We start from the raw sequence: 243,793 nt of genomic DNA, 5'->3' as shown, positions 1-243,793 counted from the left end.
CTCGACAAGGATGGGGGGGGGGGGGAAGACGAGCGGGGGCGCGAAGAACGGGCTTAACACAGGAGACATGGAAGACCGGGTGGACGCGACGAAGATATCGCGGAAGAAGAAGTCGCACTGCGACAGGATTAATGACCTGAGAGATACGGAATGGACCAATGAACCGCGGGGTCAACTTGCGAGAAGCCGTCTTAAGGGGAAGGTTGAGTGGAGAGCCAAACTCTCTGACCGCGACAATATCTAGGGCTCTTCGTTCTACGCTTATTAGCAGCTCTCACAGTCTGCGCCCTATAACGGCAAAGTGCAGACCTGACCCTCTTCCAGGTGCGCTCGCAACGTTGGACAAAAGCCTGAGCGGAGGGGACGCTGGACTCGGCGAACTGAGATGAGAACAACGGAGGCTGGTACCCGAGGCTACTCTGAAAAGGAGATAGCCCGGTCGCAGACGAAGGAAGCGAGTTGTGGGCGTATTCTGCCCAGGGGAGCTGTTCTGACCAAGACGCAGGGTTGCGAAAAGAAAGACTGCGTAAGATGCGACCAATAGTCTGATTGGCCCGTTCTGCTTGACCGTTAGACTGGGGGTGAAAGCCGGAAGAGAGACTGACGGAAGCCCCAATCAAACGGCAAAACTCCCTCCAAAATTGAGACGTGAATTGCGGACCTCTGTCCGAAACGACGTCTGACGGAAGGCCATGAATTCTGAAAACATTCTCGATGATGATTTGTGCCGTCTCTTTAGCAGAAGGAAGCTTAGCAAGGGGAATGAAATGAGCCGCCTTAGAGAACCTATCGACAACCGTAAGAATAACAGTCTTCCCCGCTGACGAAGGCAGTCCGGTGACAAAATCTAAGGCGATGTGAGACCACGGTCGAGAGGGAATAGGGAGCGGCCTGAGACGGCCGGCAGGAGGAGAGTTACCGGACTTAGTCTGCGCGCAGACCGAACAAGCAGCCACGAAACGACGCGTGTCATGCTCCCGGGTGGGCCACCAGAAACGCTGGCGAATGGAAGCAAGCGTACCCCGAACGCCAGGGTGGCCGGCTAACTTGGCAGAGTGAGCCCACTGAAGAACGGCCAGACGAGTAGGAACGGGAACGAAAAGAAGGTTCCTAGGACAAGCGCGCGGCGACGGAGTTTGAGTGAGTGCTTGCTTTACCTGCCTCTCAATTCCCCAGACAGTCAACCCGACAACACGCCCCTCAGGGAGAATCCCCTCGGGGTCAGTGGAGGCTACTGAAGAACTGAAGAGACGAGACAAAGCATCAGGCTTGGTGTTCTTAGAGCCCGGACGATAAGAAATCACGAACTCGAAACGAGCGAAAAACAGCGCCCAACGCGCCTGACGCGCATTAAGTCGTTTGGCAGAACGGATGTACTCAAGGTTCCTATGGTCAGTCCAAACGACAAAAGGAACGGTCGCCCCCTCCAACCACTGTCGCCATTCGCCTAGGGCTAACCGGATGGCGAGCAGTTCGCGGTTACCCACATCATAGTTACGTTCCGACGGCGACAGGCGATGAGAAAAATACGCGCATGGGTGGACCTTGTCGTCAGAGAGGGAGCGCTGAGAAAGGATGGCTCCCACTCCCACCTCTGACGCGTCAAGCTCGACAACGAACTGTCTAGAGACGTCAGGTGTAACAAGGATAGGAGCGGATGTAAAACGATTCTTGAGGAGATCAAAAGCTCCCTGGGCGGAAACGGACCACTTAAAGCACGTCTTGACAGAAGTAAGGGCTGTGAGAGGAGCTGCCACCTGACCGAAATTACGGATGAAACGACGATAGAAGTTCGCGAAGCCGAGAAAGCGCTGCAGCTCGACGCGTGACTTAGGGACGGGCCAATCAATGACAGCTTGGACCTTAGCGGGATCCATCTTAATGCCTTCAGCGGAAATAACAGAACCGAGAAATGTGACGGAGGAGGCATGAAAAGTGCACTTCTCAGCCTTCACAAAAAGACAATTCTCTAAAAGGCGCTGGAGGACACGTCGAACGTGCTGAACATGAATCTGGAGTGACGGTGAAAAAATCAGGATATCGTCAAGGTAAACGAAAACAAAGATGTTCAGCATGTCTCTCAGGACATCATTGACTAATGCCTGAAAGACAGCTGGAGCGTTAGCGAGGCCGAAAGGAAGAACCCGGTATTCAAAGTGTCCTAACGGAGTGTTAAACGCCGTCTTCCACTCGTCCCCCTCCCTGATGCGCACGAGATGGTAAGCGGTACGAAGGTCCAACTTAGTGAAAAACCTGGCTCCCTGCAGGATCTCGAAGGCTGAAGACATAAGAGGAAGCGGATAACGATTCTTCACTGTTATGTCATTCAGCCCTCGATAATCTATGCAGGGGCGCAGAGACCCGTCCTTCTTCTTGACAAAAAAAAACCCCGCTCCGGCGGGAGAGGAGGAGGGGACTATGGTACCGGCGTCAAGAGCTACAGACAAATAATCTTCGAGAGCCTTACGTTCGGGAGCCGACAGAGAGTATAGTCTACCCCGGGGGGGGGTGGTTCCCGGAAGGAGATCAATACTACAATCATACGACCGGTGTGGAGGAAGAGAGGTGGCCCTGGACCGACTGAACACCGTGCGCAGATCGTGATATTCCTCCGGCACCCCTGTCAAATCACCAGGCTCCTCCTGTGAAGAAGAGACAGAGGAAACAGGAGGGATAGCAGACATTAAACATTTCACATGACAAGAGACGTTCCAGGAGAGGATAGAATTACTAGACCAATTAATGGAAGGATTATGACAAACTAGCCAGGGATGGCCCAAAACAACAGGTGTAAAAGGTGAACGAAAAATTAAAAAAGAAATGGTTTCACTATGATTACCAGAAACAGTGAGGGTTAAAGGTAGCGTCTCACGCTGAATCCTGGGGAGAGGACTACCATCCAGGGCGAACAAGGCCGTGGGCTCCTTTAACTGTCTGAGAGGAATGTCATGTTCCCGAGCCCAGGTCTCGTCCATAAAACAGCCCTCCGCCCCAGAGTCTATTAAGGCACTGCAGGAAGCTGACGAACCGGTCCAGCGTAGATGGACCGACAAGGTAGTGCAGGATCTTGAAGGAGAGACAGGAGTAGTAGCGCTCACCAGTAGCCCTCCGCTTACTGACGAGCTCTGGCCTTTTACTGGACATGAAGTGACAAAATGACCAGCGGAACCGCAATAGAGACAGAGGCGGTTGGTGATTCTCCGTTCCCTCTCCTTAGTCGAGATGCGGATACCTCCCAGCTGCATGGGCTCAGCACCCGAGCCGGCAGAGGAAGATGGTAGTGATGCGGAGAGGGAGGCGACGGAGAGCGCGAGCTCCTTTCCACGAGCTCGGTGACGAAGATCAACCCGTCGCTCAATGCGAATAGCGAGTTCAATCAAGGAATCCACGCTGGAAGGAACCTCCCGGGAGAGAATCTCATCCTTTACCTCTGCGCGGAAACCCTCCAGAAGACGAGCGAGCAAGGCCGGCTCGTTCCAGCCACTGGAGACAGCAAGAGTGCGAAACTCAATAGAGTAGTCTGTTATGGATCGATTGCCTTGACATAGGGAAGACAGGGCCCTGGAAGCCTCCTCCCCAAAAACAGATCGATCAAAAACCCGTATCATCTCCTCCTTAAAGTCTTGATACTGGTTAGTACACTCAGCCCTTGCCTCCCAGATTGCCGTGCCCCACTCACGAGCCCGTCCAATAAGGAGAGATATGACGTAGGCGACACGAGCAGTGCTCCTGGAGTAAGTGTTGGGCTGGAGAGAAAACACAATATCACACTGGGTGAGGAACGAGCGGCATTCAGTGGGCTCCCCAGAGTAACACGGCGGGTTATTGATTCTGGGCTCCGGAGATTCGAAAGCCCTGGAAGTGGCCGGTGGATCGAGGCGGAGATGGTGAACCTGTTCTGTGAGGTTGGAGACTTGGGTGGCCAGGGTCTCAACGGCATGTCGAGCAGCAGACAATTCCTGCTTGTGTCTGCCTAGCATCGCTCCCTGGATCTCGACGGCTGAGTGGAGAGGATCCGAAGTCGCTGGGTCCATTCTTGGTCGGATTCTTCTGTTACGGTGCGTGAATGAGGACCCAAAAGCGAATCAACTTAAACAGAGCTTCTTTAATTACCAAACATAGGTAGGCTCAGATGGACCGGCAGATTCCGACAGGACAGGACAAGGTTACAGCAAACATGACGGCAGTCTGGTTCAGGCATGAATGACACAAACAAACAAGAATCCGACAAGGACAGGAGCAGAAACAGAGAGAGATATAGGGACCTAATCAGAGGGAAAAAGGGAACAGGTGGGGAACGGGGTGAATGGGTAGTTAGAGGAGACAAGGGACAGCTGGGGGAAAGCGGGGGAGAAAAGGTAACCTAACACGACCAGCAGAGGGAGACAGGGTGAAGGGAAAGGACAGAGACAAGACAACATGACAGTACATGACAGGTTCATCCAGCTCCTGCCACAAGTGGTGTTCATCTGTATACACACACATACATATATATATATATATACACATACAGTGCCTTGCGAAAGTATTCAGCCCCCTTGAACTTTGCGACCTTTTGCCACATTTCTGGCTTCAAACATAAAGATATAAAACTGTATTTTTTTGTGAAGAATCAACAACAAGTGGGACACAATCATGAAGTGGAACGACATTTATTGGATATTTCAAACTTTTTTAACAAATCAAAAACTGAAAAATTGGGCATGCAAAATTATTCAGCCCCTTTAAGTTAATACTTTGTAGCGCCACCTTTTGCTGCGATTACAGCTGTAAGTCGCTTGGGGTATGTCTCTATCAGTTTTGCACATCGAGAGACTGACATTTTTTCCCATTCCTCCTTGCAAAACAGCTCGAGCTCAGTGAGGTTGGATGGATATATATATATAGGGGGTATCCTCTAGTAATTGGAGTAGTGCTGGACAGGCTAGACCACGGCCGGGGAGGTTTGGGACTTCAGTCCGTCATTAGCAGGAATCAAAGAAAAGCTAGCAACTCAGGACACTCTTCATCCTCTATCATCAAACAGAGACCGCGGGAAGAGGGAGAGGGGGAATGAGGGAAGGGGAAGAGAGTAAGCAAGACAGAAAGAGGATGCAGAGAAGAAGGAAAGGACAGAGACAAGATGGAGGTATAGAAAGTACACAAGGCAGAGAATAAGAACAAGAGAGATGTGCTCTATTACGCGCCGTCAGCTCCAGCCCAGCACCAGGTGCAGTGATGACTGCGCAGTTGAGTTGACATCAAAAACAACATTAACCCAATAGCCTCCCTTTCTTCTCCTGCCTGTCTGTATGTCTGGTCTTTCTCTCTATTGCACCTGGCCGCCTACCCAGCCATAATAACCTCTCCTGCAGCCACAGGCGGAGGCAATACTTGTCAACCAGGACTGCTGAGGGCTTTCAATCTAGCCTCTAAGCTTCTTAATGCAAGACTTTATTTTGCCTTGTAAATTAAATGTTTGACATTTATTTCTCATAGACCCCCACATCTCAATTCCAAATGAAAATTAGTCATCATGTTTTGTTTTTTTGAGGACCAGAATCCGAACCGGGAACGAAGGTGATCTATACTGTCCCAGAACATAACTTTTAAAAGCATGGGATCCGGTTAAACGTTCCTTTAAAGGAGTTTTTCTCCAGTCCAACAAAGTGCCTATGCAAAGCAAATTACTCAGAGTCACTCAGAAACCTATTTGAGTGTCTGCCTGCCAGCTGAAAATCTTTTGCCAGTGTGTGTGTGCGCGCTTAGACAACCTGCCCTCACCAGAAGAAGCATAAGCTGTGTTCGAATATTCATACTAACCTAACCCTACTATTTGTGATATAAATTGAGTATGTAGTTAGTATGCTAAAAGTTCCCAGATGTCATATTAAATTCACCAAAATGTGAAGAATACAGCAGAGGACACTAGGTACATGCGGTTCAGAAAATGCCAAAACGTTTTCAGATTTGAAGAGAATGGCGTATGGAGGATACAAATTCATTGCTTTAACTAATTTTGACAAATATTATGAAAATGTTGAGCAATGTAATAAAGTAATGACCCTCATAGCATTACAGCAGTATGTACCGGTATGTTAGCTACACTATCCTTACGAACCTCATAGCATTACAGCAGTATGTACCAGTCGACCGATTAGTCGGAATGGCCGATTAATTAGGGCCGATTTCAATAACGATTTCATAACAATCGGTAATCTGCATTTTTGGACACCGATTATATTGCAATCCACGAGGAGACTGCGAGGCAGGCTGACCACCTGCTACGCGAGTGCATGCAGCAAGGAGCCATGGTAAGTTGCTAGCTAGCATTAAACTTACCTTATAATAAACAATCAATCTTAACATAATCACTAGTTAACTACACATGGTTGATGATATTACTAGTTTAACTAGCTTGTCCTGCGTTGCACATAATCAATGCGGTGCCTGAAATTGTGTCAGTTCTCTTGTGTTCAGTGCCAGCAGAGTCAGGGTATATGCAGCAGTTTGGGTCACCTGGCTCGTTGCGAACTGTGTGAAGACCATTTCTTCCTGAGAAAGACCGTAATTAATTTGCCAGAATTTTACATAATTATGACATAACATTGAAGGCTGTGCAATGTAACAGAAATATTTAGACTTAGGGTTGCCTCCCGTTCGATAAAATACGGAACGGTTCCGTATTTTACTGAAAGAATAAACATTTTGTTTCCAAAATAATAGTTTCCTGGATTAATGACCCAATTCTCGTATTTCTGTGTGTTTATTATATTATAATTAAGTCTATGATTTGATATAGCAGTCTGACTGAGCGGTGGTAGGCAGCAGCAGGCTCGTAAGCATTCATTCAAACTGCACTTTCCTGCGTTTGCCAGCAGCTTTTCGCAATTCTTGAAGCACGGCGCTGTTAATGACTTCAAGCCTATCAACTCCCGAGATTAGGCTGGTAATACTATAGTGTCTATAAGAACATCCAATAGTCAAATGTATATAAAATACAAATGGTATAAAGAGAAACAGTCCTATAATAACTACAACCCAAAACTTCTTAACTGGGAATATTGAAGACTCATGTTAAAAGGATTGTTCTAGCTTTCATATGTTCTCATGTTCTGAGCAAGGAACTTAAACGTTAGCGTTTTTACATGGCACATATTTACTTTCTTCTCCAACACTTTGTTTTTGCATTACTTTAACCAAAGATGTTTCATTATTATTTGAGGCTAAATAGATTTTATTTAAGTATTATGTTAAGTTAAAATAAGTGTTCATTGAGTATTGTTGTAATTGTCATTATTGCAAATATATTGGAGGACCAAAAAAAGCCAATACCGATTAAATCGGCCGATTTAGATATAGATACTCAGTACTGAGTGTTGCAACCAAAGACAGACTATTTTTTACACGCTACGCGCTTCAGCGGTTCCATTGTGTGCTTGTGTGGCCTACCACTTCGCGGATGAGCCATTGTTTCTCCTAGACGTTCCCACTTCCCAATAACAGCACTTACATTTGACAGGTGCAGCTCTAGCAGGGCAGAAATTTGACGAACTGACTGTCTCTGACTTAAGCAGCCATCGTGTTTGTTTTTCCCACAACCAGAAGGGGAGTAAATTACACAAAAGCACACCATGATGTGATGTGACAGGACTCAGCAGTCACAATCACACAATCTTTCCCCTTGTCAGTTCTGTGAGAGAAACCTCTCTCAAGTCTTTGTTCTGTGAGTAAAAGTGAAGACAATCTTGACAGTAGAGATGTGATCTGAAAAGCCACTCGGAGATAGAAAGCAGCCCCAAAGCTCTCTACCTCTCAGTCCCTCCGTCTCTCTCTATCCATCCTTCACGCTCTGTCCCTCTCCCTCCATCTCCCCCTCTTCTCTCTCTGCATATTTCACATCCCTGTGTGTGTCCCAATTACTGGCTGGCAGACCCTGCCCTCCAGTCAGGGAGAATTGAGACGGTCTCCCTCCCTCAGACTGTGTGACCCCCTAACCCCCCACTCTGCACCTTCCATTCCCTCTCCAGCCCTGGTTCCTCCTGGTTTCCAACTTTCCACTCCTCCCCATCAGAGCTGAGATTCTGTCTGTAGCGCATGCATTAATAATTTCAGTGATCACTTTTTCTTCCTCTGTAGCCGATGAACATCACAAGCAACCACAGGCATTTGTCTAAACCCTGCTCCAATAGTTATATGGGAAGCTAGTGTCTATGGGTAACGTCTGTAACAAACTATAGCACCATGACCAGGTCACTAATCGTCATGGTTGTTAGCAATGATGTCCGTTAATGTAGTTAAATAAAGGTTCAATTAAATAAAAATAAATAAAAAAACGTCATCCTGTCTAAATACAAAAAATCTGGAACCCCCATTTCCTCCGAAAGAGGAAGGGAGAAAAACATTTTTTTATGGTGTGATAAGAGGAAAATCAAACTGTCTTTGATGCCTCTCTCCTTCCAACTCTCTGCCCCTCCTACTGTGAGTTCTCCCTGTCACCTGCTAGCTGGACACACACACACACAGGTGAGAAAACTACAGTAATGAGAGAACATGCTGGGGGGGAGTTGGCAACACTCAATAAAAAAAAACGAATTCTGCCACACACATGGGTTTTACTGGTGTGACACCAAATAAATAGTGGCACAAATTGACACTAAGTCATAGTCAACAGCAGTGGCTCCCAACTCCGGTCCTTAAATACCCCCAACGGCACATTTTTGTTGTAGCCGGGGACAAACATACCTGAGATTCAACTCATTGAGTGCCTGATGATTAGTTGACAAGTTGAATACGCCGTGCTTATCCGGGGCTACAATAAAAATGTGAACTGTTGGGGATATTCGAGGACCTGAGTTGGGAACAACTGGGCTACAGCATATGTACTGGGGCGTATTCATTGCGCCGATTCTGTTGCAAAACGTTTCTTAAATGGAAGCAACCCTTTAGCTCAGTGGAAGCAACCGGAACGAAACGGGGAGGGTCCTAACTACCAGAATTTGTCCAATACAACTTATAGTTTTGCTCACGTTTGGTTCTTAAAACGATTTCCGTAGCTAATGAATACATAGCTCTGCCACCCAGGTTGGTGTGGACATGCTGTTCGAAGTCTGGATACTTGGAGGCCGAGTAGGCCAAGTCCGGGGGCTTGTCTTTGTAGCGGTTCCATTGACCTGTTTAATGACATTTTCACTTCATTATGGAGGAAGAACACATGACACACGATTGTACATTTTTAAAAAGGGTTGGAACGCTAAAAAGTTAGCTAACTGACATAAATGCGTGTAAAATACTACATACAAAAGGTAAAACTATGGGGATAGTATCTAGCTTGTTAGCTAACTAAACGCATTAAATCAGTAAACTGCAAGTTAGCCACCTAGCTAAAGCACATTTCAACTCCATGCCAACACGATGGCTATATAAGACCTCTCTAAATGAGATGCCTAGCGTTAGCTATAATGGTAGTAACTTGAATACCTGAAATATTCGCTCGGGAATATATTCGTATGTAGAGTTGTCTTGTACACACGATCTGAGAACTCACGTTGGACTTTTTTTGCATAAACGATATAGCGTTTCTTCTGTGATGGTGGACGAAGTCACAATTCTGCGACGAGACATTGATTGACGTCGATATTCAGCGCATTCAAAACAGTCAACATTTTGAAGGGTCAGGGCTATCCGGGATCTTTGGTTAGTCCCTACTCTAAACCTTAACCATAATTTCTTACCTAACTATTTCACATTCCTACTTCAATTGAGGTATGGATCCCGCCAGCATGGATATTTTGAAGCATGATAGGTTGAGGCTACATATCATCAGTAGTATCCCGACAACAATTTATAGTTGATGTTGAGTGTGTGTGGTTGAGTGATCTATTCTCCACATACAAATGATCCTTCATTCAGAAGCAGACGGCAAAATGATGGCAATTGTACACCCTACCCACCCAGTCAAACATTTGCAAAGGGGCAACAGTAAAACAGATTGACACTTGCACAAATGTATCCAAGTTAATTAAAATATTGCTTGAGCAAGTATATTTGAGTCATAACCTAAACTGCTCAGCATGATTAATCTGTTCCCAGAGCTGCATTTTACACTTCATCGATATTTTTCAAGATCATGAGACATTTTTAGTGTAGTCAGACAATTAGACATAGCAGGAAGGTGCCAGCCAGGTGGAACCATGCACTTATCTGGTAGATTAGTTATTTATTTTGCAAAGACACCAACATGGTCTTAGAAATGTAAGATTTAGATTTTTGGGTCTGTTAATGTAAATTGTCAATCACATTCTGTTTCAAGTATGGTTTCCATCATCTCTTGGCATACATAACAGCTGTGAACATTAAAAATGAATCCCTACCATTATATTAATACTTCACACACACAGTATACTGGCAATATGTAATTATGATCATTTAATGATCTATAATTTTCTACCCAAGAAAAAATACATGCCATTCGCTGAAGAAAATCATGAAATGTTAAGACTCGCTTTCCCCGAAACCTTTAGCTCAAAATCAGAAAATCACTAAATGAACTGATCTGTGGTAGACATGTAATATATCAAGCAGTGCATGTTCTTTGTTGAGAACCCCCCCTCCAACCCAATAAAAGGACAACGTTTACATATTTTTCTTTAATTATGTTGCAAACAATAATGACATCCAGATATTTTGTTAGCAATTTTGCTGTGTGAAGAGTGAGAAAGACGTTGAAAGCAAAACTATAAATCCTGTTCAAGCTGTGAGAAGTCTGAAGCCCTCAATCTATTCACAAGGCAGATTATAGCAGACAGATGGACTTGAGACTGGGGGGGAAGGACCAACAGACAGTGCAAGCTTGTCTGCCAGTCCCTCTGATCCACCTAGCCAGTGCAGCATAGGGATTGCTTGGGAGCTGCAAATGGCAAAAAGTGATTTCTTTTCACAGGGAAGGTACAATAGCACAGTTATGGAAAGCATTCATTCAATGACAACTATATTACAAGGGGAGACACACATTCTCCCTCTGGACAATTTGTTTATAGACCTTTTTTGTCTAACCCAAGAAAAGGAAAGCTGAGTTTTTTTTTAATAACAATAAGAGTCAAGTCAAATATCCATTTAGGCTCACTTCAGGCCTGGTTTAGAATTTACACACAAGGAACCTGATATGGTAATCCTGAATTAAGCCAATCTAAAGAGAGAATCGGCTTAAATCAGGAAGCTAACTTAGCCTAGGATTGAGAACAGAACAGATCAGGACATCTGAATGCTGAAGCTAAACCATGTCATCTTACTGTAGTTACATTTTTTGGGTTTCAGCTAAAACACGTTTTATGGTGCATCAGCACCACCATGTCCAATTGTCCTATCGATGGTTGGTGTAACGGAATGAACTCACGCCGACTCTTCAATCAAAGTCTCTCCCTCCCTCTGACTGACAGAGAAAGGTGCTTGGAGAAAGACCTGTCTAGTCTGATTAAATACATGGGGGTCTCTAGTCTAGAGGAGGCATAAGTGGTATTCTCTCAAGGAGGCTTCTTTTCTCTCAGAACATCTTTAGTCTGCCACAATCCCATCGCATATAGAGAAATGAAGAAGCCAGTTCATACATTTACAGATCTGTCCTCCTTTCAGCAGCAACAAACAACCACATTAAGTACAGTGAGGTCTGTCTGCAGCCATCAAGCCAGCCTGAGCCAACCTGTCTGGTGTCTTTGAAAAGTCAATATGCAAAATACACAGTATACATACATAGATACACAGGGACAATACACCTGCTTACTGGCAAGCAACAGTAGGGGTACCACCCCTTCTCATAAGAGACGGTGTTCTCTTATCCTACTTCTCGCTCTTTTTACAGTATATAAATTTGTCAAGTGGACAGACTAGCCTTTGACAGCTTAGCGGAGTGGCCTGTGGCTGATTGAGTCTGCGTCTTAAGTGCACTAATTTTAGGGAATAGGGTGCCATTTCAGACTCGGCCTGAGTGTTCAGTGGCTTACATCATAGCACTTGAACCAGAAAGGCTCACAAGACCAGATGGCTCAGCCTCTGGTACAACAGGGGTACATGCAGCAGTGGTATTGTCGACAGGTCAAAGGGTTCATCACACTAGCCACTATGAGGGTTCAGAGGTCAACAGCAGCAGCTAGCTACATCCAATCAAATACACACAGGAAGAGGAACAGGAAGTTATTCAGCAAATAAGCTTAAAATAATAAAATCAGTTAAGTAAGTGGAGTATTTTATTATTACAGAATTGCATCATAATGCAAAAAGGCTGATTTAAAAAAATGATATTTTGTTTATGCATTTTATTGAGTCTTAATTTCTCTTCGGTCCCCAGTCGGACAAAGGACCAAAGAGCTAACGAAAAGCAGGGATGTGCAAGATAATAGGATTCTTCCTCACCTGCTGCAGAGTAGGAAGCAAGATGTTATTTTTTGTTGTTGGGGGGAATGGTTGGTCTCCATTGTCATAGATAGATTTGGTTAGATTAGAATTAGTTCCAATTGTCATTTTTCATTATTTCTTCAGCCTTCTAGCTCATTAAGATGAACAGAATAGGATACAGATGTGCTTGCCACCCCAGAGACTACTGCAATGTGTTAGAGTCAGTCCTGAAGAGTTTTGACCCAAGAGCTCTTCCCTAGGAATGGTGTCTAAGCATTCTCCTGTGCACAAACAGATCCTAGTAGGTCTAGCCCAAGACCAACGTCGGTCTGTGGCAAGGGAGCTGCTGTATGTAGTCTTAGGGGTGAAGATCCCTATACAAGAACTACAACCATCAGACCTCTACTGTACAGAGAACACAATCATTCATTAGCATGTCTACTGCTAGCATTTGATTTCATCACCAACTGAATGAATGAATCCCCTGAAAGTTACCCAGTCAGTTCAGTGGAAACACAGATTTGGACACTTACCTACAGCTCAGTAAAAAGCTTTAGTTTACATGTCTTTCTCCCCCACAGAAACAGCTTTGTTACCTCTCAATTCTTTGTATTTTTCCAGGGAGATATTTTGCACATCAAAACCAGAGGGGCAACTTTGACTCCTTGTCATGCTATGACGACGTCTCTCTGACTGTGTCCGACTCATTTGAAACTTGCATATTTCATCCAGAGCTAAGCTTACCCTCCCTAATTTACACAGCCCATAGAAGCAAGCAGCACAAGACAATGGCCAACTGAGCATCAAATCTCTTACATGATTCCTGTAGTATAAGGGATAATAAAACCCAGCTGACACCTGATTCGTCATATGGTTAGAAAAAGGGAGAAGGTTCAGTTGAGTCCAATGGAAATCACTCAGGTTAGACTTGAGACAACAGTGAGACATCTTACAGAGGGAGGGAGACACCTAAAGGTCTTTCTTTTCAAGTGCTTGAGATTAAAAAGAGGTGATATCCCTGAAGTCAGTTGCTAAAGGGCCAAGTGCTAAAGAAAGGCTGAGGCGGTCGGTCGCCTGATCAGTTGCGGCCAACCATACGGTCCAGTACCAGTCCGAACAGACAGGGGGCAGCGTTTCAGGGAGGAGTAACCTCACGCTATCGGCTCACATTGCCTAAATGCTAACCTGAAAGTCATCAGTCCACTGAGTTTTCAGCCAAAATGCTAACCCACTGAAATAAGGGCACCAGCTGCGCAGCCTAGCCAGGTTAATTCATTCAGATGCCAATATAGAAAGGTTCCGATTCAATAAACATAATTCAGTCATTGGATAGGATAATTCTAAGCCTATCAGGTGTGGTTTTGCTACTGAGTTTAGGACGCGTCGTCATGACAAGAGTACAAAGCTGTTTTGTTTTCTCAACCCCCAGATGACCGAAGATAGACAACAGTTTGAAACAATCGTATATGCAGCCATTAATATATTATCTAGTTCCACATGAAGAGAAATGGTATGCACACTTCAGAAGTGATGTTACAAAGCTACAGATTATTCCAATAACAAAACCCCCACAGACAGACAATCTCATATCCTCCGACATCAAGGGATTATACTTTTCCTTTTCCCCCTCAAAAAGGTCACTGACAGACTACAACAGTGAAAAGGAGAGAAAATAACAAAAATAAAATAAACAGGGGGAAAAAAAAGTGACAAAAATAATAAATCTGACACGAAAAGAAACGACAGTCGTTTTTTTAAATTATCAGTGTTAGCGCCCTACGTTTTACACCCAGTCAAAGAATGTGTTCCAAAAGGCACCCTATTCCCTGTAGTGTACTACCTTGGATCAGGGCACATAGGCCCTGTTCATAGGTATTGCAACATGTAGGGAATAGGGTGGCATTTGTGACGCACACAAAGAAACATCTGCCTTCAATAAGTAGGTAGGTAAGGCTGCATGTGACAACAGACTTAGCCAGCCCCACCCATGTTAAACCTATGGTACTTCTAGACAACCTTATGTAAATTTACAGTATACAATTTTGGATTCATCATCACCATGCAAGAACACTTTTTTTGCTGTGTAACATTTAATAGCTCAATCTACATCCAGAATAATGTACATAAAAGGACCATAGTTATTGGACCAGAGAGCGTGATGACAGGATAAGGTATTAACCATGGTGTGTGAGTGTAACCAGAGGTGATGAAAGAGATAGTGTTAGGTGGGATGTGGGGGGGGGGGGGGGTGGAATGAGGCCTATAGGAGGTGGGGTGAGAGGAGTTGGGGTGGTAATTGGGATGATGGTGGTCCGATCTTCTTAGGCCTGGTCGGATCAGCGACACTCCCACACTTTTACTGTTTGATCTACGCTCCCGGTGACAACATACGGCGCATTCTTGTGGAAATCTGAGGAGGAGGAGAAAGGGCATCAGTACAAAGGAAGAGTAGATCATTTGTCTTTTTCACTTGCTTTGGCCATGTGAACATGTTTCCCATGCCCACAAAGCCCTTTGAATTTAATTGAAATTAATTGAGAGAGAGAATCGGGTTCTATCCAGAGGAGGTGGCAGAATAATTAGTTAACTTCCACATTAAAGGCCATTTATCAAGCATATTCCATTTAGCAGTATGACCTGAATATATCATTATTTTATTATCAATAGTTGAATTGGGGCATTTCATTAACTAGACAAAGCTCTTTACCTCTTGGTACATGCATCACACAGAAAAGCACAGCACATCAACCTCAACAAAAGGTGTTTTTGTCTTCTCCCCCCAAAATATCCAAACAATAGCTTACAGCAGTGCTCTGTGTGTGTGTGGCTAGATTTCAGAGGCTGAGGCTTCAAACAGCACTAGCCTGACAGGAAAGCTGGCTGGATAGCTGGAGTCTCCTTCTCCGGAGACTTCCCTAGCCTTGATCCGCTTAGAAGAATCAGATTTGAGGAAAATTGGGAAAATCCTGGAGTATTTGTCTACCTCTTAGACCCCAGCTGCCAGCTAGCAGCCCCCAGTATATTGAGCCAGGCAAGACCAGTTTATCATAACTCTACAACCCCCACCCCTCTCCTATCCATCTATCCCTAACCCCATTCAACCAACGTCCAAAACAGCTTTGTCTAACCCCTGCCTGATCCTCTCACTCTGGGGCCTATAGCATGATGCACCCGAGGGGGTTAATGCAGAGCCTCCTAGCTCACACCTCAATAAACCACCAAACAAAGAACTAACAACTCAGGAAACACCAGGGTTGAGTTCACTAAGGACATGGAGATACAGGCAGGTACTCCCTGAACTTAGCCACTGAGATGAAATCAAATGTTTGTTTCACGTTGCAAAATGTTTTGTAGTACTGAGTGATTAGAGCTTTTTGAGGTTAGTTCTGTTCGATTATAAAAAATAACGTTTTTTTTTTTTATTTCAGTTTCAATAATATTTTTAAGCATTAAATGCACTATGCATTATGTGGATTGAATGCTGTAACAGAATAAAACATTAAATAAAAGTAACATGATGATAGTGACTGCCTATTACTGCTCATCACTTATTAACCATAATTTAAATATTTCAGTTGTGTATATTACATTTGTTTTATTTGATGACTAGTAATCATCTCATCTTTACAGAGCTGCTGCATATGGTGTCTGACAAAATCCCTATTTTGTAGTTCTTCAAAGTAAATAAGGCATATTTTTATGACTACTTTTTATGACTCTCTATATCATCTCACGATTGTGAATTCTTCCCTCTTCCCTAGTAGGCATAAAAGAAAGACTGGACAAGGAGATGTGCAATGGATTATGGTCATTGTAGTTTATTACACCGCTTTATGCGTTAAACTATGTAGAATATTGGCCTGTTGGAAACTACAACTCTACTATGTCACACAGTTCAGGCTGGATCTAATTTATCTCTAGAGAAGCTGTGCAATGTGCGCATTAAGCTCACAGAAAAAAAAAAACTAAATTGAATTCAAATAATTGAACAGAACTCAGATCAAATAGTTGTTAAAAAAATAATAATAATAATCAGTTCATAGCTCAGCGCAAACATTTTGCTACTGTGTGCCTACTAAAAAAGACCCAGCAGTAACTGGCGCTGACTGTGACTGTAGGAGAAGAGAAGATTGAGAGCGGCTTACCCAGAGAGGTAACAAAGTGTTCATGGGCACTCAGAGTCTTCATGCAGCGCTTGTTCTTGTAGTCCCAGATCCTTAAGGTCTTGTCGTCAGCACAGCTTAATATGAACTTGCCTCCGGGGTGGACAAGCATCCCGCGCACCCAGTTATCATGGCCAACCTGGGACAATAGTGTTTGGTTAGAATTGTTAATACAAAATCTAACCCTGATAAACCCTGATGAAGACAGCTTGGCTGTCGAAACGTTGGTAATTACATTTTTGCACCTGAGCTCCTAGAGTGTGCGGCTCTCTTTAATTTTCAAATACAAAATCTAGTGCCAGTTTCCCCAGACTGCTCCTTGACTAAAACAAACTATGCTTAGTTCGGGAAACCAGTCAACCGGAGACAGTGTGTTCGGTTAAGACTAGGGTTCAAGAAGGTCAATCACATTACAATTCAAGTCATGTTATGTGAAGAATGGAGTCGGCATCACTAATGGGGACATTTTTCAATTAAAAACTGCATGAATCAGAATGACCATTATCGAATGTCTATGATTAATGGTCCACTCACCAGTGTCATAAGGCACATCCCAATGCTGACGTCCCACATCTTGATGGTCTTGTCTCTGGAGCCAGACAGCAGGAAGGGGCCCGGCTTACCACTCTTCTTAGACTGGAAGGACACAGGGAGAGAACGAATACGATGAGCTCCAATTGCCGCCGTAAATTGCCAATACAGAACCTTTAGCAGTGTTCACTTGGTGGATATCAACCCTATGATTATTTTGTTATAAGGGCTATGTGCTGCCAGCAGCCCTCTGAAATAAATGCATTTTTGTACCACAGCCTTCGATAAATAAATAGCACCTTAGCATTAGGGGAAATGGACTACAAACGGAATAGTTATCAGAGAATGCGTCTCAAGAGCAGGACAGACTCTGCATAGATACAGTGCCATCGGGAAAGTATGCAGACCCATTGACATTCCACATTTTGTTACAGCTTTATTTTAAAATGGATTAATAAATACAAATCCTCAGCAATCTACACACAACACCCCATAACAATGAAGTAAAAACAGCCTTTTAGAAATTTTTTATTTAACATTTGCAAACATAACTACCTTATCTACATAAGTATTCAGACCCTTCGCTACAACTCGAAATTGAGCTCAAGTACAACCTGTTTTCATTGATCATCCTTGGGAGTCCACCTGTGGTCAATTCAATTGATTGGACATGATTTGGGAAGGCACACACCTGTATATACAAAGTCCCCCAGTTGAAAGTGCCTGTCAGAGCAAAAACCAAGCCATGAGGTCGAAGGAAATGCCCGTAGAGATCCAAAACAGGATTGTATCGAGCCACAGATCTGAGGAAGGGTACCAAAACATTTCTGCAGCATTGGATGGTCCCCAAAAACACAGTGGACCCAATCATTCTTAAATTGAATTAGTTTAGAACCACCAAGACTCTTCCTAGAGCTGGCTGCCCAGCCAAACTGAGCAATCAGGACAGAAGGGCCTTGGTCAGGGAGGTGACCAAGAAACAGATGGTCACTGACAGAGCTCCTGAGTTCCCCTGTGGAGATGGTTGTCCTTCTGGAAGGTTGTCCCATCTCTGCGCAGCACTCCACCAATCAGGCCTTTATGCTAGAGTTACAAGATGAAGCAAAGGTTCACTTTCCAACAGGACAATGACACTAAGCACACAGCCAAGACAACGCAGGAGTGGCTTCAGGAAAAGTCTCAGAATGTTTGAGTGGCCCAGCCAGAGCCCGGACTGGAACGCCATCGAACATCTCTGGAGAGACCTGAAAATAGCTGTCCAACCTGACAGAGCTTGAGAGAATCTGCAGAGAACAATGGGAGAAACTCTCCAAATACAGGTGTGCCAAGCTTGTAGCATCATACCCAAGAAGACACGAGACTGTAATCGCTGCCAAAAGGTGCTTCAACAAAGTACAGAGTAAAGGGTCTGAATACTGATGTAAGTGTGACATTTGTTTTGTATTGAACATTTGTAAAAATGTGTACACTTCTAAAAAATAGTTTTTGCTTTGTGATTATGGGGTAGTGTGTAGATCGTTTTTTTCAATTTAATTAATTTTGGAATAAGGCTGTAACCTAACAATATGTGGAAAAAGTCAAGGGGCCTAAATACTTTCCGAAGGCACTGTAAGAGTGTATCTGAACACAGAGTAGAGCAAACTTGCACTGGAGGGACCTTACAGCTGAGGGCAATATGTGATAGACCAAATTTGCACTTAAAATTCAATTGTTCCATTTCCACAAGCTCTGTGGTGCAGTATAAATCATATTTTTTCCATATTCACCAAAACTACCATCCATCTACTATTTTAAAATCAAATATCATCTTCAGCAGCTAAGCATGCACGAGGAGGACATACAGTTGCAGTCATACACCTTAGCCAAGTACATTTAAACTCAGTTTCACAATTCCTGATATTTAATCCTAGTAAAAATTATCTGTCTTAGGTCAGTTATGATCACCACTTAATTTTAAGAATGTGAAATGTCAGAAAAATAGTAGAGAGAATGATTTCAGCTTTTATTTCTTTCATCACATTCCCAGTGGGTCAGAAGTTTAAATACACTCAATTAGTATTTGGTAGCATTCCCTTTAAATTGTTTAACTTGGATCAAACGTTTATGGTAGGCTTCCACAAGCTTCCCACAATAAGTTGGGTGAATATTGTCCCATTCCTCCTGACAGAGCTGATGTAACCAAGTCAGGTTTGTAGGCCTCCTTGCTCGCACACGCTTTTTCAGTTCTGCCCACATGTTCTATAGGATTGAGGTCAGGGCTTTGTGATGGCCACTCCAATACCTTGACTTTGTTGTCCTTAAGCCATTTTGCCACAACTTTGGAAGTATGCTTGTCCATTTGGAAGACCCATTTGCGACCAAGCTTCAACTTCCTGACTGATATCTTGAGATGTTACTTCAACACATCCACATAATTTTCCTTCATCATGATGCCATATATTTTGAGAAGTGCACCAGTCCCTCCTGCAGCAAAGCACCCCCACAACATGATGCTGACACCCCCGTGCTTCACGGTTGGGATGGTGTTCTTCGGCTTGCAAGCCTCCCCCTTTTTCCTCCAAACATACAGTGCCTTGCGAAAGTATTCGGCCCCCTTGAACTTTGCGACCTTTTGCCACATTTCAGGCTTCAAACATAAAGATATAAAACTGTATTTTTTTGTGAAGAATCAACAACAAGTGGGACACAATCATGAAGTGGAATGACATTTATTGGATATTTCAAACTTTTTTAACAAATCAAAAACTGAAAAATTGGGCGTGCAAAATTATTCAGCCCCCTTTAGTTAATACTTTGTAGCGCCACCTTTTGCTGCGATTACAGCTGTAAGTCGCTTGGGGTATGTCTCTATCAGTTTTGCACATCGAGAGACTGAAATGTTTTCCCATTCCTCCTTGCAAAACAGCTCGAGCTCAGTGAGGTTGGATGGAGAGCATTTGTGAACAGCAGTTTTCAGTTCTTTCCACAGATTCTCGATTGGATTCAGGTCTGGACTTTGACTTGGCCATTCTAACACCTGGATATGTTTATTTTTGAACCATTCCATTGTAGATTATGCTTAATGTTTTTGATCATTGTCTTGTTGGAAGACAAATCTCCGTCCCAGTCTCAGGTCTTTTGCAGACTCCATCAGGTTTTCTTCCAGAATGGTCCTGTATTTGGCTCCATCCATCTTCCCATCAATTTTAACCATCTTCCCTGTCCCTGCTGAAGAAAAGCAGGCCCAAACCATGATGCTGCCACCACCATGTTTGACAGTGGGGATGGTGTGTTCAGCTTGGTTGCTTTTATGCCAAACATAACGTTTTGCATTGTTGCCAAAAAGTTCAATTTTGGTTTCATCTGACCAGAGCACCTTCTTCCACATGTTTGGTGTGTCTCCCAGGTGGCTTGTGGCAAACTTTAAACGACACTTTTTATGGATATCTTTAAGAAATGGCTTTCTTCTTGCCACTCTTCCATAAAGGCCAGATTTGTGCAATATACGACTGATTGTTGTCCTATGGACAGAGTCTCCCACCTCAGCTGTAGATCTTTGCAGTTCATCCAGAGTGATCATGGGCCTCTTGGCTGCATCTCTGATCAGTCTTCTCCTTGTATGAGCTGAAAGTTTAGAGGGACGGCCAGGTCTTGGTAGATTTGCAGTGGTCTGATACTCCTTCCATTTCAATATTATCGTTTGCACAGTGCTCCTTGGGATGTTTAAAGCTTGGGAAATCTTTTTGTACCTAAATCCGGCTTTAAACTTCTTCACAACAGTATCTCGGACCTGCCTGGTGTGTTCCTTGTTCTTCATGATGCTCTCTGCGCTTTTAACGGACCTCTGAGACTATCACAGTGCAGGTGCATTTATACGGAGACTTGATTACACACAGGTGGATTGTATTTATCATCATTAGTCATTTAGGTCAACATTGGATCATTCAGAGATCCTCACTGAACTTCTGGAGAGAGTTTGCTGCACTGAAAGTAAAGGGGCTGAATAATTTTGCACGCCCAATTGTTCAGTTTTTGATTTGTTAAAAAAGTTTGAAATATCCAATAAATGTCGTTCCACTTCATGATTGTGTCCCACTTGTTGTTGATTCTTCACAAAAAAATAAAGCTTTATATCTTTATGTTTGAAGCATGAAATGTGGCAAAAGGTCGCAAAGTTCAAGGGGGCCGAATACTTTCGCAAGGCACTGTAACAATGGTCAATATGGCCAAACAGTTCAATATTTGTTTCATCAGACCAGAGGACATTTCTTCGAAAAGTACGATCTTTGTCCCCATGTGCAGTTGCAAACCGTAGTCAGGCTTTTTTATGGCGGTTTTGGAGCAGTGGCTTCTTCCTTGCTGAGCGGCCTTTCAGGTTATGTCAATATAGGACTTGTTTTACTGTGGATATAGATACTTTTGTACCCGTTTCCTCCAGCATCTTCACAATGTCCATTGCTGTTGTTCTGGGATTGATTTGCACTTTTCGCACCAAAGTATGTTCATCTCTAGAAGACAAAACGCGTCTCCTTCCTGAGTGGTATGACGGCTGCGTGGTGCCATGGTGTTTATACTTGCGTACTATTGTTTGTACAGATGAATGTGGTACCTTCAGGCGTTTGGAAATTGCTCCCAAGGACGAACCAGACTTGTGGAGGTCTACAATATTTTTTCTGCAGTCTTGGCTGATTTCTTTTGATTTTCCCATGATGTCAAGCAAAGAGGCACTGAGTTTCAGGGTAGGCCTTGAAATACCTCCACAGGTACACCTCCAATTGACTCAAATGATGTCAATTAGCCTATCAGAAGCTTCTAAAGTCATTACATCTTTTTCTGGAATTTTCCAAGCTGTTTAAAGGCACAGTCAACTTAGTGTATGTAAACTTCTGACCCACTGGAATTGTGATACAGTGAATAAGTGAAATAATCTGTAAACAATTGTTGGAAAAATTACTTGTGTTATGCACAACGTAGATGTCCTAACCGACTTGATAAAACTATAGTTTGTTAACAAGAAATTAGTGAAGTTTTGAATAACGAGTTTTAATGACTCCAACCTAAGTGTATGTAAACTTCTGAATTCAACTGTAACCATTTATTTTGTCTTCAGAACCAACTAATTATTTATTGGGCACTAGGCAAACAAAGCATGGCCAGATGTGTGGGTGGGGTATTATACACACAGAGATACAAAAGCCATTACATGCCACCGAGTTCTGCAACAGGGAGGGTGTTCTAACAGTGTGGGTTCCCCTGAGCAGGCTCATCTCAGCACCCCCAGTTCATAGAACATAAAGTGTGACAGTATAATTGATGACAGGACAATCCTATCTGAACCGGATCTGCTACTAAGCCCCAAGTTCTTTAAGTCTTCAAAAAAAGTGATTAAAGGCGAGCGTAATGGGGTATGTATGTTTACATGTGTGTTTACGTGTGTGTGTGCGTCTACTCTTCTGGCTTGAGCCTTAGCCAAGTTCAACAATACCATCACTGCATCGACTTAGCACATCAACCATTCAAATGGGTAAACACAGAAACAGAGAGCTAAAGAGGAAAAACTGTCTGACGCTCCTTCCGTGAGATCTGAAAATGGGACATTGTGTACCATTGTGCTCAGGCATCGAGGCAGACAGGAAGGCAAGGTTCTTGACAGGGCCACTAACTGCCTGCTAGGGTATATGTTTTAAATCGGATGTAGCTGAAATTGGACATGCATGATCATAAAACTGAGAAGAGCGGGATATTCACAGGGGCACCTCCTGTACTTTTCATTTCATGGTCTGATTCAAACATGTCTGGTGATTTTGGACGCCGATTTTGCCGATATTATTATTATTTTTTTTACACCTTTATTTAATCTTTATTTAACTAGGCAAGTCAGTTCAGAACACATTCTTATTTTCAATGACGGCCTAGGAACGGTGGGTTAACTGCCTTGTTCAGGGGCAGAATGACAGATTTTTACCTTGTCAGCTCAGGGATTCAATCTTGCAACCTTTACGGTTAACTAGTCCAACGCTCTAACCACCTGCCTCTCATTGCACTCCACGAAGGAGACTGCCTGTTACGCGAATGCAGTAAAGCCAAGGTAAGTTGCTAGCTAGCATTAAACTTATCTTGTAAAAAAAACAATCAATCATAATAACTAGTTATAACTACACATGGTTGATATTACTAGTTTATCTAGCGTGTCCTGCGTTGCATATAATCAATGCAATGCGCATTCGCGAAAAAGGACTGTCGTTGCTCCAACGTGTACCTAACCTTAAACACCAATGCCTTTCTTAAAATCAATACACAGAAGTAAATATTTTTAAACCTGCATATTTAGCTAAAATAAATCCAGGTTAGCAGGCAATATTAACCAGGTGAAATTGTGTCACTTCTCTTGCGTTCATTGCACGCAGAGTCAGGGTATAGGCAACAGTTTGGGCCGCCTGGCTCATTGCGAACCAATTTGTCAGAATTTTACGTAATTATGACATAACATTGAAGGTTGTGCAATGTAACAGGAATATTTAGACTGATGGACGCCACCCGTTAGATAAAATACGGAACGGTTCCGTATTTCACTGAAAGAATAAACGCCTTGTTTTCGAGATGATAGCTTACGGATCGACCATATTAATGACCCACGGCTTGCATTTCTGTGTGTTATTATGTTATAATTAAGTCTATGATTTGATAGAGCAGTCTGACTGAGCGATGGTAGGCACCAGCAGGCTCATAAGCATTCATTCAAACAGCACTTTGGTGTGTTTTGCCAGCAGCTCTGCTGTTTATGACTTCAAGCCTATCAACTCCCGAGATTAGGCTGGTGTAACGATGTGATGAGAAATGGCTAGCTAGTTAGCGCTAAGAGCTAATAGCGTTTCAAACGTCACTCGCTCTGAGACTTGCAGTAGTTGTTCCCCTTGCTTTGCATGGGTAACGCTGCTTCGAAGGTGGCTGTTGTCATTGTGTTCCTGGTTCGAGCCCAGGTAGGAGCGAGGAGAGGGACGGAAGCTATACTGTTACACTGGCAATACTAAAGTGCCTATAAGAACATCCAATAGTCAAATGTTAATGAAATACAAATGGTAGAGAGAGAAATAGTCCAATAATTCCTACAATAACTACAACCTAAAACGTCTTACCTGGGAATATTTAAGACTCATGTTAAAAGGAACCACCAGCTTTCATATGTTCTCATGTTCTGAGCAAGGAACTTAAACGTTAGCTTTCTAACATGGCACATATTGCACTTTTACTTTCTTCTCCAACACTTAGTTTTTGCATTATTTAAACCAAATTGAACATGTTTCATTATTTATTTGAGGCTTTATTAATGTATTATATTAAGTTAAAATAACTGTTCATTCAGTATTGTTGTAATTGTCATTATTTCAAATACATTTTAAAAATCGGCAGATTAAAATCGGTCTCGGATTTTTTTGTCCTCCAAAAATCGGTATCTGCGTTGAAAAATCATAATCGGTTGACCTCTAATACACACACATATACATTTTACTTAGGGCACGCAGTGGGGCAAAAAAGTATTTAGTCAGCCACCAATTGTGCAAGTTCTCCCACTTAAAAAGATGAGGCCTGTAATTTTCACCATAGGTACACTTCAACTATGACAGACAAAATGAAAAAAAATAATCCATAAAATCACATTGTAGGATTTTTAATGAATTTATTTGCAAATTATGGTGGAAAATAAGTATTTGGTCAATAACAAAAGTTTCTCAATACTTTGTTATATACCCTTTGTTGGCAATGACAGAGGTCAAACGTTTTCTGTAAGTCTTCACAAGGTTTTCACACACTGATGCTGGTATTTTGGCCCATTCCTCCATGCAGATCTCCTCTAGAGCAGTGATGTTTTGGGGCTGTTGCTGGGCAACACGGACTTTCAACTCCCTCCAAAGATTTTCTATGGGGTTGAGATCTGGAGACTGGCTAGGCCACTCCAGGACCTTGAAATGCTTCTTACGAAGCCACTCCTTCGTTGACCGGGCGGTGTGTTTGGGATCATTGTCATGCTGAAAGACCCAGCCACGTTTCATCTTCAATGCCCTTACTGATGGAAGGAGGTTTTCACTCAAAATCTCACGATACATGGCCCCATTCATTCTTTCATTACACGGATCAGTCGTCCTGGTCCCTTTGCAGAAAAACAGCCCCAAAGCATGATGTTTCCACCCCCATGCTTCACAGTAGGTATGGTGTTCTTTGGATGAAACTCAGCATTGTTTGTCCTCCAAACACGACGAGTTGAGTTTTTACCAAAAAGTTATATTTTGGTTTCATCTGACCATATGACATTCTTCCAATCTTCTTCTGGACCATCCAAATGCTCTCTAGCAAACTTCAGATGGGCCTGGACATGTACTGGCTTAAGCAGGGGGACACGTCTGGCACGGCAGGATTTGAGTCCCTGGCGGCGTGGTGTGTTACTGATGGTAGGCTTTGTTACTTTGGTCCCAGCTCTCTGCAGGTCATTCACTAGGTCCCCCGTGTGGTTCTGGGATTTTTGCTCACCGTTCTTGTGATCATTTTGACCCCACGGGGTGAGATCTTGCCCCAGATCGAGAGAGATTATCAGTGGTCTTGTATGTCTTCCATTTCCTAATAATTGCTCCCACAGTTGATTTCTTCAAGCCAAGCTGCTTACCTATTGCAGATTCAGTCTTCCCAGCCTGGTGCAGGTCTACAATTTTGTTTCTGGTGTCCTTTGACAGCTCTTTGGTCTTGGCCATAGCGGAGTTTGGAGTGTGACTGTTTGAGGTTGTGGACAGGTGTCTTTTATACTGATAACAAGTTCAAACAGGTGCCATTAATACAGGTAACGAGTGGAGGACAGAGGAGCCTCTTAAAGAAGAAGTTACAGGTCTGTGAGAGCCAGAAATCTTGCTTGTTTGTAGGTGACCAAATACTTATTTTCCACCATAATTTGCAAATAAATTCATAAAAAAAATCCTACAATGTGATTTTCTGGATTTTTTTTTCTCATTTTGTCTGTCATAGTTGAAGTGTACCTATGATGAAAATTACAGGCCTCTCATCTTTTTAAGTGGGAGAACTTGCACAATTGGTGGCTGACTAAATAATTTTTTGCCCCACTGTATGTACATACAGGTTTTGGAACAGATCCAAATACAGGGCATAAGGGCAAGGTGCTTTTGAAGAGTCAGCAGTGGGTGTTTTGACGACAAAGGGGTTGCATGATCTGCTTTTGGGGACCAAAGAGGAGACAAAGCCTTTCGTGAAGTGTGTGTGTATCAGTATCTTCGTGTCGAGCACCTTCTCACCTCTGAGCCGGTGGCTTCCAAGATGGTGGGATGAGCGCTCTCAGGGGCCCAGGAGATGCACTCCACCACGTGTTCGTGCTCCCGCAGCTCGGCCTTGCACTCTTTGGACGCCACCACCCACACACGCACAGTCTGGTCATTGGAGCAGCTGGCGATCAGGGTGCCATCCTGATTGGGCCGGACCATCCTCACCCACTCCCTGTGGCCCGTGAACGTCTTCACACAGTAACTGACGGGTGGGAAGAAGGGTTAAAGATGGTTGCTTGCTTTGCAGAAGCATAGGGAACTTTTCAAATAACATTTAGGCTCATGGTGAGCACTGACTGCTATTATGCAGTGTACTTACCCAGTGGCCACCTCCCACATTTTAATGGTTTTGTCCCTAGAGGCAGATACTATATGATCTCCATTGGGCATGATGGCTACGGACGAAACATTGTGATCGTGTCCTGGAAAACAAAAGACAATACAATGAGACCTTTACTGGACGACAGGTAGCTGAGCCAGTAACCAAAAGGTTGCTGGTTCGAATTGTCAAGCAGAAAAGGTAGAACAATTTTGCCCTTGAGCAACCCCCAACAACAAATGCTCACCCAGGCACCTATGACGTCGATTTAAGGCAGCCCCCGCACCTCTGATTAAATATGGAAGACAAGTCTCGGTTTAACGCATTCAGTTGTGCCACTGACTAGGTGTCCCCTTTCCCTTGGTGACTGAAATATCTATTGGTGAAATGTTCAAGTACTGTACTTTAGACAGTGGCAGTACGAATTTGGGCTAAAAGCATTAGCCAGCAATTCCTGCCAAAACCTTTCCATTTCTGAATGCCACCCACTTTGACAAGAAGTCCTTAACCATCCCCTTGATAAAGTCCCCGGAACTAAACATGCCATAAAATAGGTTTTGTCCAAATGAGCCAATTAACATGTGTAGTGAGACAGCCAATTACACCCAGGGTGTCTTTGTTCCTGGAGAAGAGGCAACTAATTACCTAGTCACCAGGGCAGCCATTTTTTATCTGCTAAAAAGATACAGAAATGATAAGTAGGTTCTAAAAGGCAAGCTTAAAATATGAGAAGTGTGCGTGTGTGTGTTGGGGAGCACAGTAGCCCCACAGTGCGCTACTGGCTGTTATAATAATGGGTGGTGAAAGCCTCACAAAAGGGCTGCTATCTGGTGCTGAGTGAAGAGGATAATTAAACTGACTGTCCAAAATCTCTCCTAATCTTCACTACCAAATCAGCCAGCCTGGTGGGAAGGGGAGGGATGCAGGGAAGGAGGGGAAGAGGATGAGAGAAGGAGAGGGAGAGGAAGATGGGGAGAGAAAAAGGTGTTGAAGAGAAAGGGTGAGGAAAGAGGGGAAATTGGTTACAGAGAAGGGAAATTGGTTAAGGAGAATGGAAGGAGAGAAGGAAAATTAGAGGAAGAAAGGAACTCAAGGAGAATGAAAGGATGAGAATATGAGGGGATGGGAGGATGACTGGAAAGATGGCGCAGTGGAACTGGCAGGCGCAGAGAGAGAGAGATGGAGACAAAGAGAAGAGGTCCCCGAGCTCTCGTTTCTTCACAGTGTGAACACAGCCTGTCTGTTTTGGGGCAACATGCCAGCTCTAACTGACGCGGTGTAAATTACACCCAAAACGGATTGGAGAGAGACTGCTAATATCTCACACGCGCACACACACACACACACACACACACAGAAAACCTTTACAAGTCAAACATGGATTAAAAAATGACTGAGTCCTAGTCAAGAGCTTATTTTCAGCTTATTTACATTAAGCATTCATATTCCTTCATGTTCCTTCATATTCCTTCATACTTCTCAGTCCGGGCATTTTGGGACATTTTGGCGGAGATTTTAAGGGGCATATGATGTCAAACATTAAGTTTTCATATGTTTTAGGAGCTCTCAACAGTTCCAATGGAATAGGAAAGCCACTCCAGTGGTGTCCTCCTGTTTCAGTGGGGCCTGAAGGCACACGTAAGATATGCCGCTTCAATTTATGCAGCAATTAGGATTTAAAAGAGGGGAGGGGGCAGTGACACTGCCTAAGGACTGGTACATTTAGAGTGCTGATATGAGAAATAGCACCTTGTCTTGAGGGTGTACGTGTGTGTGTGTGAATACAAAAAGGCTTCTCATATTCTGCCCTCCAAATCTTAATATTAAACGGTGCAAATGACTGAATTCCTCAGAGAGACAGAGATGGTGAGAGAACAAGTCCCCACCGCCTATAGGAGTTAGATTGGGGAGGATTTTAAGAAGTGTGGAATGGCTGGCATTAACATTAAAGCCTGTGTGACAGATCATTTGGTTGTTGTGTGAAGCTCTTTTGTTTCACTGGGTTTTCTGTGAATTGGAACAGATTGCCATGAACTTCAGTGAGGATGAGCCATAGCATACGTGACAATGAACAGCATCGGTAGCACCTGTGTCCCAACGCACCATCCAAACACATTCTCACATACACGTTGGGAATTGCTTATCCATGCTTTGCCTGAACCAAACAGACATACCTCACCATCCCTGGTCCTCCTCATAGTCTAAGACATATAATATCCTCCAACCAGTCCCACCCATCCTCTCCCCTCACCATGCATGGTTCTGATGCACTCAAAGCCCTGGAAGTCCCACAGCTTGATGGTCATGTCTGCAGAGCAGGAGGCCAGCAGCTTGCCAGTCTGGTCAAAGGAGATGTCCTGGACAGAGTCAGTGTGGCCCTTCAGCGTCCGCTCAAAGTCTCCTGTCTCATAGTCCCACACCTGGTGAGGAGAGAAAACACTATTTCAGCTTCTGTCTAAACATGTCACACATGAAAATGAGAACACAAACACACCTCAGATGAGAGAGAAGATCACACATGAACACACAATTCTAAACTTCAGCTGCTGTGTGAACATAAAACACACATGAACACAAACACCTGAACAGAAATGCACACCTCAGCTGCTCTCAAATCTAAAAATCTCCACAGAGACCAAATACCACGGTCTAGTCTAGCCTGCACCCTGTGACACTGCCTCCAGGCTGAGAATGGCAGAGAGAGATGGGGATAGCAGATCATATTGATGTCATATCACAGGAGCTCCAACACACCCTGGGTAGGGTGCCAGACAAACTCTCTAGACATTAACTACCACAGTTCACTGTCTGAGATTCGTCTCCAGAGCTCCAAATAGCACAGAATCATGACTCTACAAGCCAGACGGCGTCTCAACATGCAAACACAGACCCCATACATATGAAAATATTCAAAATCTTCCTTGTCTGATTAAATGACTTTCTAGAAGACTACATTAGTCTGTGAAGCGTGTCAATTCAAATATCCTCATATTGGGATAGTCAGAAGGAAATAATCCAAAAGTAAGACTATGGTGGTTGAATAAATATGAGTGTCTATACTGACAGTGGGATTTGAGTCTTAAATAAAAAGTTCAAAAACACTAGTTTGGCTGCATCTCAAGCATAATGGCTATCACATTACCCTGTGTTTCCAGGCAGACAGGCACTGTGGGGATAAGCTTTTCCTCCACCGCTGAGCAAGCAGGGTGGTGGGGGCTGGATTTTGGCAGACAGTGACAGAAGCCCCCTCCTTCTGCCTCATTTGGGCTTTCTCCACTGCCAACTCCACCCGCCCCCTCTCCCCTCCTGTTTCAAGTCTAGTGTACCACAAAATCCACCCAGTATGGCGTGGTGTTAAGTCTGCCAGTACCACCAAGACCATCACTTGGTCTGCTGAGCTTGTGCTACCTATGCAAGTGGCGGGGTAGTGAAACATGGTGGTGCAATTCCAGCTTTTATGACATTTGTCTGCAGACCCATGTAGAATATTAGCTCAGTAAAGTGCAGTCTAGATGCACTGCAGAAGGTCATTAGGTAATAAGGTCAGAGGAAGCTAACCTGAAAATTAACTGTGCTTATGTACTGACAACAGCATGAGATTAATTTAGTGTTTATGTTAGCCACTCGTAACAATGTGGCTCTAAGAGCGAGAGACAAATTGATTAAGTATTTCCATTGACCAACTGAAGATAACCTATATTCAATTTGAAGAAAAACCAAAATACCAAGGCAGTAATTAATATAGGCCAACTTGTGAGAGAAAGACACTAAAATAGTCACTAAAATAATGGGGTCCAGTATATGCTAAAGGCATATGTCGTTCTTGCCATAAGCAGTAGTTCACCTCAAGCTGTTCAGTCTACTTTTGTGTGACAGGGTTTCTTATCACGATGCAGAGAAAGGGAGGTGGGGGGAAGCGAGAGCGAGAGAAAGCGAAGGGGGGAAACTGAGAGCAAGAGAGAGTGAAATAGAGAAGGCTCACTGCTCACAAAACCTGCTGATTTAAATACTGCCAAGGCGGCGAGCTCAAGGCTGGTAACAAGTTTTTTTAAAAAAGGATTGTATAGATTTGCTACGTTAGCAGAAGGGAGAGCAGTGGACAAGGGAAGAGAGGGAGTAAGAGAGGGAAGGAGTGAGATGAAGCAGTTTGTCCGCAGAGCACCAAAGCCCCGTGACAATTACTCCCTGCATACTAAACAAAGAGGAGGGGGAAAAAAGAGACTAGTTTGACTGCAGGCAAACTAACACATCCCTAGCGGAATGTCAAAGAGAGAAATAGAGAGAATGTCAGTGTGCAGAACTCTTAAGTTCAGCTCCCCAGTATAAGATTTAACAGCAAGGTTTGGAGGGAAAGTAGGGGACAAGAGTGAGGCGAGACAGGCCAGGAAAGAAGAGGCGGCATAAGAGGGGAGGGGGCAGATTGTGAGATTTGGGGCCTGATTGGGCCTTCTCCGGGTTGGATGGATAGCGGTCGAGGCGGAGGGGCCAGCACTCAAGCGGAAGATAAGGGGGAGGGGGGTGCTGGGAATGAAGAGGGGTAGCTGGGAGGAGGTGGTGGCGAAGTAGGTGGTGCCAGAGGAGGCCCCTTGTGGTAGTGTAGTCAAATAGAGAATGAAGGGTAGCATGGCAAAACAGAGAACAGGAGTCTGATTCCACATGAATAAAATATACAGCACAAATATTTATACGGAACAGAGGAACTGGGGCATGAAGGTATCTAGCTGTGGTAGAGCAGCAGACCAATCCTGAATGGCTGTAAAAAATAGCAATGGCGGACGAATCAGGGTGAATGAATAAATAACAAGGAAGCAGAGCTTATCGCTTTGGGAATGCAGCTAAAAGCAAAACACAGTGTCCTTTTATGAACATCTCTCCTCTGTTATTGTGAAAACAATATCTAAAGAAATCCACACACTCACAGAGTATATTATACAGCATAAGCAAATCCAATGCAAGTCGATGGAGAATGAGGCCTGCTACAGCATTCTCCCTCTTGCTCTCCCTCTCTCACAAGCACGTGTCCAAAGAGTATAGTACAATACAGAAACAGCTGTGATTAACAAACGACAATGAGTGGAATCATATATTTGGCATATTTAAGCAATAAAGCCTGAGGGGTGTGGTATATGGCGAATATACCACGGCTAAGGGTGTTCTTATGCATGACGCATCGACCATTGCCGTTGTAAATTTGCCATATACCACAAACCCCCGATATGCCTAATTGGTATTATAAACTGGTAATCAACGTAAAAAAAAATAAACATTTTGTTATACGGTCTGATATACCTTGGCTGTCAGCCAATCAGCATTCAGAGCTCGAACAACCCAGTTTATAATTGGTCGTAGAACAGGTCAAATAACAATACTATATGCTTTAGAACAATTTAATTCTGAAATGTATTTCAAAATACATATGTTGAAGTCATTTTCTCAAAATGCCAACTTTGATTGGCACTAGAAGTATGACAACATTAAAATATCAATGTGGCCTGATTACACACTTGTACTATGCCTTATTGGTTACAGTTATACATACACAGTCAACACGCATACAAGTCAAGTAGATGAAGTAAGTTGCCAAGACAGTGTTGGGAAGTTGTATGGGGTGGGTTGCTGGCATCCCTTATTATGATGATTACGTTGTTTGTACATTGTTTCACTGTTTAGGCAGTCTTCAGGGACCTTGGCAACCAATCTGGAGAAAAACTTAGAAAGAGTAAAGACTGTTGTTGTTTATGATGATTATTATATTCTACTGACCTTTATTGTGGCGTCCTCGGAGGCGGACACCATGACGCTGAAGACTGGGTGGAAGATGACGCGTGTGACAGGGGAGCGGTGGCCGCTCAGTGCGTACTTCTCCGGCGGGCGAGGGATCCACTCTTTGGGGTCACGCTTCTGGGCTATGGGCCCACCTAGGGTGATCTCCTCCTTGGCCTCGTTCAGCTTCGACTCCAGCTCCATCACCTGGGGGGGGGGGGTGTTCAGACATGGCGACAGACATGGCGACTCAGTTACCATCACAGTAAGATATGTGGTATTACATTATTACAGAAGGAAACTGGCTGTTTTCATCAGGTGGGAAATGTACCACTTACAATGTAAAGCACTTTGGAATACAGTACAGTGTATACTTTGTACTACGCAAGTACAAATGGCTAATATAAGCTTGCTGATACATGGAAATCTCTGCAGGCAGCTTCAGTGTACTGCTAAGCAACCACATGAGAGCCAGCCATATCAAACAATCTCATCATATCATAAGGGCATTGGGTTAACACATTCAATTCCTTGAACTGTAACCTTTTTAATATGCCGTGTATGGTGAATTTATGATCAGATGATGTTCCACCGCAGTCATGGGCCGAGACTAGCAGACAGAATCCCCACCAGCATCCCTGAAACAAACCACAAACCTTCTTTTGTAATCTGATGACTGAGGTCCATTTCTTTTCCAAAAGGCCGGCATACTTCTTATCCAATTCTTCATTCTGGTTGGGGATGAAAAGAAAGAAAGGAGTTAGGAAAAGAACGCTGCATGCACAGACACACAATCTAAGCACGGAGCTTAGCTTAGGCCTAATCAGTGGGCCCTATGGTCTGCCTAGGGGGCAGCGGAGGTTGCATGCAGTCTGTGGGTACAGTAATAAGGAGTGTGTGTGTGTATACACAGTAATAAGGAATGGGATTTACACCCCTACATCCAAACAGTGGTCGCACCACAGAGGGTCAGACTTGGAGGCTAATTGTAAACACACATACACAGGGAGACATACTTACGGACACACACACACACACACACACTTCTTAATCCCCCTCACACAGGCTAATCTCCTGCAGACAAGGGCGTACGCCCTCACAGTCTGCTGGGGATGGACATTAACTCAACCTGGAGGAAAGGCTAGCAACAGGGGTATGGCGGCCATTTTACTAAAGGGCGAGGGAGGGACTTCTGGTGCATTTTTACAGGCTGGCTAGGGTAAGGAGTAAGACAAACTTGAGTGAAATCTGTTACGGGTAGTAACAAAGATTAAGACGAGCAATTCACCTAGAAATGAGCCTACATGTTCTATTCAAGGAAGGCAGAAAGGGACAAAGAAAATAAGTGGTTGGTGTGTGTGTGGCATATGAAGCCCCTAGCTCTTGATTGTGTTGTGGGTGCCAATGAGCCAGGGGGAGGTTGAGTTACCTGCAGCTGAGCCCCACACCTGCCTCTACAACATGCTAATCAGACAGTCACACTGAGCAGGGTTACACACACCAGGTGGGTTCTCATCCGTCCTCCCACACAGTCTAGACAACAGCACTCCCCAAGACACATGAAGGTGGAAGCAGTCAGACAGTGTGGTACACACAACTGCTGCAGACACCATTTCTGCGGTCTGAAATATGCGTGGGGGCGCAGATTGATAAAGAGGGGGCTAATTTTTCAATTATTATTATCAATTTGATCATATTTGTATTGTTTTCCATCACTTTGTCCTGCACTGTTGGAGCTCAACTGGCTATGTGGCTTATAAACACTAAAAAAGGGAAAGGGATGGAGTGTTTGCTGAGAAGAGTTGGTACCCGAGGTCAACCGATTAAATCGGAATGGCCGATTTCAAGTTTTCATAATCGGAAATCGGTATTTTGGGGCGCCGATTTGCCGATTCTTTTATACCTTTATTTAACTAGGCAAGTCAGTTAAGAACACATTCTTACTTTCAATGACGGCCTAGGAACGGTGGGTTAACTGCCTCGTTCAGGGACAAAACGACAGATTTTCACCTTGTCAGCTCGGGGGATTCAATCTTGCAACCTTACAGTTAACTAGTCCAACGCAATAACAACCTGCCTCCCTCTCGTTGCACTCCACAAGGAGACTGCCTTTACGCGAATGCAGTAAGCCAAGGTAAGTTGCTAGCTAGCATTAAACTTATCTTGTAAAAAACAATCAATCATAATCACTACTTAACTACACATGGTTGATGATATTACTAGATATTATCTAGCGTGTCCTGCGTTGCATATAATCTGACTGAGCATACAAACATACAAGTATCTGACTGTGCGGTGGTAGGCAGAAGCAGGCGCGTAAACATGCATTCAAACAGCACTTTCGTGCATTTTGCCAGCAGCTCTTCGTTGTGCATCAAGCATTGTGCTGTTTATGACTTCAAGCCTATCAACTCCCGAGATGAGGCTGGTGTAACAGAGGTGAAATGGCTTGCTAGTTAGCGCGCGCTAACTAACTAACTAACTAACTAACTAACTAGAGGGACGGAAGCGCTACTGTTACATTGGCAATACTAAAGTACGTATAAGAACATCCATAGTCAAAAGTTAATGAAATACAAATGGTAGAGAAAAATAGTCCTATAATTCCTATAATAAACGACAACCTAAAACTTCTTACCTGGGAATATTGAAGACTCATGTTAAAAGGAACCACCAGCTTTCATATGTTCTCATGTTCTGAGCAAGGAACTTAAACATTAGCTTTCTTACATGGCACATATTGCACTTTTACTTTCTTCAACACTTTGTTTTTGCATTATTTAAACCAAATTGAACATGTTTCATTATTTACTTGAGGCTAAATTGATTTTATTGATGTATTATATTAAGTTAAAATAAGTGTTCATTCAGTATTGTTGTAATTGTCATTATTACAAATAAATAAATAAAAATCGGCCGATTAATCGGTATCTGCTTTTTTGGTCCTCCAATAATCGGTATCGGCGTTGAAAAATCATAATCGGTCGACCTCTAGTTGGTACATATTTCCATTGTCTCCTCATGTGGTGTTACTAATGGGAGAGGATGGAAGAGCCATGAGGGGGAGAGGTGAAGGGATAGGGGTAGCACAACACTTAACTTCTCTGGTGATTCAGTACAGTTCTATAGCAGGTCACTTGCATCAGTTCAGCTATCAAACAAACCATCAACAATTCAGATTGACAGCCTAGCCACTGTTTCAATGGGGGAGAAACAAAAGAGAAAATGTGGAACTGAGGAGTACTGCTATAGGCACAGAGGGGAGGTGTGTGTTCTGAAGCTGAACTACTGCTCCTAGGCAGAAATAGCTCTGATGGAAAATCAGAGGTGTCCAAGAGAACAGTTGCTGCCTAGCTCAGCGCTTGGAGCGATAAAATGGGAGGAGAGGTTCACAGGATGGAGGGATGAAAGGAGTTGTGGCATTGTGTCCGTGAAGAGAGACGAAGAGAGGTAGAGAGGGAGGAGAGAAAAATCTGATTTGCCATCTGCCAAGACCCTCTGCCGACAGCTTAACACACACAGTCAGTCAGTGATCCACACACACACCTTCTAATCACTGCGGTCTGCCAGTCTAATCAGCAGGGTGTGTGCGGGCAGTGCCAGACGAGAGGTGCTGTATGCTGTTTCGTATACTACCTTCAACACCACTCTGCTCACCTACATACCGCATTACATTATTTTAGGAGGTCTTAAAAGAAACCCAAGACAAAGGCTGTGTAAATGTAGCATTAGGGGAAATGCCTCCATTCTCCATTGGTATAACCTACTCATTTAACAGGTAATAAATAAACTAGATTAAGGCAATGGAAGGCTGGAATTGCCAGCATCATTAGGGCAAGTTTTTAACACAATCCTGCCAAGGTGTGCCTGTGTGTGGTGTCAAACGTGTCAGGGAGCTTCTCTGTCCACAGCAATCTATTATTCAGGCTGTTTCCACTAACTAGGGAGGAGGAAGGACTGAACCCCTCTCCTATCTGTGCTATAGAAATATGGAGGAAATTACAAAGACAGGGAGAGAGGAAAAGAGTCAGACACAGAGAGAGCGAAGGGAGCATTTACATGTTACCCTGCCACATGTTGTCTTTGTGCTTTGTTTTGTCTTGTTTGAGGAGAGATTGTACATTGAGGTAATTCAAAGGGCACTTATTTTCCCAGGGCTTTAGCTGCTAGCTACCTGCCATTACATTAGCTCTGATAGAGATAGTAAGGAAGACAGGTTATCTTCAGCTTCTGTTCCACTACCTGACTGCAGCTTCTCCCTCGTGTGTGTGTGTGTGTGTGTGTGTGTGTGTGTGTGTGTGTGTGTGTGTGTGTGTGTGTCTTCTCCCTCGTGTGTGACAGACAACCTAATAATGACTCTAGATTCCCTTAACTAGGCTCAATTGGCTTCAGTCAGATTTGTGTCTGTGTCAATTAAAAGGGGGAATAAAGTGGGAATTAAAGTGGTATTGTTTGGGTAAATAGGCTTGATTTATAGTGAGCGTGTATTATTGTGTGCGTTTGTGTGTAATGTTCCATCGTTACTCACCACGTCTAATTCTGCCTCCTTCTTGAAAGTAGAATATGCCTCTTCATATCCATTTGAACGAAGGTAATCAGCTATCGCTCGATTTCTGAAATAGGACAAAAGAAACCAATTATTTATCTTATTAAAAGCAGTTGAGATTAGAGTTTCTCTTGTTAAGAAGATGAGACATTTATCTTTAAAATGGAGAAAAAGCTTGAGTCAGGGATTTGACTACAGGTAAAACAAAGAACGAAAATAAGTGTGTCTGAGTAACAAGTAAATTGCATTGGTCTTTTGTTTGACATGTGTTAAATAGAAAAATAACACGCACGGCCACACGCTCACAGACCAATTTGACACAGATAGATAGCACATGTGTCTGCTGTCGATAATGAGCTCTTGTTGCTCTGGGCAGATAATGGAGGAATCACTCCCCACAGAGTAGAGAGAAAATGAAAACTAGACTACTGTACACCACAGAAACACCTGCAGACAGACACGCACACGCTCTCTTGACACACAGCTTTTCTACAAAATCCTTCACATGAAGACCAGACATGAGCCAAGTGAAAGCCGAGCTAGAGGTATGAGATGAGATGTTGAGATAGACATGACAATAGACCAGCGGACAGAAGCAAACACAGTAAAATGACTGCCTGCTTCTTCCTCTCTTTGTTCAGGTTTGGAACAATAGAGACACGCTGAGAGGGACAAGCACACACACATACGCTTAACTGAGCTGTAGATCAACCCTAGGACTACAACTCAGGCTAAAATTTACCCACCAAGTGCTAGGTTATTTCAGTGGCAAAAGTTATTCAGCTGAAACTGTTGTCTAAACCAGGGTTTCCGTTAGGAAAATGTAGCGCAGGACATTTGACCAGTAACATTTTAATTTAACGGACCCATATCTATCGGTTAATACCCTCTGTAGTGACTTGCGGACGGAGGCCGAGCAGTTGCTTACCAGGCAGTGACGCAACCAGTCAGGATGCTCTCGATGGTGTGGCTGTAGAACTTTGAGGATCCGAGTACCCAGTGCCAAATCTTTTCAGTCCCCTGAAGGGGAAATAGGCTTTGTCGTGCCCTCTTCACAACGGTCTTGGTGTGCTTAGACCATGATAGTTTGTTCGTAATGTGGACACGAAGGAAATTGAAGCTCTCAACCTGATCCACTACAGCCCCATTGATGAGATCGGGGGCATGCTCGGTCCTCTTTTTCCTTTAGTCCACAATCCCCTCCATTGTCTTGATCACATTGAGGGAGGGGTTGTTGTCCTGACACCACATAGCCTATAGGGAGGAGGCCAGAGACCTGGCCGTCTCGTTGTTGTCAGTGATCAGGCTACTGCTGTGTCATCAGCAATCTTAAATGATGGTGTTGGAGTCAGGCCTGGCCATGCAGTAATGAGTTAACAGGGAGTACAGGACGGGATTGAGCACACACCCCTGAGGTGCCCCTGTGTGGAGGATCAGCGTGGCGGATGGGTTGTTACCTGCCCTTCCTACCTCTACCTGGGGGCTTCCCGTCAGGAAGTCCAGGATCCAGTTGCCGAGGGAGATGTTTAGTCCCAGGGCCCTTAGCTTTTTGATGAGCTTTTAGGGCACTATGGTGTTGAACGCTGAGCTGTAGTCAATGAATAGCATTCTCAAAGGTATTCCTTTTGTCCAGGCGGAAAAGGGCACTGGAGTGCAATAGAGATTGAGCATCATCTGTGAATCTGGTGGGGCGGTATGCAAATTGGAGTGGGTCTAGGGTTTCTGGGATAATGGTGTTGATGTGAGCCATGGCCACAGGCATGAGTGCTATGGGTCGGTAGTTATTTAGGCAGGTTGCCTTTGTGTTCTTGGGCACAGAGACTAGGGTGGTCTGCTTAAAACATGTATTACAGACTCAAACAGGGCGGGTTGAAAATGCACTTGGCACTTGCCAGTTGGTCAGTGCATGCTTGGAGTACACGTCCTGGTAATCCGTCTGGCCCTGCGGCCTTGTGAATGTTGACCGTTATTTTTTTTTAAAGGTCTTACTTACATCGGCTGCGGGGAGAGTCATCACACAGTTATCGGGAACAGCTGATGCTCTCATGCATGTTTCAGTAATACTTGCCACGAAGCGAGCATAGAAGTAATTTAGCTTATCTTGTAGGCTCGTATCATTGGGCAGATCGTGGGTGTGCTTCCCTTTGTAGTCTGTAGTAGTTTGCAAGCCCTGCCACATCCAACGAGCATCAGAGCCGGTGTAGAATGATTCGATCTTAGTCCTGTATTGACGATTTGCCTTTTTGATGGTTCGCCGGAGGGCATAGCGGGATTTCTTATAAGCTTCCGGGTTAGAGTCCCGCTCCTTGAAAGCGGCAGCTCTACCCTTTAGCTCAGTGTGGTTGTTGCCTGTAATCCATGGCTTCTGGTTGGGGTGAATGTACAGTCACAGTGGGGACGATGTCATCGATGCACTTATTGGTGAAGCCAGTGACTGATGTGTACTCAACAACACCATCGGAAGAATCCCAGAACATATTCCAGTCTGTGCTAGCAAAATAGTCCTGGGCCTTCGCATCTGCTTCATCTGATCACTATTTTATTGACTAAGTCACTGGTGCTTCCAACTTTAGTAGGATAAACTTATGGTCAATTTGCCAAATGGAGAGCGAGGGAGAGCTTTGTACACGTCTGTGTGTGTGTGGAGTAAAGGTGTTCTAGAGTTTTATTCCCTCTGGTTGCACATTTAACATGCTGGTAGAAATGAGGTAAAAACTCATTTAAGTTACCCTGCATTAAAGTTCCAGGCCACTAGAAGCGCCGCCTCTGGATGAGCGTTTTCCTGTTTGCTTATGGCCGTATACAGCTCAATGAGTGCGGTCGTAGGGCCAGCATCGGTGTGAGGTGGTAAATAAACAGCTATGAAAAATATCGATAAACTCTTGGTAAATAGTGTGGTCTACAGCTTATCATGACATACTCTACATCAGGTGAGCAAAACCTTGACACTTCCTTAAATATCGTGCACCAGCTGTTTACAAACATACAAAGACTGCCACCCCTGGTCTTACCAGAGGCTACTGTTATATCCTGCGATAGTTTATAACCTGCTATTCATGTCGTCATTCAGCCACGACACCATACGCTTCGCATTGACCATGGTGACATTAGGTTTGTATGAGGCTGCTCGGCCATAGAAACGCATGATGATACACCATCCTATCTGGTTTGAGCTTAGTGGGACTATCATTTATTTTTCAACAGGACAATGACCCAACACACCTCCAGGCTGAGTAAGGGCTATTTGACCAAAGAGAAGTGTGATGAGTGCTCCATCAGATGACATGGCCTCCACAATTAACCGACCTCAACCCAATTGATATGATTCGGGATGAGTACAACCGCAGAGTGAAGGACAAGTACTGAGCATATATGTGGGAACTCCTTCAAGACTGTTGGAAAAGCATTCCAGATGAAACTGGTTTAGAGAATTCCAAGAGAGTGCAAAGCCATCAAGGCAAAGGGTGGCTGCAATGAAGAATCTAAAATGAACTCAGCAAAAAAAGATACATCCTCTCACTGTCAACTGCATTTATTTTTCAGCAAACTTAACATGTGTAAATACTTGTATGAACATAACAAGATTCAACAAATGAGACAAACGGAACTAGTTCCACAGACAAGTGACTAACAGAAATGGAATGTTTTTTTTTTTTTTAATAATGGGGGGTCAGAATAAAAAAAGTAACAATGCAGCTGGTGTCCGCACCAGATACTAAGAACTGCAGTGGATCTCCTCCTCATGGTCTGCACCAGATTTGCCAGTTCTTGCTGTGAGATGCTGCCCCAATCTTCCACCAAGGCACCTGCAAGTTCCCGGACATTTCTCTGGGGAATGGCCCTAGCGCTCATCCTCCGATTCAACAGGTCCTTGAACGTGCTCACATGGGATTGAAATCCAGGCTAGGCTCTTTGCTGGCCATGGCAGAACACTGACATTCCTTGTCTTGCAGGAAATCACGCACAGAACAAGCAGTATGTTTTTTGTTTGTTGCCGAGTTTAAATTTTGATTTGTTTAACAATTTTTTGGTTACTACATGATGAAAATGTGTGTAATTTCGTTTTGATGCCTTCACTATTATTCTACAATGTAGAAAACAATAAAAATAAACTCTTGAGTAGGAGTCCAAACTTTTGACTGGTCCTGTAAAGAATTCAGACCCTTTACTCAGTACTTTGTTGAAGCACCTTTGGCACCTTACAGCCTCGAGTCTTCATGGGTATGACACTACAAGCTTGGCACACCTGTATTTGGGGAGTTTCTCCCATTCTTGTCTGCTCATCCTCTCAAGCTCTGTCAGATTGGATGGGGAGCGTCGCTGCACAGCTATTATCAGGTTTTTCCAGAGATGTTCGATCGGGTTCAATACTGGGCTCTGGCTGGGCCACTCAAGGACATTCAGAGACTTGTCACAAAGCCACTCCCGCATTGTCTTGCCTGTGTGCTTAGGGTCTTTTGTCCTGTTGCAAAGTGAACCTTCGTCCCAGTCTGAGGTCCTGAGCACTCTGGAGCAGGTTTTCATCAAGTCCAATCAATTGGATTTACCACACGTGGACTCCAATGCAGTTGTAGAAACATCAAGGATGATTAATGGAAACAGGATGCACCTGAGCTCAATTTCGAGTCTCATAGCAAAGTGTCTGAAAACTTTTGTAAATAATGTTAATTTTATTTTTAATACATGTGCAAGAAGTTCTAAAAAACAGTTTTCGCTTTGTCATTATTGGGTATTGTGTGTAGATTAATTAGGAAAAATATTTATTTAAACCACTTTATAATAAGGCTGTAGCGTAACAAAATGTGGAAAAAGTCAAGGGGTCTGAATACTTTCCAAAAGCATTATCCCATCAATGAACAGGCTAAAAAGCATTATTTCGCACTGGGATTTTTCTTCTCTCCGACAATTAACAGACAAGACCTGGCTCTTACCTGCTAACAGAAACCCTGGTCTGAACGGAATTCATTTATAGTGAGAATGGAAATGTGAGTTTAAGATGGATAATAGGTGTCAAAGCCTGATGGTTTACTCTCTCATCATTGGATGGGTCTGGGCATTGGGTAAAGGCTATTCACCTGACAGAAAAATGACGTGAAAGAATAAAAAAGGTGCTGTGCTTGGCACCGAGACTGGCTGACTTTAAAGAGGTGCGTGTGTGCTTGACAGTCTGTCAGCAGAGCATGTAGCTGGCCTGGCAGCCTGACTGCACCCTGCCCTTTCCCTCCCATCCCTCCTGTATCCCCGTCTCCTCCTGTATCTCCGTCTCCTCCCAGATGACAGAAGCAGTGTGATTACAGCTGAAGGTCAGCAGGAGGTTATCGCTCATGTGACATCCTGCTGCAGGTCTGGGGAGGAGGTTGGTGTAAATGAGTAGCGAGGAAGTGTCTTTGCACGTCTGTGTGTGTCTGGTGTGTACCGTGTTTCCCTAGAGTCACGGGGGGTCCAGCAGACAGAAACCCTTAAAGCATATTGGTTGTGCGTGTCATGACGTTGGCCTGGGGGTAGGTTTATGACAGTCATAAATACCTCTCTACCCCACTGATGTTACATTTGCAAACCCCTTTGGTTAACAGAGATTCTGGGAACATCAGAAGGTGGGAGGAAATTAACTATATTCTGGTAATCCGACCAATTGAACATATGCGGTGGTACTTAATGAATATGATGTCAGTTCGGTTGTCATCGGAGACATTCTCATCGATGATAAGATGACAAACTCTAGTGGAAAGTCTGCTCAATCAGTGGCCCGCCCCTGTGAAGGGACATGGGCTATTAAACTTTTCAAACACACCCTCCTCTCCCTTCCTATATAAAGCTTTCACTACAATATAACCTCCTGTTCCGAGGATGTGAGGACGACGGTCCGATGTCAGAATGGTTCAGATAATAACTACAGAACGAAGCCAACATCAACGTGAGCTTTGCTTGCGAATGGTATGAACTTTGAACTCTTATTCACTACAGAAGTGATACCTCCTAGCCGTTGAGTTAGCAACAGCAGCTGCAAACTAGGGTTAGGAAGGAACAGACAGAGTATCCCGTCTATCACACAATGACGTTACTACAGCGTTTCCAATTTACCAGCAGAGACATTCTTCAAAGGACAAAGGACTCGGTTGGGCAACACGGCCTTCCATCTACCACCAACCTACCGAAGCGCAGCTCAGAGTAAATATTTATTGCATTTTCCTTTTCCAAATGGGCAGTAATTTAGAATGCAAAAGATACTGTATATACGATAGCACAGCTTCACCCTTTGTTCCTCAGTCTTTCCACTCTTTCACTCAAACCCCTATTCTTTTATGTAACCAGCTGTAATATCTATTCCGCCCGTTGATTACATTTACACGATTAGCTCAATCAGGTAATAATAATTACAGAGAAATTATTTTATAGAAAAGCATGTCATATCACTTAATCCGGCATAGCCAAAGACACGACATGCGTATGTACTAGTGTTATCCTGAGCTGCAACAGAAGTCAGTCTGACTCTGGGGCTGCTTGCTACAGCAGACAATGGTTTTCTGTGGGCCTCTCAGTTGAGCCAGGGCAAACAAAAGATCCTCACTGTCATCTACACAGAGATATTAAAGAACCCAAACCTGCCACAGCCTGTTCTGTCCTTTCCTCCAGATAAGCACAAGACCCTGCATGAGGGCTAGCAGGGCCTAGAGAGAGATAAACATCACCGCTATCTCGGTGGCGGCAGGGTAGCCTAGTGGTTAGAGCGTTGGATTAGTAACCGGGAGGTTGCAAGTTCAAGCCCCTGAACAGGCAGTTCAGTTCACTGTTCCTAGGCCGTCATTGAAAATAAGAATTTGTTCTTAACTGACTTGCCTGGTTAAATAAAGGTAAAATAAAAGTAAATAAATCTCGATTCAGATTCATTAAACCCTTACACTACCACACCATTTACCTTCCTACTAGAGGTCGACCGATAAATCGGAATGGCCGATTAATTTAGGGCCGATTTCAAGTTCATAACAATAGGACATTTTTGGGAGCCGATTAAAAAAAAAAATTAAAAAAGTTTTATACCTTTATTTAACTAGGCAAGTCAGTTCAGAACACAGTCTTATTTTCAATGACGGCCTAGAAACGGAGGGTTAACTGCCTTGTTCAGGGGCAGAACGACAGATTTTTACCTTGTCAGCTCTGGGATTCAATCTTGCAACCTTGTGGTTATAGCGTTGGACTAGTTAACCGTGTTGCACTCCACGAGGAGACTGCTTGTTACGCGAATGCAGTAAGCCAAGGTAAGTTGCTAGCTAGCATTAAACTTAATCAATTATAAATCACTAGTTATAACTACACATGGTTGATGATATTACTAGTTTATCTAGCGTGTCCTGCGTTGCATATAATTGATGCGACGCTGGGGGGTGATTTAACAAAAGCGCATTTGCGAAAAAAGCGCAATCGTTGGACGACTGTACCTAACCATAAACACCAATGCTTTTCTAAAAATCAATACACAGAAGTATATATTTTTAAACCTGCATATTTAGCTAAAAGAAATCCAGGTTAGCAGGCAATATTAACCAGGTGAAATTGTGTCACTTCTCGTGCACGCAGAGTCAGGGTATATGCAACAGTTTGGGCAGCCTGGCTCATTGCGAACTAATTTGCCAGAATTTTACATAATTATGACATAACATTGAAGGTTGTGTAATGTAACAAGAATATTTAGACTTAGGGATGCCACCCGTTAGATAAAATACCGAACAGTTCCGTACATCACTGAAATAATAAACATTTTGTTTTCAAATTGATCGTTTCCGGATTCGACCATATTAATGACCAAAGGTTCGAATTTCTGTGTGTTATTATGTTATAATTAAGTCTATGATTTGATAGAGCAGTCTGACTGGGCGATGGTAGGCAGCAGCAGGCTCGTAAGCATTCACTGAAAGCACTTTTGTGCGTTTTGCCAGCAGCTCTTCTCAAGCACAGCGCTGTTTATGACTTCAAGTCTATCAGCCTAATGGCTGGTGTCACTGATGTGAAATGGCTAGCTAGTCAGCGGGGTGCGGGCTAATAACGTTTCAAACGTCACACGCTCTGAGACTTGGAGTCGTTGTTCCCCTTGCTCTGCAAGGTTCACGGCTTTTGTGGAGCGATGGGCAACGCTGCTTCGAGTGTGGCTGTTGTCGATGTGTTCCTGGTTCGAGCCCAGGTAGGAGCGAGGAGAGGGACGGAATGCTATACTGTTACACTGGCAATACTAAAGTGCCTATAAGAACATCCAATAGTCAAAGGTATATGAAATACAAATGGTATAGAGAGAAATAGTCCTATAAATACTATATTAACTACAACCTAAAACCTCTTACCTAGGAATATTGAAGTCTCATGTTAAAAGGAACCACCAGCTTTGATATGTTCTCATGTTCTGAGCAAGGAACTCCAACTTTAGCTTTTTTACATGGAACATATTGCACTTTTACTTCCTCAACACTTTGTTTTTGCATTATTTAAACCAAATTGAACATGTTTCATTATTTATTTGAGGCTAAATAGATTTTTATTGGTGTATTCTATTAAGTTAAAATAAGTGTTCAGTCAATATTGTTGTAATTGTCATTATTACAAATAGATAAATAAAAATTGGCCGATTAATCGGTATCGGCTTTTGTTGGTGCTCCAATAATTGTTGTAGGCGTCATAATCCGTCGACCTCTACTTCCTACTACCACAGATCTAACTTGATGGGGGATGAGCATACATCGGAGTCTGGTCCCTGACCAGTAACAACTTTTATAGTGAACTACAAGGGTAGACAGGGGGGAATGAGAAGCCAATTCATTACTCTACCTCAGATAGGGACAGGAGTAACAATAAGAGCAAAAAGATGCTGCAGTACTGCAGTCAGACTGCCTGCAGAGAGCCCAGCTATTCCCTCCTCACCCTGGCTCAACCTCTGGGGGGATACTATAAACACACATACCAATTTCACTATGCGGCAGGAACAGAGGGAGAAAGAGAGACAGAGAAAAGAGAGAAAAGAGGGAAAGAGAAAAGGGAGAGAAATAAAAAAGGGGAGAAAGAGAAAAAGAGTGTATGATAGGACAGAGAGAGCAAGCAGGCTGATTCATGGCTAGCAGCCCACAGTGAGACAAAGTGAGAGGAAGCAGTGTGGTTGGTTGGTATCAGTGAGTGGGCCACCATAGGCAGAGGCAACAAGACATGCTCAGAGTACATGCTGTACCTACCAGGTGTTGACCAATTCAACACAGACTGATGTCACACATATCAACTCTCCATCTAAACAGTGACTGGCAAATGGACTATGTCATGCTACTTACTAAAAGACAGCCAATCCCCAACCCCACCCTTTCTATAAAAAAAACTGCATGATCACAAGAAACATTTCATCTAATTAGGCTTTCACCAGCTATTGCACCCATAGGAGAGTAGACAAGTTCCACAAAACGTATAACAACCCTAAACATAGGCTGAATGCAGCAGAGGGGGCAATGTTGGTACTCAAATGGCACAGATATGAGACAGTACAGGAAGAGCTGTTCCATGAAAAATAAACCACAAACAGAGTGGTAGCTCAGTATGACAGAGAGAGACAGAGAAATCACACCGTGAGAGGAGAGAGAGCAGCTGCATTACCTCATCCCTCTAAGACAGAGCTAGCCAGCCAGCCTGTAAATCGATGACATCACTTCCTGTTGAGCTAGCTTCGCACCACACATCTCCTTCAAGATCACCACCACAGATCCGCCATTCTGCTACTGCACAGCTTTCACACTGCACCATCCCTAATTCACGATGAAATGAATTTTGCCACAAAGCTCTTCAAACCTGGTGCGACATGTATCAAGCATCTCAGTAGAATTTCTAATCTTGTTTCAGTTTTGCCTTTTAGATCATAATTAATAATATTACATGGACAGGGGGGGGGCTGATCCTAGAGCAGCACTCCAACTCCGAGACACTTGATACATACTGCCCAGTCTTATACCTTACAGCAACCCATAGAGTAAAAGACATGCCAACATTTCAGAAAGTCTACACTTGCTCAATCGTGACTGTCCCAATCATTACCAAGCAATGGGCTACTTATCTTTTATTACTGGTCAATCAATCTAGGCTATGAAACCATACTTTCTGACTCGCTTGCCAGGACACCATCTAGCCTACGGCGGTGCATCTGTCTATAACCAGGTTTCTCAGGTACACTTTAGATCACAGCAGTCGGCAAGATGTATAGACCTGCAGAATAGTTCAACAATAGCCTATAGGCATCGCTTAAAAGACATTCAATGTGTCTGAATCTTGTCACATATAGAATTATATTCCCTTAGAAATATATATTAAATTCTATGTACATGTAGGTCAAGTCTGATCGTATATGCTTGTTAGGTGTAGCTATGCCCTGCAGACATGGTTTTAAAATAAGCTAGCTAGTATTTGTTTTCTTAGCTGCCTGAAGTGCCAGATGGGTGGAATTTACACTTTTAGGACTACTCCATCGCAATCACAATCAAGCGCAGCTAAAGTACTTGAAAGATAATATATTATTTCAAATAGGGCAGCACAATTTCTTCTTTTTTTAAAACCTTTATTTAACCAGGTAGGCTAGTTGAGAACAAGTTCTCATTTACAACTGCGACCTGGCCAAGATAAAGCAAAGCAGTTCGACATAACAACAGAGTTACACATGGAGTAAAACAAACATACAGTCAATAATACAATAGAAAAATAAGTCTATAGACAATGTGAGCAAATGAGATGAGACAAGGGAGGTAAAGGCGATAAATAGGCCATGGTGGCAAAGTAAATACAATATAGCAATTAAAACACTGGAATGGTAGATTTGACAGTAGATGAGACTGCAAAGAAGAAATACTGGGGTGCAAAGGAGCAAAATAAATGAATAAATACAGTAGGGGAAGAGGTAGTTGTTTGGGCTATATAAAGATGGGCTATGTACAGGTGCAGTGATCTGTGAGCTGCTCTGACAGCTGGTGCTTAAAGCTAGTGAGGGAGATATGAGTCTCCAGTGTCAGAGATGTTTGTAGTTCGTTCTAGTCATTGGCAGCAGAAAACTGGAAGGAGAGGGGTCCAAAGTAGGAATTGGCTTTGGGGGTGACAAGTGAGATATACCTGCTGGAACGCGTGCTACGGGTGGGTGCAACTATGGTGACCAGCGAGCAGAGATAAGGCAGGACTTTACCTAGCAGGGTCTTGTAGATGACCTGGAACCAGTGGGTTTGGCAACAAGTATGAAGCGAGGGCCAGCCAAAGAGAGCGTACAGGTCGCAGTGGTGGGTAGTATATGGGGCTTTGGTGACAAAATGGATGGCGCTGTGATAGACAGCATCCAATTTGTTGAGTAGGGTGTTCGAGGCTATTTTGTAAATGACATAGCCGAAGTCGAGGATCGGTAAGATGGTCAGTTTTACGAGGGTGTGTTTGGCAGCATGAGTGAAGGATGCTTTGTTGCAAAAAAGGAAGCCAATTCTAAATGTAACTTTGGATTGGAGATGTTTTATGTGAGTCTGGAAGAAGAGTTTACAGTCTAACCAGACACCTAGGTATTTGTAGTTGTCCACATATTCTAAGTCAGAACCGTCCAGAGTAGTGATGCTGGACGGGCGGGCAGGTGCAGGCAGCGATCGGTTGAAGAGCATGCATTTAGTTTTACTTGTATTTAAGAGCAGTTGAAGGCCATGGAAGAAGAGTTCTATGGCATTGAAGCTCGTCTGGAGGGTTGTTAACACAGAGTCCAAAGAAGGGCTAGAAGTATACAGAATGGTGTCGTCTGCATAGAGGTGGATCAGAGACTCACCAGCAGCAGGAGCGACATCATTGATATTTACAGAGAAGCGAGTCGGCCCAACAATTGAACCCTGTGGCACCCCCATAGTCTACCAGAGGCCCGGACAACAGGCCCGCCGATTTGACAGACTGAACTCTATCAGAGAAGTAGTTGGTGAACCAGGCGAGGCAATCATTTGAGAAACCAAGGCTGTTGAGTCTGCCGATGAGGATGTAGTGATTGACAGAGTCGAAAGCCTTGGCCAGGTCAATGAATACGGCCGCACAGTATTGTTTCTTATCGATGGAGGTTAAGATATCGTTTAGAACCTTGAGCGTGGCTGAGGTGCACCCATGACCAGCTCTGAAACCAGATTGCATAGCGGAGTAGGTACGGTGGGATTCGAAATGGTCGGTGATCTGTTTGTTAACTTGGCTCTTGAAGACCTCAGAAAGGCAGGGTAGGATAGATATAGGTCTGTAGCAGTTTGAGTCAAGAGTGTCCCCACCCTTGAAGAGGTTGATGACCGCAGCTGCTTTCCAATCTTTGGGAATCTCAGACGACACGAAAGAGATGTTGAACAGGCTAGTAATAGGGGTTGCAACAATTCCGGCAGATAATTTTAGAAGGAAAGGGTCCAGATTGTCTAGCCCGGCTGATTTATGGGGTCCAGATTGTGCAGCTCTTTCAGAACATCAGCTGACTGGATTTGGGAGAAGGAGAAATGGGGAAGGCTTGGGCGAGTTGCTGTGGGGGGTGCAGTGCTGATGACCGGGGTAGGGGTGGCCAGGTGGAAAGCATGGCCAGCTGTAGAAAAATGCTTATTGAATTTCTCAATTATAGTGGATTTATCAGTGGTGACAGTGTTTCCTAGCCTCAGTGCAGTGGGCAGCTGGGATGAGGTGTTCTTATTCTCCATGGACTTTACAGTGTCCCAGAACTTTATGGAGTTTGTGTTGCAGGAAGCAAATTTCTGCTTTAAAAAGCTAGCCTTGGCTTTTCTAACTGCCTGTGTATATTGGTTTCTAACTTCCCTGAAAAGTTGCATTTCACGGAGGCTGTTCGATGCTAATGCATAACGCCACAGGATGTTTTTGTGTTGGTTAAGGGTAGTCAGGTCTGGAGAGAACCAAGGGCTATATCTGTTCCTGGTTCTAAATTTCTTGAATGGGGCATGCTTATTTAAGATGGTGAGGAAAGCTTCTTTTTTTTTTTATAACCAGGCCTCCTCTACTGACGGGATGAGGTCGATATCCTTCCAGGATACCCGGGCCAGGTCGATTAGAAAGGCCTTCACGCTGAAGTGTTTCAGGGAGCGTTTGGTTGATAGTGATGAGTGGAGGTCGTTTGACAGCTGACCCATTACGGATGCAGGCAATGATCGCTGAGATCTTGGTTGAAAACAGCAGAGGTGAATTTAGAGGGCAAGTTGGTTAGGATGATATCTATGAGGGTGCCCGTGTTTACGGCTTGGGGTTGTACCTGGTAGGTTCATTGATAATTTGTGTGAGATTGAGGGCATCAAGCTTAGATTGTAGGATGGCCGGGGTGTTAATAAGCATGTCACAGTTTAGGTCACCTAGCAGCACGAGCTCTGAAGATCGATGGGGGGCAATCAATTCACATATGGTGTCCAGGGCACAGCTGGGGGCAGAAGGTGATCTATTGCAGGCGGAAACGGTGAGAGACTTGTTTTTAGAGAGGTGGATTTTTAAAAGTAGAAGTTCAAATTGTTTGGGTACAGACCTGGATAGTAGGACAGAACTCTGCAGGCTTTCTCTGCAGTAGATTGCAACACCGCCCCCTTTGGCCGTTCTATCTTGTCTGAAAATGTTGTAGTTAGGGATGGAGATTTCAGAGTTATTGGTGGTCTTCCTAAGCCAGGATTCAGACACGGCTAAAACATCCAGGTTGGCAGAGTGTGCTAAAGCAGTGAATAAAACGAACTTAGGGAGGAGGCTTCTAATGTTAACATGCATGAAACCAAGGCTTTTACAGTTACAGAAGTCATCAAAAGAGAGCGCCTGGGGTATAGGAGTGGAGCTACGTCGGTATTCCAGTTGTGAAGGCCCGCATCGGCAGTAAAACCGGATTGGTGATTGTATCCCAGGAGTGGCTGATGGAACTCTTCAGCTGGCTAGCTCCGGGATAATTGGTGTTTGCTCCAGAATCGACGTAAGCAATAGTCACTCGGATAGCAGCTAGTTAGCTGCAAGATCCAGGTATAAATGTCCAGAACTTGCGGTAGAAATCCGGGGATATGGAGAGAAAATAGGTCCGGTATGCTCTGGTCTGAGTCGTGTTGTACAAAACTGGCGATAGCTTTCCAAGCTAAAGGATAGCTGATGACCGCTAGCCGTGGTTAGCTGAATACTAACGTTAGCTAGTGAGCTGGCTAACTTCTGGCTAGCTGCTGTTGTGGATTTCGGATACGAGGCGAAAAAAGATCCGCACCACATTTGGTGAGCATACCGTTATCAGCCAATATTAGATAAAAATGCTAACATCGGAATCGGCCGATGTCTAGTTTAACACCCCAATGTGCAAACGCGATGACAAAGCTGACGTGCATACCTATATAACGCAGGGACATGGTGTAATGACGCTACGTAAAATGTTGTGCTATATGTGCAACACAGAATTCCTAAACTAGCCCACAATGTATTCTGTGTGGATCGAGCAGTCAACAAGTCGAGCAGTCATTTGAAAAAGTAACAAAATTTCAGCGAGACAACTCAAAAGGCGAAATCCATTAAAGCCAAGATAATGGAATGCATTGCCCGTAACAATCAAACCGTTCTCTGCCGTGGGTGATGTTGGCTTTCGCCGATTGGTCGAGAACCGGTACACACTACCAAGTACGCTATTTAGCAGATGTTGCCCTACGGGAGTTACACATTAATAGTGTCACTGCAATTAGCTTCAAGACATAGTTACTATGGAATGCCGTTTGGGTCTTTGTGTCAAAAAAGATACAGTAGCACTGTTAAACCTGTACAAAAAAAGTCTGCAAACACAGGCCACGAACGATGTTTACAATACCATGTTGGTAAAAAAAAGAAAAAAAAAACACAATTTGTTCAACCGCAACTTCTGGGGTAGCTAGCTTTGGCTTGGTTCCTAGCTAGCGCCAATACAAGCAGCCTGAAAAACAATGACCAGTAGAAACTGCAGACATTTTCATTATTCTTAGCAATGATTTAGGAATCGTTGTGAGAAAGTATTAGCTAGATTGCCACTTGTTGTTCGCCTATTGAAATTGAACTTCAGTTCATGAAAATAAATAGCTAACCAGCTACTTAACCCTGTTGCCCAAAGCTAACGATATAAGCAGCCAGCTAGCTTCATCTGGCTAGTGAGGCTCGACCAGACCAGGGTGTGTTGTGAAGCTAGCTAATAAGAATTAGGCACAGTGGAATTTGCCTTTTGTATTAAAAATAAACGTCATTGACAGTGATGCAAATGAATACAAATAGTATAATTATGCCATACTTTTATTTTGAAGGCTAACCAAAGTCCACTATTGTGGCTAATCCGTATTGTGGCTAGCTTCACAAAGATGGGTCCGACCTCCATTAATCAAATAAGAACCGTGAGCTAGCTAGCTTTCTTTTTTTAAATGACCAGCACTGTATGTGCGCGAGACAACTTTACCAGCATCATAGCATACGTAACGATGAATAGTTGTGAAATGAAATACGAGTGATAGTGTAATCAATGTGTAATAACTACGTAAAAAATTTATGAACTCATTAAATTAGTATGTGACGTGCAGTCATATTCAGGTCCTGATTGGTCAACAAGCTTATTTGACACGTCAAATAGTGTTATTTGACATGTCATAGTGTTATTTGACATGTATATTTTTTGGCACACGTCTACGACATTCCATAGAAATCCTGGTTGAGAATGAAATGACTGAACAACAAAACAGCACAGCAAGTAAGTGAAAGAAATAGGTTTTGATTATGCTTTACTGGTAATGGGGATATACGTAAATGCCAACAAAATAACTTTTTGGTCAGTGTGGTGTGTGTAACCTTTATTTAACTATTTAACTGTACTAGAATGCTTTAAAAAAGCAGATACAATTTTAAATAATTCAGTATCGATTTTATGGGCAATGAAAATACTGGATATCTGTCAAAATTGTCATATCGGTGCATCACTCATTTCAACCCTTGAGTGGTATTGGCGTATTCAGGCTTCTATATAGTCGACTTCTGTTTACTTCTGTATAGGCTGAAAGTTTATGAAATGCCCTGTGCTGCCTGCCTGCTGCCGCATATAGAGCATTATATCACAGCCTGGGCCTGTTCTGTCTCAGTGTTATGGTGCTGCTCTCCCTGGCCTGTGAACTGATAACCTCAGTGCAAACAAACAGGGCTCAGTACAGTTGTAAAAAGGCCACTGTGACTGCCAGGCAGAGGAAGACTAATTACAGAGAGCTGGAGACATTCAATAAATAAACAAATCGAAGAAAAGCAATACACAAACGAGAGGTGGGCTTCTTCATTACTTCAGTTCTATCCCACTGCTGTCCTTGGACAGAGAATGGGACTCTATACCGCTCATAGTGGCCAGTGTTCGGCTGTGTCTGAGGCACACATGGCTTAGTAGAGCAGTAGAATGTCTGTCTGGCGGTTAAGATCACAAAACCATGTTCAGCCAAGTGGAAGCCATGGAAGAGCAGCACCATTGTAGCACACAGGAGCTACTCTGCCCACTGAGGGGCAGGGAGGAAAGAAGAAAAATAATGGAGGGGGAAACATTTAAAAATCAATATTATTTCTTCAACAAAGGATTGTGTGGATCTGTCTGAGAACATGCAGGAGAGGCCTTGTTGCCTCTAACCTTCAGGGGTTTGAACCAATCATAACAGGATTGGGTCATTATGGTTGTGTCGCTGGGCGACTCTAAAATGTCCATAAAAAATACCAGTCAGTCATACGAATTCTGTCCAGCTGAATGCATCTGATTGTTGGTGTTGGTCTACTCCAGGCTTGCATCCAAAATAGCTCCCTATTACATATTACTTTTGACCAGTGTCTCATAGAGCTCTGGTATGGGGAATAAGAAGCTCTAGCCTAATGTAGTGCACTATATAGGGAACCAATTGAGACTGGCCCCATGTCTTGGTCATTAGACAGTGCCAATTAACAGTCTTCTTACCTGCAGCGATTCAGCCTTTAACTAGCCAATTAATCCACAAACCCATTTACTACGGAAAGGTTGAATAAAATTCAAAATAGACGGTAAATTGATACGTCATGGTTTTATGCCTTTCATTTAGCCTCCACGCTTTTAATAATACCATAAAGTAGACCTAGTTAACTTATTCTCTGTCTAAGATAGACCGTGACATACCCACCTATACTCAAGAAAGCTAATGCATCCCCTTTAGCAGTGGAGGCTACAGTTAAAAGGAAATTGATTAGAGGATAACAGTATGTTCATCCCTCAGCGTAGAAGAGCACACCAGACAGCTGTGAATATGAACAGGGAAAGGAGGTGATAAAGGTAATTCTGACCATAGTATTTACCAGTACCAACCAAGTCAGTTTCCCCACCACATACAGAGGCAATGACATGTTACTGATATGCAAGTTGGAGAAGAGTCAGTGAGCTCTACAACACATGGAGGTGAGGTGTGTGTGTGTCTCTCTCTTGATTGGTACTGTTGAGTCAGCCGTAAATACACAGCACACACAAAATATGCATGTTGAACACAATCTGCAGTAGCTGCTGAGCTAATTCTTCATACAACAAACGGCCGCTCCCACTAGCAGCAGGCATAATGAGATTTGGTGGGCTCGACAGAGCCACACCTCTCAGGAGTCAAGGGCACAGACTAAACGAGCCAGCCTTTACATTGTTCAGCCTGAGTAAGACTACAGGAGGAAGGGGGAGAGAGGACGAGAAAATGGGGGAAAGGAGAGAGCAAGAGATAGGGGTAGAGACAAAGACAAGGGTGAGGGGAGAGAGACCGTCGAGGGAGAGTAGAGTTGACCTAACAGGATTCAGGAAGATTTAGATTACCAACTCATGTATTCAACAGCAAAGAGGACTAGCAGCAAGACCCACAAGTCAGGTTCAGTTAAATTAGCCTGCTAAAATACACTACATGGTTGTGTAATGCATACAAAGCACACATCCCACGTTTCATGTTTCAACAAGCAGACTTAACATCCTATGTAAGAACAACAGGAAGAGGTTTCAAGAAATATGCCCTGAGAAATGTATGCTATGATGGCAGTCTGAGCACCAGCAATTTTCAGTGAAGTTAGAACAGTGGTGTCCCCACACAATCCGTCTGTCTGTCTGACCGGCTGGATATTAGATCCATATTGCTGATGGAATCCTGCCGGCTACCCAGCCACACTCGATACACAGTACATCATGATCACACCACAGGAGTGTGTGTGTGTGTGTATAGACAAGATGGACACGTGTGAGCAATTTCCCATAGAAGCCAGCTGCCACACCCAATACAGAGCACAGGGAGTAATTGAGCTTGTTGTACCATTACATAAATGTATCTGCCAACAAAATGTGTTCATTGTTCTACATTTGATGACATGTCTCCATGTTCAACATATTCAGGAAAGCCAGTTAAAACAATTCCAATGAGATACAATGAACTTAGCTACCCCAAAAAGAAAAGGAATAGGACCCAGAATGAATCAAAGAGTTATGAAACAATCAAGACTGAAAAAGTACATTGATTTAAAAAATTGGCCTCCTTTTTCCAGTCAGTCACATAAAAGCGGATCAAAGGTCTGTATGAGTGTGTCACTGTTTTGTTCTCAGTGCTATTCTATACCATTAGCCTGTACAATGTACTTTCATTATTAATAATCATGATGTGCTTACGTCAGCACAATCACAGCTAGTGGGTGCAGCTGAGCAGGAACACAGTCACATGAAACATATTTGACTAAAATACCTGGAAAAGACTAAAAAGAAGTTCTTTGTGAGGCAGGAAAAAATAAATAAGCTTGAACTTGGCCCATCTGCACATGTCTGCCTCCTGCCAGCAGGTCTGGGGGGGTTCACCACATCTATTTTTACTGCCGTGGTCTCTGGGCTTGAATCTAATGGCCGTGGAAAAACAAAATGTGCTTTTCATTGGTTCTGGAAATAAGAATAGAACTTGTGAGAAAAAAAAAAAATCGTAATCGTGACATCTGACAAACAGGCTTGACACTTAAAACAATATAGCTGTTTTCAGAATAAGGTGACAGAGACGGATAGATAATTTACATACAACAGTGAGGGAATCAGTTGCTATTGCAAATGTACCTCCAAGAAGCACAAAGTTTGTTTAAAAAGCCTTAAGTCCATAAAAACAAGCACAGACAAATGTTTTCCCCATTCTTTCTCACTTAACTAACAATCTCTATGGTGGCATGACTTACATCAGTGAGCCAAACACATCCTTGTTCTACTAGACTTTTGCTTTCTAAAAGCATGAGCAATTTAAAGAAGCTTTCACTTACCCTGAAGAAGCATCTCTCTCAAGCTCAATCTGACAGTTGAGTTCGGACACAAAAATATTGGGGGGGGGGGGTTCGATAGAACGGGAACAAGATCAATGCGTACGGCTTGACAACAAATAAACCATGAAGGTGGTGAGGGAGGGGAAAGGGGTCATAGAGTACTGACGAGGCCGGGGCAGTCAGCTGGTCAGTCACCATTTCTCCCCAGTCAGTCCATTGTTTAAGCTGTTAGGACTCAAGATGGCCGCCCGGTTTCCCAGAAAACAGAGAGAGCGGGAGCGGCAGTAGGTCTGTGACACAGCCCCACAGATCTGAGTGGGTGTTTTACTGTCAAGAGCCTCCTCTTAAAACACTAGGGACAAAGGACTCCCCATTAGATGCAACGCAACAGGCGCCACTTGGCCTGGCAGCCGACAAGGCGCAATAGTCCTATACTGGTTTCCTCTATTTTGTGTGTGTCCAGGAATTAAATAACAGAGTAGAATGTCAGAAGCCTACGCAGTGTTCTGAATAAGGATGATTAGAATTCCAATGGAACACACGATAGCGATACTGAGAGTTCCGCTGGCCCTGCGTCTGTTAGGCTAAACTAAAATACAGAAACACATTGTCAAGAGAATGACGAGTGTTTTGTTCTGCAGTGTGAAGGGCCGCCACATTTATAGTCAACCCATCTCATTACAGATATGGTAATAGCACTAACCTAGTTCATCAATCCAAATAAATTCATGGTTAGGCTAACTCTTGCTAACACATCAATATCTTAATTAGAATCAGGGGTCACCTTAGGTTTCAGAAATTGGCATTTTCAAAACGCACACCATAAAATCTGCGTCTTAACTTAAATTGGGAGCCCTGAATGCTGATTGGCTGACAGCCGTGGTATGTCAAACAGTATACCACATGTATGACAAAAGTTATTTTTACAGCTCTAATTACATTGGTAAACCGTTTTGTGATATATGGCCAATAAACCACAGCTAAGGGCTGTGTCCAGGAACTCTGCATTGGGGATAAGAACAGCCCTTTTCCGTGGGATATTGGCCATATACCACACCTCCTTGGGCCTTATTGCTAAATTAAAAACGCAGGTGAAATGGTTTGTGTTTTTTTGCGACAATAGAGTGACACGTAAAACATTAGTGGAATTAGTTTTCCTTCACAGAAAAAACATTACTGCTACTACACATTTGACAAAAGAAGTGCCAGTGAATGGTCTTTGAACAGCAGGAGGGGGCTTCAATAACTCCTGCCACTTGTTGGGCCCAAAGACCTTTTACTTCACACCTTGGTGCTAATTGAATTTGTATCTGGTCTGTCCTTGCAAGCCTGGCAGACTTAACTCAGCATTCAGTCCGCATGAAGTAAAATATATTGTAATGTACCTTTTTTTTTCTCCCCTGGCTTTCAAAATAGCATCAGCCCAAACACTACTCAGTCAGTTCCAGGTTGGAATGGTGTCCTCAGGTGTCTGCTGTTTGCTTGCTAGAGCACCCTCCATATAGCTTGGAAAAAGGACACCTTGAAAGAAGTAATCTCTCCGGTAAATTTTGGTCAAAATTAGGTTGTAGGTTTGGAGTTTTGATCTGTAGCGAAAGCCATGCTGTGGGAGGGAAGCATCCTGCATATGTACCTGCCGAAAAATACAAGTTTATCTAATTCAAAATCTATTATTATGTAAAAAAACATGTTGAAAAATAAAGAAAGCCGGTTCGTGAATGCAGGAATTGAGACTCCCTGAGACTCCTGTGTGTGAATTAAACGCATAACCTTTGACACATCTCTCCCCTCTGCTCTCATATAGATGTGTAATCCCCTAACCCAAACAGAGCTCAGATACACCCTCTCCACATATCGTAACCTTTATCACACACTTCTCATTATGTATCTGATCTGACATAGGGCTGTGTTAACCCTCTTATCCCCCGCTTCAGGGGTTAATTACCAACTTCATAGAACCTCCAGGTTCATAGACACCGCAGGGCTACAGACACGGCAGGGTTGGTCACACACCTATCCTGTCATCTCTGGCTACAACAGTGTCTCCCCTGCTATGCATTATCCCTGACTTAACGCACAGCTGCACACATTATGGCTGTGTGTATAACGCAACAAATCAATGCTTCTGACTATTTGTGGACAACACACATGGGACTATCTGGACTTCCACATAGTACAAAAGCCATTGTAAACATCAGCCCATTTCCTTGGCCACAAGTTAAAGAGATCACCTCTGCACTAGCAATATTAGGCTGTGTCGTTATCCACACCCTTTGTGAGGATTCTGCCTTATGCCATCTTTTGGGTCACAGTTAGAGGTCAAACTGAACAATGATCAATAACATTCTGGAGACAGGAAGGAGGAGACCAATATATGGGGACCTCATGGGAGTGTGTCTGGCCACCAGGCACCCTAACTAACTTCAGATCATTGATTCTTCCAGATGGGCCTAAAAAAATATAATAATTCACCCCATTCGGCCAGTTTAAAATAATCAATGCACATCTTGTGCTGTGAGAGAGGGGGCATTTTTCCTTAATGCATACATGTCTGTCTAATGAGAACAATGGTAATAACTAGCTAGAGATGTTGCTATGTGTCTCTGGAATGGATGGAATGGTTTACAAGGTTTGCACTTTGCAGGGGGGCTAAGAAGAAAAACACAATTTTCTGTGGTCACCTGCTTTCCCCCCTTTTGCTGAACACAGATGCATGTATTGAGCTCATGTGGCTTCTAGCCCACATAATTATGATTCACCAGCCACAGTCCCCGACTGTCACAGGTAATGCTGATGCCACATGGCTGTGTTATACAGGACTGGACTAGAGAATGTCTGGTGGTGAATATCAAAGAAACAGCAGTTCAGCTAGTTATTGCAACAAAATTGTGGGTTGTATGTGTGCGATACTCACAGTTCGTCTCGTTGCCGTTGTGACAGAACCATGGTGGCAGCAGGGAGGTGTAGGCAGGGCCAGGGGTGGTCAAGCAGAGGGCTTGGCTTGCAGCTGCTGCGGTTTCCCCGGTCACAAGATCAGATCAGTTCAATCCAACCAACACACTTCGACAGCGACGGTGTTCCGATGTACAATGACGACTCCGGCTAACTGGGGGATGGAGGCTCTGCCACTAACGCAGGACTCTGCCCCCCAAAAGCTCTGGCTCCAAAAATGAGACGAGAGGAACGCCTGCAGAAGGGTTACCAGTCAGTTCTAAACTGCATCTGGGAAGAGAGAGAGAGGGGAGAATATGAGCGAGGGGAGAGAGAAAGTAGAGCGACAGAAAGAGAGCGAGCGAGAGGTCAGTATTATGTATGCATGACAAACACTTGATAGAAGAACAGGCAGAGGGCAGATAGGGACGAGAACATTCATATGACAGTAAAGAGCAGCTGTGTCTAAAGCCAGCTCTTCCTGTAACACTACTGAGAGCCAGAAAGATAAGGAGAGGTCACAATAATGCAGCTGACCTCTGTTGCATCAATAGAATATATTGACCTGTTCTTCAACAAGCCTTACAGGTATATTATAAACTGGGTGGTTCAAGCCCTGAATGCTGATTGGCTGACAGCCGTGGTAAATCAAACCGTATACCACGGGTATGACAAAACGTTTATTTTTACTGCTCTAATTATGTTGGTAACCATTTTATAATAGCAATAAGGCACCTCGGGGGTTTGTGGTATATGGCCAATATACCACGGCTAAGGGCTGTATCCAGGCACTCCGCATTACTTCGTGCATAAGAACAGCCATTAGCCATGGTATATTGGCCATATACACCATACTTCCCTCAGGCCTTATTGCTTAATTATATAATGTGATAGCCAACAAGAGTTAAAAACCATCCTCATTTTCATCAGGTGTTTCACCTGTTCAACTCTCCCAGTAACCACTCTTCTACATTCCCACCACCAACACCCCACTACTCCAGCCCTATGAGGCAGCCTGGTCATCTCACGGTGACAGTTTAGTCTGGAGCCCTTGGGCTCCCGAGTGGCGCAGCAGTCTTAGGCCCTGCATTTCATTGCTAGCTAGAGGCCTCAGACCCTTTGTTCTTAACTGACTTGGCTAGTTAAATAAAGGTTAAATAAGAAAATAAAAAGAAATCCCCCTGTAGGGAGTTCCTACCACATGTAAAGTAGAGAGATGACCCAGATTCCGGCAACCCACAGTTCCCCTCCCAACGCCTGTCCAACAGAACAGTAAAATGCAGGACAGTAACGGCCGACAGTGCACTCAAATCTCCAGGCAGACCAAACTAATTTCACTTCTCCCGGTTCCCTCAGAAATGGCTGATAACAATTCATATGAAATCGAATGACAAGGGCTTCAAAACAAGAGCTCAAATAATTGAATTAATACAACAATCAAATCAGTGGCCTTTTTTGGTCTCATGATTTCAAAACATCTCATCTACGACCTCACTTCATACAAAATCAATTTAAGAGGGCTTGAGTGCTTCTCAAGGATCATCCTACAGGAAAACATACTGTCCACTCAGGAGCCAGTTGATGGTACTTGGGATTAACCTGAGTTGCCAGCCACTGCCATTAGCCACGGTAAGCCTCTTAGTCTACTGGGAGAAGGATCACATCATCTCGCCCAGACCAGTGAACAAAACACAGCTGTTAAAAGCTAAGGGGAAATATTTTCCTTGATTCCAGGGCTTCTTCTCCTCATGTCCCTGCTCCTCATCTCCTTCTCAACAACGAGAGGAAAGCGAGGAGACCATTGGAAGAGAAGATCAATTCCAGCCTTCGCTTCAACATAGCACCAAGGAAGGGTGACCTAAAGGAATAGAGCACCATGGTAACTGGAACACACCCTAAAAGATGTAACCTACTGGAGGAATAGCCAATGAATTCCTTTAAATCAGTCAACATGTAGCCTAGGTGATCCTAAGGCTGGCGAATTTCCACCTGTTGCCATTTGCACACAGAAGTAGGCTTATTTTTTTTTTGCAAGAGAAAGGGAACCATGAGAGCGCAGCAAGAGAAGAACCAACATCAAATCTAGAAAAAAGTTGATAAAAGCAAAAGGTGGCCTAGTCAATAGATTCTACACAAAACCCAATAAGGAATGTAATGAATGGAAACGGTGGTTCTTTATCAGCGTTTGGTGGACTGGACACTTATGTAGCAGAGCAGTCAAAACTGGTTATCAGCAGCAAATAGCTAGAGGAACGAGACGTGGGTCTTTGGCATGGACTATGCTGCGAATGTGAATTGCCCTGGGCACCACCTGACCTATGAACACTGATGTCAACACCGTGCAAGCAGTAATCACCCTGTCATACACTGACTGCAGGGGAAAGATCTCAAGGGTTTAATCAGTGAGGTGAATCGTTCACAATGTTGCAGATAAAACACTGCATTCGTTGCTCATATTTGTCATACACTCCAGGCATGGGCAAAGAGTTCATGGCTGGCAACATGAAAGATGGACATTTACTCTGGATAAGAGCCTTTGCTAAATGACTGTAGTGCAATCTAACATGTTGATTTTCCATACAATATATTTTTTACTCTTAATAGCAGGTTTCTGTGTGTGTAATTTGTGATCGTGCTAGACATTGCGCGTTATCATTCTCATTTCGGTGTTTCATCAGTAGTAAGTACACTGTTGGAACAATAACACAATCGATGCAATTGGCTTGGGAGAAAATGTAATAACATCACACCACGATTTAAGAGGTGATTGCCTTGCCACAAGATGCACCCATTTACCTGATGGTTAGAGTGTATGCGTGTGGGTACAGGAGTCACAGGAACGAAGAAATACACACTTTAAATACAGAAAAATATATATTTTTTAAATTACAGGTCGACCGATTATGAATTTAACGCAGATACCGATTATTGGAGGACAAATAAAGCCGATACCGATTAATTAGACGATTTTTTCAATTTATTTGTAATAATGACAATTACAACAATACTGAATTAACTTAATATAATACAGCAATAAAAATCAATTTAGCCTCAAATTATGAAACATGTTCAATTTGGTTTAAAAAATGCAAAAACAAAGTGTTGGAGAAGAAAGTAAAAGTGCAATATGTGCCATGTAAGAAAGCTAACGTTTCAGTTCCTTGCTCAGAACTTGAGAACATATGAAAGCTGGCGGTTCCTTTTAACATGAGTCTTCAATATTCCCAGGTAAGAAGTTTTAGGTTGTAGTTATTGTAGGAATTATTGGACTATTTCTCTCTATACCATTTGTATTTCATATACCTTTTACTATTGGATGTTCTTATAGGCACTTTAGTATTGCCAGTGTAACAGTATAGCTTCCGTACCCCTCATAGCTCCTACCTGGGCTCGAACCAGGAATACAACAACAGCCACCCTGGAAGCAGCGTTACCCATGCAGAGCAAGGGGAACAACTACTCCAAGTCTAAGAGCGAGTGACGTTTGAAACGCTATTAGCGCGCACCCCGCTAACTAGCTAGCCATTTCACATCACATCGTTACACCAGCCAAATCTCGGGAGTTGATAGGCTTGAAGTCATAAACAGCAGAGCTGCTGGCAAAACGCACGAAAGTGCTGTTTGAATGAATGCTTATGAGCCTGCTGGTGCCTACCATCGCTCAGTCAGACTGCTATATCAAATCATAGACTTAATAATAACATAATAACACACAGAAATGCGAGCCTTAGGTCATTAATATGATCGAATCCGGAAACTATCATCTCGAAAACAAGACGTTTATTCTTTCAGTGAAATACGGAAACGTTCCGTATTTTATCTAACGGGTGGCATCCATAAGTCTAAATATTCCTGTTACATTGCACAACCTTCAATGTTATGTCATAATTACGCAAAATTCGGACAAATTGGTTCGCAATGAGCCAGGCGGCCCAAACTGTTGCATATACCCTGACTCTGCGTGCAATGAACGCAAGAGAAGTGACACAATTTCACCTGGTTAATATTGCCTGCAAACCTGGATTTATTTTAGCTAAATATGCAGGTTTAAAAATATATACTTCTGTGTATTGATTTTAAGAAAGGCATTGGTGTTTAAGGTTAGGTACACGTTGGAGCAACGACAGTCCTTTTTCGCGTTATAAAAATTATTATTAATTTTCATGTTCTGATTATTAAAATACTTTTAAACTGGAAGAACTTGTCCCGATTGGTATTTTTAAATCACTGATGAAAGATTGAGGCTGATTCCCTGACCTGTCAATGTTTTTAATTTGCTGTTTTATACTCTGGTGAATTAAATGGTTTTTACTAGATTACTTGTAGTTTTTCATGTCGTCTGTCTAATATTTTTGCAATGACTTGGTGCTGCCTATTTTTGCCAGGGCGCTCTTGAAAAATAGATTTTAATCTCAATGAGCCCTTCCTGGTTAAATAAAGGTTAAATCAATTTTTAAAATTGACACGCAAGACATGCTAGATAAACTAGTAATATCATCAACCATGTGTAGTTATAACTAGTGATTATGATTGATTGATTGTTTTTTATAAGATAACTTTAATGCTAGCTAGCAACTTACCTTGGCTTACTGCATTCGCGTAACAGGCAGTCTCCTCGTGGAGTGCAACGAGAGGCAGGTGGTTATAGCGTTGGACTAGTTAACCGTAAGGTTACAAGATTGAATAACTGAGCTGACAAGGTAAAAATCTGTCATTCTACCCCTGAACAAGGCAGTTAACCCACCATTCCTAGGCCGTCATTGAAAGTAAGAATGTGTTCTTAACTGACTTGCCTAGTTAAATAAAGATTAAATAAAGGTGTTTAAAAATATATATATAACTTAAAAAAATCGGTGTCCAAAATTACGGATTTCCAATTGTTATGAAAACTTGAAATCGGCCCTAATTAATCGGCCATTCCGATTAATCGGTCGACCTCTAAAAAAAAAAAACGCATAAGAAATATCTAGCTGCGTTTTGTAAACGCATCTTCTAAAATGCTTCTTGTAATTTCAGCTTGCTTCAGAAAAATGTTGTGCTTTAGTTGCACTTCTCCACTCGGAAGAGAATCTTTGCTCTCGTCATCATTCCCGCATTCACGAAGAAGCTTTCTATTAGACAGTGCTCTGACTGATGTGTAGCTACTTCTCTCTGGTAAAATGTAGAGGTCGACCGATTAATCAGCATGGCCGATTAATTAGGGCCGATTTCAAGTTTTCAAAACAATCGGTAATCAGCATTTTTGGACGCCGATTATGGCCGATTTCATCGCAATCCACGAGCAGACTGCGTGGCTGCCTGTTATGCGAGTGCAGCAAGGAGCCATGGTAAGTTGCTAGCTAGCATTAAACTTACCTGATAATAAACAATCAATCTTAACATAATCACTAGTTAACTACACATGGTTGATGATATTACTAGTTTAACTAGCTTGTCCTGCGTTGCCCATAATCAATGCGGTGCCTGAAATTGTGTCAGTTCTCTTGGGTTCAGTGCCAGCAGAGTATATGCAGCAGTTTGGGTCACCTGGCTCGTTGCAAACTGTGTGAAGACCATTTCTTCCTGAGAAAGACCGTAATTAATTTGCCAGAATTTTACATAATTATGACATAACATTGAAGGCTGTGCAATGTAACAGAAATATTTAGACTTAGGGTTGCCACCCGTTCCATATTTTACTGAAAGAATAAACGTTTTGTTTTCAAAATTATAGTTTCCCGGATGAATGACCCAAGGCTCGTATTTCTGTGTGTTTATTATATTATAATTAAGTCTATGATTTGATATAGCAGTCTGACTGAGCGGTGGTAGGCAGCAGCAGGCTCGTAAGCATTCATTCAAACTGCACTTTCCTGCGTTTGCCAGCAGCTTTTCGCAATTCTTGAAGCACGGCGCTGTTAATGACTTCAAGCCTATCAACTCCCGAGATTAGGCTGGTAATACTATAGTGTCTATAAGAACATCCAATAGTCAAATGTATATAAAATACAAATGGTATAAAGAGAAACAGTCCTATAATAACTACAACCCAAAACTTCTTAACTGGGAATATTGAAGACTCATGTTAAAAGGATGGTTCCAGCTTTCATATGGTATCATGTTCTGATCAAGGAACTTAAACGTTAGCTTTTTTACATGGCACATATTGCACTTCTCCAACACTGTTTTTGTTGCATTATTTAACCCAAAATGAACATGTTCCATCATTTATTTTGAGACAAAATATATTTGATTTATGTATCGTTAGGTTAAAATAAGTGTTCATTCAGTATTGTTGTAATTGTCATTATTACACACCAAAAAAAAAAAATATATAAAATAAATAAATAAATAAATAAATAAATAAATAAATAAAAAAAATTCGGCTGATTAATCGGTATCGGCTTTCATTGGTCCTCCTATAATCGGTATCGGCTTTCATTGGTCCTCCTATAATCGGTATCGGCGTTAAAAATCATAAACTGTCTAACTCTAGTAAAATGCAAGATTAACCTCAAACAAAACATTAGGAAATGTATTTGGCTACATTCTATGATAAACAGAAATATATTTTTGACCAGAAAAAACATGATTTTTTAATTGTAAGCCAAAGTACGTGTGTCTGCCAAATAGCGTTGCACTTCTCACGCCACTGATCACTATGGAAGCTACAAAACACAGCAACAAAAAAAGATAATAAAAAGTGTCTCTGTGTTTTGAAAATGCAGATTTCTGTTATTTCTCTAGTCTTTGTGCACCCGCGGCAACTGAATAAGGAAACCAGCTATCCAGAGTTGGCATGGCTGTGCCCTGTGGGTTGGCAAGTTGGCATAGACTGCTCTGAATGTTGGCATAGTCTGCCCTGAAGGCTGGTGCTCTGAGTCATAAGGATGCTATTTTATCAGTTGAATGAGAAAGGTCAACTGTGAAACAGCAGCAGACCATGCCAATAATCTTGATTATCATACCCAAGGTGATGAGATTGTGTGCGTCAGTGGTCAGAGTTCTCCAACTATCCATATTTCTCTGTGGTCAGGAAGGGCTCTACAGTGCGACCACTTCACTTACAAATGCGCCTAAATATTTTGATGTGAAACCTGGAATTTTTATTGAGGAGTACCAGTGCACCTAGAAAAATGTGGGATTCTAGTTTTAATTCCTCAAATATTATTCATTCAGTCAGCATAGAGCCCCTGTCAGGTATGGCACAGTAAGCAGGACTCAATATTTTAAGAATGGATCAATTCACAGGTCAACACTCCACTGGAACCATGAAACAAAAACAGGAAGAAAAAAGTTTGAAAACATCTGGGTATGGTCATGCAAATGTTATAAAAATGCAGTCTGTGAAGCTAGTTCTAATAGCCGGCTAAGTGAATTTACAATAACTTGATCTACAATCAACTAAGACTAGTAGGCTAGTCGACACATTCTATTATAATTTGCAGAATAAAATAACCAAGTAGATTAGCTGTAGGCCTACATCAGCATATCAAAGATCAAAGTCTATAGAGAGGTAAGCATGATTCAACAAGCTAACAGAACCCAACAGATAACCTGTATTTCTTAAACCTTACAATAGTAATGTATACTGATATTGCATTTTAGTCAATGCTTTTCTGAATTCTGACTGAACAAGGCCATGAACAAAGGAATAGTAAATGCTTCAGTGCTACACTACTATGGAATGATAAAAACAGAGGGTGGAATAACACACTTAGCAGCACTATCAGACTGTCACACAAATACAGCAATAGGGATTTAGAAGTCCAATATCACTGCATTTCCTTTCCCAGATTCCCAAATCCAAATCACAACAGCAGGATTCCTTTGTTGTTCTTTGCCACTCAACGTCATCATCGACTCTTGTATCAATCCAAATGGCTTTGAAAATGTATGTATTTTTCAATGCGCACCTACATTTCACGATTTGAGCAAAAAAAACGACTGATTCGATAAATTGAATTAAGTGCTGCGTGCGCATAGCCTATATTTGAAGGGCCTACATGTACACACTCACACAGTGAATGCTTATAAATGTGTGCGTATTAATTGAATATTGACAAATGCATCAGTAAAAAATATTGAGCTTATTTAATGTAACCCTTGCATTAAAATAGAACACACAGATTGCAAAGCAGCATACAACTGACCTAAACGTTTAGAAATGGTAAGTTCACTTTTTCCTCATCCATAGCCTTAAAACACATCAAGAGCAAGTGCACTGTTTAGCTCACATCTGAAGACTGAGGGGCATTTAGAACATACTTTGGATCACACTTCCTCAATTCAAATATTATGGCGACTATGGTTTAGAAACTTAGGAACCAAGCTCGAGTTATCAGTGTAGCCCTGTTATCACCTGGAGTTGAAATATTTTCACGCCTAGAAAAAAAATAACTCCAGGCTTCCGTAATAAGTCAATTTATTAAAAAAGATTATTAAAGAATTACAGGGGGCGGTTTAGAAAAATATTAATCCTGTCGAATCGTCCTCTGGAATAACGGACATTCTAGGGTTTTAATTACATAAGCAACATTCTAATACTAGTCCAGTGTGAATAGGGCTTTGGTGTGCTCCCCCCTAAAAAAAAAATGTTTAAATAAATTTAAAGTCTACGTGCTCCTTGTAAAAAAAGCTACTGACAATAATGTACATGTAACATGTCCCTGATAACTACAACTACCTAACGGACCCAACAAAAGCAGGTACTGACATCAAAACAAGGCTTTAAAGTGTAACTGGTAATAATACTTAGACTTTAAATCAATCACCAGTTTCCACGGTACATTTCAGGACACCGTGGTCTGACTAGATGCCTACAGCTCCCTCCTGTGGTCACATCTCAGCCTCCAGTATTTATGCTGCAGTAGTTTGTGTCGGGAGGCTAGGATCAGTTTGTTATATCTGGAGTACTTCTCCTGTCCTATCCGGTGTCCTGTGTGAATTTAAGTATGCTCTCTCTAATTCTCTCTTTCTTTCTCTCGCTCTCTCTCGGAGGACCTGAGCCCTAGGACCATGCCCCAGGACTCCTTGCTGTCCCCAGTCCACCTGGCCGTGCTGCTGCTCCAGTTTCAACTGTTCTGCCTGTGATTATTATTATTTGACCGTGCTGGTCATTTATGAACATTTGAACATCTTGGCCATGTTCTGTTATAATCTCCACCCGGCACAGCCAGAAGAGGACTGGCCACCCCTCATAGCCTGGTTCCTCTCTAGGTTTCTTCCTAGGTTTTGGCCTTTCTAGGGAGTTTTTCCTAGCCACCGTGCTTCTACACCTGCATTGCTTGCTGTTTGGGGTTTTAGGCTGGGTTTCTGTACAGCACTTTGAGATATCAGCTGATGTAAGAAGGGCTATATAAATAAATTTGATTTGATTTTGATTTAACAATTCATGTCAGGCACAACACTATGCTAGTAGCTCGGGGTCGTCAGTCCTCAGTTCACTTGCACATTGGAAAAACACTCATCAAACCACCAATTGAGGAGTTATTTTAGGTCAGCTAGCATGCTGGTTTACCACAGAGCTCTGGTTAGACAGAGTTCAGCATTGACTAACCACTCCCATCTCTGCCTGCAACCAAAATACACTGAAACTCTCCAGGTCTGCATGCAGGCGCATACAAACACAGAGGCAAGCGGCCACGGCACAACACCAGCATTAAATCTCTAAAATAAAAGCTGGAACAGCCAGAACCTCTAACAAAGGCTACATACATAAATAAAGATGGAATTTTCAGAGCTAGTTATTCTATAAATAATGACCAGCTTGTGCACAGTAGGTCTCTTCTAGACAGGCAGGGCACTCTTGCAGAAATTATTTGAAGAGCTTTATCACTAATTGATAATGACAGGGGATTGAACATCTGGCACAAACTGCAGTCTTCCAGAAGTCACCACTTGTGCTGGCTGCAATTGCTGTTATCCAAGCTATGTGGTCTGAGAGAAGCCTAAAGCAACCAGGGATAAAATGGACGGCTGCTGCTATTCAGTCACATAAAGCATTCATTCTTAAACCTACCACATTCAAACTGAACATATCTTAGCTTTGTTGACTATCCACATCCTAGACAGAGTGGTGGAAGAAGTCCATTCAATCTTGGCTCCTCCTCCTTCCATGTATATTTAAGCAAGCCAATTGAGACAGATGGCAGGAACCATGACTGAGTGCAGTGACAATGTGCACCGCCGCTGCCGAGAAGCAAAGAGAGGCCAATAAAACATGGGTCTGGCCATCATCACTGCAGTCAGAGTCCCCTGATAGAAGAGTCATGATTAGCAGATCAGAGTACACATACGCTGAGGGAGTGCTCAGTAACAACACGGAGGTCTGTGGTAGACAGGACTCTGGGAGAGTCAGAGGAGAAGAGCTGCTACAGGCCAGGGCAACATATCATTGAGTGCTAGCTAAACCACTGACAGAAGATAAATTAAACTTTTATAGCGCTATTGATTACATAAAGAATCTTAAGGCGCTTTAAAGCAACAGACATAAGACAAGCCTACTTAACAAATCCAAGTTGACTGCATAGGCCAACATTAAACTGATCAGAACAAAGATCAAATTAAGGGTTTTCAGCATAATTCCAAATGCTCCGTGTAGGCTATGCAGTGCACTGTGCAAATCATGGATAGTGTCTTGATCCTTGACTAGTTAGTTATGCATTGACAGGATTCAGAAATCAAGCGGTTTTAAATATCACAATGGCATGAGCTGACGGAATAAATATTACGCATACTGGCATCATATTTCCAAGTCTCGCCATTATTTAGTGTGGATTTTGTGTAATATTTGCAGGCAAACTGCTACATTTTGCTTAAGCAATTCTGACATTTTGTATGGCAATATGCAATGATTTTGTCCAATTTGTAGCGAAAATGCACTGTTGAGGGGAAATTTTTGGAGTGACAGGTGGCTTGATTTAACCATATGAGGTAAATGTGCAGTGATTGGTTGAAATTGACCTATTTTTGTAATGCGGTGATGGGTCAGTGCAATAAGTGTTTATTTGACTGTTTTATAAGTAATAGTGGAGTGATTTCTAAGTCCTCACATAATATGCTGGGAATTGTTGATTTCCAATCCAAAACCCATTAAATGAGCAGTGGCACTAAGCTGTCATGTGAAGGTGAACCCAACCTGGCTGTTGCAGACCCAGAGACAGGAGGGGGGCTGCTGGGCTGGCATGTCATTATTAGCAGTGTGTGTGTTAGACCAGTCCTCCTGTGCTGAAGGTCAGCCACTGTCCTACTGTGACCTCTGGGCTAGAGCTCAAAACAGGGTAACATGGGCATCTGGTGCTGACTGTGTTAGTGAGGCACTCTGCATTCACAAAAAAAGACACACCCTCTCTCACTATCATCCTCCCTCCCCCTCCTCAGAGAGAGGAATCAAACATCCTCCTCTGTGTATAGATTCAATTTTGGCATCTATGCATAGTCACTTTAATAACTCTACCGACATGTACATATTACCACAACTAACCGGTACCCCCTCTATATAGTCTCTCCATTGTTGTTTTACTGCTGCTCTTTAATTACTTGTTACTTTTATTTCTTAATCTTTAGTATTTTTTTAAACTACATTGTTGGTTAGGGACTCTTAAGTAATCAGTTCACTGTAAGGTCTACACCTATTGTATTCGGCGCATGTGACTAATAAAATTTGAACCTGAAAACACATTTTCAATGTCGCCATGGGTCAGGTACCACTCAAAACACTGAAAGGTATACTAAACAAATCAGTCAGGTTAACATAGTCCCACCTCTTGTATAACAGTCAAATATCACAAGGTGTGTATTGAGGCCATTATGAGAATCACAAACACCATGATTACCGATTAGCTATTTGGCACAACAATAGATACATGAGGGCGCACGTGTTTATGTTCTCAGGATTTAAAAAATATGCTTTATTTTCTAAATGAGTCTGGAAATTTGTCAAGCCTGCAACCACAAACAAGTAACCTATTAAAATATCCCAAAACGACCAATTCATTAAAAAAAATTCAACATCTAAATGCTTACATCAAGTGACTGCCTATTCAATCAAGTAGGGTCCATCAGCATAGACATAAAAACCATAGAATCACATTAGCTACAACTGTAAAGGAGAAAAATATAGCTACCAAGTTATCAATTGAAGCTCCACTGCTAAAACAATCCCATAATTTCGGTTGCATCAGCTGCTGCAGCAATCCTTACAGGTGTAGCCAAGCTCTGATCTGGCCAGGATGAAATTATACATTCGGGGAGGACTGCATAGCAACGGATCCTGCTTCAAACACGATAGGGGTACCATCAACAAGGTGGGGAGGAGGAGAGTGACTTGTCAGTTTCAGCGGAAGGAGACGCAGGCTGAAGGATCCATTCTGCAGTAGGAGGGGTGGCGTCTTTTCTAACCGAATGGAGGATACCGCTGCCTTTCAACCCACGTGATCAAACTGAAACTATAGTCGATCCTCAATCGCAAAATAAAATATAAAAATATTAAGATAGGTTTCAAGCTATGTTAAAGCTATTGGTCAAAGCAAATTGTAGTTTTCCTCCAACTCTTGTTTTTTCCACCAATGTGTTCCACACTTATTTCTATAAACTGCATGAATTCATTCAACTTAGATCATTCGTAAAACAGGGCCAACTGTAATGATAATGATTTACGTTACCGGTCTAGAGCCTTGATGACAGATCACAAAACGATCGAAGTTGTCCAGCTCACTGGATGTAACGTGATGGATGGAGGGAGTAGCGTAGTCAGTGGCTACAGGAAACACACAACTAATTTGGTAACTAGCGGAGTTAAAACAAAGGTGTCAAAATATCAGACCACATCAAATGTTTAACATGACAATCGGACGATACGACCTAAATAATATATTTACACGTAGCTGCCTACCTCCTAAATTGCTTTCAAAATAATGATACAACTGAGTGCATACGCCCTTTTCCATTATTGAACATTCTATAAATCGTGGGTAACGTTACCTTGCTAAAGTTATCTAGCTTGTTCAAGCAGATAACTGTATACCAAGTAGATATGCTCGACAACACATTAGCTGGTATACATTTGTAGCTGGTATGTGAAATAACTGTCACCCAAATCATGACCTATATATGATCGCAACGCTAGCTAGCCATTCGAATGCGAGTTGAAAAAGCAACGGATTCAATTGATTGAAGAAATTGGCAATGCACTCAACATAAACGTTTAAAAAGTTACTTAACTATATATAGTTACAACTATAAATGTTTATGCACAGACTTGATGCGAGGCAACTCGCGACCCACACACACAATTGATGAGTTTGGCAAGCCCGCTAGCCAGCCGGTTAGCCTAGCTCGCTAACGTCAAAATGATCTCCACTGGTGAACGTTAGCTGCTGGCTGGCAAGCTAGAAAGTTGATATCAAATTATCGGATCAATAACACTTGAAAAATAGGTGCAAATCCTCATCAAATAGTAACTTAAATCAAGTTAACAACAGTTACTTAGAAGCAAATCGACCAGTGCCACTAGTTGGTTAGCACAGACATTTACAACTCTGATGGCCAGCTACCTGCTGCTCCAAGCTGCCTGTCCGCCATTTTGAGACATTGAAAGGAGGCGCAAAAATTACAGCCACATCGTCCTTTTCCCCACTTAGCGTTTCTTCGATACTCAATATCTGATGCAAAACAACTTACCCTATAGTTTTTCCTGAATATCCTTAGCTAGTTCGGACAGTTATACAAGCCAAGATGACGTGTTTTTCGTCCCAAAATAAGGGACGTATGATCTCGAGGTTAGAGTATGCCGACTTTTCTCTCTTGCAATCCTTGTTTTTTCCTGCCGCATTCGCCTTCAGAGTCGGGGACGCGCTTGCGTTTACAAACTGACAGCGACGCGCGCGCACGTCCTTGATCACAGCCCTACTTTAAAAAAATTGATTCTTGCAAACACCCACTGATAACCTACTCTAATGTTACTTAACAAGTTGCTCCGAACATTCACTATTTTTGACTACACATCATTACCCAGCCTCTGCCGATGGTGTCATTGACGCATGTTTACAGTGGATATTCAGATTCCAGAATGTTATCAGAACTTGATCTCTATTGATGACGGGACATAATTCATAGAACTATGTACTGCAACACCTGTGTGACAGGTCCACTAGTAGGATACCAAAAATAAACATCCAGTCTTTACACTTGAAATGCATGATAATATCATTGCATCTAATTACATGTCTAACAAGCTGGATAGCTAACATCCTCTCAATCTTATATGTAAATAAGTAGTTCATAAGAATCCAAGCCAAGTGTTATTTGCTAGTTTTCTTTATTAATTTTAATACAAAAGCATACTCTGACCAAAAATAATTAGATTGTTATTTTGTAAAGAGCAACAGATAGGTACCACACAGCAAGGGAAGCAGACTTTAACACTAGAATGTGCAGAATAAATCTTGTCAGTTCAAGAAAAGAGAAAACAGAAGAACAAACCCTCATTTTGAGTTCCACACAGAGACAATGCAAGATGATCAGTGTGCATTAGACATCCATCTACACTGAGGTGATAGAGACCAGATATGTACTGTCTTTGTCTCATATGACCTCTTTTTCTCCCCACTAGACAAGAGGGCAGACAACCCAGCTCAGTAGATGTATGAAATCTTGGTCAGAGCCAATTTTTTTAAAAGTAGTAAATAGACAGATCTATTGGTGGCTTCTTGTGTGACGTTTTGGTAAATAGATGTGTCATCTCGACAAATACACATTTTTGTTTAAAATTGGGGAGAACACAAAATGCATGTGTGTAAATGTACGTAATAACAGTCTCCTATGTTTGACATCGATGAAGTGCTGGGAGTGATTTGAAGAGCTTTGAGTGTTCAGGTGACTTCTCCAATGCCTAATGGCCTTATAAACTCCCAAAATGTAATTTTGCACAAACATTTCATTCAACATTCAGGTTTAGTTTTGTAATCTACATTTGGAAACATTCCAAATATAAAGACATCCATCCATACAAACCAAGGGGTTTACATAAGATAAAGCAATATGTAATATGAATGATCTGGAAATTGAAAATGTTAAATTGAGAAAATTATACATGGTCTTTGCTTCAATAAAATAATCCGGAGGTCTGTCACTCCCTACTGAATGAATCTAAAGAACAGTCAAATAATTTTCTCATGCAATTACTTGAATGTATCAAGAGGTATATTACTACACAATTAGAACATAATTACAGCTTAACAACAAGAATTTGTGCCTTGATGAAATAGAATAGAAGCACCATGATTTGATGATCCATGGAAGGAAAAAAAATAGATCTCTAGGCAGACAAAAGCATTTTTGATCACTCTCAACGAGTTTATTCTATCAGAAATGTCTAAGTCTCAAACAATAGACCTCAGGGTTTCAACAAGTTCCCCAATGTTCATCAAGTAGCAGCCTTTGCAATTTTTCAGGTTCACGTCATCATCAATTCAATCAAATACTTGTTTATTTTGCTTCCCTCAAAGTCAATCGAATGAGAAACATATGAAATAGTTACACACTAGCCTGGACATATGCATTTGAACATCCTTATGGGACAAAAACATGTTCACATTAATAAAGCCTTTTCATTTGTTTCTGATGGTTCCAAAGGAAGTACTCTCTAGTGCACCGCCCCATGGCCACTAAGGGTACTGCAAGACAGGACTGACATTCATAAAGGAGGAAGTTGAACCTGAGGGGAGGAAGGAAATGCAGATACACTTCAAAAAGGAAACCAGTGATGGCCCTATGACAAACATAAATACAAATGAAAAGAAACCAAAATAAAATACAAATACAATTTAAAACAAGCTTTGAAGGGCTGACAAGAAAACCATTAACACCCTGGTTCCATTTCGAAGCATAAATTAGGCACAAATCACATACTAAGTTCTATTATTGTTCCACAATTTTTTTCAGGAGAATAATAATCAAGAAATTAATTATAGTAAGTGTTTTTTCCCCTCTCTCTTTGTGACACCCTTTTACTTATAATGACCGCTGTTTGTCTTGCAGCAACACAAGTGCAGCACTTCAAAATAATTAGTTCCAGCATCTTCTATATTGCTTTAGTCACACATTTAGACAGCGCAAAATGTTTTAGAAAGAAATTTGCAAGGGAGGGTCGGTCACTGTGTTGGCGCACACACACCGCTATCAGTCCTTTTTGGTATATTGAAGCAGCCTTATGATAGGGTGAAGTTTCTCACAATCACTTCATATGAGCAGATTTACAACATCGCTGGCCAAGAATGTTACATAAATTAATATTAGCGGTCCCATGATTTTACGATGGCTGAGTTTACACAGGCAGCCAATTCTGATATTTTGTCAATTTAAATGTAACCTTGATTTAACTAGGCAAGTCAGTTGAGAACACATTTTTATCTACAATGACAGCCTACCCCGGCCACGGCTGAATGTGAAGCAGTCTGGATTCGAACCAGGGACTTGCAGTGAGATGCAGTGCCTTAGACAGCTGCGCCACTCGGGAGCCACCAAATAATTGGGCAAAATACCTGAATTGGCCTTCCGGTGTCAACACAGTCTTTGTGTATAAAATATAAAACATTTGGAAGGTCGTGGCTTACCCAACCTAGCCATTACACTATGAAGTAGCAGAAGTGTTACAAACCATGGCCATATCTGATTCCTTCTCTTAGACTACACAAACATACATGCACACATTCTTTAAAAGTGGAAAAATAGAAGACTGGACACATCTAATATAAGAGACCTAGAGTCTACTGCTCAAGCCATAGTTGGACGTTTCATATCTGCATTTCCATCAACATTGATCAAGTACCTGTCTAAACCCCAAAGACAGATTTATTTATGCATATTTTCCACTCATATTTTCTATAAAAACAGACATGGCTTAAAGGTAGACTCGGTGAAATGAGCCCGCAGCACCGCAGATAATGCGATGAGCGAGATCCAAGACTTCGCGCCAACACAGTATCAGTGCATGTGCATGGGTTCGTGTCACGCTGTTAGTGTGTGGTAGGTACGGGACCAAAACAGTGGGTGAGTTTAGCCTCGTGCTTCAAAGCTCTTAGCTGTTGCAGAAATGAATGGTTCTACCTTTCAATTAATGGATAATTGACAGACCTAAAAATATTTTCTCCCCCTTTCATTTTGATTTTACAAAAAGATACATTTTTACAGAAAAAAGGTGTAACAAATCATTCTAAAAGACTGGTTGAGAGCACACACAGCGTCACTGTTTGATTGCTGTGATAGAACCAAAAGGACAAAGCAGCCACCCACCTGGGATAAATAGAAATACAAATAGTTTGACTGACCCTAGGGAACACTAGCGAGTAAATGGATGACTGGAGGTGAGGTTTAACAATACTAAACGCACGAGAAGAGAACTTCCAATCTGAAGCCCAACATGAGAGAATATGCTGTTAATTTTAATTACTGTTTCTTAGTCTGATCTAGTTCACAGTAAAAATATTTTTACAAAATTCCCGAGTTTTGGGACAGGGTGTCAGTTGTTATTTCGAGGCAACATGGGGCCATGGTGAAACCGGAAGCCCTAGTTGCCTCGGTGGCTCTCTTAGGATTACTGGAAGTGTTGCAGGGGTAAACCGTGGTCCTTCGGCTAAAAGTTGAAGAGGGTAAAGGGAACAGTTGGTTGATGTGGGGTGGGATGAACAGTGGATAAGGCTCTGGTAATACAATGTCATGGTCGTCCTTGGTCGCTTTCACACACAGCCACACACTTACTCCTTCTGTTTCTTTACCAAAGCTCGAGGCTACGGGCTTTCAGATTGAACATGGATTCTATATTCTCTTTTTATTAAATTCTCCTACCCCTGTATATACTGTAACTCTTGCTCTGTTACTCCTTGAAGCTCCTCTTATAAACACTCTACCCACTGTATACATAGATGTTTCTCTTTGACTGCCCCAAACAACCCTTCACCCTTCTTGTTTTCATTGTTAATTTTTAGACAGCTCAGTTCTCAGGTCCACATGCTCATTCAAGGAGATGGCTGTTGCATCACATCTGTTCCCTTGTAGAAAGTAGTGTGGTATGGAGGGTTTGACATTAATCAACATTAACGTCCATGGGTATTTTGTCCTCCAGCTCTAGTGGACCGTCCACAGTGAGCTCCTCCATGCTTTTTCCTGACTCCTGAAGCTGCTGCCGCCGCTGAACCTCCGCCTTCAGGTTTTCCAAGTCCTTTTGGCTGCAGAGGGAATGGGATACCACAGGGGTTAATGTTGAGCCCAGACATTTATATTTTTTAAGAGTGGATAGAATTCCACAGGGGTCAGAACTAGGTCCCGGCACGTTTCCATTTTCAAAAAAAGAAAAAAAAAAGAAAAAAAAAGTGTACTACTTCACTTTACCTGAGTGGTATAAAGATGATGCCGTTGATAATATTGAGCTGTTCCAGAACACTGGCCATACTGGGTGCTGTGAACTGGAAAAAGTGTCAGAAAACAACAAAATGACACAGTGTTCTATGAAACTAACACCAACAACACATTTGAAAATAAACTTGTGTCTGTAGCAATGGTCCCTCAAATTATTGTAGGCACTGAGCAAATTTCAGGTCTGCTGAGTGCAAACTTGAACGTTGTGAACATTCTGTGCAACTTCCAGCACGCGTTTACTGTGAACACAGAGGCTATACCCACTTTAAGTTACAGTTTTAACAGTGGCCATGTAGGCTACTGTGGCTATTTGATCATAATGTAGGCCTACCAGAGTGGCATACCATCAAAAACAATGGAGAAAATGCATCCCATAACATTTTAACATGGAAATAGCCGTTCTATCCTTCAGCCTACAGTAGAAGCCAATGTGTGGTTTTCAATGTAGGCCTACAGTCCATGAGCCTTTTGAAATAAACAAGCAGGGCTTGACATTAACCTGTTTATCCACTTGCCCTTCAGACAAGGTGGCTGAAAATGGTTGTGTTGTTTAACCCAAGAAACCACTTTATAGAATACAAATGTATTATTATTACCATGCCATTATTACAGAGAATCAGACAAACTATGCTACCCTCTGTCTATTGGCTACTTAGTTTATTCAAGCCTGCTTCAAAATAAAATACTGCCCCTTTAAGACAAAAAAAAAGCTCTTTACCTGACTTGTTTTTCAAAGAGGTCTAGAAATGTACACGTTATGTGCTCTTGTAGGAAGCAATGATTCCCCTATTGCTGACTACAAATCATCTATAACTGGGCTAATAACTCACTAACAAGCAGAGGATATGAACAAAATGCAGCTCTCGCTTTGATCACAAAACAAGTACATCTACTCACAACCACTCATGCTGTAAATACAGTCCAGTTCAAAGTAAGTGGTACAGATCCATATATGGCAATGGTCTGTTTATGCCGCACGGGTCTGTGTAGAGTACGGGATGAGTAGTGTGTCAATGAAATGGAATCATACTCCGATACATTCTGCCTACAACAATCTCTTGCATAGTTTGTTTTGTTCCAGTATGTTACATTGAAATTGGCTAATATTGTGTTGATTCGATCACAATTGCCACAGTAAAGGGAAACATTGATAGTGTTATCAGGGAAATCTCTAGAACAGTGGTCACCAACCTTTTCTGAGTCAAGATCACGGAGTCAAAATGCAAGCCAAGATCTAATGCTCGGTTTTGTTTTAACATGACTTAAAAAACGTTGAGTGAGCATACATTTAAATCTTTTTTATTTTACTGGGCTGATGGTGCCTGCATCTGATGGTCAGTCTCAGCGGAGGGAAGAGAGGAGAATGAGGGTCCCCCTCTCAACATCCCTTCACTCTCCCTTTCCTCCACTGATACTGACCAAAACGGGACACCGTCTTCCAGCTGATGGCGAAATGCGAGTCGCACCGCATTATTTCTGCCTCAGTTTCCTACTCATTCATTACTGCTGCACTGCTTGTTGAAGGGCTGAGTGGAAATAGGAAGAAGGTGCATTTTATGGCGTATAAAAGTGTTGACAGTGCTGAGTTGACAGTGCTGAGTACAAACTATAACTCACGTATATAAACAGCAGGTCTTTTCTGTATTCATTGACAGTCTCTCTAATCATGGTTTTAAACGTTTTGAAATCTCACAGTGTCAACTTCGCTGTAGCTTTGTTTTATGCCTGCTATATTACTTCCGACAGTATCTGAGCCATCCAATTGGCCAGAAAGCACAGTTTGTACCTTCAGACACAGGAAATGGTTCAAAATGGCAACAGTTTTCCTACCCGGCACACAGGTCAGCTGAATCAGGTGCACCTACCGCCAACAGCCTGAGCCAAAAAATAAAAACACAAGGATTTATCGTTTTTTTTTTTTACAGAAGTGTTTGGCAATCGAGTAGGAATGGCTTTGAGATTAACCAGGCGATCGCCCGGTTGGTGACCACTATCTAGAAAGTTGAGTGAACTTCAATCTCATTCTTCTCTCTGTGGGATGATATTTTTGGGTGGCAGTCTCGGGCTACTGTACGCACAGTTTAGAGGGAACATTGGTCTGTAGATTATGCTATCATCTGGGTACAATACAAGGCCCTTTGATTTTGTCTTCGGGATAAAAACCATGAAACTATAGCTATGCCCTAAGCCACGTGCCTTGAGTGGCATGATGCTGGCGTTGGAGCCGTTCTTGTAGATCTCGTTCATGGTTCTCTGCAAAGCCACAGCCTGCTGTGTGAGGTACTTCAGGTACTCTGAGCTCTCTTTAGTCTTCTCGTGGGCCTCTCCCACCTGAGAGGGGACATAGGGGAAGAAAGTGAGAAAGAAAGCTTAAAAATAGATTGACCTCAACTAATATCAGTTGTTGGTAATCTAGCACATATTCCACTTTTTTGTAATTTTTTTGTATTTTTTACAGCTTTTTCGTGATATCCAATTGGTAATTACAGTCTTGTCCCATCGCTGCAACTCCCCTACGGACTTGGCAGAGGCGAAAGTCGAGAGCCACGCATCCTCCAAAACACGACCCTGCCAAGCCGAAACACGAACCTGCTTCTTGACACACTGCTCATTTAACCCGGAAGCCAGTCGCACCAATGTGTTGGAGGAAACACCGTTCAGCTGGCGACCAAAGTCAGCTTGCAGGCCTACCACAACGAGTCACTAGAGCGCGATGGGACAAGGAAATCCTGGCCGGCCAAACCCTCCCCTTACCCGGACGACACTGGCCCAATTGTGCGCCGCCTCATGGGTCTACTGGTCACGGCCAGTTGTGACACAGCCTGAGATCGAATCCGGAAAAGTAGTGACACCTCAAGCACTGCGATGCAGTGCCTTAGCCTCCCGAGGTGCGCTGCGGTCTATCTAAGGAGAGGACGTGTAGAGCTTTGTGTACTGTAGCTGCACGTCTTACCTGGTTTTTGTAGATGGTGTAGCCCTCCTTCTCGTGCTGGAGCGCAGAGCGGAACTCCGCCTTGCTCTCGTAAACCCTCGCAACCAGATGATGACTGCAGAATTATATATAAAAATAATAATTGCATTAAATCAACTGAAGATAAACACAAACTTGAGTTTAGAACAGGAAGTCAGTTAATATACTGAAAATTATGTTCCGTCACTCAAGGAATAACTCTCCCTTGTCCTCACCTGAGGGCTACTTTGAGGGAGCGGGGTCCGTGGTATTTGGAGTTGATGGCCAAGGCGTTCTCCAGGAACCTCAGAGACAGGTCGTACTCCATTACTCCATGCAGCACCAGGCCAATGTTACTCTATAGGAGGAGACCCGGGACCACAGGGAGGACAGGTGTAAGGAGAACTGATTTGATAAAGGTCACACACAAACACACCTCAACGGCTTCCACAAAATTGGTACATAACTTCAGAGTTAACGTGGTAACACGTCCACTTACAGGATGGTTTCAAACCAAAGAAAATAAATGAAATACTGTGGTCCACTCACATCTAGCAGCGCCATCTCAGGGTGGTCCTCCCCACACACCATCAGCATGAGGTAGCGGGCACGGTACAGCAGCTTCAGGGCAGTGGACAGCTGACCGTTGGCAAAGCAGTACAGAGCCAAGTGCATCTGGGGAGAGAAAGCAACCAGAGGCACTTAGAAACAGCTAACATGGACTGGCATTGTTTTTTAATGACGAAACAAACTTTTTTTTTTTAAATAGCCATTTTTCATGGATACATACATATTCCTGGATAGTGTTGGGGTGCTCGACGCCCAGCACCCTCTCACTCATCAAGACAGCCTTCTGTTGGTTACTGAGAGCCTGTGGACAGAGAAGACGAAAGTCAGGACTGTCACTGGAATTGCTGTGGCCATTTGTTTTCATGTGTGAGAGGAATATAAAAGTGTGTGTATCATGTCTAGAGCAGCACACCTCATGGTGGTCTCCCATGATGTAGTTAAGGCGAGCCAGCAGACGCAGGCAGGCACAGATCTCCACGTGCATGGCCCCATACACGTTGTTGAACAGGTTCAAAGCCTCGTTGATTAACTCACAGCCCTCCTTAAGGTAACCTGCAGACAGAGGCCTTGTTAAAAACTCAGGCTTCCACAATTGTTGTACAACACAAAAGAAAGTCATGTGAACGGGTTCAGAGAGGACACTAAGGTAAGTTGCATTGTTGAATGAATGTACTAATGCTTCTGCATGGTTTGTATGGGGAGGAAGGAAACATTTCTCAGCCTTCGTGTGTGTGTTGCATGTGTGAGTAGAGCTTCATGTGCATATCTGTTTAGCACTAGGAGGACCTAGGGCTGTTGTGGTGACAGTATTACCGCCACACCGGCGGTCAAGAGTCATGACGGCAGTCAAATTCCAAGCTCTGATGCTGCTGATGGTCGTTAGTAGCCTACCAAACATGCTAACTGCCTGGTATTCAGAACTCTATTGTTCCCTAATCACGCTACCATCAATGCTAATGTTTTCAAAAATCTCAAACACTTCATGAGAGCCCATGAGCTCATGTTGGCAACATTTCTATAGGCTATGAAATTGAGTGAAAAAACAGAGTGATGGCTGCTAATAAAAAGAGGATCCCCTCAGCATTCTATAGGCTAGGCCAACTATATTTATTTCTCAACTTTCCTAATATTAAGCACATTGTTTATCATTACAACAGGAGTACAGCCTACCTGGCTGGCATGAAAATAAACCACAGGAAAAGCTTCCTCCATTCGCTATTTAAGTGCATAGATTACATGTATTATTTCCCACTGCCCCCGTTTAGAGACAGGTTCATGATGATGGTCCGTTCTTTTCTTTTTTTACCCCTTTTTTCCTCCCCAATTTCATGGTATCCAATTGGTAGTTACAGTCTTGTCACCGCAAATCCCGTACGGACCCGGGAGAGGCGAAGGTCAAGGGCCGCAAAGGTCGAATGCTTCTCGACATAATGCCCACTTAACCTGGAAGCCAGCCCCACCAATGTGTCGGAGGAAACACAGCACACCTGACAACCATGTCAGCGTGCACTGCGCCCGGCCGGCCACAGGAATCGCTAGTGCGCGATGGGACAAGGAAATCCCTGCCGGCCAAACCCTCCCCTAACTCGGACGACACTGAGCCAATTGTGTGCCGCCCCATGGGTCTCCCGGTCGCAGCAGGCTGCAACAGAGCGTGTACTCGAACCCAGAATCTCTAGAGGCACAACCTTAGACCACTGCGTCACTTGGGAGGCCCCTGATAATGGTCCATTAGAAATCAAAATAAATTTCACACATATTATTTAGTACATGTAAAGACAATATTAAATAAAATAAAAAAACTCTGATGGGTGACAATATTTACTTACAAGGGGTGTAGATCTAACTGGCATACATAAGCAGCGTGCGAGTTTCACATTTGGGGAAGATAATTGTCACTATAAAAATGCACCTTTATAATAAAAGCATTAGATGCGTAATCACATTTGCGGTCACTTTGATAATGGTGTTTTCCATTAATGGAAAAATTCACACTTATAGCCTACTACCATGTGCACAACGCTGTGCTTATAATGAAGAAATAGCCCAATAGTTTATTTTAAGCTACATTTTCTGATCTGTTGCATCAGCCACATTGCATAAAAAAGTGTTTGTTGCTTATATTAAATTTGGAATCAATCGCATCCCACAACTGTCCCAGACTATGTATGGAATATTTATTTATTGCACAGAAAAGGTTGACTTTGTACTATGGGTGATAGTTGCTGTTCGTTAGGCCTACTCATCTTGTTGGCTGACGAAAAGTAAATGTGGACAGTTCTTCCAATATCTTCAATATGCACCTCGGAATTGGATAAGGACATGCACCTTTACTTGTAGCCTGTGAGAAAGAACCGATCATGTGACGGAGAGGCGCTTTGGATTGCACAGCACACTCAGGGAGAAAGGAACGCAGCAGCACTCCGGGCCGCAAAATGCATGGATTGTTTTAGGGTGCATTACGGCCACAAAGGGGATGTCGACATGAAATTCGAGGCATTTTCAAGTGCTTGTCAAACTGTGAGAGACTATTGAGAGTACAGCCTGTGCAAAAGCAGAGCTCATGCCTTTCAAGCTACTTTTTTCAAATCATTATTAGTCTCCTTACAATGTATTAAAAATCTAAAACATATAGCCCAACGTTTGTAGAATAACTAAAGTTACATTAATAACTATAAATTAAGCATATAGGAGTACCAATTTCTTTGTTAACTGCCCAACACAATAGCGCTCGTGCGCACTCCCTCAAATCATTGAGAAAATATTTCTGTTTTATTCAGCTTTGTTCAATTGTATTCTTCATACTATAAAATAATGCCACAGAATTCTAAGCAAATCTTGTCTGCTAAATGAAAAAGTGCAGCCCACAGCCATTTGGCATAGCCACATCAGGACAACTCAGAGTATGCTATTCTTTTCTTCTGAAATAGACTACATTTTCTTCATATCATGCTTCTTTAGACCTGTCAAAAAAAAAAAAATGGCTTGTAGGCTGTGTGTCGAAGCCAGGAGATGCTAAATGTGTTTATGTAAATTAACAGTCAATTACCGTGAGACCAACAGTTATTTGCTTGACAAATCACCAGCTCACGAAATTTCGTAACCGCCACAGCCCTAGGAGGACCCATTCTGATCCTGCCCAGCAGGACTGGTATCCACGTCACCTTGCTGGACCTTGGCCTGTCCGCATGTGTGTGCTGCATTTTTAGTGTGAGTAGTACTGTATGTCTCTAGCACTAGGAGCATCCATGACGTTCCGGGCCATGCTGATTGAGGTCTTGTAGCCTCATGCTAGCCTCACCTTGCTGGACCTTGGCCTGTCCACTCTGGAAGAAGTGAAAGGCATCGGAGGCCTTGGGGTTGACGTGCTTCACCACAGGGAAGATGTTAAGGATGTCCTCCTCTGTGAAGGCAGGCTTGTGGCGACTGTCAAAGTTATACTCCTTTATCAGGATCTAGAAAACACAGGAAGGCAGGAGGGGGACACACAGGAAGCTTGTTAGGAGGGGGAGGGTTAAAAACATGACATCATTAGAATATACATTCTGAATTACAATTTTACCCCTGGCACCTACTCCCTCGGCATTTCTATAGATCTGAAGTTATTTAATAAATGTATACAATAAGTTGGAAATCACACCTGTCTAAATAGGAATTGATGGGAGTTACCTGGATGCCAGCTTTGATGGAGATTTCTCTGAGCAGGGTGATCTTCTGAAGGCCGTATTTCTCCACTACCTGGTCAGCATTCTCACTGTAGAAAGATGCATGTTTTTAGGAAAACCTACGCCAACTTTAACCCAAGCACACTCACCAGTGCATGCCGACATGGTAGCTGCCAGAATAGTGTGCTAACGTCAAGCCTACTATTGTGCAAACATCAATCCTAATTCCCACCCACCTGTGCAGGGTGAAGTTGTAGTAGCTCTGGGCCTCAGAGACTATGTTCTTCCACAGCTCACTGGGTGTCAGGCTGGCCCACGCCGTGTTGTCCCCTCCCCCTGGAACTCGGTTACGGCGTTTACGGTTCTTGCGGCGCGACACAAGCTCGTCGGGAGGCAGGTGTGCCACGGCATCAGGGAAGGAGGACAGGAAGCAGTTGAGGAAGTGGCTGACAGCAGCTGAGAGGGCCGACAACTCCACACCCTGGGAGATGGAGTACATAGTCTATTGTTCTCATATTTAATCAATTTCTTAGGGAGACAAATAATTACTTTCTATGATAAGCAAGTAGGGATACTCATTTTCGTGGTGTAAAAGTACAAAGATCTGTGTCATCCTAAGTGCATTATAATTATTTAACAATCATTGCTTAAAAATAGCAATCACCTGGAGGTATGTCTTGAAGATATGTTTCGCACATCTGGTGATCAACTCGCTGATACCTATTCTCTTCAGAACAGAAGAGATACAAAACCGTCAGGAAAAAAAAACAAGCTTAATGCAGATGAATCTTTATGTATTGTCCTTCACCCTGTCCTGCAATATGTCTGCAGTAGAAACAGAACATTCGAGAAGGTTATCATTATGCTAATAATGCTATCATTGCCCTTCATTATATTTCTCCTTAGTCAGTCCTCAAGAGCGTATGGAGGTCAGGGGTTTAGGCTTACATAGAAGTGCTCCAGCTGTGCCTTGGCTGGGGTCTTGTCCACAAACTCCAGCACGTTGCCTAGGTAACGCACATTGATGCCCCTCTGGTGCAGAGCCTCAGTCAGCGTGGCTCCATCCATAGGCAGAGCACTGTGGTCCAGACAGTCCTTCACCTGGAGGGAAAGACACGCATAAGAAAAATTAATTACCACACACACACACAAGAAAAAATAACCAAGGAAACACCAACCCACAAATAGCTAGACAGACACAAAGGCTAGTGATACAGTGATATAAGAAAATAGTTTGAAATATAGTAAAGGCAATGACTGCTTGTGCGTGGTACCATGTTGTTGCCCTGAAACTTACCAGAGAGGGGATCTGACAGGACACCAGGAAGGCTGCAGCATCCTTCAACAGCTGCTTCTGTTTCTGAATGTCATCCACACTGTCCTCAGGGAAACGCACTCCTGGGGGAGACATGGGGAGGAAATGAGTACTGTACAGCAGAGCCAGCTGCCACACAAAACCTCTCCTAAAAGCACTACATTTCCCATCATCCTACCTGGAGAAAAGATGTCTGGGTTGAAGCGGATGTCGAAGGAGGTGTTGCTGATGGAACCCACGGCCTTGCAGGCGTTGAGGACAACCTCTCGGCTTTTAGGGTCTTGATGGAGACAGGTCAGGGTGGGGTTGGTGAGATCAGGGGAGGAGGAGAGGGGTGTTTTATGAATATACCAAGTTAGCTAGGCAACTCAAATCAAAATGATATGGGGTAAGTTCCCCAAAAGCACCACTATCATCTTTTGTCCAATGCCTACATGCGTTGAAAAAGTTGAAAATCCCCACCAACACACTGTTGCAGATCTTAGTTTTTTTTTAAATTAAAAACACATTGTCATTAGAGCTATTGTCAAGCAGACAGTAGGGCCAGGGGCCACCTCCTGCTATCCCACACACATGCAATGATCACATTCAACAAGGGATTCTTTCCTTCTTTCTGGAGCGTCAAACCCTTTGATTAATTGTCACAACAGCCAATAAGAAATAAACTTGACAGATGTGGTTATTGGATTGCTATATCTCATACTGTTAGTGGGGTCCATGCTCACCCCATAGGAGGCTAAGAACTGGACAGGGACACCTAGCCAGGTGGAGAGATGCAACTAAGACACCAGCATTAAGTCTTCTTAGTGATACTATGGATAAACGCCCTCACATCCTGATGAAAAACCACACATACACTCTTTAAAATGGTCTAAGGGGGAGTATAAGAATATAAGATAAATACACAACGCAGAGGATGAGGACGAGAGTACTAAAAACTAAATAGAGTACCAATGGTCAATAGGGAATTGTCAATGGAAATAGTTGGCTTTCAGTTCAACAGCTGTTTAGAATCTGTGGAATGTCCTGAAATCAGAGCTACACGTGCCACGTTTTCATTGGTCTGTTCATTGAGTCTGGAGCAGGATACTTGTTATTTGGCCACTGGCCCAGTTGTACTGCAAGGACTTCTGATTGATCAACCCCAGGCTAGGGTGGGGGGGTTATAAATGACATCCTGTTTATTTGTTCTGTGGAGAAAAACTGGGGACAGGGGAGACTGAACATCTACCTCCCAGCATAACATCTATGATTCTTCTCAAATCAATCTATTTTTGTCCCCGATTTGTTTTGGGGTCTGTGTTATTGAAGAATAATGTCAACTGCTAACAACTCACACACACACTGTTCTAAATGCAAGTCTATGGAGCAAATAAAGAGACCTCTTCTTTAAAAGCATTTCTCGACCGACTGGATATCCCCAGTCTTTCTCTACCCTGCAATGGTTTGGACGTACCGATACCGGATCCATCTTCCGCGGCTAAGGACTCAGCCAGCTCTTTGGCCTGGGCTAAGCCCGGGATACTATCCTCAGCCTTACCCTCCAGAGGGCTCTCGCACTCCCCGTTCTGAATCACTGTGGCAACGGGAACCAATGGCCCATTGGTGGTCACCGTGGGAACCACATTATCCTCTGTAGGGGTTGCCTGGGAGGCAGTCATGGTTGTTGCTGCAGCAGAGGGAATGTCCGTTTCTGTTGTTTGTTCTGCCTTGGGGGCTGCTTCTGTGGTGGTGGCTTCTGTTGCTGCTGGCTGAGGGGCATCAGTGGTAGAGGTGGTCTCTATCTGGACTGCGTCGGACTTGCCGTCAGTGAGGGTTTCTGTGGAAGTTTCTGAGGACTTGGCTGAAGCATCGGGGTTCTCCGTGGAGAGCAGGGCTGGAACGGCTGCCTCGGGGCTGTTATTCTCTGTCAGGGTGGCCATCTTGCTATCCTTGTTGGCTTTCTGCTGCATCAGCTGGAGTGCTGCCATCTTCATGAAGAGGAGGTATCTGAGGAGTAGATTAGAGAATCTTTATTATCCGAGGGAGTAGGACATCCATTCAGTTACGTGAACATTCAAATGCAGACACAATCATACACTAAAGGGAACATCAAATGACCCTCGAGGGACATACCCAGGGCACCCTACAGTACCTGTGCTCGACGAAGGCCTCAATGAGCTCCTGTCGGAGGCAGGCCAGACGGTGGCGGTGCTGGCGGGGGAAACCCTGTCTCACACTCTCAGGGGAAAGCTCCTCCCCTTCCACAGGCAGGAAGTTCAGGTCGGGGGGGAAGGTCCTCAGAAGGTCCAGGATGTAGTGGCGTCCATCGTTGCCAATTATGCCCTTACACTCAACAGAGGAACACAGCTCCACGGACTCATCCTTCTCATTCAGCACATTGTGTCTCTGGACCTGGGGGTGGGAGAGTCAGTCATTATGACAGAGAGAATGTGATAACCACAGTATGGCAGGTTAGAGACACGGCAGTCAATATACGTTGAACATCTGTAGGCCGGTGCAGTGACAAAAGATAGAAGCTAACCCTGTATTGACAAAAACATTAATCCCAAACAATTAGCAGACTTAAAAATAAACCATGAAACTGGCATTATCATATCCTCTTCCTCACCTTGAGTGGTCGACTGGTCCTCTCCAGAAGTTCCAGGTACTTCCCATGAGACACCACTGTCTTCCCAAAGTCGATAGACCCGTAGATAACGCTCTGCTCCTGCTCTCTCTCCAGAATGCCAGGGATGATCGACTGGGCCGTGACACGGTAACCACGATAATCCACCACCACAGTCCCCAGGGTGTACAGCCCCTCCACGTCTACGGCCCCGTAAGCCCGGACACCGTTGAGGTCGTTGGTGGGCGCAGCGTGCGCGGCAGCGTCCCCGCCCAGCTCACGGTAGTGGTCACGGACGTCGAAGCCCAGGGAGAAGAAGATGTTGTTCCAGATAAACATCTGCATACGCGTCTCCTCGCCAGGGTTGATGGCCATCACGTTGCCGTCGATCACCGCCATGGAACCCCGAGTAGCAGCAGCCGCAAAGTCACTGTGGACCTGGAGAGAGGGAGAGGGGAGGAGAGTTAGAAAGTGAATGTGTAAGGATGTAGAGGATTGAACGAAGAGTAGTCTGTGCACACTACAGGCTATAGACGGAAACAGACAGTAGCATAAAAGGAGGGTGCTTCAAGAGAGAGTCGATGACCGAGGCTCACTGGAGAAAGCAAATAAGCATGAAAGAGTGCAGGAGAGAAGAGGGGAAAGGAGTTGGGCTTCAACTGCTGCTGTAGGCTGGCTCACCTTGAAGATGGCCCTCTCTCTCAGCAGGCGTTCAGGCAGGTTCTTCCGGGCCAGCTCTCTGGTCGTCTGCAACTCCTCATTCCAGTCTCGCGTCTGAATAAATAACAAAGACCCCATGTTACACTGACAGTAAAGTAAAGACTATTTTTGGTGTGTGTGTGTGTACTAGAGGTCGACCGATTAATTAGGGCCGATTTAAAGTTTTCATAACAATCGGAAATCTGTATTTTTGGACACAGATTTGGCCGATTCTTTTTTTATTTTATTTAATCTTTATTTAACTAGGCAAGTCAGTAAATGACACATTCATATTTTCAATGACGGCCTAGGAAAGGTGGGTTAACTGCCTCGTTCAGGGGCAGAACGACAGATTTTTACCTTGTCAGCTCGGGGGATTCAATCTTGCAAGCTTACAGTTAACTAGTCCAATGCTCTAACCACCTGATTACATTGCACTCCACGAGGAGCCTGCCTGTTACACGAACGCAGTAAGAAGCCAAGGTAAGTTGCTAGCTAGCATTAAACTTAATCAATTATAAATCACTAGTTATAACTACACATGGTTGATGATATTACTAGTTTATCTAGCGTGTCCTGCGTTGCATATAATCGATGCGGTGTGTATCGTTGCTCCAATGTGTACCTAACCATAAACATCAATGGCTTTCTTAAAATCAATACACAGAAGTATATATTTTTAAACCTGCATATTTAGCTAAAAGAAATCCAGGTTAGCAGGCAATATTAACCAGGTGAAATTGTGTCACTTCTCTTGCGTTCATTGCACGCAGAGTCTGGGTATATGCAACAGTTTGGGCAGCCTAATTTGCCAGAATTTTACGTAATTATGACATAACATTGAAGGTTGTGCAATGTAACAGGAAAATTTAGACTTATGGATGCCACCCGTTAGATAAAATACGGAACGGTTCTGTATTTCACTGAAAGAATAAACGTCTTGTTTTCGAGATGATAGTATCCGGATTCGACCATATTAATGACCTTCGGCTCATATTTTTGTGTGTTATTATGTTATAATTAAGTCTATTATTTGATAGAGCAGTCTGACTGAGCGATGGTAGGCACCAGCAGGCTCATAAGCATTCATTCAAACAGCACTTTCGTGCGTTTGCCAGCAGCTGTTTATGACTTCAAGCCTATCAACTCCCGAGATTTGGCTGGTGTAACGATGTGATGTGAAATGGCTAGCTAGTTAGCGGGGTGTGCGCTAATAACGTTTTAAAAGTCACTCGCTCTGAGACTTGGAGTGGTTGTTCCCCTTGCTCTGCATGGGTAACGCTGCTTCCAGGGTGGCTGTTGTCGATGTGTTCCTGGTTCGATCCCAGGTAGGAGCGAGGAGAGGTACGGAAGCTATACTGTTACACTGGAAATACTAAAGTGCCTATAAGAACATCCAATAGTCAAAGGTATATGAAATACAAATGGTAGAGAGAGAAATAGTCCTATAATTCCTATAATAACTACAACCTAAAACTTCTTACCTGGGAATATTGAAGACTCATGTTAAAAGGAACCACCAGCTTTCATATGTTCTCATGTTCTGAGCAAGGAACTGAAACGTTAGCTTTCTTACATGGCACATATTGTACTTTTACTTTCTTCTCCAACACTTTGTTTTTGTATTATTTAAACCAAATTGAACATGTTTCATTATTTATTTGAGTCTAAATTAATTTTATTGATGTATTATATTAAGTTAAAATAAGTGTTCAATCAGTATTGTTGTAATTGTCATTATTACAAATACTTTTTATTTTTAAAATCAGCCAATTAATCGGTATCGATATTGAAAAATCATAATCGGTCGACCTCTAGTGTGTACCTGTCCAGGTATGTGTTCCTCGTAGCCTAGGAGCGAGGTGTACGGTGTGTGTACCTGTCCAGGTATGTGTTCCTCGTAGCCTAGGAGCGAGGTGCTTGGTGTGTGTTCCTGTCCAGGTATGTGTTCCTCGTAGCCTAGGAGCGAGGTGTACGGTGTGTGTACCTGTCCAGGTATGTGTTCCTCGTAGCCTAGGAGCGAGGTGTACGGTGTGTGTACCTGTCCAGGTATGTGTTCCTCGTAGCCTAGGACCGAGGTGTACGGTGTGTGTACCTGTCCAGGTATGTGTTCCTCGTAGCCTAGGAGCGAGGTGTACGGTGTGTGTACCTGTCCAGGTATGTGTTCCTCGTAGCCTAGGAGCGAGGTGTACGGTGTGTGTACCTGTCCAGGTATGTGTTCCTCGTAGCCTAGGAGCGAGGTGTACGGTGTGTGTACCTGTCCAGGTATGTGTTCCTCGTAGCCTAGGAGCAAGGTGTACGGTGTGTGTACCTGTCCAGGTATGTGTTCCTCGTAGCCTAGGACCGAGGTGTACGGTGTGTGTACCTGTCCAGGTATGTGTTCCTCGTAGCCTAGGAGCGAGGTGCTTGGTGTGTGTACCTGTCCAGGTATGTGTTCCTCGTAGCCTAGACGGGAGGTGTAAGCATCCTCAGCTCTGACACAGTCCATGGTGTGGTCCACCTGGGGGGCGGTCCAACTGTACACCTGGAAGGGTGTGGCTATCCTTTCAAACGGATGCCGCTGGACCCTGCAGTCAATCAGAAACTAAATTATTCATGTATCACAGCGGGAATATTTCTCAGATAAGGCTTACCTGAATGACCAAGAAAAACAACTACTGTCTGGCTAATATATTTAGCTCTTAAAAAATATATATACACATTTCTGATAATGACTAATAATTGTATGCTTAGTTTGTTTTCCCCACATTACACAGAACTAATAAATAACTCAGTGCATTGTGGTTAGCGTAGCCCACTTACCTTGTCTTCTGCAGGACAGTGAAGTTCTTTTTGAAGGCAGGGCTAATCTGGCTCAGCAGCTCAACCAACGAGTGGCTCAGGAAGCTGGGGTTGGCTGGCTTGGGGTTGAAGGTGTAGGTGGTCGACCTGGAACAACAACACCATGGTCATCTCTCATTATGGTCAACTCTCAGCCTTGGCCAGTTGACTTTTCACACAATCTTGCCAAAGCTAACCATACTGTGCTGGCTCTGATATGTTCCCTTTCACACTTTCCAGTACAGTTCCAGCAAGAGGTGGATGTGTAATCAGGCCAACACAATCCAGCTCGGCTCAGCGCAGTAGTGTGAAAACAGCATGCGGTAAGTCTAACGGGAGAAAGGGAAAGCCAGACTCACTGGTTGAGGTAGAAGCCACGTGTGGAGGCGGTGATACTGATGTGTCTCTCCTCAACAGTCACCATATACAGGTACATAAGATCACCATGCATCTTCCTGTTGCCAGGGGGGGGGTTCCAGCCACTCATAGTCAGGACCTTCAGGCACTGCATGGGCTATAGAGCAAGAGGGGAAATCAGATATGGACATTGGAATGTGACTTATGACTTGTGGTGTGCTAGTGTGGATATTGGAAAAGGGTCATAGATTGATTACTTCATCTGTACTTTATGGTGGTAAGGATGTACAGGATATAGTACAACCCTGATTACTTCATCTGTACTTTATGGTGGTAAGGATGTACAGGATATAGTACAACCCAGCCAGCTGATGTATGCTGGTTTTGTTGAGTGCACACTCAACTTTTAACTAATCTTACCCTTTATTCTATAACCACGTTTACTTATTCTAGAATAATAAAAGTATACTAGTGCCAGGCTTGAGTAAGTCTGGCACTTAGCTAGCAAATCATTGTGAGCTATATAAAAATGGCTCCTACAAGCACATCAAAAGGTTGGAGCTGAAGCCAGTAAACTACAAACGGACAAACTCCTTGAAGAATGTAACACATTTTTTGAACTGTCAGATAATGTCACAGAGACACACATGAATCTATGTAAATGAGATGTCATTAGAATGATCATAATTAGCTTGCTGGCAACACCAGGGTTGTGGGTTTTAATTTTACAGCAAATGTGAAATATATGTCACTATGAACTGTAAGCCTCTTTGGATAAATGTGTTAAAATCATCGTAATTACCGTCATTATTACCTTCCAGTCCTTGTTCTGTGGCTGGAGGGGAACCAGGGGGCGTTCTTTACTGCCAGGCAGGATGTGTTCTGGAGGGGTACAGTCTATCTGCTCCAGATCACTGCCCTTCTTCTTCCGCTTACCACTGTCTGCAGAGGAGATAAGGTCACAGGTCAGACTAATGCAGCCAGACCAAAGACTTTTATAGCCTGCTACCTAGGACACAGACATACACATTTGTAGGATAAAGGTGGCTGGATACCTCAGAATGCTGACTGAAATCTCTCTCACCCCAATTCTCGCTGAACAGACCCACCCAAACACGCAAATAAACAATTGGGTACGCAAACACGTGTGCACGCACACACACCTCCTAGGTCCCCGTCGGTGAAGACACTGAGGAAGGAGAGAGAGTTGCAGTCCACTCCATTGTAGGCATCAGATGGGTCCAGGCTTTTCAGCAGGTCTCTGATATGACGCACATGGATACGGGCCTCGCGCACTGTGTAGGGCTCTGGGGTGAGGAGAAAGAAAGGACAGTCATTACTTTATTATCGATGCAATCTACAGACTGTCTCCTGGACTGTAGACTCTCTAGAAAGGGGACTAGGAAGAGATTCTGCCTTCGATCTTAAACCTATACAATTTTTAGGCTTTAAGATCAATAATGTCTAGGGGTAGGGGCTAGTGGCTGACTTGAGAACATATCACCAAGTCCTACCTTCCACTACTTTGAGAAGGGAGCCCTCCTGCAGGCCCTCGATGGATTTGAGCTCAGCAAAGTTATCCAGCACGTTGCCGTCCAGCTGCAGGGAGAAACAGGTACGATGACAGGTGTCCTCACGGTCCATCAACACCTGGTGGATCTCCTGCACCATCTCCTGGGGTGAAACCTGGGGGAGCGGGCGGGGGTTAACATCTTACAGCAATAAAGACTGATAATGTCTGGTCATACAGCTAGTCCCAATTTGGTCCCCATCTCTCCACCTTGGCCCTAACCCTTCAATGTTTGCAGATCTGAAGCCTCTGGATAGGTATAAGCGGTGTGCTGGTGGTGCTTCCATCCACTATATTGCTTACACCTTACAGATCAGCAGACGTTGAAGGATTAGGCGGGTCAAGGGGTAGTGGCAAATTGGGACCGGCTGTTGGGCTGTCTAAGTATGTACTGTACCTGGAGGTCAAAAGGCTCCGTCCCGGGTGCCTGGATCTTCACGGTGAAACCTGTATCCTGAATCACAATCACTTCCTGTTCGTTAGAATCCTCCACACCGTCCGTGTCACCACCCCCATCCTGCTTGGACTCCTCCTCCGAATGGTAGTGGGCCCCGCCCCCATTCATCACCACTGTGCTTGCACTGTGCCCTGTGATTGAACAGAAGGAGATACATTCAACATAGCTTGTCATCTGATTGGACAGATGGGTAGAGAGGGCATTGCCATGGCAGAGTGACACATAACTGAATTAATAAGGATATAAGCCTACAGATAGCAAACAAAGTAGTGCGTGTTGTCAGATTAGATTACTCCTAAAAGGGCATAGTCTACAGTGCTAAATCGGCGACTTATAGGATCCAAGGAGAATAGGATCCAATTAGCACAGAAAACAAGATCTCCAGCCTTTGCCATGTGAGGCAAAGGTATACAGATTACCTTGGTCTGCTTCTCTCAACCCGGAGTTCTTAACCATCAGACTCTAGTACAGAACACAAAAGTTGGTGGTTTGTTTGCCTGGTGCTTTTCGCCTTCTCCACATTGGGCACCAGACTCCCAAGGTCACTGAAGAGGAACTATACTGGAAAGTGTGAAAGGAAAATAGAGCCATCCACACAAATCCTCCCCTCTGTGTGTGTGTATACACATCTTCACTTCCAGAATGAGTGCAACCTCCTTGACCTCCGAAGGGGCCTCACTGGCACAAGGCATTGTAACTGTGGAGACATCTGTGTCGCAGGGGTGTTTCCCATTTACCAGAGCTAAAAATAAAACAATAAAAAAGTGTCACAAAATATTGTACTATTTTGAATGGTGTGGGTTGAGTTGCCAAGAGGAAAGGCTACATACATAAATAACAAGTGGGGCCTGCAGTGTGGAGGGGCTGTTTTCTCTCCCAGACAACTGCAACCGGCGCACCCTTGTTCAACGTCAAGGGTAACGCAGTGTCAGGGTTACCACGTAGAGGGGGTGGTTGGGGGAATCTAGAGTAAGAGGGTGAGTGAGAGAGAGGGCGGAGGGAATGAAAGAGTGAGAAAGAAAGACTCACCACGCTCTGAATACCAAACACAACAGCCTTGGCCAACAACTGGTCCATGCTGCAAGAGACGGACTACTAAAAAAGAACAAGGAAAATAGACTTGAACATATGATAGGAGCCACGGGATAATGTTTCTGTAGGTCAGAAGGGAGGGAGGTGAAGGAAGGGATCAACTGTGTTTTTAGAAACAGGTACAGTGGCCGGTCATCCTGTCCTGTTGTAGAAGCAGACATATTTGATATGTTACAGCAGTTACTCTGTCTCTCCTTAGGTGTCCTATTTCTGGCCTGATCCAAGTCACTCTTCATCGCTCCATTAATTCTTTCCTCACACCAGCAACACCCCAGCTATTGCATTTTTCTTAGAGTTGTCACAAACAGACAGTGGGAATCCCTTCGGTCATTCAAGGTCCTCTGCTTTCTTCAAGATTCACTTTTCAGCTCAGTCTGACTATTTTTGTAACTCCCACAAAAATTCAACATGGTACTTGACTCACATCAATTTAATGAAAATGTATACAGTTTAAGTTTCTCAAGTGGAATTGATGAGGTAGGGGAAGAGCCTTCAAATAATGGTGTGTATGAATACTTGCTGCCAATGCTATTCAATCTGTACTGAGAAGGCAAGACTACAAGTGTCAGAACCAAGAGTACAAAGTGCCAGACGGCACTATAAAAATCATCTAGCCTAATAATTGCAAAACAGACCCAGTTGGCCCTACAGCAACAGAACAGAGCACTAGGGGTGAGGTGAAAGGGTGGGGAATGGGGTCCAATATTACACTACCTTCTGCCATTCTCAAAACATTTAGCCCAACTAAACATGTTTTTTTAAGGAGGTTGAGCCTTCATGTCACTGTGTGTAGTGTAGACAGGAGAGAATCATGTCGTTGGTGACAATTCACAGATGAAGAGGGCAGCAGGTGGAGGGAAGGGAAAGCAGAATCCACAAACTGATGCAGTACTTCATACTGGCATGCATATTCTGGCCTCGGTGAGTGAGTTAGGCCTACATATACAGAAAGGTTGCTAGATCGAATCCCCGAGCTGACAAGGTAAAAATCTGTCGTTCTGCCCCTGAACAAGGCAGTTAACCCACTGTTCCTAGTCTGTCATTGTAAATAAGAATTTGTTCTTAACTGACTTGCCTAGTTAAATAAAAAATTCAACCACAAGACCAACCTTAACCACACAAAATGGAGAAAAAATGTTGATTATTACACAAGCAAGGAGCTTTGATCCTCCTGAACAGGTAAATCATTGAGGGGGAGGGGAAGCAGAAAGACTAGGCAGACCAGCATTCAGTTAAACCAGTTAGACAAAACAACCCCTCCACACCCCATCCAGTGCCACCATTAGCATCTTCGCTCACTCCTCAGGTTGCACAGTAACCAAACTTATCCTCACGCCAGGATACGTCTCATTCAGGGCAGTGGGTCAAAGAGTTATAGGTCCCTGATAGTATGGAAAGGAAGACGAAAGAGATCAATTAGGCAAATAATAGAAAGCGGGCTACAAGAGATCATCAATCATTTTCACAATTTCCTCGAGGTGTGAATGTCTTGATCACTACTAACGTCCTTATTCAATCAAAATTGTGAAAGACCACTAGGCCAACTAATCCAGAGAGCGAGCTACCAATCTCCATGCTGCCCTGTCTGCTGCCCTGTCTGTTGTAAGCTGTTATATCTCTGATCAAGGTTAACCACGGACTGAGCGCTGTTCTTGCTTCGACTACAGATGAATTCATTCCCCATCCCCTTGACATGGCGGACCTTGACATGATGGGCCTACAGACCAGGGCAAAATGAAACCAAACAGACAGCATTTTGGGGGGGGGGGGGGGGGGGGGGCACAGAGCAAGGTCTTTTTTTGTCCAACATAGATAGATTTATTACACCACAAGATGGCAACCTTCTTTTGATAGATTGATATAGAGCAGGAAGGGAAAGCTTTCCTGCAGAGTCATGCATATGTCTTTGCAGGGAGGTCTCATAACCAGTCAAATGAATCCTCTGTCTGAAGCATGTTGATGTGTTTTAGAATGGGTTGCTGTTTTAGACCTCAGACCTGTGGGGTATATGACAAAGCAGGATCAAGGAGTTAACTTGCCTAAATATTCTGAAATAACTTTTTATTTTTGAGAAAGATAAGCTTGAAATGGACATGGTCTAATAAAGAACAAGCAAATCAACAGTTATTTCAGGTTGCTTATCAAAGTTTGCTGGCTAACTCATTTGATACTACCTTGTAGTATACCTCTCTGGGTTGTGATTATGAAGGCCTGATGTTAGTAAAACATTACAAGAGATGACAAGGGGCTAGAGGGGGGGTGTGGAGAGTCTGGACAGTGCCCTGAGGACTACAAAGGTCACCCTTGAGGATAATTTAAGCTCCTTCGGTTACAATCACCAGCAGACCCCCTCACCCCGTTACCCTCAACCTCCTCCACCTCTCTCACCCCTGCTAACCCCCATGCTACCCCATCAGTCTGCCATGTGCTGTCTGTCACAATACTGTCAATACTGCAGGATACACAGCTCAGTGTCTTGGTAGTTAACCAACAGTCTCAAATGCAGCCTAAGGCATTTGTCTAGTCCTGCAGGCCTCTCTTAAATGAGAGGTGAATTGCAATAGAAAGCTAATCAAGGAGGTGATCGTCTCTTGAAGTGCCAATAATAGGAAAGTAGTTTAGGGGTCAATTATTTTGTTGGTATTGATTACTTAATACCTATGGAGTTGTGAATGAATCTTGTCAATAGCTGACAAAGGTTGCCAACATACTAAAGCTATATGATGGACAAACACTTTGTCCATAAACAAGAACTTAAATTCACTAGAAGAAAGTATGATGGTATATGTGCTGCACATACAAAGCTCTAGTCTAGGTGAAGGCTAGCCATTAAAAATATGCTTCTCATCTTCCAACAAATACTGATTGGTACATAAACGTTTTGTTCATGTCTCAAAATCATTTGCTGCAAATGCAAATAATTGATGAAACATAACATAACCTACAAATACCTGGAATTAAGAGTTGTATTCTGATACAAATGACATGTTATTGCACATTACAGTCACTGGCTGTGACACAATGAGTCCCTACAATCAGTACAGTTGTCGTGCAATAACTGTGACAATGAGGCCAATTCAAAGTGTGACAGCTGAACTAACTATATTGTGTGTAACTTTATAGTCGTGGCAACACAGGCGTCTATGCATGCAACTTCAGGTCCTGTCAAATGTGACACCGAAAGCTGTGGCATTGTCGTGAAGGCTGCATAAGGTTGTGTAATTTCAACAGTGGCCTTACATTCACCAAACCTATACCAGTAGTGCGTCATGTGACTGTCTCGATCATCAATACTTTATATATATGACGCAAGCGATCGGTGGCAAGCCATGAAAATCGGTTTGTTTAAACGACACTTACCGGCTATATGACTCAGAATGTCTCAAGAATAACCTTCTCTCTCCGTGCATGCACCATGACTTTTCTCAAAGGGTCAGCTTCCGCTTCCCGGTCGAGGAACAGCCAACCTCTCCGGTTCTGAACGGGAGGGGGGATCGGGAAGGTATCATGCCAACTAACGGGGACATTGGTGATCTAGTCACTTCGATATTACTAGGTCACAAAAAGAGTATGCATTTGATGGACTAACTGGGGAAAAAAGTAGTTTATATTAATAGAAAACGGCGTGTGAAATTACTTCACATCGATTAGAACCCCTCTATTATCTTGAAATGTGCAGTTCCACTGAAGGTGACCTTCAGTCCATTCGTTCTTTCATGCAGGTACATAACAGCTGTGGTCCCATGTGCGTTAGAACGTGGGCTGCTCGCACCACATTGTTAAGATAGTGAATACAATTGTATTACTTTCTATAATCACATTTATATCAGCCATTGTTCTACAACAAGTCAGCATCACCACAAGCTTGGCTAACTATTTCGAAGCTAGCTAGCTAGCTAGTTGTGTGTATCAATGGTTGTGTCTTTGTTTGCCATACAGCCAGTGAGCAAACTAGTTAGTCGAACAGCTTATCTAAATAATTCTAATAGTCATTTGATTGTTAGCTAAACCCTCTTGATATGGCCTAAGCTAACCACTTAGCTACATGTTAACGTTAGTTTAGCCAACACAACAACTACTAGCTAGCAAATACAACAGCTCAAGCAAGCTGTCATTGTTGAATTGACACATCTTGGTTGTATAGAAAACTGGTTTGAATACGGAGGCCCATTACTGCATTTTCAGCTAGTTAGCTAACAGACTAATCAACGCATTGACAGATGAGATGACTACTTTGAATTAACTCTACATGTGTGTAGCTAGCTTGCGAACGCGGTAATTAGTTACTAGCTATGTGCACAATTTCATAACTTTCAACCGACGCCGCTAGCATTACGATACAACTTAAACATTTTGCATGGTAGTTAGTCTCTACTAGCAAGTTTGATAACTACGTAACGTTAGCTAGTTACTTACCACACACACAAGGATCCTTGTTTGGTGCCTTGGTCTCTTGGTGGTCTGGCGTTTCTCCTTCTGCAAGATCAACTGTGTTAACATTACAGTTGGGTACTGACGCCTGGATGTCATCCGTCTTGCTCACCATTATTTGGCAGTCAGTGTGGCAGCTAGTTAGCTTAAAGGTGGCAACAGAAATATGTTGCTCAAAATTGCTATGTTAATCTGTGAAATGCTTCTTCTTAGCTAACGGGCTAGCCAGTTACATGCAGAGGGTACGATCTTACAAAAACAAGTCTACATAGGAAGGACAGTCAAAACTGGACATGGAAAACACGTGGTTTCTCCTCCTCCTGACCCCTTTGCCTTTGCGTTGGTTCCCGCCCCCAAAACGTCTGGCTACGGAAAGCGCAATGTGCCGTTTTTTTTATGAACAGGTGCCCATATAGGATCACAAAATGATAAACTGTGATTTTATTTTGGACAGGTGCTCTGTATTACTGGGATTAGAAAATGTTGACTTTTTGTATAACATCATTCTTTGGTTAATATGGCTATAGGGGTGTGCAACACTTCTCAAATCAAATTGTACTTGTCACATGCGCAGAATACAACAGACCTTACTGTGAAATGCTTAATTACAAGCCCATAACCAACGATTCAGTTAAGAAAAATAAGAGTTAAGAAAATATTTACTAAATAAACTAAAGTTTAAAAAAGAGTAACACAATAAAATAACAATAACGAGACTGCACAGGGGGTACCGAGTCAATGTACAGGCACTCAATATCAAAGCTGGTGAACCAGGGATTTGGGACTGAATACGTTTACCATATTGACCTACACTGCCGATAATGTTGTTGTTGATGTCTATAAACACCTATGTATGTATGTGCATACACCACCGTTCAAAAGGTTGGGGTCACATAGAAATGTCCTTGTTTTTGAAAGAAAATCAATTTTTTTGTCCATTAAAGTAACAAAAAATGTATCAGAAATACAGTGTAGATATTTAATGTTGTAAATGGCAATTGTAGTTGGAAACAGCTGATTTTTAATTGAATATCTACATAGGAGTACAGAGGCCCATTATCAGCAACCATCACTCCTGTGTTCCAATGGCGCATTGTGTTAGCTAATCCAAGTTTATCATGTTAAAAGGCTAACTGATCATTACAAAACCTTTTTGCAATTATGTTAACACAGCTGAAAACTCTTGTGTGATTAAAGAAGCAATAAAACTGGCCTTCTTTAGACTAGTTGAGTATCTGGAGAATCAGCATTTGTGGGTTTGATGACAGGCTCAAAATAGCCAGAAACAAAGAACTTTCTTCTGAAACTTGTCAGTCTATTCTTGTTCTGAGAAATGAAGGCTATTCTATGTGAGAAATTGCCAAGAAACTGAAGATCTCGTACAACGCTGTGTACTACTCCCTTCACAGAACAGCGACAAACTGGCAGCCATCATACCGCTCAGGAAGGAGATGCGTTCAGTCACCTAGAGATGAATGTACTTTGGTGCGAAAAGTGGAAATCAGTCCCAGAACAACAGCAAAGGACCTTGTGAAGATGCTGGAGGAAACAGGTACAAAAGTATCTATATCCACAGTAAAACGACTGCTATATCGACATAACCCGAGAGGCCGCTCAGCAAAGAAGGAGCCGCTGCTCCAAAACCGTCATAAAAAAAACAGACTATGCGATGATCAAGATGGTAACTACTAATAATTGGATATTGGGGAGAAAAAGGGGGTAAAATAAAAAATAAAAAACAGACTATGGTTTGCAACTGCACATGAGGACAAAGATTGTACGTTTTGGAGAAATGTAACTGTTTGGCCATAATGACCATCGTTATGTTTGGAGGAAAAAGGGGGAGACTTGCAAGCCGAAGAACACTAGCTCAACCGTGAAGCACGGGGGTGGCAGCATTATGTTGTGGGGGTGCTTTGCTGCAGGAGGGACTGGTGCTCTTCACAAAATAGATGGCATCATGAGGATGGAAAATTATGTGAATATGTTGAAGCAACATCTCAAGACATCAGTTAAAGCTTGGTCGCAAATGGGTCTTCCAAATGCACAAGGACCCCAAGCATACTTCCAAAAGTGTGGCAAAATGGCTTAAGGACAAAGTCAAGATATTGGATTGGCCATCACAAAGCCCTGACCTCAATCCTATAGAAAATTTGTGGGCAGAACTGAAAAAGCGTGTGCGAGAAAGGAGGCCTACAAACCAGCTCTGTCAGGGGGAATGGGCCAAAATTCACCCAACTTATTGTGGGAAGCTTATGGAAGTCTGCACGAAACGTTTGACCCAAGTTAAGCAATTTAAAGGCAATGCTATCAAATACTAATTGAGTGTATGTAAACTTCTGACTCATTGGGAATGTGATGAAAGAACTTAAAGTGCTATGTCCTGACCTTAGTTCCTTTTTTTATGTCTCTATTTTAGTTTGGTTCAGGGCGTGAGTTGAGGTGGGCATTCTATGTTTTGTGTTCTATGTTTTCTATTTCTATGTGTTTGGCCTGGTATGGTTCCCAATCAGAGGCAGCTGGCAATCGTTGTCTCTGATTGAGAACCATACTTAGGCAGCCTGTTTTCCCACTATGGGTTGTGGGTAGTTATTTTCTGTTTCGTGTTTTTGTTGCACCTTACAGAACTGTTCGTATGTCGGTTTGTTGTTTTTGTTCAGTATTCATCTTTATTAAAATCATTATGAATATGTACCACGCTGCGCTTTGGTCCTCTTCTCCTTCTCCCGATGACAATCGTTACGTAAAGCTGAAATAAATACTTCTCTCTATTAGTCTATTATTCTATTATACTATTATTCTGACATTTCACATTCTTAAAATGAAGTGCTGATCCTAACTGACCTAAGACAGGGAATTTTTACTAGGATTAAATGTCAGGAATTGTGAAACTGAGTTTCAATGTATTTGGCTAAGGTGTATGTAAACTTCCGTCTTCAACTGTACATGCTAGAATCACCTTTATCAGCGACTACAGCTGTGAGTCTTTCAGGGTAAGTCTCTAAGAGCTTTGCACACCTGGATTGCACAATATTCACCCATTATTCTTAAAATAATCTATAAGCCTTGTCAAGTTGGTTGTTGTTTATTGCTGGAGAGCCATTTTCAAGTTTTGCCATAGATTTTCAAGCCAATTTAATTGAAAACTGTCTCTGGGCAACTTAGGAACATTCAATGTCATCTTGGTAAGCAACTCTAGTGTATATTTGTCCTGCTGAAAGGTGAATTTCCCTCTCAGTGTCTGTTGGAAAGCAGACTGAACCAAGTTTTCCTCTAGGATTTTGCTGGCAGTCTATTCAGTTTTTTTTATCCCCCAAAAAGCATACCCATAACATGATACAGCCACCAGCTTGCATAATAATATGAAGAGTAGTACTCAGTGAAATGTGTTGGATTTGCCCCAAACATAACACTTTTGTTTTCAGGACAAAACGTTAATTTCATTGGCAAATTCTTTTGCAGTATTACTTTAGTTTCTTATTGCATGTTTGGAATATTTTTATTCTGTACAGGCTTCCTTCTTTTCACTCTGTCATTTATCTTAGTATTGTGGAGTAACTACAATGTTTTTGATCCATCTTCAGTTATCTCTTATCACAGCCATTAAACTCTGTAACTGTTTTAAAATCACCATTGGTGAAATCCCAGAGCGGTTTCCTTCCTCTCTGGCAACTGAGTTTGGAAGAATGCCTGTATCTTTGTAGCGACTGGGTGTATTGACAACAACCTCTCCCTCAACGTGGGCAAGACAAAGGAGTTTATCGTGAACTACATGAAACGTAAGACCGAACACGCCCCATTCACTTCGACGAGGCTGCAGTGGAGCTGGTCGAGAGCTTCAAGTTCCTTGGGGGTCACATCTCTAAGGAACTATCGTGGTCCAAACAAACCAACACAGTCGTGAAGAGGGCACAACAATGCCTTTTCCCCCTCGGGATGCTGAAAAGATGTGTCATGGGCCCTCAGATACTCAAAAGGTTCTACAGCTGCACCATTGAGAGCATCTTGACTGGCTGCATCACCGCTTGCTATGGCAACTGCTCGGCATCTGACCGCAAGGTGCTACAGAGGGTAGTGCATACAGCCGTGTACATCACTGGGGCCGAACTCCCTGCCATCCAGGACCTCTATACAAGGCTGTGTCAGAGGTAAGGCCCTACAAATTGTCAAAGACTCCAGCCACCCAAGTCATACACTGTTCTCTCTGCTACCGCACAGCAAGCGGTACTGGAGCACTAAGTCTGGGACCAAAAGGCTCCTGAACAACTTATTTTATCCCCAAACCATAAGATGGCTAAATAGTTAACCAAATAGCTACCCACACTATCTGCATTGAACCTTTTTGCACTCTTTTTTGAATCAGTGCACACACACTGGACTCTACCCACTCACTCATACTTACATTGACACTCCAACACACACTCCCTCACTCACACATAACACGTACACACAGGCACACATTCACCACACACACACTTACACATTCATCACATACTCTGCTGCTACTGTCTATTATTTATCCTGTTGCCTAGTCACTTTACCCTTACCTATATGTACATATCCACCTCAATTTCCCCATACCCCTGCACATTGACTCGGTACTGGTATCCCATGTCTATAGCCAAGCTATCATTGCTCATTGTGTATTATTTCCACATGTTACTATTCTTTTCTTCAATTATTATTGTTGTTATTATTGTTTTTATTAATGTACAGTATATAATTTTGTATTCTGCATTGTCAGGAAGTAAGTAAGCATTTCATATTAGTTTACACTTGTTGTTTGCGAAGCATGTGACAATTAAAATTTGATTTGATATTCAATGTCTGCTTTTTTAAAATGTATACCCATCTACCAATAGCCGCGCTTATTTGCGAGGCATTGGAACACCTCCCTGATTTTAATGGTTGAATCTGTGTTTGAAATTCACTGCGCGACTGAAGGACCTTACAGATAATTAATTGTAAGTGTGGGAGTACAGAGATTAGGTAGTGATTCAAAATTCATGTTAAACACTATTATTGGAGTGAGTCCATGCAACTTATTATGTGACTAGGCTTGCCATAACAAAGGGGTTGAAAACTTATTGACTCAAGACATTTCAGCTTTACATTTTTTATTAATTTGTAAACATTCCTAAAAACATAATTCCACTTTGGCGATATGGGGTATTTTGTGTAGGCCAGAGACACATCTCAATTTAATCCGTTTTAAATGCAGGATGTAACACAAGAAAATGTGGAAAAAGTCAGGAGGTGTATATATTTTCTGAAGGCACTATATGTACATTACTGTATATCTATGTATGTACATTACTGTATATCTATGTATGTACATTATTGTATATCTATGTATGTACATGACTGTATATCTATGTATGTAGATTTCAGAGCTGGTGTTCGTCATCAAACTCGATAATCCAGGGTAACACATTCAAAGATACAACACACAGTACACACGCTTAGTCAATCCTACATTTTATTTGGATAATGTGTACAGCTCTATACTCTACAGCAAGCCAACACAGTAGTGCGCTAAAGACGGAGGTGGGGGGCGCTCAGCACGGGACCGTATGACACAACACCCCTCATGGTCTTGAGAGGAGGCGCACTGAGTGTCTCACTACATATCTTATGTTGTATGCCTGAGGGAACATATAGAGTGGGGGCTTTTTATTGCTTGAAAAGACTGAACATATCAAACAAGAAGAAAACTAATACTTATTAAAATGCCCATGTAGTGGACATGACTCAGGCTCATGGTCTCGCGATGAGGTGATGGTGAAATTCACTAGTATGAACTAATGTTTTGGATTTACCTCTGTGACCTCTGGCTTCTGTCAGGATTGACCTCTGGGCGCCAATGGCGAGAGAGTTTTTACACTAAAAAACCTTCCTCCCTCAAAATGGAATACATACTCAGCAGGGGAAATTCATTCAAATGTCTCCCTCATCCTCATTTTCTTCACGCTAGTGAGTAAATGGATAGAGAAACATTTTAGTAAATGTGGAATTGGAAACCAGATAGAAGATAGAAGTGAGGATAGCAGGGTGATCTCAAAAGTCATTGCTCGATTCCTTGTGTCTGTTCTCCTTTCCACCTCCTCAAAGGATCAGAAGGAATCAAGGAGAGCAGAAGGGGAAGATCTGAGTTTTCTATGACGAATCAACAAAATACTTTTAAGACTCATCCTCTCCTGGTATTCAGAAAGAGGAGAACAAGGCTTGCCTAATAAATCAGACTGATACCAATTCTTGGTATACAGTCTGAAAAAAAGTTTCCTTACAAGCCAGAATGTTCAATACAATTACATTTGAACTTGAATATCTTATCTGTGAGGTTGGTCCTTCAGAATATCCACAGGAAAGTATTATTTACCCAACTTTTTAGAGCGCCAGTACTGCCGTTGCAATTTCTATCACCTGGCACGACTTTGGTTAGTATGCATGTATCTTGTGCATGTAATTCCATATTGTGCACATGCCTTAGGTCACGAGCAAACAAATATTGATTGCCACCCACCCGCGTTTCGAAGTTGGTTTAATAATGCTTTCCTGTGGATATTTTGTCTCAAATTTCGACCCACGGACAATTGGCAGAGTAAATTCAAATATCATTTTCTTCAACATTCATGACAGACAAGGTACGTTTAGTTTTTTTTCTATGTAATTGTGCATGGCTATGCTGCAACGTTACACAGCATGGCCACAGCAGGACTACTCTAAGGCAGAACACCATACAACTGTGTTGGGCCTCTTTGGCTCATCATTGTCGTCATAAGACACTTTTCACCACAATCTGATTCAACAGTGTATCAAAGCTGTTTAGCTATTTGATTAAGAATAAAGGGATAGTGTTTTCATTCGTTATTTGTCTGTGATATGATATCATATCAGCGTGTCACTTACATATTTCAATGTCCAAAATGTGTAAGATTTGAAGTGTCAGTTTTATCTGTTCTTATTGCTTAGTTGTAAAGTGGAATGTGTCCGTGTGAAAGTAAGGATATTTTTTGGACATAGCTGGCTCTAGCCACAGACCACATCTGTACCGACACCACTATAAGCACAGGTATATCACAAGTACATCATCCAAGGACATGTGCTTTACATGAAAGCTGAACACTCTAACTTCTAGTTCCCTAAGAAGAACATGTACTCTATAAACATTTTCAATGAGGATTGTCATGTTACTGTCATTTCGATATTGAATGGGGAATGTGTTCTCAGAAGCTGAGGAAATAGTGCACAGTCATGATAAATTGCTTGCTTGCAGGCTAAGGGTTAAGGGCCATTATGGAAGCCTTGACCATGAATCTGGACATTTTTCTACACAGAAAATGAAAGTGACAGCCATTTTTTGGGAGGCTTGACAGCAATTGTTGCCAGCAACGGTTTAAGTTCATGGCTTTTCAGTAATGAGGCAGCTCTTCTTACACTGTAAAAAACAACCATGTTAAATGTCTGCACTGAATTCAACCCATCTTCTCTTCTTCAAGGCATTCCATGACAATACCTCCTCCAAATGCCTTATAGACAGATAAATACAGAAAATAGTTTTATAACATTCTGTGATATAATAAACATAATATATTAAACAATCAGTTAAATAAGTCATAAAAAAGATTAAGTTAAAACAATCATATTAAAACATATCCTTCTAATAGCTTTTACAGTATTCCATTTTATATTGATTAATAAGAAATATTTTGTATTAAATAACCTGTTGACAACATTTCCCGTGTGGCTCAGTTGGTAGAGCATGGCGCTGTTAACACCAGGGTTGTGGGTTCAATTCCCACAGGGGACCAGTGTGAAAAAGTATGTACTCACTTACTGAAAGTTGCTCTGGCTAAGAGTGTCTACTAAAAAGATTACCTCTGTGTTATATTGAGTTATTATCAGATGATATATGTACATTCATATAAGGGTTAAGATATATTACCTACCAAGATAAATGGTTTCAAAATGTAAGCATATCTGATGTTAAAATCCACCAATTTCATCAACTGAAAGACAATTAAAAGGAAAAGAGACTAGGTTAAATGTTCGGATCAAGTGACACCACACAGCTTCATCTGGTTGGGTGCTATTCTCTCACTACACCACTAGGGTCAGCCAAGTGCAAATCAATGTTGGCTGGTTTCATAGCGTCATGGCTGTCTACACAGCTTGGAGTCTACCATGTAGATAACCAAAATTACCCCTTTATTTAAGAAAATTAGAATTTTCTCTTCTCAGCTATCTGAGACAAGAGACAAATCTACCAGAAGGCCCTAATAACCCCTTTTTGCTTGACTAGTAATAGTGAGATCAAATCAGCCACAGCCGAAGTTCAACCCAAAACAAACAGCAACAAACTGTCACGCCCTGACCTGCCCTGACCACGCCCTGCCCTGACCTGATCTATTTTGGTTTGGTCAGGGTGTGATTTGGGTGGGCATTCTATGTTCCTTTTTCTATGTTTTTGTATTTCTTTGTTTTGGCCGGGTATGGTTCTCAATCAGGGACAGCTGTCTATCGTTGTCTCTGATTGGGAACCATACTTAGGTAGCTTTTTCCCACAGGGTTTTTTGTGGGTAGTTGTTTTCTGTATAGTTTAGTTTCCTTACAGAACTGTTTGTTTTCTTCTTTGTTAGTTTTGTTCAAGTGTTCTGATTTAATAAAATATCATGAACATGTACCACGCTACGCTTTGGTCCAGTCATTTACAGGAAGAGGATCGTTACACATACCATCTATAAACAACATTCTTATGTGTCTTTTATCCCTAAGGTGAAACCCCCCCAGCAAACCACAGATGTAAATAAACACAGAGAAAAACTATTCTCTGTGTACAGTATTACACACAGCTCACTAAACCTGAGAGAAGCATCTGGCCAAACTGGTCCCAATGCATTATTACCCAAAAGTGTCCTGTTTATGCAAGATTAGAAGGTTACCTATACCTCCACCTATTTATGCAGGATGCCAGGAACTCCAGTTTAACTCATCCAATAGCTTCATCAGTGTTTGATAATATTTGTAGTTTTTTTAAAGCTCAGAGACACAATATAATTGAAACCTACTAAGATCTGTGTGTGAGGCCAGTGGACTAATGTTACTTTCAATTATTGTATAACATATTGGGTGTGCTGTAGGCCTACCTATTGTATGACCAATGGAATAAAGAAAGATTCAGTGGGATATGACGGTATGACTACACCTCTTGGCCATGTGGGAACTTTTCAAGTGAAGGCCACTGATGCAGATCTGAAATTCAATAGTATTCACAGCAAGGACATACACAGATGCTCAGACGCTACCCAACTGTGACTCAGCGTAACAGAGGTCAGAAAATGTTTTTTTCAAGGGCAACCCAGGGTTGATTTATGGTTGGCCCTAAAACGACACAGCAGGGTAAGGTAATTGCACAGTAGGCGCTGTGGTCTATGGCAACAGGCCATAGGTTAAACTAACCTCCACACAGGATGTCACACTCGGATAAGGCCCCATAATAACGTTATATAGAGCGACGCCTGTGTAAATGCATTCAACTACAAGATTCTACACATTGACGTGAAGTGATTAGTAACAACATCCTCATTGGGTGTTCGTAAACCTGGAAGTTTGGGTTAATTCAGGTCATGTCAAAATGTATAATTATAAAAAGTATTCATCATAGCAATACAACTAAATACCAGTTAATAGGATTATAATCAACAATGCTAAATTAATCTCAGTATCAATTCGACAATGGTGCAGGACAATGGGCGATTTACAGTATTAATAAAATCAGATAGTCATAGTGATTATGAGGATAGCGATGATGATGATGATGACAATGATTATGATAATAGTGATGATGATGATGATGCATTTCTAGGGATGGTCACAGTGGGGCTAGTTATTCAGCCTTGGTTTGAGCAGCCAGCAGGTGACGCTGTGGCAGTGGCTGCCAGTCTGGGAGGAGCTCCGTCCTGGGGCTCCATGGGCCCCTCTCCACCCCCCTCCTCCTCCCCTCTTTCCCCCACCAGAGGATTCTGTCTGTGGGCCAGGGAGTAGGAATGCCTGACCCTGGACTTGTGGTGCCTGCGGTGAGGGTGGAGGAACAGCGCTGGGTCAGGCATGGCGGTGGGCTCTGCAGGGCACGTCACCCTCTCCCTGGGGACACACTCCCTGGCCCTCTCCGCCCGGAGCTGGTGCCCTGACATGGTCCTGCTGCCCCTGCGTTTAGGCTTGACCACAGGGGAGGCTATGGCAGAGCTGGTGTTGGAGGCATTGGAGAAACCGGAGGGCGACTGAGGAGAAAAGGGAGAAAAGATGGCGGTGTCCCACTCGGCTGCTTGGCTGTACTGGGGCCCAGGGGGATTCCCATGATGACGATCCCTATTCTCCCAGTTTTCCCTGAGGGCCTGCTGCCTCTGCTGCAGCCGCTGGTGTTGCAGTTTCTGTCGGGCAGCATGCAGCTGGAACGAGAGGTAGGCTGCCGCCTCGGTCTGCCTCTGCAGCTCTGTGTTGAGCACCGTGGAGCGTTGGCTGCGGCGCTTCAGCTCATCCAGGAAGCGGCGCTCCTTGTCCTTGAGGTTAGCCCGCAGCGCACCAACCAGCGCCCCCTTGTGAGTCAGCTCCTTACACAGCTCTCCCAGTGTGCACTGCTGCTCGGCCCGGCGATCTTCGACCTCCAGACAGCGGGCCTCCAGCTGCTCCTCCTCCTCCGCCAGGTCTGAGGACGAACACAAGAACACAGAAGCAGAGAAGTGCACACAAATCAAATAGTAAGGACGCATCAGAGATTCACAGACAGATAGCTAACATTCAGACAAAAAAACAAGCCACAAATGCAGCTGCCAGGATTTACATGAAGGGCATCTACTACTCATGCTGACATTTTGACCCCACAGAGCACTCCTCCTAACCCCACCCCCCAGGACATAGGACCAGAGAACAGAGCACTCCTCCTAACCCCACCCCCCAGGACATAGGACCAGAGAAAAGAGCACTCCTCCTAACCCCACCCCCCAGGACATAGGACCAGAGAACAGAGCATAGAACACATGCAGAAAGATAACACACTGCCTGGATGTGATACATTCAGTCAAACGGATATGGACCAGCGCTGGCTGCTTTCAATCACCAAGTTGGCCTCAAAGCACATTTGTGGATCATCTGGCAGATAGGAAATGGTATGTGGGTTTAGGGGTTGAATGGACAAAGGCAGAAGACTGAGCACATTTGGGCAAAGGATTAAAGAGCCACTGAGCAAATCCCTGCCAGTATCCACCACCCAATCTCTACCAGCCGCATCATGGCCACTGGCATGGTGTGACATCTGCTGCCACTTACCCACTATAGAGAGAGTGAAGAGAGTAAACTGGCAGACTGCTCACATGCAGTGGTGGTGTGATGGGAGGGGAAGGAAAGTGATTGTTTTGGAGGGCTGATAGCCAATATAACATTCAATGTAGTAATATACTGATAGTTCCCTCAACCCAATAATACCTACTTTCTCAGCGGACAAAATTGGCTGCACTGATGTCATCATTACACCAGGAATTGGCTGTGATAACGTCACTGCATCCAGTTTTAACCGCAAGTCTAAAATCATTGTACAACATTTGCTGTGCTTTTGGGGCAAAGTCAAAGCTATAGTACTCCATCACAGTGAAATCCTCCAGTAAGGAATGGGGGATTAAAAAAAGCCTTAGTCAGTACTAGCTGTAGCTGTACCTTTGGGCTGAGGCTGCCCAGCTCAGACAGCTGGGCCAGGGGAGAGGGATTACACCACAGCCTCTGGTATGCTGGTTGACCCAAGAATTAAGTCAAAGTAAACTAATGTGAAGGGAGAGGAGCAGAAGGTGCTATGATTAGTTTAAACTTGGATGTGAAATCATTGTAAAATGATCAGTAGGGATTTTCATTAGGCCTATATTAAGATTGCTGCATTTAGTTTAGAATAGGAGGAACCTGATATCCACATAAATAGCCCTTCCTTCCCCTATCTCCTTTCTCATCCTCCTCTCTTTCTCTTGTTCTTCTCTTCTCTCATCACTCTTAATCCCTCTCTCTGAACCAGTCTCATCCTGTACCTGTTTCTCCATCTCTCTGTCTTAATCCCTCTCTCTGTACCAGTCTCATCCTGTACCTGTTTCTCCATCCCTCTGTCTTAATCCCTCTCTCTGTACCAGTCTCATCCTGTACCTGTTTCTCCATCCCTCTGTCTTAATTCTTCTCTCTGTACCAGTCTCATCCTGTACCTGTTTCTCCATCCCTCTGTCTTAATCCCTCTCTCTGTACCAGTCACATCCTGTACCTGTTTCTCCATCCCTCTGTCTTAATCCCTCTCTCTGTACCAGTCTCATCCTGTTTCTCCATCCCTCTGTCTTAATTCTTCTCTCTGTACCAGTCTCATCCTGTACCTGTTTCTCCATCCCTCTGTCTTAATTCTTCTCTCTGTACCAGTCTCATCCTGTACCTGTTTCTCCATCCCTCTGTCTTAATTCTTCTCTCGATCCCAATCACTATTTTACAGATTTTTCTTTCTACATCTGTTTTTCCCCTCCCGCCCTCCACTCCTCGCACCCCCCCCCCCCCCCTTCCTCCATCTCTTTCTCCTCCCTCCCTCTCTCTCTGAGTAACCCAGCTTTCTCCTTGGTGTAGTTCTTCCTGGTCTCTGTCTAACTGTCGCCCACTAGACCAGGGTGGTGAGGTCATGCTGCAAATATAGAAAATGCTGTGTAATCTAATCTCCATTTCGTCCTCCTTTTCCTCTCTCTCTCTCTCTATCTCATTCACTGACCCTCTAACACGTTCTGTACCATTCTTCCCACTCTCTCCCTTCCTCCCTTGTCCCTCCATCTCTCTGTCTCAGCAAACAGACTGTAATTGTACCCCTCCACCAGGGCACAGAGGAAAATGAGAGAGGAGGAAAAATGGATGGATCAATTTGTGAGGATGGAGGAGAGGGGGCTGTGGTGGTGTGATAGAGCAAAGGACGGCCTGCTCTGGAAAAAGAGGGGGGTCCTGATTAGTTATAATTGGCTGCAGATGGGCATGAACACCCCAACTCCTCCTTTCTTTCTCTTTCTCTCCACCACCCATTCCCTCCCATCCCCTCTGTCTCTGTAATTATCTACGATATTAACATAATATCCATCTTCTATCTAGACATTCTAATGCCACAAACTACCCATGAATGGAATATTAAGGTGCACACACACAGCTTTTGTCTGATGGTTCATATTCATGAACTGTGGATTGCACTCCGCTGCCAATCTACCCAATTCCAATCCTCCTACACATTTTTTTATCCTGGTAACAGATCAATCCATAAAATGTGATGTTTTATTCATGGAATATGGCCTTTATGGCTGAGGATGAGAGGGGGAAAGGGAGAGAGCGTTTGTGGAGGTCGACCACAGGGCTGTCCCTTGGCGGATGGGTAAAGTGAAGGATAATGCCATGAGGGTGGGATGGGATGGGGGGGAGCCAAAGAGGACAAACAGTTAGTGTCACAAAGCCAAGCCTGGAGAGAATGAGGGGGAGGGGGGCAGGAAGAGAGAGAAAGAGAGACACAGAACTTACCCAGTTCACTCTTGCCTGGAGGCTTCACATTCAGCTCACATGTCAACTCTGAGAAAACAGAGACAAGAAATGAGACATCAGTGAGAAAGAGACATGAATGAATAATGTGTGGGACAGAAATGAGTCATATGAGTAAGTCTATGAGACAAATAGATACAATTCAGGGATTTACAAAAACAATAAAAAGGAATGCTTTCAATCTGATGTGTCTCATTGAAACACTAAATACTAATGCTGATCGAAACTAGGGATGAATATTTCCCACCAAATCTACCAAGTTTCAATACCGGGAATAATTCATATTTATCCTGAAAGTGCCCATCATAGCAACGAGAAGTAGGGGTGCTGAGGGTGCTGTAGAACCCCCTGATAAATCACATAAAAAAATATACAGTACCAGTCAAAGGTTTGGACATACCTACTCATTTAAGAGTTTTTCTTTATTTTTACTATTTTCTACATTGTAGAATAATAGTGAAGACATCAAAACTATGACGTAACATATGGAATCATGTAGTAACCAAAAAAGTGTTAAACAAGTTCCCACATATGCTGAGCACTTGTTGGCTGCTTTTCCTTCACTCTGCTGTCCAACTCATCCCAAACCATCTCAATTGGTAAAGAGGTTGGGTGATTGTGGAGGCCAGGTCATCTGAGGCAGCACTCCATCACTCTCATTATTGGCCAAATAGCCCTTACACAGCCTGGAGGTGTGTTGGGTCATTGTCCTGTTGAAAACCAAATGATAGTCCCACTAAGTGCACACCAGATGGGATGGCGTATGCCATGCTAGTTAAGTGTGCCTTGAATTCTAATAAATCCAACAGTGTCACCAGCAAAGCACCCCACACCATCACATCTCCTCCATGCTTCACGGTGGGAACAACACATGCGGACATCATCCGCTCATCTACTCTGCGTCTCACAAAGACATGGAACCAAAAATCAAAAATTTAGACTCATCAGACCAAAGGACAGATTTCCACCATTCTAATGTCCATTGCTCGTGTTTCTTGTCTCAAGAAAGTCTCTTCTTATTATTGGTGTCCTTTAGTAGTGGTTTCTTTACAGCAATTCAAACATGAAGTCCTGATTCACGCAGTCTCCTCTGATCAGTTGATGTTGAGATGTGTCTGTTACTTGAACTCTCTAAGGCTGGTAACACTAATGAACTTATCTTCTGCAGCAGAGGTAACTCTGGGTTTTCCTTTCCTGTGGCAGTCCTCATGAGAGCCAGTTTCATCATAGTACTTGATGATTTTTGCGACTGCACTTGAAGAAATGTTCAAATTTCTAGAAATGTTCTGGATTGAGTGACCTTCATGTCTTTAAAATAATGATGGACTTTTAAATCTCTTTGCTTATTTGAGGTGTTCTTGCCATAATGTGAACTTGGTCTTTTACCAAATAGGGCTACCTTGTCACAACACAACTGATTGACTCAAACACATTAAGAAGGAAAGAAATTCCACAAATTAACTTTAACAAGGTACACCTGTTAATTTAAATGCATTCCAGGTGACTACCTCATTTATTTTATTTAACCTTTATTTTTAACTAGGCAAGACAGTTAAGAACACATTCTTATTTACATTGACGGCCTATCCCACACGACGCTGGGACAATTACGTGCCACCCTATGGGACTCCTAATCATGGCAAGTTGTGATACAGCCTGGAATCAAACCTCTAGCACTGAGATGCAGTGCCTTAGACCGCTGTGCCACTCAGGAGACCATTAAAGCTGGTTGAGTGAATGCCAAGAGTTTGCAAAGCTGTCATCAAGGCAATGGGTGGCTACTTTGAAGAATCTCAAGTATAAAATATATTTTAATTTGTTGAACACTATTTTGTTTATTACTTGATTCCATAAGTGTTATTTCATAGTTTTGATGTCTTCACTATTATTCTACAATGTAGACAATAGTCAAAATAAAGAAAAACCCTTTAATGAGTAAGTGTGTCCTAACTTTTGACTGGTACAGTATATATATTTTTTAAATTGTGCACTAGGCCTTTATTACCTTCTGTATGAGCGGAGCAAAATAGTGGTCAACAGAATATTTCCTCAGCCCTCATATGGGCAGCAAGTAGGCTAGGCTATGAGACCGCACAGAGAAGCAGGGGAAATATTCTAGCAGTATTTTGACATGCAGGCAAGAGACGTGCTTTGATAATGCAACCTATGGATTACAGAATAAAGTTTGGAATTTTCATGCGAGACAGGAGTCAGGATTTTGTGTTTCAGTGGGATTGGGACTGGATAGGAAAATAGCCTAGGTTCTAGAACAGGAGAATTGTCCTCATTTCTCTCTGAAATGTTAACAGACTTCATATCTGTGACAGAGATGCCTATGTAGTGAAATGTGTATAGGCCTATCTAATGTGTGACTGTTTGAAGATTCCAAATGACAGCTCAAAGAGGCACATGTTCATTTATAGTCTTTAGGCCAACTGTAGAGGTTTCCTGTAGGGTTTAACTGCAATCGGGTCGATTATGCATGCGCTTTGAATTTAAGGCGACTTTGTGTGGAGTAAATGTGCTAGGCCATGTGACAACTTCTTTGGATAATGTGCTATTTTAATTTTTGCCAATCTGATGCTGCGCATGTGTAGGGCCTGCATTGGTGCCAACCTTGAGGTCAAATGTTGTAATTTCCCAGGTCTTTCATTTTATTTTGTTCCCAGTGTTCCCAGGACAGTCCCGGGTTCGCTGTTACCCATGTTAATCCTTAATCATAACTGTAGTGCTGTTGAAGCAGTGAATGTCCAATCTGTTTGTTTGCGTCTAGTCTGTCAGTTAGCTTGACTGCAGACAGTTCAGACAGAGATGATTAGGGCCTTGTGTAGACTGGACATACAGTAATCACATTGAGTTAAACTGATTATGTTTAGCTGGGTGGACTCTAAGCACTTCTCCAGTCAGCACAGACAGATGCCATGCTTGGGTTGCTCTCAAGGACAAAGACTAAAATATACTGTACAGTATTTATATTATGTCCCTGTCTATTCCCTCTCACTCGCCAGCTGGGTTGAATAGACAGTTTACCTCCCAAAATAAGCACAGTAAAATCCTTAACCTATCACCTTCCTTTGCCTGCTCAGAAAATCCCATCAATCCCCACAGAGAGAGAGAGAGAGAGAGAGAGAGAGAGAGATAGAGAGAGAGAGAATTAAAGACAGAAAGAAAAAGGAAGGACGAAAGAGGAGGAGGGTGGATAAATGAACCCCAGCAGAGAGGATAACTCCAGAGGGGGAGTCAGACCCCCGACTACCAGGAACAGGAAGGTATTATAATATGTGGTTTCCTTTCATGGAAACCCTGGCTGTAGTGGGGGAGCATTCATTGAGATAAACCTGCTCTTTTCAAGTTAAAGTTAATAGTCCCAAGAAAACAAATTGATTGCGCTGATAGACTAGTACAGTAGGCTACATTGTGTTTGTATCTAAGATTTGATGGCTTTAGCATCTTTGCAGTGTATGAGCCTAGTCTGTCAGTCAAACCACAACACCATGTGGTGATGCCCTTTCACTGAACCTTCTTTGTGTTCTGCAGTGAGGTCTGCCTCTGCTTGGCTTGGCAGTAACACTGTTGTTGTAAAGAGGGTCACTGTCTACTCCACTAGTCTGATTTGATCTCTGTGTGTTTGCGCGCGTGTGCATACTGTATGTGTGCATGTGTGTGTGTGTGTGATGTATAGACTCACCGCTACATCGTTTCTGCAAGGACAGGATCTCCAGGTGTAGGCCATGCAGTAGGGTGAGATGTTCCTGTCTGAGAAACACTGTACTCCTCTCAACACTCTCCATCTGCATGTCCAAGGTGGAGCCTGTAGGTTCCATGATTACACACCTGTCCTGCACCCTGCACAGAGAACAGGGTCAGAGGGCGTTAATATACATTATACCTGCATGTGTATAAGGGTCACTTTCCTGTTACTAATGATGAACAATAACAAAAGGAAGTATTCCAAATGTATATGTGTGTGTGTCTGTGTGTCTGTGTCTGTGTGTGTGTGTGTGTGTGTGTGTGTGTGTGTGTGTGTGTGTGTGTGTGTGTGTGTGTGTGTGTGTGTGTGTGTGTGTGTGTGTGTATGTGTCTGTGTTTGTCTGTGTGTGTCTGTGTGTGTGTCTGTGTGTGTGTGTGTGTGTGTGTGTCTGTGTGTCTGTGTCTGTGTCTGTGTGTCTGTGTCTGTGTCTGTGTGTGTGTGTGTGTGTGTGTGTGTGTGTGTGTGTGTGTGTGTGTGTGTGTGTGTGTGTGTGTGTGTGTGTGTGTCTGTGTTTGTCTGTGTGTGTCTGTGTGTGTGTCTGTGTGTGTGTGTGTGTGTGTGTGTGTCTGTGTGTCTGTGTGTCTGTGTGTCTGTGTGTCTGTGTGTCTGTGTGTGTGTAATGATGCATTTGCAGTATCTTTCCCCCTTCTTTATTTACCTTCACTGCAGTTTAGAATATCACCTGACACATTTTCAATAAGCATTACCATAAGAGAAACACTGAAGTCTTAATTTATTCTAAGATAACATTTTTAAAAAACACAATGATTGATGATGGTTATGTCAGGTAAGATAAAGTGTGTATGAGTGTGTATGAGTCATTGTGGTCATGCGGTAAAAAATGTATTGATCACCCAATAGAGAGATGGAAGAAACCAACGCAATATGCTTGGTAGGTTACAGTATGTTGAAAGTCCTAGTACCAAATTCAATTTTACAGTTGATTCCTACATGACTACAATACACTCAATAAATGTGGCAATTTTATGAAAATGATCCATGCTTACCGTGCTATTTTAGATAATGTCGAACGGAGTCCCAAAGAATTACGATATGAAATTCATGAGATCTATAAACAAGTCCTTCGATCCATACATGATTGATTTCCAGGAATGTTCCAAAACCATTTAGGATATTCGTCCAATAATTGAGATCAATTCAACATCATTTGCAGGCGATAACGTTGTATCAAGAACAAAAGATGATAGCCTGTACACAGAAAAAAATCAGCGACGCATCGCATAACGGTCCTGGGAGGCTACAACAGGATAAATATGTTTTCATTACTGCTGCACCATCTCGCTGCGTCAGTAACAGTTATTGCCAAAATACTCATAACAAGGTCAACATAGCAAGTAGATTGTAACGTATGGAAACGGAGCACGATACATTTCGACAGGCGCAGCCTCCCTCTCCTTCATCGTCTGTTGGGTTGAGCTGGTACAGTAGTCTACTGTCGTATGATGAAAACAAGACATCGTGACCGGAACACCCGAGATGATCATACGACTCAAATCCAGCTTATTGAAAGAAGTGGCCGTACCCAACATCGACTTTTGCCAGGATCGTTATAGCAGTAGTTCAAAGGCAGAGATAGGACAGGGTAGTCTTTATTATGAATGTTAAAATGACTGTACTTTTGATAAGACAATTGTTTGGGTGACACCAAAGCCTGTTTATCCGTGCCAGGGTTCTTACGAAATCATATGGGCTACTTTGAGAATATGCACGGCAAATACAAGCCTCAATTTCAGCACCATGGACAGGGACATTGCTCTGGACATGCGTCACCCTGAGACAATCTGACATAGGCCAGTCATTTCAGACCTGATGGGGGATGGCAATGTCTTGCTAGGCTTGATGGATAGGCCTAGCTCTTATGTCTATATGGAAATTATCTACGTTTCATTTTTTTCGCAACATTTAGCACAATAATGAGGCTTAATTGGCCAAGAATTAAGACGGTCAATCATTGATATTCAACCTGGTCTCAGAGCATTTAGAATGATTCTTTATGTTAACCCGGGACCCTCCATTTAGTATGATAGGTTTCGTATGGTATGTATTACTTTTTTGGACCCATTTTATATTGTACTTCTGACACCAACGTAATGAAACAGAAGGGACCAGGTCTCGAACCCCCGACCTTCTAGCCCGAGGTCCGGCGCGCTATCGACTGTGCCGCAAAAGCATGCTCCTGCGGCAGAGTCGATTTCCGAGTTTATAAACCCAAGGTCATTACACTATGATATGTTACGAATTTGCTAAATGTACACCATGTTATGAATTTTCTACATTTATGATATCTTATAATGTCCAGCTAGGTGGCTAGGTGGCTAAGGTTAGCTAGCTGACTAACGTTAGCTAAGCTAGGGGTTAGGTTTAAGGTTAGGGTTAAGTTTATAAGTTAGGTTAAAGGATAAAGGTTAGAGGAATGGTTAGCTAAAAGGGTTACGGTTAGGGTTAGGGAAGAGTTAGCTAACATGTTAAGTAGTTACAAAGTAGCTAAAAAGGAGTAAGTAGTTTAAAAGTTGCTAATTAGATTCAAACTCGCAACCTTTGTTCGCGTTATACGCCCACCTACCCAGACCAACCACCGTACTTTAGTTTTTGCCTTAAATAACCATCTGTCTTATGTAACCATACCAAACGTAACTTATATCATACTAATTTGAGTGTCTCAGATTTACATTTACTGTGTTATGTCCAGTCAATGAGATCAGGCTGTGATATTGAGTCACTGGTGCCTCAAAGATGATGGCAAAACATCTGCTGCACCCACTAATGAAATTAATACACAAAATACTTTCAATGTTATGTTTTTTATTTTCATATTAAAATTCAAAATATATGTTACTGTAAAGAAACATACATGGGAGTCGTATTAATTACAAACCCTCAATTCAACAAAAAAAAGAAGAAAAAATACAATTATCTTCCTGAACACATTTCCATTTGTTGGTCATTCTTGCACATTTCCTCAAGGTATGCTATATGTGGTGGCAGGTATCTTAGTGGTTAGAGTGTTGGACTAGGAACCGAAAGGTTGCTAGATCGAATCCCTGAACTGACAAGGTAAAAATCTATCATTCTGCCCCTGAACAGGACAGTTAACCCACTGTTCCTAGGCTGTCATTGAAAATAAGAGTTTGTTCTTAACTGACTTGCCTAATTAAATAAAATATGCAGCTGTAGTTTTTAAACTTCCATTCTAGCATACATGACACACATCTTTCTCTACATGTTTTTATTTTTATTTTTAAACATTCAACACCATGGGCCAGAAACGTTTGAATACATTGGCCATGCTGTCAATCGAGCATGACTTCTGCCTCGTTCAAAACAACTGGAAAATCGGAACTGAGAGAAATCTCAGAAATCTTCAGTGAGTTCTAGACAACTGGGAACAAGGAAAAAAATTAGCTCCGACTGGGAAAATATGTTTTGAACGGTCATCCAACTCGGAATTCCAAGTTGAGAACTCAGGGCTCTTTCTAGAGCTCTGACCTGAAGATCACTGACTTCATGGTTCAACCTGTTTTTTTTCAGAGTTCATAGTTGTCTTGAAAGCACCATAAATCCAGAGAATGCCAGATTTGATGACAAAATTTGCCCACAAGAAGGACCGCAGCGCCACCTTCCTGCTCAAGTGAGCATAGCACAACAAGGTGAGTCCAAAAATTTATTTTATGCTTCTGCATAAATTATGTAGAATGCCGGGGAGAACAAGTATTTGACACACTGCCGATTTTGCAGATTTTCCTACTTACAAAGCATGTAGAGGTCTGTAATTTTTTTTTATCATAGGTACACTTCAACTGTGAGAGACAGAATCTAAAACAAAAATCCAGAAAATCACATTGTATGATTTTTAAGTAACTAATTTGTATTTTATTGCATGACATAAGTATTTGATCACCTACCAACCAGTAAGAAGTAGGAAAACCTGCAAAATCGGCAGTGTATCAAATACTTGTTCTCCCCACTGTATGTATACTGTTGCTAAGAAAGCAATACTAAGTGTATGGTGGGTGGTAAGCTGTTAGTAGCCCATGTGCCGCACCCTAATAATTTGGTCCCTTTCCCCCTCGTAACTTAGTCTACTGTTCTGACTTGGTGGTGCACATGTAGCCTAAAGCCTGTTTTAGAGAAATGTCATCATCGAATATTGTAAGGGCTTTCATTGTCTGCTTATATGCCCCTTTTATTTATCCTACGGTTCTGACTTGGTGTACAGGGAGAATACTGTAAGAATGACCCATGTTCTGAATTCTGTCGCTGTACATTTCAAAAGTGATGAACAAATAATATAATGGATAGGTGTCCCGTCCAAGGGACAATTGTAAATCATGCAGCGCCTTGTGTCATGATCGCAGATTTTAGAGAAACAACAAATGTCGGGACATATAAGTGTCTTATATCTTGTTAATATAACTGCATGGTCCAATTTACAGTAGCTATTACTGCCATGCTAGGATTGCTCCTAACAACAAAACACTTTTTTCACTGCGATAGGTTTGATAAATTCACCTCTGAAGGTGAAATGTGTACTTACATTCTGAAATCTTGCTCTGATTTATCATCCCAGAAATAACATGAAGTATCGTTTTGTTAGATAAAATCCTTTTTTCATACCCTAAAAAGGTCCATATAGCATGCACGATCGATTTTGTATTTCCACTCTTTCAATTTGCAAAGAAAGGAATCTGTGAAAATCTAACTCTAAACGTTGTTTCAACCAGTCAAATCACGCTCGTATGTATTCCTCAGAGATCATAGAACGTAACCAGACTTCACTATATCATTAGGGGTGTAGTATATCCTATAGGACACCAAATTTGGTCAGTAAGCAACACCTTCATGGCACGCCGATGACAAGGGCGGTCTTCACTTGATTGACTTTAACTTTGTCAAATAAGCACCAATTGGGGTCAAACAAAGCTAGCTAGATAGCCAATGAGCTGGGCTTTACAGGAGTATCCGTAAACCCTGTATCCGTCTCAAAATGTAGCTGCCAACATTGCGATAGCATGCCTTTTCCTTGTGGACAAAAATTATAAGATTATTCAGAGTTATGAAGTTATGAAAATTGGTTGTTTTGCAAATGTTTAACTTATAATATGGCTACTAATACTGGGAAAGCTAAATCAGAGTCCAAGTATACAGATTTGATGATATTCTTGCAGAAAAATGTCATATGAATGCAAATGTCTCCTTCACAATTTGCCCAAATGTGCCTGGGTGACTTCACACTAAATGACATGTAGTTCGCTCATACTTCAAGTTATCCGTCTGAAACTTTGCACATACACTGCTGCCATTGTGTGGACACCATCGGAATTACAACCAGAGTGATGGGACCTTTCTCTTGCATTTCAAAGATGGTGATAGAAAAAAAACGTTTGTATTTTTTCTTTGTATTTTCTTCTACCAGATCTATTGTTTTATATTCTCCTACATTCAATTCAGATTTCCACAAACTTCCAAGTGTGTCCTTCCAAATGGTACCAATAACCAATAACCAATAATGCATATCCTTGCTTTAGGGCCTGAGCTACAGGCAGTTAGATTTGGGTATGTCATTTAGGCAAAAATTGAAAAAAAGGGGTCTATCCCTAAGAAGATTATGTTGACTACGTCCGTTCTAGCTCTCTCATTGTCTTAATCAAAATTAGGGATGGCCTCTTATCCGCCCGTCGTCCCCTTATGCCATTGTTTGTACATCTCAATTGTCAGTAGAAACCGCATTTGTTTAAACAAGTCAGCAATATCAGCTATGTTTTTTTTAAAGGCGGTAAATGAGGATGAATGAACTGTTTCGCTGCCCGACAAGGCTCCGCTGATACCCAGGTGTAACAGTGGTAAGGATTCACTCCATGTTGCTGAAAAGAAAGCTCTGCTGTTGGGACAGCTTTATGTAGGCCCTAACAGTTTGTGGGCACCGTTTATCACTGTTATCGTACAATTCATGTTTGCCCCATCAAGATTTACATGCAACAAATCACCACTGTAGCCTAATCATGCCAAAATATCAAAACATGAAGAGGTAGTTTCAGATGTTTTCAGAACATAGGCAGGGACTGCTGTCCTAGCTTTATAGGGAAGCTGTTTCCAGCATTGGCGTGCCAGGACAGAGACGAGCTTGGATTGGGCTGAGCGGGAGGGCCAAGAGACCAGAGGTGGCAAAACGGAGTGCTCGGGTTGAGCATAGCCTGAAGGTAGGGAGGGGCAGTTCCTCTTGCTGCTCTGAAGGCAAGTACCATAGTCTTGTAGGGGAGGGGTATGTATGGGAGTTCTGATTGGTTCCAAGTTTAGCAGTTTGGCAAATTTGCGTGAGCAGAGTGATGAAATATATTTATTTGAAAATGTGCAAGAATTGAAGATGCAAACACATTTTTTGGTCATAAGAAAGTTTTACTGTCATATACAAAAAATCAGCGCCTCCCTCGAAGGGGATCGACCAACTTCGCGTTTTTCGGCTTCGGCCCACCACTTACGCAACACTGTTAGGATTGTCACAACCTCCATTACCAAAGTTACACCATGTGGTTACAAAAGACTACAACAATATACAGACACTTACCAACCAACTTGGCCACAATGGTACTTTACATTTATAATGGCAAATAGCAATAACAGTATGTCGTATCATTACAAAACAGGACACATGATCCGCAATATAAAGCTCACAAGTTAATGCAAGTACTTCAGATATCACCACCACAATCTGTTAATCTGCTCGAAAAGAAACAAATATAGTACATACATACATGTTGTAAACTAGTGAAGTTCATTCAGGAGTCTTATCGCAATAAAGGCAACTTCTGAATGGAAATAAATCATGGCTGTTTTTGTAGAATAGTCTTCAGCCGTTCATTGACTGTCTGATGTTTGGGAGGTCTATTCAAGCAGCTGAAACAAGCTTTGCTAATGAGCTTCATATCAAACATCATTAGTGTCTTTTCATTGTTGATAGTGGTACAGTATAGCAGTGTGTTGCCATTGGTAGGGTCATCTAATTTAGCTATTCTAATCATAGTATTCCATTAAGAATTGGTCAAGTAGAATTACTGCTTGGCTGGAACCAGCTCTTGCTGGGTAAGACTGCCCACCCCTGCAATAGTGGATGTGTTTGGTCAGAGAGCATAAGAATCAACATGCAAATAAGAATAAGCTCTCTTTTCAAAAGACCCTCATGGATGTTCTAGACTCAGGGAAACAGAAAGAACCCCTCACTGGTTATAGAAACACCACAATGCCCAACAGTTTATACACCACATACTGTAGATACCACTATCAATCCATATATCTCCAATATAACCAACAATTATTCTAAAGGGATATACAATATTATTCAAACTGTGTTCATTAACCATATTTATCATTTTATTCATCCTTGATAATTAAATCCACAACTTTTTTTTTAATACAAATAAATTACAAATATACAAAAAAATTTAAATAAAATAAAAAGTGGAGCAAAGCATAGAAATACATCTTGTTAGAAAAACTTCAGCTCAATATTACCGATGGTCTGTAATGTTATGATGGATACTAGATAGAGGTTGCCCTTTTAGGCACAGATCTAGGATATGGGACAGGTAGCTGATATTGGATCTGTGCCTAAATGGGCAACTTCTACCAAGAACAGGGATGGGCAACTCCAGTCTTCGAGGGCCGGAGTGGTGTCACACCTTTTCCCGATCCCTACCAATCACAGCTGATTAAAAAAATGGCATTCTGAACTGAAGATCATGATTAGTTAATTACTGCAGTCAGGCATGTTAGCTGGGGGAAAAAGTGTGGCACCGATCAGGCTCCCGAGGACTGGAGTTTCCCATCCCTGCTCTAGGTAGAAGTTGCACTTTTAGGCACAGATCCAGAATCAGTTCACCTATCTCATATCCTTCCTCTAAGGAGTGTTCTGCCTCCTTCAGGCCAACTCTGTAATGACACTTCAATGACCACCAACCATGTCAGTCATCAGATACCAGTCTAACGGCCTGTATGTCATTAGTGATGTCATTAGCTGGTGTGTATTGGAAGAGCTGGCTCTCTCGGTTATCATGGTGACTGTGTGGACCTAGTATTGAGAGGAGCACTCGACTTAATGGGCAAGTTCCAAATGGACTAACATAGCAGCCGTTGCCTGTGTGCCTGTGTGTGTGTGAGGGAGAGAAAGCAAACATAGCTGCTGTTTCTTAGGGAAATGTTGTTTTAGTTTAATTTCCACAAAATTCAACTCGACATCGATCTGAAGTCAACCTTGTTGTTTGGTTAACAACCCGATCAGTGAGTATGTGAAACAGTTTTGAGAAATACCAACACGCCTCTTTTTTGTTGGTGTGTCTGTTGGTTTTATTTTTGGTGCTTTTTACTCCTTTTCTCCCCAAATTTGTGACATCCAATTGCTAGTTACAGTCTTCTCTCATCACTGTAACTCCTGTACGGACTCGGCAGAGGCGAAGGTTGAGAGCAATGCATCCTCCAAAACACGAGGATGCACTGCACTGCTTCTTGACACACTGCTCACTTAACCCAGAAGCACCAATGTGTCGGAGGGAACACCGTACAGCTGGCGACCAAAGTCAGCTTGCATACACCTAGCTGCCACAAGTAGTCACTAGAGCGCGATGGGACAAGGACATCCCAGCAGGCCAAACACTCCCCTAACCCAGACGACTCTGGGCCAAATGTGTGCTGCCTCATGGGAACCCTTACAAAATAGATAGCAAAGATCATGTTAGGAACAGATGCAGTTGCTACAGTCTTCCGAGGTAGCAGGTGTTTAGTTTACATAAGGCTTGGCCAATAAACGTCTTCGACTCTAGTGCTAGTTTTACGCAACATGTTTACAACATGTTCAAGAAGACACAGGTGTTGGATTCAATGATTCCATATAGTATTTATATATTTTTTTCTTTCTCAGTGTTATGAGATTTGCACCTCAACTTGTAAGACATTTCACACACATACACACGCAAGCACACACACACACACACGTGCATTCTGAAAGTATTCTGACCCCTTGACTTTTTCCACATTTTGTTATGTTAAAGGGTAAGACTTTAAAATTGATTAAATATTTTTTTCCCTCCTCAATTTACACACACACCCCACAAAGACAAAGCAAAAACAGATTTATACATTTTTGCTAATGTATAAAAATAAATAAATAATGGAAATATCACATTTACATAAGTATTCAGACCAAAGACTCAATACTTTGTTTAAGAAACTTTGTCAGCAATTACAGTCTTGAGTCTTCCTGGGTATGATGCTACAAACTTGGCACACCTGTATTTGGGGAGTTTCTCCCATTCTTCTCAGCAGATCCCATCAAGCTCTGTCAGGTTCGATGCGTCGCTGCACATTTTTTTTGAGGTCTCTCCAGAGATGTTCGATCGGTTTTAAGTCCGGGCTCTGACTGGGCCACTCAAGGACTTTCATTGACTTGTCCCAAAACCACTCCTGTGTTGTCTTAGCTTTGTGCATAGGGTCGTTGTCCTGTTGGAAGGTGAACCTTCGCCCTAGTCTGAGGTCCTGAGCGCTCCGCAGCAGGTTTTCATCAATGATCTCTGTACTTTTCTCCATTCATCTTTCCCTCGATCCCCACAGCATGATGCTGCCATTACCATGTTTCACCGTAGGGATGGTCTCAGGTTTCCTCCAGACGTGACGCTTGGCATTCAGTTCAAAGAGTTCAATCTTGGTTTCATCAGACCAGAGAATCTTGAGAATCAGAATCAGAGTCCTTTAGGGGCCTTTTGGCAAACTCCAAGCGGAGTGCCTTTTTATGAGGAGTGGCTTCCGTCTGGTCACTCTACCAAAAAGGCCTGATTGGTGGAGAGCTGCAGAGATGGTTGTCTTTCTGGAAGGTTCTCCCATCTCCACAAAGGAAATTTGGCACTCAGAGTGATAATTCCTTCGACCTCATGGCTTGGTTTTTGCTCTGACATGCACTGTCAACTTTGGGACCTTATATAGACAGGTGTGCCATTCCAAATCATGTGCAATCAGTTGAATTTCCCACACGTGGGGCCTCCCGGGTGGCGCAGTGGTTAAGGGCGCTGTACTGCTGTGCCATCAGAGTCCCTGGGTTCGCGCCCAGGCTCTGTCGTAACCGGCCGCGACCGGGAGGTCCGTGGGGCGACGCACAATTGGCCTAGCGTCGTCCGGGTTAGGGAGGGATTGGTCGGTAGGGATCTCCTTGTCTCATCGCGCACCAGCGACTCCTGTGGCGGGCCGGGCGCAGTGCGTGCTAGCCAAGGTTGCCAGGTGCACGGTGTAGCCTCTGACACATTGGTGCGTCTGGCTTCCGGGTTGGATGCGCGCTGTGTTAAGAAGCAGTATGGCTGGTTGGGTTGTGTATCGGAGGACGCATGACATTCAGCCTTCGTCTCTCCCGAGCCCGTACGGGAGTTGTAGCAATGAGACAAGATAGTAGCTACTACAACAATTGGATACCATGAAATTGGGGAGAAAAAGGGGTAAAAAAAAGAAGAAAAAAAATAGACTTTCAACCTTCGTCTCTCCCGACCCCGTACGGGAGTTGTAGTGATGAGACAAGATAGTAGCTACTAAAACAATTGGATACCACGAAATTGGGGAGAAAAAGGGGTAAAATTCAACAAAAAAAGATTTTACCACAGGTGGACTCCAATCAAGTTGTAGAAACATTTCAAGGATGATCAATGTACCTGAGCTCAATTTCGAGGCTTACGTAAAATAAGGTCTTTCATTTTTTTAAATACATTTTCAAAAAAATCTAAAAACCTGTTTTTGCTTTGTCATTAAACGGGTACTGTGATTGATGAGGGATTATTTTGTATTTAAATACATTTAAACAAATCAAATATATATTTTATATTTGAGATTCTTCAAAGTAGCCACCCTTTGCCTTGATGACAGCTTTGCACACTCTTGGCATTTTCTCAACCAGCTTCATGAGGTAGTCACCTGGAATGCATTTCAATTAACAGTTGTGCCTTGTTAATTTGTGGAATTTCTTTCCTTCTTAATGCGTTTCAGACAATCAGTTGTGTGGTGACAAGGTAGAGGTGGTATACAGAATATAGCCCTATTTGGTAAAATACCAACTCAATATTATGGCAAGAACACCTCAAATAAGCAGAGAGAAATGACAGTCCATTATTACTTTAAGACATGAAGGTCAGTCAATGCAGATCATTTCAAGAACCTTTCAAGTTTCTTCAAGTGCAGTCGCAAAAACAATTAAGTGCTATGATGAAACTGGCTCTCATGAGGACCGCCACAGGAAAGGAAGACCCAGCGTTACCTCTACTGCAGAGAATAAGTTCATTAGAGTTACCAGCCTCAAAAATTGCAGCCCAAATCAATGCTTCAGAGTTCAAGTAACAGACACATCTCAACATCAACTGTTCAGAGACTGTGTGAATCAGGCCTTCGTGGTCGAATTGCTGCAAATAAACCACTACTAGAGGACACCAATAAGAAGAAGAGACCTGCTTGGGCCAAGAAACACGAGCAATGGACATTAGAGCGGTGGAAATCTGTCCTTTGGTCTGATGAGTCCAAATTTGAGATTTTTGGTTCCAACCGCCGTGGCTTTATGAGATGCAGAGTAGGTGAACGGATGATCTCAGCATGTGTAGTTCCCACCGTGAAGCATGGAGGAGGACGTGTGATGGTGTGGGTGTGCTTTGCTGGTGACACTGTCATGATTTATTTAGAATTCAAGGCACACTTAACCAGCATGGCTACCACAGCATTCTGCAGCGATACGCCATCTCATCTCGTTTGCACTTAGTGGGACTATCATTTGTTTTTCAACAGGACAGTGACCCAACATACCTCCAGGCTGTGTAAGGGCTATTTGACCAAAAAATGAGAGTGATTGAGAGCTGCATCAGATGACCTGGCCTCCACAATCACCCGACCCTCAACCCAATTGAGATGGTTTGGGATGAGTTGGACCGCAGAGTGAAGGAAAAGCAGCCAACAAGTGCCCAGCATGTCAGAACTCCTTCAAGACTGTTGGAAAAGCATTCCTCATGAAGCTGGTTGAGAGAATGCCAAGAGTGTGCAAAGCTGTTATCTAGGCAAAGGGTGGATACTTTAAAGAATCTAAAATCTAAAATATATTTAGATTTGTTAAACTTTTTTTTACTACATGATTCCATATTTGTTATATCATAGTTTTGATGTCTTCACTATTATTCTACAATGTAGAAAATAGTACAAATTAAAAAAAAAAACTTGAATGAGTAGGTGTGTCCAAACTTTTGACTATATATATACACACACACACGACCGATTGGGTGAGAACCCAAACTTTCTAAGGTACAGTAGAGCACATTATCCTGCACACTCACACAGTACACATATATACACACACATTATTTCATAGATGTGTCACTTCTTTTTGGCTATCATTCAATGGACCTTGTGTGTGTGAATTGTAAACGCCTGTACCTCAAAACAGAAGAGATGGGGAAGTGTAAGGTACAAGATCTGTTGGCCACAAAGTGTGTATTTATATGTGTGTGTGTTTGTTTGTGACTGACATCCTCGCGCTCCCGGCTTCGCTACAGGATGTCTTATGTATCTCCCTGTGTGTGTACATACGTACGTGTGTTCATACATCCTGCTCACCCTCTCGAATACTCAAGGACATCTTATCCATCTCTGCCATTATACAATCTCTGCCATTATCTCTTCTCCCTCCCTCCCTTCCTTCCTACGTCTCCTTCTTTCCCTCTCCTTGCCCTCTACTCTCTTTACAATCTGTGGGCGTGGGTGTACTACTCTTGAGGAAGTCAGACCTCAGCAGGCGGTAGAAGAGCACTATATTCATGGCGGTCATAATGGCTAGCCCTACACTCCCCGCTGTGTAGCTGAACAGGGGGATGTTGTCCCGGTTCAGGACCAGCCAGCGGGTCATCCAGGCCAGGGTGTTGATCCGGAACACCACATAGGTACCTGGAATAATATGTTGTTCGTTAATATCAGCACTAAGAACAGAGATCCTATTAAATGACACAGAACAGAGATCCTATTAAATGACACAGAACAGAGATTATATTAAATGACACAGAACAGAGATCCTATTAAATGACACATGTATTTCTATATGTAATTCTATGGGGCTAACATTTGTATAATCTACTTACTACAGTGCTTTATGACAGTTGAAAGGTCATGTAACCAAACCACTTAATGGCAACACCTCATGATGTGAAGTTATAGATAATAAATGTCTAGCACAAGCTAGCTGTTCATAAAAAATATCCTTTCACCATTGAAACCTTTTGAACGTGACAGTACCTAGGTTGACCATGCTGTTGATGCGGTAGAGGTTGCCCTCTGCTAGGTTGGCCATGCGTAAGATCTGCCGCAGGTGGAGGAACACAGAGTTGATCTCAACCAGGAGGGCCACCACAGCAAAGCCCACGTAGCGACCGGTCAGGACGGTGATGCCGAAACAGCTGATCACCTAGGAGGAAGAGAGAGCGAGAGAGAGGGAGAATGAGATAAACTTAGACACCGAGTGGCAGTGATTTAGTCAAATTCCTAAACCTAGAGTTTGACTTAAATCCTAAGTCCCTAGCTTTCGAGTCCAGGTCTGAGTCAACTCACATGTCCTAACATAACAAACAAACAACCTACTCATCTACCCAGAAGTCACATGGTTAACCATCATCTCATGAGGTAGTGGTGGGATGACTGGGATCTCATGACTTAGGTCATGTCCACCATATTAGCCACGGTGCAAAACGCACCACATCCTGTGACCACCTGACTCAAAGCACTACAGACTTTTTTTGTATTTATGATAAACATTGTATTATTTCCAGGAAAATGTCATGCAGTTAGATTATCATAACAAGCCTTTGTTTGTTTTTCCTTTATTTGCTTGTTTATTTGCTTCCTTTATTTGTAGATACATGCCTTCGAATGTCAAACACTGACTACTCTTTATTTAATTACATTGAGGAAGGTCATCATGCTTATGAAACATCTGCAAGGTCATGGTTATGAAATGAAAGTCTGAGGCTACAGCATATCTGACAGTCTTTGGTAACAGGGTGATGTAGTAGCGTACCAGAACCAATAGGTGGCACCCAATGCCAGTCTACAATAGAGCCACTTTAGAATGTGTACATACTGCTCTGATATACAATAACTTCAGGGAAATCTTTTGAATAATCTTTTATTAGACTGCAGCAGCCTTTACAACGTCTGTATTGTGTTGTGTGTCAGAGTTAGATCAGTAAATCTCACATCTTTGTTACTGTAGCAGACTGGAGAGATTGATGTTTTCCCCAAAATATCCCATTGAGAACAGCAATGTCCGAGTAGTCCAATGACCTGACCCTGTCCACACTGTTACTAACCCGAACCTTTCTCAAAACTCCTGTCTCAATTCAAACCACTGAATTACTCAGTCTGTCTCCCAAATGGCACCCTATTCCCAATATAGTGCACTGTGTGTGTGCACAAAAGTAGCAAACAACATAGGGAATAGGGTGCCATTTGAAACACAGATTTAATTCTGGGAGGCTGTAGACCATGTTACATAGCAGTTACTGGCACACCAATGTAGCGATGTAAAGCACAAAGTATCTTGTTAGGACACTCAAACATCCTCAATGGCTCAGTTGTGCGACTAAGCTTAACAATTAGGCAGGACCCAATGGAAGGGCTTTCAGTGTGTGTATGTGTGTGGTGTGTGTGTGGCCCCAGGGGTGAGGCTGGAGTCAACAGACGAGGTGCCGTCCCTAAACTGAAAAATGGTCATGGGATAAACAGCAGCACACACACTGAGGTCTAGTCTAAAGGTCAGCACACACACTGGCTAGTGGCTACCCCCTAAAGAGGAATAAAAAGACAGAAACAGACGCTTACATGTAGAAACTCAGGTCCAAGCATGTCTGAATAATAACACCTATTTAGCCAGACTACCAGCAGGCCAGCACCGACGTGAGACACAGCATTATGTCCTATCTCCTGCTGCAGGCTGTGTGTATGTGTGTGTATATATAGAGGCCCTAATCCCATGCTGCTCTTAGCCAATAAGGTGTGTGTGACTCTTTCCCCAGGGAGAGAGAAGTCCCAGGTAAACACCTCGGTCTCTCATACATACACACTCACACTAAACTTCAACCTGTCTTATCGTTCTTCCAGGTCACACATCTCCCCCGGGACACTCAAAACAGGAACTATGGAGATCAAATAAAAACAGTATAAAAAGCTCTGATAAGAGACCTCATGGCCAGGATTCTGTTTACATGATTATCGATCACCTTGTAGCTCTCTCTGTGACGTCTTGTATGAGTGCTGTATGGTCTCTCAACATTGATCCTTGGCACTCACTGTGTAGGCTGGTTCTCACTTCAGCTGAACATCAAGACAGACACGTACTAACTGTATGTATTAAGAATAACTGCTTGGTCAATTAGAACAAACATGAATCACCTATTTTAGAAATACTGTTTGATATTCAGACTCCATTTTGGTTACTTATCTGTGATACTTCAAATAGTAGAATTTGACCATGGATTATTGGTTGAAATAAAAAGCCTGCATACATAATGATTCCTGATGACCCTGGGACAATAGACTTAGCAGACTCGTTGGAGATCCTATTATGTGTGTTTATGTCTGCTTGTATGGCCATGGCTTCCTCTATGATGTTTGAGGAGCGTCGTTAGTGAGAGGTATCTTCAGTAGAGACACTGATTGTAGTTTCCTCCCTGTCCTTGTGAAGGGAGGGGGTAATAAGAGCCATGTATATAATGACTGATTGTAATCATTGATAGAAGTGGGTGAGGAGGCACTCACTTAATAACCCCTTACACAAGCTTTACACTACAAAACCTTGATTCCCCACAATGATTCAGCGAAGCAGTCAGGCCATAATCAGGAAATGATAGCCTCAAATCACCACTGAGAGAGACAGGGGGACATCACTTGGCCAAAGCTCAGGCACGTGGCTCTTTTTGTGGGGTATGATTAGGACCAGACGCCATAGCCTAGGTCCTGGCTGGGTCCTGTCAGTTAAACAAATTAAATCAAACCATGAAAGGGGATGAACCCCAAAACCTTGCCCGACAGTGAGCCCCCTGGCTGGGGTTGAAGCTACTGTAATCCTCTCTCCTCTGTATCAGACAGACAGATAAGACAGCCCTGGACCATTAGAATGATTCAGCATTAGCAGGCTATCCCCTGCTAAGCCAGGGTCAGGCTTGGCAGCGAGCTGCTGGTAGCCTATTAACAGTGCCACAGACAGAGACACATAGTGGATATACACAGGGCCAAGGGGATGAGACTGCTGGCAGGGGACCCAGTCTGTGACAGCATGGATGGGCACGGTGTGGGCACGGGCATGGGCACGGTGAGGTTAGCCTTGCTCTTACACTATGTGCTGCTGTGTCATGTTCAGTAAGGTACAAGGTAGCAAAACGTTTTGAAATGGAAAGCAAAAATCAGCAGTAGAACCCTAGTTTCAAAGCATTTTCTCTCGTTTTGTGTATATTGAACTGGTTGGGGGTAAAGGAGAAAGGGTGAAAACAGCTTGTGTTTGCGTGTGTTTCCTTAACCACAGTGAAGAATGGCAGGTAAGGGAAAGATAGATCAAAGATGGCCGATAGACCCAAGGTGGCGCACAGCACTGGCAGAGCGACAATGGCGGAGGATAAAAACAAAAGTGGCCTAGATACTCAATTTCTAGGAATAACAGATAATTGACTTGGGTGTTGATAAGCATTTAGATGCAACTTCATCCTACTAAGATTTGTAGAGTCATGGCCAAGATGGCAGAAAAAGATAAGGCAGCAGAAAAAACAAAAATGTCAGTCAGGTGGGACTGGAACGGAGTCAGTCCATCTGTAGAGCATTGACCTCTCTCTGAGCCCCGAGAGGTTAACGCACCTCAAACCAAACCTCAATGGTTACAGATGATGACATGAAAAAGGCCTCCAGAGTGAATCTTGGTAGCCTGAGCAGCCTGTTCTGCAGGTGATGAAATTAAGACAGTACACACACACACCACCTAGAAGGCGGAGACAGAACAGGAATTGTGAGACTGATAAACAGCTTCTATCTCCAAGCCATCAGACTGTTAATCAGTCATCACTAGCCGGCCTCCGCCCAGTAACCTGCCCTGAACTTTAGACACTGTTACTAGCCGGCTATGACCCGGTTACTCAACCCTGCACCTTAGAGACTGCTGGCCTATGTACCGTTGAAGTCGGAAGTTTACATACACTTAGGTTGGAGTCATTAAAACTTATTTTTCAACCACTCCACAAATTTCTTGTTAACAAACTATAGTTTTGGCAAGTCGGTTAGGACATCTACTTTGTGCATGCCACAAGTCATTTTTCCAATAATTGTTTACAGACAGATTATTTCACTTATAATTAACTGTATCACAATTCCAGTGGGTCAGAAGTTTACATACATGAGGTTCCCTGTGCCTTTACACAGCTTGGAAAATTCCAGAATATGATGTCATGACTTTAGAAGCTTCTGATAGGCTAATTGACATCATTTGAGTCAATTGGAGGTGTACCTGTGGATGCATTTCAAGGCCTACCTTCAAACTCAGTGCCTATTTGCTTGACATCATGGGAAAATCAAAAAAATACCTCCACAAGTCTGGTTCATCCTTGGGAGCAATTTCCAAATGCCTGAAGGTACCACGTTCATCTGTACAAACAATAGTACGCAAGTATAAACAGCATGGGAAGACGCAGAAGCCATACCGCACAGGAAGGAGACGCATTCTGTCTCCTGGAGATGAACGTACTTTGGTGCGAAAAGTGCAAATCAATCCCAGAACAACAGCAAAGGACCTGGTGAAGATGCTGGAGGAAAGAGGTACGAAAGTATCTATATCCACAGTAAAACTAGTCCGATATCGCTATAATCTGAAAGGCCGCTCGGCAAGGAAAAAGCCACTGCTCCAAAATCGCCATAAAAAGCCAGACAACGGTTTGAAACTGTAGTCTGGTTTGCAACTACGGATTGCAACTGTAGTAACCAAAAAAAGTGTTAAATCAAATATATATTTTATATTTGAGATTCTTCAAAGTAGCTGATGACAGCTTTGCACCCTCCTCTTTTTCTATTGTGTTATTGACTGTATGTTTGTTTATTCCATGTGTAACTCTGTGTTGTTGTTTGTGTCGCACTGCTTTGCCTTATCTTGGCCAGGTCGCAGGTGTAATTGAGAACTTGTTCTCAACTGGCCTACCTGGTTAAATGAAGGTGAAATAAATCAAATTAAAAAATATATACAGTGTGTGCAAACGTCATAAGGAGGTAAGGCAATAAACAGGCTATAGTAGCAAAATAATTACAATTTAGCAAGTTAACACTGGAGTGATAGATGTGCAGATGATGATGTGCAAGTAGAAATACTGGTGTGCAAAAAAGTAAATAAAAACAATATGGGGATGAGGTAGGTAGTTGGATGGGCTATTTACAGATGGGCTGTGTACAGCTGCAGCAATCGGTAATCTGCTCAAATACCTTATGTTTAAAGTTAGTGAGGGAGATATGTCTCCAACTTCAGTGATTTTTGCAATTCATTCCAGTCATTGGCAGCAGAGAACTGGAAGGAAAGGCAGCCAGAGCAGGTGTTGGCTTTGGGGATGACCAGTGAGATATACCTGCTGGAGTGCGTGCTATGGGTGTTGTTATGGTGACCAGTGAGCTGAGATAAGGCGGAGCTTTACCTAGCAAAGACTTATAGATGACCTGGAGCCAGTGGGTCTGGCGACGAATATGTAGCGAGGGCCAGCCAACGAGAGCATACAGGTCGCAGTGGTGGGTGGTACAGTGGGGCAAAAAAGTATTTAGTCAGCCACCAATTGCGCAAGTTCTCCCACTTAAAAAGATGAGAGGCCTGTAATTTTCATCATAGGTACACTTCAACTATGACAGACAAAATGAGGAGAAAAAATCCAGAAAATCACATTGTATGATTTTTAATGAATATATTTGCAAATTATGGTGGAAAATAAGTATTTGGTCACCTACAAACAAGCAAGACTTCTGGCTCTCACAGACCTGTAACTTCTTCTTTAAGAGGCTCCTCTGTCCTCCACTCGTTACCTGTATTAATGGCACCTGTTTGAAATTGTTATCAGTATAAAAGACACCTGTCCACAACCTCAAACTTACCCCGTGGGGTCAAAATGATCACAAGAACAGTGAGCAAAAATCCCAGAACCACACGGGGGGACCTAGTGAATGACCTGCAGAGAGCTGGGACCAAAGTAACAAAGCCTACCATCAGTAACACACTATGCCGCCAGGGACTCAAATCCTGCAGTGCCAGACGTGTCCCCCTGCTTAAACCAGTACATGTCCAGGCCCATCTGAAGTTTGCTAGAGAGCATTTGGATGATCCAGAAGAAGATTGGGAGAATGTCATATGGTCAGATGAAACCAAAATATAACTTTTTGGTAAAAACTCAACTCGCGTTTTTGGAGGACAAAGAATGCTGAGTTGCATCCAAAGAACACCATACCTACTGTGAAGCATGGGGGTGGAAACATCATGCTTTGGGGCTGTTTTTCTGCAAAGGGACCAGGACGACTGATCCGTGTAAAGGAAAGAATGAATAGGGCCATGTATCGTGAGATTGAGTGAAAACCTCCTTCCATCAGCAAGGGCATTGAAGATGAAACGTGGCTGGGTCTTTCAGCATGACAATGATCCCAAACACACCGCCCGGGCAACGAAGGAGTGGCTTCGTAAGAAGCATTTCAAGGTCCTGGAGTGGCCTAGCCAGTCTCCAGATCTCAACCCCATAGAAAACCTTTGGAGGGAGTTGAAAGTCCGTGTTGCCCAGCAATAGCCCCAAAACATCACTGCTCTAGAGGAGATCTGATGGAGGAATGGGCCAAAATACCAGCAACAGTGTGTGGAAACCTTGTGAAGACTTACAGAAAACGTTTGACCTCTGTCATTGCCAACAAAGGGTATATAACAAAGTATTGAGATAAACTTTTGTTATTGACCAAATACACATTTTCCACCATAATTTGCAAATAAATTCATAAAAAATCCTACAATGTGATTTTCTGGATTTTTTTTCTCATTTTGTCTGTCATAGTTGAAGTGTACCTATGATGAAAATTACAGGCCTCTCTCATCTTTTTAAGTGGGAGAACTTGCACAATTGGTGGCTGACTAAATACTTTTTTGCCCCACTGTATATGGGGCTTTGGTGACAAAACAGATGGCACTGTGATAGACTGCATCCAGTTTGCTGAGTAGAGTGTTGGAGGCTATTTTGTAAATTACATCGTCGAGGATCGGTAGGATGGTCAGTTTTACGAGGGTATGTTTGCCAGCATGAGTGAAGGATCCTTTGTTGCGAAATAGCAAGCCGATTCCAGATTTAATTTTGGATCGTAGATGTATAATATGAGACTGGCAGGAGACTTTACAGTCTAGCCAGACACCTAGGTATTTGTAGTTGTCCACATATTCTAAGTCAGAACCATCCAGAGTAGTGATGCTAGTCGGGCGGGTGGGTGCAGGCAACGATCGGTTGAAAAGCATGCATTTAGTTTTACTAGTGTTTAAGAGCAGTTGGAGGCCACAGAAGGAGTGTTGTATGGCATTGAAGCTCGTTTGGAGGTTTGTTAACACAGTATTCAAAGAAGGGCCAGATGTATACAGAATGGTGTCTTCTGCGTAGAGGTGGATCAAGGAATCACCCGCAGCAAGGGTGACATCGTTGACATATACAGAGAAAAGAGTCGGACCAAGAATTGAACCCTGTGGTACCCCCATAGAGACTGCCAGAGGCCCGGACCCTTGAATGAGTAGGTGTCCAAACTTTTGACTGGTACTGTATGTAACAGTCCAAAGTTTGTGTTGGGGTGTGTATATATGACCGATGGGGTTAAAACCCAGACTTTCTAAGGGAGCACATTAGCCCGCTAAGCTGAAGTCTAGGCATTCACTTAGGGAGCCAATGCAACCAAATCAGGTCTCTTGCAAGTGTACTCATCATGCGAGCGTGGTTACCCAAAAGACCTACAGTTGAAGTCAGAAGTGTACGTACGTACACCTTAGCCAAATAAATTTAAACTCAGTTTTTCACAATTCCTGACATTTAATCCTAGTAAACATTCCCTGCTTTAGGTCAGTTAGGACCACAACTTTATTTTAAGAATGTGAAATGCCAGAATAATAGTAGAGAGAATGATTTATTTCACTTTTTATTTCTTTCATCACATTCCCAGTGGGTCAGAAGTTTATATACACTCAATTAGTATTTGGTAGCGTTGCCTTTAAATTGTTTAACTTGGGTCAAACGTTTCGAGTAACCTTCCACAAGCTTCCCACAATGCGTTTGGCCCATTCCTCCTGACAGAGCTGGTGTAACTGAGTCAGGTTTGTAGGCCTCCTTGCTCGCACACACTTTTTCAGTTCTGCCCACAAATTTTCTATAGGATTGAGGTCAGGGCTTTGTGATGGCCAATCCAATATCTTGACTTTTTTGTCCTTAAGCCACTTTGCCACAACTTTGAAGTATGCTTAGGTCATTGTCCATTTGGAAGACCCATGTGCGACCAAGCTTTAACTTCCTGACTGATGGCTTGAGATGTTGCTTCAATATATCCACATAATTGTCCTGCCTCATGATGCCATCTATTTTGTGAAGTGCACCAGTCCCTCCTGCAGCAAAGCACCCCCACAACATGATGCTTCCATTTTGGCCAAACAGTTATATTTTTGTTTCATCAGACCAGAGGCCTCAAAAAGTACAATCTTTGTCCCCATGTGCAGTTGCAAACCGTAGTCTGGCTTTTTTATGCTGGTTTTGGAGCAGTGGCGTCTTCCTTGCCGAGCGGCCTTTCAGCTTGTGTCGATATAGGACTCGTTTTACTGTGGATATAGATACTTTTGTACCCGTTTCCCCCAGCATCTTCACAAGGTCCTTTGCTTGTTGTTCTGGGATTGATTTGTACTTTTCGCACCAAGTGAATTATAAAAGTGAAATAATCTGTCTGTAAACAATTGTTGTAAAAATTACTTGTGTCATGCACAAAGTAGATGTCCTAACCGACTTGCCAAAACTATAGTTTGTTAACAAGAAATTTGTGGAGTGGTTGAAAAACACGTTTTAATGACTCCAACCTAAGTGTATGTAAACCTCCGACTTCAACTGTGTTACACTAGCGTGCCTGGGGGTTCATTTCCTTAAGGGGATGTCAGACAGGATAGGAACCTGATGAGGAAGGCTGGCTGGAAAAGGTAAACAGTTAGATTCTGATATGTCTTCATTTCTTGTTCTTTCTTTTTATTGTTTTACTTTTGGATTGTGTGTGTATTGTTATTGTATTGCTAGATATTGCTGTATTGTTGGAGAGATAACATCTTCAAAACTGTACAGGCGACCAATACATTTTGATTTAATTTGACAAATACCCCCCCACGCCAAATTTTGTGTGTCTCATCTCAGTGCAGGGTAAAAGGTGAAGGTAAACAGCATTTGTGATGGCCAGTCCTCAATGCAGCGCAGTATGTGTAATGTAAACATGGGGCCAGGGACCAGGCACATTCCTCACAGGGCCTAAATATAACAGGAAGGCATAAACACCACTCAGACCCTGACTCCCTGTACAATATACTATCACGCACATGTACACACACTTCACACACTCAAGCATGCCAAACACAAGATGGGGTGTTAGGTGTTTGATGCTTTTGTGTACAAAGCTAATGATTAGTCTACTGATTAAAGTGTGGGTTGCCTAGTATAGTGGCCTCTAACTGTGAAGAACATAGCAACAGCAGGAGTTCTGTGTCATCTCGACTAGCCATGATTCTAAGAATCAAAATGGTAACAGGCTTTTACTGTAAAGTTGGGTTGCACAACCAGTCTGGTAGGCACACACACACACAGCCCCATAACCACCACTGCATTCAACACTCAACAGCCCCACCAAAAAAACAGGCCTCCCTATCGGCTGGTCCCAGGGTGCAGTTTACTGACTAATAACACCACGCTCCATAGCGACCATCACACTCAAACAGAGTTACTCCGATAGCAACGGGTCAATACTGGACTGGAGTAGACAGATGGAGGCTTTCCATTTTTTCCAGTGGGGGATATTGGAAGGGAAGGGAAAATGGACTTGGGAAGTCTATGGTAATGAAGTAAATGGGAAAGCCTATGGAAACCACTCTGTCTTGTATAAAGCAGGGCCAGGGTGTGGTTCAGGAGAGGAAGTTTTATGTACAGTATGTAAGTGTGGGGTGGGGTCAAAGTCTACACGTAAAAAATATGTGTATGAACCATCATGTTCACACAAACCCCCTCACCCCCACACACTTGCATGAACACAAACACACATCCACGTTACAGAAAACAACCCACAACCCACAGATACTGTGATGACCCTTCTAGGGCTGATCAGGGTTAATGCCACGGTCAACGAATGACCATAGATTAAAAAATAAAAACATTGTGTATGCTGTGCATCCATGGTTAGTAATGGTAAACTACAAAAGAAGTTGTGTTTTCATCATGAAATGTGTTTCGAAAGGTCGCTGTGACATTCATACTCGTCACTAGTCCTCACTAGTGGTCGCCAGATGATAGGTGTGGAAGTGTTAATTGGTTTTGGTGACTCACCTCACCTAACTTTCTCCTGGCTGTTGATTAGTATAGAAGCGACTTCAAAAACGATGTATCTACACTACTCAGTGACCACTTGGCTGTATATGTACACTACAGACTACTGTCAGTGTAACAATACATTTATCCTATGAATACCTATGCTTTACGTTTTGAGCAAATTCAAATGTTTCCATAACTACCCAGCATACATTTAAATGGTGTGTTTTCCAAATAACTGTAACTGAGCTAAATATAGGAATTTCCCTATACACATGTTGGAATCTGGGATTGTCTTTTGAGTACATCCTCTCCTCCCAAGACTACACACACGCCATAGTTGCTGGAAAACCGTAGACATAAATGCTTTGGAATTCACAGCTATCCTTCTGGCTGGCAGCCAAGTTTCTCTCTCTCCCGCTCCCTCTAAATAAAATACAATTTAATTGGTCACATATACATGTTTAGCAGATGTTGTTGTGGGTGTAGCAAAATGCTTGTGTTTCTAGCTCCGACTGTGCAGTAATATCTAACAAGAAATATCTAACAATTTCACAACATATACCCAATACACACAAATCTAAGTAAAGGAATGGAATTAAGAATATATAAATATATGGACGAGCAATGTCAGAGCGGCATAGACTAAGATACAGTAGAATAGTATAGAATTCAGTATATACATATGAGATGAGTAATGCAAGCTATGTAAACATTATTAAAGTGACTAGTGTTCCATTTATTAAAGTGGCCAGGTCTATGTATATAGGCAGCAGCCTCTATGTGCTAGTGATGGCTATTTAACAGTCTGATGGCCTTGAGACTGAAAAACAGCTTCTCTCTCGGTCCCAGCTTTTTACATTTTTAAAAAAAAATTTTAACCCCTTTTTCTCCCCAATTTTGTGATATCCAATTGTTGTAGTAGCTACTATCTTGTCTCATCGCTACAACTCCCGTACGGGCTCGGGAGAGACGAAGGTTGAAAGTCATGCGTCCTCCGATACACAACCCAACCAAGCCGCACTGCTTCTTAACACAGCACGCATCCAACCCGGAAGCCAGCCGCACCAATGCGCCGGAGGAAACACCGTGCACCTGGCCACCTTGGTTAGCGCACACTGCGCCCAGCCCGCCACAGGAGTCGCTGGTGCGCGATGAGACAAGGACACCCCTACCGACCAAGCCCTCCCTAACCCGGGCGACACTAGGCCAATTGTGCGTCGCCCCACGGACCTCCCGGTCGCGGCCGGTTACGACAGAGCCTGGGCGCGAACCCAGGAACTCTGATGGCACAGCTGGCGCTGCAGTACAGCGCCCTTAACCACTGCGCCACCCGGGAGGCCTTCTCGGTCCCAGATTTGATGCACCTGTACTGACCTTGCCTTCTGGATGATAGTGAACAGGCAGTGGCTCGGGTGGTTGTTGTCCTTGATGATCTTTTTGGCCTTCCTATGACATCGGGTGCTGTAGGTGTCCTGGAGGGCAGGTAGTTTGTCCCCGATGATGCGTGGGCAGACCGCACCACCCTCTGGAGAGCCCTGCTTCCTCCTTTAGCGTCACCTTGACTACAGTATGAAGTCAGTAAAGACCAACTCCCTCAGTCTGTTCTCCCTGGGCCTGGCTCTCCAGTTTCTGAACGTAGCGGATTCCTTGAAGAACCGCATTCCTGGTTGCCATGCCAACATCTCACAACAGTCACTCTGTTTAAGCACATCTGGATTTCCTGCCCAACCTCTTAGCAACAGAATAATGTTTATGACAATGTGGGTTCTCCTGACAATGTGGACACTTCATAACAATGTAGAGACGTTATGACTTCGCAGAGATTCTTATTGTCAGGCCCTAGGCACAATAATTATGTTTCTGTCCAATACCAGTGTACAACAAAATGTTAAAAAGTTTACTGTTGAGGTATTTTTTTATTTTTTTTAACTAGGCAAGTAATTCAAGAACAAATTCTTATTTTCAATGACAGCCTAGGAACAGTGGGTTAACTGCCTTGTTCAGGGGCAGAACGACAGATTTTTACCTCATCAGCTTGGGGATTTGATCTTGCAACCTTTCGGTTACTAGTCCAAAGCTCTAACCACTAGGCTACCTGCCAATAAGATTTACTAGCACTTTTGAGAATTTTACTAATCTGCCCTGCATGTTTTATCATTGACTGGTTTCTAGTTAAGAGGCTGGTTCAATCTATGTGTGGATATTGGATGAGAGGGGCCTTAGACTGGTATCATTGGATGAGTAGTTTACTATATGGAACGACACTGAGGAATGGAAACAAACGTTTTACAAAAGAAGGGAACACTGGACCTAGATGAAAACATGCACATGCATATAACTAACTACAGATCCCCATCGGTCTGTTGCAATGAGAAGGGGCAGAGGCTGTCTTGAGTGAGTGGATTTGGGGTGGATGGAGTGCTGTTTTGACTGTTTGGGTGTATGGGATATGGGGGCGGAGATCTGGGTTGAGCATGTGTGAGAGGGGGTTCATGTGGAGACCAGATTTCTTCTGTCTGTAAACACATGCTGAGGAGAGAGGCAGAGGGGTTTCCCTCCTCCAAAGAGATGTGGCCGCAAAACACACCACAACTCTCCCGTCAAGAATCTATAGACACATTCTCTGCCTCACCCCAATTTCCCTTTCCTCTCCTTCACACTCAATCTCTCACTCAATCACATTATTCTGGTGTTCTCACTTTGGTAAGTGTAAGTTCTAATAACATCCATGCAGTGATAGGGCTAAAACACATGAGGTTATAGCTCATAGCTCTAGGTTTAGGCCATATGTTGAAAGAACTGAAACTTGCGCAAAAATAAATCACAAGCGATACTCCTTCTGCCTCCTCAACCCACAGAGTAGAACCCTGGCCAAAAGAGGAATGTTTGTGGAGCACATGAAGATCTCTGGAATATTTCTTTGGCAAATACATTCAGCAGCCTGCTATACAAATGAAATTGCTCCTGCTGACATTGCTTCTTGGAGTCCAGGGACATTTTAGTGGTTTGTGAAAAGCAAACCACAATTTCACAAACCACATATTACAGAAAATGATGTTCATGAATTTACTTCCAAAGCAAATTCGAAATTATAACTCAACATGCTTTTTTTTGCTTTTAAAGTACACTTAAGAGAGAGTAGGGATGAGAATGTTCAATAACTTTGGAATGAAGAAGCAGAACGTATGGCATGTACTACAGCTTTGGCGGCTGCTGTACTAAGGCTATATTATGTGGTGAGTCAGTGGAATCTGACAGAATGAGGGGACATGGACAAAGACTGGTCTGCAGGAGCGGGAATATCAGGGTCTTTTGAGAAGAAGCCGGGGGGGGACAGAAAGCGAGAGGACAGGAGATGAAAGGAGGAGAGGAGGTGAAGAGAAGATGGCAGGCAGTAGGTGTATACAGTGTATTTGGAAAGTATTCAGACCCCTTTCCTTTTTCCACTTTGTTACATTACAGCCTTATTCAAAAACATATTAAATAAAACACATTCTCATTAATAAATATGAACTTTATCGAACAAAACATACATGTATTGTGTAACATGAAGTCCTATAAGTGTCATCTGATGAAGATCATCAAAGGTTAGTGATTAATTTTATCTCTATTTCTGCTTTTTGTGACTCCTCTCTTTGGCTGGAAAAATGACTGTTTTTCTGTGACTAGGTACTGACCTAACATAATCGTTTGGTGTGCTTTCGTCGTAAAGCCTTTTTGAAATCGGACACTGTGGGTGGGATTAACAACAAGTTTATCTTTAAAATGGTGTAAAATACTTGTATGTTTGAGGAATTTTAATGATGAGATTTCTGTTGTTTGAATTTGGCGCCCTGCACTTTCACTGGCTGTTGTCATATCGATCCCGTTAGCGGGATCTAAGCCATAATAAGTTTTAAATGAATTGTCGGAAGGGTACCTGGGGAAGGGTACCAAAGAATTTCTGCAGCAATGAAGGTCCCCATGAACACAGTGGCCTACATCATTCTTAAATGGAAGAAGTTCGAAACCACCAAGACCCCTCCTAGAGCTGGCCGCCCGGCCAAACTGAGCAATCGGGGGAGAAGGGCCTTGGTCAAGGAGGTGACCAAGAACCTGATGCTCACTCTGACAGAGCTCCAGAGTTCCTCTGTGGAGATGGGAAAATCTTCCAGAAGGACAATCATCTCTGCAGCACTCCACCAATTAGGCCTTTATGGTAGAGTGGTCAGACGGAAGACATTCCTCAGTAAAAGGAACATTACAGCCCGCTTGGAGTTTGCCAAAAGGCTCCTAAAGGACTCTCAGACCATGGGAAAGAAGATTCTCTGGTCTGATGAAACCAATATGGAAGTCTTTGAACCGAATGCCAAGTGTCACATATGGAGGAAACCAGACACCATCCCTACGGTGAAGCATGGTGGTGGCAGCATCATGCTGTGGGGATATCTTTCAGCAGAAGGAACTGCGAGACTAGTCAGGATTGAGGGAAAGATGAACAGAGCAAAGTACAGAGAGATCCTTGATGAAAACCTACTCTAGAGCGCTCAGGACCTCCGATCCTAAGCACATAGCCAAGACAACACTGGAGTGGCTTCGGGACAAGTCTCTGTATGTCCTTGAGTGGCCCAGCCAGAGCCTGGACTTGATCGATCATCTCTGGAGAGACCTGAAAATAGCTGTGCAGCGACGCTCCCCCTCCAATCTGACAGAGCATGAGAGGATCTGCAGAGAAGAATGGGATAAACTCCCCAAATGCAGGTGCCAAGCTTGTAACGTCATACCCAAGAAGACTCGAGGCTGTAAACATTGCCAAAGGTGCTGCAACAAAGTACTGAGTAAAGGGTCTGAAAACGTATGTAATATTTCATTTTTAATACATTTGCAAACATTTCGAAAAACCAGTTTTTGCTTTGTCATTGTGGCGTATTGTAGATTTAATCAATTTTAGAATAAGGCTGTAACAATTTTTTTGGGAAAAGGTCAAGGGGTCAAAATACTTTCCAAATGCCCTGTAGATACAGATGTAGTATGTAGGGGAATCGATGATAGTATATCTCAAAGATGGAACACAGCAGTCAAAATAACAGTTTGAGAGTAGCACATGATACTCGCTTCCCTACCAGCACTAAGCACTACTAATAAGCAAACTCAATAATACGTAACGAGACAGGGATGAAAGCAATTTGTGTTGGAGGGAAACAGCAAACACTGTTGAAACCTTCAAAAACATCTCAGTCAGAGAGCGGTTGAACGAAGAGCGCAGCTATAGCGACTGCAATTAGAAAAGCAACTAGAGTCAAATGACATCTCCCCTGCTGACCTAAACATCTTAAATGAACTGCATTAGGCTCAATTCCATTTTCTAAATGCTTTTTTCATTAACTTCTGAAGCAGTGCTCTAGTATCTACTCACCCTCGTTCATAGCAACCTCAATATTTCCAACTTTCATAGCCAACTGGGGCAGCCTACATACAAGGAGGAGAGGGGAGCTTTTTACGGTAAATGTTTCCTTGTTTTTCCATGAACCCAGTCAAGGGCGGTGGCAACTCCAAAAAAAAAAAGTGTTTTTTTTTCACCTTTATTTAACCAGGTAGGCCAGTTGAGAACAAGTTCTCATTTACAATTGCGACCTGGCCAAGATAAAGCAAAGCAGTGTGACAAACAACAACACAGAGTTACACATGGAATAAACAAACATACAGTCAATAATACAATAGAGAAAGTCTATATACAGTGTGTGCAAATGAGAAAAATCCTTATTGAAATTCTCAATTATGTTACTGAAACTACAGCAGAAAACCCCTTGAAAGAAAAAGCACCCCTGACAACTTCTGCAAATGCAAATATGGTGTTTGTCAGAATTTCTGTTTCCAGACCCTTATATCTTCTGTTATGAATCTTCCATATGCTCTTTCATACATATGACAGTACCTCCTCAGTCAGATCTGAGTGAGGCAGTTTTGTGTTCATAAGGGCGCTCATAGTACCCTCCAAGCTCGTCATCAAGCTCGAGACCCTGGGTCTCGACCCCGCCCTGTGCAACTGGGTACTGGACTTCCTGACGGGCCGCCCCCAGGTGGTGAGGGTAGGCAACAACATCTCCTCCCCGCTGATCCTCAACACTGGGGCCCCACAAGGGTGCGTTCTGAGCCCTCTCCTGTACTCCCTGTTCACCCACGACTGCGTGGCCACGCATGCCTCCAACTCAATCATCAAGTTTGCGGACGACACAACAGTGGTAGGCTTGATTACCAACAACGACGAGACGGCCTACAGGGAGGAGGTGAGGGCCCTCGGAGTGTGGTGTCAGGAAAATAACCTCACACTCAACGTCAACAAAACTAAGGAGATGATTGTGGACTTCATGAAACAGCAGAGGGAACACCCCCCTATCCACATCGATGGAACAGTAGTGGAGAGGGTAGCAAGTTTTAAGTTCCTCGGCATACACATCACAGACAAACTGAATTGGTCCACTCACACAGACAGCATTGTGAAGAAGGCGCAGCAGCGCCTCTTCAACCTCAGGAGGCTGAAGAAATTCGGCTTGTCACCAAAAGCACTCACAAACTTCTACAGATGCACAATCGAGAGCATCCTGGCGGGCTGTATCACCGCCTGGTACGGCAACTGCTCCGCCCTCAACCGTAAGGCTCTCTAGAGGATGGTGAGGTCTGCACAACGCATCACCGGGGGCAAACTACCTGCCCTCCAGGACACCTACACCACCCGATGTCACAGGAAGGCCATAAAGATCATCAAGGACATCAACCACCCGAGCCACTGCCTGTTCACCCCGCTATCATCCAGAAGGCGAGGTCAGTACAGGTGCATCAAAGCTGGGACCGAGAGACTGAAAAACAGCTTCTATCTCAAGGCCATCAGACTGTTAAACAGCCACCACTAACATTGAGTGGCTGCTGCCAACACACTGACACTGACTCAACTCCAGCCACTTTAATAATGGGAATTGATGGGAAATGATGTAAATATATCACTAGCCACTTTAAACAATGCTACCTTATATAATGTTACTTACCCTACATTATTACGTATATACTGTACTCTATATCATCGACTGTATCCTTATGTAATACATGTATCACTAGCCACTTTAACTATGCCACTTTGTTTACATACTCATCTCATATGTATATACTGTACTCGATACCATCTACTGTATCTTGCCTATGCTGCTCTGTACCATCACTCATTCATATATCCTTATGTACATATTCTTTATCCCCTTACACTGTGTACAAGACAGTAGTTTTGGAATTGTTAGTTAGATTACTTGTTGGTTATTACTGCATTGTCGGAACTAGAAGCACAAGCATTTCGCTACACTCGCATTAACATCTGCTAACCATGTGTATGTGACAAATAAAATTTGATTTGATTTGATTTACTGGCACAGACGGCAGGACTTCCTGTTTCCCAAAGGAATGGAGGGGTCAGGGATTGTTTGGGGGCTATACGAGGAGTCTCTGTGTTGCTCTGTGTCAAACTGCCAATGGAGTACCCATATGTCATTGTAAGAGGACTCACACCTTTCTTACCCAGTGAGCTCCACTTAAGTAGAAAAAAGTATAACGTTTCTATGGAACATTTGACTGCTTATTCCCCCAGTTACTAAGACTAGGCCATGTTCACTAGGCATGAAATGGAAGAAAATGGCCTTCCTTACTTATCCAATAAGAAACCCTAGTTTATGTTTTATATTGCCCAACCATTCTGCTATGATGCTGTATGCTCTGATGAATACGAGCCTGGTCGACGACTACTGAAACAACTACCAAAGCTTTGCCTTATGCTAACTCTTTAGCATCAGTCCTTAGCTTATTTATCATTACTGCCAGGCCCTGACCCCATCAGTAAACCACAGGGGGAGAGGAAGAGAGAGTGAGATAGAATAAAGAAAGACTGATAGAGACACAGGAAGAGAGCAGGAGACAGAAAGGGACCACAACACAGACAAAAAGGATGATGTGAGAGAAGGAGAGGAAAAGTGGAAGACGTTCCTCCCAGGCCACAGTCATGGACTGTGTATCTGCCAACACTCATCCAGACCTCCTCCTGAATGGAGCTTCCAGGAAAGAAGGGAGCGAAGAACAACAACAACAAAACCTCAGAATGGGGGACTGACTGGCTGGCTGCTGGCCCTGGAAGAGGAGAGGATGAGAACCATAGGGTGACTTCAGGGGAGAATGAAGTCCATGGAGGGACTGAGCCAAAATACACTGGGCCACTATCCTTCCAGGGCCAGAGGCACGTGGAGCTGCCTAACAAGCTGAGCTGAATCCAGTCAGCCAGTCATTTAGTTTAGATATGGCGCTGCCTGGCAGACTGAGTCCAGTCAGTCAGTCTGTCAGTTTAGATATGCAGGGCTTTCCCTGGACAGTGTTGATACATTGACGAAGAACAGCCAGCTGTGAGTCATACCAACACGAGAGGCTGAGTGTGAATACTGTACTACTCACCAGCATGTGTGCGAGCGATATAGAGAAACACACACTTATAGAGGCTCACACATATAAATAGGCATGTGCCCACATACACTGGCTCAACTTCAGACGCCTATACACAAACATTAGTTATATAAGTATAATAAGTCTATTAGACAAGCAGACATGGACAGACTTGACAAAATTCTACAAATTCAAATCTACACAAGTCCTCTTCTAACCACACATCTAAAAATGTACATCAACATCACAAACCGGTCCTCAAAATAAAAAGGTCTTCAAAAGCTCAGTATTGCCATGAAAATGGGTCAGGCAGAAGAGCTGATCCTAGATCTGTTGCCAACAGGCAACTTCATACCCTGATGCACAGCCTCAAGCAGCATTCTACAAAGACGAGAAACCCATACTCAAGGGAATGAGAACAACGCTATGAGGTCTTTCTCAAGAGCATTGGTGAACAATGAACATTTTTCTCAAAATGACAATGATGAACAATGACTTTACCAGGTGCTCTCATTTGAGGCCTAATACGTAGTACTAGAGCTGTCTAGCCTTGATTAGAAAGAGAACAATAATTAGTTGGTAGTTCCTAGCTAGTGTGACCGATGGGGTTAAAACTCAGACTTTCTAAGGGACAGTAGAGCACATTAGCCTGCTAAGCTGAAGTCTAGGCATTCACTTAGATTGCCAATGCAACTAATCAGGTCTCTGACAAATGTACTCATTGTGCAAGCGTTTTTACCCAAAGACCTCTGTTACACTACCATGCCTGGGGGTTAACTTCCTCAAGGGGGATGTTAGGCAGGTTAGGAGCCTGATGAGGAAGGCTGGCTGGAAAAGGTTAACAGTAAGGTCTTCATTTTCTTGTTCTTTATTTATTTTGGGGGGGGGGTGTGTGTGTGTGTGTATTGTTATTGTATTGCTAGATCCCACTGCATTGTTATAGCTAGAGACATCGCAGGTGCAGCAAAACTGTGCAAGCAACCAATAAAATAGGATTTGAGCTCTGCTGTATGCTAACAGGGGCCAACGACTGTGGGGGTTTTGTGTGTAAAATGTGTGTGCACTCTGTGATGCTTTCACTGCTTCAGTATTCTCTGGTGGGTGTTTTAGCTAGATAATGAGGTTGAGACAGAGATTCTAGGCTATGTTTCACCTAACTGCTGATACAGGGTCAGATATTTATCGAGGTTATGGTGAGTGAGGTCAGGTAACCTGATCCTAGATCTGTGGTTGTACATAACGGGTACCTCAAACCTTGTAGATGCTACAAGGGCCACTTACCACTGTGTGATGGAATAGGAGCTCCCATGACAGGATCATCTTCTGGTTGAGCACCATATCAAGGAAGTCATAGATGAAGTAGCCTGTTGAACAAAACATGGAAAAGGCATATTCTAGCTTAGAACCAAAACAAAGCAATGGAGATTGATAGAACAAAGGCTTTTTCAGTGGAGGAGCGTTTGGCATATCAAGTATATTTAGTGGGGACCCCTCTTGCCAGTCGCTTCCATGACGACACCAAGGATGGTAACCAAGATGTCAGTTAAAGAGTGCTATTTAGATCAGTCCCCCGCTATGGGCATAACCATGGAGACGGCTTTTCAGAATGGTGGAAAAATAATGAAGCGTTAAAAATAGTCGGGTGTGTGTGTGTTGCGGAGGGGGTCCTCCTCTAGGGCAGACTATAATTAACCCTAGTCTGTGTTCCTACTACATATTCTATTTGACATTCAACACCAAACGGCTTCTGTAAATACTGTGATAAGACGTGTACCTTCAGAGCATCCTCAGCTGCTATATGACAAACACATGCTGAAGAAACAACGGATGTTTACTTAACCAAATTGTCCAAATTGAATCCCAAAAATAATTCTTACTGTGCATTGGGAATTGATTTTGACTGAATAGGATCCATATTAGATTTTAAAAGTGTCATCCATTCATCTCTTATCATTCCTAGACAGGTATAAAGAAAAGCCATTTTACAACCAGCGAAGACCGTCAACCTAGGTCAAGCTCTGTTCGCCCGTTGGCCTTCCAACAGGCTCTCTTATCATTATGACACTGACTGTGTTCCAAAAGGAATCATTGGTTCGGTCTCTCTCTGTCCCTCTCTCCCTCCCTGTGTGTCTCTCTGTCCACATCTCACCCCCTGCCCCTGTTCTTCTGCCCTAGTTTCTCTCACACGTTTCTGTACCACCACACGGGGCTGAAAATGGAAAAAAATTTTTGTAGTGTTTAAACTCAACAGCAGCATGTTATCTCAAACGGCTGGTGACTGGAGCCAAGCTCTCCCGTTCTGTGGGTTTTGGGCAGTGACTGTCCAACGACAACTTGTCTATACACTGGCTTACAGTCAAACCATGGATGTTTGGTTGAGATGAGTCTATATCAGAAAATCTTTGTGACAGATTACAGTTCCTCAAAACAAAAATCTTCTTAAAATGAACTTAACGACACACCCAATAGGAGAGTGGCACTTCATGGTAGTGTCATGTTTGGTGTGTAACACTGCATTTACCTTTGGTCAGCCTGGGAGGGTACCTGCTGCAACTGTTATGCATTCCAAAATGTCAACACCTTTGCCTTGGCCTGACATAATCAAGTCAGTCCACAGACAGAGGCCCAGACTAGTGTTTGTTTGGTCAGTCAGAGCGAAAAACAAACAAAACATTTTAAATATAGCCTCCAAACATACAGTAGGTTTCTACAAGCTGCCATGTCAAAATTGCCTATAGTGAAAATACTTTGTCTTTCTAGCTTTGCATTGTGGCCTGATAGTGACGACCATACTATAGGCTCAGTGTCACTGTCACGCCACATTGTTGTAGGCAGGGCTCAGAGGAAGCACCATCCACCATCCCTCCTCACCCGGACTCCCTTCTCTGTTACTTCTCTGTTATAGATGGCATTTGACCCGGGCAGACTGCTGCGGCATATATCAACAGCCTTCTTCTCATGCGCTACGGCCCATTCTAGGGTCACGCAACCTACAGGGGTAGGCCCGGAGCAGTGCCTGGGACAAAGCATCATAATGCTCCCCATTGATTCTAGAATTCCGGCAACACTAATTACACTGACAGGCAGCATTCAAGGGTGGGTGGATTCTCTGGGAGAACGCTAACAATCCTTGGAATTCTAAGGGAGCCCTTGTTAACCAGGCACAGATCCAATAAATTAACAGCTTATAGAGTGTATTAGCTCAATACACGAGTCAATTAGAGAGCATGAAGTCAAAATAGAGGAATTTTTATTTAAAGGGGCTGTACTGCTGGGGTTTACTCTAAGCTCAGTGTGGTGGCAGGTAGCCTGCCTTGTTAGAGCGTTGGACTAGTAACTGAGAGGTTGCAAGATTGAATCCCTGAGCTGACAAGGTGAAAATCTGTCATTCTGCCCCTGAACAAGGCAGTTAACCCACTGTTCCTAGGCTGTCATTGAAAATAAGAATTTGTTCTTAACTGACTTGCCTAGTTAAATAAAGATTTTGTCCATCTAGCCGAGACTCCTAACCAAGTGAAAGCTATGGTCTGCTGTTTGACTTGTGCTCCAGGCTTAATACTCCTTCTACAGACCAATTTTAGCTATCCGACACATGAAGCGTGTTGGGGAGAGGTCATTGGAGGGGTATAGGCTGACACACATACACTATTGCTCTAAGTTATATGAGAGATAGACAAGGTCAGGTGGCATATCCTACCAACGGGACATTAAATACTGTAATATCTTAAGTTTCACCGAGTCGTGGATGTTCGACGACACGGCTAATAAAGAGTTGGCGGGATTTTCCATGCACCGGCAGAACAGAGAAGCTATGTCTGGTAAGACGAGGGGTGGGGGTGTGTGTCTTTTTGTCAATAACAGCTGATGCGCGATGTCTAATATTAAAGAAGTCTCAAGGTATTACTCGCCTGAGGTAGAGTACCTTATGAAAAGCTGTAGACCACACTATCTACCAAGAGAATTCTCATCTATATTATTCGTAGCCGTCTATTTTCCGCCACAGACCGATGCTGGCACTAAGACCGCACTCAACCAACTCTAGGCCATAAGCAAACAAGAAAATGCTCATCCAGAAGTGGCACTCCTAGTGGCCGGGGACTATAATGCAGGCAAACTTAAATCAGTTTTACAATTTTTACCAGCATGTCACATGACTGTGTGATAACGCTCTCAGTAGCCGATGTGAGCAAGACCTTTAAACAGGTCAACATTCACAAAGCCGTGGAGCCATACGGATTACCAGGACGTGCACTCAAAGCATGTGCAGACCAACTGGCAAGTGTCTTCACTGACATTTTCAAGCAGACCCCCATAGTCCATTCGCCCAAGGAAGCAAAGGTAACCTGCCTAAATGATTACTTCCCCATAGCACTCACGTTCATAGCCATGAAGTGCTTTGAAAGGCTGGTCATGGCTCACATCAACAGCATCCTACCGGATACCCTAGACCCATGCCAATTCGAATACCTCCCCAACAGATCCACAGATGTCGCAATCTCAAACGCACTCCACACTGCCCTTTCCCACCTGGACAAAAGGTACACCTATGTGAGAAGGCCTACAGCTCAGCGTTCAACACCATAGTGCTCACGAAGCTCATCACTAAGCTCAGGACCCTGGGACTAAACACCTCCCTCTGCAACTGGATCCTAGACTTCCTGACGGGCTGCCCCCAGGTGGTAAGGGTAGGCAACAACACATCTGCCACGCTGATCATCAACACTGGGGCCCCTCAGGGGTAGGTACTTAGTCCCCTCCTGTACTCCCTGTTCATCCACGACTGCATGACCAAACACGACTCCAACATTATCATTAAGTTTGCTGATGACACAACAGTGGTAGGCCTGATCACCAACAACAATGAGACAGTCTATAGGGAGGAGGTCAGAGAACTGTCAGTGTGGTGCCAGGACAACAACCTATCCCTCAATGTGAGCAAGACAAAGGAGCTGATCGTGGACTACAGGAAAAAGCCATTAACACCCAATTAACATTGACAGAGCTGTAGTGGAGCGAGAGTTTCAAGTTCATTGGGCACGACAAAACCTTTTCCCCCTCAGGAGACTGAAATTATTTAGCATGGGTCCCCAGATCCTCAAAGTTCTACAGCTGCACAATTAAGAGCATCATGACCGGTTGCATCACTGGTATGGCAACTGCTCGGCATCTGACCGTAAGGCGCTACAGATGGTAGTGCGTACTGCCCAGTACATCCCTGGGGCCAAGTTCCTGCCATCCAGGACCTATATAATAGGCGGTGTCAGAGGAAAGCCCATAAAATTGTCAGAGACTCCAGTCACCCAAGGCATAGACTGTTTTCTCTGCTACCACACGGCAAGCAGTATCGGTGCGCCAAGTCTAGGACCAAAAGGCTCCTTAACAGCTTCTACCCCCAAGCCATAAGACTGCTGAACAATTAATCAAATGGCTACCGGACTATTTACATTGACCCCCCCCATTTGTTTTGTACACTGCTGCTACTTGCTGTTTATTATCTATACTTTTTCACTTCACCCCTACCAGCATGTACTAATTATTACCACAACTAACCTGTACCCCGCACACTGACTCGGTACCGGTACCCCCCTGTATATAGCCTTGTTATTGTTATTTTATTGTGTTACTTTTTTATTATTTTTTACTTTAGCTTATTTGGTCAATATTTTCTTAACTCTCCTTGAACTGCACTGTTAGTTAAGGGCTTGTAAGTAAGCATTTCACGGTAAGGACTACACTTATTGTATTTGGCGCATGTGAACATAAGATTCAACAACTGAGACATAAACTGAACAATTTCCACAGACATGTGACTAACAGAAATTGAATAATGTGTCCCTGAAAAAAGGGGGGGTCCAAATCAAAAGTAACAGTTAGTATCTGGTGTGGCCATCAGCTGAATTAAGTACTGCAGTGCATCTCCTCCTCATGGACTGCACCAGATTTGCCCGTTCTTGCTGTGAGATGTTCGGCCACTCTTCCACCAAGGCACCTGCAAGTTCCTGGACATTTCTGGGGGGAATGGCCCTAGCCCTCACCCTCCGATCCAACAGGTCCCAGATGTGCTCAATGAGATTGAGATCCAAGCTCTTCGTTGGCCATGGCAGAACACTGACATTCCTGTCTTGCAGGAAATCACACACAGAACGAGCAGTATGGCTGGTGGCATTGTCATGCTGGTGGGTCATGTCAGGATGAGCCTGCAGGAGGGGTACCACATGAGGGAGGAAGTTGTCTTCCCTGTAACGCACAACGCTGAGATTGCCTGCAATGACAACAAGCTCAGTCCGATGATGAGAAAACCGCAACTCGTCAGTGAATAGCACTTTTTGCTAGTCCTGTCTGGTCCAGTGACGATGGTTTTGTGCCCATAGGCGACGTTGTTGCCGGTGATGTCTGGTGAGGTCCTGCCTTACAAAAGGCCTACAAGCCATCAGTCCATCCTCTCTCAGCCTATTGCGGACGTTCCTGGTGTAACTCGGGCAGTTGTTGATGCCATCCTGTACCTGTCCCGCAGGTGTGATGTTCGAATGTACCGATCATGTGCAGGTGTTGTTACACATAGTCTGCCACTGTGAGGATGATCAGCTGTCCGTCCTGTCTCCCTGTAGCACTATCTTAGGCGTCTCACAGTACGGACATTGCAATTTATTGCCCTGGCCACATCTGCAGTCCTCATGCCTCCTTTGCAGCATGCCTAAGGCACATTCACGCAGATGAGCACCCTGGGCATCTTTCTTTTGGTGTTTTTCAGAGTCAGTAGAAAGGCTTCTTTAATGTCCTAAGTTTTCATAACTGTGACCTTAATTGCCTACCGTCTGTAAGCTGTTAGTGTCTTAACGACTGTTCCACAGGTGCATGTTCATTAATTGTTTATGGTTCATTGAACAAGCATGGGAAACAGCGTTTAAACCCTTTACAATGACGATCTGTGAAGTTTTTTAGATTTTTACGAATGGTCTTTGAAAGACAGGGTCCCGAAAAAGCGACATTTCTTTTTTTGCTGAGTTTACATATGAGATGAGTAATGTAGGATATGTAAATATTATTAAAGTGGCGTTATTTAAAGTGATTAGTGATACCTTTATTAAGTCAATTTCTTAAAGTGTCCAGAGATTTGTTGGCAGCAGCCTCTCTATGTTAGTGATGGCTGTTTAACAGTCTGATGGCCTTGAGACTGAAAAACAGATTCTATCTCTCAGTACCAGCTTTGATGCACCTGTACGGACCTCGCCTTCTGGATGACAGTGGGGTGAACAGGCAGTGGCTCGGGTGGTTGTTGTCCTTGATAATCTTTTTTTGCCTTCCTGTGACATCGGGTGCTGCAAGTGTCCTTGAGGGCAGGTATTTTGTCCCCGGTGATGTGTTGTGCAGACCGCACTACCCTCTGGAGAGCTTTGCGGTTGAGGGTGGTGCAGTTGCTGTACCAGGCGGTGACAGGATGCTCTCAATTGTGCATCTGTAAAAGTTTGAGAGTGTTTTAGGTGGCAAGCCAACTTTCTTCAGCCTCCCGAGGTTGAAGAGGCATGGTTGCTCCTTCCTCACCACACTGTCTGTGTGGGTTGACCATTTCAGTGTGTCCGTGATGTGTATGCCGAGGAACTTAAAAAACGTTCCACCTTCCCCACTACTGTCCCGTCGATGTGGATGGGGGGTGCTCCCTTTGCTGTTTCCCGAAGTCCACGATCATCTCCTTTGTTTTGTTAATGTGAGAGGTTGTTTTCCTGACACCACACTCCAAGGGCCCTCACCTTCTCCCTGTAGGCCTTCTTGTCATTGTTGGTAATCAAGCCTACCACTGTAGCATCGTCTGCAAACTTGATAATTGAGCTGGAAGCGTGCATGGCCACGTAGTCATGGGTGAACAGGGAGTACAGGAGAGGTCTGAGAATGCACCCTTGTGAGGCCCCAGTGTTGAGGATCAGCAGGGTGTAGATGGTGTTTCCTACCTTCACCACCTGGGAGGCGGCCCGTCAGAAAGTCCAGGACCCAGTTGTCTCGAGCTTAATGACGAGTTGAGGGTACTATGGTGTTAAATGCTGAGCTGTAGTCAGTGAACAGTATTCTTACATAGGTATTCCTCTTGTCCAGATGGGATAGGGCAGTGTGCAGTGTGATGGCGATTGCATCGTCAGGGGACCTGTTGGGGCGGTAAGCAAATATAAATATACCCGGCTGTGACTATAATCGAAGAGAATTCTCTTGGAGGATAATGCAGTCGGCATTTGATTGTAAGGAATTCTAGGTCAGGTGAACAAAAAGACTTGAGTTCCTGTATGTTGTTGTGATTACACCATGAGTCATTAATCATAAGGCATACACCCCACCCTTCTTCTTACCAGAGAGATGTTTGTTTCTGTCGGCGCGATGCATGAAGAAACCGGGTGGCTGTACTGACTCTGACAACATATCCCGCGAAACAGAGAATGTTACAATCTCTGATGTCTCTCTGGAAGGCAACTCGTGTCTTAATTTCGTCCACCTTGTCATCTAGAGATTGGACATTGGCGAGTAATATGCTCAGAAGCGGTGGATGGTGTGCTTGCCTTCTGGGTCTGACTAGTAGGCCGCTTCGTCCACCTCTCCTGTGGCGACTGCATTGTTTTGGGTCAGCCTCTGGGCTAAGATCCCATGTCCATGGTGGAGGTCTGAACAAAGGACCCGCTTCAGGAAAGACGTATTCCTGGTCGTAATGTTGGTAAGTTGACATCGCTTTTATATCCAATAGATCTTCCCGGCTGTATGTAATAACACTTGAGATTTTCTGGGCTAACAATGTAAAAAAGAATACATAAAAAAATAAAAAAATTGCATCGTTTCCTACGGACCTGAAGCGTGGCGACCATCTCTGTCGGCGCCATCTCAGACCCGTCCTTGGTCGGCAGCATCCCTGGAAAGAGACAAGCAGTCCCAGCAACTGATGCCAACTGCGTCGTTGGATCCAAACTAAGAAGCTAGCTTGCTACCAATAACTTTCCAATACTCTTTCAAACAACAAACTTTCCAAACAAACAAAACTGAGCTCTTCCTCATTCCGCGTTCAACAGGAAGTGACAGGGCGTTGACCCTGGTTGCTTCTGTGGATCGCTCTGGATGGGAGTCTGTTAGATGACTGAATGTAATGTAAATATTGAGCGGCTTCACTGCAAGTAGATTGTATGATTTGTTATAACATTTATATATGCTTCTCGTTCTTTCGTTTTGGATCTTTGGTAGCCTAGTGGTTAAGAGCATTGGGCCAGTAAGCGAAAGATTGATGGTTAGAATCCCCAAGCCGACGAGGTTAAAAATCTGTGTGTGCACTTGAGCAAGTCCCTTAAACCTAATTGCTCCTGTAAGTCGCTCTGGATAAGAACATCTGCAAAATGACTAAAATGTAATAATATCCTGCCTGAATTTCCCCTATAAACAATTGCTTGACTTACTTTTGATATTACCCTAATAAAGTTCAGAAACTGTTGTGAAGGTTTGGCGTGTGGTGTGGCTATTAGCCAATTATACCGCATGCAGTGTGCACTGGCACTCCAACTGACTCCGACAGTTGAACTTGAGGAAAGGAAGAATGTTTTATGCCTACCAGAGTTACTCCTATAATCTAACAATATCATGCTTTTCTTTATAAAACATATTCTGATTGAAAAATAACAAATTAGCCTCCTTCTGTATGCCTATACTGTATCTGTATAGCAGACACTGTAGCCTATCTGACAAGGATAAAGAACTGCATGTTGGTCATAGGATACAGCCGGCATTCCTCTCTCCTTCTTGCTCTCTGGGGCTAGGGCTAACACGCTGCGTGCGCGAGCGTTGCAAAATACATTTACAAACATGTTATTCAATAATTTCATCCAAACTGCTCAAGCGTCTGGTAAACCAGTCCCACCTCTCCAATCTCCTCATTGGTTTTTAGGAGCATTTACTTTAGAAGCATATACCCACTTGGGTATATATAACGTCCACAGATTAAGACGAAAAATGGAGAGATTTAGATTTCCCCTTTTATCTGTGGATTAATTGTTGGGAGTAGAGAACACACGAATTCTACAAAGATTCAGACAAAAAGGACTGTGCATTTCTAGTAAAATAACAACCCAATGTTTATATCCCAGGACAAATTAGCTAGCAACAGCAAGCTAGCTAGCTAAATCTCCATAAATTGTTCATGTGTTTTGACCCGCCCTAAGGAGCGTGTCCTCAGTTTAATGCCACCTGAGTCAGCTCTCCGTACTCGTCCTGATGAGCGTACTAGCCGTCTGGTGAAGACTGTGCCGGCTCCACGCACCAGGTCTCCAGTACGCCTCCACAGCCCTGCACGTCCTGTACCAGCTCTTTGCATTCACCTTGAGGCGTGTGGCATCTGTTCGGTACCATGTGTGCTGGTTCTACGCACCGTGTCTCCAGTGCGCCTCCACAGCCCAGTACGTCCTGTGCCAGCTCCCCGCACTTTCCGTATGAAGGTTGTCATCTGTCCAGGACATGTTGTGCCAGCTCTACGTTCCAGACCTACAGTGCGCCTCCACAGCCCAGTACGTCCTGTGCCGGCTCCACGCACTTTCCGTATGAAGGTTGTCATCTGTCCAGGACATGTTGTGCAAGCTCTACGTTCCAGACCTACAGTGCGCCTCCACAGCCCAGTACGTCCTGTGCCGGCTCCACGCACCAGTCCTCCTGTGTGTCTCCCCAGCCCGGTACGTCGTGTGCTGGCTCCACGCACCAGTCCTCCTGTGTGTCTCCCCAGCCCGGTATGTCTTGTGCCGGCTCCACGCACCCGGCCTCCAGTATGCCTCCCCAGCCCGGTACGCCCTGTGCCAGCTCCACGCACAAGGCCTCCAGTGCGTCTCCCCGGCCTGGTACGCCCTGTGCCAGCTCCACGAACCAGGCCTCCAGCGACAGTCTGCAGTCCGGAGCCTCCAGCGACGGTTCCCAGTCCGGAGCCTCCAGCGACAGTTCCCAGTCCGGACCCTCCAGTGATGATCCATGGCCCGGAGCCTCCAGTGCTGTCCATGGCCAGTCCATAGTCTCCAGCGAGGATTCCCAGTCCAGAGCCTCCTGCGAGAGTTCGCAGTCCGGAGCCTCCCGCGAGGGTTCCCAGTCCGGAGCCTCCTGCGAGGGTACCCAGTCCGGAGCCTCCTGCCAGGGTTCCCAGTCCGGAGCCTCCTGCGAGGGTTCGCAGTCCGGAGCCTCCTGCGAGGGTTCGCAGTCCGGAGCCTCCTGTGAGGGTTCCCAGTCCGGAGCATCCTGCGAGGGTTCCCAGTCCAGAGCCTTCAGCGAGGGTACCTGGTCCGGAGCTTCTGGCGACGATCCATGGACCGGAGCCTCCGAGGGTTCCCAGTCCAGATCCTCCTGTGAGGGTTCCTAGTCCGAAGCCTCCTGCGAGGGTTCCCAGTCCGGAACCTCTGTGAGGGTTCCCAGTCCAGAGCCTTCAGCGAGGGTACCCGGTACGGAGCTTCCGGCGACGATCCACGGACCGGAGCCTCCGGCGATGATCCATGGCCCGGTTCCTCCAGCGACGATCCACGGTCCGGTTCCTCCAGCGACGATCTACGGGCCGGAGCTTCCGGCGTCGATCCACAACCCGGTGCCTCTGGCGACGATCCACGGTCCGTGTCCTCCGGCGACGATCAATGGGCTGGAGCTTCCTGCGACGATCCCCGCACCAGAGTCGCCACCGAAGCGGTCGGATTCGCGAGCGGAGCGGGGTCTACGTCCCGCACCTGAGCCGCCACCGAGGCTAGATGCCCACCCAGATCCTCCACTATAGAGTCAGGTTTTGCAGCCGGAGTCCGCACCTTTGGGGGGGGGGGGGGGGGGGGGGGTACTGTCACGCCCTGACCTTAGAGATCCTTTATTCTCTATTTTGGTTAGGTCGGGGTGCGACTAGGGTGGGCATTCTAGTTTCTTTATTTCTAGGTTGGCTTGGTATGGTTCCCAATCAGAGGCAGCTGTCTATCGTTGTCTCTGATTGGGGAACATATTTAGGCAGCCTTTTCCCACCTGTTTGTTGTGGGATCTTGTCTATGTATAGTTGCCTGCGAGCACTACATTAGCGTCACGTTTCGTTTTGCGCTTTATTGTTTTCTGTGTGTTTCACTTCTAATAAAAGATGATGGAACCATACGACGCTGCACCTTGGTCCAATCATTCCAACAACAATCATGACAGCCGCCTAATTTTCCTAATGGAAACCCTGAGATATATTTACACACACACACACACACACACACACACACACACACACACACACACACACCAATTAAAAAATGTACTGAGTTACAATTCATATAAAGGAAATCGGTCAATTGAAAATTTTAATTAGGCCCTAATCTATAGATTTCCCATGACAATGGAGGCAGTTTATGATAGAAATTAACATTAAATTCTCTGGCAACAGCTCTGGTCGACATTCCTGCAGTCAGCGTGCCAATTGTATGCTCCCTCAAAACTTGAGACATCTGTGGCATTGTGTTGTGTGACAAAACTACACATTTTTATGTGACCTTATAATTGCCCCCAGCACAAGGTGCACCTGTGTAATGATCATGCTGTTTAATCAGCATTTTGATATGCCACCAGTCAGGTGGATGGATTATATTGGCAAAGGAGAAATGCTCACTAATAGGGATGTTAACAAACTTGTGCACAAAATTTGAGAAAGAAGCTTTTTGGGCATATGGAAAAAATTATTTCAGCTCATTAAACATAGGACCAACACTTTACATGTTACGTTTATATTTTTATTTATTTTTTATTTTGTATAGCTACAAAATAAACTTTCCAGTAACACTGACTCAATGATGAAGATAGATAGCATAGGCTACTCACCGGTGATGGCCGATGTGCTCATGCCAATATCTCAAGTTAATATACTTTGAAAAGCAGTGCTGTTCGCTCAGAATCACTCAAAAGCTGAGAAACAAATGTGTTAGCATCTACAGACAGATTAGTCTTCTCTTATCAGCAGTAGGCATTTTCTTTCCAAACGGTAGACCTTACGTTTTTCTCGTGATTGTATTTTGAAATTTGCGAAAGGCAAAATGACAGCCGCAGCCAACCACAGAAATATAATCCATAGATGGCAGTTCCCATTCAAGTCTGGAATAGCAGCCATTGCTAGGGTACCCATGAGTCAAAGTGCCAGAGTTAGAGGTTCCAAAATCCTTCTATGGGTTATATCTATTTATTATGATCCCCCATTAGCTGCTGCCTTACTCTTCCTGGGGTCCAGACACATCACACAACTAAACAAAAAAAAAATGAATAAAAGTACATCATATAACATCATTACATCACAAAATGTATAATACCACCATATAACAATATTGAAATGTGCGTGTTTATAGAGTGTGTGTGCTAGCGTGTGTATGAGTATTCGTGTGTGTCTCTTCACAGACCGTGTTGGTCACAACGGAACAAACTGTTCTATATTTGGCGAGTGTATTGGCCAAATTGCAACCTTCCCAAATGTAAGTGCTTGTGATAAATCTTAATCCACTGCTATTTTTTAGAAGGCATTGATCTTCTGTAGCTAAATTATGCTCTCTGGTGTAGTATTTGGAATAATTGTACTTATGTCTGTTTAGACTGGTGTCATTTTTTGGTAAATTATTTTTATATCCTGATTTCTGCTAAATTATTTTGATTGATCAGGAGTGCTGCAGTACTTCCAGCACCGTTACTTCCTGCTGCTATGTGTGGACAGCTCACACACCGCTTCCCTTTCCCTCTGCCCATCCACACACTCACTCACCAATTGATACAGAAACCAACGTGTGCGAGAACACAGAATGGGTTCCTATCAAATCTTCGGCCATCTGTGGGTGTACGAAAAAGCTGCAGGGGAAAAACAGACACATTCATTTGAGAGAATAACCAGAAAGCAATTAAAATTGATATATTATTCAAAGCAATTAAATCGTTTTTTGTATTATTGGGAGAGAAAGTTGGAGAGAATTAGCATAGTGAAAAGGTGTAGGCCAAATAAAATTGATTCTGAAGCATTCTATATGACCATAGGTTAATTGATTTAACACTTCACAATTCAATCCAGAATAAAACATAGTCCACATTATGTTACCTTACCCAACAAAAATCAAAAATTGTACCTTTAAATTGTAAAAATGTATTATAAACCCTATTATCAGTTACTACCCTGTAATGTATAAGCTAATTCAAAACAATTGATCTTTGCACATCAAGGCAGTGGAAAACGACTCACCACAGTACAGCCCATATCCCAGTTATCAGACTGTGGGTGAAAGATGTGCAGATATTTCTCCATTTCCAGGCGTTTCTGCAAGCAGTATCGGGAATAGGGAGTTTACTGACACCACAGTTGACAAGTTTAAAAAATCCAATAGAGCCACCCGCAGTCAAAAGCACTGAATTCAACTCCATGGCGACGACAAACTCCTTTCTGTGTCCTACTCCACTTGAAGAATTCAACGTTAGAAAATTCGCGCGCTGTAGTTGTTCAAGATCGACGCGCTCGCTCTCTCTGCTCGCGATTGATATTTACACTGTCAAAGCAAACATACTGACTTTACTTTGGAGTTCCGTGTTATTCAGCCTAAAGCGATAAATGTTCTTGCGACTCCTGATGTCAGTCGACTCAAATGTAGGCAATTTGATCGTTCTGTCTCATAAATGGAAGGTGAGGCGTGGACGTCAATGATGATCTATTATATTCTATGATTTCAGGTTGACCATTTTTATTGTAGTACCAGCCAAAGGAGAAGACAGAATTGCTTTCTCGGACGCATGTGCTGAGCGTGCGAATTGATATACAAGTTGTGAAATGCTCCTATTATAAAATGATCCTTGCTTGTGTAACTTGTGCTATGGAGTTACCAAACACAGACAATCCCCGCCCTACTATAAGGGGGCGCAGCTAGAATAATTAAAAGTATACGTCATGAATGTATCACCCCACTTCCGTTCATTCATAAAGGGTTATGGGAATAGTAGTTTCATGAAATTTACCAGACAACATAGACGCACGTAGTTTTTTTTCTGTGGGCCAGGACACGTCCAGTTTATTTGACACGCCAAATAGTGTTATTTGACACGCCAAATAGTGTTATTTGACACGCCAAATAGTGTTATTTGACACGTCAAATAGTGTTATTTGACTTGTGTCTTTTATGACACGCAAAGACCCAAACGGCGTTCCATACGATGCAGATAAAGTTGTCTCGCGCACCTACAGGGCTGGTCATAAAAGACAGCTAGCTAGCTCATGGACGCAAACAATGTTCTTCCACAAAAACACAGCAAAACGACATAATCTGTTTCAGTAGCTATAGCTAGGTGTAATCATCTAAAATAACCCTCATTTATAAAACAGTTCTTATTTGATTAATGGTGGTCGGACCATCTATGTGAAGCTAGCCACAATAGTGGACATTGTAGTTAACCATCAAAATAAAAGTCTGTCATTGACAGTGAAGCAAATTAATACAAATATAATTATGCCATAATTGAATATATCACGCTAAACGAGGTTGAAATGTTGTTATATAAAATCAACAAAAGACAATCATTTGTTTATTTGACAAAAATCTGTTGAAATCACACTGGATGCATAAGACTTTAGAATTGCATTGGGGGCATACTTATTTAAAAAATATATGTTTTATTTATTTCACCTTTATTTAACCAGGTAGGCTAGTTGAGAACAAGTTCTTATTTACAACTGCGACCTGGCCAAGATAAAGCAAAGCAGTACAACACATTCATCAACACAGAGTTACACGTGGAAAAAACAAACATACAGTCAATAATACAGTAGAAAAAGTATATATACAGTGTGTGCAAATGAGGTAGGATAAGGGAGGTAATGCAATAAATAGGCCATGGTGGCGAAGTAATTACAATATAGCAATTAAACACTGGAATGGTTGATGTGCAAAAGATGAATGTGCAAGTAGAGATACTGGGATGCAAAGGAGCAAGATAAATAAATAAATACAGTATGGGAATGAGGTAGTTGGATGGGCTATTTACAGATGGGCTATGTACATGTGCAGTAATCTGTGAGCCGCTCTGACAGCTGGTGCTTAAAGCTAGTGAGGGAGATATGAGTCTCCAGCTTCAGTGATTTTTGCAGTTTGTTCCAGTCATTGGCAGCAGAGAACTGGAAGAGAAGGCAGCCAAAGGAAGAATTGTCTTTGGGGGTGACCAGTGAGATATACCTGCTGGAGTGCGTGTTACAGGGGGTGCTGCTATGGTGACCAGTGCGCTGAGATATGGCGGGGCTTTACCTAGCAGAGACTTGTAGATGACCTGGAGCCAGTGAGTTTGGCGGTGAGTATGAAGCGAGGGCCAGCCAACGAGAGCGTACAGGTCGCAGTGGTGGGAAGTATATTGGGCTTGGGTGACAAAACGGATGGCACCGTGATAGACTGCATCCAATTTGTTGAGTAGAGTGTTGGAGGCTATTTTGTAAATGACATCGCCGAAGTCGAGGATCGGTAGGATGGTCAGTTTTACGAGAGTATGTTTGGCAGCAATGATAGAAGGATGCTTTGTTTCAAAATAGGAAGCCAATTCTAGATTTATTTTGGATTGGAGATGCCAGACACCTAGGTATTTGTAGTTGTCCACATATTCTAAGTCAGAACCGTCCAGAGTAGTGATGATGGACGGGCGGGCAGGTGCGGGCAGCGATCGGTTGAATAGCATGCATTTAGTTTTACTTGCATTTAAGAGCAGTTGGAGGCCACGGAAGGAGAGTTGTATGGCATTGAAGCTCATCTGGAGGTTAGTTAACACAGTGTCCAAAGAAGGGCCAGAAGTATACAGAATGGTGTCATCTGCATAGAGGTGGATCAGAGAATCACCAGCAGCAAGAGCGACATTGATGTATACAGAGAAAAGAGTTGGCCCGAGGATTGAAACCCTGTGGCACCCCAATAGAGACTGCCAGAGGTCCAGACAACAGGTCCTCCGATTTGACACACTGAACTCTATCAGAGAAGTAGTTGGTGAACCAGGCAAGGCAATCATTTGAGAAACTAAGGCTGTTGAGTCTGCCGATAAGAATGTGGTGATTGACAAAGTCGAAAGCCTTGGCCAGGTCGATGAATACAGCTGCACAGTAATGTCTCTTATCAATGGCGGTTATGATATCGTTTAGGACCTTGAGCGTGGCTGAGGTGCACCGATGACCAGCTCTGAAACCAGATTGCATAGCAGAGAAGGTACGGTGGAATTCGAAATGGTTGGTAATCTGTTTGTTAACTTGGCTTTCGAAGACCTTAGAAAGGCAGGGTAGGATAGATATAGGTCTAAGCAGTTTGGGTCTAGAATGTCTCCCCCTTTGAATAGGGGGATGACCGCGGCAGCTTTCCAATCTTTGGGGATCTCAGACGATACGAAAGAGGTTGAACAGGCTAGTAATAGGGGTTGCAACAATTTGGCAGATAATTTTAGAAAGAGAGGGTCCAGATTGTCTAGCCCGGCTGATTTGTAGGGGTCCAGATTTTGCAGCTCTTTGAGAACATTAGCTATCTGTATTTGGGTGAAGGAGAAATGGGGAGGCTTGGGAAAGTTGCTGTGGTGGTGCAGTGCTGTTGATCGGGGTAGGGGTAGCCAGGTGGAAAGCATGGTCAGCCGTAGAAATATTCTTATTGAAATTCTCAATTATCGTGGATTTATCGGTGGTGACAGTGTTTCCTAGCCTCAGTGCAGTGGGCAGCTGGGAGGAGGTGCTCTTATTCTCCATGGACTTTACATGAGTTTGTGCTACAGGATGCACATTTCTGTTTGAAAAGCTAGCCTTTGCTTTCCTAACTGCCTGTGTATATTGGTTCCTAACTTCCCTGAAAAGTTGCATATCACAGGGGCTATTCGATGCTAATGCAGAACGCCACAGGAAGTTTTTGTGCTGGTCAAGAGCAGTCAGGTCTGGAGAAAACCTAGGGCTATATCTGTTCCTGGTTACAATTTTTTTGAATGGGGCACGCATATTTAAGATGGTGAGTAAGGCACTTTTAAAGAATAACCAGGCATCCTCTACTGAAGGGATGAGGTCAATATCCTTCCAGGATACCCGGGCCAGGTCGATAAGAAAGGCCTACTCGCTGAAGTGTTTTAGGGAGCATTTGACAGTGATGAGGGGTGGTCGTTTGACCGCAGACCCATTACGGATGCAGGCAATGAGGCAGTGATCGCTGAGATCTTGGTTGAAAACAGCAGAGGTGTATTTGGAGGGCAAGTTGTTTAGGATGATATCTGTGAGGGTGCCCGTGTTTACGGATTTGGAGTTGTACCTGGTGGGTTCATTGATAATTTGTGTGAGATTGACGGCATCAAGCTTAGATTGTAGGATGGCCCAGGGTGTTAAGCATGTCCCAGTTTAGGTCACCTAGCAGCACGAGCTCTGAAGATAGATGGGGCAATCAATTCACATATGGTGTCCAGGGCACAGCTGGGGGCAGAGGGTGGTCTATAGCAAGCGGCAACAGTGAGAGACTTGTTTCTGTAAAGGTGGATTTTTAAAAGTAGAAGCTCAAATTGTTTGGGTATAGACCTGGATAGTAAGACAGAACTCTGCAGGCTATCTCTGCAGTAGATTGCAACACCGCCCCCTTTGGCAGTTCTATCTTGTCGGAAGATGTAGTTAGGGATGGAAATTTCAGGGTTTTTGGTGGTCTTCCTAAGCCAGGATTCAGACACGGTGTCAGGTGTGTGCGTACTGGTAGCGAAGTCAGGTGCAGGAGAGCAGAGATTTGTGAACAGGCACACACTTTATTGAGGCAAAAGTGCAAAACGTCCAGGTTGGCAGAGTGTGCTAAAGCAGTGAATAAAACAAACTTAGGGAGGAGGCTTCTAATATTAACATGCATGAAACCATATTGAGCATGTTGAGCAGTGAAATTAGACAATAATCACTAACCAGGACAGTAATGGACAAGGCATATTGATATTAGGGAAAGGCATGCGTAGCCGAGTTACAGTGGGGCAAAAAAAGTATTTAGTCAGCCACCAATTGTGCAAGTTCTCCCACTTAAAAAGATGAGAGGCCTGTAATTTTCATCATAGGTACACTTCAATTATGACTGACAAAATGAGAAAAAAAATCCAGAAAATCACATTGTAGGATTTTTTATGAATTTATTAGCAAATTGTGGTGGAAAATAAGTATTTGGTCACCTACAAACAAGCAAGATTTCTGGCTCTCACAGACCTGTAACTTCTTCTTTGAGAGGCTCCTCTGTCCACCACTCGTTACCTGTATTAATGGCCCCTGTTTGAAATTGTTATCAGTATAAAAGACACCTGTCCACAACCTCAAACAGTCACACTCCAAACTCCACTATGGCAAGACCAAAGAGCTGTCAAAGGACACCAGAAACAAAATTATAGACCTGCACCAGGCTGGGAAGACTGAATCTGCAATAGGTAAGCATCCTGGTTTGAAGAAATCAACTGTGGGAGCAATTATTAGGAAATGGATGACATACAAGACCACTGATAATCTCCCTCGATCTGGGGCTCCACGCAAGATCTCACCCCGTGGGGTCAAAATGATCACAAGAACGGTGAGCAAAAATCCCAGAACCACACGGGGGGACCTAGTGAATGACCTGCTGAGAGCTGGGACCAAAGTAACAAAACCTACCATCAGTAACACACTACGCCGCCAGGGACTCAAATCCTGCAGTGCCAGACGTGTCCCCCTGCTTAAGCCAGTACATGTCCAGGCCCATCTGAAGTTTGCTAGAGAGCATTTGAATGATCCAGAAGAAGATTGGGAGAATGTCATATGGTCAGATGAAACCAAAATATAACTTTTTGGTAAAAACTCAACTCGTAGTGTTTGGAGGACAAAGAATGCTGAGTTGCATCCAAAGAACACCATACCTACTGTGAAGCATGGGGGTGGAAACATCATGCTTTGGGGCTGTTTTTCTGCAAAGGGACCAGGAAGACTGATCCGTGTAAAGGAAAGAATGAATGGGGCCATGTATCGTTAGATTTTGAGTGAAAACCTCCTTCCATCAGCAAGGGCATTGAAGATGAAACGTGGCTGGGTCTTTCAGCATGACAATGATCCCAAACACACCGCCAGGGCAACGAAGGAGTGGCTTCGTAAGAAGCATTTGAAGGTCCTGGAGTGGCCTAGCCAGTCTCCAGATCTCAACCCCATAGAAAATCTTTGGAGGGAGTTGAAAGTCCGTGTTGCCCAGCAACAGCCCCAAAACATCACTGCTCTAGAGGAGATCTGCATGGAGGAATGGGCCAAAATACCAGCAACAGTGTGTGGAAACCTTGTGAAGACTTACAGAAAACGTTTGACCTCTGTCATTGCCAACAAAGGGTATATAACAAATTATTGAGATAAACTTTTGTTATTGACCAAATACATATTTTCCACCATAATTTGCAAATAAATTCATTAAAAATCCTACAATGTGATTTTCTGGAATTTTCTTCCTCAATTTGTCTGTCATAGTTGAAGTGTACCTATGATGGAAATTACAGGCCTCTCTCATCTTTTTAAGTGGGAGAACTTGCACAATTGGTGGCTGACTAAATACTTTTTTGCCCCACTGTATCATGGGGGTCCAGTGAGTGGTTGGGCTGGCTGGAGACATGATGATTCAGACAGCTAGCAAGCTAGCAGAAGGACGTCGCGACGGAGGAAAGTCTGCTTTTGCCTCCGCGTGCTGTGACGTCGATAGACCAGTCGTGATGGATTAGTAGGGTTCCGAGTAGCAGAGGGGTCCAAGTCCAATTGGCAAAATAGGTATAGTGGCCCAAGTATTTGGCCGATGGTTCTATTCAGCTAACAGTCCAATATGCTCTAGACAGCTAGCGGGCCGCATCTAGCAGCTACCGGGCCATGGCTAGCAGGCTAGCAGATGGGCATTCAGGAGAAGTCACGGCATAGGGGCCAGTTGAGTACCCCCTCGAGCTGGTTACGTCTGTGAGTTGCCTCTGCCTCGAGTCTCCGAACGTAGGGGAGACAAACACACCTACAACGTGTGAGGTTCTGCACTGCGGCAGTCTCTGAATGTAGGGGAAACAAACACACCTACAATGTGTGAGGTCCTGCACCGCGGTAGCGTAGCCTAGTGGTTAGCGCGTTCAAATCCCCGAGCTGACGAGGTACAAATCTGTCGTTCTGAACAAGGCAGTTAACCTAGGCTGTCATTGAAATTAAGAATTTGTTCTTAGCTGACTTGCCTAGTTAAATAAAGGTAAAATAAAAATCAGAGAAGTAGTTGGTTTCACTGTACAGCCTTACCTATAGATTGTGATTCAATGACACAAGCTATCAGTCTACTGAGTGACACCCAGATTAACATCATAGCTCTTATTGTGGGACTCTGAAACAACTGAATTGAGTCACGTTTATTGTCAACCCATGTGTATTGAATACCATTCCGAGGAAAAACAATACTGCGTGGATGTTTTGGAGTCTGATAACTCTGAGGAGGACATTGGGAAAAAATATATTGGATATTGAGTAGACTGATACCCCATTTAATTGATCCCCAATCCTTAGGTAAAGCTGTACAGTGCAATTTGAACGTCAATACACACAATAGGCTGACTGGGGAGGAGATTTCACACAGTCACAGTCCCGCGATAAGAGCTACAACACTAATATTTCGTAAACTCTTCACAGTTGTGTTCTGTGGGTGTCATCAAGTAGACTGGTAACCCATTTAATTGCTTCACATTCCAACCTTGTTTAACATTATCTAGTCTAAACATGGCATAATTCCACCAATTGTAACCTTCTGCATCACTTTCAAATAGGTACTTTTATTTTGAAGGCAAACCGCAAATTCCACTATTGTGCCTAATCCTTATTGTGGCTAGCTTCACAACACACAACCTGGTCCGGTCGAGGCGTCCTAGCCAGATGAAGCTAGCTGGCTGCTTATAACGTTATCTTTGGGCATTAGGCCTTGCTCGCAGTCGGCGTTCCAATTAAGTGTTTGATGGCGTTGAGGTCAGTTCTTCCACACCGATCTCGACAAACCATTTCTTTATGGACCTCTCTTTGTACAAGGGGGCATTGTCATGCTGAAACAGGAAAGGTCCTTCCCCAAACTGTTGCCACAAAGTAGGAAGCACCGAACCGTCTAGAATGTCATTCAATGCTGTAGCATAAGATTTCCCTTCACTGAAAATAAGAGGCCTAGCCTGAACCATGGTAAACAGCCCCAGACCATTATTCCTCCTCCACCAAACTTTAAAGTTGGCACTATGCATTGGGGCAGGTAGCGCTCTCCTGGCATCAGCCAAACCCAGATTCGTCCACTGGACTGCCAGATGGTGAAGCATGATTCATCACTCCAGAGAACACATTTCCACTGTTCCAGAGTCCAATGGTGGCAAGCTTTACACCACTCCAGCTGACGCTTGGCATTGTGCATGGTGATCTTAGGCTTGTGTGTGGATGGAAACCCATTTCATGAAGCACCCAACGAACAGTTATTGTGATGATGTTGCTTTCAGAGGCAATTTGGAACTCGGTATTGATGACTATTGCAACCGAGGACTGACAATTTTTTACACATTACGCACTTCAGCACGCGGCGGTCCCGTTCTGTGAACTTGTGTGGCCTACCACTTCGGGCTGAGCCTTTGTTGTCCCTAAATGTTTCCACTTCACAATAACAGCATTTACAGATTACGGGGCCAGCTCTAGCAGGGCAGAAATTTGACTGAAAAATTCCAACAACTGACTTGTTGGAAAAGTGGTATCAGGTATGATGGTGCAGCGTTGAAAGTCACAGAGCTCTGCCAATGTATATCTATAAATATTGTATGGCTGGGTGATCGATGTTATACACCAGTCGGCAACCGGTGTGTCTGAAATAGCCGAATCCACTCATTTGAAGGGGTGTCCACATACACTATATAAACAAAAGTATCTGTGAATGTAAACATTGAGGGGATTCTATTAATGTTTCCGATTAACCGGTTTAGCATTGGTTGCATTCGTTTTGGAACAGGGCTGCCTCCCGGGCATGAACCGGTTGCCCCGTTTTAAAGTCGGTTCAAAACAAAAGTGATGTAGGTTAATTAAGCACTTGGAGTAATGAGTAGGATTATTGTTTGTGCACATGCAAAAGCGATTGCTTTTGATAAACACGCTTTATCTGCCTTCCCAATGGAAACTAGTTTAAACATTCGAACATATGTTCTTTGGAAAATAGTTGTTGTAGGCTATGTTTATGAATTATGCATTACGCTGCCTTGTTGACAACATGACCAAGCGGCGCAGAATAGGCTTCCTTACTGTCTTTGCCCGTACATACCACGGGCCATGTCCCAGTGCACCTAATCGAACTCCCTTACCGTGGGTATGGAAATTGAAGAGTTCCCTAGTTCCGCACTATCACATTTCTGCTTCGTCACTCTCACTGAGTGTTTTGTTTGCCCAAGTGATGATTGTATGGGTTATTTCAGTTATTTATTTTGTCGCAAACAGCCTACACCCTTGGATAAGATAAGACGAGTTCAGCTTGGTTTGGTTCTTTTGGTGCTGCTGTCGGTAGAAAAGGTCGCCGAAGTCTTGGGTCCATCTGCACAGACAGACTGCAGCATCATCGTGATACGGCGTGACAGTGGCTTGGGATACACGCGCGAACGACTCTTTGGTTGAAAAATAAGGCGACCGGCGGTTTTGTACAGAGATTTCGGTTCACGTTTCCATTTCTCGGGGACCAGTGCATTGTCTGGCAGGAAAACAGGTGAGCAAAGTTGGTTATTTAGCACATTAATGGGCTGTTCTAGGAAACTATGGTCATAATTTTGACAGCAACCATATAGCCATCGGTTGGAAAACACAGAAACCATCGGAGAGAATAGTTCCCCATTTTGACAGCATTTGCTTAAAAACCTCTTAAGGATCGGAGGATCACCTAAAATGACATACACAAATCTAACTGCCTGTAGCTCAGGACCTAAAGCAAGGATATGCATATTCTTGGTACCAAGGAAACACTTTGACGTTTGTGTAAATGTGAAATTAATATAGGAGAATATAACACATTCGATCTGGTAAGAGATAATACAAAGAAAAAACATGCGTTTTCTATTTTTGAAATGTAAGAGAAAGGCCATGGATATAAACTTCCTTTTACATTTTCCCTGCGCAATATGATTTTCTTCCTTGCAGATATGAGTCAAGGCCAGGGTCAAGCTCCTACAGGGCAGGACCAAGATCAGGTCACTGGGATGGTGTGTCTGGAGTCTGAGCTGCAAGATGGACAGTAAGATCTTATCACACACCCATCACACAATCAGATAGCTTATTTATATTATAGTACTTCTGCTGCAAATGTAAGATACTAAGTATATTATTCTATAGTAGGCCTAAAGGTAGAGTATTACACACTGACATGCAAGTATTCAAATAACATTATTACATTCATGTAATTACCCATAACTGGATGTTAGAGGCAATATGTAAAATACAGTAACACAACTTTATTTGATCCTTTCCATGTTCTTCTTATATTTGTCTAAATGTGACTATCTGTTCTTGTCTATAGGATGAAGGAGGTGGAGGTGGATGAGCAGAAGATTCTATTGGTCCGTACCCAGGGCTTGTACAGTGCTGTAGGGAGCAAATGTTCCCACTATGGCGCTCCTCTAATCAAAGGTATTATCTACACACACATGCATGCACAGAACACCCGTCCACATGCACGCACACTCACAGGAGGGTAAGCAAGTCATTGCATGTTTATGGCTGGGCCATGAGTTAACAGTTATTATTTATTCTAAACCATTGTGTTGAAAATTGGGTCAACCCATACAGGCTTGTTTGTTTTGGTAGTCTATTCATTCATGTAGAGTGTATTTACATAGAGAACACTGTATTCAAAACTCTGTCATGAAAAATGTCATCTGTCAGGCTTGTTGACAGTTCTATTGATGCAAGTGCACAATAATGGCATTTGTCAAGGTGTGTCATTCACCATGCTCTCTGGATGCTGGCTATGCCCTTTTCATACGTCTCACATTACAATCTGATTGGGTGCAAAAAACATAAGTGCCGCTATCATTAGTCATAATCAGGGGTCAAAGTAGGTCGGTACGGTCCGGTGTCCTGGTAAGTATATCGTGGGGGTAATAAACACAGTTATTAGTCACATTGGAGAGTGGAGAGAATATTGTGACTACTGTAGTGTTTTGAACAATGAAAATGTCATGCTCTCTCACTTCACAGGAGCCTTAGTTGGGGACAGAGTGAGATGTCCCTTTCATGGTGCATGCTTCAACATCAAGACTGGAGATATTGAGGAGTATCCTGGCCTGGACTGTTTGCCTAGTTATAAGGTATTAACTTGCTTTATATTAATAATGCAGTTCAATAACTGAGGAACAATAACTGTGAATCAATGGATACTTTGTCTTGAATGTGTTGACTCTGTCACCTACACTAACTCATCTTTATTTTCTAAGGTCAAAGTTGAAGATGGTAAAGTTTATGTGTCAGTAAACAAAAAGGTCAGCAAGAATGCATGATTTTCTCAACATAGTCTCTCTTTCCTAAATGTACATGTAGCTTACTGAGTACATTTGGTGTGTAGATGGACCTTATGACTAGAATATCAATGGTCTCCTCAGTCTCTGAAGGTGTACAAGCGGGTGAAGGATATGAGCTGCAGAGTGTCAGGGGTCAGGCACACCATCCTGCTGATAGGAGGAGGTGAGGATTGGGCCTGAAATGTCAGGAAAAAGGGGGAGGCTTCTTCAGGGAGTGGAGACCTCAAAACTAAATGATGTGTGTGTGTGTGCAGGACCTGCCTCTTTGCTGTGTGCCGAGACTCTGCGACAGAACCACTACGAAGGTAGAATCGTCATGGTGACCAGGGACACCCTGCCACCCATTGACAAGCCCAAGCTCAGTAAGGTAAGGGTGAATGGTCATGGGTCAGTTGAAAGCTGGCATGACCACCGCTGTTCTAGAACACTTCCGAAAAGAGCATATTTTGAGCCCACAAGAGGTGTGGAGTTATTTTAGTATCCACAAAGTTTGTAATGCCCATTCTCTTCCTCTCTTGCTACTCCTCCTCAGGCAATGCATTTGGAGAGTGCTAGCCTCCTCCTTCGGCCAACTGACTTCTTCCAGCAGTATGACATAGAGCTGTGGACGCAAAAGGAGGTGAGACCAGGGGGAGGAATAATGTGGCAATAATTAACCTGTTGACATAGCCTACTAGAGTATCTTTTTATAAGTTGTTAGCTCACACAATGTATTGAAGCCAGATAGATAAAGTAGCATACTGTCTTTGGTCAGTAGCACCATGTGATCTAACTTGTGATCAAAGCCCTGGCGTAATCTAAATGTGTGTGTGTGTATTTGCCTGGGTTGTTTGTAGGCAGTATCGGTGAACCCAGTGGAGAAGACAGTGAAGCTGAATGACGGCTCCTTGCATTACTATGACCAGCTGCTCATATCAACAGGCTGCAGGTCAGTGGCCTGTTACTGTTACCCCTCCCTTATCGAACGCCGTTTGGGTCCTTGTGTGTCAAAAAGATCCACGTTAAATTATACTATTTGATGTGTCGATTAAAATTAAATTATAGAATATTGTGTGCGCTGACTTTGCTTGTGTAGGCCAAGCACCACCACTACAGTCAGTAGCACTGTCAAAGCTGTAAAAAAAAAGTCTACAAATAAGCACACACACCAGCCCCTATTGATGTGTTTACAATACCGCATTGGTAATAAGCCATAATTTGTTTGACTGAATGGGAAAGCAGTGTGAACAGCCTTCTATACTCCGCTTCCATTGTTTTGATCACACGGAATGGGATATGTTCAGAGTATCTTCAGAAAATAATATTGACACATATACCGATGCGGTGAATGAGTTTATCAGGAAGTGCATAGGAGATGTTGTACCCACTGTGACTATTAAAACCTACCCCAACCAGAAACTGTGGATAGATGGGAGCATTCGTCAAAACTGAAAGCGCGAACTCTCGCATTTAACCAGGGCAAGAAAACTGGGAATATGGAAGAATACAAACTGTGTAGTTATTCCCTCCGCAAAGCAATCAAGCAGGCTAAACGTCGGTATAGTGACAAAGTTGAGTCCCAGTTCAACGGCTCAGACATGAGACTTACAGTGTCGTGCGAAAGTATTCACCCCCCTTGGCATTTTTCCTATTTTGTTGCCTTACAACCGAGAATTAAAATAGATTTTGAGGGGTTTGTATCATTTGATTAACCTAACATGCCTACCCCTTTGAAGAAGCAAAATATTGAAATTTTGAGTGAAAACCTCCTTCTATCAGCAAGGGCATTGAAGATGAAACGTGGCTGGGTCTTTCAGCATGACAATGATCCCAAACACACCGCCCGGGCAACGAAGGAGTGGCTTCGTAAGAAGCATTTCAAGGTCCTGGAGTGGCCTAGCCAGTCTCCAGATCTCAATCCCATAGAAAATCTTTGGAGGGAGTTGAAAGTCCGTGTTGCCCAGCAACAGCCCCAAAACATCACTGCTCTAGAGGAGATCTGCATGGAGGAATGGGCCAAAATACCAGCAACAGTGTGTGAAAACCTTGTGAAGACTTACAGAAAACGTTTGACCTCTGTCATTGCCAACAAAGGGTATATAACAAAGTATTGAGATAAACTTTTGTTATTGACCAAATACTTATTTTCCACCATAATTTGCAAATACATTAATTAAAAATCCTACAATGTGATTTTCTGTTTTTTTTTCTCATTTTGTCTGTCATAGTTGAAGTGTACCTATGATGAAAATTACAGGCCTCTCTCATCTTTTTAAGTGGGAGAACTTGCACAATTGGTGGCTGACTAAATACTTTTTTGCCCCACTGTGTATATTCCTAATCCATTCCTTACTTAGATTTACCTGTATTTTGGGGATATGTTGTGAAACTGTTAGATATTACTTGTTAGATATTACTGCACTGTCGGAGCTAGAGGCACAAGCATTTCTCTACACCCGCAATAACATCTGCTAAACACGTGTATGTGACCAATAAAATGTAATTTTATTTGATTTATCGTCCCTAGAGTGAATAGAGTACTTCTCAGCACTAAGCAAGAGGAGGATATTTTTAGGTCCTTTTGTTGACTACAGTAATCAAATAAGGGCACATTTTAAAGAATCAGTCACACTGGTCCCCTACCTGTCTTGGTATATGCTACCTAGACAATTTCAGAGCCATAGCTATAGGCCTACAGCGTTTTTCACCACATTCTCCATGACAATCACATTCTCATTTGAATTTGTGACCATTTGAATTCTAGATGTCAAACTCTACTGAATCTGTATGCCTATCTAATGCTCTGTCCAATGCTAGCATACTAGCATGTTAGCTGTCGTTTTACCCACGTCTCCCTCTCTTTCTGCCTCCTTGTAGGGCGAGGCCTTTGAGCTGTCCTGGCTCTGCGTTGGAGGGAGTGAGGATACTGCAGAGCTACGAGGACGCCAAGGAGATCCACCAATCCTGTGTGGGAAAGAAGGCTGTGGTCGTTGGAGCCTCCTTCATAGGTTAACCATAAAGAGATCACTTCATACTGTTCACTGAGGAGAAGTCCTATTTTTTATTTAATTCATAAATTAAATGTATAAGTAGTTTATTAACTATAGGTTTGTGACTTGGTTGCTTACAGTAAGTTGAGGTTGTTGTATTTGATAAGACTTTCATTTGATTTGTGTGCCTCAACCAAGTTTTCCCTCCTTCATTTTTACATCATAGGTATGGAGGTGGCATCCTACTTGGCAGACAAAGCTGCCAGTGTGGCGATGGTTGGCAACGGCTCATATCCCTTTGAGAGGTCCCTGGGCCCAGAGATTGGGAAGATGACAATGCAGGTCTGAGACAATGGTTATCATATGTAATGTACTCTACCTGATACAACACCCACCACTAGGCTGAAAACGTTTATGAATATGTAACTCCCAAGTTTTGATAGTATAACACAAACACGAGTGTGTGTTTCTCCTCTGTCGAAGATGTTGGAGGAGAGCAAAGTCAAGTTCTACATGAACGACGGAGTGGTGGAGATCAGAGGGGAGAATGGCAAGGTATAATAAATCAATATTCACCCAGCAGCAAACATCACCACAACTTACATCACTGTAATACACGTTATGGACATTCTCTCAAGACCCATAGAGAAGATTAAGATTGAAAATTGTTGTTTGTATAGGTGAAAGAGGTTGTTCTGAAAAGCGGTGCGGTCGTGGAAACGGATGTGGTGATAGCAGGGATCGGTAGGTAATCTGATACTTCTGCATATCCTTAAAGGATAAAGGATCCATTAGAGTTTCCATCAGCTCACACTTTCCCTGTTAAATCTCTCTACATGGTCTCTGTGGAACTTTCCCATCCTATTTCCACAATTGGTTTGAATTAACCAGACCTAGGTTCAAATAGTATTCGGTGTCCGGCAAGCTCAATCAAGCAGAGCTGAAATATTTTAATGAAAATAACTACTATTTGAACCCAGGTCTGATAGATGGGGTTTCACAATGTTGGAGGTATTGATGTAACCATCATGTTTTCTCCTTAGGTGTCATACCTAACTCTGACTTCCTGAAGGAAAGCCAGGTGGAGGTGGATTCTAGAAAGGCTGTCATCATTGATAAGGTAACCATGATGATGGTTATCATTAACAAGCTATAGTTATGTTGAGGTAATAACTATGGTACTAATGGTTTACACTCCCCAACACATTGCTGCTTCCCTACAGTTCATGAGGACCAACATTCCAAATGTTTTTGGAGCAGGAGACGTGACGTCCTTCCCTCTCACCATACGGAAAGACCAGAGGGTCAACATTGGACATTGGCAGTTGGCATCAGCTCACGGTAAAATCACATTTTATTTGTCACATGTTTCGTAGAAAAAGGTGTAGACTAACAGTGAAATTCTTACTTACGGATCCTTTTCCAACAATGCAGAGTTAAAATTATATATGGCTATATATAGGGAGTAGAAAATAACACGGCTATATATAGGGAGTAGAAAGTATCATGGCTATATAAAGGGAGAAGAATATAATATGTGTTTGGACCATAGTAGATCCTTAGTGATGTGGACACCGAGGAACTTGAAGCTCTCGACCCACTCCACTACAGCCCCGTCAATGTGAATGGGAGCGTGGTCAGCCCTCCATTTCCTGTAGTCCACAATCAGCTCCTTTGTCTTACTGACATTGAGGGAGAGGTTGTCCTGGCACCACACTGCTAGGTCTGACCTCCTCCCTATAGGTTGTCTCATCGTCAACGGTGATCAGGCCTACCACTGTCGTGTCGTCAGCAAACTTAATATGGTGTACAGGAGGGGACTAAGCACGCAGGAGAGGACTAAGCACGCACCCATGAGGGGCACCCGTATTGAGGGTTAGCATGGCAGAAGTGTTGTTGCCTACCCTCACCACCAGGATCCAGTTGCAGAGGGAGATGTTCAGTTCCAGGGACCTTAGCTTAGTGATGAGCTTTGAGGCCACTATGGTGCTGAACTCTGAGCTGTAGTCAATGAACAGCATTCTCATGTAGGTGTTCTTTTTGTCAAGTGTGGAGTGCAATAGAGATTGCGTCATCTGTGGATCTGGGGAGGTATGCGAATTGCAGTGGGTCCAGGGTGTCTGGGATGATGGTGATGATGTGAGCCATGACCAGCCTTTCAAAGCATTTCATGGCTACAAATGTGAATGTTATGGGGCTATAGTCATTTAGACAGGTTACCTTCGTGTTCTTGGGCACAGGAACTACGGTGGTCTGCTTGAAACATGTAGGTATTACAGACAGGGTCAGGGAGAGGTTGTGGCCTTGTGAATGTTAACCTGTTTAAAGGACTTCCTCACATCAGCTACGGAGAGCATGATCACACAGTCATCCGGAACAGAAGGTGCTCTCACGCATGATTCAGTGTTGCTTGTCTCGAAGCGAGCAAACAAGGCATTTATCTCGTCTGGTAGGCTCGTGTCACTGGGCAGCTTGTGGCTGGGTTTCCCTTTGTAATCCATGACAGTTTACAAGCCCTGCTACATCCAATGAGCGTCAGAGCCGGTGTAGTAGGATTCGGTAGCAGGATTTCTTATATGCATCAGGGTTAATGTTCGGCACCTTGAAAGAGGCAGCTCTAGCCATTTAGCTCAGGGCAGATGTTGCCTGTAATCCATGGCTTCTGGTTAGGATATATATGTACGTACGGTCACTGTGGGGACAATGTCATTGATGCACTTATTTATGAAGCCGGTGAGAAAAAAAGACTGCTATGCCTGTATTCTTCATTCATGATCCTGAAGCTTTTGTCCCTGCCTATCACTAACACACCTGATTCAGCACTAAAAAACAGAAGTCAACCACTATGGATATGGCAATGAGAGAATGTCAATTGGTTGGATGTTAGAAATATAATTAACATTTTTAATGTGTTTGCTTTTTCCTCAGGAAGGGTTGCAGCACTGAATATGTTACAGAAGCAGATTAAGATCGATTCTGTTCCTTTCTTCTGGACAGTGCTGCTAGGGAAGAGTGTCCGCTACACAGGTGATAATCCGAGATGAGATAGTGATGCCTCTAAACTCTTAGAAAAAGGGTACCAAACGAGTTCCATGTAAAAACCCTCTGGAAAATGTTCCACATGGAACCCAAAAGGATTCTACCTGGAACCAAAAATGGTCCTTCAAAGGCTTCTCCAATGGGGACAGCCGAAGAACCCTTTCAGGTTGTAGATAGCACCTTTGTTTCTGTTTCATTCTACACTCTTAGAAACAGTCACTGTTCAATTAACTTATAGTGCATTCGGAAAGTTTTCAGACCACTTGACTTTTTCCACATTTTGTTACGTTACAGCCTTATTCTAAAATGGATTACATACTTTTTCCCTCATCAATCTACACACAATACCTCATAATGATGAAGCAAAAACAGGTTTTTATAAATGTTTGCACATTTATAAAAAATATAAAATATATAATATTTGCACAATTATTCAGACCCTTTACTCAATAATTTGTTGAAGCATCTTTGGCAGCGATTACAGCCTAGAGTCTGTTTCGATATGACACTACAAGCTTGGCACAACTGTATTTGGAGAGTTTCTCCCATTCTTCTCTGCAGATCCTCTCAAGCTCTGTCAGGTTGGATGGGGAGCGTCGCTACATGGCTATTTTCAGGTCTCTCCAGAGATGGTCGATCGGGTTCATGTCTGGGCTCTTGCTGGGCCACTCAAGGACAGTCAGAGACTTGTCCACTCCTGCATTGTTTTGGCTGTGTTCTTAGAGTCGTTGTCCTGTTGGAAGGTGAACCTTTGCCCCATTCTGAGGTCCTGGAATAGGTTTTCATCAAGGATCTCTCTGTGCTGTGCTCTGTTCATCTGAACCTGACATGTCTCCCAATCTCTGCCGCTGAAAAACATCCCCACAGTATAATGCTCCTACCATGCATCACCATAGGGATGGTGTCAGGTTTCCTCCAGACGTGACACTTGTTATACAGGCCAACGAGTTCAATCTTGGTTTCATTAGACCAGAGAATCTTGTTCTCATGGTCTGAGAGACCTTATGCCTTTTGGTAAACTCCAAGCGTGCTGCCATGTGCCTTTTACTGAGGAGTGGCTTCTGTCCGGCCACTCTACCATAAAGGCCTGATTGGTGGAGTGCTGCAGAGATGGTTGTACATCTGGAAGGTTCTCCCGTTTCCATAGAGGAACTCTGGAGCTCTGTCAGAGTGACCATTGGGCTCTTGGGCTCTTGGTCACCTCCCAAACTTCTTAAACCCTTTCCCAGATCTGTGCCTTGACACAATCCTGTCTCGCAGCTCTACGGACAATTTCTTCGACCTCATGGCTTGGTTTTAGCTCTGACATGCACTGTCAACTGTGGGACCTTGTATTGACAAGTGTGTGCCTTTCCAAATAATTTCCAATCAATTGATTTTACTACAGGTGGACTCCAATCAAGTTGTAGAAACATCTAAAGGAAGAGCAATGGAAACAGGATGACCCTGAGCTTAATTTCGAGTCTCATACCAAAGAGTCTGAATACTTATGTAAATAAGGTATCTGTTTTTTATTTTTAAGAAATTTGCAAAAAATGTATGACAATTTTCACATTGTCATTATGGGGTATTGTTTGTAGATTGATGATGATTTTTTTATATAATACATTTTAGAATAAGGCTGTATCTTAACAAAATGTGGAAGAAGTCAAGGGGTCTGAATACTTTCCGAATGCACTGTATGTTGTCTTATTTGTCTCTCATACCTATCGTTTCCAAGGCTACGGTGAAGGATACACAGAGATCATATTCAAGGGCAAAGTTGAGGAGAGGAAGTTCCTAGCTTTCTATATCAAGTAAGTGACAATGCATTGCTTTACCTTCCCTTTCTGTTTTGGTTGGTAGTTTTGTAAATGTCATATCTATGCCTAAGATGCATCGTGTGTAGTTGGGCACAACGTAGGAAAATGTTTTGCAGCGGAAATGAAAATGAACGTTCTTATTGGACAGGACAAGTTCTGTTTTAATATGTTTCCTGGGGGCCTTCCTAGTGGCACAGCAATCTAAGGCATTGCATTGCAGTGCAAGAGGCGTTACTACAGACCCTGGTTCATTCCCAGGCTATGCCACGTGGCCGGGAGTCCCATAGTATGGCGCACAATTGGCCCAGCGTCGTCCGGGTTAGGGGAGGGTTTGGCCGGGGGGCTTTATTTGGCTCATCGCGCCCTAGTGACTCCTTGTGGCGGGTCGGGTGCCTGCAGGCTGACCCTGGTCGCCAGTTGAAAGGTGCTTCCTCCGACACATTGTTGCGGCTGGCTTCTGGGTTAAGCTGATGGGTGTTAAGGAACGCGGTTAGTCGGGTCCCGAGCCCGTTGGGGAGTTGCAGCGATGAGACAAGATTGAAAAAGACCATTTAAATAAATATAATTTTCCTTGAACACAACTCTGAAAGCATACATATGTGATAACCAGGGATGATCAGGTGGTGGCAGCAGCCAGTCTGATGTTTGACCCTGCTGTCGCTCGACTGGCAGAGATGATGTCAAACGGATTAGTCATAACCAAGGCACAGGCACAGTGAGTTACCATTTTCTATGTACACAAGTAAGAGAAATATATGAGAGAAAGAGGCAGTGTGTTCATGCCTTAGAATGGTGGTTAATCAAAATGTTGTATTTCCCACATAATCTTAGTTTAGTCTCTTTTGTAGATCTGATGACCTCAGTTGGTTGCAAATGTAAACCTCCTCTTCCTGCAACACTCCATGGTCAACGCCCGGTCCGACGGTACCTCCTTTAACCCTTTAAATCAATGGATATAAAAAAAACGAACATTTTCTTACTCTTCTCTCTAATAAAAAGCCAAATGGTCTCAGGATTATGTTTGCTGATCGAAAACTACTGGGTGTTCTGTGTGATCTGTAGTTTTTAAAATCTTTTTAGGAATAAAAGGACTATTCTATGACATGTCTTCATTGCCTTTGAATGTCTTTACAGTTACAGTATTTGGAATAATGGTAGTCTATCACACCTTTTCTCAATACACCATATGCTGTGGTTCAGGTGGTGAGAAATAAGAGTAGTGGCCTCGGGATATCACGGTCCTCCAGTATCCCAGAAGCCCCGGCCCGCCCTAATATTGAATGTGATGCGTTGCCTGTCAGGAATGGAGTGGGGGGAAGATAGAAAGGTGTTGAAAAAGCACTGGATTATGGAAGTGTAACAGCATATGAAACAGCAGCTCAGACATCTTTTAAAAAGATAGATGTAATCCAGGCCCAGTTGTAAGTGAACATTTAAGAACACAATACTATGCCTTCTTGAATATATTCACAGATGGATCTAAGGACCCTAAAACAAGGACAAGTGCAGCTTTTAGTGTTCCTGAGTTGGCAGTGACAAAAGAGCAACAAATAATTTATCTGTTTACACAATGGAGTTGATGGCCATACTCTTGGCTGCAGAGTGGCTGGAGGAGACAGTGTAGTCATCTGCTCTGACTCTGGTGTAGCACGGATTACCTTAAATTAATTTGTGTCTCAGAGCAGACAGGATGTATTATATGAGATTTTGTAAAGGGTGGCTAAAAACAGTGGTTAGAAGCAAAGGGGGGTCCTCAGGCCGAGAGAGAAGGGAGGAAAATTTTATCGCAAGGCTGAGACTGGTGGCGAAACATCCAACTGGGAGGTGTGATCATTGTCAGGGGGAGATGGAGACAGTGGAACACATTCTATTTCAGTGCCAGAAATATTGGAGGGAAAGGGAGCGATTGTTATTAGGTTTGAGGAGTAATGAGGTTGAAGACAAGATTAAGTGCACTGCTGGGGAAATCTTCAGGGGGATGTAGTATTTAATTATGTATTTCGTTTCCTTAAGGAGATGAAAATATTGGGCAGGATTTAGGCCTTCTCTGTCTCTGGTTCACACTCCAGTCCAGTTGGTGGCGGTAATCCACCTTAAAGTTGGTTGCCAACCGCCATCTAAAATCCCCAGAAGAAGGAGGCGAAGGCTCTGCTTTCTGCGGTAGCTACCTAGTTGTTCATGATGATGGAGGAGGAAGAATTGGAATTTGCGGAGGATTTGGAGGCGATTTTGCACCTTACTCCTGAGGTGCAGTTGGCCATCGAGCAGGTAATCGTGTGCTAAGTGGGATAGTTTATTTTCTGCAATGAAAATAGTAATTTGTTTACAGGCATGAGCTAGATAGCTAGCTTACCTAATGTTAGCTGTGTTGTTATCCTAGTTAGCCTGCTAGCTACATTAGGCTTGTTAGCTGTTTTAGGGACCTTTGCGTACAGCTAGATAAGTTATTTTCAATACATGTAAACAGTCATATTGTCTCTGAAGTTTTGTATTTCTAGCTAGGTAACGTTAACTGACTAGCTAGCTTTGTCTAACAGCACCCTCCCCTACTGGGTAAAAACCAGACAGGTTGCCACCCCGGCCTTACTGGTGGTACCTGTCATTGAAACTGACACTAAAACTGAAACAACCCAAACCGGGTGCGCCATCGTACATAAATATATTTTGTCCCCCCTACACCACGATACGCAGGTTAAAATATCAAAACAAACTCTGAACCAATTACATTTATTTGAGGACATTTCGAAAGCATTAAACATGTATGGAAATTTAGCTAGTTAGCTTGCACTTGCTAGCTAATTTGTCCTATTTAGCTAGCTTGCTGTTGCTAGCTAATTTGTCCTGGGATATAAACATTGAGTTGTTATTTTACCTGATATGCACAAGGTCCTCTTAATCAACACAAAACAGTCAACCGAATCGTTTCTAGTCATCTCTCCTCCTAGGCTTTTTCTTTGCTTGACTTTATATTGCCCTGAGGCACTGTGCGGTCACCCATAAGTGATGGTTGCGCTTTGGGTGCAGGTGGTGGGACTTCAACCACCGTTGAAGAGGCCGGATATGGGGCAGGCCCAGGGGAATCAACAAGGCAGCTTAGGGCAGATACCACCCACCCCAGCCGAAAGTGGTCGAGGCAAGATAAGATTGCCTGAATGCTGCTGGTGGGCAGGCGGGCTCTCATGAGAACTGAGTCCAGTTCCATGCCAATGAAGGCGATCCTCTGGGTGGTTGTCAGATGACTACTTGTTGTTTACAATAATGCCCAGGTCTGACAGGACCTGGGTCCTGGTCTGGGCACAAATCAGCCAATCATCCAGGTAATTGAGGATCAACAATCTACGGGATGTGAGAGGTGCCAGGTCAGCGTTCATGAACTTTGTGAAAGTGTGGGATGCCAAGGAGAGGCCGAAGGGAAGAACCATGAATTTGTAAGCCCTCCCTTCGATAGTGGATTGGAGGTACTGCCAATGAACTGGGTGAACAGGAACATTGACGTACGCATCCATCAGGTCAAGCGTCACAAGCCACTGGTCCCTGGACACGGCCTGCAACACGCGGCTGGGGACGGCATGTGGAACCTTAATACTTTCAAGTACCCATTGAGGTTGCGGAGGTCCAGAATCTGTTGAAACCCTCTGTCTCTTTTTGGGACCACAAAACAAGTGGAGTAGAACCCACCTAGCTGTTCTGATGTCTCAATCATGCGGATGACACCCTTGTCCAGGAGTGAGGAAATCTCCAGCCGTGTGGTTTATTTCAGGGGGTCGGCCACTGTGATGACACGAAGGCCCCACACTCAGCCAAGCCAATAAGGAAGCTTGGAGGAATAGGAACCTGGTGAGGGATAAATGATCCAGTACCTCTGCAAAAACCAGGAAAGACCCATGTGGGAAAAACAGGCTGTCGCTTCACCTCACGCTGTGCCCCTCCCCGCTGTCGTCCCTTAACACGAGGTGATGGGCACTGCCTTGGAACCGGGGCCTGAGGAAGAGGCATGAACTGTCTCAGGGTCTCCCGGTCCCCACGAACCTTATCGGTCTGCTCTATCAGGCATCAAAGACTCTGCGGGGGTCCTGCCTTCAGTCGCGGGTTCCGCTCTGGCAGAGGCCCAGCCCTCCTGCAAGGTCTCGCGGAACTCAGCAGAGATTGGGACAGATGGCGAGTCATCACTCTCCACCAGTTGATGTCCAGTGCAATGGCTACCTGAGTGAGTAGGCTCCTCAGTGCCAGCATTGTCCCCCAGGAACAGCCTATCACTGGCCAACAGGGAACAGCTGTTGTTGTCATCTAAGCTATCAACCTCCTGACGCAGGGCATGCGCCCTCCTTTCAAGGTGGTCCCAGCGGTCTGACTCTAGGCCCAGTAGAGGAACTAACAGCTCGTTGCCGCACCACTCCTGAGGGAGGGAGCTCATCCAGAGCCCCAGCCTGGCCGACCCATTTGCGCATGGCCTCCAATTGTGCCAGGTCCAGGTGTTCTAAGAACACCACACAAAACAGGCATCCAGTATAGCTCAAACCCAGGCAGTGCATACACAAGGTATGTGGATGCCTGCATCACACCTGTCACAACGGGAAGCCATAAGCTCAGCCAAGCCAACAAGGCCACGGAGCAGAGGTCCGACGCCCTGTGAAAGATATGTCGTGACCCGGATGGAGGTATAGGAACCCAAAGAGGGATAAATTACCCGGTACCTCTGTAAACACGGGAAGACCCCTTTAGGAAAAACAGGCAGACAACAAAAAAAACAGCAACCAAGTAATGGATTTGATTTATGTGTTTTACACCAACTGCAATATTACCTAGCCGGTTTAATATCCAAGCAGTAAACAAAAACCAGCACCATATGATGGAGTAACTCCACCAAGGAACTCCAAAGTAAATGTCTCAACGTAGTGGCAGCCCACCATCATACCCTTGCAGTCTGCAGGCGAAAGAACAAGAAAACGCTGTAGGGGAATTAGCAGAGAACCGGACAGCATGTTAAAGCAATTCACAACACACACAAAACAAGCCAGTCTGCAAGTTGTGTAAGGTTAATACAGTTTGTGGCAGCAAGAGCCACCAATATATTATTGGATGCACACAGAGTCGTAGTGTAATGCTAAAGGAACACAAGCACGACAAACCACAGGCAGAAGATGCAGATCAACCGCGTGCAGCGAGTGGAGCACTCAAGAGGGGCTGGCCATGTGGCCAGCTGCTCCAGGCTGCAAACTGCCAGTGAGTATATTTCCACGCAAGATATTACACTTACCAGTGATTTACCAAGCGAATTTCAAAAAGTTTGTACCTCAAACCATACGGATGTCCACCGAGAAAATGAAAGAACGTGTCGCGGCAGTGGGGTCTATATACAGGGGCGGACCCCAGCCGTGACACAGGTGGTACACGTGAGTTAATCTGTAAATCCTCACCTCGGATGTATCCCTCCACCATGGAGTGATCCAATATAGTGAAACATAAGCAACAACATGTATTTAATGAGCCATATTTATATGCCTTAGGTTTTCCCCAGTCAAGACCCATTGGACAGAGCAGATTTTAATGCTGTGGAATACATCAATACATTGTTTCCTACTGAGCAGGTAAGACTGGAGTCCTTCACAGAAACTAAAGTCCCTTTATATTACACCAAGGCTCTAGTCTTGGATACTACTTTTTTATTTATTTTTAATTTTTATTTCACCTTTATTTAACCAGGTAGGCTAGTTGAGAACAAGTTCTCATTTGCAAATGCGACCTGGCCAAGATAAAGCAAAGCGGTTCAACACATACAACAACAAAGAGTTACATATGGAATAAACAAACATACAATCAATAATACAGTAGAACAATATATATACAGCATGTGCAAATGAGGTAGGATAAGAGAGGTAAGGCAGTAAATAGGCCATGGTGGCAAAGTAATTACAATATGGCAATTAAACCCTGGAATGGTAGGATGTGCAGAAGATGAATGTGCAAGTTGAGATACTGGGGTGCAAAGGAGCAAGATAAATTAATACAGTAAACTATATCATTTCATACATATGTTCTTGTTACATGATGATACAAAGTTATAGTCTAGCAGCTGGCTGACACCAAACTCAAATTCTTCCTGACTTCAGTCTGGAAAGGGACTCTGACACAGCTACGACCGAAAGTTACTTTTTGTAGCAGGTTAGGGGAGCATTTTCACTAACCCTAAACTTTTTCCTAACATGAACCTAATTCTCCTAATCTGCTGTGTTCATTCTGCTAACCTGCTGCCTAAGTTTTCATAACCTGGTGCGTAAGTTATCCTAACCTGCTGCCTAAGTTCTCATAACCTGGTGTGTAAGTTATCCTAACCTGCTGCCTAAGTTCTCATAACCTGGTGCCTAAGTTCTCATAACCTGGTGCCTAAGTTCTCATAACCTGGTGCGTAAGTTATCCTAACCTGCTGCCTAAGTTCTCATAACCTGGTGCGTAAGTTATCCTAACCTGGTGCGTAAGTTATCCTAACCTGCTGCCTAAGTTCTCATAACCTGCTGCCTAAGTTCTCATAACCTGCTGCCTAAGTTCTCATAACCTGCTGCCTAAGTTCTCATAACCTGGTGCGTAAGTTATCCTAACCTGCTGCCTAAGTTCTCATAACCTGGTGTGTAAGTTATCCTAACCTGCTGCCTAAGTTCTCATAACCTGGTGCGTAAGTTATCCTAACCTGCTGCCTAAGTTCTCATAACCTGGTGCGTAAGTTATCCTAACCTGCTGCCTAAGTTCTCATAACCTGGTGCGTAAGTTATCCTAACCTGCTGCCTAAGTTCTCATAACCTGGTGCGTAAGTTATCCTAACCTGCTGCCTAAGTTCTCATAACCTGGTGCGTAAGTTATCCTAACCTGCTGCCTAAGTTCTCATAACCTGGTGCGTAAGTTATCCTAACCTGCTGCCTAAGTTCTCATAACCTGCAATAAAAAAGTCACTTACGGTCATAGTTGTATTGAAGTGGCGTGTTTACAGGGAATCTCGTCTGGAAAAGCTCCGTGATGTTGTAGGCATGATGCGTCGAATTACCGATTTGAGGGGATTCATTTAACCTGCCCTCTGTTGAACCGGTCTATGGCACCCGACCCCTTCCAATACAACTGTTGAATTTTCAAATCCAAACGACTCTTTTTTTTATTGTCACATACACGGGACAGGTGCAGTTAAATGTGTTTTCAACCCCCCCAGGAGAAATCGTTTTTGAGAACAAATCAAAGCTCAAATCAATTTTTGTGTGAATATGGAACTGGCAAACTGACTCCTGTGAAGAGACAAGTGTCAGAGCTCTCCCTCGCTGTTTTCCACGTGAGTCTCGTCAGCCAGGCTAACAAAGGCCATACAAATGTAAAAATCTGAACGATCATAGTAAAAATGATGTCCTCAAGCTTCCAGTAAAGCGAGACACAACTTCCTCTTAAATTATGGTTGAACAATCTCTTTTAGCCTCCGGAAGATGCTAAAATCTCTTGAGTAGGTTGCTAGGTGTTGAAATAAAGATGCTTTAGTATTTTTAAGTGTATACTTTTATTTTTTTTGCTTGCTCTCCTCACTTTTCAAAAAATTAATTTAAACATAAAAGAAATGTGTATGGCCTAGCAAAACAAAGGTCTTATTGACCTAGTAGAAGGTAATAGTCATGATGAAATGCCCACTAGATGGTGCTGCCTGTGTACCTTTGTAACATTAGAAAAGGATCCATCATCCAAATCAGTCCATACAACTTGGTTTTGTGTGAAGAATGGATTTTAGTTCATACATAATCATGATACTCCTGTGTTTCCTCAGTCACTGGCTAATATAGATGATGTGGTCAACAAGATCCGTCTGAAGATTCGGTGAGTGACCTCACTTTATTATTATTATTATTATATTTTTCATGAGTTTAACAGAATGTTATTTATTTTGTGTGTTCAGGTGTCTGGATGACAACATCAGGACGGTGGTGAGAGGCCAGACCAATGTGGGCCAGGATGGCAGACAGGTGAGTGAGGGGACCGTCTGGGATTACTCTTCAGTGTGTCCTCTACCTGTTCTTCTTGGATCATTTTCCTGCAAAATACCCCTGACTCTGTGTAAATACTTAGGTTGTTGGTTGTTATTTATCAGCTAATTTAAGGATTACGGTGTGTGCATGTGTCAGCACGTGTGCATGTTTGGAAGGGTGCTTATATATATATATATGTATGTATGTGTGTATATATGTATGTATGTATGTATGTGTGTATGTATGTATGTATGTATGTATGTATGTATGTGTATATATATATATGTATGTATATATATATATATGTATGTATATATGTGTATATATATGTATATGTGTATATGTATATGTATGTGTATATATGTATGTATGTATGTATGTGTATATGTGTATATGTGTATATATGTGTATATATATGTGTATATATATGTGTATATGTATGTATGTATGTATGTATGTATGTATGTATATATATATGTGTATGTGTATATGTATATGTATGTATATGTATGTATATATATGTATGTATATATGTGTATGTATGTATGTATGTATGTATGTGTGTGTGTGTGTGTGTGTGTGTGTGTGTGTTTTGGTATGCTTGGTATGTAGCACTGGGCACAGCGACAGAGTGCTTTGATAGATGAACAGCAGTAGCAGCTTACTGTGAGACCCAGTAGGGCCTTTTTCTGTACACACCTGCTGTGTCTCACACACACACACACTTCATCCATCCAACAGACTGGTGAACTGAGATGTTTTGCAACCTTTTCCCCAGTGTTATTACTCTTAACCCAGACAAATGTGTTGGTGCTCCTCTTTCTGTTTCTCTGTCCTCACTAATGCCATGGAGAAGGACAGGAGTCAGAACCATCCCGTTCCCTACTGCTGTCCTACAGGGAATGATTCCCCTCCTTTATTCAGGGGTTAAATTTGGACCTGTGATTTGGTGTCTCGCCGTTTCTCATCTGAGAACGTCAGAAAAAACATTGATGTACTGTAATGCAGATCCTCGCTCTGTCAGGGAACTGTGATTTTGAGGGGAAAGTGACACCTGATGGGGGAGCTGTTTCAGTGTGTGTTGCGTGTTTCTGTGATGGTGGTCCGGTCCTGCTCTGTTAACGCTGGATTATCGGAAATGTTCTGGACAGAATCCACTAACCCATGGGGTTGGTAAGCGCGAAAGCATGGCACTGTACCGTTGGGTTTCTGGTCTGGTGGTCTCGTAGCCGAGGGCCTCTGAACCATCCGCATCTCCCACAGAGCTGAGGGAAGATCCTTTCTGCAGATGGAAAGATGGAGAGGTGTTCATTGCAGCCAGAGATGGAGAGAGCGAGAACAGGAGAGGAGAAAATGACATAAAGTTGTTGGATTGGGTGCACACTTGCCTGGCACGCTAGTTTGGCAGTGTGTGTCCCAAGGTGCCAAATCCACCTACTTAATTGAGCGCTCCTAATGACAAAGGGCAAGACAGTGAACAGAAAGTTGACAAAAGATGGATGTAAGAACAGAGTTGGAGAAGGGCTGGAAAGATTCCCCTTATATTTAGTCTGTAGCGGCGGCAGACTGGCAGTGATCATCAGAGCAGGGTGCGGATGGAGATTTAGATCTCCAGGGGAGGGGTAGATGAAATCAGAATGCCAGGGATATGCCAGGGATTTTTGGAGCAGATGGGGGAATTTGGGTGTATGTATGTTGGTGCATATGAGAGTCCTAGGACAATGAGGGGGCTCTTTGATGTTGTTGATTATGATGGAATGAATTACACACACACTGGAAAATCATTTCATTCAGTCTTCTCGAAGCAGTTCGGACTAGTTTGTTGTCATTTGCCTGCTCTTTTACTAAGCAGCTGTCAAAAGCAGCTACAAGTGGTCTGGCCAGCCCATCGTCATGGTAACATGGACCAGAAGGCCAAACATGTCTCACTGGTTCACTGCAGTTTAAACTGCCTGAATCCCATTTAAGTCAACTCTAGTTGCTTCCATTACACCCCATTCTTTTTAGTCTTTACAATCGCACAGTAAACAATTTATAAGTGATGAATAAGTCGCTCTCAGACATACTATTGTTCTCCTGATTATGAAACTTTGCACACAAAATAAAAAAGGAAACTGTTTCTTCCCTGAGGAAATGGATTCATTGTTCTCAACAAGCTTGTGGCTGCATTGAGTATGGAACAGTGAGTGGCGGAGGCTCGGTGTTGGAGGGAGGGTGGGCGTTATAGGAGTGGGAGAGAGGCTCATTAACAAACCAAACATTTGTTATCAATGACATGTAGCCCAGCCATCATGCCAGAAAATGTTAACTGCATTGAGCTTGTATAGCTCAGTCACCATAACCATTATCCAGCTATCCAGTACATTTCCCATGTGCAGCTAGATGTCCCCACATGGTCAGGTCAGCTGTGGGGCTTTATGTCATGCCGGCGGGCATGTGGATGGGTTATGGTTATTGTGTGTGCATGCGGATGTCTTACGTGTGTTTGTGTGTGTTGCAGATGTCTTACTGTAGCTCCTGGCATCTGGGATGTACTTATTAGGAACACTGAGACGGAACCTCCTTGAGAAGCAAACATAACATAAATATTTAATCTAAGGGAAGTTTACTGCTTCAAGTTGGGTTCTCTGCTCTTTCATCTGCTTTGTCTCTCAGTTTTTCATACCATGTACTTTATTGTCCATTTACATGGAATTTTATTTTGTGACCTCAGCATCCAAATACACAACACACATCAACAATATATTACATGGAGTAAGGAAAACTCTCGGTCACTCTCTTCCTCTGTCATTCATCTCTCTCTCTCTTTCTTTCCGTCTCTCATTCTCTGATGTCTCTGTTGATGTGTTTCTGTTTCGTTTCCCCCAAAACAATATGAACGTATCCTTTAACACTGGGTTAATGTGAAGGTTACCATGTACTTTGGACACGCTAGTAGTGACCCACCCAACCACAGATATAGAATGACTAGAGTGGACATGCCCATTCAAATCTATGCTCATTCTATGGAGCAAGCATCCAGCTCTTTATACTGGATTCTCAATGCCTTTGCCCTCTCCTGTAATATACCAGAACATATTTCTGTCCCTGTTATTATGGAGTAATTTGTGCAGAGAATAAGCTACTTATTGTGGCCTCGCCTGTTTGCTTTATGAACAAATGTGTATGTTCAGTATGATAAGAGCTTGGTACATATGAAGAATGCCTTGTATACTGTTTATTGAATGTTGAATAAGGTCTTAATTTACTGTGCACGACCTAGGCCTACCCAATAAACTACAGGGTCTATGGATAGGAGGAATGCGTGACTTGTCATTGTGGGGGACATCCACATCTCTTCATATCTGTCAGTGAAGAAACAACCCCTCTAACCGCCCCTGCCTTCCCCTCCTCCAAAAATCTCCAAATAGAGTCCACATGTGTGGCAGACAGTGCTCTATTTCTGCAGGGTTGAAATGTGGCCTCTCCCCCATCTGGGACTGGGTTGGAACAGAGGATGGATGGGGGCGTAGTAGAGATAGCGATCTCAGCCAGGCAGACTAGTGCTGGGCTGTGGTCTCCCGACACCCTTCCCAATGCTCAGACACTTGGGCGATTAGGCTAAACATAGGAAATTAACGTTAGGAGGAGAGAGGCTAGGCAAGCTGGCTTCTCAGGGTCTTTAGACTATGGGCTCTACTCAGCGTGTGTGTCGGTTATGTGTGTGTGTGTTTTTGGTATTGGTTGTTTGGGCCTCAGGCTGTTATGGAATTGGTATTCTGGTGGGTTCTTAAGGTGTTTAAAGGTAGTTTGTTTCTCGGGGCCTGTTTGAATCAAAATGACATCTGGAGGTGATGATTTTTCAACACCGATACCGATTATTGGAGGACTAAAAACAGCCGATGCTCATTTTTATGTGTGTGTGTGTGTGTGTGTGTGTGTAATAATGACAATTACAACAAGACTGAATTAACACTTAATATAATACATAAATAAAATCTATTTAGTCTCCAATAAATAATGAATCATGTTCAATTTGGTTTAAATAATGGAAAAACAGTGTGTTGGAGAAGAAAGTAAAAGTGTTAGAAGAGAATGAGAATATATGAAAGCTGGTGGTTCCTTTTAACATGAGTCTTCAATATTCCCAGTTAAGAAGTTTTAGGTTGTAGTTATTATAGGACTATTTCTCTCTACCATTTGTATTTCATATACCTTTGACTATTGGATGTTCTTATAGGCACTATAGTATTGCCAGCCTAATCCTGGGAGTTGATAGGCTTGAAGTCATAAACAGCGCTGTGCTTCAAGCATTGTGAAGAGCTGCTGGCAAACGCAGGAAAGTACTGTTTGAATGAATGCTTATGAGCCTGCTGCTGCCTACCACTGCTCAGTCAGACTGCTCTATCAAATCAAAGACTTAATTCTAATTTAATAAACTCACAGAAATGAGCCTTAGGTCATTAATATGGTCAAATCCGGAAACTATCATTTTGAAAACAAGACGTTTATTCTTTCAGTGAAATTCAGAACCATTACTGTTACATTTCACAACCTTCAATGTAATGTCATAATATGTAAAATTCTGGCAAATTAATTACGGTCTTCGTTAGGAAGAAATGGTCTTCACACAGTTCGCAACAAGCTAGATAACCCAAACTGCTGCATATACCCTGACTCTGCTTGCACAGAACGCAAGAGAAGTGACACAATTTCCCTAGTTAATATTGCCTTCTAACATTAATTTCTTTTAACTAAATATGCAGGTTTAAAAAATGTATACTTGTGTATTGATTTTAAGAAAGGCATTGATGTTTATGGTTAGGTACATTGGTGCAACGACAGTGCTTTTTTCGCAAATGCGCTTTTGTTAAATCATCACCTGTTTGGCGAAGTAGGCTGTGATTCGATGATAAATTAACAGGCACCGCATTGATGATTTGCAACGTAGGACAAGCTAGTTAAACTAGTAATATCATCAACCATGTGTAGTTAACTAGTGATTATGTTAAGATTGATTGTATTGTATAAGATACGTTTAATGCTAGCTAGCACCTTACCGTGGCTCCTTGCTGCACTCGCATAACAGGTAGTCAGCCTGCCACCCAGTCTCCTCATGGAGTGCAATGCAATCGGCCATAATCGGCGTCCAAAAATGCCGATTATGAAAACTTGAAATCGGCCCTGATTAATCGGTCGACCTCCAATGACATCCTCCCTCCCTCTGAGGTAATCACAGATCTGAGAGGGTTGGATTGGTGAAAGCAGTTTCTGTAGAGACCTTGCTTTCACTTAATCAATCGGGTATAGATCAATCAATGGTAAGCTCAAGGAAGTGAGGCAGAAAGGAGTAATTTTGTATTATTCTAAGTATGTTGATAGTCCTGGCCAGTGGCAACCCTCAACAGCTCATGACCAACCAAGCTTCTCAGCTTCCTGCCTCTGACTTTCCTAGCTTTTTCCTGATAACAGACTACATGGTAATTATTTATCAGAGCCTGCCCTGCATGCCCGCTGGTTTAACTGAGGGGTCTACCAGTGTGTGTCCACATAGTCTGCCTGTGACCTTGAGTCTGGCTCTGTGACCCTGTCATCATGCTAAGCCTCTAAGCAGAATAGATGCTGCTTCCTGCAGAGACAAAAAGTAATCCATTGCTGTCAACAAGCAGATTGTGTGTGAGGAAGTGAGAGAGTGTGTGTGTGTTTTCCCTGTCCGTCCACTTTTGAAGAGCCTTGTAAAAGTAGTACATTACTTAGGCAGCTGGTGCCGGCTGTTAGGATTCCATCTTTGTGAGAAGGAGAGGAGAGCCCCTCCCACCCACACACACAGACAGACACACCCCACATTGGGCCAGTGTTAGGCCAGTTACCCCCAATTACTCTGGCATCAGATAGCAGTGCCAAAGCCCAGCTCAGACCATCAAAGCCCGGCTGCGTGGTGTAAAATAGAAATATTAGATAGCAATTAGTTTACTTCTCTGTGAAAGAAGCCCCACTCTGTTCTCCACCCCAGTTGTTCCAAGAATTTATGGTCAAACACTAGTCACTAGGACTACATTTTTAGAGGATTGGCGAGACTGTATATCTTTTGACCAGAGTTGCACTTTATTTTAACATTTAGCTTGACACCCTTCTCTGAGCGATGTGATAACACATGTCATGAGCAGGTCTTCTGTCTAGCCAGTCAGTCTATAACATGGGTTTTGGGGGTTCAAATACATGGATATGGGGTTGGGAATGGGTAGTAGGATATCTCTCTGTGCAGCTGCTGGCAGGAGAGGGAGACCGCTCTTCTTACCAACTGGAATGTGAGCGCAAACTGTGGGAGAAGTTTCTCATCCCCATGCCGTTCCTTCTGGTTTCTCATCATGCTATTTTGCTTGGTTTTCCATTCCCCTGCTTGGGGTGCCTATAAATACAACCTGACAAGGAAGAGAGGAGAATAGCATGACTCCAGAATTTCCCTGGTTCTTCCTACTAAACAAAGATGGGGTTGATTCGCCTATAATCTTGAAACCTAGAGCCAAATTCTTACGTGAACACTAGCCTCTGACCTGCTGTAAGGAGAGACTAAATAGCCTGGTCCCAGGTCTATTGTGCTGATTTGCCAACTCCTATGGCCATTGTCACGCCAAACAAATCTGGTACCAGGCTAAGGGACGATAGAGAAGTTGAAAAGAATCCTTCTTTGCCTTAGTTACTAGATGTCAGCTACATCCCACTGTGTCTGAAGAGATGTCTGCCAGAAAGTTAACTTGTTTAGAGAGTCCTGGTACCTACATGACCTCTTTCAACCCTGTCTCTCTCTCCTTTGTCTCCCTCCCAGGCACTGGAGGAGGCTCAGGTAGCCATCGGCCAGCTCTTTGGCAAAATCAAAGACATTAAGGACAAGGCTGAGAAATCTGAGCAAATGGTGAGTAAACAAACAAAACACAGCCAGACTCTCCCACAGGAGCCATCTTGTTTACCCTGTCTAAAGCTTCAGGGTGTCCCTGTTTGTGTGTGTGTGTGACTGAGGGTGCCCCCTGGGGACTCTGACATACAATGTAGTGTTATTATAAGTGGAGGTAAACCTCCTGCTGTGTGTGGGTTGATTCTTCCTCTCCTTGTGGGGACCTAAATTCCCCACAAGGATAGTAAAACAAGGAAAATTATCCTCTGTGGGGACATTTCACACATCCCCAGGAGGACAAAGGCTATTTTAAGCATAGGGGATAGGTTTACAATTGGGGTTAGAATTATGGTTAGGTTCTGGGTTAGGGAAAATGTGATTTTGAATGGAAATTAATTTTAGGCCCCACGAGGATAGAAGAACAAAGTGTGTGTGTATGGGGGGGTCACAGGAAGGCTGCTGGGCTGGGTGGGTAAAGAGGGAGAGGAAACAATGGAGAGGAACCCCTCCCTCAATGGGTATGTTGTAGCAATTATGTCTCAACTCAAACAGATGTCTCTCTGCTCCTCGCCCCCTCTCTCTCTGCTCCTCGCCCCCTCTCTCTCTGCTCCTCTACTTCTATCCCCTCCTCCCTCTCTCTCTGCTCCTCGCCCCCTCTCTGCTCCTTTACTTCTATCCCCTCTTCCTTCCTCTCGCTGCTTCTCGCCCCCCCTCTCTCGCTGCTCCTCGCCCCCCCGTCTCTCGCTGCTCCTCGCCCCCCCGTCTCTCGCTGGTCCTCGCCCCCCCGTCTCTCGCTGGTCCTCGCCCCCCCGTCTCTCGCTGGTCCTCGCCCCCCCCTCTCTCGCTGCTCCTCGCCCCCCCCCTCTCTCGCTGCTCCTCGCCACCCCCTCTCTCGCTGCTCCCCCCCCCCCCCTCTCTCGCTGCTCCCCCCCCCCCCTCTCTCGCTGCTCCTCGCCCCCCCTCTCTCGCTGCTCCTCGCCCCCCCCTCTCTCGCTGCTCCTTGCCCCCCCCTCTCGCTGCTCCTCGCCCCCCCCTCTCGCTGCTCCTCGCCCCCCCCCTCTCTCGCCCCCCCTCTTTCGCTGCTCCTCGCCCCCCCTCTTTCGCTGCTCCTCGCCCCCCCTCTTTCGCTGCTCCTCGCCCCCCCTCTCTCGCTGCTCCTTGCCCCCCCTCTCGCTGCTCCTCGCCCCCCCCTCGCTGCTCCTCGCCCCCCCCTCGCTGCTCCTCGCCCCCCCCCTCGCTGCTCCTCGCCCCCCCCTCGCTGCTCCTCGCCCCCCCCCCTCGCTGCTCCTCGCCCCCCCCCCCTCGCTGCTCCTCGCCCCCCCCCCTCGCTGCTCCTCGCCCCCCCCCCTCGCTGCTCCTCGCCACCCCCTCTCTCGCTGCTCCTCGCCTCCCCCTCTCTCGCTGCTCCTCGCCTCCCCCTCTCTCGCTGCTCCTCGCCTCCCCCTCTCTCGCTGCTCCTCGCCTCCCCCTCTCTCGCTGCTCCTCGCCCCCCCTCTCGCTGCTCCTCGCCCCCCCTCTCGCTGCTCCTCGCCCCCCCTCTCGCTGCTCCTCGCCCCCCCTCTCGCTGCTCCTCGCCCCCCCCCTCGCTGCTCCTCGCCCCCCCCCCCTCTCTCGCTGCTCCTCGCCCCCCCTCTCTCGCTGCTCCTCGCCCCCCCCTCTCTCGCTGCTCCTCGCCCCCCCCTCTCTCGCTGCTCCTCGCCCCCCCTCTCTCGCTGCTCCTCGCCCCCCCCCTCTCTCGCTGCTCCTCGCCCCCCCCTCTCTCGCTGCTCCTCGCCCCCCCCTCTCTCGCTGCTCCTCGCCCCCTCCACTCTCTGCTCCTCACTCTCTTCTACCGCTTTCCCCTCCTCTCCCCCACCCAACCCTCCCTCTCTCGATCTCTTAGGTCAAGGAGATAACGCGGGACATCAAACAGCTGGACCATGCTAAGCGTCACCTGACCACCTCCATCACCACCCTCAACCACCTGCACATGCTGGCCGGGGGCGTGGACTCTCTAGAGTGGGTACTCACAGTGCCACCTATGGGCGTGGAGGGGAGGGCCAACGGTGGGCTGCGACCCATAGTTTGAAATCACCGATCTAGAAGTTACACAGGGATGAATCCTAAGTTAAATACTTGTGGGCGACTCAGACTTTTTCTTGTAATACATGCATTGATGTCAATGGAAGATTTGTGAAAATGTAGCTCTGTGCATCTCAAGTTAGGAGTTGGCACATAAAAAGGAATACTAAAGATCATTGGAAACCATTGTGCACTGTTACTGCCTCAAGGCAAGGTGCTGGGTCTGTCTTAGTTTGGCACATATACCATTGACTACACGTTGAAGTGGCTGCTCGTATGTGTATCCACTAGCCAGAACTCCAAGCTAGAACTGTCAGTGATCTGTGTGTGTCCCAGGGCAATGACGAGGAAGAGGCAGTATGGAGAGGTGGCTAACCTGCTACAAGGTGTAGTCAACGTCCTGGAGCACTTCCACAAATACATGGGAATCCCTCAAATCAGACAGCTCTCAGAGAGGTAACCATACACGCACACGCATGTACGCACACACCCCTGCACATGCACATGCACACACACGGGCAACATATTCCCTTTCTGAACTGACAGCCAGCCAGCCCAGGCCAGGCCTGTTGAGCTCAGAGGAATTCTGTTGTGCTCATCAGAATCAGACCCTGTTTTATATTTACTGAGGAGAGGAGGCTGCAGGCTGCTGAAATACACAGGAAGGAGATGCACTGAATAGGATCTCCTTTATGCAGACATTTTCCACTGAGGGCTTGGGCTGTGCTTTCCACTGGCTGGGTGTGTTTGAGAGAGTGTCCTTGTGTGTGCGTGCCAGAGAGGAAAAGTGTGATTGAGAGAGCGAGAGTGTTTCTTGTATCTGCTCTTGTGTGTGTGATTGAAAGAGTAGACCTTTGTCCTCTCTCTTCTTTCCCCTCCACAGGAACAGTTCTGGGGTGTGTTAAGCACTAGTCCAAACCCCATACCATCACTACAGAGTAAGGTCTGTGTTCAGCCTTCAACCCAGCTAGTCCCTATGTCCCTCTGGCTGGGGGAGCTAGCTATGCTATCTGCTCTGTTTGCCTTGGAGTGGATGATAAAAACATGAATTTAGGAGAGTAAGGAAGTGTGTGTGTGTGGGGGGGAGGTGTCGTTGAATGTTTGTTTTTTTCTTCCACAAACTTATGTTTATCCAGAGTTGTGTGTCCAGTGTCCATCAAAGCCACCCACACACTCTCTTACCACCACTGTTTTGTTATCTGGAAAAGGGTAAATGGAAAATACTGAGTCTTCAGAAGAAATTGACAAACATTTGGTGGGATGACCAGACAGAGGGACAGCTGGAGCATTGGTCTGACTGATTGTCAGGGGCATCTGCAGGGCACTGCCCACCCTGTGGCATGGCATCCATCTTGTTTACTCTGGAAGGTTCTTCTTGTTGCTCTAAGATTGGACTCTGAATGCCCCACCAGATTCACTCTTCACATTAGGCCAGATGTTCTGGTTCCCACCATGGAACTATGTGCTGTACTGTGTAACCCAATAAACTCTTCTGGAATTTGTCTCTCCCAATGAGTAAAGAAAACCACTGGCCTGAAACCAGTCAGTCACAACTTACCAGTGGGTCACACCCAACCTAGCTACCATTTTGGAAACTGTTTCATGATGAAAATATCTACAGTTACACCAGCTCTACACACCGCTCCAGCTTTCATGATGGCAGTGTTTTCTCAATGTTTCTCCACTGTTTGTGTCATCCACAGGGTAAAAGTGGCCCAAAGCGAGCTGGGGACTCAGATCCTGGCAGACTTTGAAGAGGCCTTCCCCGCTCAGGGGTCAAAGGTGAATGCCTTGTGTGATATATGTGCGTCATTAAAAATTGTATGTGTGACTACATTTAATAGATAATGTATGTGTTTACCCAAGGTATTTTGTGTCCTCTATATCCCCAGAGAGCAGGGGGACCCAGTAATGTTCTGAGGGATGCCTGTCTTGTGGCCAACGTCTTGGACCCCCGCATCAAACAGGAGATCATCAAGAAGTTCATCAGACAGCACCTCTCTGAGTACATGGTGCTCTTCCAGGAGAATCAGGATGTAAGTTTCAGTTTATTGTACTACTAAGCATTAAAGTGGAACTGACAGCATTTTAGCAAAATGAAATATTATTCAAATCTGTTCATATACACTCCCAGGAATATGATATGATTCTGACAAGCAAGAATTTGAATATGGTCGTTTTCATAAATTCATAGAATGTTTGGGAGTTATGTATAGTAAGGCATTTGTGAAATTTCTATATCAGTATAGAGTGGCAAAGCGGCTGTGCGTTTGAACAATTAATAGACACTGCAGTAAATAAAATCTAATAAAAACATCGGCCCCTGTCCAGGACCGGAGTCTATGCAGACCGGTGCGCCATAGCCAATCAGAGCTACAGTAGGCCTATATGCAAATAAGCTATTTGCCACACATCATATACATCGAACTGGTCTGTGTGTTTACAGGCAGTAGCAACAGCGCGGCTTTAGATCATTAGAACGCCTTCGCCACTAAATACACTTGAATGGATTTCTACGAATGTGTAAATTACCACTTGGGAGTCCTCTTACATCTGGCAACTTCACAGTCCTATTCATCAAACAACCACGAAAAGATAGGCTCTCTCTACCTCAGTTGCCTATGCACATCAACAACAACAAGACCCAAAAACGAATGCTAGACAGAGCGAGATGAGCTAAACAAGGGAACATTAGGTAAATCCTCAAACGTTGTATCTTGTTGGCCATCAAAATTGCACTGATAAACGATGGTGAATAGTACCCTGCTCGTCGTTCTGCAGCTTGTCTGCCAATGCATGCTTGTCCTGAGTTTTGACAAATAAATGTGAACTTGCCTGCCTGCCCATTAGATCGATGCCAAATACATTTGATTGACAACTAAGAGATATGCTAACTGTGGATAAGTAGTTCAAGTTCAGCATAGCTAGCTAGCAAAGTGATTCACATTTCTTGCTAACTAACCAAATGACACCTGTATCTTTAGCTGTAGCCACCGAAAAACGATATGAAGGAAAAAGTAAATCACTCACCCTCTTATCCAATGACATGACATCCTCCCTGCAGCCAGCTAGCTAACGTTAGCCTCTGTTTTTAGCTAGCTACATAGATATGCTAGCCCAGTGGTGTCAAACTCCATCAGCGCACAAGCCATATTTAAAAAGCACAATGTATTTGTGTGCCAGACTATTTGTTTTCACACAAAAAGTGTGAAACTGCAAACCAAATAGGCAATTATTTTATTTGAAAAAAATATGTCCCTTTATAATGTCCAATTATGTACACAGGATGCTGTATATAGCATTTTAACATTAAAACAAACGATAATATAAATATTTGTCCAGCTTTTTCTGCTGTATTTGCAGATGTGCATAATATGGTGCGACCCTAATCAAAAAGTATTTAATATTTAAAAATGTTTTGCACTGCATGGATCACCGCTGCTGTTGAATGCAGCATTGCTATATGGTGCACTCAAAATGTATTGTACTGTAGTTGAGTAGCCAGCGTAGGCTACTTCTCAAATGTTGCTGAATTCACTGATGCCAGCGAATCAGGCTGTAATTTCATAAAGTAGATGACTCAACTGTTATACTCGCTTGTGTGTCCTATTCGTTCCGTGGGCCTTGTATTTGACACGTGCGTTAGCCTTTTAGCCACGTTATGACTGACTTGTGATCATTTCCCTGGCTAGTTTGATTGTATTGACATTCCCAGCCTTAGTTCAGTCCTCCGTTTATGTTCTAAATATTTAGTTATTGAAACTGAAACGGTACGTCCCAAATGGGTGGAGGCAGCAAACAATGTACCAGGCCAGCTGTGATTTACAACCTGATAGCAATATTTTTTGGAGTACCAAGAAATGTATTGGTGAATTATATTGAACTGCATCCATTGATTCTGCCAACAATGCCTTAATGTACGTCATGGAATTAAAGTAAAATATAACCTATTTTTAAAACCTTAAACGGGGTATTTTATATATTTTTACTGATATTATGATGGTCTGTTTCACATCTGCGAAGTAGTTAAAACGCTTTAAACTAAGGCGGCCATTTTGGGTCCATTACACGAGGGATCTTCGGTAGGTACAAATGGGGATAATGGACACACACTATATATTTTAGTTTGTGGTCCAAACACCAACTAGTATTTCTTCCTTTGTAGATCATGTGAATCATAATTGAGATGTACATTGACTGATCTTAAATAATGCTGGTGTTGTGACAGTGCGTCTGTGGATCCTCCACCTGAAAGTGTGTTTGTCCACTGACCTGACTCAGGTAGCTTGGTTGGATAAGATTGACCGCCGTTACGCCTGGATTAAGCGTCAGCTGGTGGACTATGAGGAGAAGTACGGACGCATGTTCCCTGAAGAGTGGTGTATGACTGAACGTATCGCTGTGGAGTTCTGCCACATCACCAGGTACATACACACACCCCCTGTACTGGAAACTGTTGACAGCTAGAGCCTCACTGTGATCACTATCATCCGAACACTATTCAGTATACAGTTGATTTAGTCTTTGTTAGCCTACATGAGCACTGACCTGCTATCACAATCATTCATGCTGCAATGTGATGTGTTGACAACCCTATGTGTCTGTGTGTCATCCAGGACAGAGCTGGCCAAAGTGATGCGGACGCGGGCCAAAGAGATCGAGGTCAAGTTGCTTCTGTTTGCCATTCAGAGGACCACCAACTTCGAGGGGCTGCTCGCCAAGCGCTTCTCTGGGTGCACCCTCACCGACAGGCCCGGGGTTAGACACAGACACACACACACACACACACACACACACACACACACACACACACACACTCTCATTATCTTTGGGCCATCATTGCTGACACTAGTGTTGTTTTCAGGTGAAGAAGCCGGAGACACCACTGGAGTCCACCAACCCTTTCCTGGAGGACGAGATTGGAGAGGATGGGTCAGAGATGGAGGAGGATCTGGATAGGGTAAGACATGTTTGAGATGACCCTGTCTGAACATCGACCTTGATAGGTATAGGCTGACCTACTGAGGTTATTTCCTGTGTCATGGTGACTCATTATGGGAATATCTCTAGAAGGATCTCGATAGGACCTTTTACGGGATGACTTTGGAAAGAAAATACTCATCCCCTAGTGAGAAATCATGAGTAGTAATTACATCCTACATTGTTGACCATTTTCCGCTCCCCAGCCCAAGAAGCACAAGGCTCCTGACAACCCCTTCCATGGCATTATTTCCAAGTGCTTCGAGTCTCACCTCTATGTCTACATCGAGTCTCAGGACAAGTGAGTTGTGTGTGATGTAGTGTGTGAGTGATGTAGAGATCTAGCACAGATTTGTGTGCCCAGAACTTTTCCTTTCTCCCTCATCAACCCTGTCGTTCCCTCTTGTTTCTGTTTCTTTCGGTTTCTCTCTGCTGGGGCTGAAATGGTTCCTATGAGCTACATGACCACAGACGCTAAGAAAGAGGGATTGAAAAGTGGTGCTGCAGCTGATCGTTCTTCTCCTTCTCTTCCTCCCTCTCTCTACTCCTTTTTTTTCTCTCTCACTCTCTATTTCTCTCTCACACTCTTTCCTCTCCCTCACCTCCTTCCACCCTCCCCCTCAGATGTGTGGTCTCCCCAGAAACGAGGCACTTATCTGAGGCTTGTTCGTCTCGCGGCAAACCCTAGTATTGGATCTCTGGAGCATTTAGTGTTTGTCAGTCTGGGACTTACATTATCTGGCTATGGCTTCCTTTCACAACAGACATGGCCAGACGATTCTACATTAGGCGTTTCCAAAGCAGCATGTCTCAATGGAATACAACAGGAGAGAGAATAGTGACCTGATTGTTCATACAAAGTAGATTTCGTTTTTTGTCCTTGGCTTCATTTTACAGTAACAGTGGGGTAAAGTAATAGACCATAACAGCCGTTTAGACATTGATATCAAAGTACAGTGAAGACAGCCGCAATAGAGGGAGAATCTCCTACCCTGTCTGTCTGTCTCTTCCATTTTATCATCACTGAACTGTGTGTGGCAGGTTGGCGTTTGTCATGAGTCTTGCTCTGGAGGCAGCTCTGCAGAGTGGTCACTTGCTGGCACAGCCACAAAGCCATAAAATCTGATTTTAAACATATCTCTAACTACACTGCTAACCCTAATGCTAAACCTTACATTTAGACCAAAATGCTAATTTGAGTTTTTATGAATATTTATGATGAAGCCAATTTTGAATTTTCAGCTGGCCCATCTAGTGTAAATCGCTCAGTTCTGCCTCCAGGGCAAGATTCATGGCAATAAATGTCAACCTGCGTGTGTGTGCTGGTATCTGAGGCTCACCACTGAACTGTGTGTGTTATTGTTATTGTTGTCAGGAACCTGGGGGAGATGATTGACCGTTTCGTGTCAGACTTCCGGGCACAGGGCCCCCCCAAGGCGGGCACGGAGGACGGTGGAGCGGTGCTGCCCAGCTGTGCTGACCTGTTCGTCTACTATAAGAAGTGCATGGTGCAGTGCTCTCAGCTCAGCACAGGGGAACCTATGATCGCCTTCACCACCATCTTCCAGAAGTACCTCAGAGAGTATGCCTGGAAGATACTGTCTGGAAACCTACCCAAGTAATTTACTACAGCCTAGCCTAATGATGATCAGATTTATTTGTGTGATGTAGGTCTAGTAATAATTTTTTATGTGCTTTTTAGTCAGGCTGCTCACATACTGTATTGGGTCCTAGAACCAGGATGGCAGGTTGCAGTACTTCCCAGTACGGGTTCTGGAAGACCACCGTGTACTCTGGTTTTCATTCAAACCATTTTCTGGATGGTTTCTGGCTTTGCTAGGGAAAATATTCTAACAAGTTGAACTATGACAACCAGTATAAACTGTGGCCTGCTAGGAGCTGGACTGGGACAAATGCTTCTGTCAAAGCAAGATTAAAATTCTGAAAGATTATATATGCTATCATTTGCTTCAAATCCCTTTTGATGAAGGAATCTGACAAAGTTTGTTCATTCAGAAGAGTGATCCGTCATTCTCCGGGGTTTGTTTGATAGTTCATGTGTTTAGTCGTCACTGTGTTTGATCGTCTGGGTTTGCATGTCATGTGGTGCTGGAGATGTTTACATCGCGGTGAGGACTAATACTTCATGAGCGAAAACATCTTTGGCTCGCTGGCCACATTATAAGACCTATTATTCACTGTGGTTGATAGACATGCACACACACAGACCTCTTGTGTGGTGTGTGTGTGTGTGTTGGTTTGTGGAGTTTTAAAGGGGGCCCTTTGGGGGTTGGAGCTGTGTTGGTTTTCCCAGAAATCTCGGCTGTGGCGTTTATTAATGAGAGGGAGGCGGTTTAGCCATGTTGCCATGGTAACCATGCCCCTCTGTCTGTGTGTATGTCTCTGGCTGTCTCAATTATACAAAACTTGCTTTGAATTATAACCTGTAACTAGAGACAGGAGTTTCTGCTTGTCAATTCACACTAGGTCCCAGAGTTTTCCCTTTAGAGCTCATGTGAGCAGACTTCTGTCCCTAATTCACGAGAGAACTATTGACTCTTTCTCAATCTCTCTCTCACACACACTCTCTCTCTGTCTCTCAGGACTAGCAGTAACAGTGGAGGACTGACCATCAAGAGTCTACTGCAGGAGAAGGAGGGTTCGGAGGCTGCTAAGTTCACTGTAGAGGAGCTGTGCCTCATCTGTAGCATTCTCAGTACTGCAGAGTACTGTCTGGCCACAACACAGCAGGTTAGAACACACACACACAAACACACTCAAACGGGCCTAGACTTAATGTTAAACTATTCTGTGTCTGTGTCAGTTGGAGGAGAAGCTGAAGGAGAAGGTGGATAAGAACCTGGTGGAGAGAATCAACCTGACTGGAGAGATGGACACCTTCAGCAAGTACGTACCAAATCCTAGGAGCAATTTCTGTCAACTCAAAATTAACAATAGTTTTAGATAAAGTGGAATAATTGGATGTGAAGTCCCATGACGGTCAACTCTGTCTCTTTCTGTGTCTGTCAGTGTGATCTCCAACAGTATCCAGTTGCTTGTTCAGGACCTGGACGCTGCCTGTGACCCTGCTCTCACTGCCATGAGCAAGGTGGGACACCCACTGCATTCCTCTCCTCCTTACACTGTCATTTTATTTTCACTTTCAACCATTCCCTCACTGTCCCTCTTGGTCTCCTTCCCTCTAGATGCCATGGCAGAGCGTAGAGCATGTAGGTGACCAGAGTCCCTATGTGACGTCAGTCATCATGCACATCAAACAGAACGTCCCCATCATCAGAGATAACCTGGCCTCCACACGAAAATACTTCACCCAGTTCTGCATCAAGTTCACCAAGTGAGTTACTTCCCTCTTCACTGTTCGTCAATGTGTGAGGAAGACTTGGTACTCCCATTGACTTGGTACTCCCATTGACAAGATTCTATCTTGTCTTTTTTTCCCCCTCAGCTCTTTCATTCCTAAATTCATCAACCACTTGTTCAGATGTAAGACTATCAGCATGGTGGGGGCTGAACAGGTAAACATACTTACCCTTTTATGTCATTAGCCTTTACTTAAGTAGAATTATGCTTATGGTCTCCGTAATGATAACTTTTTGACAATTGTTTGTTTGCTACCTGTAGCTGATAATTCAGCTAGTTTTATTGGTAACATTGTTTCTTCTTCTGCTTTGTTCTTCAGCTCCTCCTGGACACCCACTCCCTGAAGACAGTGTTGTTGGATCTGCCCTCTATAGGCTCTCAGGTGGTCCGCAAGGCCCCAGCCAGCTACACCAAGATAGTCGTGAAGGGGATGACCCGCGCTGAGATGATCCTCAAGGTGAGCCCTGTGACACTAAAGCATAATTCAGATTCTACAGACGCCGAGACGCGTTAGTCCGGCGTCCCATTGTGACAGATTCACGGCTCTAAGACCACCAGCTGCGCGAGACACACAGCTCGAACGCGCACCTCCCAAAAATTCCCAACCAACGCAGCTCCTCTATTATTTGAATGTGTTGACCGTTGGAGAAGTTGCATAAGCCGCACTGAGAATTCGAAAAGTATGAAAGCCAGTGGTCAAATGTTCTAGAACACTGCTGCGTGTATATGTACACGTTTTAGACACTGATAGGTGCTTAACACTACCACGCAACAATGTCTCTCTTCAACCATGCTACAACGTTTCTGTGCAACCACGCAACAACGTTTCACTACAGCCACTTCTATCTAAGCCTAACCTTAACCCACGCTTCAAGGTTAATCCTAACCATTAACCTCTACCCTTCAAATACACTGGCTTGGTTAAACATGACTATAGCCACTGTTCATTCCTGTGTTCTGGCATTAAATAATAAGACTAAATACAGGCTATTGTCTAAGTTTTGTGCAGTTTGACCACTGAGCCAAGTATGAACATTGTCTGACTTGACCAGATTAACGATTTAAGTTTTATTTTCATTGAATAACTGCATGTTTACAGGCTAATTCTTTCTTTTTAACCCGACTAAGGAAAGAGTTTTATGCCGAAGTTCCCAGTAGAAGGCCACCTCACATTAGGTAGCTGAGGAATAGGAACTGAGCTGTACCCCTGGGTTTTAATGAGAGAGACAGGAGAGGAAGGTAGGCTTTAAAACACATATGCGGACGTGCACGCACGCACACACACACAGCGTGTCGATCAGCTGAAGCCAAGAGAGGTGTGAATGGTTAGGGAATGCAGGCATCCGCGTATACTCACGCAAGCAAACACACACACACACACACACTTTTGGGAATGCTCACACGCATCAGACGCATGTATCCATGGCTTGTCTCTTCTACAGAGTAAATACAGTCTGATTGGTTGACCTTGCCCCAGGGTTAGCCAATAGCATGCAGAAAGACAATGGCACACACCGGTCTTCTCAGACAAACCCCACCCTGCCCTAGAGACTATCCCCTCACCCTGCCCTAGTCCAGTTACATCTGCCCCCAAGGCTTGTGACCCGATCCCAGAGGAAATTTCCCTCACCCCCTTGTCACACACACACACACACACACTTAACTGTCTGCCTTAAAGGAATGCAGCCTCGATGTCTGTCTAATGGGCTGTTTTAATGGTCAGCCTTGGACCTGCTCTAATGGTCAGGCTGATCTGTTTTAATGGTCAGCCTTGGACCTGCTCTAATGGTCAGGCTGATCTGTTTTAATGGTCAGCCTTGGACCTGCTCTAATGGTCAGGCTGATCTGTTTTATTGGTCAGCCTGGGACCTGCTCTAATGGTCAGGCTGATCTGTTTTATTGGTCAGCCTGGGACCTGCTCTAATCATGCTACATCAGCCACAGCCATCAGAGCCTAATCTATTCTGAGCACAACCAATAGGACTACTGAAGTTACAAGCAAAGCCTCTTCTCCCTTTCTGTGTTTCTTGTCAAGATTATATATCAGATTATTTTATACAAATCAACTTCTAGTTACCAGATATTCAGTATATGTGGCCCTTCTTTCCTGCTTGTACGATAAACATGCCAATCCACAAAGCAATAATTTGCCCTGAATTACACGTCTTGCTTCACACATTGCATCTATCAGCCGTTACAGACAACGCTTCAAGATGTCCACCCGCTCGCCCATAGTGCTTTGCAACAACCTTAGACATTCACAACTGGTAAGTGGCCTCTCCTCAGTGTCGTCACCCGGGATGTGTATGGATGATTCCACATGTGAAACACACACGGCTGTTAGTCCATAGAGGAAGGCCTTGAATATGTTTACATACACTAATGGGCGGCAGACGAAGGGGAATGTGTGGAAGGCCTTGAACAGTCATACAAGGTTTGTAGAGTTGTTCTCTTCAACCTTTTTTTAATTTCACCTTTATTTAACCAGGGAGACCAGTTGAGAACAAGTTCTCATTTACAATTGCAAAGCAGTGTGACAAAAACAACACAGTTACACATAAACAAACATACAATCAATAACACAATAGAAAAGAAAAATAGAAAAATCTATGTACAGTGTGTGCGAATGTAGAAGAGTAGGGAGGTAAGGCAATAAATAGGCCATAGTGGCAAAATAATTACAATTTAGCATCAACACTGGAGTGATAATGTGCAGATGATGATGTGCAAGTAGAGATACTGGGGTGCAAAAGAGCAACAACAACAAAAAAATAACAATATGGGGATGAGGTCGTTGGGTGGGCTATTTACAGATGGACTATGTACAGCTGCAGCGATCGGTTAGCTGCTCAGTTGATATTTAAAGTTGGTGAGGGAAATAGTCTTCAACTTCAGTGATTTTTGCAATTCGTTCCAGTCACTGGCAGCAGAGAACTCGAAGGAAAGGCGGCTAAATGAGGTGTTGGCTTTGGGGGTGATCAGTGAGCTATACCTGCTGGAACGTGTGCTACGGGTGGGTGTTGTTATCGTGACCAGTGAACTGAGATAAGGCGGAGCTTTACCTAGCATAGACTTATAGATGACCTGGAGCCAGTGGGTCTGGCGACATATATGTGGCAAGGGCCAGCCGACTAGAGCACACAGGTCGCAGTGGTGGGTGGTATAAGGTTCACATTAAGCATCTCCAATCCAAAATTAAATCTAGAATTGTCTTCCTATTTTGCAACAAAGCCTCCTTCACTCATGCTGCCAAACATACCCTAGTAAAACTGACTATCCTACCGATCCTTAACTTTGGCGACGTCATTTACAAAATAGCCTCCAACACTCTACTCAGCAAATTCGATGTAGTCCATCACAGTGTCATCCGTTTTGGCACCATAGTCCCATATACTACCCACCACTGCAACCTGTATGCTCTCGTTGGCTGGCCCTCGCTGGCTAGCCCTCGCTACATATTTGTTGCCAAACCCACTGGCTCCTTATCTCAGCTCATTGGTCAGGTCGCAGTTGTGAATGAGAACTTGTTCTCAACTAGCCTACCTGGTTAAATAAAGATGAAATAAGAGTCATCACTGTGGGCCCATCACCTGAACATGTTGTAATACGCTATCGTCACGCCTAGAATGAAAACCTCCAGGCTTCCATCATAACTGAAAATGTCATTTTTTAAAAGTAAAAACAATTACAGGGGGCAGTTTGGAAAAAACAAATTCCGTCAGAATAGTTCTCTGTAATAACGGACATTCTGGAGTAATAATTACATAACCAACATTCTCTACTAATACTAGTCCAGTGTGAATGGGGCTTTGGTCACGTGCATACGATGTGTCACGTAAAGAGAGCAAGGGTGGAGGGAATAGGGAATGTTTTTCCTAATAAAATTAAGGATTTCAGTAAAATAACTTTTCAGTTAGAAATGGCTGTAATTATGTTGCAGCTTCAGCAACACGGGCAGTGTGATGAACACTGTTGATGTTGTGTGGTGGTTATTGCAGCAGAGAGGAGAGTGAGACAATGGGTGCTTGTTTTAGTCACTCGCTATCTTTAAAACATAATAATAATACACAGCGCAGCAAGTCTGAGCCCAGCCCGGCACAGTCAAATCAGTTGCTGGTCGGACTCCCTCTAGTCATTTGTGTCTTAATTAATTTAATCAAAGAGTGTGCTTAAAGCATCAGTCAATCTCAGTGAATATATTTGATTTGATTAAAACACATAGGATGTGTCATTATATGGAAAAATACACATCTTAATATGTCTACCAATCGGTCCAAAGAGCAGATGACTCTTAGTCAATCGAGGTTTTTTGTTGTTGTCTGGGACAACCCTAGAACAAAGTAAAAGTTATGGTGATGATGACTATGTAGTAAAGTGGGTTAGGCTGTCTTGAGTATAATGTGTAGACCGGTTCTGGTTAGTCTGTCTGTAGGTTGTTTCTGTCTCTAGCTCAGTTAGCCCTCGTTGGCCTGTGAGATGTGTTTTTTTCCATGCTCTCCAGCCCTCTATCCACCCACCCCAGCCCTCTTCCCCACCACCAGAGCTTTCTTCTGGGGAGGGAGTGGAAAGGCTTCAACACCCCTCCACCCACCTCCTTTTAGCGTGGATGTTTTTTTCCTCTCACTCTCCCCTTCTCCCCTCCCTTTTCTTTCTCTAGTTTTTACGAGCTAACTACAACACAGTCCCTCCAGGCTTTCCCTGGGCCTCCCTCCAGGACAGTTGCTTAATAAATCACTCTGACCAGAGGGGAAGGAACCTCAAAAATTCCAGACAATCCACAGCGTTCCATGTCCTGTCGCTCCTCTCTGTGTCTCTCTCTGGTTTCGCTCTCTTATGTATTTTTGCCCACACCCCTTAGGCACAGAGAGAGGGCGGGAGGGCTTGGATATTGGTGTGTGGGTGAGGGACAAATGTTTTGGGTGGAGAAAATGAGCTTTTGAAGGGTTACGATTTATTTATTTATTTTTATTCAGTGGGACCTGTTATAACCATGTTTTCTGCCGGCTCTGTAGCAAGCAACTTCAATCAGTCTCAATGCTAAGCCCATAGGGCTCTTGTCAAAAGTAGTGCACTATGTGGGGAATATAATGCAATTTTGGATGTGAGTGTAATGTTGGGGCTTTCTTTGAAGCTTTAACTACTTGCACACACTGTCTGGTCTGATAGTGGACTAACTCTGGGGCCTGTTTGTTCTTACAGGCCACACACACACACACTTATCACGCACATGCATACACACAGTTTATGAATCAGTTTATGAGTCTGCTGGGAGTTGGTCGTCCCATCAAGGCTCTTGTGAACGGGGGATCTAAAAAAAAACACGCTGCACTTCAATATTGAGATGTGAATGTATGAGCAACACTGATGTCTCTACCCCTCCCCCCTCTACAGGTGGTCATGGCCCCCCATGAACCCTCTGTGGTGTTTGTGGATAACTACATCAAGCTCCTTGCTGACGGGAACCCAGAGACCTTCCAGAAAACTCTGGATATGAAGGTAAGGGCCACTTTGATTGGGTTCACTTGTTTTGTCTCAATGATATCACCTGTTTTCAACGGTTATCTCCTACTTCCTCTGTTGTCTTGTTTCCTCTTGCAATAACTGATGTTCTGGTGTGTGTGTGTGTGTGTAGGGGTTGAAGCGCAGTGAGCAGAGCAGCATGTTGGAGCTCTTCAGACAGAGGTTACCCACTCCACCCTCAGGGACCGATGGAGGCCCCTCTCTCTCCTTCAGCACCCCCACCCCCGAGCAGGAGAACTCGCGCATACGCAAACTGGAGAAGCTCATCAAGAAGAGACTCTGAGTGGACACACACACTTGCACTCACACACATCACCATACCACACACAAATTATTCCAGTAATTAATCTTGAATACTTGTTCCTGCTCTGTTTAATCATAACAGAGAATTGCAGGCAGAGTAAAGACATGATTGTTTCATTTTTGTTAGGAGCATTAATATGAACCTCATGATTTCAAAGTAAACTGTCAGATTATGAAGACATGTCCTCAGCTGCAGAGCTGTTCGCACTTATGACTCATTTACTTCTGTATTTCTTTTCTGCTTCTCTTTTTATGACACTAAATAACCAAGCTTTGTAAATGTCGTTAAATGTAGACTATATCATACACACACTATGCATTTTAGCAAAATGTGTTTGCACTTAAGACAGAATCAAGAGCTACTAATTAAAAATGGCTTTAGGAGCAATTTGTTGCCGCTTTGGCACCTATCCTCCCAGTCCCAGACTGAGAACAAGGAACTTCAATGTGTTTGAAGCTAACATTTTCAGAATGTTCTCCTAATGTTTTCAGAATGTTCTCCTAGTGTTTTCATAATGTCATTGTTCTCCACCTCTCCAGTCTGTTGTATTTTATTGTGTTTCTCTTAGTTCCCTGTTCAAGTGGAGGATGCAGTTAGTTAGGAGTTTGTGTATGTTTCTAGTTTCCCTTCACAACGGGAACAGTCTCTGGGTGGATGGACCGCATCTCACCATGCATTGCTGTCTCCAGGTTCTTAAGGCCCCAGGTCTGGGACCGAGAGGATCTTGGGATGTCATGTCTCCTCAATTAGACAGGAGACAGTCTCTGTCAGTACGTTATAACGAGGAACTCGTGTTCAATGTTGTGGATATATTGTACAAAATTATATTGTCTAAACCTCTTTTCTTTTCTGTTATTCAAGGCCCCTGTGTTTGACACTGACAGTCCTAGATTACCTGTCAATCATAATGAAAATTTACCAGAAGATATGACCCTACCGTTATGCTTGTTTACACTGTGCTGCACTGGGGTTGGAATGCAATCATGGTTACATCAAGCCACCGTGGAGCTGGCGCAAGATATGGGTTGGAAAACGTACCTCAATGCAGGGATGGGATATGCCACTGTACACCTCAGCTATTTTGGAATGGCAGTACCAGCCAATTAGCTCCTTTGTTGTTCAAGTGACTGCACTGGCTACTGTATCTAGCATGAGGACAAAAATTTACTTTTTCTGGGAAAACTATTTGCATTTCAATCTTTTCGATGGATCAGTGCAACTAAAGGTACAATTTGGAGTACAGTGGCATATCCCATCCCTGCATTGAGGTATGTTTTCCTACCCATATCTTGTGCCGGCTCCACGGTGTCTTAATGAAACCATGATTGTGTTCCGACCTCAGTGCAGCTCAGTGTAAACCCACATCTCTCTCTAGCCTAGTCCAGAGGTGTATTCATTAGTCCAAACAAAAACAATAGTTTATTTTGGACAAATTCAGGTAGATCCCTCCCCGTTTTGTTCAGTTTGCTCCCGTTTAAGAAACATTTTGCAACGGAATCGGCCTAATGAATAGGCCCAGTTGAGGTTAAACTTTTACAGGGGTATTTTTTTTCCAGGGGGAGGTGAAGGGGAGTTCCCATGTTTAGTTTTGTTGCCTTTCATGTTTCCTATCCAATCAGCTGTGAGGGGTGTTTCCTTTCCTCTATTTCACTGCAAAACAATGAAACCCTTTGAAGGTAGCGAAATTTGAAGACAGGCTGGCGGGACAATCCTCAATCCCTTCTATGTTCTTTTTTAGGGTTGGTATCTTCTGGCAAATTTGAATTATGATTGACAGGTAATCTAGGCCTGTCAAACACAGGGTCCTGGAATAACAGAAAACAAAAAGGTTTAGACAATATATCATAAATAGAAAACTATATCATTGTGTGTAATATATCCTTGTTCAACAGTGAACATATGAGTTCCTCTGTTAGACAGGGAATTACACTGAGAAGTTAGCACAGTGATGCCAGTGGAGAACAATAATATAATATAAGGAACACAGTTCCTTTAAATACTGTCATTGATCTAATTATTTCTACTGTTACCTGCTTCAGATAAAGTAGTTATTGCATGTAATAGCAAACACTCTGGATCAGTGGTCTTTTGAATCGGTTCATATATACAGGAAAATTTATAATTTGGTGGTGTAGCACGAGAATAAGGATGAGGTTTGAATAATGTGTGTATGGTCAAGTATCTATTGTAAATCATTGTAGCTGGGACATGAACGATTGGTGTTGGATTTCATCCTTGGAAAGCCTTATTATCCCCTCCCAATAGTCCTGCAAATTGATAAATGTATGTATAATCTATTCATGCTATTATGCTTTTGATGTACACATTCCTGCCTTCAGTTCATAAGAAGAAAAACATGTTACTTTGTATGGTAGTGGTGAAAAACACTAATACGAGGGCTCCCGGGGGTGTAAAAAAACTACATCTTAGTACTAGAGGAGTCACTACAGACACCCTGGTTCGAAACCAAGCTGTATCACAACCAGCTGTGATTGGGAGGCCCATGGGGTGGCGCACAATTGGCCCAGCGTCGTTCGTGTTTAGCCGGTGTAGGCAGTCATTGTAAATACGATTTTTTTCTTAACTGACTTGCCTAATTATATAAAATAAATAGTTTGCTATCATGTTTTTTTAAATTTATTTTTTATGTTTCACACGCCTATCTCTATCCTAGTCCAGGGGTGTAATCATTTGTCCAAAGAAAAACAAGAGTTTCTATTGGACAAATTCATGTCGATCACGTTAAAAGAAACGTCTTGCAACAGAATCGGCCTAATGAATAGGCCCAGTTGAGGTTAAACTTCGACAAGGGTATTTTTTTCAAGGGGGAGGCCAGAACGAGAGTTCCCATGTTTTGTTGCCTTTCATGTTTCCTCTCCAATCAGCCGTGAGCGGGCGTTTTAAAAGGCGTTTCCTTTCCTCTAGTTCACTGCAAAAACAATGAAACCCTTTGAAGGGAGAGACATTTTAAGACCGATATAGACATTTGAAGACAGATAGACTGGACAATGCGCTGTGCCTTCTCCTGTGTTCTTTTTTTTTACGTCAGTGCCTGTGACACGTAGCTTGGGTTCACTATTTTGTCAACTTCAAAGCCACAACGATTTATGTTGATTCTCTTTATTTCGAAGGGCAAAACAGAATGAATTTTAGAAATGTTCGTTGACTTATGAAGGATTTAAATAGCATGCTGTAAAATAGTAGGATATTTTGTTTAGACGCGCGACAGTCGTAAACCGTAGCCTATTGCCAAGCAATCGAGGTTGATGCAAGCCAATTGCCGTCGGCAGAGTTGATTGGTCTTTGGGAAGTTATCCGACGTGGAGGATCGATTACATTCAATGAAGGACACCTATGAGTTGGAAATAAAGTTTAACTACAGTTCTGCAAACTCATCGCGCAGTAGGCTAAAATCTTGTTTGGGAGCGGCTCGTTTATCTTGTTTTTAAGGACTTTTTTGTAAAGCAATGGTGGGCAGACTAAACTTGCTGAATGTATGTGACAACGACCCATTGGACATGAGCTGCAAAGCCGAGCGGGGACTTGACAGCCCGGACTCCGGACTACCCCCCAGCCCCAGTCCGAGCCACTGGCTGTTGCCTGACTGCAGAGATAAAGGTGCCATAAGCCCGGTGTCTGAAGACGAGAGCAGAGGGTCATCCTTGGTACGTAGGCTGTCGCACGTGTTACATTAACTGCGAACATCCTGTTATGAAATTGTAAGGCTAAGTTAAAGCATTGTTTCCGAAGTATATAGCCTCTTGATGCGTTTCCCTGCATGGCCCATAGTGAATCTGGGTCATGTCAGTAGTAAATTGGGTCAATAGTCCAAGCCAATCATGTTCACGACGTCTACCAATTGTTTGCTCCTTATGTTAGTACTGACTATTCTTGCAGGTCCCCATTTTATCGATTGGATCTGTTCCTCAGCTGCACACCTTGTCCTACGGGGAGGGCATAGAACTTGATCCACTACTGACCAAGGAAATACGGTATGCTGTTTTGAGTTACTGCATGTAGGCTATGAGTGTGATTTTTGAAATTGTCTTAGCACTCCACTGTGTGCTGTCCACTATGTGTAAATACCATTAAACAAATGTAGTGGACCACAGATCAAACGTTGCCATTTCTAAAACTATATCTAGCTGAACATGCAGTGAATTGACACTTGCCCAAATGTTGTCATTCCTAGATACACATCGTCTGTCCACTATGACTCAGAGCGTCACTTTATCCATGACATGGCCATGCAGCCCAGAGGCCTGGGTCTGGAGAACTGCAGCCAGATGGTCCTGGCTGTCCCTCACAGCACCTGGAGACACTACAAGACCCAGCTGGACTTCCAGCCTCGCCAACGGGCCCAGCGCTTCCAGAGCACCACCATCGTCTTCCCCAAGCACGCTCGCACCATCTACACAACCGAGTTGAGCTACGACAGTCGCCGGCTTGCCAGGAGATTCATGTCGCGGGTGGAGCTGGAGGCTGCTGACCGGAGTAGGCTACCCCAGTAGGTTAGGGGAAGACTGGGCACGGCCTGGGGGAAAATTCCCTGGGCCATATGGGGGCCAACCATCCACCAGGCTGACATCACCAATGGACCCAGGTTACAGACAGTCATCTATTAGTTTAGATTGGAAAGCATTGTAGCCCACGTTTGAGTACTAGTCTCAAGAGGAGGGAGGAATCTGATCTGGAGTATGAAACAAATAGCAGGGACATCTGTGTGAGGCTGCCATCTACCAAAGGGTTTATCCATTAGTAGCTAGTAAATATATTTCTCTGGTATGTCAAAGTTGGATTCCGTTTAATGCAGAGTGTTGAACTGTGGACTGAGACCGGTGATAGTGTATACTATCACCGTGGAGGAACTTGTAAACCAGATTTGGAAGTGAAGGATTGTTAGGGAAGTGTAGTCCGGACCATCACTGTGAAAACATTGTGTTTAGGCCTAACCATTGCAGTGAGGCTCAATGAACAATGACCCTACATTATAAGATTTTAAGGCAATAGTGGAGTTTCCATGTGGCTTTTGTAAGTATTCACATTTGTAGACACACAGGGAGTTGTCAAATTACTGGGCTTTAAAATCTCCAAATCACAGGGTATTATGGGGTATTGGTTGCACAACATTACTTACCACAAGCAGAATATCCTAGCCTATATAGTGTAACACCAAACCCCATCTTAGTCTTGCCTAAACATACACATTGTCATTTACTGTAAGTATGGTCATGGAGCAGAAAACCAGTTTTCTTTCAAATTGTGTAAAAGTGTTTTTTTTCTCCCCACAGAGATCATTGAAAATTGATGAAGTTGATATTAGTTGGTAATGAGTAGCAAGAGATTATCCAATGTGTCATTATTGTTCTGTTATACATTTTTAGCATTTTCCTAATAGTGAAATATTGTTTTTACCAACATCTTGTGAACTGTCCCTCAACAGTTCATTATCTTTGCCTATCACCTTCTGGTTGCTTCCATATGTATTGTTTTATGTATTTATTTGATGCTCTTCAACTCAAGCCTAATAGCAATACACGGCTATCTTCCCTCAAGGTCCTACAAGGATGCACATCTAGAGAACTTGAACTGTCTTGAGATAAGTGCCTTATTGAAGTCAAATGGTATTGCTTTTAAGCTCTGATGTTTTATAGCAGATTTGAGAAGTTATAAAAAAATGATTGTGTACTCAATGCAATACATCAATTCACAACATAATCTTGTCAGTATCAGGATTTTGTTTTGGTTATCAATTAGGGATGTTCCTAGATGAGTAGAGCTTCAATTTTAGTGCAATTACACCAACTCTGATTGAGACAGCTATGCCATCTATAGAGAAAGTGCTGCACAGAACCAGAATTATTAGTTTGATAACAGCCCCACCTAGATGTGGTGGTGTGTAATGGCACCACTGCTCTCCAAGTGTCCCTTGAACAGCCCCAAGCAGTCTATCACCCCTTGCTGTGAGGCCAGGTAGCGTTTCCTCTGGTTGGGCTTGGTGGGTACCAGCATCTGGCCATATCAACGGTGTTTCCTCCTTCCATTTCATTGCCTCTCGTTGGGATTTATTGGGGCAGAGGCTGGTCAGACTCCTGGCCTTGGTCTTTTTGCCGTTGTAACCCTTGAATATGGGTTTGGACCGTGTGGAGGTGCCGTTGATGGCCTGTTGCTGCTCAGTGTTAGTGAGTTAATCTGCTGTGAGTGCAGGACGGCAAATTGGGTTAAGTTGTTTTGATTTCACAGCACTATCACTCAATACACATCTGTGTTAAAAAAATGAAGCTTTAAGCTAATCATTGTTTTAATAAGAGTTGACAGGTAGCCTAGCGGTTAAATGCGTTGGACCAGTAACTGAAAGGTCGCTGGTTCACATCCCAGATGCCCTTGAGCAAGGCACTTAACGCTAATTGCTCTGAATAAGAGCGTCTGCTAAATTACTTAAATATAAAAATGTGCAATACGCATAAGTCGCTCCACAATTGTCTTGGTTGCTAAAATGTTAAGTTAACCTAATTTCCGTTTGACAAAACAATGCAGAGTGTTGAGAATCATTGTACCATCTAAACTGCTGTGAAATACAATATATATGTAAAAGTATGTGGACCCCTTCAAATGAGTAGATTCGGCTATTTCAGCCACACCCGTTGCAGACGGGTGTATAAAATCGAACACACAGCCATGCAATCTCCATAGACAAACATTGGCAGTAGAATGGCCTTACTGAAGAGCTCAGTGACTTTCAATGTGGCACCGTCATAGGATTCTACCTTACCAACAAATCAGTTTGTCTCATTTCTGTCCTGCTAGTGCTGCCCCTGTAAACTGTAAGTGCTGTTATTGTGAAGTGGAAACATCTAGGAGCAACAATGGCTCAGCCGCGAAGTGGTAGGCCACATGTTCACAGAACTGGACCACTGAGTGCTGAAGAGATGAAACATTGCTTGTCCTCGGTTGCAACACTCACTACCGTGTTCCAAATGCCAAACGTCAGCTTTAGGGGTGTAAAGCCACCATTGGACTCTAGAGCAGTGGAAATGAGTTCTTTGGCATGATGAATCATTCTTCAGCATCTGGTAGTCCGACAGACTCATCTGGGTTTGGTGGATGCCAGGAGAACGCTACCTGCCCCAATGTATAGTGCCGACTTTAAAGTTTGGTGGAGGAAAAATAATGGTCTGGGGCTGTTTTTCATGGTTCAGGCTAGGCCTCTTATTTCCAGTGAAGGGAAATCTTATGCTACAGCATACAATGACATTCTAGATGATTCTGTGCTTCCAACTTTGTGGCAACAGTTTGGGGAAGGCCCTTTACTATTTTAGCATGACAATGTCCCTGTGCACAAAGGGATGTACATACAGAAATGGTTTGTTGAGATCGGTGTAGAAGAACTTGACTGGCCTGCACAGAGCCCTGACCTCAACCCCATCAAACACCTTTGGGATGAATTGGAAAGCTGACTGTGGAGCCAGGCCTAATCGCCCAACATCAGTGCCCAACCTCACTAATGCACTTTTGGCTGAATGGAAACAAGTCCCTGCAGCAATGTTCCAACATCTAGTGGAAAGCCTTCCCAGGAGAGTGGAGGCTGTTATAGCAGCAAAGGGGGGGACCAACTCTATATTAATGCACATGATTTTGTAATGAGATGTTCGACGAGCAGGTTTCCACATACTTTTGGTCATGTAGTGTATCTTTTCAATAACCAAAAATATTGTATTTTCAACTGTTTGAAGCTTCTGTTCAAAATCGAAAGTTAAAGATGCAAAAACAAAAATGAATGGGAAACATCGAAATAGCCAGTGGTGACCTGTAATGTTTTGAACACCCTACCTGTTTTGCATGTAATTTTGGAATTAATACGTGACACATATCAGTTTGCAAACACTGTAAAAACTTCTCTTTTTTTTCAAGAAATCAAGTTAATAAAGCTGCATACAAACATGGTCTCTTTTTTGCTTTCTTGAGTATAGCAGCTCCAAAATGGTGTTTCAGCCTAGCTCAGTGCTTTCTGTGGTGGTGGGGCAGCCAGCAGAAAATACGGGGCGTAGGGGTTCGTAGTGTTCTCCAGTTGCGCCGTGATTGGCTCAGTGTTCTTTTTTTGTTGAATTTTACCTCCTTTTTCTCCCAATTTTAATTATGATCTTGTCTCATCGTATACCTCCCCAACGGGATTGGGAGAGGCGAAGCTCGAGACATGCGTCCTCCGAAACATGACCCACCAAACTGCACTCCTTAACACCCACCTGCTTAACCCGGAACTAGCTGCACCAATGTGTCAGAGGAAACACCATTCAACTGACGACTGAAGTCAACCTGCAGGCACCCGGCCCACCACAAGGAGTCGCTAGAGCCCGATGAGCAAAGTAAAGGCCCCTCCCCTAACCCGGACGATGCTGGGCTAATTGTGCGCTGCCCTATGGGACTCTTCATTCATGGGGACACAACGTCACCGCAAAATCTACGGGGAGAGCTCAACAATTCAAGCCCCTTGGGTGCTGCCATAGAGTTACATTAGAAGTGCCCATCCAAGAAGGCTCAAGGTCATTGCCCACAGATAAAAGGACGTCAAAATACATTATATCTACAGTAGCTTTGATTAGACTGATCATGTCAACATCATACTTTCAAAATCTGAGCTAGAAGTCATCATTATGAATCAAGTCAACAATCTACTGGCAAATCCTTGTCATATGAAGAGAAATTATAGATAAAACGGATCGGCGTTCATCGGCCATTGGACATAAACATTGCAAGTTGGAAATCACAAATTCAATAATGAGTCGTTTGGAAGTATTCAGGGGTAAACTGCAAGCACTGCAAAGCAATCACTGACTCCGGAGGAGGTGTCTGCTGTTTTACAGTCCCCTAACCAATTGTGTTTTCATGTTATTTCTAACTTATTTTGTACATGATGTTTCTGCCACCATTTCTTATGACCAAAAAGAGCTTCTAGATATCAGAACAGCGATTACTCACCCCATACTGGAAGAATATTTTTTTCTTTAATGAGTCGGACACGAAGGAGTTACTTCTGACGCCCGATAAGGCCCTCATCCCCGTCATGTGTAGGAGAAAGAGACGGAGATATCCAAGGACGTAGGTCTGGATGCCTTGTAAGGATCCAATGGCGAGTGGGTAATCTGTCTTTACCATCGGTCCTATTAGCCAACGTACAATCATTGGATAATTAAATAGATGAACTACGAGCACGTACAGTGGGGCAAAAAAGTATTTAGTCAGTCACCAATTGTGCAAGTTCTCCCACTTAAAAAGATGAGAGGCCTGTAATTTTCATCATAGGTACACTTCAACTATGACAAAATGAGAAAAAAAAATCCAGAAAATCACATTGTAGGATTTTTTATGAATTTATTTGCAAATTATGGTGGAAAATAAGTATTTGGTCACCTACAAACAAGCAAGATTTCTGGCTATGAAAATTACAGGCCTCTCTCATCTTTTTAAGTGGGAGAACAATTGGTGGCTGACTAAATACTTTTTTGGCCTACTGTATATCCTACCAATGGGACATTAACTGTAATATGTTATGTTTCACTGAATCGTGGCTGAACGACGACATAACATAGCTGGCGGGTTTTATGCTGTTTCGGCAGGATAGAACAGTCAGCTCTGGTAAGACAAGGGGTGGCGGTCTATGTATATTTGTAAACAACAGCTGGTGCACGGAATCTAAGGAAGTCTCAAGGTTTTGTTCGCCTGATAAGCTGTAGACTAAACTATTTACCAAGAGCTTTTTCATCTAAATTCTTCGTAGCTGTCTATTTACCATGTGCAACCTAGAGGGGGAAAAAACTCTAGACCACCTTTACTCCACACACACAGACGTGTACAAAGCTCTCCCTCGCCCTCCATTTGGCAAATCAGACAATTCTATCCTCCTGAATCCTGCTTACAAGCGAAAACTAAAGCAGGAAGCAACAGTGACTCGGTCAATAAAAAAAGTGATCAGATGAAGCAGCTGCTAAGCTACAGGACTGTTTTGCTAGCACAGATTGGAATATGTTCTGGGATTCTTCCGATGGCTTTGAGGAGTACACCACATCAGTCACTGGCTGATGACATCTCCACAGTGACTGTATGTACATACCCCAACCAGAAGTCATGGATTACAGGAAACATCCGCAAAGAGCTAAAGGGTAGAGCTGCGCTTTCAAGGAGCGGGACTCTAACCAGGAATCTTATAAGAAATCCCGCTATGCCCTCCAGCGAACCATCACAGGCAAAGTATCAATACAGGACTAAGTTTGAATCGTACTACCGTCGCTCGTCGGATGAGGAAGGGCTTGCAAACTATTAGACTACAAAGGGAAGCACAGCCGTGAGCTGCTCGGTGACACAAGCCTACCAGACGAGCTAAATTACTTCCATGCTCGTTTCGAGGCAAGCAACACTGAAACAGGCATGAGCGCATCAGCTGTTCCGGACGACTGTGTGAGCACACACTCTGTAGCTGATGTGAGTTAAACCTTTAAACCGGTCAAGGCCATAGGCAGAGTTGCAAAGAAAAGCCATATGTCAGGCTGGCCAGAGACACTGGACAGAGGAACTCTGCCTAGAAGGCCAGCATCCCGGAATCGCTTCTTCACTGTTCACATTGAGACAGGTGTTTTGCAGGTACAATTTTTTTTTTTAATAAATTTGACCCCCTTTTTTCGCCCCAATTTTGTAGTATCCAATTGTTTTTAGTAGTTACTATCTTGTCTCATCGCTACAACTCCCGTACGGGCTCGGGAGAGGCGAAGGGCGAGAGTCATGCGTCCTCCGAAACACAACCCAACCAAGCCGCACTGTTTCTTAACACAGCGCGCATCCAACCCAGAAGCCAGCTGCACCAATGTGTCGGAGGAAACACCGTGCCCCTAGCGACCTGGTCAGCGCGCACTGCGCCCGGCCCGCCACAGGAGTCGCTAGTGCGCAATGAGACAAGGATATCCCTACCGGCCAAACCCTCCCTAACCCAGACGACGCTAGGCCAATTGTGCATCGCCCCATGGACCAGGTACTGTTTAATAAAGCTGCCAATTCAGCACTTGTGAGGCGTCTGTTTCTCAAACTAGACACTTTAATGTACTTGTGCTCTTGCTCAGTTTTGTACTGGGGCCTCCCACTCCACTTCTATTCTGGTTAGGGACAGTTTGCGCTGTTCTGTGAAGGGAGAAGTACCCAGCATTGTACGAGATCTTCAGTTTCTTGGCAATTTCTCTCATGGAATAGCCTTCATTTCTCAGAACAAGAAAATGCTGACTAGTTTCAGAAGAAAGCTCTTTGTTTCTGGCCATTTTGAGCCCGTAGTCAAACCCACAAATGCTGATGCTCCCTATACTCAACTAATCTAAAGAAGGCCAGTTGCATTGCTTCTTTAATCAGCACAACAGTTTTCAGCTGTGCTAACAATTGCAAAAGGGTTTTCTAATGATCAATTAGCCTTTTTTAATGATAAACTTGGATTAGCTAACAAAACTTGTAGTTGGAGCACAGGAGTGATGGTTGCTGATAAAGGGCCTCTGTATGCCTATGTAGATATTCCATAAAAAATCTGCTGTTTCCAGCTACAATAGTCATTTACAACATTAACAATGTCTACACTGTATTTCTGATCAATTTTATGTTATTTTAATGGATTTAAAAAAAAAAATTATTTCAAAAACAAGGACATTTCTAAGTGACCCAACTTTTGAACGGTAGTGTACATATTACCTCTACTAACCGGTGCCCCTGCACATTGACTCTGTATCAGTACCCCCTGCATATAGCCTTGCTATTGTTATTTTACTGCTGCCCTTTAAATATATGTTACTTTTATTTTTTACTAAACTTATTTTTCTTAACTGCATTGTTGGTTAAGGACTTGTAAGTAAGCATTTCACTGTAAGATCTTCGCCTGTTGTATTTGGCACATATGACAAATAACATTTGATTTGACTAGCCTGATCTTCAGTGGAGTTGATTTGTGGTCCAAGTCTGGTTTTAAGCCTAAAAGGATAAACGTTCAACATTGGCCATCAATCTAGCATGATTTCTGCAGCTTTCAAAACAACTGCAAACTCGGAACTGGGAAATCTCAGACTTCAGTGAGTTGAGGACAAGTGGGAACTCAGAAAAAAAACAAGCTCTGTGGATGTATTTCAAGGCCTACCTTAAAACTCAGTGACGTCATGGGAAAATCAAAAGAAATCAGACAGACCTCAGAAAAAAAATTGTAGACCTCCACAAGTCTGGTTCATCCTTGGGATCAATTTCCAAACGCCTGAAGGTACCACGTTCATCTGTACAAACAATAGTAAGCAAGTATAAACACCATGGGACCACGCAGCCGTCATACCGCTCAGGAAGGAGTGGTGTTCTGTCTCCTAGAGCTGAACTTGCTTTGGTGCGAAAATTGCAAATCAATCCCAGAACGACAGCAAAGGACCTTGTGAAGATGCTGGAGGACACTGGTACAAAAGTATCTAAATCCACAGTAAATGAGTACTATATCGACAGAACCTGAAAGGGAGCTCAGCAAGGAAGAAGCCACTGCTCCAAAACCGCCATAAACATGCCAGACTAAGGTTTGCAACTGCACATGGGGACAAAGATAGAAAATATAGAACTGTTTGGCCATAATGACCATCGTTATGTTTGGAGGAAAAAGGGGGAGGCTTGCAAGCCGAAGAACACCATCCTAACTGTGAAGCACGGGGGTGGCAGCATCATGTTGTGAAGGTAATTTGCTGCAGGAGGGACTGGTGCACTTCACAAAATAGATGGCATCATGAGGATGGAAAATTATGTGGATATATTGAAGCGACATTTCAAGACATCAGTCAGGAAGTTAAAGCTTGTTTGCAAATGGGTCTTCCAAATGGACAATGACCCCGGGCATACTTCCAAAGTTGTGGCAAAATGGCTTAAAACCTCTTGGGGCTAGGGGGCAGAATTTTCACTTTTGGATAAATAGTGTGCCCAATTTCAACTTTCTGCTACTCATGCCAAGAATATAAGATATGCTTTTTATTCATAGATTTGGATAGAAAACACTGAAGTTTCTAAAACAGTTTGAATCATGTCTGTAAGTATAACAGAACTTATGTAGCAGGCAAAACCCCGAGGACTAACTGTTCAGAATTTATTTTTTTCGTCTCTCTGTTCCCTGACCTGTCATTGCCAAGGTATATTTCTTAGGATCCTGTTTTCAGTTCCTCCTGCTTCCACTGGATGTCACCAGTCTTTGGAATTTGGTTGAGGTTATTCCTTTGTGCAATGAATAAGTAGGCCAACTAGGAACTGGGTACACCTTTGTGAGTTGCTCAAGACGTGAAAAGTGGCGCTGGTTTGTTTTCATTCCTATATTGAACACAGATTGCCCCGTCTACAATTTGATTGATTATTAACGTTTAAAAATACCTAAAGATGTATTACAAAAGTAGTTTGAAATATTTTGGCAAAGTTTATAGGAAACCTTTGAAATATTTTGTAGTGACGTTGCGTTTTTTGTAAGCTGTTTTTTTCTGGATCAAACGTGCTTTATAAATGGACATTTTGGATATATATGGACGGAATTAGTCGAACAAAAGGACCAATTGTGATGTTTATCGGACATATTGGAGTGCCAACAAAAGAAGCTCGTCAAAGGTAATGCATGTTTTACATTTTATTTCAGCGTTTTGTGTAGCGCCTGCAGAGTTGAAATATGCTAACCCCTTTGTTTACTGCTGGTGCAGATGGTGCAGGCTATCAGATAATAGCTTCTTATGCTTTCACCGAAAAGCATTTTAAAAATCTGACATGTTGGCAGGATTCACAACGAGTGTAGTTTTAATTGACTATCTTACATGTGTGATTTAATGAAAGTTAGAATTTTATAGTATTTTATTTGAATCTGGCGCTCTGCATTTTCCCTGGCAATTGGCCAGTTGAGACATTTGCGTCCCGCCTATCCCTAACTTAAGGACAACAAAGTCAAGATGCTGGAGTGGCCATCACAAAGCCCTGACCTCAACCCTATAGAAAATGTGTGGGTAGAACTGAAAAGGCGTGTACGAGAAAGGAGGCCTACAAACCTGACTCAGTTACACCAGCTCTGTCAGGAGGAATGGTCCAAAATTCAGCCAATTTATTGTGGGAAACTTGTGGAAGGCTACCCAAAACGTTTATCCCAAGTTAAACGATTTAAAGGCAATGTTACCATACACTCAATTAGTATGTAAACTTCTGACCCACTGGGAATGTGATGAAAGAAATAAAAGCTGAAATAAATTATTCTCTCTACTATTATTCTGACATTTCCCATTCTTAAAATAAAGTGGTGATGCTAACTGACCTAAAACAGGGAATTTTTTACTTGGATTAAATGTCAGAAATTGTGAAACTGAGTTCAATGTATTTGGTTAAGGTGTATGTAAACTTCCAACTTCAACTGTATGTGTACTGTAGCTAAGAAAGTAATACTAAGTGTATGTTGTGTGGTAAGCTGTTAGTAGCCCATGTGCCTCACCCTAATAATTTAATAATATTTTTTCCCCTTTAGAGAATTGTAGCCATCAAAAATTGTAAGAGCTTCCATTGTCTGCTTATATGCCCCCTTTATTTATCCTACGGTTCTGACTTTGTGTACAGGGAGAATACTGCAAGAACGGCCCATGTTCTGAATTCTATTGCTGTACATTTCAAAAGTGCTGAACAAATTGTTATATTGACTACGTTCATCCCAGCTCGCTCATTAATGTCTTAATCGAAATTACGGATTGCCTCTTATCCACTCGTTGTCCCCTTATGTCATAGTTTGTAAACTCAAGAAAAAAATAAACGGCCCTTTTTCAGGTCCCTGTCTTTCAAAGATAATTTGTAAAAATCCAAATAACTTCACAGATCTTCATTGTAAAGGGTTTAAACACTGTTTTCCATGTTTGTTCAATGAACCATAAACAATTAATGAACATGCACCTGTGGAACAGTCGTTAAGACACTAACAGCTTACAGACGGTAGGCAATTAAGGTCACGGTTATGAAAACTTAGGACACTAAAGAGGCCTTTCAACTGATTCTGAAAAACACCAAAAGAAAGATGCCCAGAATCCCTGCTCATCTGCGTGAACGTGCCTTAGTAATGCTGCAAGGAGGCATGAGGACTGCAGATGCGGCCAGGGCAATAAATTACAATGTCCGTACTGTGAGACGCCTAAGAGAGGGAGACAGGACAGACTGCTGATTGTCCTCGCAGTGGCAGACCATGTGTAACAACACCTGCACAGGATCGGTACATCCGAACATCACACCTGCGGGACAGGTACATGATGGCAACAACAACTTCCTGAGTTACACCAAAAACGCACAATCCCTCCATCAGTGCTCAGACTGTCCACAATAGGCTGAGAGAGGCTGGACTGAGGGACCTTTTGTAAGGCAGGACCTCGCCAGACATCACCGGCAACAACGTCACCTTTGGGCACAAACCCACCGTCGCTGGACCAGGCAGGACTGGCAAAAAGTGCTATTCACTGACGAGTCATGGTTTTGTCTCACCAGGGGTGATGGTCGGATTCGCATTTATCGTTGAAGAAATGAGCGTTACACCGAGGCCTGTACTCTGGAGCGGGATCGATTTGGAGGTGGAGGGTCCGTCATGGTCTGGGGCGGTGTGTCACAGCATCATCGGACTGAGCTTGGTGTCATTGCAGGCAATCTCAACGCTGTGCGTTGCAGGGACGACATCCTCCTCCCTCATGTGGTACCCTTCCTGCAGGCTCATCCTGACATGACCCTCCAGCATGACAATGCCACCAGCCATACTGCTCGTTCTGTGTGTGATTTCCTGCAAGACAGGAATCTCAGTGTTCTGCCATGGCCAGCGAAGAGCTTGGATCTCCATCCCATTGAGCACGTCTGGGACCTGTTGGATCGGAGGGTGAGGGCTAGGGCCATTCCCCCCAGATATGTCCGGGAACTTGCAGGTGCCTTGGTGGAAGAGTGGGGTAACATCTCACAGCAATAACTGGCAATTCGGGTGCAGTCCATCAGAAGGAGATGAACTGCAGTACTTAATGCAGCTGGTGGCCACTCCAGATACTGACTGTTACTTTTGATTTTGACCCCCCCTTTGTTCAGGGACACATTATTCAATTTCTGTTAGTCACATGTCTGTGGAACTTGTTCAGTTTATGTCTCAGTTGTTGAATCTTGTTATGTTCATGCAAATATTTACACATGTTAAGTTTGCTGAAAATAAACACAGTTGACAGTAAGATGACATTTCTTTTTTTGCTGAGTTTACATATCAATTGTCAGTAGAAACCACATTTGTTTAAGCAAGTCAGACATATCAGTTATCTGTTTTTAAAATGCATTAAATGAGACTGAATTAACTGTTTTGCTGCCAGACAAGGCTCTTCTGACAGCCATGTGTAGCTGTGGTTAGGTGTTGGGACTTTGCTGTTGGGACTCTTCTGGTGAGACAGCTTTACAGTGCCTTGCAAAAGTATACACCCCCTTGCTGTTTTTCATATTTTGTTGCATTACAACCTGAATTTAAATGGATTTGTATTTTATGTTATGGATATACACAAAATAGTCCAAATTGGTGAAGTGAAATTAAAATAATGACCTGTTTCAAAGAATAAAAAAAAAAAATACAAAACTGAAAAGTGGTGCGTGCATATGTATTCACCCCCTTTGCAATGAATCCCCTAAATAAGATCTGATGCAACCAATTACCTTCAAGAAGTCACATAATGAATTAAAGTCCACCTGTGTGCAATCTAAGTGTCACATGATTTGTCACATGATCTCAGTATATATACACTTGTTCTGAAAGGCCTCAGTGTTTGCAACAGCACTGAGCAAGCGACACCATGAAGACCAATGAGCTTGCCAAACAGGTGAGGGACAAAGTTGTGGAGAAGTACAGATCAGGGTTGGGTTATAAAAAGATATCAGAAACTTTGAACATCTCATGAAGCACCATTAAATCCACTATTACATTTTTTTTAAAGAATATGGCACCAGAGAGGGCTCAGAGGGCTGCCCACCAAAACTCAAAAAATCCCAGTGACTAGCTGTGCCAAGCTTATCGAGACATACCCCAAGAGACTTGCAGCTGTAATTGCTGCAAAAGGTGGCTCTGCAAAGTATTGCCTTTTGGGGGTGAATAGTTATACATGTTCTGTTTTTGTCTTATTTCTTGTTTGTTTCACAATCCCAAAAATATTTTGCATCTTCAAAGTGGTAGGCATGTTGTGTAAATCAAATTATACAAACCCCCCCCCCCCCAAAAAATATATTTTAATTCCAGGTTGTAAGGCAACAAAATAGGAAAAATGCCAAGGGGGGTGAATACTTTCGCAAGGACCTAACAGTTTGTGCACACCGTTTGTCAATGTTGTAGTCCAATTAATGTATCATTTAGTGTTGGTTAGTGGCTTTGCTGGGTTTGCCCCACTGAGATGTACATGCCACTGGAAATCGTGCACAAAGAACAGATAGATATACAGGTTCTTAGACTTGCTTTCAATGAGTGACAGATCTATAACTGCATTTCTATATTAATTTGGTCAGATCGCCCAAAAAGTTACATATTGCAACTTTAACAAATCTATGACAAACATTAAACAGATCCGTTTTGGGGTTACAATGATAACGTTATGGTAAAACAGTTGTAGATAGGCCTACACTGGGTATTTAAAACTAGATTTTGTGAGCATCAAACCAACCTGGTTCATCGCCAGAGTTTAAAGGCAAGCTCTGACCATTTCTCGTAGATCCACGCTTTTTATATTTTGCTTTGTCCTTTCTCTTTCTCTTACTGTCCTTTTTTACTTGAAAGAAACAGTGGTTTAATTGACCCTGGTCAGTCGACTGCTCTTCCCTCAGCTAAAGGCTGGCAGACTCAACGGTTAACCCTTCAACTTCTAGTGAATCTTTGTTTTCATTTTAACAATTTACTATCTGTGATGTGCTTAAGCTTGATGTAAAAAAATACATTTAAAAAAACATCCACTGAGGCTATGCTTGATCCATTTCTGCTGCAGCTCTCTGTCCCCCTGATTGCTAAATCATTAACCCATATTTTTTACCTGACGATTATGTCTGGTACTATCCCCAAGGTTTGGAAGGTGGCCCATGTACTCCCCCCTTCACAAAGGTGGTGACCCTTGTGACCCAAAAAATGATCATACTATTTCTAAACTTTCTTGCCTAGCTAAAGTATTAAAATCCTTGATTAATTCTCAGCTAAGATCTTTCTTATCTTTGAAATGTATTTTAAATGTACAGACCAGATCATAGCAGATCATATCTCTGCTGCATCCCTAGTTATAAATTGTGGCTTACTGTATGGCTAAAAGGCAACATTGTGCTGCCCTCTGCATTGACCTGTCAGACTTTTGATACTGTTGATCACTCACTGCTAATTCAGAGGCCTTCCTCAATTGGCCTAGACAGGCTGCATGTAACTGGTGTACTGATGGTGTTAAATCAGGTTTCTGGATATTGGCCCTTTTTCATGTCACGTAGGTTGATACATGGCCATGTTTTCATTTATAAAGCCCTTTTACAAAATGTCCCACTGTACTGAACATCTTTACTAAATGTTAAACAGGAGTTACCACACTCAGTCTCAGGGATAGTTAACTCTGGAAACTCCCTTGGTCTCTACTGAGTTAGGTAAATCAGCTTTTACTTTTCTTGCACCTTTGTTCCACAAATAAATATGAAATGTTCTTAAATGTGATGTTTTGGGGCAATTCAGAAGGCTGAGGACCTTCTTATTGATGAATATTGTAATTACTTCGCCACCATGGCCTATTTATTTCCTTAACTTACCTCATTTGCACTCACTGTATATATATATTTGTTTTCTTTTGTTCTACTGTGTTGACTGTTTTGTTTATTCCATGTGTAACTCTGTGTTGTATGTGTCGAATTGCTACGCTTTATCTTGGCCAGGTCGCAGTCGCAAATGAGAACTTGTTCTCAACTAGCCTACCTGGTTAAATAAAGGTAAAATAAAAAAATGAATGTTTTTGTTTGTTTATGACCATGTTCTTTCTCCTTGCATTTTGTATTTATATTGATGTGTGTATTTTCTGTAATTCAGGGCTCATCTGTAAATAAAAAAAACAACCCTGGTCTCAGTATGACTCCGTTAACCTTTTATATTTTATTTTTTTAAACAATTCTATCGCTCGCGTTGGTAGACGTCAACGCTTCCTGACTCCATATCAACGTTTATGCTCTGTTTCATTCTCTACGGACTCTTGGGCTAAGTCGATACAACATCAAACTATTGATAGTTAAACAAAGAGTTAATTTTCTTTTGATACATTGTTTGTCAACTGCTTTATATCGAAGCATACATAGCACTACACTTTATACAAAGTATAAAACAAGACACCATATTTTGTTACAAGAACCAATCGCTGCAACACTAGTTACTCGCATGTGATCCTCCACAGAAACGAACCAATGAGACACGATCTAAACAATACTGACGTCAATGAGAGGTGTGACTTCACTAACAAGTCTGGGCAAAACAACTGCGTAATACAAATGTCTATTGTCAGGTCCAATAATGAACATTATTTGACTACGCGTAATTATGAGTTAAAGAATCAGTCTTAGTCTAGTAATGCACTTTCACTTTTTACAATGAATTCAAAAACAACTCCAAGGGACGATCCATTAGATGACGGGTGTGATATAAGCAATTCACAACTCATCAGGATATTTTCGGAGCGTCTCGGTGAGTATGACTGCTTATTGAAAAGTTTGCTAACAGCATTTCTAGACGAGATGCATGCCCAATGGGATTATTGAATACTATGAACTTTTCATGAACCGTATTCTCTGCTCTTCTGTATCCTATGCCTGAATGTACATTACAGCAATACAGTGCCATAGTTGATACACTACATTTTAAAAAGTTGTCCATAGGTCAATCTATACAGTTAATAAAATACAGTAACTATTACTTCTCTGAAGTTCCCTTACTACAGTATCTTATATTTCATCTATTCTAGCCCCTTCTGACCAACCTAGTCTGACTCCTCCTGCTGGTGCTGATCAACACAGTCCGACACTGGGTGTGTGTGTGGTCAATGATGGCCAGTCCCTTGCCAAAAAGGAGGAGAGAATCGATGGCCAAATTAAGAAACGGTAAACCCATTCATATATATTATGCAAAGTTTAACCTTTAACAGTTCTCAACACTGCTGTGCCATACAGAGATATTTGACTCTGGTTCCCTTTATATGATGTGTGACGACCTAGAAAGCTCAAACTAAGTTTATTCAATTACTGGGTCATACAGCTGCAAAGACAAAGCATGATTACACAAGCACATATATTTATAACCTACTAATAGGTGGGGTCAACTCCTTACACATCTAGACAGCCTGCATCTCTGTAGCTCGGCAGGAACTTAATTGTTTCCTCTCACTGGTGAAGTCATGGCTCTGCCTGATGCTTGAACCTGCGTGGAAGTGTATGTGTGTGAGATAGGACTGTTGTGGTGGGCCCCTCTGGTCCCCCTCCGAGGTTGCTTCACACTTCATATGTTGATTGATGAAGTCCTCGCTCCTCCCTAGTTCTGCAGCTGGCCTGCCTTAGTCTCTGAACTATTAACCCTGCCTCCCTCTTTAGAAACATGGTACAGAATATTAACTTTCTGAACTTCCCCTTGTCTCCCACCCTCCATACACCTAATTCCTATCCACCCTTCATTGACCACATATACATGTAATCAATAAGTTATATTAATGGTAACAGGAATAACAATATTTCAAGCTAGAATCCAACAGATGCTTTTGAGCAACCTAGAGGGGGGCAACAGAGGGGATCAGCAACTTCTGTTCTGTGTGTGTGAGAGAGAGAGGGATGATTAACAGCTCCTGTCTGTGTGTGCATGTACATTAGGGCTGGGAATTGCCAGGGACATCACAATGATATTATCACGATACTTAGGTGCCGATACGATATATATTGCAATTCTCACGATTCTATATGTATTGCGATATATGTATTGTTCACTATACAGTATGTCTGCTGCAGAGAGACGAGAGCCATGATAATTCGTTTTCATCAGTCATGGAAATGAAAATGCTGAAAACATGTTGGCTCACTATTTAAAAAGATGGAGAGCAAGCTACTGTAAAGGATGAAAAATACCCTCTTTTTGGCACAGGTACAGCTAGCTAACGCTACCTAGCTTAAAATATTTGTTTTACATATCGATACTTGGAGTCAAAGTATCAATATATCATCCAAAATAATATTGCGATATGTAACTATCAATTTATGTTTTATTCCCCCCCCATTACCAATGTGTCCGTCCATCAGGGGTCACAAGGTCGTGGCCCCGTTCGAGAGGCTGAGCAACAATAGGAGCACTGTTACCCTGTCAGTCCCAGACCAGAGTCCAATGGAGAGGTTCAGTAAGCATCACCTGAATGTTACTCAGCTGTGTGAGCAGTCATGGTGTGAAATTAAAGTGGTCTATGGGTTCCTCAAGCCTCATATGAAGAGGAGAGAGATGAGAAGGACTGCAGTGACGACAGGGGCCAGTATTCATCTTGCTAGAGGTAAGCAGCATGTTGTGCCCTAGAATGTAATCATATATTTCCATAACCATAATTAACTACTTCATGAGCCAATCCTGAATGGAAGGTCATTGGCCCATAGACTGCTTTCATGTAACAAGTCATTTTGTAACTTCAATTTTTCCCATAACATAAATCCCTATGTTTTCATGTGTATGCTTGATCTCTTTATGGATGATGTGGAGGTAGTTAGTGATGATAACCTATTTCCTGTCCTTGTATATATGTGTCTAGAACTGGAGGCAAACCCAGATGCTATGACTGTGGTTGTTCATACCAGAGAGGACAGGGAAGCCTTGAAACTCATCAACCTGATACAGATGGTTCCAGCTCTGGAGGCAGGTATGGTGGTACTGATCAGGTTTGATAGAGTACACTAAATATGAACATACTGTAATGATAACAAAAGATGATAAACTGTTGCAAATAGCCATCTCAGAATCTGTTTGTGTTTCCCAGGCCAGCTTGTACGGGAGTTTCCAGTGTTAGGTGTGCTGGATGGGGTGTTTTTCCTGGGTGTGGTTGATGAGCTGTATTGTAGTAAGTCTGGGGATCTGGTCCTGAGTGAACTGAAGACCCGCAGTCACAACTCCCTGCCGCATCCTGCCCAGGCCAAGGGACACTCTCTACAGGTAGGCTCTACAAAGTGCTGTTCCAGCCAATAAATTACATAAGAGGCCGCTTGCGGGACTGTCATACCAAAAAGTGTCCCCCTCTGCGTCACAATGGGATTCGATCAACTATTAGTGTCCATTGCTATATCAACGGTGTGATGTCCTAATGATTCGAATTTTGGAGATCATTACAGCCTAAATGACGTTATTTTTATCATCGCTATGCAAACACCCGGCTAGAATTTCTCTGTGCGTCTTGTCGAGATCAGTGGTGCCTTCATAGTACTTCGCCTGGTTGGAAAGAGAAAATAATCTCCTTGAGGGATGCCATTGAAGTGCAAGCTACATACTCAAACTGGACAGAAAGCTACAATAACAGGTACTATAATAGCTAGCTAAATATAACTGGTTAGCTAGCCCGCTATTGTAGCTGGCTAGCTGACTTTTTATTTATTTAACCTTTTATTTAACTAGGCAAGTCAGTTAAGGGCTGGGATTCAAAATCAAACATAGCAAGAAAAACATGACAACACAGCATGGTAGCAACACAACATGGTAGTAGCACAACATGGTACAAGCATTATTGGGCACAGACAACAGCACAAAGGGCAAGAAGGTAGATGCAAAGCAGCCACAACTGTCAGTAAGAGTGTCCATGATTGAGTCTTTGAATGAAGAGATGGAGATTTGGTGTTTGTTGCAGCTCGTTCCAGTCACTTGCTGCAGTGAACTGAAAAGAGGAGCGACACAGGGATGTGTGTGCTTTGGGGACGAGGGCTGCTGTAGATATCTCAGATAGGGGTGAGTGAGGCCTAAGAGGGTTTTATAAATAAACATCAACAAGTGGGTATTGTGACTATACACAGATGACCAATTTACAGAGTAGTAAAGAGTGCAGTGATGTGTCCTATAAGGAGCATTGGTGGCAAATCTGATGGCCAAATGGTAAAGAACACCTAGTTGCTCGAGAGCACCCTTACCTGCCAATCCATAAATTAAGTCTCTGTAATCTAGCATGGGATGGATGGTAATCTGAAACAGGGTTAGTTTGGCAGCTGGGGTGAAAGGGGAGCGATTACGATAAGAGGAAACCAAGTCTAGATTTAACTTTAGCCTGCAGCTTTGATATTTGCTGAGAGAAGGACAGTGTACCGTCTAGCCATACTCCCAAGTACTTGTATGAGGTGACTACCTCAAGCTCTAAACCCTCAGAGGTAGTAATCACACCTGTGGGGAGAGGGGCCTTCCTCTTACCAAACCACATGACTTGGTTTTTTTAGGTGTTCAGCACAAGGTTAAGGGTAGAGAAAGCTTGTTGGACACTAAGGAAGGTTTGTTGTAGAGCATTTAACACACAATCCGATGGAGGGGCCAGCTGCGTATAAGACTGTATCATCTGCATATAAATGGATGAGAGAGCTTCCTACAACCTGAGCTATGTTGTTGATGTAAATTGAGAAGATTGTGGGGCCTAGGATTGAGCCTTGGGGCATTTCTCTTGGTGATAGGCAGTGGCTGAGACAGCCGATTTTCTGAATTCATGCACTCTTTGAGAGATGTAGTTAGCAATCCAGGCCAAAGACCCCTCAGACACCAATACTCCTTAGTCAATACCCACAAGAATGGAATGGTCTACTGTATCAAAAGCTTTGGCCAAGTCAATAAAAATAGCAGTACAACATTGCTTAGAATCAAGGGCAATGGTGACATCATTGAGGACCTATAAGGTTGCAGTGATGCTTCCATAACCTGAGCGGAAACCACATTGCATACCCGAGAGAATACTATAGACATCAAGAAAGCCGGTCAGTTGGTTATTGACAAGTTTTTCCCACACTTTTGATAAACAGGGCAAAATAGAAATAGGCCTGTAACAGTTCGGACCAGCTTGATCTCACCCTTTAAATAAAGAACAAATTGGCTGCCTTCCAAGCAATTGGAACCTCACCAGAAAGGTGAGACAGGCTTGGTGATGATAGGGACAGCAACCTTAAAGAAGGGTCTAAACATCTGACCCAGATGTTTTTTGGGGGTCAAGTTTAAGGAGCTCCTTTAGCACCTCGGACTCAGTGACTACCTGTAGGGAGAAACTTTGTAGCGGGGCAGGGGGAAAAGAGGGAGATTAGGAAATGTTGGACGAGCAAGGAAACATGGCTGAGTCAAATATGAATCCTGACTTAATGAAGTGGTGATTTAAAGAGCTCAGCCATGTGCTTCTTCTCAGTGACAACCACATCAACATTAAGGGACATGGGCAGCTGTGAGGAGGAGGGTTTATTCTACAGGTCTTTAACCATTTTCCAGAACATCTTGGGGTTAGACCCAGAGAGGGAGAACTGCTCCTTAAAGTAACTAACTTTGGCCCTCCGGATAGCCTGAGTGCACTTATTTCTCATTTGCTTGAATAAGAGCCAGTCAGCCTGCGAATGCGTGTGCCGAGCCTTTCGCCAAATGCAATTCTTGAGGTTGAGTAACTCTGCAAGATCACGGTCGAACCAGGGGCTGAACTTGTTTCTTTACGGGGGCATGTTTGTTAACAATACCACTGAAAATATGAAATAGAAGGTCCAAGCATCTTCGACAGAGGGTATCAAGCTGATTTTATACCATTTTAAAGAGGCCAGTTCATGAAGGAAGGCTTGCTCATTAAAGTTTTTTTAGCAAGCCTTTATGGCAAATCAGGACAGGTCGTTTCACTGAGCAGCCATTACGAACACAGGCTGTAAAACAGTGATCACTAAGGTCATTACAGAAAACACCAGACTGATACCTATCAGGGTTATTTGTGAGGATAACATCGAGGAGAGTAGCCTTTTCTGGGGTTTTGGAGTCAAGATTTAGGGAGTACCATTGCTTTAGGACTTGGTCAGGTGGTTTAAGCATGTCCCAGTTTAGCAGCCCTAAACTGGGACATGCTTAAACCACCTGACCAAGTCCTAAGGTACAGGCCGGTGCTGATGGAGGACGTTAGCACCTAGCAACAGTCAACAATAAGCTATTTGAAAGTTTAATGCTTAAAACCAGCAAATCAAATTGTTTGGGGACAGACTTTGTGGATACAACCGGACACTGAAGGTGATCCTTGGTAAAGATTGCCACTCCCCCACCTAGATCTGTCTTGCTTGAAAAAGGTTAACCTTTCTGGTTATAACATCAGTATTCAAAACACTCTGCCTTGACCACATCTCAGTAATGACCAACACATCTGGATTGGAGCTGTGAACCCACACTTTCAATTGATCCATTTTAGGTAATAAGCTTCTAGTGTTAACGTGCAGAAAACTCCGTGAATGGTCTTTGAACAGCAGGAGTGGGCTTCAAAGGGTGCTTCAAAGACTCCTGCCACTTGTTGGTCCCAAAAACAACACCTTTTACTTCACACCTCAGTGCTAATTGAAGTTGTATCTGGCATTCAGTCCCCATAAACTCTGTTCCAGGTTGGATGGTGTCCTCAGGTCTCTGCTGTTTGTTTGCTAGAACACCCCCTGTATAGCTTGGAAAAAGGAAACCTTGGTAGCGGTAATTGCTCCGGTTAATTTTGGTCAAAATTAGGTTGTAGGTTTTGATCTGGAGCGAAGGCCATTCTGTGGAGGGTAGCATCCTGCATATGTCCCTGCCGAAAAATTCAAGTTTATCTAACTCCAAATCTATAATTTTGTAAAAAATGTTGAATTATGTGAGAGCTCACATGCAGCTGTCTCTCTCTCTGAGGGAGGTGGGTGACTAGGCAGGCTGAGGTAAATTAGGACAGTAGCTAGCAACGTCAATCTAAAAACAGGTTACAATTTTTCTTCCTATTAACAAAGTCTGTTCTTTCCAGTCTTTTCGGTCCTCTGAAGCAGAAGGTAGTCAGCAGGTTGTCACTGTCAAAAATACAGTCCTTGGAGAGCAATTCGGAGGTATTAATTTTGCGCGGACTGAGTGAGCTCTTATGAGGTGAACTAGAACTACCCTCGTCCTCCTTCCTTCGCGACCACTACGAGGTAAAATAGAGCCAAGCAACCAGTATAGCAATGGACGCTTTGGTTCATTACGTAATCAGGTCAGAATTTCGCAAGTTCAAGCAACAGCCCTTGCAACAGAAGCTAGAACTCATTGAATCCCATTGTGGGGGGGGACTCTTTTTGGCAGGGGGACACTATTTGGCATGACAGGCCCCCAACCATCTACACTGTAAACAAAAATTGAGTTGTTTCAACTAAATATGATTAAGTAACTGGTTCCACAACCTTTTTTTTTTAGTTTACTCAACTTTTTGATCAAAGTGTTACCAGAACTTAACATTTTGTAGTTGCTCCAACATGAGAGATCTTAGGCAGAAATGTGGTCAACTTAAAATGTGTTTTTCTCAAAATGTCTCGTGTTCATTTAGTTTGAAATTGTTATTTGGGCAGCTTACCTAAAATAAAGAATGTTACACACACACAGTGATTTTAACATACAATGTTTTTAACTTACATATTGTACATGATTACATTGCATGTTAATTTCTACAGTAATTCATATTCAACATATCCTCACCTGGGATTTGGTTCATTTGGTTCACAGCATTCCAATCTTCTGGAGCTAAGTTTGGGCCAACATTTTCTTTTAGTTCAGGTAACACTAGGACCGAAAAGTTGAGTAAACAAAAAAAAGGCTCTGGAACCAGTGTAGCACTTACACTACCGTTCAAAAGTTTGGGGTCACTTAGAAGTGTCCTTGTTTTTCAAAGAAAAGCACATTATTTTGGCCATTTAAAATAACATAACGTTTATCAGAAATACAGTGTAGACTTTGTTAATGTTCCAAATTACTATTTTTGCTGGAAACAGCAGATATTTTATGGAATATCTACATAGGCGTACAGAGGCTCATTATCAGCAACCATCACTCTTGTATTCCAATGGCAAGTTGTGTTAGCTAATCCAAGTTTCATTTTAAAAGGCTAATAGATCATTAGAAAACCCTTTTACAATTATGTTAGCACAGCTTAAAACTGTTGTGCTAATTAAAGATCAATAAAACTGGCCTTCTTTAGAAGAGTTGAGTATCTGGAGCATCAGCATTTGTGGGTTCGATTACAGGCTCAAAATGACCAGAAACAAAGAGCTTTCTTCTGAAACTTGTCAGTCTTTTCCTGTTCTGAGAAATGAAGGCTATTCCATGTGAAAAATTGGCAAGAAACTGAAAATCTCGTACAATTCTGTGTACTACTCCCTTCACAGAACAGCGCAAACTGGCTCTAATCAGAATAGAAAGGAGTGTGAGAACCCGGTGCACAACTGAGCAAGAGGACGAGTACATTAAAGTGTCTAGTTTGAGAAACAGACGCCTCACAAATCTTCAAGTGGCAGCTTCATTAAACAGTACCCTCAAAACACCCGTCTCAACATCAACAGTGAAGAGGTGAATCCGGGATGCTGGCCTTCTAGCAAAAACAAGGACATTTCTAAGTGACCCCAAATTTTTGAACGGTAGTGTATATCTCAATGCCTTAGAAATTACAATCTGCTTTCTGGCAGTCTTCGTGGTATTAATATGCAGGGAGCATAAATTGTACAATTGTTAACTAACAAATACTTTTTTCAAGTTAGAACCCATGTATAGAACCCAACTACATGCATATATATATTAGGGATATATATATATATATATATATATATATAAGGGATCATTATCTGCTACTTGGACTTTATTCATAATTAGTTGAAACAAGTTTTCTTTACAGTGTAGCTTAGGGCCCCCAAAAGGCCCTATGCTACACTACCACACCACACACTATGTCGCTCTGATGTTTCGCTGACCTCTTTGGTGTCGCTCTCTCTTTTGACCTTTCTCTCTCTTTCTGGTCTCTCTCATTTATCTGTCCCTCTGGTCTCTGACTCTTCTCTGATTGCTCTCTCTGATCACTTTCTCTCTCTGATCTCTCTGTCAGGTGGGTGTGTATAAGCTGCTGTTTGACTCCATGGTTCATGGTTCTATGAAGAGGGATCAGCTCCTCCACTTCCTCAAGCTCCGGCCCCACCAGGCCTTTGGGTCAGAGCTCCAGAGGTATGCCCAGAAATTGGGCCTCCTGGCAGTCACCTTCGGAGAGCTTGTGGACCACCTGTTGGTTGTGCTACATTTCTCTAACCTCCAGCCCATTGACAAGCTATGCCTGGAATACAGACATCAGAGCTCCGGAGTCCTCATAGGAAACAGGGAGGTAGAGTTTGAGGAGACCCAGCTAAGGGCTGAGCTCAGGGACTACCTGGCCTTCTGGAGGGGGGAGAGGGAGCCCCATGGAGTGGATATTGAGGATATAGAAGAGGCTTGGAAGTGTAGGATGTGCCCCTATGAGGAGAGCTGTGAATGGAGGAGGAATAGGTTGCAAGAGGTGATGATTGATGGCAGTAAGAAAGCCAAATTGGATGGTTCTAAATCCGAGACTCCCAATTCAAGTCGGAGAGTCCCAAATTGAAGTTTGTCAGGTCTGAGAATCCAAAATGGGAGAGTCCAAGGTTGGACAGTCCAACAGATTTTATGGGTTTACAATATTGTTGAATAGCGGGGAGGGGCATCCCATTCTGGGTTCGAGTCCAGGCTCTGTCGCAGCCGGCCGTGACCAGGAGACCCATGGGGCGGTGCACAATTGGCCCAGCGTCGTCCGGGTTAGGGGAGGGTTTGGTCGGCAGGGAAATCCTTGTCCCATCGCGCACTAGCGACTCCTGTGGCTGGGCGGGCGCAGTGCACGCTGAACCGGGTTACCGAGATCTACTGAGATTTCCCGCCCAAACCCACTCCCTTTTCCCAGGATAAATAACTGAGAAACCGGTAAATTAGAATACATTATTTCAGTATGACGTAAAATGGAACTGTTAAATTATACAGTTGAAGTCGGAAGTTTACGTACACTTAGGTAGGAGTTGTTAACTCATTTTTCAACCACTCCACAAATTTCATGTTAACAAACTATAGTTTTGGCAAGTCTGTTAGGACATCTACTGTGTGGATAACGCAAGTAATTTTCCAACAATTGTTTACAGACAGATTATTTCACTTATTCACAGTATCACAATTCCAATGGGTCAGAAGTAGGGGTCGACCGATTTAATCGGAATGGCCGATTAATTAGGGACGATTTCAAGCTTTCATAACAATCGGAAATCGGTATTTTTGGACACCGATTTGCCCGATTTTTTTAAAAATATATATATATATTTTATTTTTTACACCTTTTATTTAACTAGGCAAGTAAGTTAAGAACACATTCTTATTTTCAATGACGGCCTTGGAACGGTGGGTTAACTGCCTTGTTTAGGAGCAGAATTTTTTTGGACAGATTTTTACCTTGTCAGTTCGGGGATTCAATCTTGCAACCTTATGGTTAACTAGTCCAACGCGTTAACCACCTGCCTCTCATTGCACTCCACGAGGAGCCTACCTGTTACGCGAATGCAGTAAGAAGCCAAGTTAAGTTGCTAGCTAGCATTAAACGTATCTTATAAAAAAACAATCAATCAATCATAATCACTAGTTAACTACACATGGTTGATATTACTAGTTTATCTAGCGTGTCCTGCGTTGCATATAATCGATGCGGTGCGCATTCGCGGAAAAAGGACTGTCGTTGCTCCAACGTGTACC

At 43.4% G+C, this 243,793-nt stretch overlaps 8 protein-coding genes across 18 annotated transcripts; 4 read left to right on the top strand and 4 right to left on the bottom strand.

The window, feature by feature from the left end:
- Positions 1 to 10,613: 10,613 nt before the first annotated feature.
- LOC110507703 (lissencephaly-1 homolog A) lies at positions 10,614 to 73,129 on the bottom strand. 4 transcript variants are annotated; one of them, XM_021587865.2, is made up of 12 exons: positions 72,859 to 73,129; positions 71,841 to 71,935; positions 59,180 to 59,487; positions 36,976 to 37,060; positions 33,104 to 33,178; positions 32,448 to 32,654; positions 28,936 to 29,104; positions 26,685 to 26,787; positions 26,339 to 26,567; positions 17,067 to 17,168; positions 16,515 to 16,671; positions 10,614 to 14,779 (listed from the first exon to the last, which is right to left on the bottom strand). In XM_021587865.2, the coding sequence occupies exons 3-12, from the start codon at positions 59,209 to 59,211 to the stop codon at positions 14,706 to 14,708; spliced, it is 1,233 nt and encodes a 410-aa protein (XP_021443540.1). In that variant the 5' UTR covers positions 59,212 to 59,487; positions 71,841 to 71,935; positions 72,859 to 73,129; the 3' UTR covers positions 10,614 to 14,705. The 4 variants fall into 4 exon arrangements, with proteins under 4 accessions (XP_021443540.1, XP_021443538.1, XP_036821718.1 ...); XM_021587863.2 differs by lacking the exon at positions 71,841 to 71,935 and having other exon boundaries at positions 72,859 to 73,126; XM_036965823.1 differs by lacking the exon at positions 71,841 to 71,935 and having other exon boundaries at positions 72,732 to 72,859.
- A 352-nt stretch (positions 73,130 to 73,481) lies between these two features.
- Positions 73,482 to 100,478, bottom strand: LOC110507701 (clustered mitochondria protein homolog). Of its 6 annotated transcripts, none has more exons than XM_021587856.2 (27): positions 100,112 to 100,478; positions 94,544 to 94,734; positions 94,091 to 94,262; positions 93,740 to 93,883; positions 93,379 to 93,518; positions 92,579 to 92,733; positions 92,202 to 92,327; positions 91,819 to 91,966; positions 89,382 to 89,474; positions 88,704 to 89,138; positions 88,227 to 88,486; positions 87,549 to 88,081; positions 86,271 to 86,372; positions 86,075 to 86,175; positions 85,726 to 85,878; positions 85,442 to 85,504; positions 85,014 to 85,279; positions 84,782 to 84,866; positions 84,414 to 84,567; positions 81,525 to 81,664; positions 81,333 to 81,413; positions 81,092 to 81,217; positions 80,779 to 80,900; positions 80,546 to 80,639; positions 79,789 to 79,923; positions 77,566 to 77,639; positions 73,482 to 77,402 (listed from the first exon to the last, which is right to left on the bottom strand). In XM_021587856.2, the coding sequence occupies exons 1-27, from the start codon at positions 100,239 to 100,241 to the stop codon at positions 77,261 to 77,263; spliced, it is 4,365 nt and encodes a 1,454-aa protein (XP_021443531.2). In that variant the 5' UTR covers positions 100,242 to 100,478; the 3' UTR covers positions 73,482 to 77,260. The 6 variants fall into 6 exon arrangements, with proteins under 6 accessions (XP_021443531.2, XP_021443534.2, XP_021443532.2 ...); XM_021587859.2 differs by having other exon boundaries at positions 87,633 to 88,081; XM_021587857.2 differs by having other exon boundaries at positions 93,391 to 93,518.
- A 5,113-nt stretch (positions 100,479 to 105,591) lies between these two features.
- LOC110507698 lies at positions 105,592 to 119,532 on the bottom strand. The gene is made up of 4 exons (XM_021587852.2): positions 118,466 to 119,532; positions 117,396 to 117,553; positions 113,690 to 113,737; positions 105,592 to 110,831 (listed from the first exon to the last, which is right to left on the bottom strand). The coding sequence occupies exons 2-4, from the start codon at positions 117,529 to 117,531 to the stop codon at positions 110,017 to 110,019; spliced, it is 999 nt and encodes a 332-aa protein (XP_021443527.1). The 5' UTR covers positions 117,532 to 117,553; positions 118,466 to 119,532; the 3' UTR covers positions 105,592 to 110,016.
- Positions 119,533 to 121,004: 1,472 nt separating this feature from the next.
- On the top strand, positions 121,005 to 183,977 carry aifm4 (apoptosis inducing factor mitochondria associated 4). Of its 3 annotated transcripts, none has more exons than XM_036964758.1 (19): positions 121,005 to 121,126; positions 173,685 to 173,778; positions 174,061 to 174,170; positions 174,741 to 174,850; positions 174,977 to 175,021; positions 175,142 to 175,223; positions 175,315 to 175,427; positions 175,593 to 175,679; positions 175,897 to 175,988; positions 177,917 to 178,047; positions 178,256 to 178,371; positions 178,513 to 178,584; positions 178,710 to 178,773; positions 179,073 to 179,149; positions 179,253 to 179,370; positions 180,958 to 181,056; positions 182,789 to 182,864; positions 183,481 to 183,585; positions 183,707 to 183,977. In XM_036964758.1, exons 2-19 carry the CDS (start codon positions 173,687 to 173,689, stop codon positions 183,747 to 183,749), a joined length of 1,632 nt encoding a protein of 543 aa, XP_036820653.1. In that variant the 5' UTR covers positions 121,005 to 121,126; positions 173,685 to 173,686; the 3' UTR covers positions 183,750 to 183,977. The 3 variants fall into 3 exon arrangements, with proteins under 3 accessions (XP_036820653.1, XP_036820652.1, XP_021443526.1); XM_036964757.1 differs by lacking the exon at positions 121,005 to 121,126 and adding an exon at positions 172,828 to 173,256; XM_021587851.2 differs by lacking the exon at positions 121,005 to 121,126 and adding an exon at positions 172,831 to 173,256 and having other exon boundaries at positions 183,719 to 183,977.
- LOC110507699 (TLC domain-containing protein 2) lies at positions 129,644 to 164,379 on the bottom strand. The gene is made up of 5 exons (XM_021587854.2): positions 163,758 to 164,379; positions 163,290 to 163,372; positions 150,827 to 150,909; positions 130,767 to 130,935; positions 129,644 to 130,421 (listed from the first exon to the last, which is right to left on the bottom strand). Exons 1-5 carry the CDS (start codon positions 163,934 to 163,936, stop codon positions 130,180 to 130,182), a joined length of 756 nt encoding a protein of 251 aa, XP_021443529.1. The 5' UTR covers positions 163,937 to 164,379; the 3' UTR covers positions 129,644 to 130,179.
- A 1,012-nt stretch (positions 183,978 to 184,989) lies between the features above and the next one.
- Positions 184,990 to 216,275, top strand: LOC110507696 (vacuolar protein sorting-associated protein 53 homolog). Its single transcript, XM_021587847.2, has 22 exons — positions 184,990 to 185,138; positions 188,378 to 188,458; positions 190,663 to 190,712; positions 190,792 to 190,858; positions 197,667 to 197,753; positions 199,615 to 199,730; positions 200,130 to 200,249; positions 201,497 to 201,575; positions 201,686 to 201,829; positions 204,075 to 204,217; positions 204,410 to 204,551; positions 204,658 to 204,753; positions 204,980 to 205,074; positions 206,149 to 206,391; positions 207,377 to 207,524; positions 207,598 to 207,680; positions 207,804 to 207,882; positions 207,980 to 208,128; positions 208,240 to 208,309; positions 208,474 to 208,611; positions 213,546 to 213,650; positions 213,787 to 216,275. The coding sequence occupies exons 1-22, from the start codon at positions 185,049 to 185,051 to the stop codon at positions 213,955 to 213,957; spliced, it is 2,496 nt and encodes an 831-aa protein (XP_021443522.1). The 5' UTR covers positions 184,990 to 185,048; the 3' UTR covers positions 213,958 to 216,275.
- Positions 216,276 to 216,598: 323 nt separating this feature from the next.
- LOC110507700 (refilin-B-like) lies at positions 216,599 to 220,502 on the top strand. The gene is made up of 3 exons (XM_021587855.2): positions 216,599 to 217,643; positions 217,876 to 217,970; positions 218,171 to 220,502. The coding sequence occupies exons 1-3, from the start codon at positions 217,446 to 217,448 to the stop codon at positions 218,487 to 218,489; spliced, it is 612 nt and encodes a 203-aa protein (XP_021443530.1). The 5' UTR covers positions 216,599 to 217,445; the 3' UTR covers positions 218,490 to 220,502.
- A 12,982-nt stretch (positions 220,503 to 233,484) lies between these two features.
- On the top strand, positions 233,485 to 243,139 carry LOC110507695 (exonuclease V). Its single transcript, XM_021587846.2, has 6 exons — positions 233,485 to 233,716; positions 233,994 to 234,129; positions 235,312 to 235,553; positions 235,806 to 235,913; positions 236,031 to 236,203; positions 242,103 to 243,139. Exons 1-6 carry the CDS (start codon positions 233,623 to 233,625, stop codon positions 242,625 to 242,627), a joined length of 1,278 nt encoding a protein of 425 aa, XP_021443521.2. The 5' UTR covers positions 233,485 to 233,622; the 3' UTR covers positions 242,628 to 243,139.
- Positions 243,140 to 243,793: the final 654 nt, after the last annotated feature.

This window comes from Oncorhynchus mykiss, chromosome 27 (genome assembly GCF_013265735.2).
Source record: "Oncorhynchus mykiss isolate Arlee chromosome 27, USDA_OmykA_1.1, whole genome shotgun sequence".
Lineage (NCBI taxonomy): Eukaryota > Metazoa > Chordata > Actinopteri > Salmoniformes > Salmonidae > Oncorhynchus > Oncorhynchus mykiss.
This window is presented reverse-complemented; position numbering and strand designations above follow the sequence as displayed.

Coding starts and splice junctions, on each gene's coding strand:
- LOC110507703 (XM_021587865.2), bottom strand. CDS start 59,211: ATGGTTCTGTCACAACGGCAACGAGACGAACT. Junction 17,169..26,338: donor TGGAAGCCACCGGCTCAGAG/GTGAGAAGGTGC, acceptor GTGTCCTTCCAG/TCTAAGAAGAGTGGTAAGCC. Junction 16,672..17,066: donor GGATGTGCCTTATGACACTG/GTGAGTGGACCA, acceptor CTATTGTCCCAG/GTTGGCCATGATAACTGGGT.
- LOC110507701 (XM_021587856.2), bottom strand. CDS start 100,241: ATGGTGAGCAAGACGGATGACATCCAGGCGTCAGTACCCAACTGTAAT. Junction 92,328..92,578: donor CGTGGCTTCTACCTCAACCA/GTGAGTCTGGCT, acceptor TTGTTGTTCCAG/GTCGACCACCTACACCTTCA. Junction 77,640..79,788: donor CCAGCATCATGCCACTCAAG/GCACGTGGCTTA, acceptor CACTTTTTCCAG/TTCACAGCACCCAGTATGGC.
- LOC110507698 (XM_021587852.2), bottom strand. CDS start 117,531: ATGGAACCTACAGGCTCCACCTTGGACATGCAGATGGAGAGTGTTGAG. Junction 113,738..117,395: donor CTTGCAGAAACGATGTAGCG/GTGAGTCTATAC, acceptor CTGTTTTCTCAG/AGTTGACATGTGAGCTGAAT. Junction 110,832..113,689: donor TCCAGGCAAGAGTGAACTGG/GTAAGTTCTGTG, acceptor GTTCGTCCTCAG/ACCTGGCGGAGGAGGAGGAG.
- LOC110507699 (XM_021587854.2), bottom strand. CDS start 163,936: ATGGAGTTGAATTCAGTGCTTTTGACTGCGGGTGGCTCTATTGGATTT. Junction 130,936..150,826: donor TCCTATTCCATCACACAGTG/GTAAGTGGCCCT, acceptor TCTTCCTCCTAG/GTGATCAGCTGTTTCGGCAT. Junction 130,422..130,766: donor CAACAGCATGGTCAACCTAG/GTACTGTCACGT, acceptor ATATTATTCCAG/GTACCTATGTGGTGTTCCGG.
- aifm4 (XM_036964758.1), top strand. CDS start 173,687: ATGAGTCAAGGCCAGGGTCAAGCTCCTACAGGGCAGGACCAAGATCAG. Junction 174,851..174,976: donor ACTGTTTGCCTAGTTATAAG/GTATTAACTTGC, acceptor TTATTTTCTAAG/GTCAAAGTTGAAGATGGTAA. Junction 178,372..178,512: donor TTGGGAAGATGACAATGCAG/GTCTGAGACAAT, acceptor CCTCTGTCGAAG/ATGTTGGAGGAGAGCAAAGT.
- LOC110507696 (XM_021587847.2), top strand. CDS start 185,049: ATGATGATGGAGGAGGAAGAATTGGAATTTGCGGAGGATTTGGAGGCG. Junction 200,250..201,496: donor ATCAGACAGCTCTCAGAGAG/GTAACCATACAC, acceptor TGTCATCCACAG/GGTAAAAGTGGCCCAAAGCG. Junction 206,392..207,376: donor CTGTCTGGAAACCTACCCAA/GTAATTTACTAC, acceptor TCTGTCTCTCAG/GACTAGCAGTAACAGTGGAG.
- LOC110507700 (XM_021587855.2), top strand. CDS start 217,446: ATGGTGGGCAGACTAAACTTGCTGAATGTATGTGACAACGACCCATTG. Junction 217,644..217,875: donor AGAGCAGAGGGTCATCCTTG/GTACGTAGGCTG, acceptor CTATTCTTGCAG/GTCCCCATTTTATCGATTGG. Junction 217,971..218,170: donor CTACTGACCAAGGAAATACG/GTATGCTGTTTT, acceptor TGTCATTCCTAG/ATACACATCGTCTGTCCACT.
- LOC110507695 (XM_021587846.2), top strand. CDS start 233,623: ATGAATTCAAAAACAACTCCAAGGGACGATCCATTAGATGACGGGTGT. Junction 233,717..233,993: donor GATATTTTCGGAGCGTCTCG/GTGAGTATGACT, acceptor CATCTATTCTAG/CCCCTTCTGACCAACCTAGT. Junction 235,554..235,805: donor CAGTATTCATCTTGCTAGAG/GTAAGCAGCATG, acceptor ATATGTGTCTAG/AACTGGAGGCAAACCCAGAT.